The sequence below is a fragment of the Antechinus flavipes genome, chromosome 3 (genome assembly GCF_016432865.1).
Source record: "Antechinus flavipes isolate AdamAnt ecotype Samford, QLD, Australia chromosome 3, AdamAnt_v2, whole genome shotgun sequence".
Lineage (NCBI taxonomy): Eukaryota > Metazoa > Chordata > Mammalia > Dasyuromorphia > Dasyuridae > Antechinus > Antechinus flavipes.
Genome location: NC_067400.1, coordinates 36,881,438 through 37,169,795, shown reverse-complemented (window position 1 = coordinate 37,169,795; position 288,358 = coordinate 36,881,438). Strand labels below are relative to the sequence as shown.

General features: G+C 37.6%; 4 protein-coding genes and 1 non-coding gene across 11 annotated transcripts; 2 read left to right on the top strand and 3 right to left on the bottom strand.

Annotated features, from left to right (window-relative positions):
• Positions 1-9,541: 9,541 nt before the first annotated feature.
• ZNF639 (zinc finger protein 639) lies at positions 9,542-25,732 on the bottom strand. Of its 3 annotated transcripts, none has more exons than XM_051983206.1 (6): positions 25,617-25,732; positions 18,456-18,537; positions 17,665-17,733; positions 16,624-16,734; positions 15,513-15,563; positions 9,542-15,350 (listed from the first exon to the last, which is right to left on the bottom strand). In XM_051983206.1, the coding sequence occupies exons 3-6, from the start codon at positions 17,720-17,722 to the stop codon at positions 14,194-14,196; spliced, it is 1,377 nt and encodes a 458-aa protein (XP_051839166.1). In that variant the 5' UTR covers positions 17,723-17,733; positions 18,456-18,537; positions 25,617-25,732; the 3' UTR covers positions 9,542-14,193. The 3 variants fall into 3 exon arrangements, with proteins under 3 accessions (XP_051839166.1, XP_051839164.1, XP_051839165.1); XM_051983204.1 differs by having other exon boundaries at positions 15,429-15,563; positions 25,617-25,731; XM_051983205.1 differs by lacking the exon at positions 25,617-25,732 and adding an exon at positions 24,805-24,938 and having other exon boundaries at positions 15,429-15,563.
• Positions 25,733-91,285: 65,553 nt separating this feature from the next.
• Positions 91,286-118,901, top strand: KCNMB3 (potassium calcium-activated channel subfamily M regulatory beta subunit 3). The gene is made up of 4 exons (XM_051983203.1): positions 91,286-91,347; positions 100,352-100,546; positions 109,134-109,332; positions 113,828-118,901. The coding sequence occupies exons 1-4, from the start codon at positions 91,286-91,288 to the stop codon at positions 113,879-113,881; spliced, it is 510 nt and encodes a 169-aa protein (XP_051839163.1). The 3' UTR covers positions 113,882-118,901.
• Positions 116,700-201,431, bottom strand: PIK3CA (phosphatidylinositol-4,5-bisphosphate 3-kinase catalytic subunit alpha). Of its 3 annotated transcripts, none has more exons than XM_051983200.1 (22): positions 201,339-201,431; positions 162,123-162,488; positions 153,586-154,009; positions 152,829-153,038; positions 150,362-150,612; positions 148,555-148,869; positions 146,998-147,083; positions 146,347-146,452; positions 145,594-145,746; positions 145,325-145,459; positions 141,323-141,447; positions 138,931-139,012; positions 138,430-138,594; positions 138,057-138,160; positions 136,260-136,431; positions 133,637-133,743; positions 132,625-132,746; positions 126,307-126,385; positions 122,414-122,584; positions 121,267-121,384; positions 120,973-121,124; positions 116,700-120,209 (listed from the first exon to the last, which is right to left on the bottom strand). In XM_051983200.1, the coding sequence occupies exons 3-22, from the start codon at positions 153,935-153,937 to the stop codon at positions 119,939-119,941; spliced, it is 3,276 nt and encodes a 1,091-aa protein (XP_051839160.1). In that variant the 5' UTR covers positions 153,938-154,009; positions 162,123-162,488; positions 201,339-201,431; the 3' UTR covers positions 116,700-119,938. The 3 variants fall into 3 exon arrangements, with proteins under 3 accessions (XP_051839160.1, XP_051839162.1, XP_051839161.1); XM_051983202.1 differs by having other exon boundaries at positions 148,555-148,800; XM_051983201.1 differs by lacking the exon at positions 162,123-162,488 and having other exon boundaries at positions 201,339-201,430.
• On the bottom strand, positions 187,148-187,253 carry LOC127558439 (U6 spliceosomal RNA). Its single transcript, XR_007952829.1, has one exon. It is a non-coding gene; the product is annotated as a U6 spliceosomal RNA (small nuclear RNA).
• A 29,872-nt stretch (positions 201,432-231,303) lies between the features above and the next one.
• ZMAT3 (zinc finger matrin-type 3) lies at positions 231,304-279,252 on the top strand. Of its 3 annotated transcripts, XM_051983199.1 has the most exons (7): positions 240,981-241,313; positions 242,144-242,258; positions 247,395-247,724; positions 261,321-261,440; positions 265,381-265,547; positions 265,691-265,791; positions 271,558-279,252. In XM_051983199.1, the coding sequence occupies exons 3-7, from the start codon at positions 247,449-247,451 to the stop codon at positions 271,764-271,766; spliced, it is 873 nt and encodes a 290-aa protein (XP_051839159.1). In that variant the 5' UTR covers positions 240,981-241,313; positions 242,144-242,258; positions 247,395-247,448; the 3' UTR covers positions 271,767-279,252. The 3 variants fall into 3 exon arrangements, with proteins under 3 accessions (XP_051839158.1, XP_051839159.1, XP_051839157.1); XM_051983198.1 differs by lacking the exons at positions 240,981-241,313; positions 242,144-242,258 and adding an exon at positions 231,304-231,534; XM_051983197.1 differs by lacking the exon at positions 242,144-242,258 and having other exon boundaries at positions 240,991-241,313.
• Positions 279,253-288,358: the final 9,106 nt, after the last annotated feature.

Sequence of the window (288,358 nt, the reverse complement as noted above, 5' to 3'; positions counted from 1 at the left end):
GGAGTAATAAATAGATGTAATATATTAGGTAGCTCAGAATGGTGAGGGATCACCATTTAAGAAAAAGCTGGAGAAATCTCTAGGAGCAAAGCATAAGTTTATTGTATATTCTTTCCAGAGTCGGGCATCCTTCCCCACAAGCTTGCAATCGAAGGGAGGAGGCACCTTTTGGGACAGGTTTTTTACTTTAAATAGTCCCTAACTGAAAATACCCCTCCCACCACTGACCATCATTGGCTGAGGGTCATACATTCTAAAAGAGAGAACTACCCAAGAAATTGAACTTGACCAATAAGTACATAGTTGCCCATATTTGATAGAAATAGGGAGAAAATGATGTCATGGGAGTAAAGCAACAAGGGGACTTCAGTATGCCCTTGAGTCAATGCTCAAAGACCTTCAGGCCTACTCAAACTCTGAAGTAGATGAAGCCTTATTCTATTTTCACAATTGTCTTGAAAGATCTCACCTCATCTCGTTCAACATGCAGGAGAAAATTGATTGTAAAAAGATTTTATAAAAATAGCATAATAGAGATTCAGTTCATGACATGGAGTAATCATGATGAAATATCTATCACACCTTATAAAAAATGCTATTTATTATGTGGATTAACACGCAGGAGTTATTGAGGAAACAGATTTTAACAATTAACAAGGGAAAATACAAATTCTCCAGTGGAACTTGAAATTAACCGGATGGAAGACATCATTAAAGGGAATCCCCATTAGGTGGGAGTATACCATTAATTGGCAGGCTAAATCCATAGGAGTATAGTAGACTAACATGTAAAAGGGATTAGTAGGAGAATGCTTATGTCATTTGCTGGTGGGGTAACCCTTAAAAGAATTTAGCACTCTAAAAGAATTAGCTATAATGGGAGAAAGACACCATGAGGGAAAAAGAAAGACACCCTAAAATAGTATACCATGAAGGGCTCATTTCGCACATCAGTCCATATAAGTCTCTCCAGACTTCTCTGAAATCATCTTGCTGATCTTTTCTTATATAACAGTAACATTCCATAACATTCATATACTATAACTTATTCAGCCATTCTCTAACTGATGGGACATCCACTCAGTTTCCAGTTCCTTGCCACTATAAAAAGGCTGCCACAAACATATTTACACATGTGAGTCCCTTTCCCTTCTTTAAGATCTCTTTGGGATATAAGCCTAGTAGAAACATTGCTGGATCAAAAGGTATGCACAGTTTGATAACCCTTTGAGCATAATTCCAAGTTGTTCTTCAGAATGGTTAGTTTGTTCACAACTCAAATCTAGCCAATCTAAGAAGTATATAGTAGTATCTCAGACTTGTCTTAATTTGCATTTATCTTCATTTATATTATAAGAGCACCTTTTCATATGACTAGAAATGGTTTCAATTTCTTCATCTGAAAATTGTCTGTTCATATCCTTTGACCATTTATCAGTTAGAGAATGGTTTGAATTATTATAAATTTGAGTGAATTCTCTATATATTTTAGAAATGAGGCCTTTATTAGAACTCTTAAATGTAAAAATGTTTTTCCCAGTTTATTGCTTCCTTTGTAATCTTGTCTGCATTAGTTTTGTTTGTACAAAAACTTAACAGAAGTTTTTGCAAGGGTCAATGTTGAAAAATTACCCATGCATAGGTTTTGTCAATAAAAAGCTATGATTAAAAAAAAAAAGTTTGGTAGTGTTGGAATCTTTACAAATTGTTAAGTCATTAGAGTTGATAGAGACAATAGTTATCTAATTTAGCATGGTTCAGTATCCTTGACTAATCTTACAAGAAGATGTTTTGGGCCAGAACCTGAAATAAGGTATTAAGTAGAACTAATTGATACAATGCTTGTGTTCACACCTTTACTCATTGGAGTTCACATGTTTGGGAGATTTCAGGGTTTAGTATGAGATACCTGAATTCACACCTCTCTTGAAGCTCTTAGGGTCAGAAAGCACTATGGGAGAAAACCCATAATCCCACTCTCTGATAAATAAGAAGAGAGCAGAGACCCAGTCAAGGGAGTTCAGCTGAATTTAGATTGAGAGGGGATCGTCAAGTGAGTTCAGCCAGAAGCCCTCTCTTGGAAGAGAGTTACTTCGGAACATTGACTGGGGTCGGAGAGGAGCACTCTGGGATATTGAGAGCCAGGAGTGAGTGGAAGCATCAGTTGAGAAGATTCAGAGAGAGCTAGAGGCAGAAGCTGGCAGACAAGCTGCAAGAGCTCTTGGAACCAAGGAGGGAGATAGGCCTCTAAGAAAACTAACCGGGCTAAATTGGAGACAATAAAAGATCTGAACTTTTAACACTTGGTTGCATTTGAGGTGATTATTACTTTCAACTGCAACTAATGCTGCCTCCAGAAAACCTCCCCGAGAAACCTGCTCTCTCCCAGAGAGAACCATATTATATTTTAAAGAAGAAAAACACCAAAGGTAGAATTCACATATAAATCCATCTGGACCTAGTAACGTTCTGTGGTCAAGATCTTTAACATTTGTTCATATTTCCCAGTCTATTTATTGATTTAAAAGTTTATATTAAATTTGAGTTCTGCTCCCAGGGTGAAGAGAGCACCTCCCAAATGGCAGAGTTTGTACAGCTATTTTCAAAGCAGGTTATCAGAGTTTATCAGCTTTTACTTCTTCCAAGGAGATATGTTTACTACTCTTCTGGCCTGTGTTCTTGGTCTACTCTGGTGGGGTCTCTAGAAACCCCACCTTTATTTATTCAATCAGAAAGCCAAGTTATCAGGTCAAATCCCCAGGTTGTAGTTCCCCTATCAAAAGATCTGCCCATACTGTAGATCTTTGCTAACTTCTCTATGAATTTAGCCCACCAGACAATGGCATACTTCCCCTTAAATGGGGAATCTTCACCTTAATGGCATATTCTTCCTGGCTAATTATGAGTTCCAATAGGGAACTCGTCTCTCCCCTTGGTAATTGCTAAAAATCTTTTTGAGGAGTTGAGTCTGCTCTTAAATATGTTTTTGGGGTCTCATTCTTACCCTGTAATTCTGGTCATCTGTTACCAGAAGATTACACTTTGTAATTTCAAGATTTTGGTGTCCCTATATGGGGATAGTCCCGTGATTTTAACAATTCCATTAAGTCTCAACAGTTTTTAAGGGGAAAGGTTGCCTCCTTGCATTAGAAATTCAAGTTTATCTTTCTAATTCACTTGAGGGGTTCCCTATTTCCTCCAAGTTAAAATTTAAACTCTAGCATTTTAAACTATTCATAATTTGGGTGGAGTTACCATTGAATATTATTGCTTCAATACAAACTCTGCCTTCCACTTGAGGTCTGCTTGAATTCCCTAATTAAGACATATTATCCCCTGACTTCAACTCTCACACAAACTGTCTCCCATGCCTAAAGTGCTCTCCCTCCCCTTTGTCTCCTCCAAGCCCTTTTTGTGGTGGTGGTTTACCCTTTGTGTCATGCTCTTCATGACTCTATTTGGGGTTTTTCTAGCAGAAAATACTACAATGGTTTGCCATTTCCTTCAGTTCATTTTACAGATGAGAACACTGAGGCAAATATATTTAAGTCATTTGCCCACACATCTAGTATTGTTGTCCTGACCTCAGGGAGATTATATCTGATTAGGAAGACAACATACAAAGGGAGTTGACAAGGACAAGAGATAAGATTTGGGGCTTTTAATTGTATTATTTTATTTGTGCATAGGTTTCCTCCCTTACTGGAATTTAAACTCTTGGACAGCAAGTACTGCCCCACCTGGATCAGTATCCTTCACTGCTTCCAGCTCTAGGCCCAAGATCCTATGATTAAGACTGAAAAATGGGGTTAGTCAGATCCAATTTTGGTTGGATATATATAATATATATATTAGCATATAATATAATCTCAACAATCCTTGTTAGATGTGCTCCATCCTTGGGAAGGAGTCAAGCATTCCTTAGGTGTGGCTCACTAATTCTGTTCTGAAACATTATCTTAATTAATTGTTCATATCTCACTTCTGGCTCTCTTTCAAATCCCTTGCCTTTGATGGACAGCAGAAATGTAAAAAATTCTGGTGTCCCCAAAGTATTTACTTAAAAAAAAAAAACAACTTTTTTTTAGTTATCCCAGCTATCTTCAAAACATTCTAATTCCTAAAGATCAGCAGGATGAATACAGAGAGGACTGGTGAGACTTACATGAACTGATGCTAAGTGAAATGAGCAGAACCAGGAGATCATTATATACCTCAACAATGATACTGTTTGAGGATGTATACTGATGGAAGTGGATCTCTTCGATAAAGAGAGCCAATTCAGTTTCAATTGATCAAGGATGGACAGAAGCAGCTACACCCAGAGAAAGAACACTGGGAAATGAATATAAACTGCTTGCATTTTTGTTTTTCTTCCCGGGTTATTTTTACCTTCTGAATCCAATTCTCCCTGTGCAACAAGAGAACTGTTCGGTTCTGCACACATATATTGTATCTAGGATATACTGTAACCTATTCAACATGTAAAGGACTGCTTGCCATCTGGAGGAGGGGGTGGAGGGAGAGAGGGGAAAAATCGGAACAGAAGTGAGTGCAAGGGATAATGTAAAAAATTACCCTGGCATGGGTTCTGTCAATAAAAAGTTATTTAAAGAAAAAAAAAAAAACATTCCAATTCCTACCCAAGAGATCTTTCCCAGATCTCTAGTTCCTAGCCCTTTTAGACTAACTTCCATTCTTTCTGCATGTATAAATAATGTGTACATAGTTATTCACATGTTATCTCCCTCACTGGGAGGTAAGTTCCTTGAGGAATGGAACTTTTTGCCTTTATAGCTCTAGCATTTGGCACAGGATTTAGTATGTATTAAGTACTTAATAGGTATTTGTTTACTTACTGACTTTCTTGCCCAAGACTTTGCATTGCTTCTGGTAGTATCAGTTATGCCCATATGAATCACCTAAAGTGAGTAGTGGTTATCTAGTCTGATAATGCCCCAAGAGGTTCTCCACCACATCTTGGTTTTATGTCTCAAGATGACAACAATCCTTTTTACTGGTTATCTGGTAAATCAGGCAATTATTCCCCAAATTAGCTTGACTCATCTGAATGTTTTACCCGTTGTAGGCAGGAATGCTGAAAATGCTATCTCGTGCTTTTAAGGCTTCAGCTTCTTACCCAAGGTTTTATAATTTTTTTTTTGAAAATTTTTTTTTTTTGCTGGGGCAATTGGGATCAAGTGACTTGCCCAGGGTCACACAGCTAGGAAGTATTGTCTGAGTCCAGATTTGAATGTAAGTGCTGCTGATTTCAGGGCTGGTGCTCTATGCCACCTAGCTGCCCCGATTTTATAATTTTTGACAATGATTCTTTTGAAGAGTATAATTTGTACCTATACAAATAACCAAAAAGTGAATGGTAATCTGCTTTGACAAGGATGGGAAGTTTTCTGTTATGTTCTTCTACCCTTCATCCTCCTGTCACAATCCAAAATTTCTCTCTGTCTCTTCTGATCATTTCTGATCTTTTAATCAGATCATATTGACATCCTCCTATCTTATTTTTATGGGAATATTTCATTTTCTTAACTCCAAACTTAGAAAGTTTATTAATTCTTCTCTCCATTAAGCTTTTATTCTAGGAAGGAGACTAGCTAGTACTTTGAAATGGTTGATTGGCCTTCCTTGGCAGAAGGTCAAACATTTCACATTATGCAAATCAAACTGCCATAGACCATAAGCCCCTGGACTCTGCCTTTCCTGGGACCATTGCTCCTCATTTCCAACCAGTTTTCCATGTTCCTTTCCTTCTCTTGCTATGACAGCCAATCAGTATTATATAGCCTCTGGAAAGGGTTTGTCAATTAACTACACTTGTTGTTCCATTGCCTATCACACTCTTTCTTTACCATAATTACCTTCCTGACCACTAATCCCCTCTATACTTTATGTCTCTAATTAAAATGTAAGGTCCTAGAAGAACAAAACTGTCTCATTTTTGTCTTTGACCCCCCTAGGCTTGTCCACACTTAATAAATAATCTTCATTAATTTATTCTATATAGCCATTGCAATATTCTCCCTGCATGTCATACTTTCTTGACCAGTGACATACTCAAAGTTGGTGATTCTTATCTGTATACCTGCTAGAGCAGGGCTTTAATTTTTTTTTTTCACTTATAAACCTTTTATTGTTGGAGAAATTTTTGCATGATCCCAAGTATAGAGGTATATAAAATAGGTATACAAATCTGACATTTAATGATGATAAATCATAATTTCATGACCTCCATAGTCAGTTACAAGATCCCATATGGGGTCACTACCCACAAATTAGGCAGCCAGGATTTAGAGCACTGCTATGGCAAACTGCTTATGCTGGTCTTCAATGCTGGAGCTTTCATTCTCCTCACTTCTTTTAATATCTTGACAGCCAGGCTAGCTAACTTCCTTTTCCTTCTCTTTGTCCTATTATTTTATCTATATTCTACTTTTCTTTAGCTTAAGTCAAAGAGCCTATAGTCAGGAAGACCTATCCAGCTTCATTCAGAAATCTACCCATTGGTTATTCAATCAGCCTTTGAAGCACAGGCCTGATAAGATAAAATCTTGGGCAAAACATATTCAACTAGAGAACTTAGGTCTGATCAAAAAGTAAAGATTTTAGTCCAAGTGAATTAGTGAATTTTGGCCCACTGTGATTTAGTCAGATAGATCTGAGTAGAAGTGGATTCTAGACTAGAGTAGTCTGAGAAAAGATACATCTCTTTGTCCAAGACTGAATGATCAGAATTAAGTCCTCCAGTCTCTCAATTGAAGCAGTGCACCTTTCATTATAATATTTATTCTCTCATTGTTTACCAGAGATGACTGAAGCTTGTCCAGAACACCTACTCTCCCAAGCAAGCATTGAGAGGCCTGTTATGTGTCACCTTTGATTTATGAAAGATGGACAAATGACCATCCTTTTATTAATTACTCAATTGCCATAATTAAAAAATGATTAATTACCCAGAAATTATGTCTCCATAGCATATAGATGGAAAGAGTAGACTAATAGAGGTCAAGGGAGTAGCCTCATGGTCACAAAACCAGAAAGGTGGAAATAGAATTCAAATTCTTCCAATTGAACATTCCTTCTTTTGGATCATTCTGTTTCTCATAATAACCAATCTTATTTGTTATAAAATACATTTTTCACAGTTGATTTTTCCTTTAAGAGAAATGGAGAAACATTAAGTTCCCATTTTGGGGAATTGGCTTCTTCTATCACATAAAGTGATATATTGTCCATTGTTCTTGCATGTTAAGATCGGTTATCAAAGATTTATTAACCACTTATTATATGCCAGGCATTGAACTAATTTCTGGGGACACAAAGGCAAAAACAAAGTTTCTTATCAAAGTATTTCCGTTCTATTGGCAGTGATAACAGGTAAATGAGGGAATATGAGCAATATGCAGACTAAATGGAAGGTAGGTAGTCAGAGGAAGACACTAGCAGTAAGGAAGACCTCAGAAATGCCTCCTTTGAAAGGTGGAGTTTGAGCTGAAATATGAAGGAAGGTGAAGATGAAGAGAGAGCATTTCCAGTGAAAAGGCATATACTTGGAAAAGTAAGATAACCAGTGTTGCTGGTTCACAGAAGAACATGAAGGGAAATAAGGTATCTTAAAAAGGCATTAAATGGAATATTGAGCATTTTATATTCAATCCTAGATATAGTAGAGAGCCACTGGAGTTGATAGTGTATGTTGGGAGAAGGTAATATGGGATATGGTGAAACCTAAGTTTTAAGAAAACTAGGGGCTAGACTGGAGTTAGAAAGACCAACCCTAGGGAAATTTGAATAGTCCAAAATAAAGTAATGAGGCACTAAACAGGTGTAGTGATGGTGTGAATATAGAAAATAAGACATATATGAAAGATATTATGAAAGAAGAAATAAAATTTGGCAATACATGAGATATGTAGAGTGTGTAAAGCTGAAGAGTTGGGGCTGACACTAAAGGTTGCAAGTGTGAACGACTGGAAAGATGGTGGTGCCCTTAATATGAATAGGGAATTTAGAAATATGAACAGGTTTGGGGAGAAATCTAATTAATTTTTGTTTTGTTTTTGCACATAATGAATTTAAGATGCCCACAGCACATGTTTAAAGTTAGTTATATATTTTTAATTGCTAGAAATCTATTTTCTTTCCTTCCACAGCCCACTCCATTGGAAAAAAAAAATTCCCTGTATCAATTTTATGCATGCTCAAACAAAATAAATTACTTTCATTGGTCATATTCCAAAAACAAAAACAAAACTTCCCTCTGGACTCTGAATCCATCACTTTTTTGTATGAGGGTAGAGAGTGTGCTTTATCATTAGACCTCTGGAAATGTGGATGGTCATACTATTGATCAGAGTTCTGATATTTTTCAAAGTTTATGGTGGTGTTATTTTTGCCTAGTTCTTCTAGTTCTGCTCACTACACTCAGAATCAATTCATACATGTATTTTCCTATCTCTTTGAAATCGTGTCCTCTTTTTTTAGAGCACAAATTCTACCACATTCATATATAATTTGTTCAATTGTTTTCTAACCAGTAGGCAATTCCTTAGTTTCCAGGTTGGTGGTTTTTTTTGGTGGGGGGGGATTGCCACTACAAAAAGAACTTCTATATTGTTGTACACAGCGGACCTTTTTCTCTGTTTGGATATATGCCTAGCAGTGGTAGAGCTGAGTCGAAGGACCATCGCTGTTTAGTAACTATATAATTCCTTTCCCAATCCCTCTTAGTTCTACTGCCTTTCCTCCATTGACTATTTCCTATTTATCTTGTACATATTTTTTGCATGTTGTCTTCCCAATTAAATTGTGACCTCAAGGGCAGTCTTTTACCTTTCTTTGTAACCCTAGTTTTTCACATAGGGCCTAATTTATAATAGGTGCTTAATAAACACATTTTTTAATTCTAATAAATGCTTTTATTTACTAATTCTAAATTGTTTGCCAGAATAGTTATATCTATTTATAGGTCTATCACCTGTGCATCAATATGCTTGTTTTTTTCACACACCCTACAAAATTGGCCAGTTTCTTTTTTTTGGTTCATCTTTGCCAATCTGATGGGTGTTAGGTACAATCTCAGAACTGTTTTAATATGCATTTCCATGTGGCTATAGGTAGATCTGTATTTCTCTCGAGAAAAGCCATTCATACCCTTAGATTTTGTTTCCGTAGGGGAATGCTCCTATTCTTACAAATTTGTATCACCAAAAGAAAATTGAAGATGCTAAAAAGCTAGAGAGATTAGGATGGGGTACACATGATGAAAATCATCTGCATAAAGACAATAATTGAATCCCAGTGCTAGTGAGGTTGCCAAGTAAAATAGCATAGAAATAAAGAGAGCCTTGGAGGGATACTTTAGTTAACATGTGTAACCTAGTTGAAGATACAGCAACAGAGTGTGAAAGAAGAGTCAGGCATGAAAACCAAGAAATATAGATTTGGGAATTATATGCATAAAGATACCAATTGTAAGTCAAAAGAGGTTTGATTTTTAATCAGAAGTAATTTCATCACTGCATTTCATCATTTAAAAGTTTTTATTAAGACTTGTATCGTATTCTTTTGTAGATTTAACAAATTAGGTCACTACTCACAAACTAAAATGGAACACATTTGACATATCTAAACATGGCAGGGCAAAACTGTACAAACATTATATATTTTATATAAACATGTTTGTAATACTGTATGGATTTACATAATAATATACAAGTCGAGTGTCTTTGGCATGGTATAGGGTACAAAGTGAATGAGGTTCAGAAAATAGAAAGAGGAAAGAGCTTTTAAAAATTTCAGAACAAAAAGGATAACTAATCATTAGGAAATAGTTTTCTGGAAAATTTCTGAAATTTTTAAAAGATGGCTGGGAAGAGTTTAAGTTGAAAGCAGGAAGATTTAAGTAGGTTCTAATCTGGTAAAAGGAGGAGAGGGAAAGATAAAAGTGTAGCGACTAAATACAATGGAACAAAGGACATGGGCCAGTGATGGAAAGAGTCCTGGACAAGAAGTCTAAGCAGGCCTGAGCGAACTGCTAGAGGAAGGCCTTTGTAAAGCCTATGGCTAAAATGACCAGTCACAAAAAGTCAAGGTTGGTTAGTAATTCCAACCATTCTACTCATCAGTGTTCTAAATCCAATGATAGGAACAAATGAATCAAATATTTTACAGAAATTGTTTTTGACGGGTTGATGCCAACTGGCTAGTGATGAAGATTAGGAGTTTCTGGATCCTGACTGATCATCATGCAAATAGACAATAAATCTTGATATTACACCTCCTCATGATATAAGGTTAGTCTTGTTTCTTTTGAAACTTTGAGTCTTATAAACGCTATTAGGTCATAAGAGGAAGAAAGCTGCAGGAGCCTTACAGATCATCCAATCTCTTAAACCTGAGGCTCCCTTAGAATCACACAGGAGCAAATAACAGTCAGGATCTCAAGTCCTTTGGCTCCAAATTCATTGCTCTACCTAGATACTACGATAACTTGAAATGAGTTGCTTCTTTAAATTACTTTGTAACAGCTTATTATGTTGAAAATTCCCTTTAGAAATCATTGATGCTTAATTTTCTAATTATAGAAATGAAATGATATTATGATACACTTACTTAACAATCATAGTTCAAAAGATTTTCCTAATTGCTCATGGTTGCTTTGTGTTCTGTGATTTATTTGGGGCAAGGCCATTTTATTTGAAAATTATACAATCTTGGTATGCCTAGACAAACTAGCAAAGTTTCTAATCAGCAATTAAAGCTTCAATGTAATCTACAACTAGCATTTTCATATTTATTTTTTATAATTCCTATTTTTATACTGTAAATAAAAAAAAAAAAAGTATTGTTGTTTCCATTCTCAAACTTCCAGTAGTTTTATATGAATAGTACTTGTAAGAATACCTCTAAGAAGATGCATCACCAAAAATAGTTCATGGTACTTCCACATTAGAATTCACTGTTCAGAAAATTCTCTTTAATACATAATGGTTTTGCTATAGAGAAAATCATACCCTCAAACTCAACAAATAAAAGATTAAAATCAACTTAAAAAAAACATTAAGTATTATGAGCATATGTTTTTTGTAACTTTATATTAACAAGACAATATCACAGCATAAATACTTTAAATATGGATTTATATAAAAATTTCTTGTTGTTTAATAAATACATTCAACACATATAGAAAATGTACAAGCTTTGAAGCTGCCATTTCCCCTCTTTAATTACCATGATGCTCTTTCTCTAGTTCCCTTACTTTTGGATTAAGAGTTGTTCAAAGAGAAAACTATGGCAGTATAAAAATTTTACATGAAATGTAAGTAAAGATGAGGCAGAATTTTAAAAATATAAAAGTTTCACACTTGTAAATTCTCAAGACTCATTCACTGGAATTGAAATTAAGAATTGGACGTGAGAAAATTTAAATCCTTTTAAGTCTAGTTTCATTTCTACATTTCAGAAATTCAGACAATTATCGGGGGTGGACATGGACATTTAATAACGGGAGAGGGAATGTATAACTAAGAGGTAAACAATGACACAGCAAATACTCTCAGATCATTTAACCTTGGCAAAAATCAGAAAAGAAGACCATAATCAACCTTTCCTTTGTCTAGAATCTCATTCTGATTTCTAAAGATCTTTGATTTTGATTGCTTTTTTATAAAAGCTATACATAATTTACATATCACCAGTGCTTTTAACTTATTAATTGCAGCAGTTCAGGTTGAACAGGTAGTCAGAAGCTACTGTGGTAGCCACATGGGAAACATTGCTTTCAAACTCTTCAGTAACTAAAAGAGAATCTTATAAAAAGGCTGATTTAAAACAGACAGATCATGTCCCTTATTGTATTTTATTATTTGACTGATAGAATGCTGAGATGATGAATGTAGGGTTTTGTAGTTTTTTCCTACTATTTTGTTGTATGATGCTTAAAAACAAAAGTATGTTTATATACCTATAATCTACTACCTAGATGATTGAAGCACATGAAGAAACTCACCAGGATTTAATGAGACATCAACAGTAGCCAAAATTGAGACCTAACGACTTAACTGGTAAACTTAAAAATTGTGAGAAGAGCTTTTCCTTAACTCACAGAGTGCAGAAGTTCCTTGTAATTTAAAAACTAATGTCTCTTTAAAAAACAAAAACTATTTCATCGTGGAGGGAGAGATACAACATGCTAAGCCAAGATCTCTTTAAGCAAGCACATCACACTGCTTGCCTCTGCTGCCAAGATTCCAGTTAGAATTCTTTTGTATTGACTTCTATAAAGCATGATCAACCACGTGCTCCTGGAATAGAAATGTGGCCAAAGAAAAAATGAGCACAGTAAAAAGTAGGTCTGCATTCAGAGGAAAAATAAAAGAAGTATGGTTTTCCAAATAATTGTAAATTAACTAAGTAAAAACTATGGATCTGAAAGCAACTGGTGGATCTTAGGCTATGTCCACAGCTTATTGTCAAATAAAATTTGACAGTTCGACTGAAAATTAGGACAATGCCAAGAGTGCCCTTTCTGACACTGATAGTGAGGGCCTCAGTTGTAGGCTCATCAGAAAGTCTGTAACTTAATTATACTTTTTAAGCCTTTTCCAATGGGTTCTTCTACTTAAACCTCACTTATTCAGTGTCAAGTACCTGATCACCAAGAAAATCATAGTTTGTGACCAAAAAGCAGTACACAAAAATACAAAGTACTAATGTGACCATTTTTAACGTGCTGTTCCCTATAACTCAGTTTCATTGGGCTGGACAAGCATGGGCATGGATGAAGCCAGGGTACCAAAAGTGATCAAAAGTTAGGTGGAATGGGCAAAGAACATGAGAAAGCACAGCAAGAAATATGGGTCAGATTTTAACATTTAGTTGCCCCGTCACTTTGGGTAAATTACTTTACTAAAGTGGGATTTAACTGTAACACTGAAATGCCAAGTCCCTGATTCTAAGAAGCCACTGGGATGCTGGGATTTTGCAACTGAAGGTGGCTAAGTAGATGCACCATATATGGTGACACCAGAAAACATGTTACCCAGGTAGAAATGCACAAAAAATGGAGTTGGTTTGTGAAACCAAGAGCCAACTGTGGTGTAGAAAAACTAGGGGCTGTGTGAGTGGCAACAATGTTGAACCAGAAGACTATGAAGTACATTTGTTTGGTTTATCATTGCTCAAAGACTTAAGAGCTTCAATTAAGTACCTTTGCAATCTCTTTTAGGAAACATTCTTCATTTTATCATCGGGTATTGTTACACTTACATAATTGTAGGGTTTTAGTATAGCTCTTGGTACTGCCTAAAGAGTCACAAACAAGTTGTGAATTTGTACTGGTGGAGAGATTTCTACACTAACAAACAACTAACTAACAACCAAAAAAAACCAAACCAAACCAAACAAAAATAAATCTTAATCTTACACTCTTCTTATTGGAGGAGTAAATTAATTCAGCCAAGGGGAATGGGACAGAAGGATATTTTTTATTTTTTTAAAGAAACTACCAAGAGAATAATTTCTTATCACCACAACTAAGAGCACTTCTATAATTGTAGATTGAGATGGAAGAGCTATCTGAATGCCTTGGGAATGAAGACTGGAAGGGAGAGTAAGTAGAAGATCTGGGTCCTCATTTTAGAAATAGTTTAATTATATATACAGGTGTGTATATGTACGTATACACACACACACACACACACACACACACACACACTCACTCTGCCTCTAACATGCCTATTCCTGTTGTACTTAAGTACTTGGATGACTTTTTCCAATAGAAATGCTGGATAAGTGAAGAATTATGTTTACTTTTGTATCTTCAAAAAGGCTGAGGCAATTAAAGTTACTAAAAGATAATAATGGCCTATTTATCTTCCCACCCCAAGCCTCCAAGCTCCTGCCTTTCTCTTCTCGATACCTAAGAGCACGGGCCATTGACAGGCTGCCCAAATTCTAGTAGAACAAAAACAACAGCAGCACATTTAAGATGTCCTCATGCTGAAAAATCTCCACTCTAACCAGAAAAAACCCTCCACCAAAATAAATAAATAAATAAATAAATCTGCTATAACCCTCAGCGGTATCATTATTAAAACCATCAATTTTATAATCTCTAATAAAAGATGAATTTATTATTTTACACCAACACTCTGTAGATTAAGGTAAAAACAATCAAGCTGTCTCATGGATTGTAAGGTGACTTAGAAGTTCCCTCTCATTCCCAAACCTCATTAAGCAGTCATTACATTTATGAGGTAAGTCAGCTGCATGTCTGAAATCTAGGTGAGTTTTAAGATCTTCAATCTGTCCTGTGGAATATTCACAGTACTGGCATAAATAAATCCCCTCAGACAAATGTGAATTTAAATGTTTACAGTATTCTAACATGCTCGAGAAGCCCTTCCCACAGTCATCACAAACATGGGGGAAAATTTTTGTGTGCTCGATGGCCACGTGTCTGTTCACATTTGTGTGCAGTCTACTTCGAAAACCACACACCTGACAGACGAAGAAGTTCTTGCACTTGTCAAAGGTGATCCTGCCGAGCAGGCTGTAGTGGCCGTGCTCGCCGGCACCGCTCTCCTTGTCGCTCAGCTCCATCAGTCGGCAGGCATGCTCGTTGACGACGTGGCTGTGCAGGTCCTCGGGATCGTTGGTCTCGTGCTCACAGAACTGGCACAGGTACTGCTCGTCACAGCTGTGCTCCTGGAAGTGCAGATAGAGCTCGCTGCTGGAGGAGAACTGCAGGTCACACTGCTCGCACCAGTACAGGTGGTCGCTGAAATGGGCGTCGGCAATGTGCTGGCTCAGGCTCTCCAAGAGCACCGTTCTGTAATCACAGTATTTGCACAGGTAGGGGTCCTCCTCGTGCAGTTTGGAGTGCTCAAGCAGGAGCATGTTGGTCGAGAAGGATTCTTTGCAGACTCTGCAGACATTGGCGGCGTCGGCGCGCTTGTGCTTGAGGACCACGTGCTGCTTTAAGTCCGAAAAGTACTTGCTGTTGAACTCACACAGCTCACACTTGTAGAGACCGCTGCTGTTTGCTCTCAGTAAGGGCCACTTCTGCTGAGCAGTGACATTCAAAGCCTGGCTCTTGTCCAGCATTCTACACAGCTTAGCGGGGGGTTCCTCTTCCACTTGGTCCTGGAGGCTCTCAGAGGACAGGTTTTCAGTCTCGACATCATAATCCTCGGAGACGGCGTGCACCTCGGCAGCGATGGGCACATCTTCAGCGGTGCGCACCTCGATGGGGCTCTCCTCACGAAGCTGCTGGCGAACCGACTCTGGGGAGTCGCATTCCTCACAGATTTCAATATCAGCAGATTTCTCTAAAAGAAAAAGATAAAACAGTGAGAAAAATATATCGAATTACCTGGAAAATACAAAAAACGCTGACTTTTCCCAACCTGCAGAAAAGGCAGCATGATCTAGGATCCTGAGCACAGGACTGGGAACCAAGTGGGTTGGATTTCTGCTCCTTGCTTTAATACCTTCGGTAAACTGAGGCAAGTCATTTGATGTCTCTGGATCAGAATCTTCATCTGGACAGAGGAAATGGAGTTTACATCAGAACAATGTTCAATGATTAATTTTCTTACAAAGAATTTAAATCATTAAAGTAGACACGTTATGAAAATTCATTGATGGACATGAATGGAGATTCCTATTTTCTCCTTCTTTATTCCTCTCTCCCCTACTCCCCAAATAGGCTTTGATCTCCACTACTTAAAATATACACTATACAGGAATGCTGTGTCCAATCCAAGAGCTTGGGGCATATATTTGCTCTCTAGCTCCCAGATTTTGAGGCTGGAATAAGTTAGAGCCATTCAGATTAGGGCAGCAGGACATAATGAATGTGAAACAAGCAGGGTGAGGAAAGCTTGCCTCACACTCTCTGGATGTGTGGCCTCAAGCAAGTTGATGAACCTTTCAGAGCTCCCAGCAAGCTCTCCACAATTCCACATTGCAATAAAGTGGCAAACTTGTATAAGTGGAGTGAATTCCCTTACTAGGTTCTGTGACCAGAGCCAAATCCCTCAATCTCAGTGACCCTCAATTTCCTCATGTGTAAAATGGGAGTGCGATGGACTAGATCTCTCAATTTCCTTCCTCATCTAAAGATCTCCAGATGCAGGAACAGAGATGGGAGGCTGTAGTCCAGAAGTGTTCTTTTCTGCTGAAATTTCAACAGTGAACAGTAAGATTTGGGAAGCAGAAATCAAAAGGTACAACTCAAGACCACCAAGGCCATGCCCTGAGAGGACTCTTGTGCTTTTTATTCTCACTGCTCCTTCAAACTAACTATATGAAGCAAGAAGTAAGAGGGACGGGTGGATGAGAACAAGAGGAGGGTGAGTAATTTACCAAGACCCATGGTCACTCTCTGGGCCTTTGCCACTTAGTCATGGGATAACAGTCGATCAAGAGATCAGGTGAGATTTTTATGTACATATTAAAAAACAATTTTAAACATTTCAATCCATTTGAATGATTTCAATCAATAATCTCATTCACATTTTCAAGTAGAGTGAGAAAAAGAAATAGTTACACGGACTTTAAATAAATATATTTCAATTAAAATACACTTCAAATATTTACCTTTGTTCTCAAAATATTTTAAATCTGGTTGTCTCATAGAACAGACACTGTAACAATGATCAGAGAAAATTCCATTGAATCCATCTGCAATTTTGGTTATTCCAGTAGAATCTGATACAAACAAAGATGACGTATCCATGTTACATCCATGCCAAATAATTTGTACTTCAAAAAGGCATTACTGTTTTCCTTAGATATTTGTTCAGCTCACCAACTCTAGTATTTTTAATCAAAGTTTCACACATGGGATTAGAATTAAAAAAATTCATAGCAAAATATCTTTAAAAATACACTTCCCTTTTAGTTGGAACTAAAGCCCTAATTAGAGAAGGCTTAGCTACTACATAAGGAACTGAATTCACCACAAAGAAGACCTAAGTCCTTCAGAGCTTCCTTAAGCCCTTCACTTACACTGGTAAGGGTTAGGCTAAGGATCAGTCCCTGGGGATGGAAAGCTCTTTGAGGTCTCTCAATTCTGGCCTGAGTACTTAGGTGGTATGGAAACAATAGGAGGACAGGCATTGCTCTGGGAAATGTTAAAGAACATTTAAGGTCCAACCAATAAGTCTGAGCCTATCACAAACACCAAATGCGAAGAACAAATTCCATACCAAAGAGACCAAGTCACCCCGGTCATTATGTCACTCCTTGCTTATGCAGTACAGGACAAATTAAACCACTGGCCAAAATTACACAATCAACAAAGAGTTTAGCTTTTTAAAATAACTGACAAAGGAGTGTGTTAACTCTTAGAATGCAATAAAAGTATTTGGCTTGTAAAATATCTTCTACTGATAGAGATAAGAAACACTGATCTGCAAAAAATATACACACACATCATAATATATACATGGACATATGTGAAATAGGTGAAGAATATATTGTTGGAATTAGACTATAAACATTCAGAAGAAATAATATAAGTCATCACCTTTCATTTCAACTTTTATCTGATGATTTTTTTTTAACAGAGTCCAGGATTACACAGAAAAACTGTATTAATCCATAAATAAATTTAAAATAAAGAAATTCCATATTGACCTGAATAACGAGAAGGGTGAAGAGTCTTCCTTTTCCTTTTTTTAGGATGTTCATTCATATCTTTTCAATCTAAAAGTAAATGAAAATAATTTATTTAAAACAGGGAATTTGGTGGAAAAAAGCTAATGTTGAAACCAAGATTCTTTGGTACCATGCAATTAAAAAAAAAAGGAAACAAGAAAATTAGAAACTGTGGGCCAACTGATAACCTACTTCATAAAAGAAGTACATTAAATCTATTTATATTTTGTATTTATTTTTTAAGTATTAAATTAGGATATTGGTTGCAGTTTTATTTTTTAGTTTTAGTTGAAAACCCTCAGTCTCTTTTTCTCTATATATAATACATTAAAACTACTTCTGACAACTACAAATTATTATATCAAGCTGTTTTTCTATTATAAAGACTGATTTTAATTCATTAAAACCCTCAAATTCAAAAATTATAAACACGCTAAAAAACCAACGAAGTCTATGATGCAACATTAGTTACTATACAGAAAATTCCACAGATACAGTTCTACAATCTGGAATTTTTACTATAGACTCCAAACATTTCCCTCAAAATGACTAGAGCCAATCTGCAATCATTCCTGGTTCCCAGAACTAGAGTGAATACAAAGTTGTTCTAGAGAAAATTCCTTTGCTCAACTATGAAGTCATATTCAACATTCTACTGGTGATCCAGGCAGTCCAAGTGAAAACCACTCAAAGTTGGGACTACCAATATGAAAACATCACATTCCCCAAAACCGCTGTAAATATGAAGACTCCCTTTCCAACTAACTTACTTGATGTAATTCTTAATAATGGAATCTGGAAGAACAACAAAGGAATGCTATGTTACAATACTTCCACAAGTAGGGAAAATACCTGTAAATAAAACACAACAACAAAAAGGTCAGGCAATCATAAGACCCCCCAAAATGGCCAGAATATATTAATCTGTAGCAAAAACAAAGAGAAGTTTCTAAGGCATGAGAATACCTCCAGAATTCCAAAACAAGTACCCTAAAACACCAGAAAGACTGGAAGGAAAATCAAACCAGTTAAATTTTTATGTGAGAATTTAGTAGAGGTTGTCTAGACTTGTGAGCAGCATGGTGTGTGGTGGAGAGAGTGCTGACCCTAGGATTTAGGGATACCTGGTTTTGAGCCATGCTTCAGACCTTTACTACAGGTGTGAGCCAAGCTAGGCAAGTCACATGACTTCTCCAGGTCTCAAGTTCCTCATCTATAAAGGGAGGGAGTTGTCAAACTAAATGACCTCCAAGGTCCCTTCCAGTGTGAAATCTAGGAACCCGTGATCAGAATCAGACTTCTATTTGCTCTCATTTACCTTTTATTGCTTTCCAATGAACTCATCTCTCTTTTAATATACCCAACCTTTTGAGACACTGTGAAGGGATAGAGTTTAGGCCATATATATGTAAGAAGCATCAGAAGAAGAAACTAAAGGCAGAGGGATCACTATCCTTCTGAATTCAAAGCTCATTCCACTACAGATGGTTAGATAAACCATCACTGGAGTGACTTCTAAAGCAGAGACAGAATTTGACCACTGTAATGTTCTTCTCTAAAATATACTGTTCTCTGGGAGCAGGTTTCTCGGAGGGCTTCTTGGGGCAGCTAGTAATCACCACAAGTACAGCCAGGAGTTAAAGTCCAAATCCTTTATTTTTCCTTCAAAGTCTTGTCTCTCTTCCTGGGCCTAGTTAGCTTTCTTAGAGGCCTATCTCTCTCCTTGGTTTGGAGAGTTCCTGCCGCTAGTTCTTTGCCTCTGCCAGCTTCTGCCTCTAGCTCCCTCCGAATCCAAAGGCTGTGCTTCAGTCTCCAGCCAGCACAAAGGTAGAAGATGGAATGAACCTGCCTCCTCCTCCGAGAGCTTCTAGTGGGCTTCTGTGTCTGGCCCTGAGAGCTTCTTGCTGTACACTGAGAACACACTAATCATTGTATCACTAGGAAACCATTATTTGTTGTAGAATTAAATCAATACTAAACTAGATTTAATCATTGTCTCCTCAATTCCACTTAGTACCTTGTTTCAAGTTATGGCCCATAACTCTCTTCCTGTAGGATCAGATCAATCATATGGAACCATGCTAAATTAGATAATTATTGTCTCTATCAATCCCACTGTCTTAGCACCTTGTAAGAATCCTAAACAGACCACATGTAGAAAACAACCTTAAATTTTGGTGAAATGGATTATCATTCACAATCCATCAGAGCAAGAAACCAGGCTTCTCATTTTTGGACTGGACTAAATCCATATTTTGTCCCTGTTGTACTACACAAGACAAGTGGGCATTATTCTTTCATGGTTTAAAACGATCAGCTACATTACTTATAACTTAAACTACATATTTTCTCATATGATTTTGAAGTTAGGGATGATTTTTCACATCATTTTGAATCTCCTGATTCACCCAAGCAGCCCATAATTAATAAAAGCTTATTCAACTGAGTGAATAGGCCACATGACCATTCTTATAAAAAAGGTTTTCTATTTAGGACTGAAATACACGTGCATAATAAAATATTTAAACCAACTCAAAAAAACTTTTGTCAAACCCCTACAATATATGAGGAATTGGGGATATAAAAACCAAGATTTAAAATAGTCCCTACCTCAAAGAGTTTACACATTTTGCTGAATGAGAAAGACTAAAACATTTAAACTGAAAAAATCAACAAATGTGATTTGAGAAAGGCAATCAGGGAAGATTTCACTAGGAAGGTAACATCTGAATCAAACCCTAGAATCATGAAGAAAACTAAAGATTCTAAGGAATGAATGTATTCTAAAAGGCAGAAGTGAGGGAAGATGATATTCTAAGTGTTCAGGAGAGCCTGTGCAAAGGCAAAGCAGGAAAGGGAATGTTGAGTTTGGGGAGAAAAGCAGAGAGAACTTATAGGAATGAATTTGAAATAATTAGTTTGGAAAGGCAACAAAAGGCCAATGAAGATTCTTAGGAGGATTATGTATGAATGGCAGATTTGAGAAAGAAAAGAATGGAAGTTGGGGGGGGAGGGGTGATGAATCCACAGGCTACTCTGGAAGTCCAGGTGAACAGTGAGGACAAACAGAAGTGAAGTGGAGGCTATGCAGATTGGGAGAAGGAGGTGGATTTAAGACATGTTAGAAATGGAATTGATGAGGAAGAGAAGTAGGGAGAGGGAAAGAGAAGAGGGGTAAGGAGACGGAGAAAAATGAGGCAAAGAACAAACGTGAGAAAGACACACAGACTCTTATCACAATGCTTAGTGGTGTATCCCTTCCTAGTGACCAAAAACTTGATCCAAGATCCCACTTATTCTTTGTTTAATTGTCAGTCACATCTGACTCCTGATGACCCCATTTAGGATTTTCCTGACAGAAATTATGGAGTGCTTTGCCATTTCCTTCTTTGGCTCATTTGACAGATAACGAAACTAAGGCAAACAGGGTTAAGTGAGTTGCCTAATAGCGCACGGCTAGGAAGGGTATAAGACTGGATTTGAACTCAGGTCTTTCTGACTCCAACACCAGTGTGCTGTCTGCACACTGCGCCACCTAGCTGTTACTTCAATGTAGTGAAGGATTTTACCATCCATGATTAGGGCTTTCCAAATCAAACCCTTACCCACATCATGTGACCTCTGACTCATCTAACTTCTTAATTCTAAAACAAGCAACATTTATTACAAGTACCTACTCTGTGCAAGCCCCAGGGCTCCTGTTGTCAAACTATTTGGATATTTTATAGCTATTTAACTTGTTTGCTTCTTCCAACTAAAGTGTGAGCACTTGCTACAAAGATACTACTCAGACTCCCACACAGGGCCGGCACATTTCAGGCACAAGCTTCATGAAGCTGCCAAAGTATCACTACCATAACGCTCCATGCGTGGCATTTCTCCAGCTCAATAAGCTCCAGCAACTCCTTATTGCTTCTAGGACTAAATCTAAACTTTTTGGCATTTTAAGCTTTTTACAACCTACTTTTAACCTTTCCAGCCTTTTATTTTTTTATTATGTCTTTGAATATTCTTTGGCTCAGCCAAATTAAACATTTTCTTGTTGCACTAATAACACTGTCAGGTCCCATCTCCAAGCTTTTGCCCAGACCTCTCTCTATTCCTACAATATATTCTCTCTTCCTGACTGCTCAGGCTGCTGCTAGTGCTTTACTAATGTTCTCACATTACCTCAGATTTTGTCTACATTTTATATGTACATCAATGTTGGCTCATCAATAGAATGAATTTAGGTTTCTAGCGGTCAGACTTATTTTTGTCTTGGTATAACAACAACAGCATTTACAGTTATTCCTTCCACATCAAGGCAGTTAGAGGAATGACAAACACCTCCCTCTCCCAATCTAAAAAATTTTCCGTGAAAAATGTTGGCCTTCTCTCCATATGAGAAGAAATCTGAACTATTATGGTATTAAAAAGATAAAATATGTTATACTATGTATATATTTTATGTACTTCTGAGTTTTTAAACTTTTTGTGTGTCATCTGCAGCTTCCATCAAGCCCCCTAAAAATTCCCATTTAATTTCTTATGCCAACCCATAATATATCAAAGTCTCCACATGGAAGGGATGAGAGTATATAACACTCAGTGTTATTTACCTTTTTTACTTAATACAGTGCTTGGCACAAAGGTACTTTGTGCTTCGGTTTGGAGTCAAAACCCTGAGTTAGTCATTACCTCAGGCAAATAACACCTTAGGAGGACACAATTTCCTTGATCTCCAAGGACAGGGAGGCCCTTTCTGGCTTCATGTAGGGGGCAAAGTGCCAAAGTCACAGAAAAGATTCGGATTCAGGGAAGCTGGGAGCAAATCTCAGTAATAACTTTATATAATGGAGGCAAGTTACAACCTGTGAGTACTAAGACTTTCTCTTTAAGATGTGGATAATGGCATTTGTACCACTTGTCCCATAAAGTATTGCAAAGAAACAGTTCCCTAAAACTTAAAATATTATAGATGTGGATTTAAAAAAACACACACACACAAAACAAAATATTGTATACTTACTCTTTCCCAAGATTATTTTTAAAAAAGGGAAACTTGGCATTTCGTGCCAGGAGGACATCTGATGGCAGGTGACCCAATTAATTGTCAATAAAGAGCTGATCTCAAAATCTATAATTGCTTCCAGCCAAGCTCCATTCTCTGCCAAGGAGACCACTAGGGCTTGCTCTCTGAATGCTCCTCCAGGTGCTGTTGCCCTCATTGAGAGCAGAGCTCTTTTTTCCCTATTTGTATCCATAATGTAAGTGCTTGATACTTTTTCATTCATTGATTCATTCTCCTCGGTCATTTATTAGATATTTCCAACAATATAGTCAATATTCATAAATATAAACTCTTGTTGTATCACTATGGTAAGGAGCATCCACCAGTAAAGGTCAGCCTCTCAGCCTAAGAAATGTCCTGCTCTAGCCCAGTTGGTGGGGAGTATGTCTGCCTTCAACACACCTCAAAAAAGAAAGATCTTTCTTGGCAGAGACCGAAGGTACCATTTTCCTGACAGGTATTTTTAGTTCAGCTGGCTGAGGGAGTGATGGCCTGTCAGAATAAGCAATGAAAATACTGCCCACATAAGTCAGTGTGACAATATCTGAATGGATCCCATACAGAGTGGAACAAGGAGGAAGGAGAAAGGACTGGATTAAGAGGCAACACGATCACCAAGAACTGGGTCAGAGGCAAGTTTTCTTTCCAGATCTGTCCCTTTGTACTAGAGGACAAATCAATGAAGCAACCAGAAGCCAAGGCAAACAAGAGGAAGTAGGGCAGAAGCTCCATCCAACCAAGATCCTAAATCCTAGAGGCAGAAGGCTCCATGGAGATCATTTAGGTCAAACAGCTCTTATTCCAAATGAGCACACTAAGGCTCAGAAAGGCTAAGTAGCTTGCCCTTTCTAGTTACTTAACCCCAAATTGGCATCGATAACTGGGTACTGGGCATTTATTTACAATATCCTGTAAGTGTCTCAAAGTGAAAATCTTCCAGACAGGAATTCTTACCTTCCTCAAAAAACTTGGCTTTCTCAAAACCTTACTATTTTTGTTGAAGGGAATAACACTCTCACAGCACCCAGGATGACAACCTTGACTATTCCAAATCCTCCCACCCTATAGCCTAAGGTCTGTCTCAGAGTTATCACTCAACATTGTTCCTCTCCTCTCACTCAAGAGTTTGCCTTTAGGAACCCCAAATTTCCCAGGCTTTTTGCTAACCTTCTCTTCTTGGTGATTTGTCCAAGAAGGGGAAGGAAACATGCATGTATTACACACCTATTATGTGTCAGGCCCCTTTCAAATGTGATCTTATTCGATCCTCACAACAACCCTGACAGGTATATGCTACTTTTGTTACTCTTATTTTACAGTTGAGGAAACTGAGGCAGACAGACGTCAAATCACTAGATCAGACAGCTGGTGTCTGAAGGAAAGGGATTCTGCCCAAAGTGGTATTGTATCCTTCCCTCCCTGGGAGGCCCACGAAGGGGAGCTACTTACAATGGCCTTCTGATGGGCCTCCTGGTCTCCCCTCTCCTCACTCTAATCCATCTGCCACGCAGCTGTCAAAGTGATCTTCCTAATGTGCATTCCATAAAATCAAACTGTTAACCTCTGATGGCTCCCTAGTACTTCCAGAATAAAATATCGACTTTTTTCTGTTTGGCATTTATAACCCTAAGTGACCCCGGCCACATTCTGTGATCCAGCGAGCCCGGCCTAGGAACATCTCCTGCCTCCATGCCTTCGCACCAGCAGTTCCTCATGCCAGGAACGACCTCCTTTCCTCCACCTCCTCGAGTCTCCCTCTGAGACCGCTGGCCAGGCAGCTCAGGGCAAAGGCCTTTGGCGCCCGCTCTCCCGGCGCCTTCCCTCACGATCACTTTGCAGTTACACTGTATCTCTATCTAAGTTACTTATTCTATGTTGTTACTAGCGAGCCACGGCCCCATTGAGGCTCAGGTTCCTCAAGGCAAGGCCTGGGCTTCTCTTTGCATCCCCGACCCAAGCACCGTAGGAACGGCTTCCAGACAATCCTCTAGTCCCAAGCTCCCCCCTCCCACCCGGGAGGGGCAGAGCCAGAGCCAGGCCTGGGGCTCAGCCTGAGTAATTCCCACCTGGAGGGAATGATGGGGAGGTCGCGGATGACGACGATGATGGTTATTAAGGGCGAACGTCAGGCCACATTAACACGAGGTCTCCAGGTGTGCCAGCGCCCTAGCGATGCAGAGGCGCCTCGAAAGCCTGGTGGGCGGGGGGATCCTCCGATCTGTTACTACAGCCCGCAGCTTGCAGCGCTTTGCAGGGATCCTACCCTGGGCGCCACGACCATCCAGGGGAAGAGGTGCGGGCATTATCGTGCCCGTGCTACAGTTAAGGAAACTGAAACTGGGGGCGGGTGACTGACTTGCCCAAGATCACACTGCTAGAGAGTGTCGGAGGCAAGTGTTAAATGTGTACCCCATTTTACTGGCGAGGAAAGCCAGGCACAGGGCGGTTCGGAGCCTGATTGGGGGTTACTGAAAAACTGGAGCTGGACTTGGATTCAGGCCCGACGCTCTCAGCCACTCACCGCCGCCTCCAAGGGGCTAAGTTTGCCCATCTGTACAATGGGCGCGGGGGTTCTGCACGCCCACTCCGCGGATGGGGCCATTGAGGCCCCACAGGGAGGGCTCGCGTGGAGTGGCGTGGCGCAGAAAGGCTCTGCCCGCCCTCTCCGCCCCGTCCCGGACACGCCGGGAGGAGGCCACGCGCCGAGCCCGCCCGCCGGCCGCGGGGAGGGCGTCACGCCACGCCGTCCGCCCGCCCGCGCAGGCCCCGGCCCGCCCCGGCCCTCGCCCCGGGCTCTGCCCTCACAGGCCCCGGCCCGCCCCGGCCCCGCGTCCTCCCCCGTCCTCCCCCGCCCGACCCCGCCGCGGCCCGCACTTACCGCCTAGCTCCGCGCCTGCGCCGTGCGCCTCCGGAGACGGAGCGGGGGAGGGGCGGCGGGGCGCGAGGTGGTCGCGCGGCGGTCGCACGCACACCCGGCCAGGGAGCGACCACCAGCCTCCAGCCCCGGCGCAGGCGGCGGCCGCCGCGCGCCCCCTGCCGGTCCCGCCGCGCAGCCGCACCGCCCGCGCTCCGCCTCCGACGGGGGAGGGGCCGAGCAGCCCTCCCGCGCGCCGGCCCCCAGCCACGTGGGACCGCACCCGGCCGGACACCTCCCCCTCCACCCGCTTGCGGGCGCCCGCGCCCTGAGGCCGTGCCCCGCCCCCAGGGGCTGAGCCCATTACCTGACTCTGGGGGCGGAGTCTAAGACCCTCGGGATTTGGACTAACTGATCTTGGTGGGCAGGCGGAGGGACGGGTGCTCAAAAAAGATGGATGTTGTAGGGATCCTTGGTCAAGTATGGGTTGGGCTGGAGGAGGTGGCTATGTGATGCAGGGGATAGAATGCGGGTCTCGGAGTCGGGAAAGCTGAGCACTAACCACTGAGCTCCATCCTAGCTATGTGACTCTAGGCAAGTCACTTAACGCCACTAGGGCTCGGTTTCCTCCTCTGCAAAATGAGAATGAGTCTGTTGCCCACTTTTCAAGGTAATTGTGAGCATCATATATGAAAAGCTTCTTGTGACTATGAATACTCGCTGTTATCATTATAAGTGACTTCTCCTAGTGTGGAAAGTAGTAGGTAGTACCTAGCAGTAGCTACTGTGGCCCAATGAGTAAGAGGCGGGGCTTGAAGACTGGAAGTCGGGCATTCAAATTCAGCCAGAGACATTGTGGCCTTGAGCAAGTCTCTCAATCTCTGCCTCTTTCCCCAACTTGTAAATGGAGCTTATAATAGTATCTCCCTCTCTAGTTTACCATATGTATCAAATAAGAAATTTGTAAAGCGCTTGGCACCTAAGTGGGTCTTTATAAAAGCTAGCTATTAGTCATAGTAGGCGTAGAAACAAGTCTTTCTGACTCCTAATGGAGGCTGTCTCCTAAATAGATAGGTCGGCTGCTTTGCAGTCTGAAAATGCTACAGAAACACGAGCTGTCAATAATTAACATTAGTAGTATCTACTTCTGAGATTCATTATTCATTGCATTACACAGCTACCTCCTCTAGCCCAACTTATGCTTGAACGAGAATCTCCTATGACTTTCCGGAGAACTGGTCATCCAGCTTTTTCTTGAAGCTGTGCAGTAAAGGGGAACTCTCCATCTCCCCTGTAAATGGCATTTAGGAGGTTAATCTATTTATTTATTTTTATTATTTTCAGTGTTAATCTAAAGATTAGAAAAAAATCTAAAGATTTTCTGGACTTCAAGCTGAATTTGCCTCTAGAACTTTAATCAGTGAATCAACAAGAATTTATTAAGTGCCTTTTATTTGCCACTCATTCTAAGAGAATGTAAATAACTGTATATACTACATATATATGTATTTTTATATATACATATATTTATGAGTTTGAAGTAACTTTACATTTTGATTTCTAAATTAAGTATATTTTTGACGGGTGGGAAGATTTCTTCTGGACTTCTATGGAGTAGAACCTATAATTTCTATTATAGTTCTACATGAGACCCTTTCAAATATTTGAAAGCTGATCTCCTGATGCAATCTGTCCTTCAGGCTAATCATCTAGTTTCTTCCTTCTATTATTGTTGTCTTATGACATGATTTCTAATCTACTTCATATTATAGCAGCACTCCTCTGGACAAATGTAAACTGTCAGCCTTTTTTTTTTTTTAATTGGAGAATCTATAATCTCATTGGTATAGGAACAGTCTACTATGGTTTAGGAACATACCCTCAACCAAAGGAAATCATTTGCTCTCTAATTTATAGTTTTGTAGTTGGTTAGAGCATTGCAAAGTTAAGACACAAGCTACATTCATTAGAGGAAGGACTTCAAACTAGGTTTTTCTGACTTGTAAATTTAGCCTCTTATTCTGCTTCCTCAAAAGTTGTCAATGTCCTTTAAAAATGTGACCCTTGACAACATTTGAATGTGGTCCGTCAGACAGTGTCACTTTCTGGAAAGTAGCCCTTTTATGAAATATAATATCTCATTAGCTTTTTCTTCTTCACAGGGTTATGAGATTTAAAATTGTAAGGAATTTCAGAATTTACCTCACTTTACAGAAGTGAGATTAAGAGGGAGAAACTATTGCTTAAGATTGGGCAATAAATCACACTTTGGGAAACAAATCCTTGGAATTCTGACCAATTTCAGTACCCTTTCCATTAAAAAATTCCCCCTCTTATTTCCTGTCACATTCTTCACATTTTTATTCCTCAGAAATAAAGGTTGGGGGTGGGGGGAAGAGCAATGTTTTTTATTCAAATATATGTTGAAGAAAGCATCTTGGAGAGGACCAATTCATATCAAAATAGGGCAAGAATACACTTGTCCAGATTAGCCTTTTTACATTGAGCTTGTGAAATCTCTAAGGGCTTTAGCAGGCCATGGCAAATGAACAAGATGACTTGAATGTCGTATGTTTCACCATAGTTAGCCCTGCTCCCATAATCCAGGGCTGCCTCCAGAGGAGTCAAAAAGCATTCCTACTGCTCAGCATATCAATGACATGCATAAAGATTGGGATATAAGATACTTACCCCATAACCATTAACAGATCTGATTTAAGCAGCTTGAAAAAGGATCACCTTTGGATTTAAAAGAAACACGAACAAATCACTAAAATTCTTTAGGTTTCAGGTTCTTATTGTACAATGACAGTCTAGACTAAATGATCTCTGAGGTTCTTTCCAGCTCTGGATCTTAGATCAAATCATCTCCTTTATAGCTCTCACAAGTCATGGCTGCTACTTAGCTCTTCTCAGCAACACAGTGATCCAAGGAAATTCCAATAAATGTTGGATAGGAAATATTATTTGCATCAGAGAAAGAACTATGGAGACCAAATGCAGATTGAAGCATATGATTTTCACCTTTATTTTCTTTTTCGTGGCTTTCCCCCTTTTGTTCTGATTTTTCTTTCTCAACGTGATTCATATGGAAATATGTTGAAAATGAATGTACACATATAATCCATGTCAGCTTGCTTGTCAGCTTGGGTAATGAAGGGAGGAAGAAAGAAAATTGGGGCTCAAAAATTAAAAAATAAATGTTGAAAACCATTTTTACATGTAATTAGAAAAATAATATAAAATTAAAATAAAATTAAAAAATAAAAAATAATAAAAATCATAACTGTTCTAATCTACTGAAAACTACTAGGTAGGGCAGGAAATCCTTGTTTTAGCATTACGAGGCCTGCTTTCTAGCAATATGACTTTAGGAAAATCAATTTGTGTTGCCTTCAGCCCTATTTCCTTATCTGTGAATCGAGAAATTTGGATCTGATGATATCAAAGGCCCCTTCTAATCTTTTTTTTGAAAAGTTGAGAAAATTTATTGTTTGTTCAATAATTTTTCAATCCTGTCTTATTCTTTATTTTTTAAAATTTATTTTTAATTTTAATTATTTTTTTATTTTCATTTTTTGGTCCCTTCTGATCTTAAAGATGCTGTGGCTTTGTTTTTTACATATAGGAACAATTCAGTGTTAGTGGAGTCTTCATGTATTAATCAATTTAGATATTATTGACCTCTTCTAAAACTAACGAAAAGGAGAGACATTTTTGTGCAGTTTTAAGGGTGTCAAAACTCTTTGGTATCCATCATCTTGTTTGAATTCCTCAACAGCTCTCTGAAGTTATTCTCCCTATTTATGTTAAAGAAGAAAGTAAACTGATCTAGACAAATTTACCTGGTTGATTAATGTCAGAAGATGGTTTGACTTTGGAACATTATAATTCAAGTCTGGCTTTGGATTTATTTCCATTTCATAGCAGCCAAAGTACTTAAGCAAATAAAGGATCTCTTCTAAGGGAAAAAAAAATGTTCACTTCCAACCTAGTGACCACAAGGGGGTGGAATGGGATTGCTGTATCATCTTTTGGCTTCCTGATAAATCTTTAAATGAAGCTTTCTGTATACTCTGTTGGATAGAGTTTCATTCTAAACTATTTTATAATGGGTAGAAATTCACTACTTTATTTAAACATCATTCTGCTAAATGAAAGATCCCTTTCAATAAAAAGGAAAAATCACAAAAGTTTAACTGCCCCATATAATATCCCTAAGTTAGAAACTACTCAATGTTATGTCAACTGGTGCTAGTTTTTTTCTTTTCTTTTCTTTTCTTTCTTTCTTTTTTTCTTAAATTCCAATGTTGTAAGCTTAGGAAAAGCAGACCCAGAATCACAGCTGTAGGCTTATATGAATGGGGCTGAAGCTGGGGTTGGGAATCAATCTTAAAAATTTTCTAATAAGATACAACAATTGTGTATTTTTTCTCCTGGAATATCAAAATTTCCAGTCTCCTCTATAAAAGTAAAAAGCTCTAAGTTGCCTTGTAAGCACCCAGGGTAACAATATATCAGTACAGTATATGTACAATACAGATATGCCTTGGAGTATAGCACTATCTTATCCCAGGAAAAACCACAAAGAACTTGCTTCTGAGTTTATAAACTGTCAAGACAACTCTACTTTGTCCCTTTTCTCCAGTGGGCCTTTACCATACTTATACAGTATTCCAAATTTAAATATTGCTTTGCATCAGTCTCCCAGGACTCCCCCAAGAAGGGGAGAGATCTCATTATTGCCACAGAAGCCTGCAATCTTCTCTTTCTTTGGAACCTACAGAATCTATATAACTCATGGTACAGTAAGGGACATATCCAGGTCAATCCTCTACCTTGGGCCCCTCTGCCACATTGATCCCTTCATCTTTGCTTTTTATGCTACCCCATGCTGTCTCAAATACATGTTTATTACTTGATAATTCAAGGAACAAATAAATAGTATACTGTATGCTAAAGTACTGCTAGGATTCAGAAAGAACATGAAACTTTTTCTTTAAAAAACAACAACAAACTTTCTATTATAATAGTTTTGAAACTTGGATTTCTAGTCAAACCTAGAACATTTTGCAGGAGATTGATCCAACTGGTGGAGTTGATGCTAGTGCCTTAGAGAGCAGAGAAATTCTTCATTTACTTATTCATTCATTTAGTCAACAAACATTTATTAGGCACCTACTAGATGCTAGGTACTGTGCTACTGTGCTACAGTGCAGGGGAAACAAGAAAAGAAAGAAAAATTCCTCCTTTTAAAGACCTTAAAATTTCATGGAGAAGGCAAGAGAATTAGAAAAAATTATTGTTTTGTTCATGTCTGATACTTTGTGACCTCATTTGGAGATTTCTTGACAAAGATACAGGATTAATTTGCCATTTCCTTTTCCAACTGATTTTATAGATGAGGTAACTGAGGCAAACAGGGTTAAGTGAGTTTCCAAGAACTCTGAAACTCTCCTCTGACAGAAGGCAGTTAAGTGGTTTAATTCTGCTGGAAATCTTGGCAGGGACTAGCTGCACTCTCTATTAGTAGTGGAACCCTATTGAGTTGAAAATTAGTCCAGGGCCACTCCTACTAGCTCGAACTTAAGTGGACTCATTCAATTGGAGATCTGGCCCTGATATTCCTATTGAATGGCTTGAAACTCCAAGACAAGTACTCTCTTTTCAACTGGAAATCTAGGCCTCCAGCATTGACAACATTGGGGGATTCTCATTCAATTCTGAATGGAAGTTCTAGACTCAGACTGCTGTAAAGGACAATTCTGAACTCCAAATCTCTGCAGAAGTCCGAAGCAGGATTATGCTTTGCTAAGAGACCTCTCTTGGCACAGCTGCCTGCCAGGACTCCTGCCCGCTATAAAGATACCCTCTTCTCAGTGATAACCTTTTGTTATTTCTCTGACAGGACCTTGTCACTGAGGAGTCTGTCTTTCTAGCAAAGCTGGCTTCTCATTGCCAATAAAAATCCCTTTTCTTGCCACATTCAGATTTTGGATTTGTGAATTCTTTCACATTGTACTGCGCCAACCAGAGGAGATTCTCACACCCTAATTCTCTACCATTAGACCCACATCAACTTCCCAAATCTTACTCTTTCTACCTCCACAAGGCTCCTTGTCTCAATCTCCTTCTACTTACACATATTACAATTCCTTGCCTTTCCTTGTTAAGGGCCTCATCTGGAATATTGTAATAATATCCTAAATAGTCAGTTAATAAATATTAAGTACCTGTGTGCCAAAGTCTGTGCTAAGCACTAAGAATACAAATATAAATAAAAAGAAAGATAGTCCTGTCCCCAAGGAGCTAATAGGAAAAGACAATATACAAAAAGTGGCTGAAAAGTGACAGGGAGAGGGAAAGAGAGGAAGAAGGTATCCACTGAGGGAACATGATGGACACTAAGATATTTATAGCAATGCAGCTGGTGATAAATGGGAAGAAGACTGTGCTGGGACCCTTCTTTAAGTGGAGATTTGAGGACTCATCGTTCTGTCCTCTAATCAAAGAGTTCAATCAGAGAGATAGAGGACCCTGATGAGATGTGAATTCTAAGGTTGTTTCAAACTTGCAGAAAATAAAATGGTGAGTTTCCTGAGACATGAAGGCATGATGGAAAATGATGAAGCACCAGGTTCTGAAAGAGCAGTCAGGATGTGAAAAATTCACAAAAGGCATTATTGTAGCTCTTTATGGTCATAAAAAAATATACCCACGGGCTTATAAAAGTGATTAAACAATAGACAGTGAGTGAAGGGGGCCATTGAAAGATCATAGATAAAGAGTAAAGGGAGGGAATAAAAAGTTAGGGAGGAGTTAGAAGGGTCCTAGAATAGAACAAACTACTGTATTCTTTGTGTCTACATGTCTACATAACTGCATGATGGGATATCAGGAAGTGGGGTGTGCTAATACTGGATGAAAGTGCTTTGGCCACAAAGTATGGGATAAGTTGAGTGAAGATCTCTCATAAGGATGTGGCTTCAACCTCTGCCCTACTTGTGACTTGAGATTTTGCAATAACAAGTTGAGCTATAACTAAAATGTTGCAGATGTTTGAATGACCCCCACCTCTTAATTAGCATTTAAGTACATCTTTTAAAGGCAATTTATTCTTTTGTTCTTGGGATAGATTTCCTGTTTAGAATGTAAGCCAGAATAAGATCATACAAACATCAGTTCGATGGACATGGCTGTCTTCAATAATGAGATGATTCAGACCAGTTCCAATTGTTTAGTGATGACACCCAGACAGGGGATTGTGGGAACTGAGTTTGGTTCACAACATAGCATTTTCACTCTTTTTGTTGTTGTTTGCTTGCATTTTATTTTGCTTCTCAGCTTTTTTTTTTTTCTGGTTTGATTTGATTTTTCTTGTGTAGCAAGATAATTGTATAAATATGTATGCATATATTGGATTTAACATATATGTCTACCATGTTTAACCTATATTGGATCATATGTCATCTAGGAAAGGCAGTGGGGGAAGAGGAGGAAACATTGGAACACAAGGTTTTGCAAGGGCTATGTAAAATAACTGTCCGGGCATATGTTTTGAAAAATAAAAAGCTTTAATAAAGGAGGAAAAAAAAAAGAGTGCAATCCAGAAGAAACGGAAATTGGGTGGATGCCCGTCAGTTAGATAATGGCCAAATAAGTTATGATATATGAATTGTTGAGGTGTGAGAAATGAGGGTTGAGAGATCTCCTGGTTGGTGCCATGGATTCTTTGTGAAAGAATTCACAATTCCAAATGTGTTAAGGTTTGTGGCAAAAATGGGTTTATTACACTGAGAAAATAACTCCCTCAGTTAGTTAGCTTCCCTGATGAGGAATTAGCAAAGATGGCCCACTGAGAAGTGGGCCAAATACTGTTAGGATTTTTAGCAAAGTTTTGGGGTTCAGCTTTTGATTACAACTGGGTTTTTATGACCCGAAGCTAGGGAGCCATTTCCAGATGAGTTTGAGGGATTAATTTTCAATTTAATAAAAGCTGGTGATTAGGCCCGGCCAAGATCTCCAATTGAACTGTAGGTAGAGATTATCATCTGGGAGTTTCCCCTATGAACAGGAGAGTGGGGCCCCTCCCAAAAGTTGGGAGGGATTGAGATTTTTGGGTTTCTTTAACCCAGGTCCACTCCCCCCAAAGATCAAGGGGACACAGTTTACATCAGAATATTATGGAATATTATTCTTCTATAAGAAACTATCAGGGGCAGCTAAGTGGTGCAGTGGATAGAGCACCAGCCCTGAGGTGAGGAGGACCTGAGTTCAACTCTGGCCTCAGACACTTAACCCTGCCTAGCTGTGTGACCCTGGGCAAGTCACTTTTAACCCAATTGCCTCAGCAAAAAAAAAAAAAAAAAAAAGAAACGATCAGCAGGATGATTTCAGAGAGACCTGGAGAAACTTACATGAACTGATGCTAAGTGAAATGAGAAGAACCAGGAGACCATTGTATATAGCAATAATAAGATTATATGATGATTAATTCTGATAGACATAGTCCAGAGAAAGGATTATGGGAACTAAATGTGGATCACAACATAGTGTTTCATTCTTTTTGTTATTGTTTGCTTGCATTTTATTTTCTTTCTTCTCTTTTTCCTTTTTGATCTGATTTTTCTTGTGCAGCATGACAATTGTAGAAATATGTATAGAAGAATTGCACATGTTTAACATATATTAGATTACTTGCCATCTCCGGGAAAGGAGGGAAAAAATTTGGAACACAAGATTTTGCAAGGGTGAATATTAACAATTATCTATGCATATGTTTAGGAAAAAAAAATGTAAGCCAGGATTCGCCCAGACAATGGGAGAAAAGGTCAAAGATAGAGGGCCTTGTGGTCAATATAATCTTGTGTTTTGCAGTTTGTGCTTTGCACTCCTGTACTGGTACCTTGTCTGTTGGGAGTTACCCTTTCTTGAGAGTAATAAACCCTTTTTTGCTTTTTCTTACCTTAAGAGTCTCTGATTGTTTTTATGGTCACTACCATCCCACACAGGTTATTTGTAGGACAAGAATGTTTTTAGTGCTCAGGGGAGGGAGGGTCCTTTATTTGCAGGATCCTCCAAGTTGAGCTAGCCTTGATTATGATGGCAAGATTAAAGTCCCATGAATTTGACCTTCCTTTGTATCTGTGATAAGACTGTCAATGAGAACAGGATATACTCCATTAGAGTTCACATCATTACTGACAGTGGCTGCACCACATCAGAACAGTCTGAAGAAGTCCAAAAACAGAGTAGTGTGAAATGGGGAAAAGACTGTGTTGGGCTCCTGTAATGTTCAGGCTAAAGAGGAGTGCAAGAGGCAGGAGAGCCACCAGGAGGATTGTCAAAAATGGAATGTCTCATTTCCCTTCTTCTCAGCCCTTAATTATCCTATTACAATAATATCATTACTTCATACTGATTATGTGTGAACTAGAAAGCCACGACATCACCATGCTAAGTACTAAGTATATGTATTCTAAAGAACCATCATCTCATCAATTCCACTGAGTTAACACCTTGTTATAAGTATCCTTGTTTCAAGTATACTTCTCCAAAGTTCTTCCCTCTATAGGCTCCCTTCTTAAAAGGAGGTTTTGTAGTCTGTCTTAAGTCTTCCCAATCCAATCCATCTTCCACATCTTGCCAAAATGGTTTTCCTACAATATAGATCTGACCACATCTTATCCTGCTCAGAAAATTCCTTCTCTAACCCATTTTACAGATGAAAACTAAAGCAAAGAGTTAAGTGACTTGCCCATCTTTATACAGCTAGTAAGTGTCTGAGGTCACATTTGAACTCAGGTCTTCCTCACTCCAGACTTGGTGCCCTGTCTATCTCGCCACTAGCTGCCACTCTCCTTATTACCTCTAGGATCAAATAGAAATTCCACTTACCTTTCCAGCTTTATTACATACGACTTCTCTTCATGAACTCTATGGATCAATTTTATTGACTTCCTTAGTATTTCTTAGTGTAAAACAATCTCTCTCTCATCTTCATGTCTTTGTATTGGCTGTCTTGGATGCTTGGAATGTATTGGGTCTTCACCTCCATTTCTTGGAAGTGCTAATTTCCTTTAAGATTAAAGTGCCAACTTGTGTTTGAGGCCTTTTCTCATCTCTACCCCCCTTTCCCCAACTCTAATCCATTTCTCCTCAAAAATAACCTTGTAGATCTTTTTCATATATGGTTATATTCCTATGTAGCTCCTCAATTATACATACACATATACCTGTATGATATATATAAGTATATAAGTATTTCCTTATGTATTTGTCTCCATGGTAGAATGTAAACTCAAAAGCAAGGACTATTTATTTGGAAATTTTAATTTTTTTATATATTTATAATTCAATATTTATATATTGGAAATATTTATTTATTGTGGCCTCTGGCCCTAGTGCAGTGCTTGGGACACAGCTTAATACAAAGCTTCTTAAACTGTATGTCTGAATCCATATGGGGCTCAATATGGATATTGAGTGACTAAATGTGGGAGTCACTAAAAACTGGGCAACAGTAAAAGTTATCAATTATTCTGCCAAGATTTAATTCTTTATGTAAAAATAAACATATCCATCACATTAGTATGCAAATTTGCTTTCATCTTAAATAAATGGTTAATTTATATTTATACCAAATAATTGTTTTAAAATAAATTCTTTATGATTTATTACCAGTAAATGCTTGATTTGTATACCTATTTTATATATCTATATATATTCAGAGTTGGATAAAAGTTTCTTGGGCAAAAAGGGGTCACAAGTGGAAAAAATTTAAGAAGCTCTGCTAAATGAATGTTTGCTGAATGATTAATCAATCAACTAGAAGCAAAGTGATTTCCTCAGCAAAAATAAGGAGCTTCTGAAGTGGGGAAATGTGGATTTTTAAGTGAAAAACAATTAATTCAATTTGAGATATGTGAGTTTTCGATGTCTATGAGCCATTCAGCTTGAAATGTCAATTTGGAATATAGAGATGAATGTCCAAAGCTCAGGGAGAGACTAGGCTTGGATATTTAGATGTGGGAGTCATCTTCTTCATAGAGATGATAATTAAATCCATGGAGGAAATATAGAGAGAAAATAGTTAAAGACCCAAGACAGAATCTGCTTCTAACAGAGTCTGAGTTTTGTTACTTGTAAATTGTTTATCCTGGGTAAGTCTTAGACTCTAGATTTGGAAAGGACCTAAGTGGGAATAGAGTTGGGATTCGGAGATCTGTGATCTCTCTACTATCCTGTTGCCCACCATGTTTCTTCATTTCCATTTTATCTAGATCTTTTATTCTCATTATATTGGGTTAAATACACACATACATGCACATACACACACAGACATACATACTTATATACACACATATAGTTTTGCACAAAAATTATAGAACCATAGATTTAGAACCTTGGAGAGAAGAAAACTGAGGTCCCAGAAGGTAAGGGTCCTGGGTCACTAGGTGGGGGTGGCAGAGAAAGCCTGAAGTACTGATAAGATTACATCCAGAGGCAAGAAGGGAAGGGCACTGATAGAGCCACAGAGGTCTTGAGCAACCCCATCTTAATTTATCCAGTCATAAAGTCAACTTATGTCTAAGCCCTGAGACTAAATTGTCCCTATAAATCTGTCCATGGTCCATGCTATCTTTGCTGAATCCCTTTTGGGTTAGCCCTGCCTGGTGATATCTTTCTTCCCCTTCACTTCCCTATGGCTCATGGTATCTTTCTCCTTACCTCATCCCCTCTGCCATACCTGATGGTTTCTTTCTTCTTCTTATATCTAACTAACTCTTTTAGGATGCTAAATTTTTCTGTGGAGTTAGCCTGGCAGTTAATGGTGTACTCTCACCTTATGGAATATTCTCTTTGTCCGTGTTAATTGTGAGTTATTTGCCTTTCCATCATTAATTGTTAAACCTTTTTCCTTGCTAACTATACGCTCTCTCAAATGTATTTCATATTTACTACTTCTGGTGTCTATTTTACCTTTTCATTTTGTCTGTTACCTTTTCTCATAAATAAACCTGTCTTTTGCCAAAGAGAAAAGCCATTGTGAATTCTTCATATGATTGAACCTCAACATTTGGTGTCTGAACTCTTCTACTTCATACTTTCATGACTGTGGATAAGTTTGTTTGATGAGACTTATCCATAGTCATGAAGGTATGAAGTAGAAGAGTTGGGATTCAAAACCTGGTCCTTAATCCCAAATCCAGTTTCCTTTCTACTGTATCACAATTATTATTATAAGCTTCTGATTATAGAATTGTTATAAATTGTTTTGGGAGTAAAGATGAGGCATCAAGAATGGGGAGAAATACATGTGGCCTTGTCTCGAATATGCTATGCATCATTCCAAAAACAATCCAAAATTTTTGGCGTTAAAAAATTTACATGAGCAGAACTAGGAGATGCTTATACACAGCAACAGCAAGATTATATGATGATCAATTCTGATGGACGTGGCTCTTGTCAACCATGAGATAATTCAGGCTACTTCTAATGATCTTGTGATGGAGAGAGCCATATGCACCCAGAGAAGGACTGTGGGGACTGAGTATGGATCACAATATAGTATTTTCACTCTTTTTGTTGTTGTTTGTTTGCTTTTTGTTTTCTTGTCTTTCCCTTTTTGATCTGATTTTTCTTGTGCAGCTTGATATTTGTGGAAATATATATAGAAGAACTGCATATATTTAATATATGTCGGATCACTGGGGAGGGAATGGGGGAAGGGAAGGAAAAAAATTAGAACATAAGGTTTTGTAAGGGTGAATGTTAAAAATTATCTCTCTCTATATTTTGAAAATAAAAAGCTTTAATTAAAAAATAAATTAAAAAAGAAAAAAAATCCTTACAAAATTTTCTACTTCTCCCCTCCTTTCCTCACCCTAACATATATTCACAACAGAAGGCAGCATGGTATAGTGGAAAGAAGATTAGATTTGGAGTCAAATGTTATAAGGTCAAATTCTGGTTCTTCTGTCTTCATAATTTAAGGGGACTCAGTTTCCTCATTTGTAAAATAGAGGAAAATAAAGAAGATTCCTAAAGTCTTTCCCAGCTCTATTTCTAAGTTCTCATGGTATCCAGCTGTGCTATCCCAGTAAAGATTGCAAGTAGTGACAGATAGAGGAGCAGAGAATTCCTGTCATCAAACAGGGGCATAGAGCAGAATCCGACAGCACAGAGACAGTGATGGTGGGGATGATTAAGTACTGTGTTAGCAAGAACTGAGAAGCAAGATTTCACCAGAGGCCAGCTTTATCAGGGGCTGATGACTCAGTCCAGGCACCTCCTTTGATGTTATTTAGGGGGAATTCGAGTCAAAGGAAGCAAGCAGACAGCATGCTGGGAGCAGGAGGAGTTTCCAAAGCAGCCTGTGATATTGAAAAGAATGAAAATCAACTCTTCAGGGAGGTCACTGGATTAATTGTACACTTGCTCCATTTGAATGCTCTTCTCTAGAATGTGAGAGCCTGAAAAAGAGGGGCCAGACATATCTGAGCTTTGAATCACATCCTGGCCACACGGGAGCAAGTGTTCACAATTCGTATGCTGAAAACCCTTGAGCAGGAAAGAAAGGCAGAGGCAGAATGGTGAGAGAGAAGGAATGATGGAAGAAGTTGAGTCATGTGGAACATGGATTAGCCATCTTCTCCTTGGTGTCAGAGGTCTTAACAAGGAGCAGGAGTTGAGAGAAGCCATGCCTCAAATTTAAGTAGCCAGATAATGTAGTAGAAAAAGAGCAAGACTGGGAATCAGGAAGATCTGAATTCAAATCCTGCCTCACACAATCCCTGGCTAGTCAAGTCACAAATGCTCTGTGCCTCAGTTTCTTTATCTGTAAAATGGGGAAAATTGCATTTACTTCACAAGGTTTTTGTGAGGATCAAAAGATATAATTCATATAGCGTGCTTTGAAAACCATTAGGCAGTCCATGAATGCTAGCACTATTACTATTATTGGGATTAAGTGACTTGCCCAGGGCCACACAGCTAAGTGTTAAATGTCTGAAGACATTTGAACTCAGGTCATCCTAACTCTAGGACTGGTGCTCCATCCACTATGCCATCTAGCTGCCCCTATTACTATTTATTTTACTAGCTATTATTACTATTTCTTTATTACTACTATTATTAGTCTCGCCATGAAGACAAATTTCCTGATAAGGGTCTAAACCAACTCATATCTGAAAAAATTTCCCACTCAAATTCAATGAACACTTTGAAGATTTCAAATAGTTGGAAAGAAAGTGTTCATGCTTTTTTTCTTTAGGAGGAATTAATCAATTTGATGGAATTATGGACTATCCATTCATTGGCTGCTGAAGTATAAATCTCTGGGGGCCTTTGAAAACATGGGCTAACTCTGGGAAGAACATCCCCACTGGCAGTTAAGAAGAAAGGCAGCGATGGAAGTAGATCCTGGCTTTTGTTTTTTGCAGCGTAGCAATTTATTCAGAGTTAACTCTGAGGAGATGCAGGTACACAGTACCTAGTGAAACAACTTTCTCAGCAGTTAGGCCATCTCAGTGGAGAGCATTATGAAGGAACAGTGAAAAAAAATCTTGGGGTCCTATAGTACTTGAGATGTGAATTGCCCTAGCCCTAACTTTTCCCTCCAGAAGTACTTCTCCATTAGTGTACACTGTTGTTGTTGTTTGTTGTTTGGTTTATTTTCATTTTTAAAAATTTTTATTCATTTTGAACTTAAATACAAAAATGGGAAAATTTTCATGCCTACAGCACAACATAAAAAGAGGATTCAGTGGATAGAGCACCAGCCCTGGCTGGTTCAATCAAGTGGCTTGGATATTTAACACTTACTAGCTGTGTAACTCTGGCCAAGTCACTTAACCCCAATTGCCTCAGCAAAAAGAAAGAGAGAGAGAGAGAGAGAAAGAGAGAGAGAGAGAGAGAGAGAGAGAGAGAGAGAGAGAGAGAGAGAGAGAGAGAGAGAGAGAGAGAGGATTCAATGTAAAAGGATGAATTTCTACATTTGTCCTTTGTTCTTGCAAAGGACCATGACATCAGGGAGGTGATGCTAGGACATGCAAGTGAACTGGATTTAAGTAAGGGAGGGCTGTGCAAAATCATCTGCCAAATTTTCATCTCCAGAGCCATCTGGGTTTAGTAGCAAGATAAAGATCAAGATTACTAGAGATGATCCCAGATGCAATAGGGGACCTTGGCCTTTTTAAGCTAAGGTTTTCAATAGGTTTCAGTTTGACTAAAGTAGCACCCATTCAGTGGTTAAGGCTGGATAGTAACTGAGGCAAAGAATCTCTTCTTTCACTTAGTCCCCTCCACCTAAATCTAAATAAATATATGAATAAATATGGGTGGGGAAGATCCTCAGGGTTTCTGACTAAAGCAGAAATGATTCATATTACATTTAATCTGAGTCTATAAGGACCCAAACAATGACCATATGGGACTTGGCCTAAGATCTATTGGTGGTCAATGAGAATCAGACTGGTTTTTGTCTAAGGTATGGTCCTTAAAGAAAAAACAATCTAGCTAGTAAACGCCAAGATATGGTTATGTGTATTTATGGGAGAAAATGGCCCAGGTTTATAGGGGAAATGTTTTGCAGTTTCTGTTTTTATTATGACATTTTAGTTAAGTATTTTATTTTTGAGTTTTGTCATCAGATTCACTCTTTTTATTAGTATTTTGTTTTTCCAAATATATGTAACAATAATTTTCAAAATTCACCTTTGCAAAACCTTGTGCTCCAATTTTTTCTACTTCTCCACCTCCCTAACACAGCAAGCAATCCAATATAGGTTAAAGCTTTCTAATTCTTCTAAACATATTTCCATATTCATCATGCTGAACAAGAAAAACCAGATCAAAAGGGAAAAACATGAAAAAGAAAAAACAAACAACAAACAACAACCAAGGTAAAAATACTCTGCTTTGATCCATATTCAGTCTCCATAATTCTTTCTCTGGATGTGTTTGACACTTTCTATCACAAATCTTGGTTCACCTCGTTGTTGAAGAGTCAAGTCAAGTCAATCACAGCTGACTCAGATTCACTCTTGGAAGTGAATCTGTTATGGAAAGTTTATATTTTAGGGAGAATGCCTTGAATCGGATATAGTCATTCTCCAGAGGGACCCAATCTGTGAAAGTCAGGGGTACATATGTGGTTTGGGGGAGTCATTTCTCAGAGATGTTTCTATAAGCCAATACAAGGTAATTTGGTGGGTGATGAGAAACAATAGGAGCTGAGCAGAAGAATGACATGCTCATACTATTGTATTGAATAGAGAGAGAGAGATAAGGTGAAGAACTTACAGGAATGTATGAATTCTTTTTCTGTATTTTATTTTCATTATTTCTGTGTTTCCCCTATGACCTGTATAATATGTGCTGGCTCATATTTACTTGAGCCTTGGCCAGCTAGAAACATATTTACTTAAGCTGAGCTGATGACATTTATTGGTATTTGACATTTATTGATATTTAGTCCATTAGCTGGATCACTATCTGCTTGATTAAGCCTGAAGGCCTGATTTTCTGTTTCCTAGAAATCAGGAGATTTCAGGGAAACAGAAACCTTCCATTCCAATCTCTCCAAATAGCAACAACCAATTAGATGCCTCCTCCTCCCCTTCTCAATGCTCTCTTACTTGTGATGTAATTTCTTGTATAAAAACTATGTATCTTTGCTACTTTTTTAGCCCTCCTACCACGAGCTTTCTCTTTCTTATCTTGCGATGGGACGGTTCATGTTCCGGAGGTTTTCAATAAACAACTTTTCTGCCTTCTATTGAGTGACCTCTGAGTAATCATTTTGGGTAAGGGTCTTCTACATCCCTCACACTATGTTTTAGAGATTTCAATTTGGGAGTTTTTCAGAGGATGGTTTGGAAAGAGGAAAAGCTCGAGGTAGGAAAAGCAATTAGGTTCCTCTTCCATTAGTAGAAGCCAGGTATAAAAGTAGCCTAAATTATAGTAGAAGTTATGTGGGAGGAGAGAGGGAATGAATCCAAGACAAATCGTAAAGTTGAAAGCACCCAAATCTGGCAGCTGGTTGTCTACGTAGGGTGTGTGAGAATGAGGAGTCAAGGATGATAGCAAAGGAAATCAAGAAAGAGCAGCCAAGAAAGAGAGATGGAAACCATGAAAGCCCAAAAGAGAAGGAAGGTCTGGGACGAGAGAATGGCCAAGCAGGGCAGTCAGCAGAGAGGTCAAGAAGATGGGGGCTTTGAAAAAGTCATCAGCTTTGGCAATTAAGAAACCAATGGTAACCTTGGAAGGAGTAGTTTCAGATGAATGATGAGTCTGGAAGTAGATTGTAAGGGTCTGAGAGGCTCAAAATGAGAACCTCTTGATATGAACTATCTTCTGTCAGGAAGAAGCCCCAATCCAGTTCATACAAAATAACGTGAAGTCAGAGTCTATTATTAATTCATTTATCCTGTCTCCAATCTAGTTGGCAGCTTTAAAGACATTCACTATCACCTTTGAGATAACCTAGATAGAACTTAGCTTTCCCAGACTGTCTTATCGCCATAAGGTAAGACAGTCATAATATAAATTCTATCAACCATAATTGCATACAAAGAGGAAGTTAGATTTCCCAGAAGATCTTGATTGGCATGTCTTTAGACAAGTCGGGGACCTGACTTGGCAGGGGTATTCCACTTACCTCTCTGACCCTCCCTTTGAGTTTGGGTCTTTGCACCTGAGAAACCCCCAAGGCTATATTTCCCCTATAAAGGATCTGCTTATGATGAAGATCTTTGCTAAGTTCTTTTCAGGACTAAGGTCTCTCCCTCCTCATAGTGCCTTCCCTCTAATGGTGTCTTTTTTTTTTTTCTGAGACAATTGGGTTTAAGTCATTTGCCCAGGGTCACACAGGTAGGAAAAGTTAAGTGTCTAAGGTCACATTTGAACTCAGGTCCTCCTGACTTCAGGGCTGGTGCTCTACCCACTGTGCCATCTACCTGCCCCTCTAATAGTGTTTTTCATCTTACTCTGGCTAACTCTGGTTAGTCTAACTTTATGCTTTCCCAACTCTATTTCATAGTTACCATTTCTAGTGTCTATTGTATACCTTCATTTTGTCGATAACTTCTTCCTCTAGATAAATCTACCTTTTGCCCAAGAGAATGGCCATTGTGAATTTGTCACATTTTTATTTTGAGCTAAGTATTTTCTTTTTGAACTTTTAAAAATAGTTATTTTATTTATTATTATTATTTTATTTTCATAACATATGTATGGCTATTTTTCAACATTCACCCTGATAAAACCTTGTGTTCCAATTTCTTTTCTCTTTTCCTTCCCTCCACTCCCTCCTTTAGATGGTAAGTAATTCAATATATGTTAAACATGTGCAATTCTACATATGTATTTCTACAATTACAGTGCTGTTCTAGAAAAATCAGACCAAAAAGAAAAAAAAGAGAGAGAAAGAAAACAAAATACAAGCAAACAACAACAAAAAGAGTGAAAATATTATGTTGTGACACACACTCAGTTTCCACAGTTCTCTCTCTGGCTCTCTTCATCACAAGACCATTGGAACTGGCCTGAATCATTTGTTTCAGTATTGCTATCCTGACCACATCACCGACACAGTGGTATTTTGTTTTATATGACCTGTCTTCAAAGATAATGAAAAGTAGTGATGGACAGCCTGGAGACTAGAGCTCTGGGACTTTTCTTTCCTCTGAAGGGGAAATGAATGTAAGGCACATTAGGAAGTGTGAATTTACTAGGCTTTTTAACCAGCTAATCTTAACTCTTTAGAAAAAATACCACATGGGTTATCAACAAATAAAACGAGCATTTCCAGATGATTAATCTCTTCCCTGGGTTTTCATGACATTGCTTTCTCCTGGATCTCTTGTGACTTGCCTTATCACTCCTACTGTCTCCTTTGCCGGATCATCATTCATGTCCCAAGCCCTCTGCGTAGGTGTACCCAAGAGCTCTGCTATAAATCTGAGGCAAGTAACTAGCAATTTCCCTCCCTAAATGATTTGCTGATTTTTTTTTTTTTTACTCCGCAATTATTTCTGTGGCCATTGCTTCACCTGCAAATTGAATTCAAATTTGTAACAAAGAAAACCAGTTAAAACTAACAGACACAGTTGGATAGGACCTAGCATGGTGCCTGGCGCATAATAGGTGCTTAGTAATGCTTATTCATTGTCTGAAAGTTGTACTCAGTATTCCATGCCCATAATCTACCACTTTTCTGTTCAAAATCTTCCTCTGTTTTCTGGGACCAAGATTAATCATCGAAATTAATCAATGTTTGGCAGGATTTTAGTGTTATTTTAAATTTTATTTTAGGAAATAGGATCACAGATTCAGAATTGTAAGGGAACTTGGAGGCTGTCTAGTGCAACTGCCTCATTTTATAGATGAGGAAACAAGTCCTTTTCTATAAAACGGTTATAAAACAAAGACATTAAAGTTACTTGTGCAAAATCACACCGATCCACTTTAATGGAACTGAGATCACTAAGATCACTGACTCCAAATTGTATACTCCAATACTCCTCAGTGGTGGGCTATTGTAGTCAGTTGTTTTGGTTCTACTTTTTCCTTTTGCATCAGTTCATACAAATCTCCACATAGTTCTGCAGGTGGCTCCGGGCAAGCCTCGTTTAATAAAGAGCCAGTTAGATGACAGGAAGTTACAAAAAAATTGAGAGCATTTAATCATTTTCTAGAGACTGTTGTAAGCTTGTTTGAAAACCAATACTTAGCCAGCAAGAAGGCAAATGGGAAAGGAATTCTCAAAAATAATCCCTTGGATGATGGGAGTCTATGTTCCTATCTATCTATTAAAATAAAGATAAGATAAGTACAGAAAGAATTTAATGGTAACTATAATAAAACAATGTAACAATGTAAATAGCTTTTCTACTTGTCTCAAAAGTTTCTTTAAAAGTGTAGGCGGGTCTACTTTATAACAGTTGCTGATAATTCAAATTCTATGTACCATTTCTCTCTCCATAGGGTTCTATTCTATACACAGGCCTATTGGTGTATACTTTGGTATGTAGCTTAGTTGGGGTTTCATAAGGTCAGAGAAAAGTTCCAAATTGTTTTTAAGAATGGCTATATTTGTATTTGGAAAAATAAAGGATTTTAGAGAAAAAAAAAAGATACTCATTAAAAAAAAAAAAAAAAAAAAGAATGGCTATACTCCTATATTGAATTGAGTTGGTAGGGGAGAAGGAAGGGAGAGAATTTGAAACTCAAAGTTCCAGAAATAAATACTAAAAATTTCTTTTACATGTAACTGAGAAAAATAAAACACTAAATATGTAATTTATTTTATTTTAAAAAGAATGGTTATTTTGGGGCATCTAGGTGTTGAAATGGATAGAGGATAGAATACTGACTCTGGAGTCAGGAAGATCTGAATGCAAATTTGACCTCAGATACTTATTAACTGTGGGACCTTAGGCAAGTCCCTTTACCCTGCTTGCCTGAAAGAAAAGGGAATGGCTATACTAATTCAAAGTCACTAACAGTGAATCAGTATACTTATTTTCTCATAGTTCCTCTGGCGTTTGTCATTTTCTATTTTCATCAACTTTACTGACCTACAGAGGTAGAATCTTAAAATATCTTTAGGTTTGTATTTCTCTAATTATTAATGATATGGAGTATTTTTAATATGGAGTATTTTAAAATAGCTTGAATTTCTTCCCTTCAGAACTGTCTGTTCATACTTTTACTATTTATCAGTTAGGGAATGGCTCTTATTATAAAATCGAATTGATTTTTTATATCTTGGAACAAAAGTCTTTATCAGATAAACTTGGCTGCAAAATCCACTCCTCCCTCCCCATCTCAGTGTTTTCCTGCTAATCTTGGCTATATTGGATATATTTATCCTTTTTTTCCTCTTTTGGTATATAATCACATTTGTCCAATTTATCTTCTGGGGTCCTCTCTTTCCCCAATTTGGCTCTGAGCTCCTTACCAATCCATAGATCTGAAAGATGATTTCTGCCTTACTCATCTATTTTGCTTGCAATCTGACCTCTTTTGTAATCCCTGCGCCAAAGCCCATTGGTATGGGATTGTTTTCTTGGTGGAGATGAATGCTCTGCTCTGCAGGAGGGGCAGAACATAGCTGGTAAAAGATGAGAGAGCTCCAGCCTTTGTCAGTCTCTCTTTGGGACTTATCAAGTTCTGAGTTTCCTTGTTGACTTTTCAAGTCTTGAGTTACTTCAGGTACTTATGGCTTTCAACTTCAAGAGAGAAGATAGAAAGGTCAGCTCCACTTCAGGTTGCTGAAGGAAAAGACTCTCAGGAAACATGAGATGAGCCAGCAGATACCATCGTGTTCCTATTTCTAGCTTGCTATTTAGGAGACTTTAGGGAGCTACCCCTGAGTGAAATTCAGGAAACTGTCTTGATTGAGCTGAATTGCCTTGCTCCCAAAGGGGGAGCTCTTTCACTCTGAATTGTCTGCTATATATTCTCTCGTGTATAATCTTCCTGATTTCGGTCTTGCTTCTCATTTGGATAAACATTTCTTTGCTAATCTAAGTATTTGTGGAACTGATATTTAGTGGAGAGGGGTCAAGTTTTGGATATAGAATCTGAGGTCCTTGCTACCTCTAAAAATAACAGAAATTAACCCAAATCCATTCATTTCCCTTAGACAGTATTTAAGAGAACAGGTCAATATGATGCTAACCCAGTACTCTCTTTTCTGAGAAGAGCAGAGTGGTCTCTGGCCCCAACCTCCTGCTTCCTTTCCTGACAGAAATGAATGTCTCCTTTGGAAAAGGGTAGGAGGAAAAAGAAGCCAGAAATATCTGTTCTGCCTCCCTCCAAGCCAAACAATAAGAACCCTTGCCACATGGGGCCTCTCTCTCTCTATCTGGGCACTTTCTATGTATATAGGACCCATTAGTTTTTCTTACACTTATATTTAGACCTTGTGTTCATTAGAAACTTATTTTAGGTGCTCTAAATCACTATTGATCAGAGAAATGCAAATTAAGACAATTCTGAGATACCACTACACACCTCTCAGATTGGCTAAGATGACAGGAAAAGATAATGATGAATGTTGGAGTGGATGTGGGAAAACTGGCACACTAATACATTGTTGTGAAACTGTGAACAGATCCAACCATTTTGGCGAGTAATTTAGATCTATGCCCAAAGAGCTATCAAACTGTGCATACCCTTCGATCCAGCAGTATTTCTACTGGGCTTGTATGCTAAAGCGATCTTAAAGAAAGGGAAAAGACCCATATATGCAAAAATGTTTGTGGCAGCCCATTTTGCAGTATCAAGAAACTGGAAACTGAGTGGATGCCCATCAATTGGAGAATGGCTGAACAAGTTATGGTATAGGAATGTTATGGAATATTATTATTCTGTAAGAAATGACCGCAGGATGATTTCAGAGAGGACTGGAGAAACTTACGTGAACTGATGCTAAATGAAATGAGCATTGTACATGGCAATAAGATTATATGATGATCAATTCTGATGAACGTGGCTCTTCTCAACAATGAGATGAGTCAGGCCAGTTCCAGTGATGTTATTATGAAGAGAACCATTTGCACCCAGAGAGAGGATTGTGGGAAATGAGTGTGGACCACAACATAGTATTTTCACTTTTTTTTTTTTTTTGCATTTTGTTTTCTTTCTCATTTTTGATCTGATATTTCTTGTGCAATATGACAAATATGGAAATATGTATGGAAGAATTACACATGATTAAGATATATTGAATTGTTTGCTATCTAGAGAAGGGGAGGAAAGAAATTTGGAACACAGGTTGTATAGAGATGAGTGTTGAGTATTTTCATGCATGTGTTTTGAAAATAAAAAGCTTTAATTAAAAAAAAATTTAAAAATGAAACATCTTAGTGTATGGTGTGAGGTATTGGTTTAAATCTGATTTCTGCCAGACTGTTGTCCAGTTTAGTCAGCAGTTTTTGTCAAATATTGAGCTTTAACCCCAGATTCATTTGCTTAAATATGTTATGTGCTGAATCTGTTCCACTGGTAAACCTCCTCATTTCTTAACCAGTCAAAAATTGTTTAATGATTACTGCTTTGTAATGTCATTTGAAATTTGGTATTGCCAGACTTCCTGTCTTCATACTTTTTTTTTCATTATTTCCCTGGAGATTTTTGACTTTTTCTTCCTTCAGGTATGTATATTTACTTCTAATTCTATAAAGTAATCCTTTGTTAGTTTGATTGGTATGACACTGAATAAGTTAATTTAGGTAATATTGTGTTTTTATTATATTGACTCATCTTGTTCAGGAGCATTTAATATTTCTCCAATTATTTTGAGTCTGTTTTTATTTATGTAAACACTATTTTGTAATGTATTCACATAGTTTCTTGGCAGGACAATTGCTAAATATGTTATATGTTCTGTAGTTATTTTAAATGGAATTTCTCTTTCAATTTGCTCCTGCTGAGTTTTATTGGTAATATTCAGAAAAGCTGATGATTTGTGTGATTTTTTTTAGTGTCTTACAATGTTGCTGAAGTTATTGTTTCAATTATTTTTTAGTTGCCTCTCTGGGGATCTCTACATTACAATATCGTCTGGGAAAAAAAGGAGATAGATGATTTCCTTTGTTCTTTGCCTATGCTTGTTCTTTCAATTTCTTTTTCTTGTTTTCTTTCTACAGCTAATATAGATAGCATTACCTCAAATAATAGTGGTGATAATGGACAAACTGTTTTTTCCCCTGTTCTTATCGGAAAAATCTCTAATTAATCACTATTTATAATGCAAGATCTTGGTTTAGCCATATATTACTTAACATTGTTAAAACCAGTTACCCTGATGCTTACTTCCTGTTAGTAAGATTTGTTACTTTTTAACACTATCCCAGGGTTCTCCAATTCCTTTAAGGGGTTTAAGGGCACCTAGTTTTTGACTTTAGTTTAAGACTCCACTGATGATGTTCTTTCAGCTTTAGGAATACCCTGTAATCCAATTAATAATCAGATAAAGTTTTACAAAGAAATATTTTCTTAAAAAATATAACAAGAATTTACAAATATTACCCATAGTACCGCAGGGGAAAGGTAGTCAATGTTTGAGACGAGAAGGGAAAATAGGTTCGCAGTTTAATTTTGTTTCTATATAGCATAGTCCCTTAAGTTCCAGGTCCAAAATTCCCTGGGCTTTTGTCCTGGCACCCTAATTTCTAAGTCTTCCCTGCTGGGCTAACTATTACATCTAGCTGGGATCAAGAAGCTATTCCTACCCAGGTGGTAAGGGAATGCAAAATGTTCCTCTTCCCTCCACCCCCAAGAAGCCAGTCCCTGTCATCTCCCACATGGGTACCTTCATCTTAGGTGATCTGGGCATACGCAAAGCTCAGGTACACCATGTTAAAGAAAGAAATTATTCTTGTTTTCTAGAATTTTAAAACAGAAATAAGTGTTTTATTTTTGCAAAAGACTTTTTTAGTATCATTTGACATCGTCTGACTTTTGTTATTCTTAATATTATAAATATATATATATATATATATATATAATATTTCCAATATTAAACCAATTTTGCATTCATGTTCATAGTGTCTTATCTTTGTGACCCATTGCTACAGACTCTGCTAATATTTAAAATTTTTGCATCAATGTTTATTAGGGAACTTTAATTGCTTTATTTTTCTTCTGTTTTGACTCTGCCTGGTTTAGTTATTAAGACCATATTTGTATCACAGGAGAAAATTAGTAGCATTCCCTTTTTGGTCATTTATTTATTTATTTATTTATTTTTTTGCTGAGGCTATTGGGGTTAAGTGACTTGACCAGGGTCACACAGCTGGGAAGTGTTAAATGTCTGAGGTCAGATTTGAACTCAGGTCCTCCTGACTTTAGGGCTGGTGCTCTATCCACTGCACCACCTAGGTACCCTGGTTTTAAAATGATTTTTGCAAATAATTTGTGCAATATTGGATTTTTGGGGGGAGAAGGTGAACCTGGTAGTTTTTTGTTTAGGTGTTTATGGTTTGCTTAATTTCTTTTTCTGTTATTGAATTGTTTAAATTTTCTGTTTATTTTTCTCTTACTTTGGTACTTATGTCTTTGTAAAATCATCCATTTCATTGAAGTTGTCCTTTTTTTGGCATACATCTTCATATTTTTTTTTTGCAAATTCTTCTGCTCTTTTTATGAGTAATTTTTAATATAAGTAATTTGATTTTTGTCTTTCTTTTTGAAATGAAATTAGCTGATAGTTTATTTTACTTTTAAGAAGTCATTTCTTAGTGTTAATAAAGCAACTATGTTTTGCTTTCAGTTTTCTTTATTAATCTCTGTATTAATTTTCAGGATTTTTTTTGATAATTAATTGAGGTTTTTATTTTTATTTATTTTTATTTTTTTCTTAGGCAATTGGAATTAAATGACTTGCTCAGGGATACACAGCTAAAAAGTGTTAAGTGTCTGAGACCAGAACCTGACTTCAGGACTGGTGCTCTATTCACTGTGCCACCTAGCTGCTCCTTATTTATTTATTTTAATAAAAAGTTTAATTATAACTATGGACTTGAAGAACAGATTATTGGTACAAAAGACACAATTTTTAATTATACTTTTTATAAATACTAAGATTGTCACATTTAAAATAAGTATTATAGAAAGATAACAGAGAGAGGGCAGAATATTGCCTGACCTCTCCGCAGTTTCCTTCAGAGCCAATAAGCCTCTGAACAGATTTTGGAGTGATAGAACCCACAAACATTTGGAATGTAATTATTTTCCAACTTAAGATATTTTGGAAGGATTTCAGGAAAGGTCTGTGTCATTGCACAGAGGGGAACATGACCTAGTGTAGGCTCAGACCAGGGAGACTTGTGCAGGGAATCTAGCAGGAGACTCAGCCAAAATATAGCAGTATTGGTTACTCTGTCCTGGTTCAGAAGGCTAGTGGATCAGCAAACTACCTGTGAAACCTCCAACACAACTACAGAAGGCAAATTATGAGCCCCTGAACCCTATCATAACAGTTAGGACATAGCCAGGCCAAGCAGTACATGGGAAGCCTGAGGCATCACCAAGCCCAGCACAGTCACTGAGAAGCTTCTGTTGCTCTGCAGAGGAAGCTTAGGACAATCTCCCCTGTTCCCTGAGAGCAGATCTCAACCTTTAAAAATGAACAAAAAGGCACAAAGGCAAAAAACAAACAAACAAACAAACAAACAAACAAAAACCCAAAAAAACTCTGACCATAGAGATTAATAAAATTGAAAGTAAGAAAACAATTGAACTAATAACCAAAACTATGAGTTGGTTCCATGAAAAAACAATAAGCTAGATAAACCTTTAGTTAATTTAATTAGAAAAAGGGATGAAGACAATCCACCAATGAAGAAAAAATTAGAGCAATAATTAGGTGGTATTTTGCCCAACTATTTGCTGATGAATCTGATAACATAAGTAAAATGGATGAATACTTACAAAAATATAAATTGCCAAGATTAACAGAAGAGAAAATAAGTTACATAAATAGTCCCATTTTAGAAAAAGAATTTGAACAAACTATTAATCAATTCCCAAAGAAAAAATCTCCAGGGCCAGATGGATTTGCATGTGAATTCAAAATAGGTTCATGATTGGACATAGTGATACTATAAATAAACTAGAAGAACAAAGGATAGTCTAACTCCCAGATCTGTGGAAAAGGAAGAAATTTGTGACCAAAGAAGGACTAAAGTACATTACAGAATACAAAATAGATAATTTTGACTATATTAAGTTAAAAAGTATTTGCACAAACAAAACCAATGCAGTCAAGATTAGAAGGGAAGCAATAAATTGGGAGGAAATTTTTACATCCAAAGGTTCTGATAAAAGTCTCATTTCTAAAATATATAGGAATTGACTCAGATTCATAAGAATTCAAACCATTCCATAATTCATTTAGCTTTGACTTAATACAAATATACTAAATATCAAAATTAATTCATTTTCTATAGTACCTTTCAGCAATATGTAGTTTCTCTATTTAGCTCTTTTAATTAAGTTAGTTTTTGCTGTTACCTTGTATGATATTATGATTATTCCTTCTGGCTTTTTTAGTTCTGGTGAGGCTTAATAGGTTTTTCTCCAACCTCTTATTTTGACTCTGAGAATCTAGATGTTCAGCTATGTTTCTTATAAAACTTACTCCATGGGATTCTGCATTCAGATCCATTGTGTTATCTTATTCCATTTTATGAATGAGTACATCCTTTTCACATTCATAGTTATGGTCACTGATTGTGTATTTACTATACTTTTCCCTTTCATTTCTCTTTGACTCTTTCTTTATCACAGGTTTTTCCCTTTACTTTCAAGCCTGTCTTCATTATTATGCACTCTGAGATGAGGGTTTGTTTTGCTTATAACTGATCCTTCCCTGAACCTATCCCCCCTTATTTTTTCTTTTTCCTCCAGAGTGCCATCTCCAGTTGTCCTGATCTATATCTTGCCAATGGACCCAGTTGGCTCTGGAGGAGAAAGCGAGGCTGGTAACTTTGCATTGCTTTCTCTTACTTAAATCCAATTCACTGGCATGTCATGGCATCACTTCCCTGATGTCACAGTCCTCTCCCAGAACATATGACAAACAACTTCTATAAGTACTAGTAGGAGTTCCCCACTGGAGATCCAAATGGATTGTTCAGTTGGGCAATACAGCTCTCTCTTTCTCTCTTCCTCTGTCTTTTTTTCCCTCCTTTGACCAGTTTGGCTGAAGACTCTCCTTTCCTCCTTATTATATTCTTCCCTCTTTCCTTTCTTTGCTTGTAGATGCTTTGGAGTCTTTCTCTTCTTCTGAATTTTTGTTTTGGTCATCCCTGGTACCATAATAGGTCTTTGTCCTTTTTTTTGTTACTGCTGTTTTGTTGTGGTTTACTCTTTCTGGATTTCAACCTTTCTTCCCAGATTGAAACATTGAGTTAGAGCTAGTTTCTGTGCACTTGTGGTGAGACTTCTGTGGCATTATATGATCCTGGCCTGTCTTATCTGGAATCCTACTATTGGGTCAGAGCAAAAGTGCAGCCTTCCTCTGTTGCTCCTTTCTGAAACATCCCCTCTTTTGATTTAGAACACTGGAATCACCATTGTTTTCTTCTCCTGGACCTCGAATCCTCAATTCTGGACCATCCTAGTTTCTGTCCAAATGTGGCTTGAATTTATGATCTTGGGCTGAAAATTTGACCCTTTGTGGTACATCTTTGGATTTCTGGTTCCAACTCAGCTGGATTTCACTTGAGATCTTCTATGGTGTTAGTGTCAAGGGAACTGAGCTGTGCTGTTTTTTTCCTATTGATGTGGTCGCATAACAAGATTTGGGAGAGAAAAGATGAGGCACAAAGATTGTGAAGAATCACAATGAAGTATTCTCCCTTTATTAATGAGTGAAGGTCTTGGACAAAATCCACATATGATTTTGTGGGAAGGAGTGATTTTTATGTATAGAAGGAAAGGGAGAAACCAGGAAGTTGAGGAAATAAAGGATGTTTTGAAAAACAGTTGGAGAGATGTGCTTGAAGGATAAGATCAGGAAGGAGTGGGAGAAGAATGCTTGAAGGATAAAATCAGGGAGGAGTAGAAAAGATTGAAGGATAAGATCAAGGAGGAGTTGGAGAGATACTTCATGGATAAGGACAAAGTCAGGGAAGAGCTGGAAAAATACTTGAAGGACAATGTCAGGAGAGATTTGGAGAAATGATCTCAGAATGGATTAAGGAATTTTGGTCTTTGGGACAGAGCAAGCTGGCTTGAGTTCCCATAACTATTACACTATTTTGGCTGGTCTCCCAGTTTTCTAATTTTACAGATGAGGAAACTTCAGCCCACATGGGACAAGATCTGCTCAAGATCTCACAAATAGTAGGTAGCAAAATCAAAATTTGAACTTGGGGCCTTTGCCTCCAAAATAAATGATCTTTCTACCCTGTACCCTGTATAAGTAGCCTTTCTAATCTCTGATATCCTATGATTTTTTTTATTGATTGAATTTATTAAGCATTTTAAAGCACTTGCCAATATATATCAGATATTGTACCTGAGACAGTTTCTGTCCTCATTGAATTACATTCTCCTGGGGATTTAAGATTGATATTCACATAGCACAAAGAACTAGCAAGAGCAATTCTGAGTATGTTCTATGGGAGGAGGGAGGCAGAAAAATGGTCCCTGCTACATAAACAATATTGTGCTTCACAATAATGCCTTGAGATAAGTGCTATTATTATCCTCATTTTATGGAAAAGGAAATTGAAGCTAAACTGTTGCCCTGAGATCATAAGCCTCTGAGTGGGGTAATTCTTAGGTGTTCCAGAATACCTACATTTAACCTTTCCCCTTACACCCATCCCATCAATTCTCTGAGGAACAGCAGAGATCCGGGATCATTGTGGATCTGTTTTAAATTCACTTAGGACTCAATGACTAGAATCAGGCAAAATTGATGGATAACTCTGTCTTTGTTTCTATAGATGAGATCCAATTGGTTTTTGTGTTGTCCAATACCCCACTGTCCTGTTGAGTTCTTCCCGGAAAGTAAGTTAAAACTTGCCTTTGCAGTGACTGGTTGATTGGGTCACCTTGGGGTTATTAGTAGGTCACTTCAGTTTTAACAGGAATACTGCCTTGCCTTGGAAAGCATTCATTTTCCTTTGGCATGCAATGAAATAAAATGCTACATTTATTCTAGTCAAGTGGTGCTGATCAGTCTGTTAACATTGGTACTCTAGTTGAAATTCAGATCTCGTCTCTTGCTTGGAACATGTAGGTTAATCAAGACTGGCACTGTGACTCAGAGATCCAGGCAACTGACAAAGATTTTGAGTCTTCTCCAGCTGAAGTTTGTTTTGGATTTGGGATATGATCTTGAATCAGAGCTCTGATCTTTTAGCAACTCAATTTCCTACCTATCAAAGTGGGTTAATAATAGTGACTTGATGGGGTTGGAGGACTCCATGAAGAGAGAAGGGGTTTGCAAAGTTCCTTTAAAAAAAGCAGGGATTTTTCTGTTACACTGTCCATGGAAAGAAATTTCAGAATAAATGAAGCATATAGACTCTGTAAAAACTATACCCATATTCACTTCTTTCTCTCCTGTTTCTGCCAGTCACAGAAGCTCTGAGATAGAAGGAGTCTCAAAACATATTTGGTCAAATCCATATGTGAGTTAGGATTACAGAATTTCAGTTAAGTGAGAAAGTCAGTGACTATCTGGCTTAATCCATCCGTGAAAATAAGCTCCCCCTATCATCCACCTGACAAATGGCCATCCTAGATGTATGACCCTGGATAAGTCCCTTAGCTTTCTGTTTACCTCAGTTTCTCTGAGGTATCTCAGAGAATGATAGTATCTCTGAAACCTTCAATTTGATAGTTAGTCTAATACCTGTCCTCTCCTATACTTTTCTTTGAAGCCTCCCAAACACTGAACTAGCTCTGGCAATGTACGCATCAACCTCATAATCTATGTGTACATCCCTGAAAAGTATATTGCCAAGGTAAGTGAACTTCTGTATAGTATTTAATATTTCTCCATTTATTGTAACCACTGGTTCCACAGATGGATGGTGCTGTCTGGTGACAGATCTTTGTTTTCTTGGTATTAATTGGCAGGCTAAGATTAGCACACAAGGCAGAGAATTGAGCGATACTTTCTTGCATCTCAAACTCAGTGAACAATCAACTATGAACAAAAAGTCACACATCATCTCTCCTCTTACTTTAGTGTTACCTTATAACCTTTTTTTGTGTGCCTGTTCTTTTTTTAATTTATTTTTTAGCTTTTTGTTTTCAAAATATATGCATTGACTCTTGTAAAACATTGTGTTTCAAATTTTTTCTCTTCTTTCTCTCCACCCTTTCCACTAGACATCAAGTAATCCAAAATATGTTAAACATTTATAATTCTTTTATACATATTTCCACAATTATCAGATCAAAAAAGAAAAAAAGTGAGAAAGAAAACAAAATGCAAGTAAACAACAATGAAAAAAGGTGAAAATGCTATATTGTGATTTACATTCAGTCCCTACACACCTCTTTCTGGATGCTTATAGCCTTTTAAAATTAAATAATTTACCATTTGTGTGGGAGTTGACCTTGTTCTTGTTGAAGGTGTTATACAACATCATTGAAAATATGTCAAAAACACGGAGCAAGAACACAGCTCTGCTTCATTTGATTGGTAATTGGGAAAGCTTGAGAACATCACTCATTCATTATCCAGAACCCATGTAAACATGCTATAATGAAACTGATGGACAATACTGATAGACTTCTTCAGGCAACCAAATTTCCCCATGATCTTTCACAAGCACTCATGACTTGGTCTTGGTCAGATTGATGAACATTGGGAACATTGTTCTGTTCTGGACATATCTCCTAGAGTTATTGGGCAGCAAGCTCCATGTTGACCATTCTTCAGGCCTTTCTGAAACCATACTGGCTCTTAGGTAGATGACCATCTTTCAGATGAAGGATCAGCTAAGTAAGGAAAATTGTGGCAAAAATCTTGCTTGTGAGGACTGCGTACTTTAAAATCAGCTGGAGTCAGGAATTCAGGTTAAGGGAAAATCTTCAATCTTTAGTCTCTGTGGAGGTGAAGGGGGATTGTGATAGCAATGTGAGCAGCTGCGACAGGAACCAGCCAGCTGTTTCTTTTTGCTTCTCTCTCCGCCCCTCTGCCTCTACCCACCAAAATCATCATTTCCTATACAACACATCAGGATTTGCACAAAGAGTGGGCGGGGGCCATTCTTTCTCCAAGCATATATATTAATAGAGTATGGTCCAATTACTATTTAGCCTCACGTGCTTGGGAACTCAGTGCATCAACTTGAGCTTCAGCCCATTACATCTCCTGCTTTCTTTTGTTTTAGAACACAGGTGATCATGCCATCCCTGACTCCTCAGGGAGGTCAGAGCCCCCAAGGGGAGGTGATCATGACCCCCCTGACTTCTCAGGAAGGGAGATGAAAAGCACCAAAGGGAAATGGGGGTTGCTAGTGGGTTTCTGGGCTGAAGGGTCTTTTTATGCACAAACCCATCAGCATGGGAGGTATTACACAAGCACATAGCAATAACGCAGAGGCTATTAGAGGTGACCCTCCCAATCAGTACAGGCTCGATGTGGTGTAACAAACATGAATCGTACACGCAAGTAGTGGTATAACAAACAATATAAATCAACATGGTGTTGTAAAAGATTGCCAGAAGTTCTAGAAGGAGGGTATGTAAACAACAGTCATACATACGCTTTCTTCAGCAGCCAAGAGATAGTCCAAAACCAATCTATTGTCCATTGCTTCACATGTCAGGGAATCCAATGATTCCCCCAAGTTTTTGAAGTCCTGCAAAGGTCTTTTTATGTGTTAGGGAATCCAATGATTCCAGCAGATTTTGAAGTCCTGCAACAGTCTTATCATTTCTCAGAAAATGATTCCTGAGAGCTTTCAAGTCTTATGTCTCAGAGAATCCAATGATTCCTGAGGGTTTTCAAGTCCTACAACAATCTTATCATGTCTCAGAGAATCCAGTGATTCCTAAGGGTTTTCAAGTTCAACAATTTTCGATGTCCATGAGTCAAATGCCATAACTGCCACGCTCTTTCAGTGGTGGGCAAGTCAGCAACAGAACCACCCGATATTTCTTGGGTCTTCTCCTTCATTTCAAGGGTCTGCTCCTCTCTCTGCGATGGACAAGGCGAATACGGCTCATTGGCACCCATCTGATTCCTTCTCCACCTATATAGATACAAGCAAACCCTCTCCCCCAAGCAGTTAGCCTATCTGATCCCTTGCATTCACCACTTTCTGGGTCTCTCCACACTTGCTGACAAAAACTAAGAGAGTACTCCCTGTGTTTGACACAGGACAACTTATTTTCTTTTCCTTTATAGAGATGATCAATGGAGGCCTGCTTTATCAAGATAATCTTGTCTTTCCATATAACCCAGGATATTTCAACTAGCTTTTATAGAAACACTGGACATTTTGTCTTCTAGATTTCTGCTGGAATGAAATCAAAACCAAGTGCTTTGCTATATAAAAGGAATCTAATGACATTTAAAACTTCTTTTTCAATTGGAAGTTTGGTTAGAGAGGAATTGTCTTCGACCCGAGGCTTCAGCATTGATTGATAATGGTCTATAAAGAATCCTAAGGAAGTGTTCAGTTCATTTCTCCAGGATCATGCTCTTACCACTGATCAATGTGGCTCTAGCAGCGCCAAGCAGCTGAGATATACAAAGATTTTTAACTTATAAATAGTCTTTGTAGCATTGTAGAAGCACTTTGGATTGTTACTATGAGTATAAAACTGAATCTCACCTGTCCTTCTGTATCTCTCTAAGCTTTGCTTCCACTTTACTTTTGATGGAGTCAAACTCTACCTTCTCAGAAATGGATGATCTATCCTGCTGGTAAATTGTGGAGTTCTTGTTTTTCCACTTAGTAGCTTCTGAATTTTCCTATCACTTGCATCAAATCAATCCTGATGTTTGTAAGTATTCTGGCCCAGAGGAGTGAAAATACAGTGCCATATACCAAATCTCTGAAATCTGCCAACTCCTTTCAGGCTCCACTGTTGCTAATGGTATGTTGATTTGGTTTCCCTCCAAGTTATCAACAAATTGTTCTTGCATGGAGAAGTGTTCTTATCTGTTGATGTTGATTCTTCTAATCGTTGTCTTGCCTTAGAACTGCTGCTTTATGTTTAGCTTGGTGAGGATAAGTCTATAATCGGTCCAGTTCTCTGTGCCACATATTGCCTTGGTCACTCTCACATATTTCCTATCTCTTAGTCTATTAAATGTCAGTGTTTACTGTGAGAATGTATTCATGGAGTTTTTATTGCATTTATTGAAATGGACAACAGTGGTGATGATGAGAAAATCTTGAGACCCACAAGAGTAAATGACCACTACTAATGCTATTTCCAACTCCATTTCTCCCAAGGACTCCTGCCAGGTCTGTTCCTACTTTGGTGTAAAAATCACACAGAATTATAAGTTACTAGTTCTCTTTTGGCACATTGATCATGAGAGTCATAAATTTTTTCTTTGACCTTATCAGGGTATATCATGGTAGGAGCATAGGCACTGATGTTGATGGTATGGCACTTTCCTCCAAGTGCCATTGTCATGATCCTGTCATTCACACTTTTTAGGAGGCATATAAACTTTTTCACTAAATTGAATTTGATTGCAAAACTGATGCCAGTTTCATAATGTTCCTCATCCCAGAGGCTACTCTTAGAAGAATGTGTTTACATTTCTGAGTTTGGTGAGCTGGTTTCCATTTGCCAGCCTTGTTTCACTCAGGTCTGCTATTTGGATGTGATAATTTCTGAGTTCTCTTACAACAAGAGCTGTTTATCTTTCAAGACTACTGAATTTCATGTTGCCCATAAGTGTGTGCATGTTCCAATGGTGACTGGAATCATCTTCACAAAAGTTTTTTTGTATGTTTTGACTTAAGAGTGGTATCCCTGCCTGCCATGCTAAGCAGGCAAAGGTTAGGTGAAGAAGACAATTTTTAGGGTACCTTTTCTGGCCCCTTCCTGCCAGGAGATGAGCAGTATGGCCCTTCAAAAAAGCTTCTCAGACATCCAGGGATGCCAAATCCCACTGCTGATTCATTGTAGTGAGAAAAAACCCTTATAACCTGGACCATATGTATGCAGGGTTATGATTATAATATCTCCACATCTGTTGCTTTGTCACTTGTCCATTGCCAAAGAACGTAAGCATTTGAGGTAACTATGACATATCTGGGTAAAATATTCCAAAAGGCAGTTAGTGATATGGATCTGGAGGAAAAGAGAGAGATTAAGGTCCAAGATATAGATCTGGAATATAATCAACAGCAGACTGAGTCTATGGGATCTGATTAGATAGCCAAGTGAGAGTATAGAGAGAAAAGGGATAATGTCCCGGTAAAGAACTCTGGGAGACACTGATGGTTAATAGGTACAACCTGGATACAGATCTAGAAAAGAAAACTGAGAGGTAAAAGGGGAACTAAGAAACTGGAGGATCCTGAAAGCCTGGAGAGGAGAGACTGTGCAGGAGGGTTAACAGTGTCCAGTGTTGCAGACTCATCATGTGGGTGGAAAACTAAACCTTTGGCATTTTGAGATCTTTGATAACTTTGGAGAGAGAAGTTGAGTTGAACAACGAGGTACTTCCTTCATGATCCCCACTTTCTTGTTAATTCTGAAACTCTCCCTGTTTACAATTGTTTATACACATGCCTGAGTATTCTGCCGACCTAAGTAAACAAATAAAACCAAACAGCCATCCCTGCATTCTACTACCCCAACTAGCAATCATCCAAAAATTCTCTTTTCTTAGCTAAACTCTGAAAAGATCTTGATGCTTCTACTTCTTTGCCTCTCATTTTCTTTGAAACTTTCTGCGATGTGGCATTTTGCCTACTTCTGGAGTGCCACCTTGAGGCTTCTTAGACTACAAGCTCTTTGAGGGCAGGGATTGTCTCAATTTTGTTGTATCTTCAGCATAATAGTAAGTAAGAGGCACTTTATAAATGCTGTCTCATTCGATCTTTATAGAAGCCCTGAGAGGTAATTATTATGATCTTCATTTTACAGTTACAGAAACTGTGGTAGACAGAGGTTAAGTACCTGCCACAAGACTGCCCAGCATAGCATGCCCTCATCAGAGAAGGTCCTGTGCTCTACCAACAAAGCAGAATTGAATTAGCTCGGAAGAAACATGAGATGTACAAAATTAAAGAATCCATCCCAAATGTTCATGGGACTTTGGTGTCTGATCTGGGACAGAGCATTTTGAGTTTCTATTGGTCTGATCAGCTACAGTCGGATACACTAACTTGACTCTAACATAATGATGTCATTTTGATCCTCTTCGAGAACCAAGAACAATCAACCTAGCACTGAGGGCTTAATAAATGCCAACTAAGTGATTAATTCATCAATTAATTTATCAATCAATTAATGCATGTACCTCTCTGTTTCTCTGGAATACGGTGCTGTCCCAAAGAATTTATGTGTGTGGGGCAAGTATCACAAATTATGCTTAAGGCTAGCATCATGAAATGTATCTTCAGTTAAGTGGTAGTGAAGGATATGCATGTGGAGGGGTTGGGGTTGGGATGGGTGGAGGGGGTTGTGATGAGGGGGGTCGGGGGCATCGAGGAGTAAGAGATGTGAAACCCTCCACACAAAGGCAAGAAAAAGATCCTGGTTCATTGACGTAAAACTATTGAACATGAGTTGAAGAACAGGTTTCAAAGGTGTTCATCTAGGTCTACCATCTAGTAGCTTCCTAATTTAAGAAATCATTCATGCTAGCTAAGGGGCAAGTTTGGTTGTTTCTATGCTGCTTAAAAATAACAAATGTTATCATTGGGTCCTGAGAAAAAGATTCAATCACCATACTTTATTTATACCTCTGTCAGAATGTCAGATTTACCCTTTTATGGCTTTGTCGGTTGTTTCTATGCTGCTGAAAAACAGCAAGTGTTATCATTGTGTCCTAGGAAAATGATTCAGTCACCACACCTTATTTACACCTCTGTCAGAATGTTAGATTTACCCTTTTATGGCTTTTAGTACTATAGTTCCACCTTTGTTTCCACAGTTGAGCTAAAGCATAATAAAACAAATCAGAAAGAAAAATCTCTGAGTAACCTCTAATTCTTGTTATTTTCTCAGCTCAGAGGTGCTGTAGCTTGTTCCATAATTCCAGCATGCTAATGTAGCTAAAGCAAGTATCCTGTGTATCCCACCAGTTCCCTTGCAGTATTTTGGGACTTAGTCTCCATAGCTGGAACAATAGGGACAAGCCTCAGGCACAAGTTAATATAAGCCCTAACTCCTTTTTTGCAACTGATATTTTAATATTAGGAACATTTTCAGCATCCTAAATCAAAAAATAGATATTGAAAAATAATGAAATCTTCTAAATTCACAAATGATTCAGGAACGAGGGAGTCAGTGTAGCATATGGGAAGGGTGCTAATTGGGGATCAGAAGATAGGGGTTTAAATCTTGGCTCTTTTAATTGAATTCTTGTGGGATTTCACTTTCATCTTTTCTCCAGTTGAATCGACAGGCTGGGAATCCTCTGTCCTGGATCTTCTTCTTTTCATGAGTAAATTCTTTCCCTGAACCCTTAGAAAGGGCCTGAGATATGTTTTGCAATATATCTGAAGCAATAATAGCAAATCCCTCTTCTATTTTTCAGAACCCTAACAAGTATTATTTTCCCCCATTAACATGTAAGTTCCTTGAGGGTAGGTACTATCTTGCTTTTATTTATTTATTTATTCATTCATTCATTTTTATCTTGGTTATTAAATGCTTTAAAAATATCTCTGTTGCATTTTTTCTCTCTATCTCCTTCCAACTCTGTCAACTGTATGACTTCTGGGTGAGTTGTTTAATCATTCTGGGCTACTGCTTCCTCATGGGTTCTTCATCACTAGATGGCATCTGAAGTCCCCAGAAGCTCTAAATCTGTAATCTCTTCATCTTCTGATCATTCTTTGCTTAGAAGGCCTCTGAGGTCAACAGTGGCATCTGCTGGGCAATTGCCTGTCTGGCAAGCACTTTAGAAGACACTGGTCATCCCAGGAAGCTTCTCCCCCACCCCCAATAGTATTTTATTTTTCCAAATACATGGAAGGATAGTTTTCAACATTCATTTTTTTAAGACTTTATGTTCCAAATTTTTCTTCCTTTCTCTCTTACCTCTCACTCCCCAAGACGGCAAGCAGTCTGATCTAGGTTAAACATGTACAATCTTTTAAAACATATTTCCATATCTGTAATTTTATACAGGAAAAATTAGACCAAAGGGGAAGAAAAACCACGAGAAAGAAAAAGCAAGCAAGCAAATAAACAAACAAGGTAAAAATACTTTGCTTCAAAATAATGGTTTGGACATGTATACTTATTTTGTATTTAATTTATACTCTAATATATTTAACATATATTGATCATCCTGCCATCTAGGGGAGGGAGTGGGGGGAAGGAGGGGAAAAATTGGAACAAAAGGTTTGGCAATTATCAATGCTGTAAAATTACCCATGCATATAACTTGTAAATAAAAAGCTATTAAAATAAAAAAAAAGAATTCTTATGGAAAAAAAATACTTTGCTTCAGGGGCAGTTAGATGGGCAGTGGATAGAGTACCAGCCCTGAAGTCAGGAAGACCTGAGTTCAAATGTGGCCTCAAGACACTTACTATGTGACCCTGGGCAAGTCATTTAATCCCAATAGTCTCAGCAAAAACAAACAAACAAACAAACTTTGCTTCTATCCACATTCAGTGTCCATAGTTCTCTCTCTGGATGTATATGGCACTTTCCATCCCAAGTCTATTGGAACTGCCCTGAATCACCTCATTGTTGAAAAGAGCCAAGTCCATCACAGTGGATCATCACCTAATCTTGTTGCTGTGTACAATATTCTCCAGGAAGTTTCTTTTGATCTTGTATCAATTTTCTTCTAAGAACTCTTCTTGAGACAAAGGAACGAGATCCATAAAAGCCAGTATATATAGGGGGTTCTGAACTTGTGACCAGTGGGTTTAAAAAAGGGAAATTATTTTTCAGTCATGTGAATGAGGACCATTATCCCCAAGACTTGGGAGTCTTCTCTCTGCCAGTTATCCTTGGTTCTATAAACATGATTTTGAAGTGAAGGGAAGAGACATCTATCTATTTATTTGTTTTTTTGTGAGACAGTTGGGGTTGATTTGCCAGAGTCACACAGCTAGTACATGTTAAGTGTCTGAAGCTGGATCTGAGCTCAGGTCGTCCTGACTTCAGAGCTGGCACTCTATCCACTGCCCCTGGGAAGAAATATTTAAATGTCTATTTAGTGCTAGACACTGTACTAAGAGGCACTTTATGAATACCATCTCATTCGATCTTCACAGCAGTCCTGAGAGATAGTTGCTATTATGATCCCCATTTTACAGTTGCAGAAACTAAGGCAGACAGAGGTTAAGTAGCTTGTTCAGAGTCACACAGCTAACCAGTGACTAAAGTTACATTTATTTATTATTGTTATTTTTATTATAGCTTTTTTATTTACAAAACATAGGCATGGGTAGTTTTTCAACACTGACCCTTGCAAAACCTTAAAATTACCTTTAAATACAGATCTTCTTGCCTCCGGGCTCAAAGTTGACTAAAAAGGATGCTTCCATTGGAATAGATTTCTGATTTTGAGCAGTGTAACCAACTCTTCTTGGCCAGAAAGTCAGGCTTTCATGAGAAACAAGCTCAGACAAGCCTGACCAATAGAGGCATATGGGAGGATTCACAGAGGCTGAAATAGGCAGTTTGTGGGCTGCCTGCTGCTAGAGCCAGCCAGGAACAGAGTGCTGACTCGTCAGTTCTGGCCCATTTAATTGAAGCCTTAGAGGCTAGAGAGCCCTTCAGTGCACCTGCCAGCTTTATTTTCAACCTTGTAGATGCGGCTACAAATGGGGCCCGTGTTGCTAAGGAAATAGGGTTTCTCAGTTTAAAATAACCCTCAGCCTGCTGGTTCCACAGCTGCTAGGAAGAGCCTTTTTGACAGATCACAGCATCACAGACCTACCACAGGATTAGAAGCCCCCACACATGCCATCTTTTCCACTCTCCTCATTTTACAGATGAGGAAACTGAGGTCAGAGAATTTAAGTACCTTGTGCAAGCTGACAATCTTGCTTTCTTCTTAGTGTCAGAGGCAAGATTTGAACTCAGGTCCTCTAAACTAGAACCGGTGCTCATTCCACTGTAACAGGATAGATATCATTCCCTCAGCATAAATCAGGAGTCCTGGGATGGCACTCTTTCACAATAGATTTAGAGCTTTAAAAGACCTTAAAGACCAACTTCTTCATTTTAAGGATAAGGAAACTGAGACCCACAGATGTGGAGTTAGTCACTCAGGCTCATCGGATTGCAGATCTAGAACAAGAAGGGACTTTAGAGGACATTGAGCCCATTTCTCCCCTCAGAGGTGTTAGGGGACTTGCCCGTAGTCACACAGCTGATCTGGGGCAAATGATGGTGTATGATTGTGAGACAATGATCTGTTCTAGGTGCTCTAATTCAGTGACACGAGATCTTGGTCTGGTGGAAATCCAGTACAGGACATTAAAGGTAGAATCCATATTTTCTATTTCTTGCTATTAAGAATTGATTCAATTGTTTTAATGACCCTAGGCTTCTCTCCAAAACACTCATTTTTCCATCTCCATATTTTTCTAATGATTCAGTGTCGTTCTGAGTCATGGAACACTATTGTCTATGACACCATGAAACAGAGGACCGGCCAAAGGGCAGCATAGAGGGACATGGTGGGTGTGAGCAGATGGCAAACGCATTACACATGAGGAATTGGAGAAGACAATCGGTATAAACAAAGGAGGTTGTCAGAAAAAAGTCTGATCAGAAAATAAAGATGGAGAGTCCTGGGCAAGGGCTAGGAACAAACAGCAATTAGTCTGTATGATATCAAGAGATATAAAGAAAGCCCCTAGAATACTGGGTGGACCCCTTCTAGGAGATTTATGGGAAGATGTAGACAGGAGCTATAAAAACACAGACTGCAATCAATTCTGTTGGAATTGACTTTCGTCAACGGCATCATAAATCCATTAAAGCATGAAAATACAGCCTTTTTCGTACTCACACTCTTGAGCAAGACTGAATCTTCCTCCTCAGGGTTCGAGGGGTACTTCTGAGGGGATTGGGCACAATTCTCTTAAGCTGTCTTGCCAAACCCCCATTTCAGTATGTCTACTCAACATTGATTTCCAGTGATATTATTTGCCCTTGAATCATCAAAATTCTACAGTTATTAGTGCTCTGATATAATTTAACCAATTAATATCAATTAGCTTGTACAAAATGAGATCTCCTGAGAAGATACAGCAAATACAAAAGTAGAAACAACACTCTCCTTTATATTATCTCAGAAATTAGGGAGAATGGGCTCAAACTTAAAGCGGTTTTTACAAAGCAATAAAGTTCACTTCCAATGGCTACTGGGTATAGACTTGTTTTTACTAGTGGGTAGAAGAAAGCCAAGAGTCACTTTTCAGAGCCTCTGCTGCTTTCTCAACTGTGCTAAACCTTTGGCAGATTTGGGCAAGACTCCAACTATCAGATTTCTGGCATTTTCTCTTCTTGGACTTTCCAAATTCACCAAGGTTAGAGTCACCTCCATTCTCCTACTCCCATGAACAAGAAGGATTGACACAATAGAGTGAGAAGTAACATCAAAGTTGCATATTTGTGGGCCATGTGGTAGTAACCACTGTCCCCATTTCAAGGTTCACTCTTTGCTTGAATGTAGGCAGACAGGAAAGGGAAAATATATGGCTTGTTTACACCTTTTGGATGTACTACAACCCAAAGACTGCTCTTTTTCATGTGGTGAAAGAGGACTGGAAACAATCAGGATACTTGTACGCACTCCAAATCTGGTAGAAGAGCCTTTTGTGGTGGGAGAAAGATGAAATGACTATGGAGACAAAGGTTGATCTTACAAATCCACCAATTTATTTAGCAATGCATGCCAGTTGCCTAAAAAATCAGGATTAGGTCCCTTTCTCATTTTAGGGCTTCAAAGGGAGACAGATTTTTATATATTAAAAACAATCAGTCAACTAAAGCCAATTAATTAAAGGGAAACAATACAAAACAATAGGTAATCTTATTTCTAATTAGAAGAAAAATAAGGGAATTTCCAGGAGGAAGTGTGGAGAGGAGGAGAATGAGCAGGCGCAATAACCTGAATTAAGAAAATAATTCTTTCCCTGCAAGTGTCTGTGAACAAAGGAACACGGGAACAATAACTGATTGTTCGGTATGGGGCCAGTTTTCAAACAGCACATATGGGTTGCTTGAGATATATGATTGTGAGAAAACTCCTTGCCTCAACCTTTGGTCTGGTCAGCATAACCTAAGTCTTTAGTTGTGTCTCTAAGCAGCAGAGAGAAAGGGTTCAGCTTCCCAGACACAGAGGGGTAGATTCAAACAGTACTATAAGGTCTTCTCCCAATTCCCACAATTAAATAAAGTTTTCTCACAGGACAGAATTTGAGCTAAACCCATAATTGAATAGAAATTAAGCTACCTCCAGAATTGAGTCAACAGGATGGAATCAATGTGGTTCACTCAATTCCCACATGTAACCACTTGCTGTCCTAATCTCCTCAATTTCTTCATTTTCTAGCATATATCATCACAGCTTTCTGGAAGTAAGCTCCTCAGCTGCTTTCCCATGGACTGTCAGCAGAAAGAGCTCATTGAGGCTGGCCCTCCCATTGGCTAAGTCCCATAATTTAGAAAAAGAAGGGTGGAAGGTCATACTGTTTTAAATCAGATACTTTTTTTGTACTTGAAGTCATGTGTCAGTGGAGCACAGTTTCTAGAAGTTAAAAAGACATTGAAAGGAAAAATTCAAATTTTTTTGAGGGAGAGGAGTTGCCCTACTGCCAATTCCCCCAAAGATCTTTAAAGACATTCAGTCAGAGTCTGGGACTCTGATTTTGAAGAGGGTTGGCAAGGTTAGGAAACACAGCATGTTTTTTTTTTTTTTTTTTTCCCAAGGCTGAGTAATGGATCTTTGCCTCTGGCATCTGGAGATGGGGCTCTCTGGAGACTTCGGGGAGCTTGTTTTGGGCTCCCCTTCTTTAACCTGGTAAGGTGATATGTCTTAGCTAGCCCTTTTGGCTCTGATGAGTCAGATGGGTAGCTAATGAGGCTGCCAGCTCTATGGGGCCTGCTGACTTTCTGCGGATCCTTTGGGGGCCAGTGATATGCACTCCATAAATAAACACGACACATGATAGGTGCAAAGGGAGGATTGTTTTCCTGTGTTCAGGAAGTGTCTGTTAAGGGAGGGTAGATGATCAAACATCCCTTGAATTGGAAGGGGGTCTGAAATGATGATTGATGATTGACCCAGAGGCAAATTTGATTTTGTATTCTTTCCTGAGTCACTGGGGGTTGTTGTGATAGGAGCTTCTGAGCACTGTTCTTTTTCACTGTGACACATTTTCTAGGGTGGAGTCTTCACTGCTTGGGAACTGTGTAGTATAATGGGAAAGGCACAAGAATCAAGGACCTCCCTTCAAATATTGACTTCTTGTGCGACTTTAAGCAACTCAGTTTCCCTCCCTGGACTTCAGTTTCCTCATCTGTAAAATGAGGCAGTTGGGCTAGATGGGATTTAAGATCTCTTCCAGCCCCAGCTTCCATGATTGTGATGAAGATGCCTTCTCAAAAGTTCCTTTTTTTTGCCCATGTGACATAGGAACGAGTGACTTAAGCAAAATCCTGAGTTATCCTTTTCTCTGCCCACATTACTCTTTTTTCTAATCTTACTCTTTCATGAAATCTTAGAATCTTGCTGTTAAATTCAATGCAGCATGCCTTTAGATATTGTTTACAGATAGTTAAAGGATACAGGTAGTTTTTTAAACTTTATTTTTATTTTATTTTATTCCACTTAATAGTATTTTTTCCAACTACATGTAAAGAGAATTTTCAACATTCACTTTTTTCTTATTATAGCTTTTTATTTACAAGTTATATGCATGGGTAATTTTTCAGCATTGACAATTGCAAAACCTTTTGTTCCAACTTTTCCCCTCCTTCCCCCCACCCCTTCCCCCAGATGGCAGATTGACCAATACATTCAACAGTCACTTTTTTTTGAATAACTTTTTATTGATAGAACCCATGCCAGGGTAAATTTTTTTTACAGCATTATCCCTTGCATTCACTTCTATTCCGATTTTTTCCCCTCCCTCCCTCCATCCCCTCCCCTAGATGGCAAGCAGTCCTTTACATATTGAATAGGTTACAGTATATCCTAGATACAATATATGTTTGCAGAACCGAACAGTTTTCTTGTTGCACAGGGAGAATTGGATTCAGAAGGTAGAAATAACCCGGGAAGAAAAACAGAAATGCAAGCAGTTTATATTCATTTCCCAGTGTTCTTTATTTGAGTGTAGCTGCTTCTGTCCATCTTTGGTTTGAATTAACTCTCTTTATTGAAGAGATCCACTTCTATCAGAATACATCCTCATACAGTATCATTGTTGAGGTATATAATGATCTCCTGGTTCTGCTCGTTTCACTTAGCATCAGTTCATGTAAGTCTCGCCAGTCCTCTCTGTATTCATCCTGCTGGTCATTCCTTATGGAACAATAATATTCCATAACATTCATATACCACAATTTACTCAACCATTCTCCAATTGATGGGCATCCTTTCATTTTTCAGCTTCTAGACACTACAAACAGGGTTGCCACAAACATTTTGGCACATACAGGTCCCTTTCCTTTCTTTAGTATCTCTTTGGGGTATAAGCCCAGTAGAAACACTGCTGGATCAAAGGGTATGCACAGTTTGATAACTTTTTGAGCATAGTTCCAAATTGCTCTCCAGAATGGCTGGATGTTCAACATTCACTTTTATAAGATTTTGATTTCCAATTTTTTTTCTCCTTCCCTCCTTCCTCTCTCCTCTAATCAAAATGGCAAAAAATCTGATATGTTATACATGTATGATCATACTAAGCATATTTAGACATTACTCATATTGTGAAAGAAGAATCAGAACAAAAATAAAACATCAGAAAGATAACAAAAAAAGTAATAATAGCATACATTTATCTACATTCAGACTCCATAGTTCTTTCTTTGAATGTGGATAGCATATTCCATGATGAGTCTTTGGGAATTCAGATCATTGTATTGCTGGGAAGAGCTAAGTCTATCAAAGATGATCATTGTACAATGTTGTTGTTAATGTATACAATGTTTTCCTGGTTCTGTTCCCTTCATGCTGCATCAATTCATACAAGTCTTTTTCCAGGTTTTTCCTGAAATCTGCCTGTTCATCTTTTCTTAGAGAACAATAGTATTCATTCATATACCACATTTTGTTCAGCCATTACCCAACTGATGAGCATCCCCTCAATTTCTAATTCCTTGCCACCATAAAAAGAGCTACTATAAACAGTTTTGTATATAAGGGTCCTTTTCCTTTTTTATGATCTCTTTGGAATACAGCACTGATAATGGTATTGCTGGATCAAAGTCTATACACAGTTTTATAGCTCTTTGGGCATAGTTCCTAGTTGTTCTCCAGAATAAATGGATCATTTTTACAACTCCATAATTTTCCCACATCCTCTCAATATTTATCATTTTCCTTTTCTATCATATCAGTCAATCTGATAGGTGTGAGGTGGTACCTTAGAGTTGTTTTAATTTGCATTTCTCTAATCATTGGTGATTTAGAACATTTTAAAATGACTATAGTTTTAATTTCTTACTATGAAAACTCCCTGTTCATATCCTTTGACCATATACCAATAAAAATGACTTATATTCTTATAAATTTGACTCACTTCTCTATATATTTGAGAAATGAGGCCTTTATCAGAAACACTGGCTATAAAAATTATTTCCCAGCTTTTTTGCTTCTCTTTTAACTTTGGTTGCATTGGCTTTGTTTGTACATAACCTTTTTAAATTAAATGTAATAAAATTATCCATTTTTCATTTCATATTGTTCTCTATCTCCTGTTTTGTTATAAATTATTTCCTATTTCATAGACTTGCTCTCCTAATTTGCTTATGCTATCACCCTTTGTTTATAAATCACGTACCTTTGACTTTATGTTGGTGTAGGATTTGAGATGTTGTTCTATACCTAGTTTCTGCCATACTCTTTTTCAGTTCTCTTGGCAGTTTTTGTCAAAAAGTGAGTTCTTAGCCCAAAACCTAAAGTCTTTGAGTTTATCAAACAGTAGATTGCTATAGTCATTGACTACTGCTTCTTGTGTACTTAACCTATTCCCCTGATCCACCACTGTTTCTCAGCCAAATGATTTTGATGATTGCCACTTTATAAAATAATTTTTGATCTGGTATGACAAGGCCATCTTCCTTTGCATTTTTTTTATTACTTCCCTTAATATTCTTGACCTTTTGTTCTTCCAGGTGAATTTTGCTATTATTTTTTCTAGCTTTCTAAAATAATTTTTTGGCGGTTTGATTGGTATGGCACTGAATGAGTAAATTAATTTAGATAGAATTGTCATTTTGTATTATATTAGCCCGGCCTATCCATGAGCAATTGATATCTTCCCAATTATTTAGATCTGACTTTATTTGTGCAAAGAATTTTTTAATTGTGTTTATACAGTTCTTGAATTTGTCTTAGCAGACAAACTCCCAAATAGTTTATATTATCTACAGTTATATTTAATGGAATTTCTCTTTCTATCTCTTGCCACTGGGCTTTGATGTAGAAATGCTGATGAGCTGTGCTAAAGTTGTTAATTATTTCAAGTAGTTTTTTAGTTAATTCTTTAGGATTCTCTAAGTATGCCATCACAGCATCTGCAAAGAGTAATAGTTTTGTTTCCTTATTGCCTATTGTAATTCTTCCATTTCTTTTTCTGCTCTTATTACTAAGCTTACCTTTCTAGTACTATATTGAATATTAATGATAATGGGAATCCTTACTTCACCCCTGATCTTATTGGGAAGGTTTCTAGCTTATCCCCATTATATATAATGTTTGCTGATGGTTTTAGATAGATACTGCTTATCACTTCAAGAAAAATTCCATTTGTACTTAATGCTCTATAATGTTTTTTTAGGTAGGAATGACCATATTTTATCAAAAGTTTTTCTGCATCTATTGAGATAATCTCATGATTTCTGTTGAGTTTGGTAGTGATATAATTAATTATAATTATAGTTTTTCTAATATTGACTTAGCTCTATATTCCAAACAGGCAGTTTTTAAAAGAAGAAATCAAAACTCTCTATGATTATAGGGAAAATGCTCTAAATCATTATCGATTAGAGAAATACACATTAAAACAGTTCTGAGGTATCACCTCAAATCTATCAGATGGACTGATGTAACAGAAAAGGAAACTAACAAATGTTGAAGGGGATATGGAAAAACTGGGACACTAATGTAATGTCAGGAAAGTTGTGAGTTAATCCAATCATTCTGGAGAGCAATTTGGAACAATGCCCAAAGGGTGTAAAACTGTGCATATCCTTTGATCCAGCAATACCATTAATAGGCCTGCATCCCAAAGAAATATATATTTTTTTTTAAAGAAAAAGGACTTATATGTACAAAAATATTTATGGCAGTTCTTTTGTGGTAACAAAGATTTAGAAACTGAGATGATACCATTAATTGGGGAATGGCTGTACAAGTTATAGTATATGTTATGATGGAATACTATAGTGCAATAAGAATTGATGACCAGGAGAATTTTAGAAAAACCTGAAAAGACTTCTGTAAACTCAGGCAGAATGAAATAAGCAGAACTGGGGAACACAATACATAGTAACAACAATATTGTGTGATGATCTACTATGAACAATAGCTATTTCCAGAAATACAACGATCCAAGATAATTCTGAAGGATTTATAATGAAAAATTCTATCCATCTTCACAAAAACAACTGATGGAGTCTGAAAGTGGATCAAAGCATAGTTTTAAAACTTTCCTTCTTTCTTTTTTATTTTATGTTTTCTTTCACAACATGGCTAACATGAAAATATGTTTTGCATGACTGTACATGTATAATCTATGTTCAATTGCTTGCCTTCTTGGGGAAGGTAGAGAGGATGGAGGGAGGGAGAAAATTTGGACTCATGGGGGCAACTAGGTGGTAAAGTGGATAGAGTACCAGTCCTGAAGTCAGGAGGACCTGAGTTCAAATTTGGCCTCAGACACATTTCCTAGCTATGTGACTCTGGGCAAGTCCCATAACCCCAACTGCTTCAGGAAAAAAAAATTGGAGCTCAAAACTTAAAAAAAAAAGTTACAAATTCTTTTTATATCTAATTGGAAAAATATTTTAAAAATTCTTTACTATGTATCAGGTGTTACTCCCAGGGTAAAAGACAAAAACCAGCCATTTTGGGTGGGGGGCATTTTTTAAACCAAACAGCCATTGTAATGGCTGATGAGTTTACAATACACTGGGGGTCAGAGATGGGAACAATATGTTCATAGCTAGATAAATACAAAATATAGACAAAGTAAATATAAAATAATTTCAATACAAGACCTTAACAACTAGGGACCTAAGGATGGGTTTCATTTAATAGGAGGTAGCCCTTGGACTGAGCCTTGAAGGAAGCTAGGGAATCCAGAGGTAAAGTTTAGGAGGAGAAGGTCCTCGAAATTTAGTTGGTCGCCTGAGCAAAGGTGTTGAAAATGGGAAGGATAAAATGTTACAAGCAGATGAGTTTGATGGGAATGGATAATGTGTGAGAGGAACAGTGTGAATTTGGAAAAATTAATTGGAGCCAGAGTATTCAGGGCCCTCAGTGCCACACAAAGCAGTTCAGATTTTATCCTAGAAAGAACAACAGAAAACTATGGAAACTTCTTGGGAAGCAATGTGGTCAGACTCTTACTTTCTGTATATCAATTTGGTAGCTGTGTAGAGGCTGGATTGGAGGGAGGAGATGCTTAAAATAGGAAGAACAATTAGGAGGCTACTGGATGAATGAAAAACATCCATTAAGCATTTACCACGTGCCAATCATTGGATTAAGACTGGGAATACAGATGTAAAAAGAAGACAATCCCTGACCTCAAATAGCTCACAATCTAACTATATGGAAGGAGGAAGAAGTAGGATCCCACTGAATTCTCCTGCAGATGCCCCATAATGGGGCCGACTGATTGCAGCTGGCATCCTGACCCCTTGGGTTTCTTTTCTCCAATGAATCTCAGATTCCAACTTGACCAGATCTTATCTCTATCTTCCCTGGTCAGATCCTAACCTCTTGCCCCCAGCACCCTGAGAGCTTCTTCACTGGCATTGTCTAACCCTGGCCAAACACCCTTCAGGTGGGCAACTGGCCAAACCATTTGTTTTGCTGCAAGATCCCCAGGAGGGAGCTCCAGAGGCTCCAGAACAATGTTTTCGGGACGTTGGCTCGAAGCTCTAAGTTGACTGAAAACCAGAAAGCAGTTAGTATTGCTTCTTCCCAGATTACTGATGGGATATGGGCTGCCTAAAACTCCTGCCCACCTCTCCGGATCCCAGAATCAGTGTAAATTGTTTCCATTCTTGTTTGAATGCAGTTAAGTGGCTGTTTTCACGTCCCACCTGTGGAAGTAAGGCTGCCCATTGGGCTGCTCCTGACCTCACAGGTGGCAGAAGTCACTATGGAGGGCTTCTTTCAGGAGCTCAAGGAGATTTGGTAGCTCTTTAAGAACTGAGATGTGTGGTGTTCTTCTTATTTAAAATATAAATGATGGTTTTCTCTGGGAGCAAGCAGATTTCTTGGGGAGGTTTTCTGGAGGCAGCCTTAATTTCAGTTAAGAGTAATAATCACCCAAAATGCAGCCAGGTGATAAAAGTTCAGATCTTTTATTGCCTCCAACATAGCCCAGTTAGCTTAGAGACCTATCTCTCTGCTTGGTTCCAAGAGCTCCCTCCGAATGTCTCCAAATCCAAAGGTTTGTCCTTCATCCCAGCCAGCACAAAAGTGAATCTGTCTTGCCTCTGAGAGAGGGCTTCTGGCTCTCAATCTCCCAGAGTGCTTCTCTCCAACCCCAGTCAATGTTCCGAAGTAAAACTCACTTAGAGAGAGCTTCTGGCTGAACTCACATGATGCTCTCCTCTCAATCTAAATTCAGCTGAACTCCCCACTGAGTCTGCTTCTTATATATCATCTCCCAAAGGTTGACTCCTCCTTCTGGAGTCACACCTAAGGGAGGTGTGAATTCACAAAGTTACAAAGTTTGCTTTGTCATTCTCCCATACTTGTGAACTCCAATGAGTAAAGGTGTGAACACAAGTTTTGTATCAATCAGTTCTACTTAGTACTTTGTTTCAGGTTCTGGCCCAAAACATCTCCTTGTAAGATCAGATCAGTGATATTGAACCATGCTAAATTAGATAATTATTGTCTCTATCAACTCTAATGACTTAACAATTTGTAAAGATTCCAACAGAGATGAACATCATCAGAATAAGGGATTGTGAAGGAAGTATATGGTGAAAAGAATCTTGGATGTGAAGTCGAAGATCTGAATTTGAATCAATTCTCTATTGACTTACCTTGGCCAAAATGTGCAATCTCTCAGTTTCCACATTTGTAAAATGAAGGATGATTTAAAATATACTATGATAAAAATTCCTTGGACTAGATAACTTTGAAGACCTCTTCTGTCTCCAAAGCTGTCATCCATAAACTTTTCCAGTTTTAAAATCATGCTCGTATTCATCTGACTCAGACTTTGCTAGTTCTTTCCAGATCCCCTCGGAAGGATTTGGGGCCATCTGCAAGATGGTCTTGGTCAACATTTATCTGGCATTGTGAGTCCTGCCTTTGGTTGTGACTGAAATTGTGAAAATGACTCCTCAAGCCTGACCTTCAAGGTCCTATTGCCTGATTGGAAGAGACTACACAGCTCAGGTTATATTAATTTCAGTCCGTCTCCACTAACTAGAGATGGAATTTCATCCAAGTAGGGTCTAAGATATCTCTCCATGTAAAGTGTTTTGCAAACAAATCTTAAAGTGTTATATACAGATGCAAAAGCTTTCCAAGTGTGATCTCATCTCAACAACAATTCCTGGAGGTGAGTGCTCTTATTATCCCCATTTCACAGATGAGAAAACTGAGGTAGTCAGAGGTTAAATGAAAGATTAGTGTCACGGTCTTGGCCAATGACTATTTCAGGATCTTAGAACCAGAGATAAAAGGGATTTCAGAAATCATTTAGTTCAAGTTCTAACATATACATATGTATTTGTAAGGCTGTATTTATAAATATGTTTACGCACACACATGCACACAGGAACACACATGTATACATATACACACATATATGTGTATATGTACACACATACATACTCCTGTATCTTTGTCAAGAAACCCCAAATGGGATCCCAAAGAGGAGGACATGACTGAACAACAACACACAGCAAATATAATGAATTAAAAAGCATTGGGCTTGGAGTTTGGTCAGCCATCAGTGATACCCAGATCATCCACTGCATCCCAGCCATCACCAGTCATTCTAAATTATCTTTTTTTTCCCTCTCCATAGTATTTTATTTGTTCCAATATATAAAGATAGTTTTCAACATTCATTTTTGTGAGATTTTGTGTTCCAAAAATTTCTCCCTTCCTCCTTCACCTCTCCCCCTCCCCAAGACAGCAAGAATCTGATACAGGTTTCCACCCCAAGTTTATGGGAATTCTGACTTTTCTTGCCCCTGGATGTTGATGACGCTGGAAAAAAAGAATGAAGCTGATGACTTTGCATAACTCTGCCTTATTTAAATCCAAATCAAACATGAATCAAAACATAGTCCTGTGATGTCATAGTCCTCTTCAAAATCAGAGGAGAAACTACAATAGTAATTTTAGTAACATATCTATACATGTTAGTGGTTTCTGGGTTAATTAGCTACTGCTTATCTCTGGTACAACCATACTTGTGCATAGATTTGCCTACAAATATGGATAATAAAGTTTTCAGACCATCTTTTCTTCCCATCTCTGACTAATCATTCCCACATCTCATTCCATCTCCTTTCTGATCATTGAGAAGGAAGAGGGGCCAGCATGGTGCAATGAAAAGGGCACCAATTAGGGCTTTGAGAACCTACATTTAAATCCTGGCTCTCCTACTTACTTGATGTGAAGCATTGGATGTCATTTCATATTGGGGCCTCAGTTTCCTTATCTGTAAAAATGATAGAGGATGATTTCTGAGGTCCCTTCCAAATCTAGCTCTATGATCTTAAGATACTCATTGGCCAAGACAGTGACAGAAGCTTTTCAAGACTTCTGAGAAAAACAAAAGGAAAAGATTTATTCATCTCTCTATTTTTCCACTGATGCTTTTCAATAAAGAAAATTGGAGAATTAGGATTCTTTTGATACCACAAATCCCACAAATTGCCATTTGGAATTGGTACCTCTTACTCTTATTCCTGGAAATAAGCTTCCTTACTTACTCATCTGTGGCTATAATTATTTACGACTATTTCTCTTTCTTTCTCCCTCTCTCTCTCTTTCTCTCTCTCATTTTTTCTTCCTCCCTCCTTCCTTCCCTCCCTCCCTCTCCTTTCTTCCCCCACCCTTTCCTTCTGTCAGTCCTTTCTCCTTTTCCCTCTCCCTCCTCCTCTCCTTTTCCCTCTCCTCCTCCCTTTTTCTCCTTCTCTCTCCCCCTCTCCCTCTTCTCTCCCTCCCCTTCTCTTCCTTCTTTCCCCCTCTCTCTGTCTCCTCTCCTTCCCCTTTCTTTAGAGTGAGAAAGACATAACAATTCACCCACTCAAATCCCAGTGGAGCAATAGATCTTAGGAAAGCATACTCCAATGAGTCATACAACTAGATTGAGAAGGTTCCTTTCTATGATTGATGGGGAAGGACCTACTTGATTAAGAACTGACTTGTTCCTTGAAAAGCTGTAATCACTTCACTGACCCAGAGAATTTGGAATGATGTTACTAACCCCCGTGGAGTTCAGGAACAGATAAGGAGACTTCACTAAAAAGGCATTAACTAGACTAAAAGTTGTGGGTGGGGCTTAAAGATACACAATTCTGAGAGATCTCTCTTTTTACTCTCAATGTATCTTCTCCAGATCCTTCCTGGATGGTGGAGCAGCAGATGATGGCAGAGTAGGACATTGATAAAACTTTTCTACATTTCTTTTTCTTTCTCTCCCAACCTCTAAGATCTCCTCCAACTTTACGTGTTTGATCATATGATTTTTAGGATTATTGATAAGAATAATATTCTCAGTTTGTGAAAAAATGTATATGTACAACTATTGAACTAAAAATTCTCCCCTAAAATTCATGTCTTCCTAGTCTCTGGTAAATAAATCTCAAACACCCAGTCAACGAGTATTTATTAAACACCTACTATGTGGCAGGTATTGGGCTAGGCACTGGATATAGAAAGACAACAGTGAAAATAAGCTAAACTGTTAAATAACATAATCAAGGGAAGGGAAAGAGGAGAATATATTTAAATATAATTATTTATAATGCCCCTACAAAAGCAAACTCCACTTGTCTGTTGCTTCAGTGGGGTCAGGTCTCTAAGTCCAATTAATCTATGCTGAAAAAATCCTTAGCATTGACTTTGAATAGATTTAATGGAGGAAAAGTGGGCAGTCTTGGAACATTTCAGGAGAAGGAAAGTGTCAAAATGAAGAGCTTTAAATTTTTTTTTTTGATCCTGAAGATGATAGGAAGCTTCTGGAATTTATTGAGTAAGACATGGCCAGATCTTTTAGAAAATCACTTTAATGACTGAATAGAGAGACAGATTGGAGTGGGAAGAGAAATTGAGGGAGGTGGACCCACCAGCAAGTACAAAATGGAGTAGAAATATATCCTAGTCCCCATGAGTCCAGCGCTGGATTCTCAATGTTAGATTTACATTGTTATTATCATTGTTCTATTGGTTGTGCTTTCTTCATAATGCATCTGTTCATATAAGTCTCCCATGTCTTTCTGAATTCTTTGTCATTCCTTATGGTGCAGCCATATTCCAGTATATTGATGCAGCGTGGTTTATTCAATCTACCCACAGTCCTTAGCACCGTGTTCTGGACACCATAGGGATTTGATAAAATGTTAATCAAATTGAAATAAAACTGACTGATAATTCTGTGTCTGTTACAAGGCCAGCAACTGAAGTCCTGGAGAGACATTGCCTGGGTCCTTCTTTCCTTATTTAGGGAGTTACATTGGTGTTAGTTACCTAAGAACTTTGAGTTCTTATGTCAGAAACTTTGTAGACAATGAGAAATCTTACCAATGAGGAGAATTAACTATAATAGCACCACAGGAAAAATTCAGAATAAAATATAGCAAAAAATGACTATAAATCTTCCAACAGGTAAATTCTAAAATGGAAAGGTTTGCCAGATGAAATTTGCCCATCAATCATCATATCTACAATGCTTAAAGGCTATCTAGTTCAATCCATATTCAAAGCAGGAATCGCTTTAAAGCATTTGAAATCTATTTCAATATATGTGTATGTATGTATATTTGTATATATAATATGTAAAAATGCACACACAATTATACATACACACACAATATATATGTTTAAACTGTCACTTCCTAATCCCATCTGTCATGCTATAAGATGACATAAAAGAAGAAAAAAATCAAACAAAATGTCAGACCATGGACCAGATCATATAGTATAGTATTCTACACCCATGGTCGACCATCTTTCTATTGAGAGCCAGAAAATACAATCAATCCATTTTTCTAAAGATCCCTGAACTTATAAAGAAATCTTTTAAATACTGTGGCTACTTAGTTTCAAAATCATTGTCAAATATAGCTTTTTAAAGGCTATTGTTAAAGACAGGACTTGCTCAGGCATAATACAGACAATGTGGGGGAGTGCGAACATTATACGTAATAATCAGAGTTTTTAGAAAATTCATTTTTATCATAGTTATTCATTTGCCACGATGGGAGGTGTGTTATGTCCAAATTCACTTTTTATCTCATTTTCTTAGTCATCCTTTCATTCATGAATTCACATTTTCCAACAGAAACCTTTTATTCTCTTTTGGGAGATTATATATAGATGTGGATGCAGATACACATCTATATATAATAAATCAGATTTCACTGTTGTCAGCTCCCCTGTTGCTTAGCAACTCTTAGTTTTTCTCTAACCACAGCTGAGGTCACTACTTGACTCTTATGAAAGCTGAATCACTAATAATAAGTTTCTAACTGGAGAAAGGCTTCTGACTCATCTTGAGGAAGTACAGTTATAAGAGGCAGTGTGATATAATGGAAAAAACAGTTGGACTTGGGGTCTAGGGGATCAAGATACAAATCTTAACTCTGACAGTTTCTAGCCATGTGACTATGGTTAAATTAATTTGCTTCTCTGGGAAATGAAAATAGGGGTCATATGATCACTAAGATGGCAGAATAGTTATGTTCTGCAAAACACTTCAACTAAGAATCTGAAAAAAGAGGAAATATGCACCCTTTATGAAGAAAGCCAAATCCAAAAAACAGTAACATTGCAAAAGACAAAAGTATCATTAAACCACAATTGATATTCTAAGTTTCTGTTCAGTGTTCCAAGCCCTACCCCAGACTATGGCCAATGAAAATGATCCTTTGGTCTTGAACTTCCAAAGCCTTCTATGGGGCAGGGGTGGGGGAGAGGGGAGGTCTTTGTCCACTATTTGTGCAGTAGCGATTCAGTTTGAGTATTCCCTTCAGCCTTCTAGAGATAGATTTTTGATTTTGATAGATTTTTTTCTGATCCTGAAAGGGAAACAAGTGGAGGGGAGTAATATTGAAAGATGCGGTGGTATAGAATCCTCGAGTAGAAGGTCTAAAACTTTAATGACTTAAGGAAAGTAAACGTAGCTGGGATCAGTTCTTTCTTCTTGGGAGAGTGGGCTCAGCCTTAGCACAGTTTCTCCATAGCATTAGATTTTACCAGGTTCACACACAAATGCAACATCAATGCTGAAAGAATTCTATTCTCAGCTGTTGCTGGGCTAGGTCTAGGAGATAGCTCCTCATTCCTCCAAGTGTCAGTGCTGAGCTGGTTTCAACACCCATCATGCATTTGCCCATTAGATTTCCCATTCTTTTATAGGTTTTCTTTCTTGAAATCACAGAATAGAGGCTTCCAGATTAATCTTATTCACTTAAATGAAAGAAGGAACATCGAGGAAGACAAAGAACTGAGGCTCATACTCATGGAGCCACGTATTGCTTCAGAGGGACAGAGTCTCTATTGTAGCATTGGTTTTGAGGGAAGGAGTCAAATAAGGAGCAATGGTCCAACCAAGTACAGAGAGAGAATAAGGCTGATGAACGTGTTTTGAAGGCACGGTCTTGTTTTAGAACTATACCCAATGAAAGAGGCTGCTGTCCATCACATGATTAATGGACCAGACCCAGTCACAGAATGTCTATAAACGCACTACACTCTCTCTCCATCGCATTCCTATTACATATATGTCATTATAATTCTCCTGGAAACAAGCTCCTAAACTGTTTCACTGAGCAACTGTATCAATCTGCACACCGATGTACTCCTTGGGTTCATAAAGATGACTTATTGGCTAATCCCTCACTACACAAGAAAATACGCTGAATGGCAAAAAATCAAACCAACCCAAGAGAAAGTCTTCATATGGAAAAGTACATAAAATTATATAATATATAGTATATATAATATATACATATAGTATAGTAGATATAAAAGATATACAAAGTAACTGAAAGACTCATGAACACAGAAGGAAAAATGAAGAAACATTCAAAGAGAAGTCATAGCACAAACAGTGGGAATAGTTCTTGATACCTTGACTTGGACAGTATTCCTATTCAAGTATGAGTAGAACTAAATGACTTTTGAGACCTCTTCAAGCTCAGATTTTGTGACTTTCTGAAATGGGTCAGCACTGATTTTTCTTGATTAATTAATCAGCTCTAGTCAGACCACATTTGGGGTATTGTGTTCAGTTCTAGACATCGATTCCTAGAAAGGATGTTGGTGATTTGGAAAGTGTTTACAAGAAGACAACTAAGATGTTGAAGGACTTTGATCCTTGACCATATCACAATTAGTTGAAGGCCTTGGGGATATTTATAACAAGAAGGAGAGATTGAGTGTTAAAGCTGTCTTTAGGTGTCTGGAAGGTCATCATGAGGAAGAGAGAATTAGACTGGTCCCAGAGACCAAAACTAGCAGATTGGGCAAAAGCTGCAAAAGGGTAAACTGAGGCTTTCTGTCAGAAAAAAAAGCTTCCTCACAGCTAGAGTTATCCCAAAGGAGAAGGGGTTGCCTCAGCAAGTGATGGGTTCTCCTTCTCTGGAGGTCTTTAAGCAGAAATTAAGCAACTAATTATCAAATATGTAATAACAATAAGCATTGAAATGGAGTTACACAACTCTTTACATATGGTAATTTATTCCCTGGGGGAGTGTTATCCCTGTATAGGTTAAACTGAGGTCCGTGATGAAGGTTTAGTGATCCCATTGAATCTTTCTTGAATCTCCCATTGCTTCAGCAGTCAGAGTGTTTCTTTCGGGTGACAAACAGAAGATTCCAAGCATAAATCTGAATTATTCAGCTTTCTTGAAAAGTTTTATGCACAACTCTTCCATATTAGGAGCTTCCAGAGATTAAATTGCTTCTAACAAATAATGTTTATACTCGAGGATCTCCTAGGAATACATGAGGAGCATTGGGAAAAAATTTTTAATTAAAAAGAAACCAACAAAACAGCCCTAAGTACAAATACATTTTGGAGATTATTAATGACAACAATGGCCCACATCTGTGCAATGCTTCATGTTGACAATGTGATTTCCCACATATTATCTTATCTGGTTTTCCCAACAGCTTCTTTACTAGAATTATTTATTTACCTTGATTTTTGTGAAAGAGGAGATGAAATCTCAGAGAAGTCAAATTACTTTCCCAAGACAATTAAATAAAACAACTAGTTAAGAGGCAAAACAGAGACAAATTCAAAACTTTTCTGTGTGAATTCAGTGTTCTTTCCATTACACCATCTTGCCCTTCTGAAACAATATAGGATGCTAGCTCACATCTGTGTGTCTTGTTCTTTAGTCCTTACTCTCTTATCAATGCAAGTCAAGGGTTACCTCATGTTTCCTTTTGACCTGAAGGCACTAGGTATTAAAAAGATTATCAGAGTTTTTTACTCTTTGGAAAGATAGCAGCTGCCCTAATTTCCATATCGAAGTGAAAATAGCTTTAGGGTCAAAGTCAGGAGAGATCTGAATTTGAATGCCAATTAAAGTATTAAAAAGTATTGTGATTTTTTGTTTTTATATCATCTTCATTTCCTCACCCTCCCTCCTATGTAACAAAGATTTCTTTTTAAGTAATAGATTTTTATTTTCTTTTTCTTTCTTTTTTTCTGAGGCATTTGGGGTTAAGTGACTTGCCAGAGTCACACAGCTAGGAAATGTTAAGTGTGTGAGACCAGATCTGAACTCAGGTCTTCCTGACTTCAGGGCTGGTACTCTATCCACTGCACCACCTCCTAGCCCTGGTGCCAAATTTGACTATTCAAAAAATTGATTATTTTCAAAACATACGCAAAGATAATTTTCAGCATTCACCCTTACAAAACCTTGTGTTCCAATTTTTTTTTCTCCTTCCCTTCCCCAAACTCCCTCCCCTATATCTAATATATGTTAAATATGTGCAATTCTTGTGTACATGTTTCCACAATTATCATATTGCTCAAGAAAAATCAGATCAAAAGGAAAAAAGAGAAAGAAAATGAAAAGCAAGCAAATAACAAAAAAGGTGAAAATACTCTGTTGTGATCCACATTCAGCCCCCACAGTCTCTTTCTGGATGCAGATGGCTCTCTCCATCACAGGTTTGTTGGAACTGGCCTGAATCAATCCATAGTAACAAAGATTTTTTTTTAAAAAAGAATAGGGAAAAAAGTCACTTCAGCAAAACTAATTCAAAACTTGATGCCATGTTCCATATGCACACACTTTCACCACTTCTGAGTAAGAAGGGAGGTCCATTTTCTTATCTCTTCTTGGCTTTGCCTTTTACCTTTTGATTGACTTTGAGCAATTCATTTCCTTTTCTCAATCTCCATTATTTCATCTGAAAAAAAAAAAAGGTAATAAGACCCCCCAATAACTGCCTCTTTGCTTTGGTATTGTGATTTGTTCTTGTTTGTCATTTGTTTTTGAGGATGATCACAATAACTGGGAGGTGAGACCATGACTTACCAGTGAATTGGATTGAACTGAGGGAGAATATTGTGAGTAAATTGCTTTATAACCTGTGAAAAGGTCTCTAACCCAACTCAAATACCGAGTCCTCCAGGGAGTACTCTTTGATTCTCTGGTCATTAACCACCTTTTCCTTATGATGTCATTATTATTTCTTTAAGAGAAACCAAATGTTTAGTGGGGATCCGGCCTCAGCTCTTATGGACTTTACAATCAATCCAGCAGGGAGAGGAAAGATTCATGCAAAATCATTGAATGTGAGCGTTGGGAAGTATCTCAAAAGTCACTTAGCCCACCTCATACTGAATGAGATTTTCCTCTACAACATTTCTAGCTGGTCATTCAATTTTAGTTTTAAGACACTCCGTAATGGGGAATTCATCACTTCCCAAGGCCACTAAGAGAATTCTTTTGGCCAGGTTTAATTGTGGCCAGTTTTTTTATCCCCTTTTTCTCTCTAACATCTACTCTAATGTCCCTCTCTTGAAGGTCTATGGACCATTGCTTATTGATTATTGTTTAAATTAATTTTAATTTTAATTAAATTTAAATTATTGGCTAAAGTAATGATTTCCATCTTTTTCATGGTGTACAGATGATAGGGCATTGAGATCACTCCCAAAATAGACTTCCTGCCTCAACTCTCCAGCAGTTGTGCAAAAATTGTATCTTTACTTCATCTGGAGAGAAGGAAAAACTCTGAACTCCACAATGATCCTATTAGCTTAGGCATCAGGGTACTTCATCAGAAAGCCAGATTTCCAGGCCCTAGCAGAGAGAGTTTCTAGGCATGTGGGTTAGAATAACAAAGCTAGATGGCAGGTTACAGTGCTGAGTTTGAATTCAGCAACACGAGTTCAAATCTAGCCTCAGTTACTAGTTATGTGACCCTGGAAAAGTCACTTAATCTCTGCCTCAGTTTACTTGACTGTCAAATGGGGATCATAATTCTACTTATCTTCCAGGGTGGTTGTTCCTATCAAATGACATATTTGTAGAGCACTTAGCACAGAGCCCAAGGATGAAGTAGTAGTACTTCACAAATGCTTGTTTCCTTCTCTTCCGTTTTCCCCGGTGAAGAAGAATGAGAAGAACATGATGTTAGGAATCCATAGGTTTGTGGCACAGAGAATATGTTCCTTTGTTGCTCGTTCATCTTGTACCTGTTTCAGGATCAGGATACACTGTGTGACAGCTTCAATTGTTGTTTGCTGAAGTAAAAGCAGATGGGCCCAATTGAGAGTATGTGCTAGGATGATTGAGCAGTTAGTACTTCTCTTACTCTACTGCACAACCAACGCCCCCTCCCTCTCTCCAGGAATTTTCAGCCTTTTAAAGTAAGTGCTTGGAAATTACTCAGCTGTCAGTCTGGAAAGCCACTCTGAGGAGAGCTGGCACTCGGGAACACGAAGGGATTCACAGCCGGCTCATTCTTGCACACTTGTACGGCACAAACAGTTGGGATTGAAAGAAGGGTTAGGGTTAGGATTAGGGTCTTTAACCCCAGAGAGATGGAGGAAGAGGACTTTTACTTCCTCTGGGAAAAACCACCTGCAGACACAGATGAACATGCTTGCTGAGTCCTGAAAATTTGGGAGAATGGAACATCTGATCATAATGCTTTCTAACCAAAGCACTTTTCATAGAGAGATCTCGGAGCACATTTAGGCACTGATTACTCTTGTCCATATCCCCAAAACTTAAATCTCACTCACCTAGTTTTGCACATGTGAAAATTGGGGTAAAGATGGGGTGAAACAGCAACAAGATTATTCAATTATCAATTCTGATGGACATTTCTCTTTCCAACAATGAGATAATTCAAGCCAGTTCCAATGATCTTGTGATGAAGAGAGCCATCTACACCCTGAGAGGGGACTGTGGGAACTGAGTGTGGATCACAACACAGCATTCTCATTCTTTTTGTTGTTGTTTGCTTGAATTTTTTGGTCATTTTTTTTTTCCTCTTTTGATGTAACTTTTTTGTGCAGCAAGATAATTATATAAATATGTATATATTTATTGGATTTAACATATATATAAATATATAAACATTTTTATTATAGCTTTTTATTTACAAGTTATATGCATGGGTAATTTTACAACACTGACAATTGCCGAACCTTTTGTTCCAATTTTTCCCTTCCTTCCCCCCACTCCCTCCCCCGATGGCAGGTTGACCAATACATGTTAAACATTTAACATATTTTTTTTTAACATTTAAAAAATATTTTGGATTACTTGCCATCTAGGGGAAGGGATGGGGGAAAGAAGGGGAAAATGTGGAATACAAGGTTTTGCAGGGGTCAATGTTGAAAAATTATCCATGCATATGTTTTGAAAATAAAGAGCTGTAATAAAAAAGGGGGAAATATGAGGTTAAGAGATTAATTAGGAGAAGCAATATGGTGTTGGAGATAGAGAATTGCAATTCTTGGAATCAGGATGACTGATATATACTGCCGTGTAACTTTGGGCAAGGCATTTTAACTGCTCAGTGCCCCAGAAATTCTAATACTATGAATTACAGAGTAGGTGCCAATATGCATGGGTGGATGGAGTTTTTTCCTAAGGAGTTATGTAAAACACAGATTTTGCAAACTATGGATTAGGCTTCTGGACACATACTGGCTGTGTGCCCCTAGACAAGTATCTTAACTTCTCACTGTTACTCTTACAGTATGCCAATCCTTTGACTTTTTAAAGGAATTTCCTCTTCAGAGAGTTCCTTATACCAGTGAAATCCCTCTTCCCCTAATCATTAGGCATCGGGAGTGTTTGTTGTTCAATAGTTTCCATCATGTCCGACTCTTTGTGACCCATTTGGAGTTCTCTTGGCAAAGATACTGGAGAGGTTTGTCATTTCCTTCTCCAGCTCATTTTACAAATAAGGAAACTGAGGTAAACAGGATTAAGTGACTTGTTCAGGGTCACACGGCTAGGAAGTGTCTGAAGTCAGATTTCAACTCATGAAGATAAGTCTTCTTGACTTGAGTCGCTTCCCGCATGCACTATGGCAACACCCAGCTCCCTTAGTAGTTAGGTAGTAAGTATACAGAGGCATAAAGCTTACAGCTTAGAATGGATGGGGAATACAATGGGTATCTGCATAAGGAGGGAGTATATACAAAGTAATTTCAGAGGAAGAGAGTATTAATCTTGGAATGAATCACATAAGGGGAAGGGAGAAGGGAAATAACATTCACTAAGCTCTTCCTATATGTCAGGCATGGGCTAAGCATTTACTCATCTCTCATTTGAGTCTTGGAGTAGATCTTTAAATTAAGTGTGGTCAACATCCCCATTTAACAGTTGAAAAAACTGAGGTAGAAAAAAATGAAGTGACTCGAGCAGGGTCACACAGCTAGAAAGAGCTAAGTGTCTGAGATGGAATTGGAACTCAGGATTGCCTGATTGCAGGGCAAGTGTTCTCCACTGTATTACCAAGATGCTCCTCTAGCCACTAAGTCTTGAGGTTTACTCATTGATTCTCCTCTATTTAGCATAGTATCTGGGACATAATAGGTGCTTAATAAGTGTTTATTGATTGTCAAAAATCCCCTGTAACAGGGATTCCTTCCTCCCCACATCCTTTGAGGATTTTTTTTTCTCCTCTGTGATTTATTTCCTCTTTCCTTACCCATTTGGCCAGGAGACCTAAGAAATTCATATCATTGTTTTTTAAAGAATGTTTTAATTCGGGGCAGCTAGGTGGCCCTGAAGTCAGGAGAACCTGAATTCAAATCTAGCCTCAGACATTTAACACTGTGTGACCTTGGGCAAGTCACTCAACTCCAATTGTTTTAAAAACAACAACAAAAAAGAATGTTTTAATTTTTCAAGTATGTGTAAAAATAATTTTTTAACGTTCTTTTTTATTAGAGCTTTTTATTTTCAAAACATATGCATAGATAATTTTTCAACACTGAAACTTGCAAAACCTTGTGTTCCAAAATTTTCCCTCCCTTCCTCCCTCCCTAGATGGCAAGTAATTCAATAAATGTTAAATGCAGTAAAATCTAATTAAATCTGATATATGTATACATATTTATACAATTATCATGTATACACACAAAAAAATCACATCGAAAAGAAAAAAAGGAGAAAGAAAACAAAATGCAAGCAAACAACAAAAAAAGTGAGAATGCTATGTTGTGATCCCCTCTCAGTTCCCACCGTCCTCTCTCTGGGTGCAGATGGCTCTCTTCATCACAAGATCATTGGAACTGGCCTGAATCATCTCATTAACATTCATTTTTAAAATAAATTTTTGAGTTCCAAATTCCCTCACTCATTTTATCCTTCCCTGAGAAAACAAGTAATTTGATAGATTACACATGCTCAGTCATGCAAAACATATTTCCATATTAGTCATGTTGCAAAAGAAAACAGCCAAAAAATGGAAAGAAAGAAAGGGAAAGGGGAAAAAAAAGCAAGAAAAAGAAAGTGAAAATAGTTTGCTCCAATCTGCATTCAGACTCTGCCAGCTGTTTCTCTGGAGGTGGATAGCATTTTTCATCATAAATTCTGTGGAACTGTGTTGGATGATTGTATTGCCGAGACTGGCCACATCATTCACTGTTAAAGGCCCGTCAGTGTCAGGAAGTGGGGTACCACTATGGAAAGTACCCTGATTCTAAAGTTAGAGGATCTGGGTTCAAATCAGCATCGATGCTCATTCCTATGTGACTTTAGCAAATCACTTAACAACTGTCTTTAACCTCTGTCTCAGTTTCTTCATCTGTAAAATGAAGGGGTTGGATTACATGGTCTCTAAGGTCTCAGATCTATGATCTTAGGATCTTACAGAAGAAGAAATCAAATCTTAGAGAGGCAAGTGACGAGACCATGATAATACTTGACATAAAATTAGTAATTATAAGTGATTGTGGAAATAATTTGAGGCAGTGGGAGATTTTATGGGGCAATCCAAGAATTTCACTCTTTTTCTTTGACTTTTGAATTTGAAAATACTAGGAGCACCCCCTCTCCCAATATGGTCTGGGACATCAGGAGTGGAAGAGTTGGTGAAGACCTCATGATTTCATTCATCATTAAGAACAGAGGGTTGCCCTCCTTCCTAGAGTTTTAACACTGTATGTTTTATTTTTTAATTTCATTTAAAATAAGTCTAATTTATAATCTACAATGTGAATTTTCAGGGCATAAAAGTAGGAAAGAGATTAGAATACAAATAGTATGGGGACAAACTGCACCAAAGAAATGATTGAAAAGTAAATATGCTTTTGAATTTTCCATAAACCTAATGTATGTTTTCATTCAACAATATCACACATTAGGTAGAAGTGATTTATCTGATTAATGCCCCTAGTTTTTAGTCTCTCCTTGAAATAACTTTGTATTTACTTGTATGTGTATATGATGTATTCTTCTCTCCTCACTCCAGTAGAATGTAAGTTTTCTGACGGCAAGGACTATTTTTGTTTTGTCATATCCCCAGAGTTTAGCACAGAGATGACTTATCTAGGATTCTATGAATTGTTGTTCCATTCTTTCAGTTATATCTGATTCTTCATGACCCCATTTAGGGTATTTTTTGGCTAAGGTACCAGAGTGGCTTGCCTTTTCCTTTTCCAGTTCACTTTACAGATGAGGAAACTGAGGCAAACAGAGTTAAGTGACTTGTCCAGAGTCACACAGCTAATATCTAAGGTCAGATTTGAATTCAGGTCTTCCTGACATTTTGCTGTACTGTATAATTATAGCATGATTCTTACTATTGTTGGATTCACATGTAGTGAGTATACTGGCTCACATTTGCAGAGCCAAGAAAACTTCATTTGTCCCGCAGGGCTCAAACCTGAAGGGTTCGAGGTATCTCTTCTCCATTTCCATTCTCTTGAGCCCCCACCAGCTATGTTCATATAATTGTTAAGGGCCAATAGCTAGCTCCTCCGTTCCTTTTTTAAAACCACTAAATAAGCTTTTACAAAAGGTATTTTACTCACTGATTTATAAGGTATAGCTGGATGAGACACAGGCAAAACTGCTTTAGTTTTTTCATCTGTAAAATGAGCTGGAAAAGGAGATGGCAAAGCACTCTGGGAAAGCCCCAAATGAGAGTCCATCTGAAAAGGATTAATCAACTACAAAGCACTCTTCAATACATTTTATGCCCCAAATTATTTTACTGTGGTTTTCCTCATAAAAATGTGAGCTCCTCTGAAGGTAAGGAGCTTCTTTTTTGCTTTTCTTTGTATTCTTGACATATAAGAACAACAATGAACATTTTTATAGCACTTTAAGATTTGCAAAGTATTTTATGCATCTTAACTTATTTGACTACTGTCAGTTCTTAAATTTTTGGTGATTCTGAGGCACTGTCAGACTCAGAAGTGATCTGGTAAGGGTGCCATGTCCCTTCCCCCTTAACCTTGAGCTGAAAATATTCTTCACCAAGTACAAAGTGGTCCCTTGTGGTCACCTAACTTTCCACAAGAGTTTAGGTTTCCATGGTGATGCATCAGGTTGCTGAAGCAGAGACACAGGTGATAGAGAAGCGGCTTTTAATTGGCGAATAATTGGCTAGAAGCATTATGTCTCGAAAACTGGCCATTCTCTTTTGAACATCTTTAAAAATGTCCAATTGGGATGAAGCAGGAACCTGTGGCATCCCAAGGGCCAGGCAGGAAGTTCATAATTCTCAAGGACACCAAGGAACCCCAAATAGTAGGAAACCAAAAGAACTGGGAGAGGCAGGAGGATCTTGTGATGGCTGCTTCGGAGACTGCGTCTGATGGCTTCCTCAGGGACCGCACTTCCGTTCAGTCTTAAACTTCACCCTCCCTTGCTCCCTTGGAGGCCAAGTGAGAGGAGTCCATTTTGCCCAGCCCCCTGGCCTCATGCAGCCGTTCAACGTCCCTATTCAGATCACACTTCAGGGCAGCCGGAGACGCCAGGGAAGGTAAGTGACACTAGATTCTCTCCCGGTATGGAAGGGCACTTAACTGAACAAGACTGAGAATGAGAGGAAGGACTCACCGTATTAACTTCTGTTTTTCTCATTGGAGGATGTCAATAGGCTTTCCTATGTGGGGTAGAAGGGGAAAGAAAGGAGGAAAAGTTGTGGTGTTCCACCTGTGGGCTGGAGTTTCAGTACTTAGGATTTCAAAATTATTTTGAATTTACTTTGGGTAATTTCTGTGATTCCTTATCTATGTGGTAGTTGTTTTTCCCACAGTAAAGATCCTTGAGGGCAGAAACTACTTCATTTTGCCTTTTATCTCTAGTCCTTAGCATTAGCATTTTGAACATAGTAAGTTTTAACGAATTTGTGTTGATCAATTTTTATGTGGTAGTTGTTTTTCCCACAGTAAAGATCCTTGAGGGCAGAAACTACTTCATTTTGCCTTTTATCTCTAGTCCTTAGCATTATGTTTTGAACATAGTAAGTTTTAACGAATTTGTGTTGATCAATTTTTATATAATAATATGTGTTTGTATTTACTTGTCTGTATGTGTGCTTTCCTCCAGAGGATTTAAGTTTCCTGAAGTCAGGGACTCTTCTCTCATTGTCTCTGCATTCCCAGCTCTTTCCATCATGTCTGTCCCCAGTAGCATGGATACTTAAAATGTTTATTGAATTCAATTAAACCAAGACTTCTTTCACCTAATGCTGAGAACCTTGAGACACAGTCTGTCCTGGCACTTTGTACTCTCTTGGCCAATAATGGGGCTCACTCGAAAGGAGAAGGGGAATTGGGAGGGTGGAAGAAGGCAGATGTTGGGCAGAGGCATGAAATGGATACAAACATTGGCTCTTGGGATGTAATATTCTAATACTCACTTCACCTAAAAATTTATCAGATTTGCTCATTGTATCGATGCGTCAAGAGCAAAGATGGAACTAGGATGGAGTCCCATCATATACTGGAAGAACATTGAATTTGAATTCAGAACTTCTAGGTTCAAATCCCAGCTCTATAATTTGCCAACCATATGACCGTGGGCAAGTCATAACTTTTCAGGGCCTTAAGATTTTAGGTATAAAATGAAAGGCTTAAAATAGGAAGTGTCTCATAAATAATATTCCTTGGATGATGCATTAAGATTGACAAACCATTTTACATCAATTCATTCGATCTTTATAACAATCCTTCGAGGTATATAGTGTAGGTATGATTATTTTTCTCTTTTTACAGATGAGGAAACTGAGGCTCAGAAACATTCAGTTATTTGCCCAGGGTAGCAAACTTGGAAGTGGTGGAGGCAAAAGGATGCTTCCCCTCTTGTGACCGGCAGAGAGGAAGTAATGAATAAGATTCTGAAGCTCTTAGCTCCCTCCCCAGTGTCACTTCCTTTATCCTTTAAATACAGACATAGATATATAGGAGACTGGGGAAGATAAAAATAGGGTTCAGTCAAGGGGGAGGAGGATGCAAGGCAGAGGGAAATTGGGGAAAACGATAAGTAGAGGAAATAGGAACCAGAGGCAGGATAGGGGAAGGAGTAAAAACAAATTCTGGAAAATAAGCGACCCTTATTGCTAGATGTCGTGAACTCTATTACACTTGGACATTAGAAGTTTTTAAAAAACAACAGGGAGGGAAACAAGTCTGTTATTTTGCTCCCAGCTCTGACGGATGCTCACGATATAATTAGTTGTAAGCTTGCCCCCAAAGCAAATTCTCTCTCATTCTCACTCCCCAAATGACTAATTAATCCACAACACAGTTTTCCCATTCAATGTGATGAATTGTACTGCACTTTCCGAAGAGAGTTTGTTTAATAATTTCTTTCTAAACTAAGAAAATAAATGTACAGAAATGATGACTTGAGAAAAAGTCTCCGATGCCTTATAAACAATTAAAAAGGAAATATTATTAATTCAGTAGAGCATTTGTTTAGAAGTTCCTCTCTCCCACAGGGATTTCAATGAAGAAATGGTCACATTTTGGAGAAGTTCCGAATCTTTGTAAGACAAGTGAATGAAGTTAGGTCAACCGATGTTTATTAAACACTTGTTCTGTGCCAGGACTGTACTAAGCACTGACATTATGAGCACAAAAAGAAAGACATTTCCTGCTGCAAGGAGCTTACATTCTAATGGGGAAAGACAACATAAAAAAAAGCCAAAAGAGGAGAGAGAAAGTATGGGAAAATTCTATTGTGCAGGGAAGAGTAAATACAGGATGACCTGGGCAGTTTGAAAAAAATAAAGGTCAGACTAACTTCAATCTATCAAAAGAAGGGGGCAGAGTGATGGAGTGAATTTTCAGGAAATAAGGCTGCCCTGGCACGTAAGGCAAGTTCAGACAGTCAGTCAGGAGCAGACCTCTGAGAGGGATTTGTTCTTATTCTGTCTAATAATATCAAGCTTCAGGATCTTATGAGAAGTATATCTACATCTTGAAGGACCCGGTTAAGATAAATAAGTTAGATAACTTGACTAAAGTTCTCAAGCAAACTTGCTTATTTGTATTAATTCATTACTTGCCCTGTTATGATGGAGATTCCTTTGGGGTACGGCTTAGACCAGGTCACCACAGAAGTCATTTTCTACTCTCAGATTTTGTGTTTCTGTGAAATTGAAAGCCATCTGGTTAGTCCCAATAACAGTCTGGGACTCGCAGGTCTGGAACGGAAAATACAATCTGAGCTGCTTCTTTGTTATGGGATCCCTTCTCTGTAGGCTTCCTTATATTCCTGATAGATTCTTTTTGAGAGGCAGTGGGGTGTGGTGCAGAGAATGTTGGAACTCGCAGGAGCTGAGTTCAAACCCCAGTTCTGCCACTTAATATCTGTGTGACTTTTGGCAAGTGACAACCTTAGTTTTCTTTTTTCTTTTCCTTCCTTCCTTCCTTCCTTCCTTCCTTCCTTCCTTCCTTCCTTCCTTCCTTCTTCCTTCCTTCCTTCCTTCCTTCCTTCCTTCCTTCCTTCCTTCCTTCTTTCTTTCTTTCTTTCTTTCTTTCTTCTTTCTTTCTTTCTTTCTTTCTTTCTTTCTTTCTTTCTTTCTTTCTTTCTTTCTTTTTTGCTGAGGCAATTGGAGTTAAGTGACTTGCCCAGGGTCACACAGCTAGGAAGTGGTAAGTGTCTGAGGTCACATTTGAACACAGGTCCTCCTGACTTCTATCCACTGCACCACCTAGCTGCCCCCAAACTTAGTTTTCTTTTCTCTAAAATGGGGTGGTTTGTTTCAGTGGCCTTGAAAGTCTCTTCTAATTCTAGATTTATGATCCTATGATGATAGAGATAGCGAGTTTTCTTCAGGAGGCAGTGATGTAACCCACTGGGTTATCAGAGCTTTGATCCAGGATAGTGATGGTGGTGGTGATATAATCACCTTGACACTAAGACTGATGGAGGACTATATAACATGGAGGTCTTCTGTGATCTTTTCATGTCAGGATTTGGGATAGGAAGTACTCCCTTCTTCTCATCTGGCCTGAGTGTCACCTTCTCCCTCAGGTGTCCTGTCACTATCACTTCTTCATGACCCCATCTTCCCAATTTAGGTTAGATTAGTGGTGATGATGACATCAGTCAGCCTTGAGGGGTGTCCCATCTTCCTCTTCTTTATTTGCCCTAATTTCTGACAGAATTCCCAGTTACATATCTGTAAGTAAGAGTCGGCAAGCTCAGAGGGAATTAAAGACAACATATTCTTTAGAAGTTTTGTCAGTTGATTAATCATAAAGCATTTATTAAGTACCTGTAATATGTTAAACATTGAAGACAGAAAGATGAAAGAAAAATAGTTCCTGTCCTCTTGAAGTTTATAATCTCCCTACAGCAGCCATGTCCACATATGGGTATAAACAAATTAGATACAGAATGATTGGGGAGGTACTAGCAACTGAGAGGCGGGATCTGTCAAAAAAAACATAAAAATATTCTTCCTCAGTTATTCTGATCTATGGCCAATGACCCCAGACGGCTCTGGAGGAGAAAGTGAGGCAGGTGACCTTGCCCAGTCCTTCCTCACTTAAATCCAATTCATTTGCAAGTCATGGCGTCACCCCTCTGATGCCATGATCTTCTTTGAGAATGAAGGCCAAACAACAATTCTTCCTCTGTCTCACTCCAGAGAGTAAGCCGTCACCTTTATGTTATGGTCTCCCTGGAACTCCCCTATGACTTTACAATCTGCCTTGCAGGCCTCCAATGAGAGGTGGTTCCAAATTTCAAGCATTATTAGCTCTCCCCAAAGAATTGTGGGGCTAGAGATCTGACCATTCCCCATAAGGCCTTTAGGTTAACATTTTAGAAAGGGGAATGTGGTATCATAATAACTTCCCAACTGAGCTTATTCGGTCCTGCTGGTACCAGCATATGCCATGAAAAAATGCTAAGAATCCCAGTAGGACCTTATTAGGATAATTCCTCCCAGAATTCTCTCTGGATCCTGGAGAACAACTACTGGGAGGTCTTGACTTAATTCCGGAGCTGTCCACAGTACCAGAAGTCGCCTCTGGTCTCCACAGAGGGATTTGTGTCTTGTGCCTTGACAAAAGGTCTCCTAGCGGTCTCCTAGTTTCAAATCTGGGACTTAAATCCAGAACTTTAGATGGGCCTCCTCACGGTTCCTTTCTTCTCAGATCTGTTCAGAGAGCGTTAATATTTGAATTTTGTTTTCTTCTCTCTCTGTCCATTCTACCCAGGTGGGATTAAGAAGAAAAACAAGGGACCTTTCAGACCTCAAAATTAGTTCACCAGCGTGTGCTAAATAGATTGCTATGGATGCTGCCGACTTCTGAATCAGGGTTTCTTAGGTGGCCTCTTGGGGCTTTCTGGGGTTGCCTATGTTCCCTCAGGTAGTCTTTAGAACCAATGGGTTTTGCCAAGGGAAGAAAAGGGAGAACGCTAGAGGGAATATAGTGGAGGAAAAAGTGAAAGTGAGGTTGTTGTGGGGGCACAATGGGGAGGAACCTGACGTTTATTCTCTGTAAATATTCCATCCCAAGAGTTTCTGTTGAGTTTCAGGAGCGGGGGGAGGAGGGGGCAATAAAGTATATGGAAAGTACACGCATATGGCATGTGACATGAAAGGGTGCTAGTGACTGAGCACCGGAGAGAGAGAGGCTCCTTACCCCTAACACTTGCCACCTGGATTATCTGGGGCAATTCAGCCTTGGTAAAAAGGAGTGGCTTGGTCCATATTGTCTGTTGGGTCTGCACCTTGCAGCTCTAACACCATGGTCCCCATGACCTTCAGAGGCAGTGGAAAGACTACCTTATCCTCCCCATCACCCTCCATTGTCTGCTGACACTAGGTTGTAAACTCTAGATTTCCATCTAAATTTGGGTTTCTCTTTTAAAAGTTATTTTCTTTTTAATTTATAGAATAAAACAAGCATTTCTATAACAGTATAATAAAAAGATAATTTCACATGAAATTGTAGATCTACTATGTACAACTTGCTATTTCTTTTAAATATACAACAGTTATCATGTAAAATTTTTTTCTTTTCTTTTCTTTTTCTTTTTTCTTTTCTTTTCTTTTCGCTGAGACAATTGAGATTAAGTGACTTGCCCAGGGTCACATAGCTAGGAAGTGTTAGATTTGAATTCAGGTCCTCCTGACTTCAGGGCTGGTGCTCTACACTCTGCGCCACCTAGCTGCCCCTGTAAATTTCTTTTTTTCCCTCTTTCCAGTATGTCCACTATTAGACAGAAATAGGTATGTCTACACAACATTTGTGACATGCACACATATATACATATATGAAAATATTCTTTTTTTTTTTTTGCCGAGTCAATTGGGGTTAAGTGACTTGCCCAGGGTCACACAGCCAGGAAATGTTAAGTGTCTGAGGTTAGATTTGAACTCAGGTCCTCCTGACTTCAGGGCTGGTGCTCTATCCACTACACCAACTAGCTACCCCATGAAATTATTCTATTCATACTTCTATTTATTACTTCTTTTTCTGGATGCAGACAGTATCTTTCTGCATATCTCATTTATACTTAACTTGGGCATTTATAATAACCAGAATAACCTATTCATTCAAAGCTGTTCTTAAAACAATATTGCTGTTACTTTACACAGTATTCTCTTGGTTCTGCTCATTTCATTCTTTATTATTTTATACAAGTCTTTTCATGTTTTTCTAAAATAAGTGAGCTCAGGGGCAGCTAGATGGTGCAGTGGATACAATATTGGTTCTGGTATCAGGAGGATTTGAGTTCAAATGTGAGCTCAGACATTTAATCCTTACTAGCTATGTGACACCGAGCAAGTCAGTTAACTTCAATTACTTAACCAAAAAAAAAAAAAATAAGACCATCAAGCTCATCAGTTCTCATTGCACAGCTGTATTCCATCACAATCATAACTTGTTTAGCCACTTTTCAACAGATGGACATCCCTGCAATTTTCAGTTCTTTGCCACCACAGAGAAAGTTCTTAGAAAACATTTTAGAGCATATAGGTTCTTTTCCTTTTTCCCTAATCCTCTTTGGAAATAGATCTACAAGTGGTCTTGTTGGGTCAACGAGTAAAGGTACTTTTATAACTCTGTGGGCCAGATTGCGCTCCAAAGTGGTTGATCCGTTCACAATTCAAACAACAATGAATTAGTGGATTTTGAGAGAATGTCCTTTAAAAAATGATTTTATAAAAGGCGTATCATGTGTTAGTCATGTGCATTGATGTGGAATTAGATAAAAAAAACTGACCAGTTGTTATGGGAAAATTTTCCCATATAGTTGTTATGGTTGATATATATATATAGTTATTATGGGAAATTTTCGAATCTTGATTTTCCTTTTATCCATTTTTATAATGTAGTTCTCAGGACCATTCCTTCCACAACTTTTGGTTAACTAAAAGCTGTCTTCTCTAATATTAAGCCAACCCAAACCTGATTTCTAGAATAATAATGTTAAGGATAGACTGTTTGCCATTCTTTTGGTAAAAACCAAAGGGGAATTTGAGTTCCCCAGAGTGACTTAGTTATTTGTTAGCTTCCCTCGCTAATTGTGTAAGGAAGGATTTCCCTGACACCAGTTTGCTTGTTTGTCTTAGTGACACGTAAATCTTCCCCTCGATCGGCCAATTGTGTATAAACCTTCTAAATGTAGTTTAATCTGCAACCTGACTTGGTTTACCAATGGAGTCTGTTTAAGTAGATTTATTTCCCTAGAGGATATAAGAGATTATGAATTTGCTTAACTAAATTTGTTCAATTTTTATGACATTGAAAGGAGCATGGGATTATGAATCTGTCTTTTAGTTAACTTTTAGGGTCTAGAGTAATGTGCAAGATTTCAAAAGATTATACATGTTCATATATTGGTATGTACAAAGTCAATTAATTAACATGTATTTGTGAAGTGCCTACTGTGCGCCAAGTACAATGATGGGTGGTAAAAAATACAAAATAGACTCAAAGAAAAATTTTCAAGGAAGCTAGACTGGACACTTACATCTGTAGATATTTTCTTTCTTTCTTTTTTTGCTGAGGCATTTGGGATTAAGTGACTTGCCCAGGATCACACATCTAGAAGTGTTTTGAACTCGGGTCCTCCTGACTTCAGGGCTGGTGTTCTATCCATTGCACTACCTAGCTGCCCCTCTGTAGATATTTTCTTTCCTCTCTGTCAGTATTATTTTATTTTTTCCAATCACATATAATTTCCATATAAGTCATGTTGTTAAAGAAAAACCAGCACAAATGGGAAAAACCATAAGAAAGAAAAAGCAAACAAACAAAAAAGGTGAAAAGAGCATGCTTTCATCCTCATTCAAGCTCCATTGCTCTCTCTCTCTCTGGATGGGGATGGCATTTTCCATCCCAATACTTTGGGAATTACCTTGAATCACCTCATTGTTGAAAAGAACCAAGTCTATCACAGCTGATCATCACATAATCTTATTACTGGGTACAAAGTTATCTTGGTTCTGCTCACTTCACTTAGCATCAGTTCATGTGAGTCTGTTCAGGCTTTTCCGAAGTCATCCTGCTCATTGTTTCTTTTTCTTTTTCCTTCCTTCCTTCCTTCCTTCCTTCCTTCTTTCCTTCCTTCCTTCCTTCCTTCCTTCCTTCCTTCCTTCCTTCCTTCCTTCTTTCCTTCCTTCCTTCCTTCCTTCCTTCCTTCCTTCTTCTTTCTTTCTTTCTTTCTTTCTTTCTTTCTTTCTTTCTTTCTTTCTTTCTTTCTTTCTTTCTTTCTTTCTTTCTTTCTTTTTCTTTCTTTCTTTCTTTCTTTCTTTCTTTCTTTCTTGCTGAGGCAATTGGGATTAAGTGACTTGCCTAGTGTCACACAGATAGGAAGTATCAAGTGTCTGAGACCAGATTTGAACTCAGATCCTCCTGATCTGAGGTGCTCTATCCACTGCACCACCTAGCTGCCCCCGCTCATTATTTCTTATAGAACAATAACATTCCATTACATTTATGTAGCATAATTTATATATGTTGGTATTTTCAAAACACATGCAAAAATAGAAACAAAATGATGGGTGGGTTCAGAGGAGGGAAGTTAGTAGTTTAGAATACAATGAAAAACTTCCTGAAGAAAACTAGGATTCTGGGTGATGGAAGGAACCTTTGAAATCATCTAGTCAAACTACTTCATTTTACACATTGAGATATAATTGTTAAGTGACTTGCTTCAGATCACACAGGTAATAAGTTGAAAGATCTGGGATTTGAACTAAGCTCTTTGACTTTATATGCAGTGTTCTTCCTCTGTGCCACATTTAACAATCAGATGAGTTTATTTTTTGAAAAGGACAAAAATGCATTCATTAAAAAAAATTCTCTGATGAAAACTTTTGATTCATTTAGACCAGTCTTCCTCCCCCCATTGGTCTGAATTAGTATGGATTTACTTTATTTTCATATATAATCTTATCTGGGAATGACACCAAATGGGAATATTCGTTTTTCTTTTGGGGAGCTGGGATACTTATATGGGATAATAGTGACAATTTTGAAATAATATATTTGTAATCAATCTTGCCAAAGGTCAGCCTTCTCTACTTCTGATGGGAGGAAAAACAAAGACTGTGGTGATGGAAAATCAATCCAAGATGTGCCAAAAAAGCTCCCCTCCACTGCAGGAGAAGATCGAGCGATTCTCTTGGGTTTTGCAATGATGGGTTTCTCTGTCCTTATGTTTTTTCTGCTCGGAGTCACCATTCTAAAACCTTTCATGCTCAGGTAAGGAATAAATAGCCAAAAGAAATGCTTATTTTACGCAACACTGCTCATGGGCTGGACAAGCTCAATAGGAGCCAAGTATGAGTCATGGCAGCTAATTCTGCTAATATTCTTCCAGGCTTTATGAAAGAAGGCCTAGTGTCCAATGAAGCGAAGTTATACTATACTATGTTCAGTACCCTGGATAGCCCACATCCGGCATATGGTATTCAGAAATCACATTTTATTTAATTTTTATTTATTTCTTTTTACATAATTCAACTCTGGTGTCAATACTGTTTAAATTGCATTAATGTTCATTACATAACCTGAAATTACATTCATTCTATTTTTTTTCTTTTTTGGTGAGGCAATCAGGGTTAAATGACTTGCCCAAGGTCATACATCTATTACAAGTCAAATGAGGCCATGTTTGAACTCCAGGACCGGTGTTCTATCCACTGTACCATCTAGCATCCTCCTCTCCCCACTCCCCATAAATCCTGTCTTAGGTCAGACATAGACAAGTGGGACATATACAGAAGACCATAAATAGAAGGATGATTCCTTATAACAGCTAGCATTTATAGTGACAAGATTTGCAGAGTACTTTACAGATGTTATTTCAATGAATCCTTGCAATAACTCCATGAATTAGGTGCTTTTCTTATCCGAGGAAACTGAGGCTGAGAGCAGTTATGTGATCTGCCCAAGGACAGTCAGTAAGTATCTGAAGTAGGATTTGAATTCAGCTCTTCCTGACCCTAACTAAATACAGCATTATTCAGCCAGGTTAGGATGTCTCTTGCTATGGAGACTCTTTCCTGTCCCCCTTTTTCAGGGTGTTAAGTTAGATTCGTTATTTGCAAAATGGGGAATTTGGATTAGCTGGCCTCTGAGGCCCCTTCCACGTTAGATACATGATCTTGTGATCATACTAGGTCAAAATTTGCTAATTGGCTAATCTGAGCTAGTAGAAAATAACAGGCCCTCTAAACCATGCACATTTTCAGTGGCCTATAGTCATAGAATGCTAGTTTTAGAAGGGTCTCTGACATTATTTAGTACAGCTCCAACATTTAATTAAATAATAGCCTTTTATTTTTCAAAATACACACAAAGATAGTTTTCAGCATTCACCCTTTCAAAACCTTGTGTTCCAATTTTTTCTCCCTCTTTTTCCCCCACCTCTTCCCCTAGAAAGCAAGTAATCCAATATAGGTTAAACATGTACAATTCATCTATACATATTTCCACAATAAAAATCAGATCAAAAAGGAAAAAAAAAGAGAAAGAAAAAAATGCAAGCAAACAACAACAAAAAGGTGAAAATACTATGTTGTGATCCATATTCAGTCCCCATGGTCCTCCCTCTGGATACAAATGGCTCTCTCCATCACAAGTCTATTGAGATGGCCTTGAACCACTTCGTTGTTGAAAAGAGCCAAGTCTGTCAGAATTGATCATCGTATGATCTTGTTGCTGGATACAGATATTCCTTGGTTCTACTCACTTCACTCAGCTTCAGTTCATGTAAATCTCTCCAGGTCTTTCCGAAATCATCCTGCTGGTCGATTTTACAGAACAATAATATCCCATAATATTCATATCCCATAATTTATTCAGCCATTCTCCAACTGATGGGTGTTTGCTCAGTTTCCAGTTTCTGGCCACTACAAACAGGGCTGCCACAAACATTTTTGCACATATAGATCCCTTTCCCTCCTTTAAGATCTCTTTGGGATATAGGCCCAGTAGTAACACTGCCGAATCAAAGGGAATGGACAGTTTGAGAGCCCTTTAAGCATAGTGTTCTCCAGAATGACAATCCCAACATTTTATAGTTATAGAAACAGATCCAGTGAGGGAAAGTCATCCCTCCAAGGTCACACAATGAGTTAGTCCTTCTGAAGACAACACCCTGTCCTGTTTGTACCTAACCTATTGCATGTTAACAGGAACAATTTCTAAGTCACTGAGGGAGTCTGATACTGAATTTCTGAGTGACTTGGTCTTTGTCAAATCAAATTTATTGTCTGAAATAGCATAAGCAGGAAAGCTCATTATAGAGCAAGTTTCTTTAAAGAGATCACCTGGTAGAGTTTTGACATTTTAATGTTTTAAGAGATTTAGTTGTGAGCCAAAGAGATATTTGCCACTGAACAAGGAGGTAAACGTATATCAGAGCCCAGATCTATAACATCATAGAGTAGCTTGTTCTTTTTAGTGATGGTGAAATAGTATTGCACTCCCTTTCTCCTGACTTAGTTCTTTCTTTGATGCTGTTTCAATAATTCTGTCCCCTAAAATTTATCAGACTGAAATGGTACACTATTCAAGAAGGAATCTGTAGTCACTTGGACACTTCACGAGACATTGTGGAGATAATGGATGCTAAAGATGTTCCCATTGGCACTGTGGAAATGAATTTGGTGATCATCCCTTCTATCCACACTTACTGAATTATTATACCAATTACTGCTATTTCGCCCATGAATGCTATTTGATTACTTGAAACCAGAGTCCCATTTATAGGCCTCATAAGTTCACACATAATTAAATATGAAATTCAGATGATTAAAGTTTTAAGTAATTGAGTATTTTAAAGTCATTATAAAATTACAAAAACAAAGCCAGATGAATGGGAGCAAAATAAATATTTCTGCTCAGAGTATAGTGAGTAACTGGGTGATGACAGAGAATAGGACCATAGATTTAGAGCAAAAAAGGCATTTAAGAGATTTCCTAGTCTAACTGTTCTTTTTTACATGGGAAAGTAGGCCCAGAGAGACAAAATGACCTTGATCCAGTTGACCTAGCTAAGTAGCAGACCTGAGAGCTCAACACAGGTCTTTTCACTACAAAATCAGTCTTCTTTCCACTGTCCAGCACTGTTAGCTTTGCTTATTTAAACATTTCTGGACTTTAGAATTAATTCTGTGGCCGTATTCCATCTAGTGAGTGCTGTTGCTCTTAGGATTTTAGGTACCATTTTGGACTATCTTCCTGGTATATCAGTGCTACATATGCATGGGTAATTTTTCAACACTGATCCTTGCAAAATCTTCTGTTCCAAATTTTCTCCTCCTTCCCCCACCCTCTCTCCTGGATGGCAGGGAGTCCAATAAAGGGAGTTAAATGTTACAATATATTTAAATCCAATATATGTATACATATTTATACAGTTATCTTGCTGCACAAGAAAAATCAAATCAAGAAGGAAAAAAAACCAAGAAAGAAAACAAAATGCAAGCAAATAACAATAGAAAGAATGAAAATGCTATGTTGACACTTTTTGCTTTCAGCGTTCTTTGGCACAGGGCTCTGGGTTGCCTCCACCAGGGTTTGAGGGAGGTAGTAGTTGAGAGTTGATGTAATTTGGTTTTCTTGGTACACACTTCTGGCTTCCTTTCAGAGAATAAAACTGCTTTAGCTACGCTGACATGCCTGTTGCTGGTGGCATTTGGTCAGTGGTTAACGCCGGTGGGGACGGCAGGATCAGTCTCCATAGGGATTGCTCTCTGGACGAGGGTCGCCTCATCTAGAGCCTTTCTCCATCATTCTTTCTTTTGCATCTTTAATCTCTTTCCTCTCTGCTTCCTCCTCCTTTTCCTTCAACTCGATAGAATCTGATCTTAACAAATATTTAAGTACGAGACACTGGGGATACAAAGATAAAGTAAAAAATCATCTCTCCCCTCAAGAAGTTTCCTTCCACTAGAGAATCCAGACATGGAAACAGAGAGCGTGTTTGTGTGTATGCTGATTTTAGGAGAGACCTTCCCTTTGAAGTTAGCTCATGAGCTGAGCACTGAAGGAAGAGAGAGTTGGATTCTATCTATAGAGGACTTATCTGTGTAAATACATAGAGGTAGAAGATGGCATGGTAAGATTGGTAATAGCAAGTGGGCTAATGTAGCTGAAGTAGAATATATGAAAGATTAGGAAAATAATGGCAAGGAGCTTTTGGATGCACGGTGTAGAAGTTTGTATTTTGTCCCGAGGAAATAGGGAGGTACTGAATTTTCTTGAGCAGGAGGTCACCATATTCTTTTGCTTTCTGCTGATGCTGTTTTGCCATCTTTCTCTTCACTGATCCAAAATCTTTTATCTGTCCTTGCTCCGGGGCACCTAATTGCTTAGTTTTTTACATCTACCCAGGCTCAAACCTTACCAGGCTGATCTATGGTCATCTCCATGGCATGCTGCCAATAATACAAATTATTTATTGTGTGACTAAATAGCTGACAAAGTCAGTCTCCAGCACCCGGCACATAGATGCTTAATTTTGTTTGCTTTTCACTTTTTGATCTGGAAACAGCGATCAAATGAATTCTTTCATTCTTGGCAGGTCTATCAATCATTCAAATGATTTTTCTAAACCAAAGTATGCTCCTCCCCCACTCCTCTATCTCTTTCTCTATTGAAATCTAAGTTCTTCTCTCTTCCTACTCCCAGAAGAAGGTGAGCTCCTTGAAGACATGGAATATCTTGCTTTTTTGTTTAGGTATTTCTAACACTTGACATAGTGGTTGGCACATGGTAAGTGCTTAATAAAGGCTTTTTCTTTTTTTTTTATTCAAGTTACTTCTCCATCTCCTCATCCATCTTTTGGCACCTCAAAGTGGTCTTCAAAGTCCTGTATTTTGGTCCTCTAACTCTCTTCTTTGGCAACTAACCTTATGCAGAACTCCCAAATTTATCTCCACTGTTGAAGTATCTTGGGAGCACCTCTAAGTGCCCCAATATTCAACTGCCTATAAAAAAAATAATCATTCCTTGAGGGAACCTAATTGCTTACATGTAGCTTTCTCTTCCAGACCATGAGTTTCTTTGAGAGCAGGGACCTGATGGACAAGAGTTAAGTCCATCAGAATTGATCATCATATAGTCTTGTTGTTGCCGTATGCAATGATCTCCTGGTTCTGCTCACTTCACTCAGCATATTTCATGTAATTCTCTCCGGGTCTTTCTGAAATCATCCTGCCAATCGTTTCTTATAGAACAATAATATGTTGTAACGTTCATATACCATAACTTATTCAACCATTCTCCAACTCATGGGCAGCCATTCAGTTTCATGGAGCTTTCCTTCACTGATTTCTGTTATTGATTAACAATCTATCTTCTTAGAGTATCAGGATTCCTCAAACTACAGATGCGGCAGCTGAGGATGATTATCCCTTTCACCCAGGGCTATGAAATTTCTTTATTTAAAGGCCCACAAAACAAAGTTTTTGTTTTTACCATAGTCCGGCCCTCCAACAGTCTGAGGGACAGTGAACTGGCCTCCTATTTAAAAAGTTTGAGGACCCCTGGAAGTATAGGGCACTTTTTTGATTCCTCTTATTTTGTGTGTTATTATATTGTGTCACAATTATCTCTGCTTAGGTCTGATGCTCCTTCTAGAAGGTAAACTCCAGGAGGACGAGGATTGTGGCTCAGCAGAACTTTATATCTCCCCCAGTGCCTAAGAGTGGACATGTCATGTAGATGTTTGGTGAATGCTTCTTTGACTTGAAGTTGATTGTGGAAGTTTCTCATATAGCCACTACTTCAGGAAGGTAATTGTGCTTCTTCACTAGGGACAAAAAGGCAGAACAATTTGCTGATGTGTTGCTAGCCCCAGAATTGTATGAGTGAGTGATGGATGTGGGGACAGAGAGAGAAGGGGTTCGTTATGGCTATAGTGGTCCGTGATTCTTAAGAGACTTTCCTTGCAAGTTTATTTCTTGCTGATTTGACAACTATTTGGAGAAGGTACCTAAAGAAATTGTCTTATAGTTTCTATCACCTGACACCATGTCAAATTGTGCTCACACTGGCACTTGGAACCCCAAGAGACAATCAGTTGATGAGCAGAATGCTGCCAGATATAAACTGTTGTTGTTACCCCCAGAGTATCATATGAGATCATTTGTCCTCCTCTCAGGGGATGCCCTTGGCAGAGATCAAAGATTCGACTTTGTGGTGATTCACAATTAATTCTAATGTTAAAATGCTATAAAAGAGTCTAGCATACTGCTACCCACAATTCCCTCAATGCTCCTATTTAACTTAGGCAGATGATACCAATGCTTAGTATAGAATTCAGATGAATCCCGCAGGACCTTTTCCAGTGGAAAGCCTACTTGAACAGGATTGAGCCATTCTGCGAGGGAGCTTGAGCCATTCTGCAAGGCAGCTTGTGCCCTTCTGGTTCTGGTTCAAACTTTTGTTGCAATAAACAAGAGTTCTGTGCCAGCCCTTGAGTGTCAGTCACTCTTGTCTCTGATAATGGGTATGAATGGAATTCAGTTGAGTTTAAGAAATCGGTGGCCAGAAATCTTCTCAAGAATGTCAACATTATGTTTCCTAACCTCCAAAGGCTGACAGAATAAAGGAAATGACTAAGGATGACTTAAAGCAGGATATTTTGCCAAGTGGTAACATGGAAAAAGTTCTAGGGTTGAAATCAAATACCCACTTTGACATTTCCTAGTTAAGTGACCAAGGTTAGGTTAATTGAAACTCTCTCACTCTGGTTTTTCCACCTTTAAATTGGGCACAGTTATTCTGCCTACTTTATGGAGTTGTACAGAAAGGTCACCAAGGAGTTCTTTTCATCTAAACTTCCTGTGGATTCAATAGCTAAGTGCTATTCAAATATCATTTCTGACACTGACAGGCTGTGTGATCATGGGCAAATCACTAAACCTCTCGGAGCCTCGGTTTTCTCATTTATAAAATAGGGATAATACTTCTGTAACACTGATAGGTGATCAATGGATCTATTTCTACCCTGCTTGCTTTCGAGGGGGAGATTTAATTAACTTCATCTTCTTACAAGAACTAGTTTACTTGTAGCCCAGGGACAACATAATGGTCCTTATTTCTATATGTCTCTGCTGTTTTATGGAATTTATATGAGATGAAAAATTAACATAATGAGTTCAAAGATCCTAATTTGGAAAATTTCTAACACTCAAGCAGGAGTTTGGCTTTCTGTCCTAATTTAAAATTTTACATAGTCAAGTCTTTATTAATGAAAATAACAAATCCCCTTAAATAGCCACATTATTCAAATTTGCACCAAACATTTCCAGTCTGCTGGAACTTGTAAAATCATAACTTCAAATAGTGTGAATTCAAATACATGCAACTTTTTAAAGGATAGTATTAAATAGGACCTGGCTATGTTTCTAGCTAACTCATGCCCTCTTAATATTTGATACAAAATCAAGATAGGAAATGTTTAGGTAAAATAAAGTGAGCAAAGTATATTAATAATATTTGTTACTGGATAGGCATAGAAAGAATATATTTTTTTTATTGGGGAAGGACCTTACCTCATTTCTTGAGGAGGTGATGACAACTGATGCTTTAGTCTGATTTGTTGTTTCAAGCTGCTTTCGGAGCTCAATAGCCTACTTAGATCTCTCCCTTCTCTGCAGCATCTCAGCTCTCACTTCAGTTTCTCATTATTAATTTCTCCTTTCAGTTGTCTCTGTTCTGGCAATTCTTTCCCTGAGTGAGCCAGCTTAGCTTGCTAGGACTCGGGTGAGCCTAGGGATTCTGTGTCCTCTTTGCTGCTATTGCTTTTCAGCTCTCTCTCACCCAATCCTTCCTCTTGGTTTGTCTCTTGAACTTGGTTTGCAGTCCGCTACAAACAACCTCACATCATTCAAGTCTGTCTTCCCATTTAGAGATCAGGGTCGAGTGAGAATCCTTAACTCTAGACCCAAATCCTAGGATATCAGTCAGTTTTCAAACCATAAAGGTCGAGATTATCTATAAAATGCTTCACAAACCTCAAAGCATTATAAGAATGTCACTTATTATCATTACTGGACTAAGTGATCTCGAAAGTCCCTTCCAGTCTTAACTTGGTATGATTATTGGTTGAAGACCTATCTCACCCCTTGCCTGCTTGTTGATACCCAATATATATAGCATGGTTTGGTAAACTAAAATTATATATCAAATAAGGAAGCAACGTTTTGCCTCTTCATTGCAAAGCCAAAGACAGAGTCTTTGTTTCTGAGTTGGAAGGAAGCTCTGGGGGAAAGGGTGCTTTGATTTTATATTCCCAAATCCCAAACAGTGATGTGGTTTGGTGGATATGAACCCTGGAATTAGGAAGATATAGCATGTGGTTCTGACACATGCTGATTGTGTGAACCTGGGCAAGTCACTTAACCTCCCGGTGTCCCAGGCAACTAAGGACCGAAAGTTACAGAACAGTTACTGATCTGCATTAATAGAAGTTATTTCTGAAGAGGGAGTTAGATACAAATAGGAAATCAAAGCTCTGGACTCATTCCAAGCACTCAGCACAATGCTTTGCCCATATGGTAAATGCTTAATCAATTCTTGTTGAATCAAACTGGCCCATGACGTCTCAGACTTTGGGGAAAGTAAGCCTCTCGCTGATTTGCTCAGGGTAGTCAGGTCTTCGGGGGCAAAGGCAGGAATCAGGGTTCACAGTTTCTGAGTCCTGACTCAGCTTTGCCAAGAACAGCGTTGGGCAGAGCCTGCTAAACCTTATTTGATTGACTGCATGTCAGATGCTGACTACCAGAAGTTTGCTTCAGAGGAGAGGTAAATCATGGATATTTTTGAATTCAAGCACACAGCGAGAAGAGGCAAACTGCACCATCATGGACACACATGTGAAGGATGACTGGCTGGATTGTTCGTTCACCTGTGGGGTTGACTGTCGGGGCCAGGGAAAGTACCCTTGTCTTCAGGTGTCTGTAAACCTCTCCCATTCGGGCCAGAAAGCTTTCCTGCATTATAATGAAGAAGCTGTTCAGATAAACCCAGAGGTAATGTATGTCCTGATGATATATTTAAAGGGCCAAGGTGGCTAGCAACCTTTTATGAATTGGGACAGAATCTTCCCTCCTGGGATCGAGGTCCAGAGCTCACTCTCAGGGAGCCTTTGGGAAATTATATTGTTTCCTTCTCCATGGAATGGAGATGAAAGCAGATTAAAATGATCAAAGAATTGTAAAAGGAAAAAAATCAAAATATGAAAGTGAGGACAAATATAATTATAGACATATCTGGAAGGGATCTCAAATAATGTGTTCCTTAAGCATTTTTGGTTATCTTGAACTCCTTTGGTAATCTGGCTAAGCCTATGGACATCATCTCAGAGTCATTTAAGTGCAAAGAATATATAGGATTATAATGAAAATAAATTATATTAAAATCTAGTTATCAAAAAATATATTTTTAAAAATTCACAGATTCCAGGGTAAGAACCTTTGATCCAATCTGATCCTTTAATTTTACAAATGAGGAAATTGAGGGTCAGGGAGACTGATTTGCCCAGGACTATACAAATGAATCAGATTTGAACCTCGATTCTCTGACTCTACTGTAGGTCCTCTTATTTATGTGAACTTCAAGTGCTTAAAAAAAACAAACAAAATCAAAACAAACCATCAGCTGACATGCCCTTCTTACCCAAGATTTTCTTCCAGAGTTGCTGCTCGGTATCAGAAAGTCAACCCTTTCTTCGTCCTTCCCTCCCCTCCCAATCCTCTCATTATCCAATGTGGTATGCTTGGGAGATATTTCTGACCATATTTTAGTTGCTGGATACAAGACGGGTTAAGCTAAGAAGTTGATAATTTCAAATAGAAAAATGAGGCAATAGAAGGGAGAAATATCTCCAGTGGGAATGCTATTGTGAAAGGAAGGCAGAGAGAAACAACTCAAGACACCAAGTGGTGCCCTCCAAAGCTTCTTATGAGTTGCAACAATACAAACTGTGGAGGAAGGGGACAGAGAAAAAAACCTACTTTTTTTTTTAAATGGCAGCCCTGTTTAAAAAATTGTGCTTAGTTATGAATTTTCTTTTGATTCCGCAAGACTGCCAAACCACTGCTTTATGCTCTGGACCCTTGTCTCCACCATACCATGGTCATGAGACCGAGACCATAGCTGCGTTAAAGGTGTTCCAGCATTTTTTAGCTGTTGTCTCATGCCATGACCATATCTCTCTTTGTTCCCCCTTCCCTTTCCTAGTGCTTTTACACACCAAAGTGTCATCGAGACAGGAACGATCTACTCAACAGTGCTCTGGACATCAAGGAGTTCTTTGATCACAAAAACGGGACCCCTTTCTCTTGCTTCTACAGCCCAGACAGCAAACCAGAGGATGTGGTCCTGATAAAAAAGTATGATCAAATGGTTATCTTCCACTGCTTGTTTTGGCCATCATTGACTCTGTTGGGCGGCATATTGATTGTGGGCATGGTAAAATTAACCCAACACTTGTCGGTGTTGTGTGAAGAGTACAACCACGTGGGGAGGGAAGATGTTGGCAACATAGCTTTCCAGAGAGAACTGCAACAATATAAACTCTGGAGGAAGGGGAGAGAGAAAGAAAGAAGTCAAAGGTTTTTAAGATGGCAGCCCAGTTAAAAAAAAACAACCCAACATGTCTACTATTCCCTTTACATGATTTACTTAGTCACTTACTGTCTGCTTGCAAACTAACTCTGCAGAAGATAATTCTGATATTGTTACATGGTATTTCTCATGTGAAAAACAAAAAGGACCATGCTATTTTGTGAAATTTCTTTTAAATGTTAAAATGCTAAATTTTTTAGCAATAAAAAATGCACCAGTTCTTTCCCCCATGATTCCTTTCCATCCTAAAAGGCTAGCACAAAATCTAGATGTTTTTGGATTCTGATTTAGGCTTTAATTTGAATCTATCAATGATGTGGGAGGGAAGTGCATCACTTGCTGCCCAGAATTGTACCATCAGCTCCAGATATAGGCACACTAGAGTCCTTCCCCCCAACCCAATTCCAAATGTCAACTCATTCATTATAGAAAGTTAAAAAGACAGTTTTCTAAATCCTACTCAGAAAGGAAAACATAGATCCTATATTCAAATGTTTATGTGATTTTGATTCGTGTTGGCCCTTGATTACTCATGTTGAGGTAGGAGAACCTGGAAAATGCAGTGGCTAATCTGAAAGCCATTTATATTAGTTACTTAATGAGCACATCTTTTTTCTGTGTAAATTTCCCTAATTATGTGTTTCATAAGCTTATGTTAAATGAGTTAATAGTCCCCACACACATACATTCACACAAATCCATACTGGACATGGAAGGCAGTTTTGGAGTGGGAAGAAAATGGCTGAGTTTAGCCTTCCCTAGGGCAATTCATAATGTAGCCAGTTCCCACAAAATAAACAACTGCTGATTGTCCTTTCATAGAGCCTGCCTTGGAAACAGAATCATGAAAGTTCTGAGACTTAAATGTTTTTCAGATTAATTCTGAACAACCTGGAGCTGAATATATAAAGCCTGTTTTTGGCTATTAGTGTTTCCATAATTTTTAAAAAAATGTATAAGAATCTGATGCCTGGATGACTCTAGGAAGGTTATTTGTCCTCTCTAGGCTTTAGATTGCTCATCTGTAAATTGGGTATTGATGGACCATATGGTCCAGTTCTAAATGTGTGACCACTGGGTCACTAGGGTCCACTCTACGACTAAATCTACCATCCTATGAAATAATTATCATTATAGACTCATGGATCTAGTACTGCAAAGAACTTTAGAAGCTTCCAAAGAGAATCCCCAAAGAGAATTGTCAACCAGGAAACGAGCCCAAAGTAGGGGACTTGTTCAGGGTCACACAGCTAGAAAAGGTCTGAGAGAGGACTGGAAGCCAGATTATCTTCCTCACTCCAAATCTAGTGCCTTCTATACTGTCATACTACTCGTTAGAATAAAAAAATGAGGACCTTCCAAGACGTCACCAAGTCACAGTTTCTTGCTCTCCTGTAAAATTGAAATAAGCAGAATTTGAAATGTTAATGTAATAATTACTTTCTAGATCCATTAGTAGATTTGGAGATTCAGCAGTGATAGAAATTAACTTCAAGATTATAGGGTCACACTAATTAAGTAGAAGACAGCAATAATGGTGCTCGAGTTAGGACACTTTCTTCTTCCACAAAATTTCCTCAGACTTGAAAAATTTGCCTAAGCTTTGCTCCCTTTAGACAGTCTTAATTTTTCCCTGGACTTCCCAAAGTTATAACTAAGACTGGAAGAGAAGTGTTGAGATCCTGGAGGGGGCAATAAGTATCTACTATACTATGGTCATGTCTACACTCAGAGCTTTGGATTCTAGGAGCATCGGGCTTCTCCATTTAAAGGATCAATTGAAAAAACTGGAATTAGCCTGTAATAAAAAATTTAGAAGGGACATCCTAGCTGTTTTCAAGTATTTAAGGAGTATCAAGTGGAGGGGGAAGGGGGATTTAGTTTGTTGTCCCCAAACCAGGAGAAAAAGACAGAATTTACAAAGAAGCAAATTTAGACCTGATATCAGGAAACACTTCTTAACAACAAACCCTATTAAAGAATGGGACAGGCTGTCTTGGAGATTGTGGTGCCTCCTTGGGACTTTCAGTTCCCCTGAGTGGCCACTTGTTGAATATTATAGAAGGGATTCTTTTTGTGCATGAGTTAGACTTGATGATTAAGGATCCAACTCTCCAACTTGATAATTCTGGGAATCTTATGGCAAATTCATATAAGAAAAAAAGTCCCTTTAAAATGTAACATAGTCAATAACTAGTTTTATCCATTGAGATAAAATCATTTTTCCCTAGTCTGGAGAATACTTACCATAAGACGTATTTTTCTAAGAAAATCATTTCAATCTATCCTATAGGCAATCCTAGTATATTACACTGGATTATTATGATTTAAAGCGATCTACAGAGCTGCGTTACTGGACTATTTCAAGGAAGTAAAACAACTAGATAAGAACAAAGTTAATTCAGGAAAAGACTTGATCCTTCGACTTGATCCTTCACACATATGGGGAAATTGTGTAAGAAATAAATGAAATTTCAATGACTAATCTCTCGAGAAGTAATAAGAAAATGTGCTATTTTCTAGGTTCAAGAATTGAATTTAATGGCACTGGTCTGCAATACAGTCTGTTTCTTGACCTTTACGAAACATTGAACTTACCAGCGTCCTACCTTACTGAATAAAGACCAAATTATTTAAATTCTGTAACTAAATTCACTGTCTGATGGACCCAAATCCCTTATTTGCCTTTTGCTACCTAGGAGGATTAAATTGTCAACCAAGGAACCATCCAGAAACAATTCTTAAAACTATCACAATTTTGCTTGTAAATACACAAGAGAAAATGAATATTCATAGTTTACTGTGTCTTCTTTTTTAAGTACAAAGAACACCAAGGAATGTTCAAACACATAAGTACATTATTTTTTTCGTTTTCTTTTTCTTTTTTTTAATAAATAGCATGATGTTACAGACTGCAAAATTAAAAGAAAAAGCAGAGCCAGTTTTTGCTGAATACAACTACACTAAAAGTGCAGTCATTGGCCAAAATCTTCTTGTCAGGACTAACAAGGCTGAGAAAGATGAATTAATTGAATGAATACTGCAATACTCTACATTTGCAATACAACAAACACATGCATCTTGCTGTGTCTTAAATACTTCTTGGCCTATAATAAAAAATAAAATTTAAAAACCTTTAAAAAAATAGGTATAATGCATTATACCACAAGTTTTCAATCTAGAGAATGACAAATAATTATAGAGCAATACATTGATGGTAGCAGATGAGTCTGAAATGGGTGTCATACCTCCTTTCCAAACATTTCAAACTAAGTTAGGTCACAACTCTTCAGTTCCTGATATTATTTTCCTGGCTATTAATGAGGTTTGTGGCCACTTCAAAATAAGAAAATGTGTTTCGGGGTCCTATGATGCATTACAGAGAACATTGAACTGGGAGCTGCCAGGTCTTGGTTCTAGTCTCGGTTCCTTCCAGTGTGACCCTCCTCAGGAAGCCTGGTGGCTTACCATATTGGTACGGGACTTTGTGCTGATGCCCTTTTGGCCTTCGCCCTTGTGCAGTACTCCCCAGCTGCAGAGATCCACAAGCATTAATCTCTCCAGCAGTAGGAACTCCAGGTAGGTCCAACCATCCCCAATTGTTATTTTTTATTTATTAAAAAAAAAAAAAAACAACACAACTCAGCAGATAATGATCTTATTCTATAAAAATCACACTGGAATTGGGTACCTTGCTTAAAATATTTTGAGAAATTATTAAAAAATAACCCCTTCCAGTCTCCTTGCCAACCCAAGACAGCTACAAAATGACCTGGACACCACACAGGACAATTTTATCTTGTGACAATTTCAATCAAGATTGCACACCGCTTAAAAAACAAAACAAAACAAAAACGAACCCAACAATTGTTCTAAGGCTTTACTAGGTCCTTGCACACTTAACAAGTGTAAATGTATGATTACGGTGATGGTAGATTGTGAGCAGTAGCTGCCCATGGCAGTGTAGCACCAGTAAAATGGATCAAATTTTTTTTAAGTTTTATTTTACTAAAGATCAAAAATTAAAACTCTTGCTAGGCTTTAAAACTGAAAAAATTTTCTTTAAGTTCTAAACCAGCAACCTAGTTAACAGAAACTTGATTAGTTGGAATAAATATACTACTATTCCTAAAACCAAGTAGGAGGGACCAGCCTGATGATTATGAAGAGTAAAAATAAGGATCCTCAAAGCAGTGACAAGTGTGAAATGAAACACAAACCTATTTAAAAAGTTAACTCCTTGATTTGGAAATAGCAATGTATTCCAAATGCTCCTCAAAGTCCAAATTTAGGTACTCTGAAAGCAATAATTAAAGTCTAACAGTATACATATGTGAATACACATGCATACAAATAATTTATCAAGGTACTTACATACGTGTTTGTGTGTATAAAGACAGCAAACCTACTATTAAGGAAGAAAACAAAATTAAAAATTTAACCTTGTATTCCAATACTATCAAATCTGTTGGCAGATTTTTTTCCTCCCAAAGTGTAGCTGGCCCACTGACAGGAAAAACTGAAGTTTTTCTGTTGCTTTCAGTGAAGATCTGCTTTAAGTGCTATGCAAATAGCTAAAGTGAAAAATCTACAATGCTTAGTTGGGCAAAACTTGGGGAATATTAACACCTATCACACTCCAATTGTAAGTCATTTATATTTACTTCTGTGGGTTGGTTCCTTGACACAGTGGGTCTCAAGAGGGAAAGTCTTTAATTAAATTTAGTCAGATCCATGGTCATCTCTTAGAGTGAGCATCTCAAGTCCCAGATGTGAAACTGCTTGTTTTAAAAAAGTAATCAAAGGTAAATCAAGTCTTTGTGGATGTGCTTTCCAAACAAAAACCAATTCAGTGAGGTTAGTTTTTTTGAAAATCAGCTTTTCTATCAGGTGGTTATCTCAAGTATCTTTCACAGTTTGTGGACAGAGGCCAGAATGCACATTTGATTGCCACAAAGTTATAAATAAGAATTGAAACCACTGCTATAAGCAACTTATTCAAAATGAACGGGCAGGCTACTTGGATAAACGGAATTGTACTTTGAACAGTTTTTGGCACTCTGTGTAACAGAGGGTGTGCATCTGACAGGAGTGGTATAAAAAGAGACTATCTATTCAAGTAAAAAAAAAATCCAGAAATAAGAAAGTTGTGTTTGGAGAAGAGAAGTAGCAAATAATACTTCATTAACACCATATTAGTGTTTTTAAATCGAAGTATTTTGGGGATATCTTAGGCATCCAAATGATCATTATTTAAAAGGGACTTTTTCAGATGGTGAATGGGTCCAGCCCAGGTCTGCAGCCTGTACAGACAGGAAAATATGAGGAACAATACAGTTGCTCAGAGCTGACATTAACATGCTGGTTACAGAATAATGAAGCAAAGGAAATGTTTTCAAAGAATTAGCAAGCATGAGTTATTGATCATGATAGAACTAAAATGAATTTACAAAATTATTCATATGACCAAAAAAATAAAACAGTAGGGGGTAATCAGATACAAACTTATCTACAAGCTGTGAAATTGCTGTGGTGCCTTTAAAATATGCAGGCTCCTTAAATCTTTTCTACAAGATCCCAAACCACTCAATTTTCAGTTAAAAAAATAAAAACAAAACAAAACAAAAAAAAACCAAACATTATACAGCCAGTCTGGTTTACCTTTAAGAAAACCTAGCAATATACTTTAAAAAAGGAAAAGGGGAAAAAACCCAAGAGTGTACACACACTCTAATCAATACATCATATTTTCATTTAGTAAAGACTACACTTTACAGAAAAAATACTTTTATCAGCAGCCTGTTTTCATCAAAAACCAATAGTTTCACAGTTGAAAAAATTACATTAAAATATTTTACAAATCATTACATATTCACCAGTTCCCCATTTTCTTAATGGGCTTATAAACACAAATTGATTATGGGACAAATCTCAGAATTGATTATTTTCGACACAATTTTACAGGTGACACTAAAAAACCAAGAGAAACAAGTTCTACGGTAAAACGTCAAATAAAATCTACTCTCTGATTTACAGACACATTATCAGTCTTCAAAATGGGTGTGTCCCTTTAAGGATTGAGACTATGCTAAAAGGTCAAGCAGGCTTTTAAATTTCTTTGTAGGATGTATTAAATGTTAGGGCTTCTGCTCTTCAAAAATGTGCTCCATTTCTCCTTCTCCAAATGATTAGGCAAGAAAATATTTCTTGGGAGAGCCAATGATCTCGAAAGTCAATGGTTATAACTGAAGTTCTGAGAGATGGTTTGGGGAATTTAAGTAATCCCAAATAGTTAAATCATTTTAGAGCCTGTTACATGACTTCTGACCTGAAATCAATTTGAATAATCCAACAGTTTGCTTAATACAAGCAGCAATGGCTTGGCCTTTTGGAACCCTCATTTTCTCCTTTCTCTTTTTCAACTTTTCTTTGCCTCAGTTCTATTCTGCTTAGATCTGTTTACGATTCAGCTTGTTTTCAGGTCACTTAGTTTGGCTCCTAGTTAATTTTTTTTTCTGAATTATTCTACACAGCTCAAATAAATTGAAACTAAATTAATTTGTCTGCAGTAATTTATGCACAAATTTTCAGCGGGGCCCTCAAAAGTGATCTATACTGATGTAGGCAATTTAAGTATCTTTTAATTTTTGTGCAAGGAGACTCATAAAATTACTGCTTTAGAAATATCTGGGGAAACAAAAAAACAAAATTCTGTTATAACTTTAAGAAACTTGATCAGGGCTTCAGACATTTATTATTTTACGGAGTTTTACTATCATCAATCCCTGATATTAAAAAAAATGTTAGCATGTGTCAAATGCCAATCAGTAATGACACATCATGGTTATGCATCAAATGAGAAGATGGAATATGTTAGCTATGAAATCTTTCATAACCGCAAAGGAGAACAATTATCAATGACTTAATAACAAAGGGTTTAAAATCTGCTGAACTGTTCTGACACAGTCAATTATAAATATGAAAAATGAATATTCCAATACTCCAAATTTATTTTTCTCAGTGGCTTTCACTAAGACAGTATTATTTACATGCTTTAATAAAGTACCTAAATCTTCAACAACTACCTCTAGGGAGCCTATATCCATATGCATCCTAAAATAGCCAAATATGTCTTAGGAATTTTGGCATTACAGTCCCTGGTTTACTTGATCCAAGGCTCTAGGATAAGTATCTAATTTCATTAAAGAACTTTTTTCTAAATGAAGTAAACCATTCAATAGCTCATTACCATTACAGAGAACACAATGTACAGTTTTTATAAAGTTATATTCCAATATCATGCCTAATCTAGACACTTGCCAGCCCCTCTCCTTTATTGCACTTTTATTTTTTCCTGTGGCACAAAGACATCTGCAGAAGCTGTTTCCTAGTTCTGTGGGCATTTACTCCAAATACCATGTGGAATGCTGGTCTATAGTGAAGAAAGCTTCCTCACAGTCTAATCCCTTCCCTTGCGATTCCCAATCAAAAAAAAAGGGGGGGGGTGAATCACTTCTTCCAAATGTTTATGAATTTATCCTGGGCTTAAGTGCAACTTAAAAAACTTAGAAAATGGACCCTGGCCACTTTAAAGTGGGAACCAATCTTAATGACTATGGGTTCCATTTTTATTATTGAGATAGAGGCAAAGAGCCTGCAAACAGACAATATTCCTGGTTTCTTTTTCCCTGCTGCTTTGAAGGATCCTTTCTTTATAAGTGCTTCCACTTTAGGAGAAGATTAATGCAAACAGGACACGAAACTGTATGTTACTGAGCTGATTTAAACTGATTTAAGTTTTTTTTTTTTTTTTTTTTTTTGGTAGAAGAGAGAGAGAGTGGGGATAAAAATGAAAAGGAGGAAAGAGGTGGTCCTGAGCAGGATATTTCACCAACTTTGTTTAACAGAGTATCCCTGGGCAATGGTGTACATTATGGAAGAGTGCCTGGGCTTCTCTCAAAGACCAAGAGAATGACTGATTATGTCACTACAGATGGCAGAGTCTTATACCAAAATATCTGAGGCTGTAAAATAAATGCATGACTATGGGACAGATAATCTAAATAAAGAGTATATATTAATGATAGTTTTTATAATATAAATAGCCTTTTATAAAAAATAATCTTTTAATAATATTAATACTTTCTTCTAGGTTCTGGAAAACATGCATGAAAAATGTATTCAGTTCAATTGCAAAAAGAGGGGAAAATGTCAAACTTAAAGGTGAACACTGCACGATTCTGGTACATGACAGCTAGTCCTTCTCATTTCTTTTCTATGGCAGTTTTTTCCCATGGGAGCTCAGAATTTCCCTGGGAAATGAACAATCGGATCCTTGTAAATGCTTGTCCAGGAAAAGCACCTTCTAAAAGGTCTCATTTCTACTTGCTCCCCAAACTATGCAGATAAGGCCCAAAGTCATCAAAAGGTTTGATTTTTGAAAAAGGAAAAAGTAGTCCCTAATGAAGTTTAAATATTCTGTTCCACCCCAAGTATTTTTCTTCATGAGAACTGGGAGTCAAAAAGCTCACTTCAAAATATAAATTGAATACCATGGGAAAGTGATGGATTTTCATTCTTAGCAATTCTCATGCAGCTCAACACCACTCTCTGGTTTCCTTGAACTTGACAGACTTTGTCACTTTCACGGTTCAAAACATACAACATTTGCAACACAAAAAAGAACATTATTCTCTCTCCTTAACCATCAGTTTCTATATATTTTGTTTTGTTTTTTAAAAAATGATACAAACAATCTTCAAAGTTTACCTTTTTGGACTTAAGGCATAACATGAAATTGCGCATTAGACTAAAGCTTAATTTTGAAACGTACTAGTTTAGTGCTATCAAACCCTGTTTGCGTTTATGTTGTTTCAATGGTAGAAGAAAGAGTTGATCTCGGTTCTTGCTGTCGATTCTAATGCTGTTCATGGTTTGTGCGATTCCTACACAAGCAGCCTTGGCCTGCTGACAATGAGAGCAGTGCGGAGCAGCCCCGAGGCTATTGTTTCAGTTCAAAGCGTGCTGCTTTATCGTATGAAAAATCCAATCCATTTTGGTTGTCCAGCCCCCATGATGAGCATCATTCATCTGCTTCATGAAATACTCCAAAGCCTCCTGCTCAGTCTTATCCAAGGCCAGGGTCTTTCGAATATAGGCGATGTCGTCAAAAGACTGAAGTTCGGGCATTCCGGAGCCAAGCATCATGGAGAAGAGATTGATGAAGAGATTGGCATGTTGTCGAATAGCTAAGTAAGCCTTATAGCACATTTCCTGAAACCTGTAAAGAGAAAATTACAGTCAGAGCTCCATGGAGTAAATGGTATTAATATCTCACTTTAGCTGCAATTCTAGTTTTAATAAGTAAGCTTTTTTATATGATTTTAGTAATTTTATAATTTTTTAAAATAATAAGCTTTTTATAAGCTGGAATTGGGGGGCTGCAGAGAGCAGTGGAAGGTAAATTAGCAGTCACAAGGCCTTGTTTGGCTTTTAGCAGGGAGGCGCCAGGCCTGGAATAAGGAAATCCAGTCTCCGACACTTCCTAGCTATGTGACATCACAAAGTTACTGAAGTCTGCTTCAGTGTCCATAACTGTAAAATGAGAATAATAAATGCACTGACCTCCCAGAGTTGTGAGAATCAAGAAATACTTTTGTAAAACAACGAACACAGTGCCCGGCACACAGTAAGAGCTTATGAAACATATTAATATATTGATAATCAGTGGTAATTAACAAAAACATGTTAATTAAAGTGCCTTCATTTCTAGCTGCTACCTATTTACATGTTCTTGAGAAATCACATATTTTCTGTGCCTCAGTTCCCTCTTCTGTAGAATGAGAAGGGCTCACCAGCTCAAGGTGCCTAAAGCTCCTGCGAGAAAAGCCAGTCACCTGGGGCCAAACGATCCATGGGATGTGAAGTTCCTCTGAGCAGACTTGTGGCCCCTAGTGCAGACTTTCTAGATTTCTTGGTCAGGCCTCTTAAACCCAACTCTCTTCTGCCCCTCTCTCATGTAAAATTATGGTATTCAATCTTACCTCTCAAACTCTCTTGTCTTTGTACATTCTTGGGCTCCTTTACTAATCACAATTAAGAAATCTTGCGTCAAGACGAAGGGCACACGCTCTCGTTTATAGCCAAATTTCTTCTTCTTGTGATCCAAAAAGTGTCCAAAGTCTATGTGGAATAGCTTTGAAAAAAGGGAGAAATTATAAATACATATATATATATATATATATATATATATATATATATATTAGCTCATGCAAACATATATCAATTCATGAAAGACTCAGATGTTAAAAGACTGTTTAAAAAAAGAAGCTTATTACTTGACCATCATCTTTCACCATGATATTGCTATTGTGTCGATCACCAATTCCCAAAATGAAGGTAGCTACACAGTATCCAGCACAGGAACGTGTAAACAAATCGATGGCTGCATCATATCTATAAGGACAAATCAAACAGTTCTCTTTAGTAGCAAATACAGTTGGGGATCACTCTGCTATTCAATCAGGGGACACAGAAGCACATTCCATTTTCATTAGTACATAGCTATTGATACTAGATGTGGAAAACATGTGACCTTTCTAAGTCCACTCCTTTTTGACTTGAGGAGGGTGATTCAGTGGATTGAAGGAAGTGTCTAGAAGTTATCTAGAAAGACTATCTATATCTACATCTCTAGCTATCTACAAAAAGGATTATTGATACATTGTTTTTCAAGTCACTAGTACCTGCCTTTTTAAACAAACTTGTTCATCTCAAAGAAGTGGAAAAAAACAAGTATATATTCTGAAAGAGTATTTTTGATAAGAGAAACATCTTTACGCAGAAAGATGTAAGGATTCCACCTAAATTGTAGTACTTTGGATCCATTAGATTCATAAACACTAATAAATTGAAAATAGACTACCTTTCCTTGTTACCTATGGAATTTAAGGAACCCTATTTTAAAAAGCCAATTAGCAAACAAATTTAAATTAAACATAAATATATATTTTAGTATTTAATAGTTTATTCATTCATTTATTAATTCATTAAAAACACACAAAAAAGAAATATGAAGATACATAGTAAAAAAATTCATGAAATAATGTATTATTATTTTTTAACTTTCATTTTCTTTTCTTTTTTATTATAGCTTTTTATTTTCAAAACTTATGCATGGATAATTTTTCAACACTCTCCTTTGCAAAATCTTGTGTTCCTCTTTTCTTCCCACCCTCTCCCCTAGATGGCAAGTAATCCAATACATGTTAAACATGCAAACATAAATATATTTAAAATATCTACACAACAATTTTTCAAACATACACAAAAACTTTGATTCTTTTAATCTTTACAGAATGTAGAGACTTCATCAAATACATATTTAGGTCACTTTTCCCTAAACCCTCAAGGAAATAATGTACATCTGATCTAAAGTAAAATTGCTAAGAACCAGATAACATGAAATGGGATGCAATCACTTACATTTCTCCTTTATTCTTGTCTTTGAGCCACTGATGTAATGTATGGCTGTTGAACTGCAACGCCCCTTTCAGGCCCCCTTTACATTGAATCTGCATGATAGTGTGGGAATTTCTGACCACCTCAATGAGGCCAACACAGTCCCCGATTGATAGACAACCATAAGGTAACATCCTGTAAAAAAGCATGAACTAATTTATAGGCAACTGGAGGAATGAAAAAACCCAAACCACACAGCTTTGTAGATGATGAAGGTGAAGGTCCGCAGTGTGGGGGCCGGCCCAGGGACACAAGGCAGGGGACCGAGGGCTCAGATTCCAGGACTTTCACTTGATCTCTTCACGCCTGCCTAACTTTCCCGGCACTGCTTAAAACTGTATTTCAACTGGCCTTTAATTGTAGTATAACTGGCCATATTCCTAAAAATGCCCCTTCCCATAATTCACAGGATACCTTCTTCCCTCCCTCCTCATAAGAAAAGGCAACGTGAGCCCCAACACATTATGGAAATGGGAGATGTCACTTTCGTTCTGGGCCATCCTTGGGCTGCAAGGATGAAGTTTTTGCTCATCAAAGAAACTGATTTATTTCCGCAGCAACAACAAAAAAGCAGGATGTTTTTAATAAGTACATTTGCAATCTTCTGCAAGTTCATGTGGAGGCTGTTCCCCCACAAATGTGTATACCTTCACCTTTCACAAGATGAAAGAGGCAATATTTTGTTAGAACCTACCCATACATACATATAACCTTCAGATAATGTTTAAAGCCTGAAAAATCAGGTTATCTTGAGAGTCGTAATTTGGTAGTTTGGTACTTGTTACACAGCACCATCAATCTAGATTAGAGGCTTTAAAGAGTTTTTGTGACTAAATTGGCTTGACTTTGACAAATTGTGAAATTTTAAGGAAGAAGAATGAATCAAAGATTAAGTGGTCTAACAGAGCATTAAGTGAAGCAACTGACAAAAGACTAAGGAATTCTGAAAATAAGGCACCTGAGTGTTCGCTCTAAGAATTATAAGCAAGACTAAGTACTAACGATACATTAAAAAACCAACACCACTCCAGAATGAATTAGAAAAAACGCTCCTCAAGTTGACTTCTATGGATTTTAAGAAAAAGACTAGGTCAAACTCTTTACTAAGTCTCCCAGTAGTTCTAAACTATGTCCCACTTAGGATTCTATTTATTCTATAATGTTAATACTGGCTCATACTTAAGAGTTTATAATAATTTCAAAGCTTACGAAATACTTCACATAAATCAACTATTTCAAATATTTGCTAATGTTTCATCAAATGCTAATGATTCCAATTTCAAGGCGACTATGAATTTAATCTAACAAATTAGCTTCCTACCTTTCTTTGCCTCAAATGATTTCAATAACCTCAACAATCTTTGAAAAAATAAAAAGGCAGAGAATGCCAAGTCCATAATTTCAGAGATCCATTTCTCTCGTTGTCAATTCAGTTAATCCCTTGCAGAGTCATTTGTTCTCCTTTTCCTTTTCTTTACTCAAAAAACAGAAACATTATCATTTCTCAGAAACTGATATGACTTACTAATGTAGTGGTCCATAAGCATGTAAAAACTGATTTGTCTATTTTCCTTGCTGCCCTCATTCTAATTATTCTTTCTATAGACATATCCATAACCTTTATCATTAGTCTTTTTTCTTCATTTTGGGCATCTGAGGTGAGGCTGAAGGGCCAGTACAGGGATGAAGATGATTTTAGAGAAAGCAAGGGTTGTTACTACCTTAAGGGAAATCTAAATTGGTTGGTACAAAGGGCAAACCAAATCTTGTAATGTTTTAAGAGAGACTGTCTCAGGAAGGGGGGGAAAGGAAGTGAAGGAAAGTCTGAATTTGGAACTCAAACTTTAAATAAAATTGCTAAAAAAAAATTGGAAAAAAGAGTATTAGTTAAGATGAATCTAAAATTTCTTCAGTCAGTACTCCCTCCAATAATTCAGATTACAACTCCACATCTTGGCAGACTGTTTATTATGGCCCAAACAAAATTAGAAGGATAACACATAAGTAAGTGAAAAAAATCTTTGTGGCAAGTTTCTCTGATATGAATCTCATTTCTAAGATACATAAGCAACTGATTCAAATTTATAAAACTTAGAGGCATTTCCTAAATCATAAATAGTCAAAGGCAGTTTTCTAAGATTCATTTTTTTTTCTTAAAAAGCAGTTTTCTAAGGAAGAATTCCAAGCTACTCAAAAATCATATAAAATGCTCCAATTCACTAATTAGAGAAATGCAAAGTAAAACTAACAGAAAGGTTGGTAGGTGACAGAATGGATAGAGTGCCAGGCTGGAGTCAAAAGATCTAAGTTCAAATCTGGCCCCAGACACTACCCATGTGACCCTGGGAAAGTCACTCAACTCCACCTGCCTCAGTTTACTCATCTGTAAAATATGTTGGAGAAAGAAATGGCAAACCATTCCAGAATCTTTGCCAAGAAAACCCGAAATGGGATTACAGAGAATTGGACATGACTGAAACAGCAGAATAACAACAAAATAACAAACTTAAAAAATTCTGAGGTTTTGCTTAACATCCACTGGATGGACTGGATGGAGTTTCATCACCTCTCACCTGGTCTACTGCAGTAGTTTAATTGGCCTCCCTGTGTCCAGTCTTGTCTCAAGTTCCAAATCATCTTCTATTGCCAAAGAGATTTTGCAACAGTGCAGGTAAAACCCTGTTTCTCTCACTCACCAACTCCCATGGCACTCCATTGCTTTTAGGATCAACTATACAATCCATTGCCTGGCTCTTAAAGCTCCAAGTTACCTTGCCAACCTTGTGACACATTTCTCTTTTCCCCACCACCCCTGCAGTCCAACCAGACCAGCCTTCCTGCTATTCCTCATATACACTATACTCCATCTCCCACTTCCCTGTCTTTGCACTAGCTGTCCTCCACACATTCCATCTTTCCCTCTTCACCTTGGACTCTTAGAATCCCTATTTTGCGTCAAAACTTCAAGTCAAGTACCATTTTCTTCATGAAACCTTCTCTGGTCCTTCCAGGTGCTGGGGTTCTTTTAATTGTATGTATGTACTAATATGTGTACATGTTGTTCCCGCTCTCCCCTTCACCCACCCCCACCCCCACCCCCAAAGACTATAAACTCTTCAAGGGGTAGAAACTGTTTCAATTTTGTCTTTGTACCCTAAGAGCCTAGCCTAGTGCCTAGTGTACAGTAGGTGCTTAATAAATGCTTGGTGTTTTATATGGATGAGATTTTATGCTATCAGATGACTAGTGAAGAAAGATGTGTTGGAGATGGGGAGATGGTTGGATTGCTAGAAGAAAAGCCTTGCCAGAAGGTTAAATGGATCAGGATGTTAAGGACCATTCATCTAGGCATGGGAAACCAAGGTTGGCATTTGGTGACAAAAGTTGTTTAAAAAGCACAATGAAGATTATGATTTCTCTGCTTTAAACTCCTAGTTATTGCAGAGAAAAGACAACTTTTTCAAGAATGATGAAAGTTAGTTTTAAAACATGTGTCTTTTGTCTTTCTTTGAATGCCCTGTTTTCCATGCTGGAGCTCTAGAGGCAATTAAAAAAATTCTGACAGTCTGATTGCTCTTCTTGGGATATACACCTTGTGCCAAATTTCATTCTTTTGTTCTATGCAAAAGAAGGAACAACAAAAGGGCTGACCAACACTTAAAAAGTACTACTTCAAACATTACTTAAAAAAAAATCCATACACACACACACACACACACACACACACACACACACACAACTCTCAGTACTGGAAAGGAACTGACTTAATCATGACTAGGTAGCTTTCTCAGACTAAGCCAATTTTCCATACATAATTTTTAAAATCCACTCTTTATTATATTAGCTTTATTACTCACCGAAGATCAAGACCCTGATTTTGCCAGATATTTTCCATAATCCGAATGATCTGAAGGGTTAGCATATCCTGCCGTAAGTCTGAAATAGTTAAATTCAATATATTATTCCATAATACCATAATGGAAATCTAGGTACCACGTGATTCCAACAAATTCAAGACAGGCAATATTCTAGATATATAAAACTTTATTCACACAAAAAGATTTTCAATAACAGTAAGTGTGTTACTATTATTTTTAAAGTACAATAAATCAAGAGGCAGTGTGGTACAGTGGATAGATAACTGATCTTGAAATAGGTATATGATGGGAAAAGTCCAGCCACTGACATAACTTCTCAGTGTCCCAGGCAACTTTCTAAGACCTTAAGCTACAGATTAAGCTGTTCTACATCAGGGGAAGGAACCTTTAAATGGGAGTTTTCCATAATGATAAAATTAAATATCTAGACCAAAAAATAAAGAAAAAAATGAAAACAATCACATTTATGAAACAAATTTAAGATTAATTACCATATAATTCATAAAGGGCTGTTAAGTTTTTTTTTAAAGTTATGATTTTCACTTGCCCTTCTCCATTTCATCAACAAACTCATAAGAATATGTAATTTATCTATTCTGTATCTTTCCTTCCCATCCACTTCACATGATGGCATTATAGTTAAATTTAATGTGGCTTTTATTATCTTTGTCATTTCTCTAAGACATGTGATAGGACCAAAAGGCAATTAATCTATCCTTCTCCCCACTCTCTACCCCCACATTTTACACATGAGGAAACTGAGGTCCAAGCAGGTGACAGGCCTTGCCCAAAGTCCCATAGGTTGAAAATTCTTAAGCTCAAACAGATTTTCTTGATTGACTGTAGCATTCTTTTTCTAATAACAACACACTGCTATATTGTAAGATACTCTTTCTCATTTGATTTCTTTACCAGTGTATTCCTCTACAATTATTCTACTTTTCCAAATACTCAGAATCAGAAAATTCCAAAGGAGGAAGGGACTTCATTCCTACACGTGAAAAGAGTCCCCACCTGACAAATGCTTATCCAGGCTTTTCTTGAAGATCTCCAATGAAGAGGAACCTGCTGTTCAGCAAGGTGGCCTATACTTTTTCTTGGGCAGCTCTATTTGTTAGGCAGTTTTTCCTGACATTAGGCTTAAATTTACCTCTTTGCAACTCTCCCGTCAATCCACTGCTCTCTCCTGTCTTTTACCTGATAGCCTCGTAACTACCTGAACATCTCTATCATGCATTATCTGGTCTTCCAACTAAATGTGCCAAGTTCTTTCAACCATTCTTATATGTCCTGGATCCAAAGTCAAGGCCCTTTACCATCCTGGGTACTCTTCTCTAGATACTCTCTAGATTATTAATATCTCCTCTTTAACTGTCACACCCAGAACCAGATGAGGTCTGACCAGGGCAGACAAAAGTACAAGATATTATCACCTCCCTAAGCTTGGAAGCCAAGCCCTTCTCAAGGAAGCCCAAGTTCCTATTAGCTTTTTCAGCGCCCGTATCATACTACAGGCTGCAATCCACCAAAACCCCAGATCTTTTCCAGAATGACTGCCACCCACTCCCATACCTCTTCTCTACCCTTATTTTATATTTGTGAAGTTAATTTATTTTTGTGTCCAAGTGATCCCCACTGATGTATCTTACTAGATTTAGTTCAAGGATCCTGCCTGTCATCTAATGTATTAACTCTCCCTCCAGCTTTGTGTCAACTGCAAATTTCATGAATAACCTAAATGTGCTTTAATCCAAGTCACTGATGCAGATACATTCCTAGAAGCCCAGGTTACATTGTTAGAGACCTCTGTCATGCTGACACGAAGCATTAACAGTAGTCCTTTTTAGTCCAGACATTTGATACATTCTAAATTCATGTGTTTGGTTGTGCTGTGTCTACACTACATTTTCCCATCTTCTTCACAAGAACAGTGTGAATTACTGAATCCGATTTTAGATTTTAGCAAAGCCAGACAAGCCACATCCTCAGCATTCCCCTCCTCTACTAACTCAGTAATCCTGCCCAAAAAGGAAGTGAAGTTAACCTGGCCTGAGCTGTCCTTGACTAAACCATGATGACTCTGGGTAATCAGTCTTTCTTTCTAGATATTTGCCATCTCGTTAAAATACATTCTAGAATTTCCTGAGAATTTTAAGTTAAATCAGCAGCCTATAGTTTGTATATCTGGTTCATCTTCCTTTTTAGAAACTGGGACATTTGCCCTTCTCCAGTCAGCAAACAAAGTTCAGAGATTGGCCCAGGGTCACATAACTGGGAAGCACCTGAGGCCAGACTGAACGTCGCCCTGTCATCAGGTCTGACACTCGATCCACCGGACCATCTAGCTGCTTCAGTCACATGGCGCCTTACAGGTTTTTCATATTCTTTCAAATCTCAATAAGAGCAGCATGTCAGTTGCTCCTTCACCACTTATTGCAATCTCAGAGGAATTCATTACTCACTCTTCCTTGCCCTTCTCCTTATATTGATCCCCAGGGCTCTCAATACTATATCTACAACACCTCTCATAATGTTTTTCCTCTACTTTCATGGCTGTTTGCCCTTTCACATTTCCATCTCCTAACTGGTCTCTTCACCTCCAGTCTTCATCAACATTTCATCATCCAGAAGGTGCCAAAGAAATCTTCCTAACATGCTTCACTATATTTATATTCACGAACTTTGATCACAACCTATTTCCCTTCCAGCTCTCCTTCTGCTTTGTAACCCCAAACCCTCTTCTTCATCCATACCATAACCTCCAATCCCGCAGTTGTCTCCCAGTCTACCATTCCTGCACCAGCTACACTTTTTTCCTTTTCTCAGCTTGGCCTGCTGGTGAAGAAGACCAAGCCTATACTCTATCTTGCCCTATGAAGTCTTGGTCTTAGATTTTTCCCACCCTCTGCTGCTGAACAAAGCTGGAGGAAACCATGAAACTATGCTGAGTCCACTGCAAATTTAAGTTCTGGAACCTTAGCTAGCCCCTAAGAGCTACATGGCAATCCTTTTCTACCTCCCTGATTATCTCTCCATCCTGCTTCAGGTTCTTCCAAAAGCTTTGCCTTCTTTGAACATTCCATCTCAGCTGAAAATCCTGCCTTAAATTTTGCTGAAAAAATTGCAGCCATGAAAAAAAAAGTAGCCATTTACCAAGCTATCATGTCTTCATTGCTTCTCCTATCACTCCGATAACTTCTGCCACTAACACCTCTTTTACCATTTTAATTAGACAGCCCTTCTCATTTGCTAAAGCAAGTTTCCCTAGAAGAACAAGTCATCCTATTCTATCCCATGTGTTCTCTCCCTCTCCCATCTCCACGCTCTTACTTACCCTTCAATCTCTCTGTCTGATGGCTGCTTTAATACTGCCTATGGACATGCAAATCTCTCTGCCATTCTCAAAATCCCCCACTACCATTTCAAATCTCTCTTCCCTTTTGTAGCTAAATTTGAGTAGGCTATCTATAAAGAGTGTTTCTATTTCCTTTTCCTTCACTCTCTGCTCAACTCTCTATAATTTGACTTCCATACTCATTATTCAATTGAAAATGTTCTAACGTGACCATTGATCTCTTAGTTGACAAACCCAGTGGTCTTTTTTCAATCCTCATCTTTTTTGACTTCTCTGCAGCCTTGGACATTGCTGATCACTCTCTGCTGATAGATCATCTCTCTTGGTTTTTGTACCTTTACTTTCCTAGTCTTCCATCTACGTATGTGTTGGCTCTTTCTCTATTTCCCTTCCTGAATTTCCACCCAAGTCATTCTTGAGCCTTTCTCTTCTTCCTCTCTTCCATTTCACTTGGCGAGCTCATCAGCTCCTATGGATAATATGATCAAGTCTATGATAATGATTCTCACATCTACTTATCCAGTCCCAACCTCTCTGCTGACCTCTAGATTTGTGTCTGCAACTGCCTATTTCAAACTGGTAATCCAACAGACACCTTGAACTTAATATATTAACTCCCTTCACCCCCAACCCTCCCTATGTCCAAATATTCCTACTAAAGTTCCCTAGTCTTGCACCCTTATTAGTAAACTCAATTCCTGCCTCACCTTTCATATCCACTCTATGCCCAGTTCTTTTTTTTTTTTTTTCTTTTTTAAACAACTTTTTATTGACAGAACCCATGCCAGGGTAATTTTTTACAACATTATCCCTTGCACGCGCTTCTGTTCCGATTTTTCCCCTCCCTCCCTCCACCCCCTCCCCCAGACGGCAAGCAGTCCTATACATGTTAAATAGGTTACAGTATATCCTAGATACAATATATGTGTGCAGAACTGAACAGTTCTCTTGTTGCACAGGGAGAAATGGATTCAGAAGGTAAAAGTAACGCAGGAAGAAAAACAAAAATGCAAGCAGTTTATATTCATTTCCTAGTGTTCTTTCTTTGGGTGTAGCTGCTTCTGTCCATCTTTGATCAACTGAAACTGAATTAGCTCTCTTTATCGAAGAGATCCACTTCCATCAGAATACATCCTTATACAGTATCGTTGTTGAGGTATATAATGATCTCCATTTCACTTAGCATCAGTTCATGTAAGCCTCGCCAGTCCTCTCTGTATTCATCTTGCTTCCCAGTCCTTTCGATTTTACCTTTGTGACTTCTCTCACAAATGTCCCCTTTTCCCCCCTGATATTGATATCATCCTGGTGCAGATCCTCCTCATCTCATACCAAGACTACTGCAGATTGGTCTGTCTGTCTGACAAAAATCTGTTGGCACTCTACCCTTTCACTCAGCTATCAGTGATCTTCCTAAACTGCAGGTCAACAAACTCCAGTGGTTTCCTGTTACCTGCAAGGTCAAATATAAAATCTTCTGTTTTGAGATTCAAATTCTTCCCTAAACTCTCTCGCCCCTGCCCAGTTTCCTGACTCTGTGACCCAGTGACACTGGCCTACTTGAGGTTCCTAAAACAAGACACTCCATCTCCTTACTCTGGGCATTAAGTGGCTGCCTTCCAGGCTGGAATGCTCTCCTTTTCACATCTCCACTTCTTGGCTTCTCTGATTTCTTTCCCCCTTCTCCAAGAAGCCTTGCTAGATCCCTTTCCTCTGTGGATTCCTTCCAATTTCTCTTATATATAGCTTATTTGTGCATGGCTATTTGCAAGTTGTTTCCCCTATTTCCCTGTAGGCTCCTGTAGTCCTAGTGCTTAGGTCAGTAACTAAGCAATGTTTGCACAATGTCTGAAGCACAGGTTTAACCAGAGAAATCCTTTGCTCAAGAAACTTCAGAATTCTCTGTGGCCTCTAGGTCTGACATTTAAAGTCCTACAAAATCTGATTTGAACCTCTCTTTCCACACTGATTTTATATGATTTCCCCTTACTTTACTCTACTTTTAGGCCAAAGTAACATTTTGTGTTTATTTCTCCATTTATCATTCCATATCCAATCTCTGTGTATTTTCATAAGTTGTCTCCATGCTTAGAATGTTCTCTTTTCTCCCCTCTAGGGATTTTGGAATCTCTAGTTTCCTTCTAATACTAAATGCAAGTGTTATAAGGAACTCTTCAGACTCCCCCAGATGACAGTCTTCCCCCTTCCTTCCTGAAATTAATTTGTATTTATTTTGGATATTATTTACATCCATGCTTTTGTCCCTAGTCATAGCCCCTCTGTCTCTAATGCAGCATCTTATAGGGAGGCTCTTAGTAAGTTCTTGATGATTTTCCTTTGGCCCTCTCTAGTTTCTGTTCCTCTCATACCTGGAATGGATCTCCTATTCTCTCTCCCCCACCCTTCAACTGCCATCGGTTGCTGTCCTTTCCTTCAAGGTCTGATGCAGGACCAACCCTCCCTGGCTTCTCCAAAGTCACATGATTTTTCTTTGCTGAAATTTCTCATAATCCTTTTATTTTCCTTTATATCACAGTTATTTATGTATATTTTCTTCCCTGAATTAAGACTCTACATACATTGAGAATTAGACTTTGCATTCATTAAGAGTGGAGTCATGTGTGGAATCACATTTATATTTATGTCCTTATTACTTAAAAAATTGAGGTTAATAAATAGTTGAATTTGCATGTTAACATGCCTTTGTGTTCATATCAGAACTTCATTAATTATAGAAAAACTGTGATCCAATAGTTGTTGCTCTTGAAAAGTTAATCATGTCAAATTTAAATATCAAACTTTTCTTTGCATCTTTTCTCAGTGGAGTACTTCTTCATGAATATATTTTTTAAAATAATTTGAAACAGTTTTATTTGTAGATCCTTACATAATAAAGACAGTTGCATATATCAATTTTATAAATTCATTAATATTTTTCTTACCATCCCCATTTTTAAAGATGATCTCATTGTTCTGAAATAGTAACTCTGACATGATGTCTGGGTTCTCCCAATTCAACCACAGTGGTCTTTTTGCTGATGACATAATCCGACACTCTTCGAGCCTTTAAAATGATTAAAAACAAAAACAAACCAATAAAAAGGAATCTTTATGTCAGACTAATCTACAAAGTTTGTTTTTTGAAACAATACTTTTAAATTTAAAAAAAAGGTTATTTTTATATTTTATGGATATGATAATAGACATTTTAAAAGTACTCTAGGGAAACAAAAATAACTAAATATTAGCCTGTTTGTAATTTTCAACTAGTAGCTTAAATTTTAATCACATAAAATTTATTTAAAAAAAAAATCACAGATTCTTCCAAAGAAAATATAACATGTGCTAAGCTTGTATTTATTCAAGTCAGACTATTTTTGCTATTACTCTTTTGCTGGAAGAAGATAATTAAATTATAGCATCAACTAATTTATTTAATCTGTTTTTTAAAAATCTATTTTTTCTAAAATGTTTTGTCTATCTAATAATAACTCATACTCTTTTAAGTACTCTAAAAGTTTTATACAATGTTTTCTGCACAATAATCTTGCAGGTAATTAGTACAGGTATGATAAGTTTTGTTTTTACAAATGGTGAAACTGAGGATCACAGGAGTGATATGATCATCATGAATGAACTCTAAAATATCCATTCATTCATTCATGATGAGTTCTCTTTTTGCCTAGTTGGAATGCAGGGGTTATTCACAAGATAATTCCTCTCTCAGTGGCAAGGAAACTCCTCCTTGAGCAATCTGATGGCCCCTTGCTCCCAGAGGTTCATCAGACTGATGCCCAAATTGAGGGCAGATCTACAACTGACATTGCTGACTGAATCTCTCAGAACTCTCAAGAGTCAACCTCCTTGGTGGCTAAGATTACAGGAGTGTCCCATCATGCTCAGCTCTGAATGGATCTACATATTTCTTCATACAATTTTGATACAACATCATACCTGAGATTTCCTAATTGATGAGCAGGATTAAGGGGAGAGATAAAGCCTTGTAAAGCATCCATGTAATCAGGTCGTCTCATTTGCTCAACCAAGAACTTCATCTGTACCTGAAAGAATATTTATAGTCAGTGTCTGAGAACTGCAATGGCATCGATTCCATGAACAGTAAAGCAATCCTTATTCTTTCATAATCGAGAGTCTTTGAACTGGATCCTCACCCTGGATTGTGGTACACCTGGGCTGAGTGCTAGATGAAGGTGGCTGTAAAAAAGGAGAGGAGCTGGGAGCTTTGCACGCCTCCTTGGAGGGCATGGGGTGGGGAGCAGGCTAAGGAAACTGCCCTGTGCCTTCCAACACAGGGCTAAGTCCTGAATATGAGAGAAGAAACTGAACATGCCATAGGGCATTATCCTAAAACCTTTTGATTTTTCAGACAATAGTATTGCCCTTTTCCCCATAGCAGGGAGAGATGATCCTGAGAATTTTAAAAAGCAGAAAATTGGCAGTATGAATTCAGAAAGGATTTATGCTTAAATGGGTTCTGCATTTTATGTGGGGTCCAGTGAATGAACTATAAATCACTTATGGCTATTTCATACCAGACTTAAGGAATATGCAAATTTATTTATAATACTTTTAATCACTAATGCAGGATTTTTTTTTTTTTTTGCTTAAATTCAGTATTTTAAGAAAAAAATTGCTCTCAAAGTATACAATTTTGATTTCTATGTAGTAGGGTCTCTTCTCTGCTGTTCAATTAATACTTTAATATAACAATATAATCACTTCCCAAAGAATAAATCATATACTCTAGTTGTCCCTTAGGTTAACAAAATGACTTTTGTTTATAGATTTATTTATTTTGGGGTGTGTGTGTGTATGTGTGTGTGTGTGAAGACGTAGTACCAAAAGAATTATTGAGATAATTCTAAGAGGAATTTAAAAAACCTGAAAAATTTTAGCTTGTATTCTGTACAGTGGTCTAAAATCAACCATGGAAAAAAATCATATGGAGTCTAAAGATCAAAGAGCTGTGATTCAGAAGTCCAAGCAGTTGTCTGTGTGTCAGTGGCTATGAAGCTATGGCCTCTACTTTAAGTATCCATAAAGAAAACAGCTATTTTACCCATGTCTCAGGTGAAGAATCAAGTACGATAAGAGGCCTGATGACGTCCACACACATCAGAATCTGTCATACTGCTTAATTTCAAAACTAAAGAAAATTCCTATCTATAATCTACACTGTAAAAATGCTACTATTCTTAGGGAATGTAGCAGATAGAATTAAAAGGTGTGAAGGTGAGAAAGATGGAAATCATTGGAATTCCATTTCTTTTTCTTTTTTTTAATTAATTAATTTTTTAAAAAATAACTTTTTATTGATAGAACTCATGTCAGGATAATTTTTTACAGCATTATCCCTTGCATTCACTTCTGTTCCAATTTTTCCCCTCCCTCTCTCCACCCCCTCCCCCAGATGGCAAGCAATCCTTTACATGTTGAATAGGTTACAGTATATCTTAGATACAATATATGTGTGCAGAACCGAACAGTTTTCTTGTTGCACAGGGAGAATTGAATTCAGAAGGTATAAATAACCCGGGAAGAAAAACAAAAATGCAAGCAGTTTATATTCATTTCCCAGTGTTCTTTCTTTGGATGTAGCTGCTTCTGTCCATCCTTGATCAATTGAAACTGAATTAGCTCTCTTTATCAAAGAGATCCACTTCCATCAGAATACATCCTCAAACAGTATCGTTGTTGAGGTACATAATGATCTCCTGGTTCTGCTCATTTCACTCAGCATCAATTCATGTAAGTCTCGCCAGTCCTCTCTGTATTCATCACGCTGGTCATTCCTTACAGAACAATAATATTCCATAACGTTCATATACCACAATTTACTCAACCATTCTCCAATTGATGGGCATCCATTCATTTTCCAGCTTCTAGCCACTACAAACAGGGCTGCCACAAACATTTTGGCACATACAGGCCCCTTTCTCTTCTTTAGTATCTCTTTGGGGTATAAGCCCAGTAGAAACACTGCTGGATCAAAGGGTATGCACAGTTTGATAGCTTTTTGAGCATAGTTCCAAATCGCTCTCCAGAATGGCTGGATGTGTTCACAATTTTCCCACATCCCCTCCAACATTCCACATTATCTTTCCCTCTAGCCAATCTGACAGGTGTGTAGTGGTATCTCAGAGTTGTCTTAATTAGCATTTCTCTGATTAATAATGATTTGGAACATATTTTCATATGTCTATAAATAGTTTCAATTTCTTCGTCTGAGAATTGACCATTTATCAATTGGTGGAGTTCCACTTCTTATTCCTCATTATTATAAGAACTGGCTTGGTGAACTGTCTCCCAATTAGGAACCTAAGGGCTGAGATTATAAGTAACCAACTGTCACAAATTCATAGTGTGAATATGTTTAAGGTATTCATGTCAGTAACTTCACTCATTCCCAGCAAACCTTGTGAAAACAACAATATTCTAATATTTTCAGGAATACTGCTAAAAATAATTTTAGAATAGGCTGGTTTAAGGAAAGAAGTCTTAGACAGCTAATGTCTTGGAGGGACATCTAATGTCTTTCATATAGAGAAAGATATACCTTTTGTGTCTCATCCTTCTTCTCCTGCTTGAGAATGTCGGTGAGGTTGATCAGTTTCTCCATGGCCTCTACCTGCCGATTCAGATGCTTTAGATACATCCCACATGCTCGACAGTATGACTCCAAAAGCAAACCAAATCTCTGGCTGACAGTTTTATTATGCATTTCAGACCTAAGATGACATTTTAAAACTTAAAAATAGTTCTAAGTACTGATTTTAGGTATCATGTATAGGTACTATATATAGTACTCCATTTCTATCTATATCTTAAACACTTATTTATTTTTTTTTTGAGAGGTAGTGGGGTTAAGTGACTCGACCAGGGTTACACAGCTAGTAAGTGTTAGGTGTCTGAGGCCAGATTGGAACTCAAGTCCACCTGACTCCAGGGCCAGTGCACCATTCATTACGTCATATTAGCTACTCCACTTAGATGCTTATTAAAGTCCCAGTGGGGTAAGGTCTGGGAACTGGGCCTGTGACTTTATTAGTGAAAGGAGTCGAGGATCCCCTTGGCCTAAGCTAGGCCAGAACTTTGCCTGAAGGTATCAGGCAGGATTTGAACCTGAGTCTCCCTAGCTCCCCATCCAGCACCAGAGATCCCAACTACTCAATCTTACACTATTATGTCAAAAGGTGAGGACATGTTCTAACAAGGACAGACCAATGAGAATTGAGATCTTTAGCTATTTGCCAATAGATACTTTAATACACTACTCAATATTATCATCAGGCATTTCTTCAGTTAATTGTCATTGGTTTATTTGTCATATGAATAATAATGATCAAAGTCAGGCAAACTTGTAACGAAGTAAAGAGGAAGAACCAGAGAGCTAATCTGTACCTCCAGACATTCACGAAGCCCCTGCCCTGTCCAGAGCCCTGTGCTAAGGAGAGAGATAACTAAGGTGGGCTCTGCCCTCCTGGAAGTATGGGTATGGAGGAGAGGATCAGCCCCTGCCCAAGTACAATGGCTACGGTGCAGAATAGCATGAGAACACATGAGCAGTGCTTTAGGGTATTCAAGGACTAAAGAAGTTTTAACAGGACAATTATAATTCTCCAGCATAAGAATACCCCTACTGTTCAAAACTTACCCAGAATACAGTTGATTTTTATGCCATTTCAATAATACGATGATAAAATATGTTGGGTTGGGCAAGCATGGATGGGCATTGATGTGTCTCACTGGAGACAGCAATATGCTTACACCTGACAAAGTGCCAGATCTTTCAGGATACTGAAATCTCATCAGACAAAAAGTTTTTAGATTAAAAAAAAATCATGAAAGCTCAAGTCTGCTTATTATTGCACATGTCACCTGTAGCAAAATAGTATCTATTAGCTGAGAAAGCTGAGAAAGTGGCTCAATGACTAGAATGTGCTAGATTTGGATACAAAAGAGGTCAGGAAGACATCAGTTCAAATCCAGCCTCAGATGTTTCCTAATTGTGGGACCCTCGACAGGTCACTTTACCTTGTCTGTCTCAGTTTCCTCAACTGTAAAATGGGGATAATAATAGCACCTGCCTCCAAGGTTGTTGTGAGAAACACATAAAGTAATATTTTTAAAAGCACATAGCATAGTGCCTGGCAAAAAAGTCTCTTTGGTGCCTTCTGACTCACCCTTATAAATCCTCATCTGCTCCACCCCGGCAACCCTGTAATACCCAGAAACAGGCTCAATGATTCTAAGCTCTAAGGGAGGAGAAAATCATAACTGAGAAATACCTAATTCTCACAACATGATATACAAATGTATAACTGGATGAGGGAAAGAGGGGAATGTAACTTACTTTAAATGCCAAAAGAAAAAGTGCCCTATCCTTTGATTTGTTAGTGCTTTCTTGAGTAAAAACCTCACAAGCAGGTTATCCAAATATTGTTCATACTTCAGAACCTAATGAATAAAAAAAACCATTATATGAATTGGAGAAAATTTGCAGATGGTTACAATTTTGAATACAAATGCTCAAAATCAAAGTTGCTTTCGTGCCTTTAATAAATTGAATTTTTTATATTTTAAAAATAAGTAGGTGAATCAAACATTATGTGGGTTTTGATTTTTTAGATTTTATATGTCTTAAGAGAAAACATTCACTATAAACATATAAAATCAAGCTAATGTTTTATGGATGAAATCTTAATTGATAAACTATATGAGCATACCTGAACCAGTTGAATTAAGTACTGAGAAAGTTTGTCATCAGTTAAATATTTCTCCAAGCATCGAACAGCAAAAGCTCGAACCATAGGGTCTGGATAATTACAGTCTAAAAGTTCCATGGCCTGTTCTGGTTTGATTGGGGGCCAATCTTTTACCAAGCAATACATCTGTAAGTGAAAACATATAAACATGCCTTATAAGCTTCCATATCCATACTTAAGAACAGAGCTAATTCAATGTTAGTTTCCAGGTTTTGAAAGTAACTAAGGCAAAAAACACAATTATGAATATATAATTTAAACTGTTCTCTTTATTTTATTAGCTGAAGTAGCACCATTTCATATACTCAGTCCTACTAGATCTGTTTTTACCCCTGATTACATTCTTTATATGTATGTTGCTTAGAAAAAAATAAGATCCAGCAATTGATACATGCTCATTTTATACCATTTTTCTAATAACAGTGTGTGTGTGCGCGCGTGCGCATGTGCGCACATATTTACCTGGGCTACTTCATCTCTAGAATTCCACTTAACAGACAGAAGTAGTTTAGGTAGAATTTCTGGTATATTGACACAATAATGCCTGTGCAAAAATAAACAAATAAGCAAATTAAACACATATATTTATATTGTTTGTACATTACTCAAAAGTTTTCATTGTCTAATTTTCAATAATTCATAGACATCATTATGATTTTTAAATAACTTGATGGAGGGCACAGAGGATAGAGTGTTGGAATCAGAGTTAGAAAAACCCTGAGTTCAGATCCTGCATCACACACTTAGTAGCTGTGTGACCTCAGGCAAGTCATGTAATCCTGTTTGTCCCAGTTTCTTTAACAGTAAAATAGTGATGATAATAATAATAATGTCCTAACTTCCAGGATTGTTGTGAGCAAATAAGAGTAATTTTTAAAGCACTTTGAAAACCTTAAAGTACTTTATAAATGCTAGTTACTGTAAGTAGAAAAAAAAAGAGGACAATGACAAAAATAAAGGCCCATATACACAAATATGTTTACAGGTATTTGTAGTAAATTTGCAGGAAGCCGATAACCATTGACTAAAGTGTGGTCATTGAATGGAATGGAATTTTATTTAACTATAAGAAATATAGAATTTGGAAAGGCTTATGAGGTAAAGTGAAACAGGAAAACAACATACACAACAACGAGGTAAATAGAAATAACAGAAATGACATTGAATATTGTGAACTTATCCTGACTAATCTTGGCCCTCAGTAATTGTGTGATGGAATTTTCCTCCTCCCTCATGCTTCTTTACAGAGGTGGGGGGGCTGTGGCTGTGGAACACTACCTGTATGTCAGACTTTTTGACACATACACTAGTTTTACTGAACTGCTTTCCCCCATCTCTTTTTTATTCTTTGTTATAAGAGGGACTCTCTTGAAGGGATAGAGAGAAGAATATATTGGAAAATGTAGGTGATATGAAAAAGAAGATATCAATAAACTTAATTTTAAGAAACAATAAATAGGAAACTTATAATGGCACTAATCTAACAGGGATATGAAATAGAAGGGTATGCCTAAAGAAGAAAGAAAGGGGTCTTTATTTGTGATCTTCTACCAATATAAGTCAGTGCCTTCTCTGGAACTTTAAGTCTTAGAAAATTACTTGAATACTGTGAAGTCAAAATGATTGTCCATTCTGTCAGAGGCAAGATGCAAACCCAGATCTCCTGGCCTTGAAGCTGGTTCTCTGGCTCTCTATCCATTATACTATGCTGCCTCTTCTGATAGAGCAGAATGATTCAGAAAGCTTTTTGAAGGTGTCAGTCTTAAATTTATTTGTCCACTTATGCAAAGTACAATAGATTTAATATGCAGCAGTAGTTTCACTGAGGCACATCTCAATTTCAAACATCTTTAGAGTCTTGCAGAAATGTCAGTAATACATTCATATACACAAATCTGCATCATTTAAACTATATTAGCTCACTCCTTTTCATCACTGAAAACTAGACCTAAGTATAACTCCTAAGAGAAAAAAGAAAAAGAGATTTAAAATGAGAAATGAAAATAAGCTTTTTATTTAAAAAAAAAAGTAAAAGCAATGATCAGTTCTCCATCATTAACTTAAAAGAATGAAGTTCAGGGAGAGATTACTGGAAGCCATAGCTGGGGCCCAATCCCAGTTAGTCACTAATTTCAGTTTCTTTATCCAATAAACCTTTTATTAAGAGTCACTAATAATTAGGGAAATTAACTAATTTAAAATTCCCTCTGAAGAAAATAAAAATTTCAGGGCAGTAAGTGGAAGGACAAGAAACAAGGATAATTTTTGAATGTTGTAAGTGAAGTAGAAACTATCGATTACCTGGAATGGGAAAGGGAGGGAGTGAAAGGTCAAAGAAGACATGATCTCACTACTTCCTCTTCCCCAACCAATTTATAAGATGAAGCACACTTAGTATGTACACTGAATATTAGTTCTCTCTTTGGAGAAAGAGTATCTGTAGTACTTAACTCACAGGAAGAATGTGACGATCAAGTTAAATTAAAACTGATGTATAGGACTTATAAATCATCAAGCGCTATTACATAAAATCTACCTAGAGGATAAATTTTGATCTTCAGAAGGACAACTCTGATTATGAAATTTACTATTGTAAAAGAGAGAAGACATGACTTTACAAAGGCCTTTGGCAGAGTTGAAACAGAAAAGTTTTCAGAGCTAACAAGAAAATGAAAAGTGCGACATTTACTGATGTAATTTCACGTAATTCTGAGCTGTGTGCACTGTGAAATAAATTTTCCCTTACAATACATTAGTTTTATGGAACGGTCTTTAGTAAAATAAGAGTCAGTTAACATCAATACTATGCTTTACAAAAACAAACCCTATTTTGAAAGTCTCTTTTAGTCCTGACCTATGACTCCACAGGAAGTCCTTTTCTTGCTCAGTGATCTCAGACAGAGGGTCTCGTGTACAAATCGCCCGGAGCTGTTCTTTGTCATTTTCTCTCAATTCATTATCTCGAGCTATCCTATTACTCTGTAAAACAAAGAAGCATCTTAGTTAGAGTATCCCTCTGTAGTATTTCTTTCTGGATTCATTTGAATCTAATTATTAATCAAAAGACTTTCAATGCTTTTACAGTATTAACATGGACTATCTAAATGGCAAGGTTACTGGAGATAAGCTGGAAAGGCCAAAATTCAGTTTAGTTCCATTTAATACTTACAACAAATTCTTAGTCTAAGTTTGGCTAAATTACCTGAAATTCTGAATTTACCACTCTATATAACAATGGATGATAGGGGCTGAAAGAGGGCAGGGGGTAGGGAAAAATAACTAATGGGTAATTCATTTCTCTAGCTCCCAGTGTGGCCCCTTCCTATTTCATTGGAATCTAGTCTGTTTTCCTGGCTAGGAGACTGGCACAGAAACAAATGAAAGCATTGAGGGGCCTCAAGAGGCTCATTCTTGGTGGAAGCCCACTCTAAATCATTCTTGTGGCTTTTCCCACATTCCTTTTGTATATGGATTGGACTAGATATGGACCTTGGACCAACAAGGGCCTTTACAACTCTCAAATTCTATCAGTTTGTAGCAATATCTACTATTCAGACACATAAGAAACAAACAAACAAACAAAAAACAATAGTAAAATTCTACAAGTAATATGATAAAAAAAAATCAAGTAAAAAAGTCAATTGCATTTTCTTAGAAATATGCATTCACTTTTCATTTTGAATCAAAGATTCTTCAACCATGACAAACTGAGCAGTGATTAAGTACTTGCTATATGACAGGACCTGTGTTAAACACAGGGAAACATTTAGAAAAGTCAGACAGCCCTTGCTCTCAGAGCACCCATCCTAATGGGTGTGCTCAGTTGCCAGTTAAATGGAGAGGGCCAATGGATCTTAGGGTACAATTAGAGCAGAGAGTCAAGCCTCTTCTTGAAATTCATTTCTTCTGAAAAAATCATACCCATTTCTGATGCTAGACTAGTGGACAGTATCAAGGGCTTTGGCAACAAGAACTTTCTTTGTCTAGGTTTTCAGTATCACCTGCAGCAGCAGGGCCAGGTTACACTTCCATAGGGGTTGTTTCTAGGAGGATGGTTGAGGGCAGTATTCCTCTCAAGATCTTAGGCTCTAGTCTATCTCTACAGGGTCTGAGGGGAGACAGAGGTAGTTTGACTTGTTTGTCATTCTCTCAGGGTACTTTGCTGCTTCAGTTAGGCTACAGTGCCTGCCTTGTGGGTGGTAGTTGGCTGGCAGCTGGTGGGGTAGCTGGTCCCCTCTCTACAAGAGCCATTTCCTTGGATGACAGCTATGAGTGCTGGGCTTAGAAGTCAGATCAATGGTCTTGAGAGTGCCACAACTCCCATCTGCCTAGTTGTGGCAGAGGGTCAGTAGTGGCTGACTAAGGAGATGAGGAAGGCACGCCTTTTCTCTACCATGATTTCTGCCCTCAATGCTAGCTGCAGGGGCTGGGCTGGAAGCAGGTCTGCTGGTCTGCATGGCACTGCCATTTCCAAAGCTTGGGTCCTAGGCTGTCACCATTAGGGTCAAAGCGGGTGAGGATGCTGGCCTGATTTGCCAGGCATGTGCTACTCAGAATTTCTCCCTCAGGGTGCCTTGCTGTTTCACTAGGCTGGCTTGCCTAAGTTTCCATGCCATTTCTACCATCCACAACTAAAATATGATTGATGCAATTGGGTTTTTATCCTGAGAACTACTTCTTTATCCAATATTAAGAAACTTTATTTATACACAAAGGATTCCATGAATATATGTTGAGTTTTAATATCTCTGGTCATATGAATACAAATTAATTTAATAAGGCTAATGGAGTGACATCCTTAATAGCTAAAACTTATGATGGATAAGTAAATGTTTTACAGTCTCTATTATTCCTACTTTATAGTATATCTTTAATATACTACATATAGCTACATATATACATATAGCTATAATATAGCTACAGTTGTAGTTTTAGTGTTTAGTGCAAAGTCATATAGTGCATAATTGCAATATCCTGAGATATCTACAGATACCGCTCTCCTGATATATCACTATTGTTTGGGGAATATTTTATGAGTTTTTTCATGCAGGAATACTGACTTTCCTTTCCATGAATGAGGACCAAAAAAATCCCTAGAGGTACAAGGAAACAAAGATATTTTCCTCCTGAGAGAAACTTGGTTTGCTTGGATAGAATAAATGATACTCCCCTTGAGTTCAGCTGGGCTATGATTCCAAAGTTATATCCAAGCTAAGACACCCAACTATCTGATCCACTATAATTTTTTTCTTAGGACATATCACTTCTTTTTCTAGTCTCAAAATGAAAATGAATTTGTAACAAGCTAGTGATAAGAATTTTGATTAAGCATTATTTGTTCATTTTCCTTACTAAAACTAAAGTGTAAAAAACTTATTTGTTTTAGGGAGGAGGTAGTTGTAATAAAATATAAAGGTCATTTTCTGAACTAATAATCAAACACGGTCACTTGTTATAATCATGACCATAATAATAATGATACTAGAAAAAGCAACAGGGGAAGCTTCGAAATGCTATTTAATGTGATTTATAAGATGGGGTCATAGATTTAGAGCCTCTAGGGCTTTGAAGACTGTCTAGTCTAACTTCTGTCATCTTAGAAAAGAGGAACCTGAGAGCCCAGCAGAGGGAAGTAATTTGCTCACAGTCACACAAATAATAAGTGGCAGAGCAGAGATTTAAACTCAAGTCTCTGACACCAAATCCACAACTTTTCCCACAATCCAGGGGTACCTAAACTCTCAAAGGCTATAGAAGAACATGACCTCTGACGACAGCTACCATGCAAGAATGTCCTAGATCGAGGGTGTTCACAACACACTGAGCTAGACATAGAGATGTTAATAACTAGCAGGTGGACAAGGTGATGTATTCTTTGAATCTAAGAAACAAAGAAGAATTAAAATTGGTCCTTAATCTTGGACAATCCCCTTCTACCTCTGTAGTGATAGGATTAGAGTGATGGGAAAATAATGTAGACACTACTAAGAATAGACTTAGAAATAATTAAGAAATTACCAAGAATGTTTTTACACCATTCAAAATAGGAATTTAATAATACCATTATGGAGTATATAAATATCTATAGTTTTATGCATTATATCTTACCTCACATGTCAGAATAAAGGTACTAGCAAACTTTTGAGAAAAGGAAATGTCTACAATTCAGTATGGTAAGTCAGATGTAGGATGAAATTAGATAAAAATAGCTACACATCATAAAAATAATCACAATTAAGAGGCTATATCATGGAAGGCTAGACTATTAAGAAATGTCACAAATGCATCATTAATCAAACTTCAGGATTGTCACTGACTAAAGGAATTGGAATATTTCTTCTAAAAGACCAAAAGTTTTCTATACACATCATAATGGCAGTGTGGCCTAGAAGAGAGGACACTGGTCTTCAGGCCAAAAGATTTGGATTTGAGATATAGTTTCAAAATTTATGACATATATACTTCCTAGGAAATCACATTTTATTTCTGAGTCTCTGTTGGTTCATCTGTAAAATAAGAATCATGATAGTACCCAAACTATCTACCTCAAAGAATTGTTATGAAGAAAATACTTTCTCCACCCGAATTGCTATATAATCATGAAATATTATCGCTAGTATGGGAAAAATATTTTAATTCTATTATTTCCTCCTATTAAACCATATTAATACATGAAAAAGACATTTGTTATATAAAAAATGCTACCTTTTTCAGTGTCATCTGATAAGGGGTAGCCAAGTGAAACTTGGAACTCTTGCTACAACAAAATTCGTGTAGATAGAAAGTATCAGTTAATGATTATGTATTTTTGGAAAAATCTAATGCTGCATTATTTTAAAAAATAAATTTGTCTTACCAGCCCAGCATGGGAATAGTTGAATCCTAGTTCTCGAGATACAGTCCAATTTGCATGTTCTTCAATTACTGACATATCTGGGAACTTTACAGGATTGCTAAACCAGTCAAATTCCAGCTCTAAACATGGAGTTTCCTAGGAGAGAAATTTTATAGTCCTTTATAGTCTACTTGGCTTCCATAAGTTAGCAAATTTAAAAAAAAATTGTTTATCTTTTTTTCAAAAAAGATAAATGATTTAAAAAAATAAACATGAAAGCAACATCTAACCTTATTGGGATTTGATCCAGTAACTCCAATAGGATTCAGCAAGTCTTCTAATCCATGAGGTACTGGCCACAGATTCAAAGCCATTTTTCCTGATACCAGAGTGTCTGTATAATCAAAGAGGTTAATATTTCCCCAAGCCAATGGGCAATGTTCCTTGAGAGAAGAGAAACATTGAATATTCTTTAATTATCTCTTTACATACCACATTTTATTGTAAAAATAAATTTTTTCAGTCAATTGCTCGCAATGACATTGTTTTATTGTAAAATGTTTGCATGTACAAGATGTAATATTATTTTTTAAAGCTTAAATGTTGGCCTATCTTTTGCTTTCTCCCATTTAATCTTTAACTTTTCTTTCATTTTATTTATATGGAAATTATGAAAGAAATGAGAAAGCTAAAATTTAGTCACTTAATGGTTTAATAAATTAATTTTAGGACATATTTTCCATCTTATACAGAATTCTAGACTATTCACAGATTTTCTTCTTCCTAAGGCTATGTGAAATATAATGGTATTTTGCTTGAAGGTTATGGCACAGGGAGGTTTTCTTGTGATTTAAAAAAATCACATCTGAGATGAGATTTAAACCTAGGTGTACCACAAATCAAACACAGACATGGCAGGCTCCAAGCACTGCCTTTTATTCACCATGCCACTGCGATATAATAATTTCTATTAAGAAAATAAAATTAGGGCATAATAAAAATTTTAGAGGTAAACATGTTTTGTTTGTTCCTCAAGTCCTTACCTCTTTTGCTCCTTTCCTGCCTTTAACAGAACAAATGGAAAGGCAAAGTCGAGCAGCACGTGGAAGATCAGGAATGTATATATCATACATTAGCCATTCATTCCACCTAGGAAATTTCAAAAAGGTTAAGCAGAATACAATTATTAGATAAAAAGAGCAAACATTTTTGCATGATAATCAAAGTCAAATTTTTATCAGAAAGTCAGTATGTGAATGAAATGAAAGATAATATGAAAAATTTATCAATTTCAGGAATTATTCCTGATTCAGGAATTCAGAATTTCAGAAAAAATTCAGGAAGCCTACTTTTTAAGAAGAAACACAAAACAGTTATGTCAAAAAAAATGAGGAAAAGATACCATAAAACATCACAGAAAGATGAGTAAATCAGGTTTTTAAGCAATTAATGCCTTTTACTCTGCCAGCATATTAATTACAAAATTCTACCGATAGTGTTTAAATAACCCATACATGAGCCTGTGGTCTGGAAGTGCTATTTTTTCTTTTCCTTTGTTCCTACTTTGTTTTATCATTTTAAAAAATCATTTACAACTTTAAAATTTAAAATTATCTATTTTTTTTTAACTAGACATAATTATAAACACAAATATGACCCCCCCAGAAACAGAAAATGGCATATTTCCTCTTTACCTGGGATTGGAACAAGGTACTCTTTGAGTATTCACATTGTCACATAATGGCTCTCCCCCATGGCAAATACCTGTTCGAACATAGATCTAAAAAGAAAAAAAAAAAAAAAGAATATAACCTTAACTAGGATAAAAGTAACATAATCAACATGGTTTTATTACTTATAAGTGGAACTACCATCCATTTAGTTTTTAGTACTCAAATTATTCATATCATTTTGGCCTCATCTTTCACTTCTTAATTCAAGGGCAGCTGATTAAGTTTTACCTTTAAAGGATCTCAGGTACCCATTGTCCTTAAAACAAAACAAAACAAAACAAAACAAAACCCTCGCATGGTCAATATTCTAATATGAACTATCAGCACCACCTTTCTGGTTCACTGAAATGGTTTTCATCTAAGGCTTTCCACCTCCATGCTCTTCCTCCTCCAGAACATTCTTTGAATTAATGTTCCTTATCTGCGGAGCTGGCCGTCGCACTCAAAATGCTTGTTTCAAATTGTTTCCATGGTTCTTCACATCTACTAAATCCAATTTTCCCTTCTTGACCTAGCCATCCGCAATCTGACATCAGCCTATTTTTCTACTTGGGTCTCCTTCACTTTCATATTTCTTCATGATCTAATCAAACTGTAATACTTGCTTCAATACCCCATGGAACCTAAACTTTCTGTTTCTGTGTTTTTGCTCATGTGCTATTCATTATGGTTGCACTTTCTCTCTCCATTCTATTCTCCTAACTATATCTGCTGTTGATAGCATATTGTCACAGACGATGCTCTATCTTCCATAAAGACTTCCCATATTACTCCAGTTCATAAAGATCTCTTTGTTCCTTGGATATCACATCAAGTGCATAAGAGATGCAACTAAGTATTATTGTTCCATGAGGATGGGAACCATGTCTTGTCTCCTCTTTGCATGTCTCCCAGAATCTACCATAGTTCTCTATTTATGATTTATATGTATGATCTCAGAATTCCAATGAATAAAGTACCTCATTCTTAAAATAAATATCAGAAATATTCTTGTACTTTCTTTAGTCTGCTACAAAATAAACAAATGTGGATCCATATTCAGAGTGATGTTTCTGTCTCCCCCAGTGAAAATGAGAGTAAGGTAAGCAGAACTATTCAAATGATGAAAATAAATCTAGTTTCAGAAACAAGAATAAATAAAACCTGACTTTCTTATTCTCACTGAGAGTTGGATTATTTTCTAGATAGAAGAATGTTACATTGTGGCAGAAACAGACCTAAATTCGGAATCTAAGCCAGAAGTGATCCACTTTTGAGCTGTTGGATCCTTCACAAATCATTTTCCAACTCTGAATTTCAATTTCCTTATCTAAAAATTGGTGAAAATCCACCTGCCCTTCCTACCCCTCAAGGATGCTATGAGGATGCATCACATAACACCAAGTACTACTACTACAGGCTCTGGAATACATCCCATTGCAGGCAAATGCAATTTCAGTGTCACTACACAAAACTGATAGAAAGACAGACATTACAAAATTATTTCTTCCTAGACTAAGAATCAGCCTTTGAATTTACCTTGTCAATGTCTCGAATATTTACATTTACATAAGTTGCACAAAGAATTCTTATGCGGAGTGCACTATTTACGCCCCAAAGGGATTTGGTTGAAGCTTCTCCATTCATGTACGGTGTGGCTGTAGAGATTCGCCTGGAATAAGATGGCATTGTAAAAGTATCCAGTGGTAGCTGGGTGTAAAGACTTTCTTTAGCCATCAGCATCAGATTGGGCATCCGACCAAGCATTATACAGCTTCTTATGTACTGTAACAAATTAGAGGAGGGAGGGGAGGAAGATTGGTGCCTGTATTTTTTTTTCTTTAGAGACAATGCCTACAAATATCAAAAGGAAAATACTTATATAATGCTCAATGATAAAAATCAGCATTTAAAGAAATATTCATACCACTGCTATTTATATTGTTTAAGACTGCTTTTAGCTGCAGTAAAATATTAACATTCTGAAGGAGCTTAGAGAGTAGCACTGACCATGCAATACTGAATACAAATTAGGAGAATTAAAAAAAAACCCCTGGGTTCTTTAGGTAAAGTAGTAGCATTGCATGGAATTTGCATGAGAAGACTGCTCATTGAGACGCAATACAGTAATATACGTTTTCAAAGGATAGGGACACCATTCTAGCAACAGGTGGAACACTTCACCTTTTCTGTCCATGTTTTTCCTGACAAAGTTAATAGTCAGTAGTTAAAAAAAGACAAACAAAAATATTAAAAAAGGAATGATATAAGAAGATAAAACCATGGCTAAATTTAAAAAAATTATAACAAGTTTTGGCCTTTATTCTTTTGAAGTAGTGGGTACCTTTTACCTTCAGCAGAAAGTTTAGAAATATCACTATAAATGTTACCTCTTTTAGAACTGGGAAATGCTGGTAGCATTTGACTGAACACTGAATTCGAGGGTTAGTGTAATAGTTTTACAGCAAAGTTACAAAAACTTCTAACTGCTAAACTACTAACATTTTTAGTTTCTTCAGTTGCAGTATTTCAACTCTTGTTAATTAACTATTGCATCAAAGGCAAACCATAAATTAAGGCTAAATAAATGGACAATACTAATAAAAATAATACTTTAAAGTTTTTTTTTTTGGGGGGGGAGTGTTTGTTCTAAGAAAGATGCTCTACACATAGAACACTAATATAACTATGCTATAACAACAAAAAAAAAATTTCCAAAGGAACAGCACTAAGAATGGAAGAGATTTCCTGGGTAAATTCAACTGAATATAGTCTTAAGTGGACATGATTTGCTATTAAAGTTTAAAACATGAAGAGCAGGAAAGGATTTGAAGAGAAGAAAAATGAAAAGGTTAGCACAAAAGGCTTCCACCAGGCTGGAACCTCTCTTTTATTCCTTCCCTGAAGTCTCTCTCCCTCTCCATTACTAGAAGGAAAGGAAGATGTCTTTCTTTTATTGGCTCAGCAAACATTTTCTGACTGGCCAGACTCAACTGGGCTGCTCCAAAACAGATTTGGAGATTTTTGAGCAGAGGCTGGAGGTTCTTTGTGGGGCATAGCAGAGTAAGGATACTTTCTGGGGGTGGATTGAACTCACAAATTCTGTGATTCTATGAATCATTCTATGGCAATCTGACAGTACATTGGTTTCTGGGAAACAAGAAGGAAATAAGTCCCTTACAGGACAATGTCATAATAAACTTTACACTAAGACATCAAAGAATTTTTTTTAATTGTTAGATGGAAACCAAGAATAGTTGAAGTGATGCTTTGTAAGTATGCCTTTCTATTGCAATATGACTTTTATTTCCTATTAATAAAAACTTAAAAATTCAAAATCACTCACCTTATATTGGCTAAGAGGATATTTTTCTAGCAAATACTCATCACATCCACACACTTTTAAAATATATTTGCCCTGATACTCTAAAACACAGAGCTTCAGCTGCTCAGATGATAGTAACATACTCCGTGTTTTTTTCCGGATTGCTTCAGCGATCACATGTTCTGGTACACAGTCGTGATTGATTTTTAAAGTGTACTTCTGCTTGTCGTTGTTTGGGGAAACTATCACCCAAATCACCACTATTATTTGCCCTAGAACAAAATGAAAAAGTGTTATGTGCCATCAACATGAATATTTTCAAGAGACAAGAGATTTTTCATTTTTAAGAGATTTGTAAGTCTGACTAAAGACACAAATAATTATGAAGTAAAACTGTAGAAATGCACAAATAATGCAGTTTATTTCTTCTCAACAAGCGCAATGAAAACCGTGATGATCTCATAGATAGTAGTCATGCTTTCCAATGTCACTGCATACATTTACACAGCTCTCATGTTTGATTGATGTGTTGGCACTTCTTACACTAGTAAGTTATGAGCTGATTCCTTGACACCAAAAACATGGCTAGGGAGATGATACCACACACCATGAGTATGTACTAGTCCAATCACGGGAGTGATTGATTTGGAACTGCAAGAGATACACACCCTATTAAAGTAGATCATCAGTGGAAGCAACTCCAACAATTTTATAACTGGGAGGCACATTTTAAAAGTATGCAATGGTAGCTAAAATAGCTGATAAGTTAAAGTAATAGAAAAGTGTGAGAAAAGGTAAATTTTCTTAAGGCAATGAAGATCAAGAAAACCAAGAGGTATATAAAAGGATGGGAGAACATAAAAAGATCAAAAGTACATGCCAGAGGGGAAGAGAGTACTTATGTTGTATAAATTAGGCCAAAGATGATTAGTAAAATATCATTAGTAAGGTAATTTAGTAACTCTATAACTAAATATTTTATATTCTAAAAATTAGGAATTGATATGTTTCAAAAAAACAAAAACTGAAAATTAATCTGTCATATGCAAAAAACTTTTAAATTTTGAAAAAAATCTATATTTTATTTTCTATTAATAAAAAAATGTTTAAAAGCATAAGATCTTTGAGATAAAAGATAAGAGAAGCTTATTTTAACTAAACAGGGAAATTTCCATTTTAATGGTTAAAGGAAGTAAGTGCCTGATATGAGATTAAAGCATAAAAGGCAAATAAAAGATGGAGGCTTGCATGGAGTGAACCTATAATGTAGAATGATGACAATAAAAGTAAGTCACTAGAAAGAAATTGTTACTAATATGATGATGAAAGATAAAATCAATACATTTTAATATAAGCAACAGTAATTCCAACATCCTTCCAAAAAGTTCAGAAAAATGTTTGAATTAATATCTATTTTCATTTTAAAATTGGCAATGAATTCTAATTTCACTTTTGATAAATAAGAACAGAGAACTGTGAATCTCAAACTGAAAATTAATGAATAATTCACTTCCACTAACAATAGTTTTGAGCCTCATGGGAACAATTTTCCCTAACTGATCAGTACCCTAAGTCAGAAGGGATCTAGCATCTGGCATTTAAGATGCTTCCAAAGCACTGACTATGGGTCACAAAGGCAGAAGAGTACAGTAGATGGAATACTGGACTTGGAAGAAACAATCCTGAGGTTAAAATCTCACCCAGACTATGACTGATTGTGAGTCCCCAAGCAAACTGTTTGACAAAGCATTCTGTGCATTTAGCTACTTAAGGGAGGCTGTGAAAGAGGGATTGACTCTCTGAGAAAAAAAAAATTGTATTCATTAACCATTTTCTCCAATACAGCCTTAAGTCAAAACAGTCCACAAAACAATATACCAAGTCCTGGTTTGTAATTGTTTGCCAGTTTTTGAGGTCAAACAGTCATACTGAAAGTTTGACAATGGCTTCTTGTGAGGGACTAAGCTGGTTCCAGCACATCCTTCCCATGAATTATAGTGAAAATAAGGCTAGCTCTGGAGGCAGAGAACTTATATAGATATCCTGGCTCTGTCCCTTACCATTTGTATGATGTAGGGCAAGTCATTTTCCTTCTTTGCCTCAGGTTCCTTATCAGAAGGGGGTTGAACTAGATGATATCTAATTTTCCTTCCAGTTCTAGAAATCAATGCTTCTATGATAAATTTAGCAACTTATCTACCAAGTCAGAAATAGATTGTAATCTGTGTCTGAGGGAAGGTCCCACAAATATAATTTCCCTCACTCACAAAATATCCTTTATTATATATGTGCATATTTATCTAAAGCTCTAACTTATCAAGAATTAGTATATATAAGGCATAATCCTTACCCACACAAAGTTTACAATCTGGATGTGGAAAAATTATTTTAAATATATACATACAGGTGGAATTTACTATATGGAACACTGTAACAATAGCAAAACTTTTAACACGTTAAGAGAAGGTAACTGTTTAATACTTCATACCTTTATCTAATTTACTGTATATGTGCTTTGGCAATTCTGGTGAAGATTCTACATTTGGAGGATAAACATATAATGCTCTACTATGGGGTGCATGGACATCCCTCAGGTCCACAGCTTCTTTACAAACATTAAGAATATTTCTTCGGAAGTCTTGTACTTCTGGATCTTTAACCATGTCAAATTCACAAACAGGCATACCAATAGCAAAACCTTAAAAAAATACAAAATGATATTCTCAATAACCAAACCAATATCATGGTGTGAAAATATTTTATATAGCTTGGCATTTGCTTATTTTTGGTGAACAGGGTTATGTGACACTGTTTCCTTACCTCCTTGAAAGGATTAGAAATATTTGACCAATTAAAAAAGAGGACTTCTTTAAAATCATTTAAAAAACTGCTTGAAGTCATATTTGGCAAAATGCAACAATAATATTAATAACCACAACAAATAATCAAAGAATTCTATTTTATTAACTTCACTCTCTCCAAACTTTGGATAAGTGTAAATTTAACACTTTCCTCCAACCTTCCAAATTCAATTCAGTGGCCTAGTGATCAAAAATAATTAAAATTTGCCATAACTTTGGAGAGCAATTTTTAAACTTAAAAGGTATTGAATTGGAAATATTAAGGTCCTTTAGTATTTTAAAATTTTAAGTCATATGCAAAATTAGTCTTGCTGCTTAATAATTAATCCTCATAAAAATCCTTATTAAAAAAAAAAAGAAATGAAGAGGACCAAATTATCTTACCAATTTCTCGATTGAGAATTTTTTCTTCTCGGTTTCCTACAGGTTCGATGACTTTTAGAAAGGGCTGAAAAAGCCGCAGGTCACAAAGTCGCCGTGTTTCATCAAAAAATTCTTCTCTTTCTGCTTCTTGAGTAACACTTACGAAAATGTAAGAAGTTTCATCCTGAAGGAGCTGGTGAAGAGGGTATTTCCTTGCTTCTTTAAATAGCTCATGTTTAATAGTTACTAATGTAGCCTCACGGAGGCATTCTAAAGTCACTATCATTCCATTAGGTAGTAGACATTCTACTAAGATTCTTGGGGGCATCAAATGGATGCCCCATAATTCACCGGATGATGGTCTTGGAGGCATGGTTCTAATATTTTGGTGGTCTTACAAAACTATTTCAAGCATTTAAGTATGTTGCTCATCCAGAGGTGAGACCTAAACAAACAAAAAGTATTTATTAGGAGAGTAGCAGATATAGAAAGATAAAATCAGTGACAAATATTGAGGAACAGAACTCTCTATAGTCCAAGATTAATGAAGTCATTTTGAAAAATATAATTACCAAGTAGAGGTGCTAAGATAAAATTATCATACAACTATTAAGAATAAAGAAAACACAATGAATAAACCATAAAGCTTTAACGAAGCCCACAGATATTTTAAAATCTTTCTTTATATCTACAAAAATAAACAGCTCAAAATATGTACATTAGCCTTGCATTTTTAAAATGTCTCCTCCTTATTCCTCATATGTACATCTATCTTCTCTTATTACTTAATAGAGATTCTCAGCCTTTTTCATGGATGCCAATCATGTAACTACTTTTCATAATTAATGTCTAAGTAAGCAAAAGAAAAAAATATTAAAAACAAAAGATTCACCTAAAAATAAAAAAAAACAAAAACCCAAGGATGGGTTCCCTCTTTAAAGGGAAAAGGTTTTTTTATTATAATATTCTCATGGCTCACTAAAAGTTCAACTGAATCTTTCCTCTGTCAAAAATGGCCTAAGATAGATGTGAGGCTTAACACTGTGGTTAATCCCTGTACTTGGGACATGTCACTATCCATCCGTGTATTCTCATACTGTAAAATTCTTGACTATTTCCTTCCACAAGTTCTTTTGTACAGCATATATGATATATTTAATGTGCTAGTTACTGCTTCATGGATACTTGTGAAACATTTGGGCTGCCTGGATACTCTTTTTAGATGACTGGCTTCCTTCCTTTTCCAGTTATACAGAACTTTGAGAATATGTTTTATGGTATTCCACATGTACCCATATATAGTATACATACATGCATGCATACATAACATATATTTTAGTAATACAAGCTACATCCTAACTGCACTTGCCCTATGTCTTTCTGCTACCCTTTGGACCATTACAATTGGATTCTTCTAGGACTGTTGTTTAAAGGTTCATAATCTAACAGAATCAGAGATGGAACAGACTTCAGATTCTGCTAATTTAACCTCACAAGTCACGTGGTCCACTCCCTATATTATACAGATGAGGAAAAGAAAGGAGCTCAGGGAGTTGATCTTAAGGTTTGAGTCCCATTCTTCTTACACCAAATCACACGCTATCATGAACTTGCTGGTTCATGGCAGTACCAGCAAGGGAATCTTCAGGCTAACAAAATGGAAGCTATTTCAGATCTGAGAATTTTTTAGATCATGAAAAGTGTGGGTTCAAATCCAAAATGGAATCGAGTTTACTCTTATCTTCTAATCCTAGGTCCAGCTCATTGTCTACCCAAAATGTTTAATTCTTATATACTGATGATCTGACCCAATGAACTACCCATCATATGCTTGTCAACATAAGTATTATACATTTGTGCTAGGGTATTTGGTTTTATCTACGTGTATTACTAGGTCATTATCTAGTTGAGGAGGATGGGGATGTAAAATTTTGGAATAATGCAATTAGTATGCCAGCTGCAAAGAGTTAATCTTGATAAGTTTTACATAAAAATATGAATGTGAACACATATGAACACACACGACACATTTCCAACTGGACTCTGTATGTAATTGCATCTTCCATGAAAATTTTCTCAAGTATCTGTCTTTTTACTCCTAACTTGCCACAAAGACTGTTTGACAAAGTTATTTTTTTGTTTTATCTAATGGATAATTTTTTAATGATCCTGACAATGTTCATGGAAGATACCTTATTCAAAGAGAGCTATTAAGTTGTGTTATATACATAAAGTTAAATAATATTTTAGAATCAAGAGACTTACAGCAAGATCTTATATCACTTGTCTTTCAGTCTATTGTGTAACTAAAAAATGGAATGTGTAATAGAAAGTCAATCATGAAAACCTGCTTATCTCTTCATGTTTTCATCAAGGATTTCCTCCAAACAAATATAAATTATTCTCATTAAATCATAGATGAGAAGTAAATGGTTTAGTTGTTGCTGATATATTTTGGATATCTTTTTTGGGATAGCTACAACTATGGTGATTTCTCTTTTGGCATCTTCTCTTGATATCTTTGAAATCAATCCTTGAATTCCTTTAAAACTATGTCACTTTAAAAGAACTCTTTCTGAATACATGAATTCAAGTCTCCCAAGTACTATTATTACCACTTAGAAAGATATGAGGTGGTAAAATACAGTTATGATGGTACCATTGTCTTAATGATGATAACAAATCTCTACAGAAAGGTTGCCAGATGTGTTTGCTTCATTTCATATTTATTTGTTGTCCTACTCATCTCTAAGTACTCTCAGGCAATTCATTTTGGTTTCATACAAGGTTTCTTTTTTCATCTCTACTAATTTTCATCTCCATTCCTCTATGTTATTTTATTAGTTGCTCAAAATCCTTCATCAAAATTTTTCAAAATGTTCTGCTATTGACTATGGCTAGTATAACTAGCTATTTAGCAAGGAGATCAAGTGTCTATCAGTTAAAGCTGTTTCTATGTTCTTGTAATTCCTTATTATGAGGACCAAATTCCTTTAAGAAATTATAATAATCAGAATCAATGTCTTGCTTCTATTCATTCCCCATTTTTTTGAGTTGACAGCTGGTTCAAAAAAAAATCAGTCCATATTTGCAATGTTTCTATCATATCTATGTCTTTTGTTAATTTTATCTTTAAGTTAACAAGTTAATGATCCAACTGTACATAGCTGATTCAGAAATGAGTACCCTATCCTCAGCAACTATTCACTTCTCATCTATTAAAATAGTAATTTTTTTTTTTTTAGATACTCACTGCTTGCCACGTCCAGGACTTACCAACTCTCTTATGACCAAAAATAAATGAAAACAATGACATGGAAACTTGAGATCAGAGGATTATAACCAAAGGAGGATATGGGCTCTAGCCAACTGTCACTTTTTGTTTCCAGTCTAACATTCCTGTTACCTCTCTTCAAACTCTCAATGACCACTCGGGCTGTCTCTTTTGCTGCTGGTATGGTATGGTAATGGCACCTTCCTGAAAAGGTGTCTACCACAACATGGATAAAAGACAGACGACCGAAAGATTTATAATGGGTCACATCCATTTGCCAGATTTCATTGGGTCTCAAACCACGAGGGTTCTTCCCTGGAGGCAGTGTAGGAGCGTGGAAAGGAAGGCAAGTTGTACGGCTTTTTACTATGCTCCTAGCTTCCTCTTCTGTAATCCCAAACCAGTTTAGCGCTAAACTTTTCCAGATACCTATCTTTTACCATTGCCTTCATTTACCATGCTCTCTGGATTCCTGATCTATAAAGTAACTTCATTCTGTCTTCCCTTTTTCTTTTTCCTTTCCTTTCTTTTCCTTTCTTCTCTCTCTTCCTTTCTTCCTTCCCTCCCTTTTTGGAAGGTATCTCTAGTCATCCTTTACTTCAGTGTATTGTTCTTCTCAAATTCTCCCCCAACACTGGTGTAAGCACACAAAAACTTACACACACACACACACACACACACACACACACAATTTGATATATCTTACACCCTTCTGCTACTTCCAAACTTTCCCTCTGCTGAAATTTTGTAAGCTCCTTCTGTTATGAAGAATCCCTTTATTTCTGTTGATAGGCTAAGATACTTGTGGCTGAAATATACCAGGCTCTAAGTCAGTCTCCTTTTTCAGCTTTAGCAACTGGCTAACAGGCATGTCCCTCCTTTATTGCACATACTGAGATTCTCTTGAGTACTTGCTTCTTCCACCTAAACTCTGAAATTATCTTTTCCATTTACATTCTCCTCTATTTCCACTCCAGGGCTTGGAGTACTCTAAGAAACCATAAATATGAATAATCCAGGGAGACATAGGAAGATTTAAAAGTCCTGATAGGGAGTCAAGTAAGCAAAAACAGGCTCTCATCACCTATTTTACGGGCCTTATGATTGGTCTTTCTGCTTCAAGTTTCTCCCACTCCAGTCCATACTCCAAAGACTGTTAAAATGATCTTCCTAATGTATAGGTCTAATTATGTGAAATCTCTGACCCTTTCCTATCTGGGTTCTTCTACTTTATTTCCTTCTTTGTATTATGGTCCAGTAATAATGGTCTCTTTGCTGTTCCTTGCACAGGACATTCCCTTTCCTATTTTTGACTTTTTACTGTCTATTCCTTATTCCTGGAATTCTCTTCCTCTTTTCCTCTACCTTCCTTCAAGACTCAGTTTAAATTCTGTCTTCTGAAAGAGGCCACCTTTCTTCTCCTGCTACCCTTTGGTAGCTGCTAAATAAATGCTTGTTGACTGATTATTGACAGAATACATACAATGATCACAACAATGTCAGTGGAAAGAACAAAGTGAAAATGAAAATAATACAATTAAAAGGACCAGCTTTGGCTGTGGAGAAGAGTTGAAAAAATAAATTTCTATCCCCTCAATGCAGAGATGGGACCTATGGATGTAGAATATTGCATATTGTCTGACTTGGTCAATCTGTTGACCAAAAAAGCTTTGTTGGTTTTACTGAATTATTTCTTTGCTGTAAGAGAGGGCCTGTTGAGAATATAGGAGGGATATACCAGCAGTTCTGCTATAATGTGAGATCTGCATTCCTAAAAATCATTGCACAATGCAAAATAAAAACCACTGGGCTAATGGGGAAAGTGAGACTAGAGGAATAAAATCATCATCAATGAATGACATATTTAGAAAAAGATAGAAACCTGATAAAAATGGTACCACAATTTTATACATGTTAAATGGTTTAAAAAATTACACAAATCTTATTAACAATGGTTGTAGTAGCAGTTTCTAGCTGTTATTCAACTAGCTCCTACAGGGTCTGGGCTGGCAAAGTTGAGCTGATGTAGGTGAGAGAGTGGAGACCTGATGGGCAATAATTAAGTCAGGGGGTCTGCCTAAGCCAAGGCTGAAAGTGAGAAAGGGGTAGCTTTCCTAAGTCCCCAGCTTTAACCACACCAGAAAATATACAATAAATGTATCCCTTTGCCTTAAAAAAGAACTCAAATTTGCTTAAAGAAATAGGAGTGGATAAGCCTGCAGTTTGAGTTTCTATGAAGTGATGTTACCCACACTATCAAGATCTACAGACAGTGACCTGAGGAAGGAGCTGGGAGATGTATGAGATGCTCAGTTCAGCTGGAAGTAGTTTTCTGTTTACTGAGATGAAGTTGTACATTAGTAAATGTGGTTTTATTAAAATTGGTCCCATATATATCAAATTGCTTTGGGACAAATTTAATGTGAAGTTAAAATAAAAGATAACCATATTAAAAAAAAAGAAGTTTCTTCAGGACAGGAATTGCTTTATTTTAATTTTATCTCTGAGGACCTATCACAATACTTGGAACACAGTCAGTAATTAATAAATGATTACCTGTTTGAGTCCTAAGATAAAGGTTTGATCAAGAAGCTCGGTACTTTTCCCAGTATACACTGCAAACTTTTCTGCCTCACAATAAGGGCCTTCTACCATCTGGTTCCAACCCACCTTGCCCAATCAATTTCATATTACTCTTCATATACTCTATGTTCTAGATAAATGAATTTCTTCCTTCTTTTCACTGATTTTTAGCATCCTTATTTTCTTTCAAGGCTCAGTTTTAGATGCTGCCTCTTCCATGAAGCTCTCCTGGACAGCCCAAGTTGTCAGGGATCTCTTCTTCCTAAAATTACCTTGTATTTACTTATTTGCAAACATGTAGCAACCAATCAAGTAATATAAGAAAAAAGGCCTTATGAATCATCTACTTTGTGCTAGCCAATGTGAAAGTGTTTGGGACACAAAGCTAAAAGTGAAACAGTTGCTGCTCTCACAGAGCTTACTTTCTCACAGAGTAGATACAATATGCTCATAGGACTATTAAGAAAACAGAACCAGAATGAATAGCAGGTAGTTTGGGGAGGGAAGGCATGTGTGGCTGTGGGAATCAAGACCTGGTGGCATTTGAACTGAGTCTTAAAGGAATCCAGGATTCTGGGAGGAGAAAATGAAGAGGGAGGTTGTTCCAGGGAAGGTGAATAGCTAGTGCAAAGGCAGAAAAATGGGACATGAGTGCCATGTTGGCAAAGCAGCAAGGAGATCAACATTGCTAGTCTGTAGTGTGTGTGGAAAGGGTAATGTCTGAGGAAAACAGAAAGCAAGGAGAAAGTCAACATATAGAACCTTTAGATGCCAAATACAAGAATTCATAATTGGTCTCAGAAGCAAAAGGGAGTCACCATACCTTCAACTTACAGAAGATTATTTTGAGGGCAGAGATTGGTTATATTTTTACACAGTAGGTAACTAACAAGTGTTTGTTGAATTGGGCCCATTTTTTCCCCTTACAAGTATGTATGCTGCAGTGGGTAATGATTATATTAAAATGGGTAATAGTTAAATTTACTCAAAGTGGGGATCAATAAAGGGCATGTTACCAGCAAAGTTATCAAAGACACAGCATGAAATAAAATAACCCCTACCAAACTCTAATGCCTAGGTCCTCGGTAAAGAAATATATATAAGATGGCATTTCTGCATTAAAATAAAGCCTTAGGGAGAACCATAGCACTGTGAAGAAAGTGGAGGATTTGGAATCAGAGAGGCTTGTTTCAGTCCCAGCTCTGCCCCTCCCTTATACTTTAGGTGAGCTTGGACAAATCCCTTTTGCTCTCTTAGTCTCAATCAAATGTAAAATGAGAGAGTTGGCCAATGCCCTCATGTTCTGTTCAGTTCTAGATCGAGGAGACTATTCTAAGACAAATACCCTTTGCTGATTTCCCTAGAAAATCCCAAGCTGCTTCAAACTTCAAGTAGCACTTCTGTCTTTCAAATTTCCAATCTACACTTGGATTTCTGGTGGCCTACTTCAAGGTTACAATGTCAGGGAGGAGAAACCCAGAATGCAATGAAGAAACTTTTCCCCAAAGGAATTAATTTTATTGTAAGACTATTTCAAATCTAAAAGTATAAATAGAATTATTTAAGCTAAAAGAATATATAGGCTTTTCTTCATGCTTACAGAAGGAATTCCCAAAGTCATGGGGCTTGAAAAATGAAGTCATTTTTTATTCCTATTTCTTTAGAAATAAAAAATTAAATGGGGAGGGGGGGGAGAGAGAGTATGCTTATTAAAGTTGCCACAGAAATAAGTGATAACTAAGCTCACTTTAAGGAAAATCATAAAATGAACAGGAAAAGAGCTGACTAATTTTAAGCTTGACAAATTGCCTATTTTTAAGAAGTTCAAATAAAATCAAAACCAAAACTACAAGCCATACCAAAAACAACAGCTGTGTTTATGTTTTGGTTTATTGAATTTGAACATCCCTTGCAATGCGATGGTGGGGGGAGTCATTGTATATAATAAACAAGGAGAAGGGCATTCAAGTGTTTGCTGCAAAGTATGTGCCACAGGGAAAAAGTAGTTTAGTTCAAAATGATCTTTATTAGTGGAGGATGCTCTGATACCAAGTGCAAAAGCAGTTTAGCATAAAGAACACTGGTTTCAGAGGGATCCCTGATTTAGCAGAGGGCTCTGTGGGCAGAATACTCATGTCTCACATGGAGTAGTTAGGAAGAAGTACCTTTAAATTCTCAAAATACTATAGAAATGGGAGCTATGATTAGCAGTCAGCTCTTGTAGATGTAAAATACTAATAATTAAATCAAACACACCCTTTCTGCTTATAAAACACTGGAACAATGGGAATGGCACAGATTTTGAGTTTCTTCTCAGATATTTACTTATTAATTATGGGACCATGGGCAAGATCATTTGCTAGTACTTACTTATAAAATGAGGATAATGCTAACATAAAGAGGTTATGAAAATGAAAAATATACAAATGAAATAATACCTTTAAAATTCTTTGTAATTATGAAGTGCTTTATCAATGTAAATTTTTTCTCACATAGTAGCTTGAAAATCTTGGAAGATATTATTTAATGCCATAATTTTGATATTCTATAGTTTTGACTGAAAAAGGCAGTTTGGGGTTCATTTCTTATCTCAGTGTAGGCATCCTTCTGAATTACCCACCACCTCAGAACTTTGACACCAACTGTGGCCCACTCACATTCATGACTATGTTGGAATCTTTAGAACAGATTGGACACTAACCCTGCTTGGATCACTCCTCCATGGTTGGCCCTGCATAGGGCTTGGTTACAAATGGAAATGTATAAGCAAGGGGCTCCATGGGATATGTCTTTCCAGAGAATCAATCCTGAAAGTAGGAGCTCTATTCCTCCTGGGTAGACCCTGGGACAGCAATGAAGGAGACCCAACTGTGGATGTTTCTGTAGCTCCCAAAGCTCTTTGACTTCCAGGATAATGATATGGTCCAGGCTTACTCTTTGCCACATGGATAGGTTGAATCCCTTGCTGATCCTCTCCTTCTTGCTGATGGCATGAAAATGCCAATTCTGAATTTTGCATGTGGTTATTTTCTTATTCTTCCCTTTAGATTTCTATTGAGATGAAAATCTAGCAGAAGGAAAAACATACCAATTTGCCTTTTAAACATGTACAAAACAGTCATTGATAAACTCAGCTATAATCTTTTTAATGACATTCTTCCCAATTCTAAAATTAGATTTCTGAAATTGAACTTTAAAACCTGAGAATATAATAATGAGTAATAGATGATTTCAAATGTAAAAGAACCACAAATCTTTGTGTTGAGAAACAGATTTTTAAAAAGATACCAAGAAACAAGGATAAAGAATGAGGAAATCATGATTTTAAAAACAATCCAACCAAGAATATTCCCCTTCCTACAAACTGGAAGATTTATCTTATCTTATTCCCTTGGTATGTTTGTTATATTAAAAACCACCCCCAAACCAGTACCAAAGCCAAAAAATTATATACTGGTGGCTTGGATTCAATATTTACATGGTTACAAATACAATAAAACCTCAGTTACTTGGAAGCTCTGAGGAATGGATGATTTTGTGCATATTGCCAGAATTTCTGGATAAGTGAATGTTGTGCCCTTTTAAGTAAGAAAATCTTTAAATTATTAACTAATAGGAATGTAAAAATGCATGAAACAGATTATATGCTAACCTGCCTTATATCAGAACATTAACAATTTAGATTTTTCTTGAATCAGAATCAACATAAATCATTGCATCATTAGATTCTACTGTGACAGTGATGTCCCTCTCTAAAATTATGAAGTCCATAGGATTGTCTTGGCCACAAGCAGGTCTACACAATTCTATTTGAAAGTGTGTTTTCTTTGTGGCTTCCTGTTTCCTCCCTCATTGTCAGTTATTACTTTTAATCTGTTCTCTCTGTACCTAATGGAACTTTAAGTCTCTATCTTAATTTCTGCTGCTTTAGAAACCAGACATCCGAAACATTTAGAGAAGAAATGTGTAAAATATAGGCTCTGGGTAAAAAGGTCCTTTATTTTGGACACTCAGAAACCTTTTATGTTTATTTCCTGGTTCTCAATCACATACCTGACAAGCAAAGCTGCTAGGTATTATGCTTAGCATAGTACTGAACATATAAAGTAATTACTTAATAAATGTTTCTTCATTCACTGATTTAAATAAATGTTTAAATCAATGAATGGACTAATAGAGCAATGGTATGGCTAATTTGATTTCTCTACAGTAAGAAAGGAAATATGGGGCATAGCATAGACATGACTGGAAAGCACGATGATAGCCTGAGAATAAGTAGGACAAGGTGAAATGTTTACCCATCAGATCCCAGAGTTACAACTCAGGAGCCTTCATAAAATCAGAACATATTGTATTTGAAAAAATCCTTACAGACCTAATCCATACTCAAACAAGAATCCCTTCTGTGGCATACTCAGAAATTGGTCCTCCAGTCTTTGTTTGAAGACCCCTATTAATAAGGAAGCTATTACTTCCTCAGAGAAACCAATATACTTTTGAATAGCTCTAATTAGTAGGTAGTTTTTCCAGACATCAAGTCCAACTCTGCCTTTCTGCATCTTCCCCCCACTACTCCAAGTTATACTATTCTTTGGAGACTAGCAGAATAAGCCTCATTTTTCTTCCATAGCTCCTCAACTTCTTGAACATAGTTAACCTTCCCTAACTCAAATTTTCTCTTCTCTAACCTACAGATCTCTACTATCTTTAACTGATCCTTATATAGCATGAACAAGAGGTCCTTTACAATCATAATATCATTCCTCTAGGGAATGCTCTTCAATTTAAGTGGGATCTTAATAATCTATTCCATCCTCCCCATAAAATGGATGAGAAAATTGAGGTACAAAGAAAATAACTTGCTTGAGTTATACAACTAGTTTAGTGGCTGAACAATATTATTTCCCATTGCCACACTCTAATTTCCTCAGGGTCTCATTTTAGGGAATGAGGTACTACCCTAACAATTGTTCTTATTGAAAAGGATGAAATTAGGAAAACCAGTACTCTTTAAAAAGTGTATTTTGAAAGGGTATGTGAACACATATGCATTATACTTACATATTAAGGAAATAGTTGCGAGACAGATAAAGCTTTTTGCACCAAGGGAACACAATAATCATTCATCCAATTAGTATCTGAGTACCCAATATGTACAAGATATTGTGCTGTATTACTCTGAGGATAAAACTACGAATTCTACATGGTCCTCTCTCTTTAAGGTATTTATGATAACTAGGGATGTTAAGCATAGGTAGAAAGGAAATTTTAGATAATTTTCATAGATGTCTATGTATGCACACGCGCACACACACACACACACACACACATCCCTACTGTTCTTGTAAGAACTTGAGCAAAATTTTCAGTGCCTAGTGAGAGCCATGAAAATCTATTTTATTCTTTATCCAAATGGAATCTTAAATAACTGACTAGAATTCAAAGGAACAGCTGTAATATGCACTAGTTCTAGAAAGATGGTCATTAACCACTATATGAAAACTGGTACGCTTCACTGAGCTTTGCATGTTACCCATGAAAGTGCAGATTTAACTCATATATTCAATGAAAAGATGATTTTACTCATCTGAGTTACAGAATCCTTTAGACAGGGCCACAGAGAACTCGATCAAGGCATAAAGTTCAGTTCTTATGACATTTATATCACTTATATGTTTTACAATCTAAAAAGATATACTTTCAACTTACAAAAAATTTTTTGACAAATATGAGTAAAATGTTCCTTGGAGCTTTCAATAATGATTATGGGATTCTTTTATACATAATGGATTATACAAAAACTGGATATTGGAACCAACATAAAGAAATGCCCAAGTCCTAACTAGTGAATATCAGAAAGACTGATAAAAAATTCTTTTTTTTCACTTCAGTTTTATTCTTTTCACATCATCTACTAATACATGGATAAACTCTTTGTGAATGGAAAGAAAAATGGTATGGAGAGCAGAACATAAGGAAGTGTTATGAATAAAATGTTGCAAATAACTTAAAATTTAAAGGATAGCTAAAAATTAACCACATGCATATTGTTAATATTAATTTTTACTATTTTTCTTAGGCATTAAAAAAAAAGACATGCTTAGACTCTTAGTCAGTGGTCCTCAAATCTTTTCTTAGTTCAAAAGACTTTAAAAATTCAAAATGTCTGATGAGGAACATTTATATTGTAACCAAAAGTCACTTTTGTCACAAATGTATTTGAGGGGTAGGATAGCAGGAAGTGAAAGTGGATTCATAACACAGAAGGCAATTGGATATCTCCTTGTACTATATATTTGATAGGATATAATTTGATAGGAAAAGTAAATTTTACCTTCAGAGTAAGGACTGGTAAGATAAATATTTAATTTCCCACAAACCTGAAGGTGATAAAGTATAGTTTCAAGTGGGCATACACAAAAAACTGGCTATGTATTAGACAACTCTAGAAACTTCAGTAACTCTTAGGCCATTATGGTATTTTATTAGGTGATTGTTGCTTTATTCATAACTAATTATATTAAATGTTTAAGGTTTAGTAGCTTAAGTCTGAACCCAGAATTTCAGGATACCTTGTATTATATTACAATCTGATTACTAGAATAATAATTTAATGCTGTCTCATATGCAAAGATATTATTACCCCACCATTTACAAGATCACTTTGTCTTGCTTTTGTAATATTGGTAATGAAATAATTTTGATTCAGTATCAAATTTACAAACCACCTAGTATATGGAAGACCCTGACCTAAGCTCTGGTTATTTAAAAACAAACATAAAAACAACAACAACAACAAAACCAAAAGTCTGTGCCCTAAAGAAACTTTTTATTTAATACAGGAAATGATACAGGATGGAAATAATCACTTTAGAATATGAAAATATAAAAGTTCAAAGAGTAGCATAAGTGATTTGAAGAGGAAAGCTTAAGTTGTATTTAGGGAAAATTAGGAAAGACTCCAAGAAAATCCTTTCATGGAGGTGTCTATTTCTTGTACTCTATATTCTAGCCAATTTTGTCTGTCATTATCTTGCCTTGAGTCTTCTACACACTCTGCTTTCCAGTTAGAATGAGTTTCCTAAGCCACCTTCCAGCCAGTATTTTCAAATAGGTCTTGAAGGGGAAGCTTTCAACACATGAGAATATAGATTGTGACACAGTAAACTAGAAATCTCTGTTAGCATCAGCCTATGAAGAGTCTCGAGAACCATTCTAAAGGGATTGAACTTAGTTCTGCAGCCATTAGGGAACCACTGATGGTTTTTAAACAGGTAAATGATTTATCATCTGATCTCTGAATTAGTCTACCTTTGTATCTGTACAAAAACCATGTTTCAAGAAGGGAAAGGCTGTACATAGAGAATCCAATTAGGAGGGATCTTTTAATAGATCAAAGAAGAGAAGAGAAGGATGTAAATAAGGTCTGCAGCAATAGGGATAGAAAAGAAAATCAACACAAGAGAGAATGTAGAAATACCATTAATAGGAATTGGCACCTGATTTGATATGGGAAGAGAGAAAGATGACTTGGAGTCTAGCCTAGGGAACTAGGGGTGGAACAAAGAGCATTAATAAGGATTTGAGGAGGTGACAAGTTTTAAAAGGGAGATGAGTTCAATCCTGAACTGAAGTTAAGCCATTGGCTCAATACCTAGCAGGCAATTGGTGGGGAGGTGAGAGAAGTAAAGAATAAAAGAAAGGGAAGAGATAGATGAAGAGTAAGGAAGGAGAGGGGAATAGGGAGAGGGAGAAGGGAAAAGAGGAGAAGAGAAAGCTCACACACAAAAAAGGAAAAACTGAAGCCAAAAAGAATCTTGTGTAACAAACTTAGGAGCAAGAGAAACTAGTGAAGGAGAACTTACACGATCAGAAAAGTAGGAGAACCAAGAGGGGGCAAAGTCATGGAAATAAGGGAAGAGAATTTCAAGGAAGAAGAATTAAATCTATGATATTAAATTCTATATTCTAACAGCAAATTCACATATAATATTTTACTGGTTCTCTTTGGAACTCAGTAAAAAGACTACTGTGAAGGATATCAACTAGGAACGATGTCTCTAATGAAGTAACACAAGGCAGTGCAACCCAGTTCAACATCTTTTAAAATATATGATAAAAGTGTAGATGGCATATTTATTAAATTTGTCATTTACATAAAGTTGCTTGGTACAGCTCATATACTGGACAAAGGTAACTTGGTAAAGCATTTATTAAATGCTTTCCATATTCCAGGCACTTGTTAAGCACTGGAGATATAAATAAAAGCAATCTAGACAGTTACTGATTTCAAGGAAATTAACATTCTAATGGAAATAGACAACAAAAAAAGGAGGTTGGAAAAAAGGCATGTGTGAATTGTGGTGGTATGATCTGATAGAGAGGGAACTGACAGGGAGGCCTAGGTTCCTAACCAGCTGAAGAGAAAGCATGTCTGTCATCTCTCAGAGAAAAAGAAACCAGAGTCAAAATTGTCTAAATTTATTGTCTAAATGGAGAAAGAATAGCATGGATCATGGAATGATTTGGAGACCTGGGTCCCAATCAATTAAAAATAATGCACATTAAATGTCTGTGATGAACAAGGTACTGTCCTAAGCTCTAGATATACAAAGACACACCTAAAACACTTCCTGTATTAAATATTTAAATAAATTAAATAAGCACAAGAAGTAGGAGAACTGGAGAGGTCCTCAGACCTTGCCACCAAGTCTAATCTAGGCAACAGAATCCCTTTTACAACATGCCTATGGATAACATGTGGTCATTTAGCCTTTTACTTGAAGACTTCTAGTAATGAGGATGTTCTAGCACCTAAGTAGTTCATTTCATACCTTTTTTTTTTTTCTAATTTTAGTTTTTTTCTTTTATTAACTCAAATTCTGCCTCTGCAGCTTGTCTCCTGCTCCTGGTTTTGCCCTGTAGGACTAAGCAGGCTTTGTTAGCCCTTTAAATATTTAAGACAGATAGCATTTCTGCCTGTTTCCTTTCCTTGATTCCCCAATCCCCAAGAATTCTCTTTTACAGGTGAATCACTGAAGTGGAGAATACTACACCTGGAGTTAGGAAAATCTGGATCTGAATTTAAATCAGGCTCTGATTCTTCCTAGCTGCTGCTTCTGCACTAAGCCACAACCTCAGTGTCTACCTGTTTCCCCAGAAATGAAATGCATACAAAGATAGCCCTCCTTCCCAGGGATGTTGAGGATCAAATGAGATAAATTCTGTAAGCCACTTTTCAAACTTTAAAGAATTATACAAATACTCATTCCCCCACCCCCACCCCCAACTCACTGGCATTGGGAATGAACTCAAGGTTCTACATTATCCTAGTAACCATCACTAGAAGGGTCACAGTTTGACCCTTTATAATGACCATAAAATAAGTGTTCTGTGCAAAATGCTGCTCTTAACGTAGCCTAAGAGCTTTTGGGATTGCCATATAATAATAATGAACATTTATATTGCGTTTAAGATTTGTAAAATGCTTTCCATGTAATCTCATTTGATCCTCACAGCAATCTTGTGAGTGCTATTATTTCCATTTTACAGATGAGGAAACTGAAGCTAAAAGAGATTAAGGCTAACTCAGGGGTCACATAGCTGATAAGCTTGTAAGAGACAGGATTTGAACTTATATCTTCCTGACTCCAAGTTTAGCATTCTAACTACTATGTCACCTGACTACAACACTCACTCTATGACTTCATTCTGAGTTTTTGAGTCTCAAAATCCCACAATTTCTTCAGACCAATTGCTCTTTAGACATACCTTCCCAAACTTGTATTTGTGGAGTTAATCTTTTTTTTTTTTTTTTTTTTTTTTTTTTTTTAGCCTAAGTGGAATTTATATTTATTCAAATTCATTTATTGGATGTAATCTAACCAAAAGAGTTGTAAAGATCTTTTGGGATCCGATGTGTTGGGTGACCCACCTCATTTTTTGCCACTTGCTAAAGGTCCAACCTGAAGATGTATACCTTCTCTTTATTAAGGAAACACCCCCTTTATGTATGCAAGTGATATCATTCCATCATACCTTCTCCAGCAGATCATCCTATTATCTTTACTCTTTCCTTAATCTTTTACCATATCCTGGCTGCTTCCCTGCTACCTAACAACATGCCTGTATCTTCTCTATCCTCAAATAAATCTCAACTGTTCCATCCATCCCTCTTAGTTGTTGCCCTTTATTCCATCTTTTGTATCTAAACTGCTTGAAAAGGATGTCTGTCTATAATCAATGCTTCCATTTCTTTCCTCCCAATCGCTTCTTAACTCTATACAGACTGACCCCATTCTTCAACCCAAACTGCTCTATCCCCAAAATTATCAATGAACTCTTTAACTGCCAAATCTATTGGGCTTTTCTCGGCTTTTGTCCTCCTAAATCTTTCTGAAGCCTTTGATACTATCAATCTTCCTCTTCTCATTGATTTGTCTAGATTTTTAGGATACTCCTCTATCTGAATTGTTATCCTGTTTGATTGTTCCTTTGGTCTCCTTTGTTGGATGTTCCTCCAGATCATGCCTGTTAACCATGGATGTCTCCAAAAGTTCTGTCCTGGGCCTGCTTTTCTTTTCTCTTTATGATGATCTCTTCACTTCATGTGGTTTCAATTACCATCTGCAGATAATTTTCAGATCTACTTTTCCAACCCTAACTGGATCTAGAGCCCTAACAGGTCTCTTCTGACTTCTCATTTCTCAAATTGCCTATTGAACATCTCCAACTAGATATCCTGTAGATCATGGCTCTTAAACTTTTTCTACTTGCGACTTTTCACTTGATAAATTTCTATGTGACTCTGGGTACATATGTTAAAAAATAGGCACAAAAAGCAAACATTTACTGATAATAAATCACAATTTCATTACCCCCCATCCAGATACAAGATCCATTATGGGGTTGTGACCCCCACAGTCTAAGAAGTTGGGTTGTAGCCAACTTTAATTCAACATATCCATCCCAAATATTTCCCTCTTCCTAACTTCCTTTTTATTGCTGAGGGTCCTGACCATTTTTGCAATTCCCTAGGCTTATAACATTAAGTGTTATCATAAGTCTCCCTTACCCCCCTCTATCTAATCTCTTGCCAAGTCCTGTCAATTCTACTGTCTCAACCTCTCTCTTCTATACCCCCTTCTTTCCTTCAGACACTGCTACAACCTGGCATAGGGCCTTAGAATGTGCCTTTCAGGACTCCCTAAATGTGAATTCCTTTTCTGGGATTAACTTGCATCTACTCAGGAGGTCTCTTATGTACACTGATGTTTGCATATTGTCTATTCTATTAGAAGGTTAGCTCTTTAAGACCAGAGACTGATGCTGCCTTGCTTTCTATTTCCAGTACCTAGAACAGTACCTAGCACTTACTAAATGCTTGTTAAGTTCTTAGCTGACACAATGACATTCTTATAAGTAGATATGAAACATGATATCTATTCAAGTTGAAGGTTTATTTCATTTTAACTCATTTTCTTAACCATGCTTATTTTGTGTGCCAAATTCACTTTGCAGTACAAAAGATAGCTGGGTTTTCCTCAACTTTTCTTACTCCCAATTAGGAACAAAACTATCAAGAGATAGCAGAACACTATCCTTACTTCAGAATGTTATGAATATTATCATAGATATTTTATTATGTGTTCATTTAATGCTCCCAAAGTCAATGCACAGACAAAGGGTTTATTTCAAAAAGGGATTCTGTGTCACTTGATGAAAGGCTTTATATACAATAGAAACTTGAAAACACTCATTTTGCTTTAACTATTTAAACTTTAGCAGCAACCTTTTATCTTGATGTTACTCTGCTCTTTGCATCATTTTGCTGGAAATAAAAGAACACCCACTACTTTATTAGCAATATCACAAGGAAATATTGCACTGTACACAATTCCAACTTGAAAAATGGTCTCCAGATACATGATTTGTTCATTCTTCAACATCTGCTCTTTGGCAAAAGAGATATTTAATTAAAATAGAAAGCAACTTGAAGCAATACTTCATGGCCACTGATAGCTGGCATGTAAGGGTTATGGATAAACCTCATGAGCATACCACCGGAAAGACTGGCTCAATCTTAGCCCAAGCATTTTTTGTGACTAAATAATGAGACTGAAGGCTAAAAGCAGTACCTGACAGAATAGCAACAGATGCTAATCTAGAGTTACATGAACACGTACAAATAATGGAAGCGACATTAATCTTTGAACTTCCAAAATGATTTAAAATATATGTGTGTGTACACACACATTTGTTTTAATAAAAGTTCTTCATCTTCCTTAAAATGCACAGAATATTTATCTAAGAGAAGAAAGTTCTTAATTTATGTATTCAAAATATATCAAATGGAAATATTTAAGATATTTTTAGTAGACAAGCTTAATGAATCTGCTAGAGGAAACAATAAACTATCAATTAAAATAAGTGATATATTTATATTTTAATAATATATTTAAGTCACTAATCAATCAAAAATATGATGAAATAAAAAATTAAATATATGAGTTGTCATGGACAAATATGCCTAATGACAAACCTGTTAGTGATGTACTGCTCTAGATCTCATTAATCTAGTTTTTAAAGAATAAGTGCTTCTGTCCTTAGCATTATATTCTGTCTTACCAGCTTGAAAGAATCTGCTACAGCTCTATATTCTGTTGATTTGTAAAGAACTCAGGGTTATCTCCCTGTTAAAGGAGTAGTAATTTGATCAGCCAATAACAGAATATCGTTAAAAGCATTTCTTCAAAGCTGTTTATTGAATCAGCAAAACAGACTTTTAACATGCTTATTAAGTTATTTGACTCATCAATTTTTGTAATAGTGATATCTGTTAATGTCACAATTTATGATTCATCAACTATATTTTGTTGATATTAAATGGGAGGAGTAAAAGGAGATAAAGGAAGTTAGTTTTCAAAGGAGAATGCTTAGAGTTATATACAATTCCAAGTTAATATATGCCCTGGTTAGAGGGAGGGAATATATTTGTGAAAAATATATTTCAAGATAAAATATGACTCAAGAAGGAGTTTGAGGCTTTGAATTATGGGCTAGCCTGAGTTGGAGAGAGAGATTATAGCAGGAAGGCATGAGAAGCCTAAAGCAGAAGACTTCAAAGTGTTATATATACCCATTAAAATAATTAGAGGGATGGTAAAATTAGGCAGCATCCATGATATTTTTTAAAAATACCATTTTGTGTTGGGCATGGTGGCACATGCCTGTGTTACAGTCTCAGCTGCTAGAGAATCCGATATTGCTACATCCTTTGAGTTTGAGAGTTCTAAGCTACAGTCAGACAAAAAAGCCATTTGGGTTTTTACACTAAGTCTGGTACCAACAAGATGAATCCCTGGGAGTGGAAGGCCACCAGAAGTCTAAGGCCTAAGGCTTGCCCAAGGAAAAGCCAAGTGACACATGCTAGATAAATGGAGAATATGAATACTTCCATGATGGTCAATATTGGTAAATGCCTGATCCATTTGAAGGCTGGACAAGAGAGAGAGAGACCCCATTTTTCCTCTGACCCACTCCCCCAAAAGAACTATTAGTGAAGACAGACTAAATCCATTTGCAGGACCACATTTGAACCTTTATTTAAGAGAACTGAAATGGAAACTTTAACTTTCATGTTTCTATATAAACCTAACAAATTCTAATAGTGTGTGGTTCTATTATTATGAAATAACTGTTTTATGGTCCATAAGAACAGTCTGGTAACATGAGGTTTTCAAGAGACATGAAAAAAATTGCACATAGAAAACCACTCCCAGAGGCAATCTTAGATAGCAGGACAGAGCTGAAGAGTCACTATAATAAATCTACTTTTCTGTTTTAATTCCACAAAAATGAAGTTCAAATCTGTAGGCAGAGTTATAAGGAGACAAACTGAAAAGTCAACAGTTCCTTTTCTATTCAATGATGAAAGAACTATAATATCATAGGATTATTAAATTTAACCTCCCCCCACCCCAAACTACATTCACTTTTCTCCAAGAAACAACTAACTCATAATTAAAACATGCTTTTGATTCCTTTGTTACAGTGAGGTTCATTATCCCACTGTGTTTATCCATCACTAAAATACTCAACAACGTCATCAGCATGGAGTTCCAAATAATCCAGCCGTATCTATGACTGCACTGGATTCCACAAAAGCAAAATTCCAAGAAGAACACGAGTCATTATCCCTAGGGCAAAAAATAATGTTTCTTTGGTCAGAATGTTAAGCTTATTACTAATGCCAGCAATTTAGCCTACAAATTCTTCTTTGAATAAAAGAACAGAATGTTTCTTTTCTCTATTCTAATATCTTCATCACTCCTAAACTAGCCGAATTGTCCATCTGTCTGCTCTTGCTATAATATAATCCAAATCTGTGTGGTGACAGGAAAACAGCCTTCAGTCTTGATATTTTCAGGGCTCTTTTGTTTCTCTGTTCTGTCAGGCTGGCATTTTTCCAGGGCCCACAGACAAACAGAGAGCAAGTGTCTATTACAAAGGCACTCCAAAATTGGTCTATACAGAAATAATGCCAATGAAACAACTTCAATAGTACTGTAGGTAAAAAGCTCTCACACTCATATGTAAGATATTAAGAAAACAAAGCAAATATATTTGATACTACTATGGGAAAATAGACAAATAATAGGGAATTTTTATTATTTAGGTTGCAATAACAATCTTAACCTCACGCCCTAGACTTCAATCTGAAAATTATCTCATTTTTTCTTGTCTAATTTTTATATGAAAGTAGCATAGAATATAGTATAAAGACTATTAGTTTAGAACTTGTGGACTTTGGTTGAAATTCCAAGTCTGCCATTCTGTAATCATAGGTGTCTTACTGTGAGCACTAACATCACAGAAATCAGGAAATGCTACAAAGCTAGGCTTGATTTTATTGTTTTGTTGACTGTCTAAAGTCTAGACTTAAGAAAGTAATGGAGATAATATTAGCAATGCAGATTAAACTGAAATTCTTGGAATGCACACACACACACCATATATATATGTGTGTGTATGTATAAACAATGAATTGTCTCTGTTTACATTTATCAGCACTCTAATCTTGCTTCTAACCTTGGAAAAGTTTCTCTGGGTCTCAGTTTCCTTTTCCGCAAAATAAAGTTGTTGGACTAAATGATCTTGAGTCTCTCTCAGTTTAAAATCTATGATCTGATTACCATTATCTATGTTGATTTTTTTAAAAAAAATCATACAAACTACATTTATACATTTCAAACTGCTGAAGTAATTTCAATATAAATTGTACATGCTTTAGTATATACTAGTAATTTTCAACTCAGATCTATATTTATTAAGTGCTTACTAATTATATAAAAAAGCAATGTCAATGTCCCAGTGATAGAAATTCCTTATCTCTGACAACAATTCTGTTTAAAGCATTAGGATAGGATCATCAAATTTAACAGCTGGAAAAAATGTTAATAACCATCTCTAAAATACATCCCTTATCCCCATGAGATACTTTCTATACCATATTATGATAGGTGATCATTCTGACTAGGTTTCTGGTACTCCAGGGATGATCCTATCACTAACCAAAGCAGGCTGATCCACTTTCACTCCTTGTTCGGGAGTTTTCATCCACTCAGAGTTGGCCTCTTTGCAACACTGCTTTCTCAGTCTTGCCAAACAACCAGTCTCTATAATATGAGTTCTTCAGATACCTGATATTCTTCTCTGAATCTTCTTTTCTCAAGATCAAATATTCAAAGTTCCTTCAACCAACTGTCATATGGTATGAACTCAAAACCCTCCTCTATTCTTACTCTGCTCCTCAGGATGCTTTCCTTATCCTTACTGAAGTGCACTGCATTTGAGAAATGTACCCAGAACTCCAGATGTGGGCTACAAAACAGTGGATATAGGGACTGCCCAGTCTCTCTTAATTCAGTCTCAGACTGCCTTAATTATCTTGGCTGCCACATCGCTTTGTCTATTCACTATAAGTCTGTAGTTTACTAAAACCCCAAGAGCTTTTCTTAGACTGCTGTCTAAATTCCCTCTCCCCATCTTGTCTTTCTGAAACTGTTTTTTTGAATTCAAGTATGAAGGGAGAAAAACAGAGGGGGGAAAAAGAGAACAAGAGGGAATAAAAGAGAGAGAAAGAAGGAGAGGGAAAAGGAGAAGGAGAGAGGAAAGAGAAAAATCAATCAATCCTAGGAGATATCTGGATGAATGAAGTATTTATCAAGTGCCCACTGAGTGCTGGACATCAAAAATTCAAACATAAAATTGAGATAGTCACTGCTCCTAACAATATAAAATTCTGAAAGGGGGAAACAACACATCTAAAAGAGTAGGAGTTAGGGAAGGGAGTTTTAATTTGAAGAGTTACAGAGATGGTGAGAAGAACCAGAGAGCACCGCACTGATTTGATTACTGTTAGCAGAGCAACAAAAAGTGGAAAGAGGATGGTAACTAGTGATAACAGAAAATATAGCAATGACCCTGTTGTGTATCCTGGTTTCTGAATGGATATGAAATATGGTCTGAAGCTATGAAGATACAGTGAGTTAAGATGAATTTTTATTCTTATTCAGAATAGTTCAACATCAGGACAAAGGGCCCAAAATAAGTGGATTAAGAAACTACCCCAGAGAGTGGGGGAGATGGGGAAGAGGAGGAAGAAGTTTGCCCCTGTTGTTCCTAGAGAATAAAGGGAAAACAAAATAGATAGTAAGATGTTAAATAGGCAAGATGCCTGGAGTCCCCTTCACAGCTATTAGTAATATATCATGTCTTTGTTCAAGGATGATGGCTCCCAAATGCTACATCTGTGGTCTGTAGTGTACACCAAGGACAAAACCACTTTTCTCTCTCTCTCTCTTTTAGACCATGTGTTCTACATCATGATTTCCCACTATAATTTCTGGATTTCCCTATATGAGTATACTCTTTTAATATGCTAATAATATTGTGTTGAAGTGGTTTCCATATATTAGTTTTGAACATTTTCTTTAAAAATAAAAATACTGTTCTCCTGAACTTTTATAAATAGACAGTTTTATGAATCACTAGTTTAGGTTATTTGCCTTAACTTCTAATCATCATATTTCTGATTATTAAAATATGATTATATCAATCATATTGAATTGTATAATTCATTATATGAATGTATTGGAATATTATTGTTCTAAAAGAAACAATCATCAGGCTGATTTCAGAAAGGTCTAGAGAGAATGCATCAACTGATGCTAAGTGAAATGAATGGAACCAAGACAACATTGTATACAGCCATAAGAAGATTATATGATGATCAACTGTAATGGACTTGACTTTTTCCAACAATGAGGTGATTCAGGGAATTCCAATAGACTTGTGATGGAGAGAACCATCTGCATCCAGAGAGAGGACTATGGGGACTGAATGTGGATCACAATATATCATTTTTACCTTTGTTGTTGTTGTTGTTTGCTTGCTTTTTTTCTTTCTCATTTTTTTCCTTTTGATCTGACTTTTCTTGTGCAGCATGATAAATGAGGAAATATGTTTAGAAGAATTGTTTAACTTATATTGGATTACTTGCTATCTAGGGGAAGGGAGTGGTGGGAAGGGAGAAAAATTTGGAACATGAGGTTTTGCAAGAGTGAATGTTGAAAACTATCTTTGCATGTATTTTGAAAAATAAAAAGTTGTTATTTTAAAAATGCCCATTTAATTGAAATCTAGTGTACAGAAAAGTAGAGATTGTTAATCAATTCTCCTTACGAAACCCAGATTCCTTAATTATTTTATATTATTCAGAGTAATATGAAATTTTTTTTTTTTACTATGCACTTAATCACTGCCATTGCTTTTGGTTAGACCATAGTTACAACACTAGTGTTTTTATTTCTAGAAATTGTGTCTTTAATACTAGAATTTATATATTATCTTTTATACTTAAAGTAATCAGTATCAGTCCATTTTCACAACAGTTATACAGTAGGTCTGATTAAAGGCAAAGGAACAGTGAAACAGAGCGTTAAAAGGGGGCTAGAATTTTTAGATTTACTCCAACAAAACTCTAAATTTAATATCTGGAACCATTTTCTAAAACTGGAAATTCTCTAAATTCTCCATTTTAACACTATTATATGCAAGCTTACACAATACAGAAGTATGCATGTACACATGTAATTATATATGGGTATGTATATATGTATATGTGGACATATACACATACACATTTATGTGGTACTGTGTGGTATAGTGATTTGAAAGAGAACTGGCCTTGGGAGATCTGGAATCAGGATCCACCTCTTTTATAGACACACTGTGTGATCCTAAACAAGTCACAACCTCTTAGTGCTCCAGTGTCTCTCTAAGATTATAAAAGTTGCAGAGAAAGTGATAATCTACATTATTAGTAGATTAGTAGAATTAGTAAAATGAGTTTTATCAGGGAGTTCCCTATATCAATGAAATCACAGGTCTATTCTCCCGCTTCCCTCTATCTCTCCTTTTCTTCCTCCCTTACCCCCAATATGTACTTTAATTTAATCATATTTGGGGTTAAGTTATTATCTTCTTAGATTCACTGAAGGCCCTTATTTTGAAATTTATATAGGCTATAATAATACTCTCAAATCTTTAGCTTAATGTCTAACTGTGGTACCCTAATTTCCACTTCTCTGGTTTCCAACCCTAAAATGTTAGCTGAAGAAGTATAAAGCTGACAGCTGGATATGAGGATATTACAAATGACTACAATTTTCTAAAATGTGTCTTTTAAAAGAATAGTTGCTACTAAATATTTTATTGGTAACATTTGGTTTAAACCACAGCTCTATAGCACACTAGGGTCTAAATTGTGTTTCTGAGTTCCATCAATGTATACTATACTAATAGCATGCATGTAAAACTTTAGAAATTAAGTTTTTATGGAATTAAAATATAAATGGACTAATATTTTAATGAACACTTAGTAACAACATACCATCTATAAGACATCATGTTAGACACTAGAGATATATAAACAAAAATGAATCTGCTCAAGTCCTCAGGGAACTTTAATTGAAGGAAAAACAGAATACTAATAGTTGGGGGTGGGCTAAGGGAGAGGTAGAATCAGGAGAGTATTCCCATACCTAAGTCTTGAAAGAAAAGATGAAAATTTAAAATACACATATAACTTGTCATAGTTTATATAAACTCATCATAATTTATGCAATGATTGCTGCTACCTGAAATAACTCTGTTACATGCAGGTCAGACCACTAAAGTCAAACCATTTCACAAAAGTAGAGGTATTCTGGGAAAACATGGATTAGATGCTAACTTAATGTGATGAAAGCAAAAATAGAGATCCCTGATCAACTCTAAGGTCAATGCTAAGATAAAACTATATTAAATTTGCATTTACTTGTTTTATAAATCTTTCTATAAACACTTTCCTAGTAAAGACACTCCCCACAAATTCTGTAGCCACATCATTTTTCCTAAAAATGTTTCCTTCCATTCTCATCCTTTCCTTAACAAAGGAACTTCAACTTACAAATATGCTGCATTTCATAAGTTCGTTTCTAGGTCACTGTTTTTGGAATACAGAATGCCAAGAATAACTCCCTTTGGCCATACTAGCCAATGACTGTCTAACTTGAAGGGAACACAGTGCTGTACAAAACAAGTCTTGCCACTCCTACCAAGGAAGACAGGCTCTCAGGGAACATATCTAGCTTTAGAACTTCAAGAAGAACAGGACCTACCATTCTTTAGGATGTTTGTTTGTAACTAAGGCAGTTTCAAATTAGATGTTTTAAATTTAGAGGCAGGCTGTCTGTATTTATTTGCTGCTATAAATCTTTTTTTATCCATATAGGTATTTTTTCTTTTTTTCCTCCCTTTTAATCTCTTTTGGGATATGTACCTAGTAGTGATAGTTCATCCAAAAAAGTATGTATGATTTTATAGCCCTTTGGGAATAGTTCCAAATTGCTCTACGGAATGGTTGAATCAGTTCACAATTGCACCAACAATGTATTAATGTCTCATTTTCTTCACATTCCCTCCAACATTTGTCATTTTTCTTTCCTGGACCATTAGTCAGTCTAATAAGTATGAGATAAGTACTCAGAACTGTTTTAATTTGCATTTTTCCAAACAATAGTGAGTTAGAGTATTTTTTTCAAAGGCTATAAATACTTTGATTAATTCATCTGAAAATTATTCATATCATTTGATCATTTATTAATTGGGGAATGGCTCTTTTTTTTTTTTTTAATAAATCTGACTCAGTTTCTTATACATTTGAGAAATGAGGTCTTATGAGAGAAACTTACTTGCTTCAAAATTCTTTCCACAATTACTATTGCTACTAGTATTTTCCCATTTTTATTCTATTCTCTCTCCTTCTATCCTATCCTTCCTCAAGAGTGTTTTGCTTCTGACTTATCCTCTCCTCCAATATGCCCTCTCTTCTTTCACACTTTTCTCCTCCTTCCTCATTGTTGTATTCCTTTTGGTTCTCACTTTCTTACATGGTAAGATAGATTTCTATATCCATGTTGAGTTTGTATATTATTTCCTCTTTGAGCCAATTCTGATAAAAGTAAGGTTTGCTTACTTCCCTAACCTTTATTCCTCACTCTTACTTTCTTGAGGCTGTCTATATTTAAAATGGAATGAAGATGGTTTATAGCTGTCACCTTTCAGTGTACCCATTTTCTAATTAGTTCCACACTACAGAAAATTAAAATCCTTTCAAACTTTCCCTTTCAGACAGAACTTCTAGTTACTCAGACATTCATCAGTGAGTAGGAAGGGAAGGGAGGTGAAATTAAGATTTTTATCTCATTATTTGCCAAAAACTTTTTGGGAAAATGGAAATCAATATGGCAGAAATTAGATTTAGACCAACATCTTATACTATATACTAAGACAGGCTCCAAGTGAGTACCTGATTTAGACATAAAGGGTGACATAAATAAATTAGAAAAGTAAGGTAGAAATTGCCTGTCAGATCTATAGATTCAGAAAGAATTCATGACCGAACAAGAGGGAGAGACAATTCACAGGGAGTAAAATAGGCAATTTTGATTCTTTAGATTAAAAAGTTCTTGTGAAAATAAAACCAATGCAGCTAAAGTTAGAAGAAAATTGGGAAAACTGGGGATGGGGAGGAGGCAGATTTTGAAGTTTCTGAGATGAAGATTTCATTTCTAGGGTACAGAGGGAAGTGATTCAAATTTATAAAAATAAGAATGATTCCCCAATTGTAAATGGTCAAAAGAGATCAATAGGCAGTTTTCAGAACACTTCTCCATAGCTATGTGAAAAATATTCGAAATGATTAAGAAATTGAGAATTCATATTTAAAAAACCCTCTGAGATTCCACCTCAAATCCATCATATTAGAATGGTGACCAAAAAAAAGAAATTAGAAATGGTGGAGGGATTTCAAGAAAAAATAAATGTACTTCTGGCAGAACTGTGAACTGGTCCAGCCATTCTAGAAAGCAATTTGCAAACTGTGTCCCAAAACTTATCAAATTGTACATATGCTAGCCTTAGCAATACTAAGTCTATAGACCAAAGAGATCAAAAAAGAGGAAAAATACTCTTATGTATAAAAATATTTATGGCAGCTTTTTTATGAAGGCAAAAAATTGGAAATTGATGGATTGCCCATCAATTGAGAAATAGCCGAACAAATCATGGTATATGAATGTGATGAAATATTACTGTGCTATAAGAAATGAAAGAGATGGTTTTAGAGAACTCTGGAAAGACTTGTATGAAGTAATGTGAAGTCAAATAAGCAGAAAAAAGAAAACAATTTATACCATAGTAATATAAAAACAAAAAAATTAAAAGACTTAGGACTTCTAATCAATAAAATAACCAATCACAGTTCCAAAGGACTCATGGTTAAACATGTGCCCACTCACTGATAGAGATGTGAAAGAATCAGAGTAGAGAAGGGAAAAAAATTTTTTTGACATGGTCAAAGTGGGAATTGTTGCTGCTAATATTTGTCCTTTATTCTTGAAGAGAACCAATGAATGACATGAAAAGATGTTTTGACTTTTAAGTGAACTGAATTTAAAATGAGGCAGGGCTATGCAAAGCGATCAGTTTTACTTTTTCCTCCAGTCATCTGAGTTCAGTGGCAAGACACAGATGAAGACAATTGGAGATGGTTTCAGATGCAGATTTTCTTGACTATAAATTGTAATAGCTTCCTGTTTTCTGAAAAGGGGACTAAGGGATGGGAGAAAAATAATGTGGACCTGAAAACATAATCAAATTTAAAAAAGAGAAAGAAAAATAAAGCACCACCATAGGGTGTGTAACCTCCAAAGGAGAAATATGTGGTAATATTATTTTTAAAAATTACTTTTTGAAAATAATCATAGACAATTGTAAGAAAAGGTAAAAACAATGTCTGTCCAACATTCCTATTAGAAGAGAAAGTTAATTCGTCAGGAATTTGACTGAAGAAATAAAGATTCATTCTTATGGCCACCTTGATTTCTCTTCTTTGAAGTTCCAGGTTAACTAAAAAATTTGGTTATAGTTATAAAGGAAATGGAGGCAAGGCTGTAGCAGGAAATGGTTGACTTCAAGCTATAGGAACTAATTCTTAAATAACTTCTTGCTTCTCTCCTCTGACAGGGGAATGAACCTGGCACCATCAAAAGTGATATTAGCATGCATATGGTCTTTTCTCAAAACCTTTGAGTATCAGTTCCAGGCACCCCCTGATAACTGTGCATGCTCTGTCCTTACATGTATCAGAAGACCTCATGAAAACTTTCCATCAAAGTTAGGCAACTATCATTCTTTATGATGCCACAAAACCAAAAGGTTAATAGTGAATTAATTAACTAAGAACGACGCTAACCACAACCACACAGCACAATTCTAAGTTCTTGGTCAGCAAAGACATAATGTCATGCAAGAGACCTTAGAGATTTATCTAATTTAATCTCTTCATCAATCATGTTTAACATGATGGTGGTATAGTGATACAGTGGGATGACTACTAGGCTAAGGTTCTATCGGCTCTGGTATATGCTAGCAATGATAACTTGGGCAAGCCATTTAACTTTTATAGGTCTGCCCCTATCATCTGTAAAATTGAGGCACTGGCAATAAATGTCTCCAGTTTCCTCTACTTCTAAAATTCTACAATTGTCAAGTATGGGAGTAAGATCTTAGTATGACTTATAAGAGTTCCTGATAACAAATTTTGCATCAGGCCAATAAAAGTGATGCTGGTAACTTAATTCAACAAAACATTTTTAAGGGCCTACCTTGAGCAAAGTATTGGACCAAACACTGAGGAAAGATAAACAAAAATGAAACAGTCCTTGCCATAAAAGCACAGAATCAAAAATCACAGATTCAGTACCTGAAGGACATTAAATCTAATCATTCTCATTCTATAGATGAAAGAACTAAGGTACAAAAAGGCTAAGGAAGCGATACAGCTTCACTTAGAGAAGGTTTGAATCTAGGTCTTCCTGACTACAAATCCAGCATTCTCTCTCTCTCTCTCTCAAATTTAGGTCTCACCACAAGCACACAACACCAATGTATATAATTCAATATAACAGGGAATATAAGGAGAATTAAGTTGGAATCTCAGCACTATTAATATTTAAGGAAGGAAATAATATGCTGTCAGGGGAAAGGGGAAATGGAGAGGCCTTGATTTGATCATTGAAGCTGATCCATCAAAGAAGATAAGTTTGAAAGGCAGAGATAAAGAGGCAAGGCATTCTCTGTCCTTTACTGAAGAAGACCAGGACATCAGGAAGCAGATGTCATGACTTGCAAATGAAATGGATTTAAGTGAGTGGGTTGCACAAAGTCATCAGCCTCACTTTTTCCTCCAGAGCCATCTGAGTCTACTGGAAAGATAGAGATCAGGATGGCCTGATTGCAATAGGAGGCCTTGGCCTTTTTAAGCAAAGGTCTTTACCAGTTCTCAGTTTGTTCATTTGGTGATTAAAGTTAGGTAAAAATGAGACAAAGAATGGCCTCTTTTACCTATCTATTCAAAAAACAAAATAAAATCTGGGAGAGGAAGATCCTCAAGGTTTCTGGCCACAGTTTTGTGTGAATGAATAATAGCAGCAAATGACATAGGGACAAATTGATACTCTAATTTGGCTAAACCACTGAGTGTGGGATAATGTGAAAAGATGGATGGAACTTATGACGCAAAAGACTAGAGTTTGTGATGAGATTAGGGCAAATCGCTTATAAATTACTTGAGATATGCATTTGATCCAACAAAAATCAGGAGGCAATAAGTATATTGAATACCATGTAGCATCATAATAAATTAAATCAATTACATTTAAATAAAGAGGAAATGACTAGTTGCCACTGTAGGAATCATTTATGAATGATTATTAATGTTAACCCAACAATAAAAGAGATTCATGCTCATCAAAAGCATATTATCCCCATCATGGAAGATATCTAACCTTCCATGGAAGTACTACGTCCAAAAGGAAAAGAAATTTTCAATAGTTGCTGAAGTTCTCCAAATGCTCCTGTTTGAAGATGACATTGTGCTGATTGCAAAATACTAAAGGTCTCTTAAATGAAATTCATAATCATTAAAGTTTGGCCCAGTTCTCCATATAGGAAAAATTAAGTGAGTAAAAAACACCTCTGGTTCAGATTATGATATTCAGCTGGATACAAAAGCCATAGTTCATGTGTATATATAGCCTGGAAACCACAGCAAATAGATAATGCAGTATGTGGCAAGTATAAGAGGTATAGACAAGAATAATTACAGATGAGAAGCTAGTTACTAATCCTTGAGACAAGAAGGAGCCATTGGAACTCACTGAGCAAGACTATAGAGTGGTTAGCCCAACACTTGGGCAGCTCTGTGGAGGTTGGAGGCTAATTAGAAGGCTGTTTCTGTAGTACAGGTGAGTGGTAGTGAAAATTATTGCTAAGCACAGGGGATAAATACAAAGATAAGAACAAGTCTTTCTCACAGGAGTTTACATTATACTGGGAGGAGGGGAATATGCCATATACAAAAGTAAATATTAATACATACACACACACACACACACACGAAATTCAGACTGTGACAGAGATAATGCACTAATAATTGGAGGAGGAAGGGAGGGTATGTGGAAAGCAAAGTCCTGGTGAAGGAAGTTTCACATAAAACTTGCTTGTAGAAGATTACACATAATTGAATTCATCAACTATAAAGAGAAAAATAAAGCAAGAGCAGTGCTGAGACTGGAAGAACAAAGAGGAACAGGAGCCAGAGAGAAATAAAAAAAAAAGTTTTGGTGGAGTGGCCTGCCTTGGAAAGAGTGACCAGGGAAGATATATCTTCTGGAGAGAAATAAGGTTCTTTTGAGTGTCAGTTGGAAGACCATGAAATAAGATATCTAAGATGAAGGGAAGTATGTTAACACTAGATCAGGTTTTCTGGTGAGCAGAAGAGGGTATGGATTGTGGAGAAGCAGATAGATAAGCATGACAGGACATGGAGAAACAGCAGGGGGAGAGGATTTTTGACTCAGCTGAACCGATAGTGATGAAGCTGCATGGAAAAAATTATCACCATGTAGATAACAGTTCTGTAATGACAAGCAATGGTTAACTCCTTTGATTCTACTGATTTGATGGAAATGATAGAAGCACAGTTAATTATAAGTGACATGTGCAGTGGATACCTTATCTGGGTCAGTGATAAACAATGTAACAAAAAGTTGGAATATAAATGAGCTAATCAGGATGTTCAAAAGAGACTTCAAGGCTGTAAAGACCCTAAGATGAGTAAAACCATGCTTTGGAAAGTTGCAAAATGTAACAAAAATTCTACTACCTTGAAAACACTCTCATGCACTATGGTTATGTCAAAAACACTGAATGAATAAAACTGTGATTGGTAAAGAATAGTAGAAAGCAGACACTATATGGATGGCAGAGTTCCAGAAGACATCTGCTGATGGCTTGGTAGTTCCAAGATTAGACTGCTCTCACACTGAAAAGGCTTTCCATAAGTTAGTCCACATACCAAGTCACATTCATGTATTTCCTATCTTAAATTTCATTCCTCTTTCACTGATGATCAAACTCTATAATCCTATAAGTCTACAGAATAGGGACCAAATGACAGTTGTCACTAAGTTTGCAAATCTAGTAGTCATAGAAATGTACTATAGAATAAAAATTAAGTTTTAAAGAAGATGTGGTTCACATCCCAGCTCTGACACATATTAGGTGAGTGATTATGGGCTAATCACATTCACATCTCTGTGTCTTAGTATCTACATCTGACAAAAGTGGATAATAATGTTCATATTGCCTATCTTACAGAGCTATATTTGAGGAAAGTGCTTTGTAAACATTAAAAGGATATGCAACTTTTCAGACTGTCCTCTAATTTTTTCCACTGTTGAGCTGATTTTTTCTGTCTATGCAAGGCTACATTTTTGTGCTTGATTAACTACAACACAAACAGCTGAGCCATGCCAGAAGGTATTGGCTATGAGGGTAGCTATAATAAAAGGTTTGGCTGTGCTGAATTTTACACATGTAGATACAGTCAAATGTTCAAAAAATAATGTTAAAGGAATTTGGAGTCTCATAGAAAAATAAGCAGACTGCAATGTAGTCTTCTTGAAATCAAGCATTTAATTTCCAATGACGAAGACAAAGCCTTTTTGGCATTCTGATTGTCTCAAAAGGACTAATGCCATTTGAAACTACTTTGAGTTTTCTACTGATATTACAATTATTAAAGGGTACAGGAACCTGCTTAGAAAATGCTATGTTCAACCTTTTAACTACTGTGAAGGAAGGGCCAAAGCTTTCTGATGCTCTTAAAAGGATAAGGAGTAAGTAGCAAACACTAGGTTTCTTGTACTCCTTACAAAGTACAAGTAGTTTACAGGAGAGTCATCATTAAATATGAATCCTTTAAGAAGTAGATGCCAATATTTCAGTGTCACACATCCAATACGTATCTGATTTTCAGGTAATACTATGAGAGAAAATAAAGCATTAAGGATAGCTGTTTGCTGTCCTCACTGTTATGTATAGCTTGATTTCACATGTTGTTAATTTCAATTTGTCTTTCATGATTTCCTGGTAATGTTCTATTATAGCTGACAATGCATTCTAGAATGTTATTACACAGAATAGGAACCGCAGCTGCAAGACTTTCAAGATGTTTGAAAGTATATTTAATCAAATAATTAAAAGCATTTACTAATATCCATTATGTGACAAGTATTGTACTAAGTGATGGAGATATTAAACAGTCCTTGCTCTCAAGAAGCCTACATTCTAATTGAGAAGACACCATAATTCGCACCATACAGAACACACACAGAATTGATGGAACATAAACTTAGAGCAGATAGCACTGACAGCTGGGGAGAAGAGGTTATGTTCTACAAAATGAACTTGTTATCCAGCCCACCAGAATGTACATTCTTTGAGGGCAAGTCTTGATTTGTTTTTGTCCTGGTATCTTCAGTGCCAAGCATAGAAGCTTCCCATAATAAGTAGAACCTTAAATGTTAATTGAATTTAGTGGGTTTGTAGATATTTCCCCAATCCCCAAAGAACACCAAAAGTTAGACAACATCTGTAAGCATTAAGACTAATTTGAAAATATCCCTTCTCATTGGGAAGTTAAGCCATTAAATTTATTTTTGTATTTTTTGAAAGACGACAATATATCAGTTTACTAATTCATCACTATGCAACAAAAAATACTTTTTTCACAAATATTTGCATGTCATCCTTGTACAGGGGCCATGCTAATAGCTGTATCATTCCAATTTTAGTTTATGTGCTGCCAAAGTGCAAGCACTTATCTGTGTATTTATTGCTAAATTACTACACATTCAAAATAGTTCTGAACAGTATCTACTATTTGATAAAGTTGGTGGTTTAAAGTATCCAAAAGAGAAAGCTGAATTATGTTCATGTAAAGATTGAACCATAAACAGGAAAAATAAACCAGGAACAAAAACAATATACAAAGTAATGTTTTCACATTTATTAAGTATGTGAATGTAGTATACTTTTTTCAATTATGATTTTTATCTTACAAGTTGATCTAAGCTAAGCTTCTAACAAGGAAAAGATTTAATACATCTGTTTTCTGGATAAAAGCAAATAACTTGACAAAGAAAGTTCTGACATATACTTTCTTGAGAGTCTTTGTATCCTCAGGATCTAGCAGAGTATCTAGTACCTTAGAGGTATTTAAGTGATACTGAGAAGGGCCTACTGCTTCTGACAATATTAACAATTGGTTTGCAATGATTCCTTTACCCTGTGCAGGCAGATGAACTATTTTCAAGGATTATAATCTGAGAAAGGCCAGAAGTTGCAGTGACTGGCATTTCTAATAGAAAGGCATTCAACCTCACTGCTTTTTTGGATGTTGCCAACTTTTCTATCTATAAAATTTCATGCAAGGGCTCTCAAGCATGTGAAAACGTTTCTGGGAAGTTCCTGAAACCACTAGCTTAGGCATCCTTAGAGTTCAGCTCTTTGCGGATGGCAGAGAGATACTCTTTAAAGAGAAACTTCTCTTTAAAGAAGTCCCACAGGCTCAATCAACTTCATCTTCTAGCTGCTTGGCTTTGTTTTCACCTTTATCATGCCCCATGCCTGGGACCTTCCCCTATCCACCCTTTTAAACTTCCTTTTGTATTTTGTCTTCCTCCATTAGACTATAAGATCTTTGAGGATAGGAACTCTATTTCTCTTATTTGTATCCTCAGCACTTAGCACAGTATCTGGCACATAGTATGAACTTAATGTTTAATTGTATTGCATTGTATTATTGTATTATAAATGCTTGAAGGAACCTTAGAAATTAATGGTCATTTTAAGGATAAGGAAACTAAGGCCCAGAATGGTTAAGCTATCCAATTTTACACTTGTAATTAATTAGTGGTAGGTCTTCAGATGCATCATTCTACTACTCTGTAACATAATGTCTTTCTGTGTTCTAGAAGTCTGTTTTTTAAAAAACTCTAAATATCTACAAAACATGTCAATCAAACACAGAAGGAAAAACTAGCTGTATTTTAAAGCTCTAATTTATGGATGATATAACATTAGTAGGATGGCCAAAAAAAAAAAATCAATTAAAAGTGCATTTTCCAGTTTCTGAAAAGACTTTTTTTTTTTTACAATGAACTAAATTATAATTTAGCACGAAGAGAATAATTTCTATAATGACAACACTGTGAAGAAAATGAATTTTAAAAGGTTTAACTCTGAACAATACAATGATCAACATCAGAAGACTGGTGATGAAATGTGCTATACATATCACAACAGAGAGGCATTGAACTCAAGGTTCAGAATGAGACACAAATCATTTTCTGACATGGATTTTTTTGCTGGACTATGCTTATTTGTAACAAGGAAGTTTTTTTTTTTTTTTAATGGGGAAGAGAGCTGAAGCTATACATACATCTATATTATAGATATATATCTATGTTTATTTTTCTACATACATCTGCAAATATATCTATACATATCACATATACATGTAGATATACTTGTAAATTTGTTGGTTTTTAATAGTAAAACTAATAATAATTATAGAAGCTTGACCCAATACGAAGGAATTCTCATTAGGGAAAAAAAACTCAGTGAGGTCAAAACCAGAAAAGTCCTCTCTATATATACCAAAATATTTATAGCAATACTCTTTGTGGTAGCAAAGAACTAGCATTTAAATAGAGGAATGGTTAAGCACATTGTAGTAAACTAATGTAATGGGATATCATTATACTATAAGACATGAAGAATATGAAGAATTCAGAGAAGCATAGAGAGAAACTGAATTGAGAGAACTAATCTCTCTGCCTCATTTTCCTCAACTGTAAAATGGAAATAATAAAACCCAACTCATAGAATTGTGAAGATCATATAAGACAATATATATAAAGTGCTTTGAAAATTTTAAAGTGTTCTATAAATGCTATTCTTATTTTATTATTTATGGGCATATAATTGTTCACAACATACTACAGCTTACATTCACCATGTATTATTTTAAAAGCATGTCAATACATAGTTAAAACTACCACATCAAATAATTTCATTAAAATATTCATAGGAATATAGCTCTGAATGCTTTGTATCTCAAAGCAGAGGTCCAAAGTGAAAAAAAAGATACATTTATAATACCTCACCCAAATAACACATGATTTGAGAAAATGAAACTAAAGGAGTACAACAATTAGGTCTGAAGTTATAGATGATTAAAATTTCAGGCATTCAAACGGGATATTCTGGGACTTGTCTGTGTGTCCTTTCACATTTCACTTTCTTCTGTCAATCAACAAAAATCAATCAACTAGCATTTATTAAGCACTTCCTATATGCCAGGCCCTGAGCCAAGAACTGAGAATAGAAGGGCAAATTCCATCACTGCCCACAAGAACCTCTTATCTCATGGGAGAGACAATATGTAAATAACTCTGCCTGTACAAGATGCATACATAGTGGGTATACTGGAGGTAACCTCAGAGGGAAAGCACAAACTTTCTAGTCATTATTATAGTATTTTTGCAGAAATGGATGTGTGCTTCAAGATGTGATTCTCACAGTATTCTTCCTTAATCAAAGAACACAGATAACCTTCAAAATATTTCAATAGAGTAATAATTTCCTCATTAAAACTATTGCTAATAATATTATGAAAAATCAAATTTTCCTGAAGCAGTTGTCATACAAAACCATGGCACACTGTTCCTAGAGGTAGAATAACATCAACATTTTTCCCCTGATAAAGCCTTGTTACAAGGCTGACTATCATAGATAATTTGTTCTTAGAATATTTATCTTTCTTGAATTCTAGTTATCCTTCAAGTTTCCCCCTAAATCAGTCTTTTGGTCTAGTCTATGGATAACTAGTGATCTTTAAGATTTTTATTTTGGTGACTATGTATAAGGCCTTTAAATTAAGAAAAGGGATAAGGCTAGACTTGTTATTTAATTAGTATATGGTATTTCTATGAGAAAACTTCCTCTCCCAATGCAAATTAGTACTTTTTCCTGCAACATATAGGCTGAGAGAGTTGCTTAGATCTGTGATGTCAAACTCAAATAGAAACAGGGCCATTAAATATATATAAGGATACTTCTGGGCTGCCTATTAGAAAACTATATATTGACATTATCTATGGGTTGGGTTTTTTGTTTTTGTTTTTGTTTTTTTACTTATCTTGTTAAGCATCTCTCAGTTACATTTTAATCTGTTTTCTCTGTTGAGGGCCATGTTTGTCTCTATGGCTTTGAGGAGTAAGAAATTAAGTGACTTATCCAGGATCACAAAGTAGAACCCAGATTTTTCTGGCATCAAGGCCAGCTCTCCATTTACTACTCTAAATCTGTTTCTTGTAAAAAAAAAAAAAAAAGAACGCTCAATTCTGAATTTTTCTCTTCTTCTGATTGATAAACCTGATTTTGCTGGGGGGGGGGGGGAGGGGTAGTGAAACATCCATATATGTAATCCTCTACCCATTTGTGAACCTATCCAGGAAGAAAAACGATAAAGCTGATGCTCTGAAATTTGCTCCAGTAGTATGGTTTATGTTTAATTAATCAATAAGCATTTGTTAAGTGCTTGCTGTGTACCAGCCCCTATGCAAAGCACTGGAGATAAAAGAAAGCTGAAGAACAACTCCAATCTCAAGGAGCTCACCATCTAATGGGAAAAACAATATGCAAACAACTATGTTCAAACAAGCTATAAACAGAATACCCAGAGATAAATCAATAGAGGCAATTAAGGGGCATCAGGAAAGATAGGATTTAGTGGGACTGGAAGGAAGCAAAGAAAGCCAGAAGGTGGCACTAGAGAAGGAAAGAAGTCTGGGCAAGGGAAATGGCTAGTGCAAATGCCCCAAATTTGGAGATGAAGTATAGTATGAGTTACTGCAAGGAGACCAGTATCATTAGCCTGCAGAATATGTGAGGGGGTAGTAAAGCATAAAACTGGAAAAGTAGGAGGTGTCCAGGCTATAAAGGGTTTTGAATGGGAAACAGACGATGTTTTGTTTGATCCTAGATGTGATAAGGAGGCACGGAATTTATTGAATGTGGGAATAGAGGAGTTAACATGTTCAAATCTGTGCCTTAGGTAGATTAACTTGACATTTGAGTGGAGTACGGTCTTCAGTGAGCAGAGACCTGAGGCAGGGAGACCAGTGAGCAAGTTATGGCAAAAGTCCAGGAAATAATGAAAGCTTGCACCAGGACGGTGGCAATGTCAGAGAGAAGAGAGTACATAAAAGAGATGCTAGGATGGTAACATTGATAGGATTTCCAACAGATTAGATATGGAGGGTGAGAATGAGAGTCCAGGATGATACCGGCATTGTGAGCCTGTAAGAACAGATGGTGGTTCCCTCTAACAGTGAGAAGGAAGTTTAGAAGAGGGAAAAGATTTTGGGGAGAAAGATAATGAGTTCAATTTTTGATAAGCTAAGATTAAAATTTCTACAGAGTTTGAGATGTCTAAAAGGCAACTGAAGACAAGAGTCCAGGGGCTAAGGGAGTGAAAAGTAAATCTAGGAATCATTAGAATAGAGATGATAATTGAAACCATGGGAGAAAAGGAGGGTGATGTGATCTGACTTTCAAGGGTTTGATCATCATCCAGCAAAGGAGACTCTGAAGAAGTAATCAAATAAGTAGAAAACAAGGATACAGTAGTCATGGAACTCTAAAGAAGACATCAAGGAAAAGAGGGTGATTGACAGTATTAAAGGCTAAAGAGAAGTCAAGAAGGATGAGGGTTGAGAAAAAGCCATTGTCTGTCAAATAAGAGATATAACTTCAGAGAAAGCAGTTTCAATTGAATGGTCACCTTGAACTATAGACTTGAATGAGAGGAAAGGCTGTGGAGGCATTGTTAGTGGCCTTCTCAAGGAATTTAGTCACAAAAAGGAGAATTATAAGATAATAACTAGTAGGGATGAATCAAGTGTGGGTTTTTGGAGAATGGGAGATGCTTAAATGTTTGGACTTGTTTGTAGGCAGTAGGAAAGCAGTCAATAGATAAGAAGAGTATGAAGATAATCAAGAGTGAGGAAGAGAGGGAATAATCTATTGAGAACACAGCATGGAATGGGGCCACATATTCATTTTGAAGATTTTCTCCTTGGTAAAGATAAGGGCTATCTTGCTATATGAAAAAATTCAAGAAGGACAAAATGGTAGAATGCTTCTAGGAGATAGGAAATGAAAGGAGGAAAAGAGGGAACTCTTGGTGAATGGCTTTATTATTATGATGATATAAAATATGAGGTAAGGTTCTCAGTTGAGAGAATGAGGAAGGAAAAGACATGGGAGGTTTGAAGAGGGATAAAAAAGTTTATAAGGGTCATCAATATGAGGGAGATTGTGAAGTAAGACTACAGAAAGAATATCTTATTCACCGACTTTCATTAGCAGACTCTGCCTGGACTCACTCCCCAATAATTAACAAAGACTTATTCTTTGTTACTCTCACAAATGACAAAGCTGTGACTTCAGAATTCTCATCGAAATCCCCGTTGTATACTCTCTTTCCTCCATGAACAATATTACTACTTCAATGATTAATTCCATATCTCCATGCTCCTTTCACTGTGCTTTTGGAATTTCTACTCTAATTATGACATTTTCTTTTCATCTTGAAAATCTCCATTTTTCGGGCATTCATTGAGATTTAGATTCTTCTGATACACTTTATCCTATGTCTAGCACTTCTTTTCTAGCACTGAAAAACTGGTCATACCTTTTCTTGGTCTTAAGTCACTGGTCTTGGTAGAGGTCAGAATTCTCTTTGTTCTCCCACTACCACCATTACTTTAGCAACTTTACCTACTTGAAGGTTCATGCAATCTAAATTTATCATTCCATCCAGATTCTGGTGCCTATTATCAAACATTCCTCAAAATACTTTCACTCTTTTTTCAACGAGGTCAGTACTTAGCTCACAGCACTCATCCATTCTGGTATCTGTGTTCATGTCAAAGGACTGCAGCATGCATATGGCCTTTTCCTCCAATATCCTCATTTGTACTTCAATCTGTTTTACTTCCATGACCTCCTCATTTTTAGGGATAGGAATATTCTTGGTCTTGTCAACTACAACAAGCATATCACTGATATGCCCCCAAACTGGGAAATTCCTTTACTTTTTCACTATCTTAAAACAAGCCATCTTGTCTTCCCAAAGCTTTACTCTTACAAAATCTGTTCTTCATCAGCACCTATGATTTTTCCACCTCCCGGTATTTTGCCAGACTAACACCCTGGCTCTGGCTACATTCACCTTCATGCCCAACCTTCACTCACTCCTTAGTAAGCCAATTTACACCTATACATTCATCTACTCGATTTCTCTGATCCCTAATCTTATAACCATTTAGACATCACCAAACTCCAACCATCTGCCTCCTCTACTCTACTCTTAACCAATGCTACTATCTACATGTTGTTGTACAGAGTTGGAGGCAGTAACAAAATCATGTTAAGCATACTATGAATTTATATGATCAAATTGCATCAGCAGCATTCCTTTTATTTCTTCCTAATTATTTGTTTCCCTCCCTCCCCACCTCTTTCTCTGCTGAGACTGGGGTTAAGTGAGTTGCACAGGGTCACACAGCTAGGAAGTCTTAAATTTGAACTCAGGTCCTCCTGACTTCAGGGCTGGTGCTCTATCCACTGCACCACCTAGCTGCACACTTGCCGCCCCACCCCCCCACTCTCGTTGTTTCTAACTCTCCACATAATTGTTTTAAACTTGTTATCTCTGTTCAAGTCTCCAACTGCGCCCTGTATCCCTACTCATTAACTGAAGTTTTGCTTCACGTTATACTGACAAAATTAAGGTTATCTAACAAGTATTCTCTCACCTTTCTTCTTCATCTCATTTTACCACCTCTTTACAGCACCCCCTAACAGTTTCTCCCTTACTCCAGTCTTTGATGAGATGTCCCTTCTCCTTTCCAGGGTCAATCACTCTACATGTACCCTTCATTCTAAACTCCTTTCATTTCTCTAGAAGATTAATGCTAGGATCATCCCCTCCCTCTTTTATATCCAATCTCTATGAACTAGTTCTTTCAAATATGTCTATATACACATCCTAAGTTATTTTCTTAAAAATTTTTCACTTGATTTGACCATTCCTTCCCCCAAGCTATCCTCCAATATTTTCCTCTCTTATTCTAAAATTCTACTTGAAAAAAGCTATCTATATTCTTAGCCTTTATTTGTTCTCTTTTCAATCTTTTTTTAATCCACAGAAATTTGATTTTTCAACCCCCTCACTCAAACAAAACTGTTTTTACCATCATTCCCAATAATCTCCAGCTTTATATTCCTTGAGCTCTCTGCAACACTTAATTCCACTGACAAAGTACCATCTCTTCTTGCATACTTTTTCCTTTGGGTCTATTCTGGTTCTCCTCCTGCTTGTCTGACCATCTCATTACTTCCTGCCAGTTCTCATCCAGATCATGCTTACTAACCATAGGTGTACTCCAGTTCTGCCCTAAAATTTCTTTGTCTAGATTTTCTCTTGGTGAAAACACTGGCTTCACTATACAGATAACCTCCAGATTTATATGTCCAGGTCTAGTCTCTCTCCTGAGTTCTGCTCTTGTATTACTTAATGCTCATTATGCATCTCTAACTAGATGAGAAATAGATATGTTTAAAAAGAACTCTATTTTCTCTTCCCCAAAAATCTATCCCTCTTCTAAACTTTCCTTGTTGAGGTATTGAAGGCACCACCTTCTTTTCAGTTACCCAGGTTCACAATTTGATGTCATCCTCAGCTTTTTACTGATATTTACTCTCTATACTAAGTCATCTGCCAAAACTTGTTGTTTCTATCTCCCCACTATTGAGAAAGAGATGACACCGAGCTCCTATCCTAGCTCAGGCCTCTTCTCCTCTTACCTGGACCAAATGATAGCTTATCTGAAAAGGGAGAATGTTGTAGTAGATAGGGCATTGGAATTTGTGCCAGGAAGGCATGAGTTCAAATCCTGCCTCAACCACTTCTTAGTCATGTGACCTCCAGCAAATAATTTTACTTCTCTACACCTCACTGTAAAAGGAAAGGTTTGGGCCCAATTTTCCTGTTGGAGCTTCCTCTCCTCCAAAGCTATACTGTGCTGCCTTTCTTAGAAAGCCCATGTAGTCTTATTAGGCCCCTGCTCTTATTACCAAGAGAAAAGCTTTAATATGTATTCCTTTGCCACTGAAATCTCTTCCCAACCTGGCCTCTTCTCACATTGACAGTCTCCTTACACTTTATTCCTTGCATTCTGTGATCCAGTCATCTTGACCCATTCTTCATTCTGTACAGAGGACACTTCCTGTCCTGTCTCCGCTTCTTTGCACTAGCTGTCTCTCCAACCTGTATTCCATCCATACCTCTGCCTCTTAGAATCCCTCTTTTCCATTAAGTTCAAGTACTATCTTTTTAAAGAAGGAAGCCTTTCCTGTTCTTTCTGGTTCCTTCTGACCCTCTCCACAAACTATAGGCATAGTCTATATGTACTTCTAGGTATACCTAGCCTCTTGAAGGCAGAGAACTTGTCACTTTTATCATTAGCACTTAACCCAGCACTTAATACATAGTAAGCACTTAATATAAGTAGAAGGAAATTGAAATTTTAACTTTTAACTTTGGTTACATGAGCAGTAATGACCAGAGTGACTCTTTTGTGAAATGAATAAATCATGCCAGTAATTCCAATCTGTAATGCAAAAGACATTTATGAACAATTTCTCAACAGAAATATAAAAGGAAATGGTCTTTGCCAAGTCTACTTTTCTGGTCTCAGTGACCTTATCTCAAAAATAAAAGGTCTGATTTAGATGATGGTCAGATTTCTCTCCCACATTCCCATTCAAAGGCAAAGAGAACAGTGAGAAAGTTAGTACAATAAGTTGAAAATGAAAAGGCTCTTGAATCATGGGGTTTGTATGTCTTGCTGGGAGAGCAAAAGAGGGGACAGAGGCAGCTGTTCCTGCAAGAATGAGCTCCTCTGGGAGGATATATTTCCTCAAGAGGATATATTTTTTGCTTAGTTTTCAGTTATATCTGACTCTTAGTGAGCTAGCCCCATTTGGAGTTTTCTTGGCAGAGATTCTGGATTAGTTTGCCATTTTCTTCTCCAGCCTATTTTACAAATGAGGATACTGAGGCAAACAGTTAAGTTTGGGTTAACAGTTAAGTTAAGGGTTAAGTGACTTATCCAGGGTCACATAGCAGTAAGTATCTGAGGCCAGATTTGAACTTAGGAAGATGAGTCTGACTCCAGGCAGGGAACTCTGCACCATGGTGCCACCTAGTGGCCTTCTGATGATTCCTTTAGCATAATAATCCAAATTATCCCAGGCATAGGAATTTATTTACAGTCACAATAGAGGAAAGATCCTTGAGTTATTACTCTAGAGCATACAAAATAAGATCGGCCTCAATATTCTCCCTCTGCCATGCATATGTTGAATGAGCCTGAATAAATCAGTTAACCTCTCTGGAAAATGAGGAGTAAATGATTTCAAAATTAACAATCCCCAGTGAAACTGGTCCCCTTTGGGAAAAAAAAAAAAGTAGATGAGTACATATACTCTTCAAGATAGGAATCTCCTTAAATCTTGCCTCAGACACTCACCTATATGACCCTGGCAAGTCATGACCTCTCTAAGTATCAGGTTCCTGTCTTTAAGCTAGAGATAGTAATACCTGCTGCCTCAAAGGGTTGTTGAGAAAATCATACCAGAAAGTATTTATAATGTGCTTTACAAAAACAAAATACCATATAAACATCAGTTATAATTAACCAAAAATTGTTAAAGGGATGCTAATCAGAATTAATCAATGTCATAAAGGACAAAAGTCTTTAGGATACCTGGGTTTTATTATATTCTGTAAGTATTACCTTCTAAGTTTGGAGGACTTAGAGGACTGAGGACATTTATTGGCAACAGGGAGAATTTTATCTAATTATTCTGTCCCCACTGTTTGTTTTACAGGTTTTACCTAAAGGGTCAAGCAAATCAATTGGTCTATTTCGGGAGCCCTTGTTATGTTTAACTTGCCTCTATACTCTCTGAAGTTTGGTCAGATTGGTCAATTGTTGTCTTGTACATATGATGTAGCATATCTCCATTTCCACACCTTTGCACTGTCTGTCCTCTAGGCCTGGAATATCCTTCTATTCTCATTTTTACTCTTTAAAATAGGACAGACTAAGCTCAAGTGCCATCGTCTACATCAAACTGTCTCCCCTCCACCCCCAGCTTCTAGTGGCATCTTCTCCAAATTAACTACGTTAATCTTATGTACTCTATATTTACTTATATATGTAGGTATCGTCTCTTTGTAAGTTCCTTGAGGACAGGAACATTTTCATTTTTGCCTTAGTATGCCTTAGTATTTAAACTTAGCACAATGACTATGACATAAAAGATGCTTTATAAAATGCTTGTTGATTACTGATAAAGAGCAAAGTTTTCTAGGTTTCTAGAGTCAGGAAGATACATGCTGAAGCATTATACAAATTGGTTATGTGACTGTAGGCAATTTACCTAACTATTGCTGAACCTGGATGGCTCTGACTAAAGCTACAGAATACATGTTAAGATGAAATCTCACATCTAGAACACATTGTATCTCCTCTCCAACCCTCAAGAAAAAAAAGAAAGAAAAGGAAGTTGACTAAATGATCTCTAAGATATATCTAGCTCTATATTTTTAAAATGTATTTCAAGACTCATTTCTAATATCTTGGTTGTGATTTTGTTATTATAATTCTCTACAGCAATGTGATGAAATAAAACCTAGATTTAAAAAACCTGCCACCTAGGGGAAGGAGGTGGGGGAAAGGAGGGGAAAATTTGGAACAGAAGGTTTTGGAAGGATCAGTGTTGAAAAATTACCCATGCATATGGCTTTGTAAATAAAAAGCTATAATAAAAATTAAAAAAAAAACTTTCATATAAGACTTCTGGTGTCTTATAGGCATCTCAGACTCAACATGTTCAAAAGGGAGCATGCTATCCTCATCCCCAATTTTCCTATTTCAGTTGTGTCTTCATGGAGTCAGCCTTGACTCCTCAATCTCTCTCACTCTACATAGCCAATCATTTGCGAAGTCTTACCCATTTTCCACTTCTAACCTCTATCCCCTTTTCTCTATTCACATCAGCCCTCTTACCCCCTCCCCTCAGTGAAGGCACCAATAGGTTGGGCTATTTGTTATCTTTCCACAACATTCCATTTCCTACCTCTACACCTCTGCCAAGGTTCTCCCTCATCTCTACCTCTTGGAACCTTTAGCTCCATTCAAGAGACCTCTCCGGATTCTCCAACTTTAGAGGCTCTTAAGCAGGGGATTATAAGCTTGTCTTTATTTGGATAATTGTATTCCAATACAATTGCTTTCATTTATATTCCTATGCATTTAAAAACAGTATCCTGAGAAGGAATCCCAGAGCTTTGTCACACTGACAAAGGGAGTGGTTTATAACACACAAAACCAGTTAAGAATCCCTGTCCTAGTTATTAGTAATTCTCCTTCCCCTAATGACTGTGAATTTTTAAATAAAAACAGGGACTAGGCATAATTTAATTGCTATATGAAACTCTCATATGAAGAAATATCTGCTTCCAATGCATGTTGGCAACTTTTCTACAATTTATATTCTTAGAGAATTGCCTGGAATATTGAGAAATAAAACGACTTGTCCAGGGTCACACCATGAATATGGGTCAAAAGTGGGCCTTGCAACCAAGTCTTGCTGGCCCTGAGGTCAGCTTCCTATACACTAAGCCTTGTATATCTCCAGTATTTATTTACTTATGAACATGTTAGCAGAATATGAACTCCTTTTAGGGGAGTGGCCTGTCTTTTCTTTTTTGATTCCCGGGACTAGCACAATGCATGGCACATCAGAGACACTTAATAAGTACTTCTTGATTTACATGATTCTTCATGATCAAAGCTCAAATTTTACAGGCCTTCTTGGCCCCTTCAGATATTAGTACTCCCCCACCCCCAACCTTCCATGTATATATTCCATATGCCCTTCTTTATGTAACTGTTATCGCCCCATTAGAATGTAAGCTCCTTGAAAGCAGGGACTGGCTTTGCTTTTTTACTTTGTTTTCCCAAGTATTAATATCTCATTTGAGATTTTCTTGGTAAAGATAATGGAATAGTTTGCTATTTTCTTCTCCAACTTATTTTACAGATGAGGAAACTGAGGCAAACAGGATTAAATGACTTGCCTAGAGTCACACATCTAATAAGTGTCTTGAGGTCAGATATGAATTCAGGAAGTTGAGTCTTTCCGATTCTAGATCCAGCAATTGATCCATTTGAACTCTAGCGGCTCCAAGACTCTCCTTGGTGTCTAGTAAATGCTTAATGAATATTTGGTGATTGATTAATGTATACTGCCTACACACATGCTGTCTATGTGTGTATACACATAAATACATACATGTATATAAACTACACACAAAGAATATTACCAATCTAAACTCTACCACAAAATGTTCCAGCTTAACAGAAACTTCCAAAATTCCAATATAAAATATGAACTATATATGTCTTAGTTTCTAAAAGCACTCTGTCTTGCACATAGTACTCTCTTAAAGGCTTGCTGATTCAACTGAATTCCTAGTTGGGTCCGTAGTCACTCTAACAAATATATAACAGCTTTTGGTTTTTCTTATTTAAGGTAGTAATTATCTGTATTTCTTTAAACCTTTACCATCCTTGACACGGAAACTAACAAATTAATAAAATGCCTTATGGCACTTTCCGAGCAATAAAAGTGGTCTACTATCATTTCTAGCTGCTTCAAATGTAGCAACTGGCATGAGTTACACTGAATCGATAATAATTTGTTTCTTCATAGAACCTATAGTATCCCGACCATCATCCCTCATCCTGATTTCCTGCATATACAAAAAAACATTGCTGGAATGAGGAAGCTTCAGCTGAGAGAATTAATCACTGTAGTTTATTTTAAAAAAAAAAAAAAATCAGGGAACTTTAAACAGCATCTTCTCAATCATCCACCGCGCCCACCCCACCCCTTTTTACCGGAACTACACAAACAGTTCCAAATTCTTAAAACCAACGAGAACAGAATGGGGTTCCCGAGCCCACAAGCCCGAGTCGCTAGCTCCCTCCTTAAGGACCAGTGTCATCCTAAAACAATCCCTCGGCTGGGCTCCGATCCCAAGGACCGAACGCTTCGCCTTCCCCCAGGCCAGTGCCGGGCAGCACTTAACCTTCCTAAGGCTCGGTCACTCGGGAGCTACACTGTGACACAGGCACGATAACAAGTATCCAAACACGCCGACCGAGACAATGTTGCCCTGAGTTTCGCCAGCAGAGATGGTTTCGTGCTCCAGTTAAAGAGAAGAAGCCCCGGAGGGGGGCACACCGGAGTTTGGCTCCTGCCAGCCTGCGGGGCAACTGGGCTGCCCCCTCTGAGCGCGCCCCCCACCCCTAGAACATGACACAGCACCGGGGCGCGGGGAGCATCTCAGCCCCGCAGCCAGGCCCGGGGGGTGGGTGCGAGGGGCGCGCACAGCAGGGAGTGCTGGGAGGAAGAGGAGAAGCGAGGGAAAAACAAGGGAAAGGGAAGGGAGGAGGGGAGGAAGGAGAGGGAAGGGGAGACGAAAACAAGGAGCTAGGGTCACGGAGGAGGGAGAGACAAAAACAAGGAGCGGGGGGGTTCACAGGGAAGGGGTAAGGGAAACCAAGAGAGGGGAGAGGGGGGCACACTGCCCCCCAGCCCGGGCCCTGTCACCCGCCGCTCTCCCCTTCAGGGTCGCCGGACTCCGGCCCCAGCCCAGCCCGTCCCGTCCCGTCCCGCAGCCCTCATTACTCACGCTCCGCTCGGGCTCGGGCTGCTCCAGGCTCGGCGGCTCCGCCCGCCCGCCCGCATCGGGCCCGGCTTCCGAGGCCCGCTGGCTGCCCCGCGCCCCGGCCCCGGCCCGGCCCGCTCGGCTCCCCGCTCCGCTCCGCTCCGGGCGCGCCTCTCCCTCGCGCCCGCGTCTCTCTCGCGGCGCCCCCGCCCCGGCTTCTCCCTCGGCCTCCGGCTCCCCCCCCCACCCCGCTTTTTTTTTCCCTTTTGTCTCCAGAATAAACTTTATTGGTCTCTTTTTCCGCTCACATCATGTAAACAAACAACGAGCTCCTCGCCCCCGCCCCCCGCGGGCTCCGGGAGGGGAAGAGCGAGCGAGCCAGCAGCCTCCCAGGGGCTGAGCCAGCCATGCCCCGGAAGCACAGGCCCAGCGGGGCGGAAGTGAAGCCGAGGAGCCCGGCGCGGAGGGGGGAGGCTACGACAGAAGGGGGAGGGAGAAGAAGGGGCGCGAGGAGGGAGCCCGAAAGGAGAGGAGGGAGCTGCGCGGCGTCTCACTGCGCCTGCGTGCGCGCTTCTACCTCCTCTCCTTTTCCTTCTCCTCTTTCCTCTCTGTCTCTCTCTCTCTCTTTTTGTCTCCCTCTCTATCTCTGACTGTCTCTCTATCTTCCTCTGCGTCTTTGTGTGTGTCTTTCAGCTTTTCCCTCCAGCCTTCACCTCTTGACTCTAACCAGCCCTAACCCTGGCCCTTACTGTCTCTCCCATTTCCGTTGTCTCTCGACTTCTCTAGCTATCTCACTCTGCCTCGGTCTCTGTCTTTATCTCCTTTCTCTTTCTCTGTCTCTGTCTCAATTTCGTCTCTGTATCTCCTCTCTCTGTCTCTCCATGTTTCTCTATCTCCCAGTCTCTATCTCCCTGCGACTGCCTCTATGTCTCTGGGTCTCTATCTCCATTCTCTCTCTTGTCTCTCTGTTTCTGTCTGTCTCCGTGTGTTTCTGTTGTTTATCTGTTCTCCGTTCATCTCTCAGTCCCCTTTTCTGTCTCTATCACATGCTCGTTGTCTCTCAGCTTTTCTAGCTGTCTCCTTTTTGTCTGTTTCTCTCTTCTGTCTCTGTGTCTCCATGTTTGTCTTTCTCTTCTGTTTCTGTCTTTGCCTCTCTTTCTCTGGGTCTCTATCTTTCTTTGACTCTTTGTTTCGCTCACTGTCTTTCTCACATTCTCTTTGAGTATCTCTTTGTCTTTCATTTTCCCTCCCTCTCTTTTCTCTCTTTCACATTCTCTCTGTGGGTCTCTTTCTTTCCGAGTCCTTTTAGTGTATGTCTGTCTCCCCCCCCTCCCTCTCTCTCTCTTTCTCTCTCTCTCTCTCTTCCTTTCCCTTCACTAAAACTCGATAGATTTTGATCTCCAGCTGCACAGCTTTGTGCTAAGGGAAATAGTTTATATCAAACTTGGCCTTTAGCCACTTTTAGCTCATTGTCGGGGAAAGAATGTGACCCTCAACAAAGACCTGATCAGGAGGTTACAAGTAGATCAATAACCCACCAACTCAGTCCAAATATCAGGGGTGGATTTGGAAGAGTGAGATTTGTGCAAGAGGAAGATACAGAGGGTATAGGTGGTGATATATGTGGCTGGGTTCTCTTACAGTTTTGGGGTTGTCTTTGTAAAAGGTAGTGGAGTTGATTTCATCTAGGTGAATCTCATTTTCGAATGTAGCACAATGGATAGCTTCCTGGACTTGGTAATTGGGATAACCAAATTTAAATCCTGCTTCAGATACTTACTAGCCATATATAGCTAGGCAAGTCACTCAATCTCTCTTTTAGTCAGTTTCCTTAATGGTGAAATGTGGATAATAATAGCACCTATTTCTCAGGGTTGTTAATAGGATAGCATGAAATATCATTTTGTAAAAGAGCTTTGCAAACATGAAAATACTATATGCTAGCAGTTTTGTTTGTGTGCACTGGGCTTAGCACAGAGCCTGGCAACAGTAGTAGATAACTTAGTAAATACTTGCCGATTGACTAAACTCTGGGTAAGTTCTATGACTCAGACTTACCATCTATAATAATCAGAACCTGCTGTGTGCCTTAGATTAAAAACAACAACAATAACAGTTTGGTCTAAGATGTCCTGCCTAGAGTTAGGAGGACCACTAAATTAACGTTTACACATCTTTTCCATCCTGTGTTGGGGAGGGGGTGGGGGGGAGATAATTTACTGCTCTCTTCTAGTTTTATCCCAGCCAGTGAGCTTGGAGCAATCACTTCACTATAGCTTGGTATTTTTTTTTTGAAAGGCATCGTTTCCTGCTCTGTAAAATAAGAAGTTTGAACTAAATGGTGCCTTACAACTCTAAATCTAAGATGAGAAGCAGTGTAAGGTAGAAGAAATACTGATTCTAGAATCAGAGATCCTGAATTCAAACCTTGCCTCTGACTCTTTAACTGTGGGACTTTGGGCAAGATACTGTCATTCTGGCTTCAGGTTCCTCATATATAACATGATGAAGGGGTGATATATGTATGTAGACCAAATAATCTCAAGTATTTTCTAGCTTTTAATCTATGATCTAATCTCATGAGTTTTTTCCCCTAAACTTCTGGGTTGTAGTGCTAGAAACCAGAGAAAGCACCAGATTAGGAATAGAAGACCTGGATTCTCATTTTGAATGTCTCACTATAGTGGAGGGAAGGCCATTACTGTGGCCTTCCCTGGACCTGTTTCTTTATCTGTGGAAAATCAAAAAGACTAGATAACCTCTAAGGTCCCTTCCAGGTCTGTATTTATGATCCTGTGATGCATTTAGGTGATTTGCAAACTCTCAAACATCATATTAACTTGGACTTTATCACCTCTCCAGGCTTTAGTCTCCTCATCTGTAAAATATAGATCATTTCTAATGTTTCCTTTCCACACTTCATTTGAGAGAGCACACAAATATATTTGTTAGCTAAAGATTAAATTCAGGACTTTGGCTGTAGTGAAGATCTATTAGTAAAGTGATATGATATGGGATGGCTCCTATTTTAAATATTGCCAAATGGATGGACAGGATTTTTTACCAGCTTCCTTGGAGCACATTATTGGGAAGGAAAGCCTCACCTCCAGGGTTTACTCCCCCTAGTGGCCTTTTTAATTTAGTGGATGTAATTTTATAATTCCCACCTCATAAATCTGCAGGCTCATAGGATTGAAAAGAACTTCAGAAGTCATCTAATTCAGCAGCTTGATGGTAGCAGAGAGTCAGAAGCCTGGATTTGAACTCCAGATTTTGCTTATAACCAGGGTGTTTTGGGCAAGTCAAATAAATTCTCTGGATGTCCACTTCTACTTAATTTGCAAGACAAACTGGATGAACTAGGATCCCCAGGATATCCCAAATAGTTCTAATTTCTGCAAATTGAAGTTCCAATCCAGTGTAGGGATCTCTTTTCTGCATCCCTGACAGAATTTGCTTGAATACCTGTTTTACATTTAAAATGATAATTCCACATGTGTGTGTGAGCAATAGCAATAGCAAAGTTGCATATTAATAAACCTGCCTTTCCTGATTGATTTGCTTGCTCTCAATGCTTTTCATCCCCTTTTCTTTTTCTTCTGTCATCTTAATCCAACTCTTATTTCACTCTCCAGCAACTAGCTTCGATTTTACTTCTTGTTAGGGAAAGTTTTTAGATTAATTTCATTTGAAAGTGGCCTCATCTAATGGGCACTTAGTCCAACCCAAAGCAGAAATCTCTTCTACATCACAATAGTTGACAACTATTTAGTGCTGTAAGACTTTATATATGTTGGTGTTTCTTCCCCCATCCTCCATCACTAGTTTATCATGGTGAAGGAGATCAATGAAACTATGCCATGTAGGGTTACCCAAGATGGACAGGTCATAGTGGAGAGCTCTGACAAAAGGTGATCCACTGGAGAAATAAATGACAAACCACATCAGCATCTTTGCCAAGAAAATCCCATAGACAGTACTAACATAGAACAAGTGACTGGTTTAAGATTGGAGAAGGCTGGACATTGTCACCATATTTATTTAACAAATTTAGAGTACATGATGCTAAATGCCAGGCTAGGTTAATCAAAAACCAGAATTAAGATTACTTGGAGAAATATCAATAATCTCAGTTATGTAGATGATACAACTTGGCAGAAAGTTAAGAGGAATTAAAAATCTTCTTGATGAATGTAACGAGTGGAAAAGCTCACTGGAAGCTTAACATAAAACAACAACAACAACAAAAGCCAAATCTAAGATCTTGGCAATTCTTGGCAAACAGAAGAAGAAATGAAAGTAGTGTCAGATTTTATATTCTGAGACTCAAAAATCTCTGCAGACAGGGACCAAAGCCATGAAATAAAAAGATGATTGCTTCTTGGAAGAAATGCTATGGAAATCTGGACAAGGGACTAAAAAGCAAAGATAATACCTTGCTGACAAAGGTCCCATGGTCAACACAGTCAAATGAATGGTTTTTCCAGGAACAGTATATGACTGTGAGAATTGAATTATAAGGAAAACTAAGCATTGTAAAGTCAATGCCTTTGAAATTGTGATGGTAGAGAAGACATTTGACAATTCCTTGTACTATTGTACAAAAGGAGATCAAATCAATCAGTACTTAACTTGATCCAGGCTATTCACTGAAGATAAAACTTAAATGTTTTGGCCACATAAGAAGATGGGACTCATTGGAAAAGACACTGATATTGGGAAAGATTGAAGGCAAAGGGAAAAAAGGTCAACAGAGAATTGTGAAGTCTGGGTTAGTTTCCTGGAGATCTCAGAATCAGCCAGAGTCAGGATAAGCAAATGTCCTTGGTTTTTAGGGGGAGAAGTGAAGAGGATCAACAAAACTGCCACATGCTCTCTACTGACTTCCCTTCTCCTAGTCCTCCTCCAAAGTGACTCTGGCTTGTCTTCCTCCACCCCCTAATCCCTCCCACGATTATCTGTATACATCAACAGATTGGGCCAGCATGGAATAGTGAGAAGGGTCATTTTTTCAAGCATATGCTAATAAAGTATTGTTCAACAGGTAATTAGCCTTAAGTGCTAGGTTGTCTGATTCCAGTGCTGTGAAGACCAAATTAGCACCCTGGATGCCTTAGAATCAGCCGGAGTCAGGATAAGCAAAAGTCCTTGGTCTTTATTCTTGGTCTTTAGGGGTAGAAGTGAACAGGATGGACACATGACCTTCCTTTTCTTCCTCTACCGCCAAAGTAACCCTGGCTTGTCTTACCAGAGGTCCTCAAACTACGGCCCACAGGTCAGATGCAGCAGCTGAGGACGTTTATCCCCCTCATCCAAGGCTATGAAGTTTATTTAAAGGCCCCCAAAACAAATTTTTTGTTTTTACTATAGTCTGGCTCTACAACAGTCTGAGGGACAGTGAACTGGCCCCCTATTGAAAAAGTTTGAGGATCCCTGCTCTACTCCCTAATCCTTCCCACAATTCTCTGTATACACCAATAAATTGAACCAACACAGAATAGTGGAAAGGGCCATTTTCCAAGCATATGCTAATAGAGTATTGTCCAATTAGTAATTAGCCTTAAGTGCTCAGTTGTCCGACCTCAGTGCATCAACTCAAGAGTTTTAGCCCTTTACATTTCCCACTTTTTTGTTTTTGAACACAGGTGGTCACGCCCTCCCTGACATCTCAGGAAGGAGATGAAAAGCACCAAAGGGAAGTGGGGGTTGCTAGCGGGTTTCTGGGCTGAAGGGTCTTACTAGAAACGGGATGCATAAACCCATCAGCATGGGAGGTATTACACAAGCACATAGCAATAACGCACAGACTATTAGTGATGACTCTCTCCACAGCCAGTGCAGGCTCAATGTAGTGTAACAAACATGAATTGTACATGCAAATAGTATATAACAAACAATATGAATCAACATGGTGTTGTAAAAGATTTCCAGAAGTCCTAGAAGGAGGGTATGTAAACAACAATCACACATATACCTTCTTCGGCAGCCAAGAGATAGTCCAAAACCATTCTATTATCCATTACTTCATGTGTCAGGGAATCCAATGATCCCCACAAGTTTTTGAAGTCCTGCAACAATTTTTTATGTGTTAGGGAATCCAATGATTCCAGCAGATTTTGAAGTCTTACAACAATAGTCTTATCTTTTCTCAGAAAATCCAATGATTCCTGAGGATTTTCAAATCCAACAACAGTCGTATCATGTCTCAGAGAATCCAATGATTCCTGAGGCTTTTGAAGTCCAACAATTTTTGACATCCATGAGTCAAATGCCATAACTGCCATGCTCTTTCAGTGGTGAGCACAGTCAGCAATGGAACCACCCAATGTTTCTTTGGTCTTCTCCTTTATTTCAAGGATCTGCTCCATCTCTCTCCAATGGACAAGGCGAATATGGCTCATTGGCACCCATCTGATTCCTTCTCCATCTGTAGAGATACAAGCAAACCCTCTCCCCCAAACAGTTAACCTACTGATCCCTTCCATTCACCACTTTCTGGGTCTCTCCACATCACCTGGTGATTATATAAAGATAGTGGAGCTGCTCACACTGGACACTGCCCTTCTGGTGGGTTATAAAACCTGTCTGCTGGAGCCAGTGCATCTTTGTCAAAAATTAAGAAGTTAATAGTATAAAGAGCTAGATTTAGAAGTTCTCCAGGATTACCTGTGGCTCCCCCTTTCTTTTGTTTTTGGAGGAGCATCTTAATGTCTCTGTTTCACCTCTCTACTATTGCTTATCCTTGAGGATTAAAGAGTATGCCAGTGGTGTGTAAAATCTTATACTGTGCACAAAAGTGTGCAAAATGTTTAGAAGTACATGCAGGACCATTGTCTGTTTTTATTGCTTGTGGCACACCCATAATGGCAAATGCTTGTATGAGGAATTCAGTGACCACTCAGGCTGTCTCTTTTGCTGCTGGTATTGCAAAAGTGAATCCTGAAAAGGTATCTACCACAACGTGGATAAACGACAGATGACCAAAAGATTTTTAATGGGTCACAAGATGTTAGAATTCTTACAAAGTGCTAAAACAGTTATCTAATTTAGCATGGTACTTAACAGTTTTCTAGCTTGCTAATGTATTTAGTACTCATTGGAGTTCTACAAGATTCACAAGTCAGAAAGGAGTCCAGGAGATTCACAAGTTGGAGAAGAGTGGAGAAGATTCACAAGTCAGAAGCCCACAATCCCACTCTCAAAGGAGGAGTCAACCTTTGAGTTCATACTTCTAAAAGAGCATATAAAAGGACAAGCCCACTGGGAGCACTCTGGGAAATTGAGAAGCCAGAGACTGCAGTCAGGCAGAACTGAGGAAGACAGAGAAGAGGTGGCAGGCTGCCCTGTGGAGAACACTGAAACCAAGATCTGGAAGGCCTCCAAAAAGCTAGCTGAGCCCCAAGTAAAGGAATGAGAAAATAAGGGATCTGGACTTTAACACCTGGCTGCATTTGAGGTGATTATTATACTGAACTGAAACTAAGGCTGCCTCCAGAAGCTCCCCAAGAAACCTGCTCACAGAGAAGATTATATTTTAGAGAAGAGAACATTACAACATTAGTTTGCCAAATTTCTCTGGATCTCAAACCACGAGGGTTCTTCCCTGGAGGCAGTGTAGGAGCATGGAAACGAAGGCAAGCTGTACAGGCTTTTACTGTGCTCCTAGTTTCCTCTCTTGTTATTCCAAATTGTAAACGTAAAGCTCAAGCAGTCTGATGATATTTAAAATGAGATTCCTGGGCTTCTTGAAATAAAGGAGTATTGACTAACATAGTTAGAAGGCTATCTGCCTTTGAATTACCATCAAAAATAGGACCTGGAAGTCCACTATGAGAGTGAACAAGCAAGATATAAATCTTACTTGGATGGTTTCTCATTTGCTCTTGAAGTTCCTTAAAGATCTGATATATATTAGAAGCTACAAATTTTATTTGGGCTGTGACAATTCTTTGTACCACACCTTCTGAATAGACCGAATCAGATATTATATTTATATCTCCTGGATAAGTAAGAGCTAGAATGATTGCATACAATTCATTCTGCTGAGTGGACTGAAAAGGAGTTCTGACTATTTTCTTTATAGTTAAGTCATGAGAGTATACAGTGCAAATATTATGTTTTGCTGTATCTGTAAAGATAGTTGGTCCTTTAAGAGGAGTTTTAGAAACTTCTTCTTTAAGAATCCATCACCAATTATGTAATAGTCTGGTTACTTTAATGGAGACCTGTAGTAAAATTTGGAGCTGTGGCCAATAAAATTTGCTACTCTGGGATGGTTTGACAGCATACATTAATTTGTGCTTTAGTATAAAAGGTATATATCTTGTCAAGTCTTATCCCAGATAATTGTACTGCTTGTTTAATGGCCTTTAATAAAATTCTAGCCACAAGCACTGGGTAAGGAGTAAGGCTTTGTTCTGGTTGTGCTGGAGGTTCACCCACTCTATCACATTGTCTCCTTGATGAAGGACTGCTGTGGGTGCCTTTTGTGTAGCAAAAACTGATATTTCCAAGTGTTTTTGAATGATTCTTTCAACTACATTGGATAAAGCCAGTTCAACTTCTCTCAAAGCCTCTTGAGCTTCTTTTGTAAGCTGGCATGGTGAGTTTAAAGCACTATCTCTCCTTAAAATGTCATCTAACAGTTGCAATTGATAGGTAATAAAGCCTAACACTGGACGCATCCATTAGATATCTCCTATCAATTTCTGAAAGTCATTTAAGGTGTTTAATTTCTCTGTTCTTAAGGACAGTTTTTGTACTGTAAGCACCTTAGGGTATACTTCATATCCTAAGTATTGAAAAGGAGCATGTCTTTGAATTTTTTCTGGAGCTATGTGCAATTTGTAGTTCCTTAGTGTTTCTATAGTTTTTTGTAGACATGCTTCTAATATTTGTCCCTCAGGTGCACATCTCAAGATATCATCCATGTAATGTAATAACATAACTTTTGGAAATGCTTTTCTTACTGGAGTAAGATCAGCAGCAACATACATTTGACACATAGTAGGCCTATTTTTCATTCCCTGTGGCAAAACTGTCCATTCATATCTTTTATAAGGCTCAGCTGGGCATTGAAAAGGCAAATCTTTTCATATCCTTCTTATTTAGAGGGATAGAATAGAAACAATCCTTAATGTATATAACCCAAATAGGCCATTCTCTAGGCAATTGAGTAGGAGATAGAAGTTCAGGCTGAAGAGTTCCCATAGTTTCCATCTGTTCATTTACCTTTCTTAAATCAGTCAATATTTTCCATTTTCCAGATTTCTTTCTTACAACAAATATTGGGGAATTCCAAGAACTTAGAGAAGGTTGTAAGTGTCCTTGATCAAGTTTCTCCTGTACTATATCTAATAAAGCCTGAATTTTATTGCTAGCTAAGGGCCACTGTTCTATCCATACTGGTGTATCAGTTTTCCATTGAATAGGACCAGGTGAGAGTGTTGACAAGCCTTCAACAGCAAGGCTGCCTAAAAAACCAAAGTATTCAATTATAATCCTAACTGTTGTAAAACGTCTCTTCCCCACAGATTGATGGGGATTTTTTCCAACTATAAAAGGAGTAAAAAACTCCTGTTTCACCTTCAAATGTCCATCTAAAAGGGGCAGCACTAACTTCTGCTGCTATTGATCCTCCTACACCAGACATGTAGGTGTCTGCCTTAATCTTTGGCCAGTGACTTAAACTTTGGCCAGTTGGCACCTCTAATGACTGTATGATCTGCCCCAGTGTCTACCAATCCTTCTAATGGTATGCCATTTATATAGATAGTGAGCATAGGTCGATCAGCTGTCACAGCTGCTGTCCAGTATATTCCTGGACTTTATTGTTGGGAGTCAGAATCTGGTTGACTATCCCCAGTTTGCTTATTAGGAGTCTGTATCAGTAAACCTGATGCTACTACTTCTCCTGGGTGATAAGTCACAAATTGTCTACCTGTATTAGTGACTGGGATTTAAATCTACATATTCCCCAGTTTTCCACATCAGTGTATGGATGGACACTGTTTTGTAAGTACTCTCAGGAGGTAAAATGGTCAAGCCTACTGTGCCTGGAGGCAAGGGATCCATAGGCTGAAGAGGAATAGATTTCACTTCTCCAGGGAGTATCTCAGTTGTCCCACCTGCATACAACTCTATTCTCCCCAATTGTAATCCCTTTCTCCCATCAGGTTGCTTCCTGGCTGATTGATTATGTAACCCCTTTCTCCTATCAGATTGCTTCCTGGTGGATTGGTCATGTTTGGGTACTGAACTTCTAGGCACTCTCTGGGTGTAGCATCGGCTGCCATTATGCCCCAATTATTTTTTACCTTGGGGCTGGGCCCCTCATCCCATTTCCCTGAATCAGTCTACATTCTGATGCCCAATAGAAACCTCTGTTGCATTTTGGACATGGGGTTTTGGGTCTTGTTCTCTCACCCTGTTTTCTCACTCTGTCTCTATGCCAACATTGAGCTTTCAGATGCCCTACTTTACCACATTGAAAGCATTGATGAGTCTCTCTGGAAGTCCCTTGCCAAAAGGGACCTTGTCTTCCCATGTTGGGATCTTGGAGAGTCTGCATCATAGCCTGATTATAAAAGGTATTTGTGCCCACTGTGGCACAATGTCTTGTGATCTCCTCTAAAGGAGCATCATTGTGTAGTCCTAGTGTAATTCTTCTACAAACCTCATTAGCATTTTCTTTAGCAAGTTGCCTTATCATAATGTCTGTTACTGCATTTTCACCATTAGTTTGTGCAACAGCTGTCTGCAGCTGTCCCACAAAATCAACAAAGGATTCCTTTGGCCCTTGTGCAATTTTTGTGAAGGCTTCACCCTTGTCATTTTTACCAGGGAGAAAAACCCATGCTTTGATAGTAGCAGCAGCAGCAATTTACTCTTATGCTGCTAAGGGATAATTAATCTGTACTGAAATGTCTGCATAGGAACCTACACCTGTTAGTTGGTCATAGGTGATTGGAGGACTAACTCCACTATGACTATTTTGTTGGGCTTATATCCTACAGAGCTCACTATATTTAGAAACAAGTTTTGTCCAGGCTCTAAGCATGTCCTTGCTATGGAGTTCCAGTTCCTAGGGGTTAAGACTCCATAAGCCAAATTCTGTAATAACATCTTAATATAAGCTGATGTAGCCCCATAAAGAGTGCAAGCCTTTTTCATGTGTTTGAGGATTTCTATATCAAAAGAAGTGTATCTTCTACTTTCTTGACCTGAAGAGTTAAACTGTTGAATAACAGGATACATTCCTACTTTCAAATCAGCTATATCCTGCCCTTCTTCTGTGGCTTTAAGTAGTGCCTTTTGCAATCTAGTCATAGGAGGGAGTGATTGCTGGGGGGAAGGTGTTGATGGTATCACTGCCTCTCCCACTCCTCCTCCTCCCCGCTCTCTTCTGGAAGATGAAGTTGAAGGGGGCAATGTCAAGAACCAGTTCTGATTTAGGCAGGGTTGAAGCTGCTTTGTGAGAGTGAGAATAACCATGCCTTTCACTACACCCTTCAACTTCACTTAAATCCTCATTCCCTCTGGTGATGTCGTCATTAATCTGTCCTTTGTCTTCCTCTTTTTCCTCACACTTCCTCATTTGGCTGTTCTTAAAAGTTTTCTTTTTTCTATAACTTGCAGGATCCTTTAAGGCCAATTGTATTATGTTAAATATATAGAATATTTCCTTGGGAATTGAACCAGGATCTTTATCATTGTAGTATTCACATAGTTGATCTCCTACTAGTTTCCAATTATCTGGCCCTATATCTTCTTCCTTTAAGAACCAAGAGGACATGTGTTCTAATGTACCCAAGAGTCTAGCAATCTGCTCCCAAGTTACAATTAAGCCTTGTCCCTTGATCAACTTAGGTATGTTTTCTATAGTGTCCCCTTGGGGTGGGGGTGAGGGGAGAATCTTTTCCTAATATCTGCCCTATTTCAGCTAGAAAAGGTTACTAGTGTAGCTCTTAACAAAGTAAGTTCCCTGTTTGTCTATTAAAATACTCACCCTATTTCCTGGTCACCAGGGACTTCTTCAGTGAAATTAGGGTCCTCGGTCCACATGTTGGGCACCAAATGTGAAGACCAAGTTAGCACCCTGGATGCCTTAGAATCAGCTGGAGTCAGGATAAGCAAAAGTCCTTGGTCTTTAGGGGTAGAAGTGAACAGGATGTCTGCAGGATCTCCACAATCTTTCTTCTCTTCATCTACCGCCAAAGTGACTCTGGCTTGTCTTACTCCATCCCCTAATCCTTCCCACAATTCTCTGAATACACCAGCACAGAATAGTAGGGCAGGCCATTTTCCAAGCATATGCTAATAGAGTATTGCCTAATTGGTAATTAGCCTTAAGTGCTCAGTTGTCTGGCTTTAATGCATCAACTCAGAGTTTCAGCCCTTTACACAGTGCACCTATTCAGAATTTCAGCCCTTTACATCTCCTGCTTTCTTTTGTTTTAGAACACAGATGGTCACATCATCTCTGAGAACCCCCAAAAGTAGTGATCATGGCCTCCCTGACTTCTCAGGAAAGGAGGTGAAAGTACCAAAAAGGAGGTGATTATACCCTCCCTGACTTCTCAGGAAAGGAGGTGAAAGCACTAAAAAGGAGATGATCACACCCTCCCTGACTTCTCAGGAAGAGAGATGAAAAACACCAAAGGGAAGTGGGGAATCAAGCCAGATATTGTTAGCAGGTTTCTAGGCTGAAGGTCTTACTAGAAACAGGTATACACAAACCCATCAGCATGGGAGGTATTATACAAGCACATAGCAATAAAAGCACAGACTATTAGTGATGACTCTCCCCAAAGCTGGTGCAGGCTCAATGGGGTGTAACAAACATGAATTGTACATTCAAGTAGTGGTATAACAAACAATATAAATCAAAATGGTGTTGTAAAAGATTTTCAGAAGTCCTAGAAGGAGACATATGCCTCCTTCAGAGAATGAGATGGATATTCTAGAGACAAAACTCATGAATTTAGGCAGACTTTGAGAGAGAGTGGAAGATAGAAGGGCCTAGTGTACTGTGGTCTATGAGGCCATTAAGAGTCAGCTGTTCACATTGAATGACTGATCAACAATAGCTACAATGAATCCTCATAACAAACCAGAGAGGTATATAGGATGGATGAGGTATATAGGATGGATGAACAGATCAAGGATCAGAGAAGTTAAGGTCCAAATATCTGAGTAGGATTTGAACTCAGATCTTTTCATAGGGTAGAGCTAAAAGGGAGGTAATAAGAAATTTTGTCTAATTCATCTCAGTTAAAGACAATGAGGCCCAAGGTTAAATTGGAGCAGCTAGATGGTAGAGTCTAGAGTGCTAGATTTGGATCTGAGTTCAAACTTTCCAGCAGTATAACTTTAGGCAAGTCCCTTAACTTTTGTTTATTTTGATTTCCTCACCAGTAAAATAGAGGCAATGATAGCACCCACCCTTCAGAGTTGTAAGGATCAATGAGATAATATGCATAAAGCCCTATGCAACCTTAAGACATTATATAAATGGAAGCTATAATTAAATGACTTGTTCAGGATCACACAGGTAATAAGTATCAGAGTCAGAATTTGAAACTAGGGTCTCTAGCTCCAGAGTTAAAGTCTTTCCACTACATCACATTTATATCATTTTCTAGTTACATTAGAGTCCTGCTTTCTCTAGTAGACAATTCTGTTTCTCCATAGTATTTATATTCAAACAAATCCTCGTTGATTGTGATTTCCAACTCCTTCAATATATTGATCATTTTATCAACTGGCTCTACCATGTTAATATTCTTCTGAAGGCGTGAGAATCTTAGATTATCATAGTACACCAAGTGTGATCTAACCAGGGCAAAGTACAGTGAGTTATAACCTCCTTGTTTAGGATTCTCTATTTCTATTCATGAACCTAAAGTAATAGTATGGTGTCATATAACACTATTAACTAGTGTTGACCCTGAAGTTTGCTAAAACAAACAAACAGGCATTTTCCCCCAAGAACTATATTGTCTTGCTTCCTATCCTCCATCCTGTATTTGTGAATCATTGGCAGGGGTCTGCCTTAAAGCATCCATCCTTGTATCTTTGTCCAGAATTCTACAAACAGGCAAATGAGTATTTTTTGATTTTGTTCTGTTTTATTTTTGAGCCCTTTTCTCTTGTCAAAGTGTAGGATAGGGCCAGAGATCAATACTGATTTTCACAGAAGCTTTGGCTTCTCCCTTTACACTTAGGCTGCTTCATTTTTCTTAGGCAGCCTCATGACCCTCACTCACCAAAGTGGTCCCAGACATAGTTAGAACACCCAATGGAACTTAACTTTATTGTAGCTCAGAATTCCTGAATTCAAGCAATTCACCAGTTTCAACCCACCGAATATTCTATGTATTCCATTTATGAACAACCATATCCAGAATTAGTTTTTCAAAGACTTCCATGAGAGAATATTTCATAGATTCCCTTATGAACCCATATAAGTTGGGTTTTTTTTTTTAACATCTCAATGTCAGGAAATTTCCTTGCATCCAAGTCCCTCATGATGCAGTTTAAGGCATTTTCTCTGATTCTCTCTTTACTAGACATAGAAAACAGCTGGTCATCTTCTGAATATAAGTGCTCAAAAGATGTAAAATGTAGTGGGTTAGACAGATTTTTGTTCAACATTTGTAATAGAGAATTGTCCTTCCAGCTTCCATGATTCTTTCTTTAAAATCAGGACAGCTCTGTCCCCTAGAAGATGGCAGAAGAAGGTAGTTATCTTGGTACCATCATCCTTTACCTTCCAATGTTTAATCTTTGTGTGGATTTAACTCAGTTCTCAAAGGTAGTGCCAATTGTGTAAGTGCCCTTTCTCCATGCAATGAAGTACAAAATCTAATTGCTCCTAGCAAGCTGGAAAGGCTTCAAGTATGGGCCTAGGGATTGACCAACCTGACTAAATCTGCAGGCTCAGCCTTAGGTTTGTTGTGAGGGTGACACGATTATTCTTCGGGCAATATGACCTTTGTGATTCACACTGACAAAATTATAGCTCCGTGGAATATCAGAGGCACGCCAAACAGACACACTTTTTTTTTCTTTGAAAGAATTATTTAATGAATATCTGCCTTCATTTTCTATAACTAATACGCCAAAAAGAGTACTGATCTTGGAGTCATAGGGGTCTTGTATTCAACTAGTCAGTCGGTCGGTCGGTCGGTTGGTCTTTATCCTTTGTTCTTGAAGAGGACCAAAATGACCAAGATGACATCATTGTATTAGAAATCAAGTTAGTGTATCTGACTGTAGCTGATCAGACCAATATGAGTTAGGAATACTCAGAATGCCACAGGTTGGTCACAAATAGTCTTTCTGATCATTTGTGGTCGATTTTTAAACTTTGCACATATTGTGTTTCTTCTGTGCTAATTCAAGAGCACAGTACCTTCTCTGATGAGGATACATCATGCTGGGCAGTCTGTGCTAGGGTCCCCTATGTCATAGAATCAATTATGAAGTTCTTGAGACCTTGAGAGCATCCTTGTATTGATTTTTGTGACCACCTTTTAAGTGCTTGCCCTGTGTGAGTTCTCCATAAAATAGACTTTTCGGCAAATGTACATTTGGCATTTGGACAATGTAGCAGCCCAGTGGAACTGCATTCTCTGCAGTAGAATTGAAATGCTTGGCAGTTTAGTGGGAGAAAGGATCTCAGTATCTGATACCTTATCCTGCCAGATGATCTTCAGAATCTTCTTAAAACAGTTCAGATAGAAGTGATTCAGTTTCTTGGTATGGTGCTGATATATTGTCCAGATTTCATAGGCACACAGCAATGAAATCAACTCTGTAGACCTTCAGTTTTGTAGTCAGTCTAATCCCTCTCCTCTCTCACACTTTCCTTCAGAGCCTCCCAAACACTGAGCTAGCTCTGGCAACACGTGTCAACCTCATTGTCAATGTGTACATTCCTGGAAAGTATCCTCCCAACATGAGTGAACTTATTCACAGCGTTCAAAACTTCTTCATTTGCTGCAACCAATGGTTTCACATATGGATGGTATGGCACAGATTGGTGGAGTACCTGTTTCTTGATGCTGATTGTTAGGCCTAAATTAGCACAAGCAGCAGAGAATCAATCCATACTTTGATGCATCTCATTTTCAGAGGCTTCATTGAATGCACAATCATCTGTGAACAAAAATAATGTACCAACACTACGTCCACTTTAGTTTTGGCCTACCGAAGGCTGTTTATGGACCAAAGAGCTATAGAGATCCACTCAGTGCTAATGGAGCCACATTGATTAGAGATAAAGACATGATTTTAGAGAGATGAATTGAATACTTCCATAGTGTTCTCAACAGACTGTCATCAATTAATGCTGAACTGTTTACCTCAGTTCAAAATTATTCACTCCCTAGCTGAGGTTTCAAAGGTTTGAAGGCCACTGGGCTACTTTTGTGAGACAAAGCACCTGGTGCTGATTCTATTCCAGCTGAGATTTACAAGGTGAGAGGGGGAGTCCATTTCTCATACAAAAGTTGACTGAAAATTTCCACATTATAATGCAAGAGGAGGTTGTACCCCAGAAGTTCAAGGATGTCTCCATTGTCTGTCTCTATAAATGTAAAGGGAATATCACAATGAGGTCTCTCTCTTAGTGACTGATGGCAAAATTCTTTCCAGTCAGTCAGTAAGCATCTATTAAGCATCTGATAAGTGCCAAGCACTGGGATTGGGGTGGAGGGATGCTAACGGCAAAAGATATTCACTCCCTGTCCTCAGGAGCTTACATTCTAATGGGAAAGACAACAAATATATATATATATATATATACATATATATATATATATATATATATATAAACAAGCTATAAATAAAATATAAAAATAATTTTAAAAAAGAAGATTCTAGAATTAAAGAGGTTTTTTCTGTGAAAGATAGGATTTAATTATGACTTGAAGGATTCAGGGAAACCCTGAAGTAAAAAAGAAATGAGAATATTCCAGGCATGGGGATAGTTAGAGAAAATGCTCAGGTGCCCAGAAGCAGAATAGTCTTATTGGTAGAGTATCTGGGAGATCAGTGTCATTGGATTGAAGAGTTTATAATGGGAAGTAGGGTATAAGAAGACTGGAAAGGAGATGGGGACAGCTGATGAAGGGCATGGGATGCCAAAAAGAGAATTTTCCATTTGATCCTGAAAGCAGTAGGGAATCACTAGAGTTTATTATTCAGATCCTACTTGTGACATTTACTGTTTGAGTGACCCTCTGATTCTCAGTTCCTATCTTTTTAAAAGGAGGGAGTTGAACCAGATAGTTTCAGAGATGTCCTCTAGTTCAAAATGTATAATCCAACAATCTTATGAAAGTCAGGATGATATAAGGTTCTGTTTTAAGAAGTGGATAGAGTACTAGACTTAGAGTCAGGAAGATCTGAGTTTAAATTCTGTCTTACTAGTTATGTGATTCTGGGCAAATAATTTAACCTCTGTCTGCCTTAGTTTTCTCATCTAATAAAATGGAGATAATAATGGCCCTTTCAACAGTAGCAACAATCATTTTTTGAGAGTCACTTTCTATCAGTAAGAAGCATCCCTAACTTGGCCAACTTTCTACATACATTCCTCCATTTGGCATCTAATGCTTGATATAATCTGTCTCCACCTTTTCCCCTCAGGGTTATTATACATTCCTCTTGCTCCTAAGCTTATGTTCTGGTCAAACTGGCTCTCTCACTGGTTGCTGCTGACATCATTCCATCTCCTGCTTCCAGGCTTTTGCCTCGTCTGGCCCTTCTTACAGGAATCCTTTCTTTCTTCACCTCAGTCTCAGTCTTTTCTTCACCTACTTCTTTTCAAGAATCAATTCAAGGACTCTCTTTCCAGATCTCTGAAGTGTTAGAGTGCCTCCCTCCATTCCCACCCCTGTTCTTGAATATCTTTGTATATACAATGTATTTTCTCCTCTCAGCTAAATGTAAGACCCTTTTTAAAATTTTTGTTTATTTTTTGTGTTTTGCAAAAAAAAAAAAAAAAAAGCAAAAAAATGTTTAATTTTGATCTTTGTAATGGTGGGTAGTTGATATAGTGGATGGAATACTGAATTTGGAGTTGGGAAGACCAGAGTTTAACTTATACCTGATAATAATTATATGTCCCTAGATATGCCATTTAAACTCCTCCCAGCCTCAGTTGCCTAATCTGTAAAATGGAGGAAAATAATAAAGCCTATTGCACCAAATGGTTACAAAGATCAAGTGAAAGAACATAGGTAAAATTTGCAAACCTTTAAGTGCTATATCTTTATATAGCACTTATACATATTTATATACATATATATCTTTATATAGATATTATTATTGCCATGTCCTAGCACAATGCTTGGCCAGATAATAGACATTTTATAAAAGTTGAATTCAAATGCTAACATGACATTTTGATAGTGAAATGGGAATAAATCACGGTACCTGGAAAGACTGAATCAGTTACTTGAATATGTTATATCCAATGAAACTACACCCAAGATTTTGGTCCCTTTGTTTCTGAGGAGGCAGTAATGCTATTTGATGAGGCTTAATTCCTCAAAAGTCCTATTTACTGGTATACTCTCAAACTGAGACAGTGGTTAGAAAAGAGACTATGGTGTCATGTAACTAAAACAAAGTAATTTTGCAAATGACCCAAAGCAATGTCTACATTGCATGGCAAAATTACATTTCTAAGATTTTTTTTTTGACAGGCAAAAATGATCGACTAACTCTATAGGATGAAGTTGAATAAATATAAATATAAAATGTTTACAGTTGGATTAAAAAATTATTTCACAAACACAATATAGCTTTTTGTTGTTCCAATTCTTCATGACCCCATTTGGGGTTTTCTTGGCAAAGATAATGGAGTGGTTTGCCATTTAGTTTTCCAGATCATTTTATAAATGTGGAAACTGAGGCAAAGAGGATTTAATAACTTACCCAGGGTCACACAACTAGTATCTGAGGGAAGATTTGAACTCTGGAAGATGAGTTTTCCTGCTTCCGGGCCCAATACTTCATCCACAATGCCACCTAGTGACCCTCTTAAAAGCATGACTATGTAATAGTTAACTTGGAAAAAGAAATTTTAGTAGTAGCAAGGCAGAAATATGTTGACACAAAAAACAAGAGACCCTTAATCTAATCCAATGGCAATTGGAGAGATAGTGTCCAGAGGAAGGGAAAAAATAAAGAATTCATTAGATTATAAACTCTTTGAGGGGAGAGACTATCTTTTGCCTTTTCATCCCTAGATCTCAGCCTGAGACATAGCAGGTACTTTTTGACTTATTGACTCAATTTCATTGTACGCTGTTCTGGTCAGAGCAAGTCTAGATTGCTGTTTTTAGTTCATTTTAGGAAGGACACTGATAAATTGGAGCAGATCAAGAAGGCGCAAAAACAAGATAGAATAGGAAATCTCAATTTATAAGAAGTAAAAAAAAGAAAATATAATGGAGGATTGATAACTTTCTATAAGTATTTGAAGAGCTCATATGAAACATGTAATTAATAGATTTAGATCTGGAAGGAATCTTTTAAAAATCTTTTTAATAGTATTTTATTTTTTCCCATTTATTTGTAAACACAATTTTTGGCATTTTTTTTTTTAAATCTTGAATTCTAAATTCTTCTCCTTCCCTTCCCCTCTTGATATGGAAAGATTCTTAAAGGCTGTCCAATTCAAGAAAGCCATACTTAGAAAGGTTAAGTCCAGTCACATAAGTCATAAATATGATAGACAGGATTTGAATCCAGGATCTTAGACTACAAATTCTATCTTATTTCTATTCTATCATGCTGTGTAAGTGGTATTAGATTTTTATTGCTTTATTCCAGAGGACAGAACTAATGAAAGTTGCCGACAGATATACTTGCACTTGATAGAAGGAAAACTTTTCTAACAATAAGAACTGTTTCAAGGATGGAATGGATTATATCATGAATAATAAGTTCATTCCCTTTCATTAGAATTCTTCAAATTCAAATCTGGATCAGGGATGCAGGTGAGCTGGTGCCAGTTTAAACTGGTTGCCCAAACTCTATTGTTAAATTTTCATTATGAACATTTATACTTTGGAAATTAGCAAAGACTATAAATCAGAACTTATTTCCTTTTGTTGATTGTCTAGACTTAAGAAAGTGATGAAAAATAATAATTCAGATTAAACTTTAAAATGTGTCTTGCCTATTTTTTTTAATTTTTGAAAGCACCATCAGTAAATCTTTAAGCTGAATGACCACTTTTCAGGGTTAATTTAATAGGAAGCCAGAGGTTAGTGTGGAACTACAATTTTAAGGATGAAACTTTAGATAGACGATCCCTTCTCCTCCACTATATTTGAGCTATAATGCTGGAAGGTCTATGTGTCCTTTCAGGATAGGAAAACTCTGGAACATTTCTTTAGTTGTAAATGTACAAGGCCCATGACAGAGAAGTGTTTTCTTTGGAAAAGAGTTCGAAGGCCATATGCTTCCTGCTGAGAACCATGATAAACTATAAGAGGAGCTGTGTGCTCTGAGGAAGGATTGCTTATTGCTAATTGTCATTTTCCATGAGTTCTTCAGTGAATTTTGCTTTCTTGAACCTGCATATAAGGGAATAAAATCAAAAGAATGGAAGATTATGTTTACTTTGGGTAATTATATCTCCCAGAAGCACAAGTCAACAGCTTTAAATGTACACAATTAAAAAGGATGATGGAAATATTGGTGGGAAGGAGGAAGAGGAAAGACTCATGAAAGAAGCTGCCTAGAAACAAGCAATTTGTGGTCAGGAGCACTGTTACTAGAAACTAAGGCAAGAAGTATAACTGAAAAAAGAGCAGAAACAGAAACTAGAAGAGAGAGAGAGAGAGAGAGAGAGAGAGAGAGAGAGAGAGAGAAGAGAGAGAGAGAGAGAGAGAGAGAGCTGGCAAACAGGTGAGTCAGTGAGGATCCAGATCTACAAAAGGCCTATTGCACTAGCTAAGAATGGCTAATGTGTTCATACTGTGTTGGAGACACGAAGGTGTTAAGTGAAAGTGAGATTAGTACTCTTCAGAAAATAGGTGTGTGAGTATGGGACTTTGTCAATGACTGCCAAGAAGCTTTAAAATCTGATCTAATTCCATTTGCTTTGAATTTGTAGGCATTTGGTTTGATTTACCAAGAAGAATATCAGTGGGGGCTCATTACTCGTAAGTTATTGATGACTACCCCTAAAAGGAGAACCTGAGGGTAGATGATAAAGAGTCACAACTGAGATGGAGCCTCAGGGATACATATGAAAGTTTTCTGTTTTGAGTTTCATGAACTGAATGTTTTCAATAGGTGTTTCAGTGACAACAAACTAGTTTGTGTCATATAGGGTGTGTTCTAGATATTCTGGGTGGAGGCAGGAATATTGAGAAAGGCAAGATTCCCCAATATATATCCAAGTCCTTGTTATGAGACAGCTTCAGAAAAGAAGGGTTGAATGTTTAAATTATAACACTACAGTATGGGGCAGCTAGATGGTGCAGTGGATAGAGCAGTAGTCCTTAAGTCAGGAGGACCTAAGTTTGGTCTTAGATACTTAACACTTCCTAGCTGTATGATTCTGGGCAAGTCACTTAAGCCCAATTGCCTCAGCAAAATAATAATAATAATAATAAGTTCTCCTGCTCAACAAATGTGCTAAGCACCAACTCATAAAAACACACACACAAAACTTTGGCCTTTTAAATGAAAGGAAGACATTAAAAAGAAAAATATACTCAGTCCAATATATATTTAATAATTTGTAAGATGTCTTAGTGACTAAAACTTAAAAAATGAAGTGTATGTGTGTAGTTCCTGTCTTCATGTAGCTGTGAGTCTAATTTGCAAAAAGGACCTGTATACAAATGACTACAATTTAGGGAAGGATGTGATAAGGACAGACAACATACCATGAGAAATCTAAGGAGGGAGGAACAAGTATTATCTCAGGGCATCAAAGAAGCTTTTATACAACAGATGGTATCTGAATTGAGAGCTTGAGGTAGGGAAATATTGCAATGATAAAGATGGAGGATATGAGCAGAATCATGGAGCTGAGAGAGAATAGAACCAGAAAGAAAAATAGGGAGTATTTCCCTCTGACTGCTATCTGAAAATGTTTGCATTCATACTTGTTAAAGTTAAAAAATGATCCTATATTAGCTCTTGCAATTATCAGAAATGTTGCATTCCTGATTACATATTTGGATGGGTAGTAACTGTAAAATGAAACCATCAAGAAGGACTTTTGTGGTATGACAAAAGACTTTATCTTTAATCCCCAAAGTGAAAAGTTAGATAACTAAAACCATTTTTGAAATAATATATGTGAAAGTGTTCTGCAAACTCTAATATTAAACAACTGCAGATTCTATAAGACATGGATGTCAGTATTGTTTGATGAAAATGACTCTAAGTTTCTAGAGCTGTTTGTAGTAAACAGAAAAAAGGAATATGTATGTATGTAAGCTGGTTGTTAAATATTTACTATCACACCCCTGGGTTTTACCAATTGATCAAAATTCTAGAATCATATTTCTTCCCCAGTTTTGTCCACTTAGTCTACATGTCCCTTTCATTATCTGTAGAGGGCAGAACTTTGGAGAAGTATACTTGAAACAAGGTGTTAACTCAGTGGAACTGATGAGGTGATTGTTTTCTAGATCACATATATACTTAGTACTTAGCATGGTGATTTAATCGTTTTCTAAATTCACACATAATCAGTATGCTGTAATGATGTAATTACAATAAGGTATATAAGGGCCAACAAAGACTGGAAGAGAGATATTCTATCTTTGATCAGCCTCATAGTGGCTCTCTTGCCTTCTGCACTATGCAGGAGACTGAAGGAAACTGAATGAGGATTAAAGAATAATATTTTTACCTTTTGTTCTTTGTTATTTCCTTCTTGTTGTTTCCTCCTCTTTGGTCTGATTTTTCTTGTACAATATGAGAAATAATGGAAATATGTTTAAAATGATTGCACATGTTTGTCTTGGGAGATTGGCCATGTAATTTTTCCCTTTCTAAGAAAAACAGAAAGTTAAAAGTTAGTGTGATATCCTTGGTCAGAACCCACAAGCACCAAGATGTGCAGTGGTGGGCCCCAGGGTCTGAGCAATGAAGAGACAGCTGAGAACATCTCAATATCATTCCCACGATTCCTATCCATTGTTAACCTGTCTTTACTACCAGAGTGAAGGTTATCTCAGAACACCTCCCAATATCACACAAAAGGAATAGCTTCAAATATCCATTGAAAATACAAAATCAAGATGGCAATCCTAGAGCATTGCCAAGATACTGACACTAAAGATAGACTGTGACTCCATACTATTGGGTTATACACAGAGAGAGGAAGTATGGCCTAATGTATGGAGTGTATAATTTTAAGCTAGAAAAAAATTTTTAGATTAAAAAAACTGGGTTCAAATCTTATTTGTGGTATTTAATAGCAGAATGACTGTAGACAAGTAACTTGATCTCTCTGAACCTCAGAATCCTCATCTATAAAATGGGATAGTAGTACCTGTAGAACCTACTTCAAAGGTTTTTCTAGGGGAAGGAATGAGACAATGTTTATAATGTGCTTTCTCAACCTTCCAACTTTAAAGCTTTGTATAAATCTCAGCAATTATAATCATCATTATTATAATTGCTGACATTTACGTAGTTGTTTCAGTTTTGAAAAATGCTTTACAGCTTAAGCCTCACAACTAACTTATGAGGTAATTGTGAAGTTATTATTACTTCATCTTGTAAATTAAAAAGATTCAGAGAGATTAACTTGTCCAAAGCCAAACAATTATTCCCCCCCAAAACAAAACAAAACAAAACTCTTTCCTCTTCCAAACTTTCTTATTTCTTTTGAAGGCACCACCCACCATCTCTTCTCTCCTTATCATTCTCACTCTCCCTTCACCCAAATATCCAATAAGTTGCTAAATCTCTTCTTTTTTATTTCCTCAGCATCCCTTGCATCTAATACCATTTTTCCCATTCCTAACCATCATCTTAGTTCAAGACCCTGATCACCTCTGTCTACATTGTTACAATAATCTCCTGATTGGTGTTCTTGCCTATTTGTAGACATGGGTTGAATGTTGTTTTAACAGTGCAGCACCAAAGTGAAATGCAAAGTGCTAATCAATCCTCCAAACTATTGTATTTTCTGATAATGCTTAAATATTAGTATTTAGCAGATTCTAGCAGTAGTAGTAGTCATCACTGAATCTTATTTTAAATCATTCTACTAATGCTTGTTGTGAGTCTTTTTATGTTTAGCGTTTCTAAACAGTTTGCATAGGAATAAATACCTGTTTCATGCCTGAATCATATGGTAGGTTGTGAATCAAGAATAAAACCTTCTTTCTTTTGGGGAAATACATATAAACTATATGTGACATGACATATAACTTAAGGTTTAACTAATCCCCACCCAAACTCAGCTGGTGGGGATAAGGATCTGATGAGCATAAAAGTGTGAAAAGCCCTCTCAATTGGAGGCAGGATTCCCTAGGACCGAAATAAGCCCAAAATGCATAGGTATGTACAGAATTAAGAATGGGTCATTGGATTTTGCAGCCAGTTTCCTAATGTTTTTTGCATCTTCAAGCTCACTAAATTTGATAATTCAAAACCAAACCCTGTAAGTGACTTGCTGTAAGATGTGAGAGATGCTTTTTACTAGGTTTTGTCTTTAGTTCCCTGTGAACATATAACATTCTCAGATATGACCAAGAAATTCCCAGGACAACAAGGATTTCCATTTATGATGGCTTTAATGACTTGCTGCCATTTAGTACAAGGATACTAATTCTATATGACCTTCATTTTGGTAAGTATATTTTTGGTGTTGTAGTAGCTACCTTCACAACCATTCCTTTAAAATAGATCTATAATTTTATTTCAGGAGAGAGCTTCCCAATCAGGAATCTTTTCTACCAGCATTGATTGACACCTATTCTATAATTTATCATCTCAGAGAATTGTTTGGGCTACTAAGATGTTAAAAGACTTTCCTAGAGGTACATAGTACTATATAGCAGATGGAAGTTTAAAAACAAGTTTTGGACTTAAAAACTGACAACCTAATGTGCAAAATTGTCTCTAAAGAGCTTATTACGCAGTGGATAACCAGAATAAAAAGTAAAAATCAGAGTCAAAACTGGAAGGATATTATGTGGGTGGTGCTATTATATACTAAAGAATAAAAAATAAGGATTTCAATATGGCATTCAATGAGGACTTATGTGTTAATATAAGAACTTATGTGATTTGGGGCAAATGATCCGGCAGGGAAAGATGATTAATATCATTTGGCTTAAAATAACAACAGCCCCATGAAACAGGAGAAAAAACACTGGTCTGAGAGCTTGGAGCATCTGTGTTTACATTCTAGCCATTCCACTTACTTGTGACAAAGATAAGTCACTTCTATGATCTTATAAACCTTCTCTGGGCCCTTATATTATCATTTCTAAAATGGGGGGAGGCTAAATTAGATAACCTCTAATTCTTCTAGTTGACCTCTAGATGACCACTAGTTACTTGTAGTTCTAAATCTAAGACCCTGTGTCTTGCTTCTTCTGGGAATAGGAAGCCATGGGACTAAACTTCAGGGTACTTTTAGAATTCTTAGGTTGGTACTGAAGGAAATGCTAGCTGGGTAGGGCAGTTCTGACCTCATTCTGAGACTTTTAAGACAAATGTAAGAGTCAGTTGTTTTTAAAGCTAGAACTCACTCGGGCGGAAGAGACTCAGGAAGAAGGGCTTCCTGCCCATCCAAGGCTTGAGGCCCCTCAGAGCTTCCTCTGACAGAGGCCATGCTTCAGCTCCATTACAAAGTTCATTCTTGTGATTTTCCCCTCCATACCAAGCCTCCAGTGCCCACAAACAGTTCTTGACCAAAGGATATCAGAGAACGATTTGTTGGTTATTTCTTCCTTCAGATCAAAGGGGAAAACGTCATTGCTTGACATGGCAGAAAAATGGAAATGGGAATGGCTGTTATATCATTTCATTAGGTGAAATGAAGGAGTAGTTTGTCCAGGGGCATCGTCCTTTTAGGCAAGACAGATAAAAGTAACCAACAAGTTTCTGATCTTCTATCTCAATCTCCTACCAGTCAATTATTGATCAGAGCTAAACTTGAATGTGCATTTTTATAATGAATAACAATAGCTGATATTGATATAATGCTTTGTTTTCCAAAATGCATTTTTATGCATGACTTCATTTGAGACATATCTCTGTGAGGTAAGTGCTACTTGTATTGTCACCTCCATTTATATGGCGGAAGTGGCTTAGATTCAGAAGAGTTTAGTAACTCGCCTGTGGTTCAGATTCTCACCCTTACTGATTATGTAGCCTGTGGTTACATAACCAGTAAGGGTCAGAATCTGAACTCAGAGTTTTCTTTCTTCAGGTTCAGCACTTTAACCATTTTGCCAAGTTGGATGGATATGATATCTCCTACTGGAAAACAGGATATAACTATTCCCTAAGTTCACAATATCTTGTGATCTTGACATTCCCCATTACTGTTCTGATATATAGTGGTTGGCCTGTTAAATGGGAATTTTTTTTTTGGAATTTTGTGGAAGCCATAGATGACATGTGATGGCTAGCAGCTCACACAGAAAAAGTTTAAAAACTTAAATGCATAAAATATATGCCTAATATTATACTGTATCAACCTAAATTTTACAGTAAAATACTGTATTTTCCAGATAATAGATGGGGATGCAACATACCCCTAACTTACAACATATGGAAGGGATAATTTTACCTATTTCATCCTACGGGAATTTATAGGGTAATCATGGATTCATGCAAGCACAAACTATCTCTTATCTCCTCTCTCCTGCCCTCTTCCTTCCCCTCTACAAACTGCTGAGGCTGAGTGATAGAGTTTAAAGAGGGCCAGACTTCAAACCAGGAGACTAGCATTCATTTTCTATCTCTGATCTTACTGTGACCAGAGACAAAGTACTTAAGAACTCTAAGCCTAAATGTCTTTATTTACAATTATCCAAATTTTCAAATGATGAAAATTTATGTGCATCTCTGCTAGAGATGTAGCTAATAGATCATCCAGACTTCCCTATCTATTCCTTTCTTGACTGTTTCTGCCCCATAAATTCCTCTCCCTAGGTCCTTCTTTGTTTTTCTTAACATCAGGATGCTGGTAGAATTTTAAGGCCATTTAACAGTTATCTGGCATTTTTTGCCACATGACCAAATCGTGGCAAATAATACATTTTCTTGATGACATCCTTTCTCTCTTCATAATTTGTGCAACTCTGCTTTCCACTGCCTTTTGAGTGGACAATACTCAATTTAAATTCTTTGGGAGTTGTAGTGCTCCATGATTCATAAATAAGCAACATTATTAAAAGGATATTTGAATTTTTAAAAATGGGTGTTGGCCCCCAAAAGTCCAACTTTTGGGATAAGAATTCAATATTTGACAAAAACTGCTTGGAAAACAGGAAATTAGTATGGCAGAAACTAGGCATGAACACTTAACACCATATACCAAAATAATATCAAAATGGGTTCATGATTTAGGCATAAAGTACAAGATTATAAATAAATTAGAAAAACATAGGATAGTTTATCTCTCAGACTTGTGGAGGAGGAAGGAATTTGTGACCAAAGAAGAACTAGAGATCATTATTGATCACCAAATAGAAAATTTTGATTATATCAAGTTAATGATGATTTGATATTATGATTTATTATTCATATTATATTCATTCATATTATTATTCATATTATAATATGAACTTATGATTTGATATTAAACTTGATTATATCAGATAGTTAATGATAAAAAGTTTTTGTACAAACAAAACTAATGCAAACAAGATTAGAAAGGAAGCAATAAACTGGGAAAACATTTTTACATTTAAAGGTTCTGATAAAGGCCTCATTTCCAAAATATATAGAGAATTGACTCTAATTTACAAGAAATCAAGCTATTCTCCAATTGATATATGGTCAAAGGATATGAACTGACAATTTTCAGATGATGAAATTGAAACTATTTCCACTCATATGAAAGTGTTCCAAATCACTATTGATCAGAGAAATGCAAATTAAGATAACTCTGAGATACCACTACACACCTGTCAGATTGGCTAAGATGAAAGGAAAAGATAATGATGAATGTTGGAGGGGTGTGGGAAAACTGGGACACTGATGCATTGTTGGTGAATGGCTCCAACCATTCTGGAGAGCGATTTGGAACTATGCTCAAAAAGTTATCAAACTTTGTATACCCTTTGATCCAGCAGTGTTTCTACTGGGCTTATAGCCCAAAGAGATACTAAAGAAGGAAAAGGGACCCACATGTGCAAAAATGTTTGTGGCAGCCCTGTTTGTAGTGGCTAGAAGCTGGAAAATGAATGGATGCCCATCAATTAGAGAATAGTTGGGTAAACTATGGTATATAAATGTTATAGAACATTATTGTTCCGTAAGAAATGACCAGCAGGAGGATTTCAGAAAGGCCTGGAGAGACTTACACGAACTGATGCTGAGGGAAATGAGCAGGACCAGGAGATCATTATATACCTCAACAACGATACTGTATGAGGATGTATTCTGATGGAAGTGGATATCTTCAACAAAGAGAAGATCTAATTCAGTTCCAATTGATCAATGATGGACAGAACCAGCTATACCCAGAAAAGGAACACTGGGAAATGAATGTGGACTGCTTGCATTTTTGTTTTTCTTCCCAGGTTATTTTTACCTTCTGAATCCGATTTTTCTTGTGCAAGAAGAGAACTGTTCGGTTCTGCACACATATATTGTATGTAAGATATACTTTAACATGTTTCACATGTATAAGACTACTTGCCATCTAGGGGAGGGGGTGGAGGGAGGGAAGGGAAAAATTGGAGCAGAAATGAGTGCAAGGGATAATGTTGAAAATTACCCATCCATATGTTCTGTCAATAAAAAGCTATAATAAAAAAGTGGGTGTTTGCTTCAAGAAGATTGGGGTTAGTAGAAACACTGCAATTTCCTAAAGTTAATCTTGCCATTCTTTCCTGATCAACTCTAGACTCATCTCATTGTTCATTTTCAGAGCCTGTGTGATGTGTGTATGTAAGTATATAAATATCTTTATCATATACTAATTGATCTTTAATTTAATTAAAACTTCTTTAAATTCTAATAGCTTCCTTCTGTTGATTATTTCCAATTTATTCTGTCTTTAGCTTGTTTATATGTAGTTGTTTGCATATTGCCTTCCTAGGTTGTGAGCTTCTTGAGTTCTGGATCTGTCTTTTTTCCTTTCTTTGTGTCACCAGCACTTAGCATGATTCCTAGCACATAGTAGGCACTTAATAAAATTTAATTGACTGACTAACATACACACATGCATTCACATGTGAATGCATGCACATATATTAATGGACAAACCTCATAAGTATCCATTCAGTTTCTCATCAAAGCCCAGAGAATAATCATTCTTTATTCACTTGGTTTTATCTGGGCAGATCATTAGGCCAAACTCTTTACATTTTGTGTTTGTGTTGGATCCCTTTTGTTGCCAATCTGGTGAAGCTTAATGAACCCCCTTTACAAATAATGTTTTTAAATGCATAAAGTTAAATAAATGGGATAATAGAGAAACAAGTTATATTGGAATACAGTTCCCTATATTTATAAACTCTAATTCAATATCCAGATTAAGAACCCCTCCTTGAGAATGATTATGAGGTCATTTAGGAAGCTCTGCTATGTTATAGGGCTTGATGCAATTAGCATAATGGCATTTATAATCAGTAGCATCTAAAAGTCCTTCCCATCTGTAGAGAATCCTTGCCTCCTCCTCTGCACAATAGAGATAATACTACTGACATTATTAGGAAAGCACTTTGTAAAGTTCAAAGTACCATAGAAATGTGAAATCATAATGGATAAAGAATGTTCTGCTTTGTACCTGAGGAGTTGGACTGCTGATCAACTGGAAGGGCTCACTTGCATTGGCTGAGAAAACCAGCCCTGGTTATTATGAGATGATGGTAGATTTTTAAGTATGGCTTACTGAAACCAGTCTAGTCACATTGTAGCCATGTCTATGATAGTCAAGAAGAAAAATAAATATTTTAGAAGGTGAATAAAAAATTGCATTAAAAACAGAAAGAGGAAAGCTGACACTGCTTGTGGCCATCAAAAACCCTATAAGGTAAGACAAGATTAGACAATCACAGTGTCTCACTAATGAAGGGGACACTAGAGGTAATTAATCCAAATCATAATTGAAACATGAAATAATATCCCTACAAGCAGGTCCATCTATCTTTTGCTTAATGACCTCTAGGAGAGGGGAACACTCTCTCTTTCCTGAGGTAGTACATTTTCATTTGGCTAGTTTTAGTCATGAAGTCCTTTTTCCTTCATTCAAAACCCAAATGTACTGTGCTTCTATGAAACAATACATTTTATTTATATATTTATGTAGTTGTGTGTATGTTCATTTTATTTAAAATTTGTATTTAGTATTTCCCCTCAGTTACATGTAAAAACAATTTTAAACATTTGTTTTTAAAACTTTGAGTTCCAAATTCTTTCCCTTTCTCCCTCCTTCTCACCCCTGTGAATTAAGGCAAACAATTCAGTATAGATTATATATTTGTAGTCATGCAGAACATTTCCACAATAATCATGTGGTAAAAAAAACACAGACCAAAAAAAAAAAAAAAAAAAAAAGCCCAAACAAATGAAAACCCTAAAGAAAAAAAAAGTTAAAAAAAGTATGTTTCAATTGTATTCAATATCATTAGTTCTTTCTCTGGGGATGGATAGCATGTGCATATGTTTATACAAAATATATACAAGGTAATTTTGAGGGAAGGGTAGATATACATATTATATATAAAATATGTTTATGTAAGCATATATATTCACATAAAGTAATTTTTTTGGGGGGGAATAAAAGAAACTAATATTAAATCCAGCTCTGGCAGGATCACAAGTTATCATTTCAATTTTATGCAGCCTTGTGTGTCCATGATCCTTATGTGATCCATCTTATTCATCAATAAATTCTAATTTTCCCTTAGGGGACAGTGACAACAGGATAATTATGTGTATAGCTGATAGCCTATGAAATGTAATAACAGAAACAGCAACAATAGGTAGCATTTCTATAGTGCTTTAAAGTCTGTAAAATACTTACATTATTATCTTATTTGAATGTGGTTACTAGGGCCCCTCCCATAGAGCTTCAAGCACAAGTCTTATGGCTGGAAGCATGTCTGTGTGAGTGAGTTTCATGGCTGGAAGCATGTTTGTGTGGGTAATAGAGATGATCCGGGATATATATATATATATATATATATATATATATATATATATATATATATATATATATACACATACATACATATATATGTATATATATTATTTTAAGGGAAATTGATCTGAAGAAAATGATCAAGGCTGGGGAAATGGTACCCTGCTCTTAACAGCTTTTGCGTCCCTTCTTCTTCATCTGCCTCCGTGAGACTGATGCTTGAACAACTTGTACATCCTTTAAGGAAAGAGATTTTCCCAGGAGTCCTGAGTCGGGGGCTTACCATGTTGGGACCAGACTTACTTCAGATACCCCATCAGTCTAGCCTACTGCAGGCTTGAACTTCCCAATTCAAGATATTCACCAGCTTGTCTTTCCGAGAGCTCAGATTCCTGGCCTCCATAAACCCTCCCCAGTATTAAAAGGACAGAAATTCAGTTAAATGCTTAAACCCGATAGACACAGCAAAGGATCTGGAGCCTGGGGAGGGGAAGCACGTGCCTGAAAGTGAAACTCCTGCTTGCTAAACATCTGGTAGCGCCCTGGGAAACACCAATACAGTATTGCATAGACAGAAGTTGCTGAGTTCGGGGTGTGGCTGTGAGTGAAAAGATCCTGGCCCAGACTTGGGTTTGAGTGATGGGCAAGAACTTCAAGACTTTCTTTGCTTGTCTTCTGGCAGGTGGATACAGAGCATTACAGGCTGATAATGCATCCGGTGGGTGTATTGTTTTTGACCCAGTTTAATTTATTTCTTCTCTTCTGATCCAGCATTTCTTTGTAAATGGTTTTCAGTGAAACGCATCTCGAGCTATGGCATTTGACTGGATGGCGTCGCCACAATCTCTAGACTGATATAAACTAGCACCTGTGGAGATGAACCCCAGAGAATCTCAGGGAGTATGTCTGATGTACCGGAGCACCCTCTGCTGCTCAGAAGTGTGCACCACATGCAGGACTTGGAGGGAAATATTATTGTTTTTAGACACTGCTTAGATATTTCCCTTTGAAAAAATTATTTTGTCATTCCTGCTGGAACTCCCTTCTGATCAGACCCGTTTTTTCATTGTACCACCACTTTTAAGCTATTGCATTGTTTTGCAGCATTCTTGCAGTTTTATATCAAGTACTATGTTGTCATTTTAACTAAAACAGCAAATAAGACAACTCCCACCCCATCCCAATGGAGTAGACTGTTAAGTGTTTGGAGTTCTGGTGAGAAGCTTCAAAACTGAATCGCCAGATGGTATTTTTGAGAGTAAGAACTGGCACATGACACTGAGAACAAGGACTTTGAAAGTAAATTCATGGTGTAGTGAATGATTTGGGCAGATGTAAAGTACTTGATGATCCTAATGAAAAGAGACAAAGTCACATGTGGGGTCTGTAATTTAGCTGAAATTGTGTTTTACCATCTGTGAAGAGGTAGAAGTTAGGGAAAATACCAAGAAATTGGTCACTTGATCTCCAAACAAGGAAGATCTAGAATTAAGAGCAAAGCCCTTCTGCAGAGGATGACTTGTCTGAGAATACTGAGAGTATCAGCAGTGGGGAAGTTGACTTGATATCTATGGAGAGGAGATTGGATACAAAGCAGAAGCTGTGTTAAAAACTTCTTAGGAGAGCTGCCAGCCCCATTTAGAGAGGAAATATTCAAGACCTAGATATGGCATGTCACTATAATAATAACACCAGTAGCATACAAATAATGTGAAGAATTGAGACTAATGGAAGACCTTTAGAGACTGGCTTTGACCCTGATGTCAAGGGATCTGAATGCTTGGTATAGGCTAGGGGTACAATTTGACAAGGTAGAGAGTTTATAGTGAACTTATTTTATCTAGCTCCTCTGTACCTTCTGTTATGAAGGACAGACTGCTCCAGAGTCTAGGAGTAGAGTGAACAATGAAGTCATAAGAAGTAGAGGCTGTTAGGCTGTCTTGATTAAAAACTACTAGCTGGCATCTCCTAACTAGAATATTGAATTGGAGTCAGAATGACCTGAGTTCAAATTCTTCTTCAGACACTTACTAGCTATGTGACTCAGAAGAAGTCATTTATCTTTTTTCATCTTTAGTTTTCTTATCTGTAAATTTACTAGCTATGTAACTCAGAAGTTATTTATCATTTTTCATTGTTAGTTTCCTTATCTATAAAGTGGGCATAATAACAGTACCTGTCTCCCAGTGTTGTTGTAAGTACCAAATGAGATTATATAGATGAAGTATTTTGCAAATCTTAAAGCTATGTAAATGTTAAGTGATTATTATTTTTGTTATTGCTGAGTGGATAGATAGCTGGGAAACTACAGATTAGATCTGGGAAACTGATTAGACCTAAAAAAAGATTAAGTATAATAAGCTTCTTGAGTCAGTAAAATTATTTCAGGAAGAACTTCAATGTATATAGAACAGTCTGAGACAGAGGAAAATGACTTCCTAAACACCTTAAGGATGGCTTAGGAAAACAAGTTGAGGAACCCTGCCCGCAATTCAGATTTATAGATTTGAAAGCAGGAGCTTATGTTCAGAAAACCATAGATTTAGAATTGGAGGGGAAGGAAATCATCTAGCCCAGTAACTTCATTTTACAAGTGTGGAAGCTAAGGCCCTGAGAGGTTAAGTAGTTTATCCACATCATATGTATAGTAATTAACAGAGACAAGATTTGAACCTGAGGCCTCCAGAGCCAGGGCTTTTCCCCTTGTATAGTGGCTATGGAAAAATAGGTGAATGGGCAGAACTTCTGTTTGAAAGACTAGTACTAGAACTTACACAACATGATATTAAGTACAACCAAACCATGGAGACAGGCTGCTTTCTTTAGAACTGTGGACCAGTTGGACGTAAGTGCATTCAAAAGTGAAATATGGAGTTGGTACGTTTGAGGTTTGATGCTGATGGAGTTGATGTTTGATGAAATGATGCAGATATAGACTCTAGACTAACATCCAGACATCAGTACTGATGAAGGGAGCAGAGCTAAGACTGTCAGCTATTCTCCAGGCCTAAGATGCATACAACATTTCTAACATTAACAAGAATTAGAGGAGTTTTAAATTTTTAGACAAAAGAAATCTTCCTCTTTCAAAATGAAGCAGGATAATGAAAAGGAGGACCTGTTGAAAATACAACTGAATTAAGAGTAGATGGAATTCTTGGGAAGGAACTGATAGCCTAAGCAAAAAAGTTCCAGACCTAGAATAAAATCCTGAAACATTACTCCATATTTTCAAAATGGTTTGTTGTTTGAACTGAACAGGAAGCGTTGACTTGAAGAGGATCTAGGGAAAACAACTAAAAATAATGAAAGATTTTAGAATTAAGTCCAATAAGAATAAGATTTGGGAAACAATGCCATAGAAGTTTAGTCTTGGAAACAAGATCTGAGTTCAAGTTTTGTTTCTGATTTGCTAGCTAAGCAGTCCAAAAGAGACTTATATGAGTTATAGAGAGGAAGGCTGAGAAAACTTTCTGAAAATTGGAGGAAGTTAAGTGTTGTCTTTAAAAAAGACTAAAGAAATATTTCCAGAGAGAACTGTTGACTTCATGGCATAGAGAGAATTAGAGTACTTTCTGAGAAATTGTTGACTGACTACTATCCTGAGAACTGAATGGTAGGATTGGATTTCTAGAGTTGTGCAAAAGTCAGTAATTCAAGCTAATGGTTAGAGATGAGTCTGGCTGTGGTCTTTCTCATTGTGATACATGGTTGAAATAATGAGATATGTAATAGCTTTATTTGTTATACTATCAAATTTTTATAACCAGTAGCATTGATGTTTATTTAAACTTCTGAGATTGGGGGTTCAAGAAAGTAAAAGGAGACAAAGCTTAAGGGAAAAGAGGTTTCTCCCATTTAATAAATTTGGAATGGGATCCCAGAATGCTAAAATCAAATTCTATTAAGAGGGATTTTCCTCTCTTTTCTTTTATGTAAAGCTGTCTTCAACCTTTTCTATCCATTTGAATAGGAGAATGAGTTCATGATTGTTAGCCACCCATGGAACAACTGGTTTGTGATTGCTAGCACTGGTAGGAGGATCAATATTAGTGAGATTATGGATGTCTCAAAATATTAAGGAGGTAGCAATGTTTATTTATTTATTTATTTTTAAAAATTATAATTTTTTTATTGACAGAACCCATGCCTGGGTAATTTTTTTTTACAACATTATCCCTTGCACTCACTTCTGTTCTGACTTTTCCCCTCCCTCCATCCACCTCCTCCCCCAGATGGCAAGCAATCCTATATATGTTAAATATGTCACAGTATTTCCTAGATACAATATGTGTGTGCAGAACTGAACAGTTCTCTTCTTGTACAGGAAGAGTTGGATTCAGAAGGTAAAAATAACTTGAGAAGAAAAACAAAAATGCAAACAGTTCACACTCATTTCCCAGTGTTCCTTATCTGGGTGTAGCTGCTTCTGTCCATCATTGATCAATTGAAACTGCGTTAGATCTTCTCTTTGTCGAAGAAATCCACTTCTGTCAGAATACGGTATAGAATTCTCATACAGTATCATTGTTGAAGTATATAATGATCTCCTGGTTCTGCTCATTTCATTTAGCATCAGTTCATGTAAGTCTCTCCAAGCCTCTCTGTATTCATCCTGCTGGTCATTTCTTTTTTCCTTTTTAATAGCTTTTTATTTACAAGTTATATGCATGGGTAATTTTACAGCATTGACAATTGCCAAACCTTTTGTTTCAATTTTTCCCCTCCTTCTCCCCATCCCCTCCCCTAGATGACAGGATGACTGCTGGTCATTTCTTACAGAAAAATACTATTCCATAACATTCATATACCACAATTTACCCAGCCATTCTCCAATTGAGGGAATCCATTCATTTTCCAGTTTCTAGCCACTACAAACAGGGCTGCCACAAACATTTTGGCAATGTTTATTTTTTATTAAAGCTTTTTATTTTCAAAGCATATGCATAGATAATTTTCAATATTCACTCTTGCAAAACCATGTGTTTCAAATTTTTTTCCTCCTTACCCCCACCCTCACCCCTAGATGGTAAGTAATCCAATTTTTGGTAAATACATTCAATTCTTCTATACATATTTCTACAATTATCATGCTGCACAAGAAAAATCAAATAAAAAGGAAAAAAATGAAGCAGAAAACAAAATGCAAACAAACAACAATAAAAAAGTGAAAATACCACATTGTGATCCATACTCAGTCCCCACAGTCCTTTCTCTGGGTGCAGATGGCTCTCTTCACCACAAAACCATTGGAACTGATCCGAATCATCTCACGGTTGAAAAGAGCCACGTCCATCAGAATTAATTATTGTATAATCTTGCAGCTGCTGTGTACAATTTTCTCATGGTTCTATTCACTTCACTTAACATCAGTTCATGTAAATCTCTTCAACCCTTTCTGAAATCATCCTGCTGATTATTTCTTATAGAACAATACTATTCCATAACATTCATATGCCATAACTTATTTAGCCACTCTCCAAATGATGGGCATCCATTCCGTTTCCAAATACTTTTTCTAATGAGACATTTATTAATGGGTTATCTGGACTATCATAATCAGGAATACAAATTTCTTGACTACATCAATCTAATCCAGTCCAGTTTATTTGACATCCATTCCCTTTCTTGTTGGACACAAAAATATTTTTCTGTCTGTAACAGTCAAATAACACTATGACTATTCTGTCACAAATCAGAAGCAGAATGTAGGATCCTCAAAGAAAGAGACTAGCTCATTTTTGCCTTCCCAGGACCTCTCATAAATCATTGTTGAATTGGAATAGAAGTTGTTGGCAAAGCCATAAAATAGTTCATATAAAATATTGATATTTATATATATTATATCATGACAAGTATTAGATATCTTAGTTCCTTTCCAGCTTTAAGGATATGCACCCATATATTATTTTTAAGAAAAATGCCAGAAAAAATGCTCTTCACACTGATCCTCTCAAAGTATAATCAAACAACTAGATGTATTTGTTCACCTATGGTTAGTCACCTATGGACTGAGACACAGAAATTTTCTGTTACTTTAGGAAATGCCAAGCAAATCTATAGTTATATGGAAAAAATACTCTAAATCATTATTGATTAGAGAAATACAAATTTTAACAACTCTGAAGTACCACCTCATACCTTTCAGATTGGCTAATAAAAGGTAATGATAAATGTTGGAGGGGATGTGGGAAAACAGGGACATTAATGCATTGTTAGTGGAATTGTGAAACGATCCAACCATTCTGGAGAGCAATTTGGAACTGGGCCCAAAGAGCTATAAAACTGTGAATACTCTTTGACCCAGCCATGCCATTACTGGTTCTGTATCCCAAGGAAATCATAAAAGAGGGAAAAGGACCCACACGTGCAAAAATGTTTATAGCAGCTCTTTTTGTGATAGCAAAGAATTGGAAAAGGAATGGATGCTCATCAATTGGGAAATGGCTGAAAAAGTTGTGGTATATGAAGGCAATGGAATATAAAAAATGATGAACAAGATGATTTTTAGAAAGGCCTGGAGAGATTTATATGAACTGATGCTGAGGAAACACCAGGCAAGATCAGGGTGGGGCTGCTGGGTCTAATAGAAATCTCATGCTAACACTTAAGGCCAGAGGCAGGTCTAGAGACAGCAGGTAATTTCTTAAGCATCTCCTGCCACTATGTGAAATCCAGTCCTTTATTGATTATCAGGTAGAAAAACACCCCAAGTCAACAGTTATGATGAAGGTAAACATATTGAATATCTTTAAGGTGTATGATAATATGTTAGGCATATAAGGAGAGATGAAAAATGGGAAAATGTTAGCTCTGGAGTCAGGAGAAAACTGGGTTAGAATCCCAGTTTTAATTCATGACTGTGTGACTATGGATAAATCATTTCACCCGAGTAGCCTCAATTTTCTTACTTGTAAAATGGATATGATAATAAAATCAAGAATAAAAGAGGAGATTATTGTTAGAATAGTTGAATGTTAGAATAGAATAGAATAGTTAGAATCTTTATTGGTAGAGGAATTTTCCACAGCAGGACTCCCTGACGCTAATGAAATTCCAGGTCCTGTCCCAAATCCAAGATGTAAGCCAGGATGGTGATTGATGTTGGGGATAGTCCCACACAGATCCATAATCTGGGATGCAATCACAGCTTTGTCCGGAATCACACATGGAATTGTCCACGTGAAACCACCGCAAACTTCGGAGTTATAGAGACATCAGTTATTATAAAGGTTTTTGTTGGGGGGCGGGGTGGGATGGATCCTTACATTTTATTTTAACAGCACTGGACCTGCTATCAGAAGAAGCCGAGTTCAAATTTAACCTCGACACTGGCTGTGTGATCCTGGGCAAGTCACTTACTCTCAGTTTATTTCCTTTCGATTATTTAGAAAACGGGGATATTTCTAGCACCTGCCTCGAGGGGTTGTCATGAGGATAAAATGAAAAAGAAATCGTAAAATGCTTTGCAAACTTTAAAGAGCTCTGTAAAAGTTAGCCTAAGGTGAGGATTCTTTCCTGTAAATGGGATCCGCCAGCAAGCAGTGCCCACCTTGGGGCCAGCGCTGTTCTGAAGTCTCGGCAGACAAGGACTTAAAGGAAACAGGTCTTGCCCTCGAGGAGTTTACGTTCTACAGCCTCAAAATAGCTGCAAAGCTGTCGCTCTGGCTCCGGGCAGGGGGAGGGGGAGCAGCACTGCTCTGGAGTTAGGGGCACCGTCAGGATCAGGGAGGCCTTCTCCTCTCCTTCTTTAGTTTGTAGTCCGCTCCTCCTCCTCCTCTCTCTCCCTTCCTTCCCATTCTGTCTTCCTCTTTCTCTTTTTCCTCCTCCTCCCCCACTCCTTCTCTTCCTCCTCCTCCCCCACTCCTCTTCTTCCTCCTCCTCCCCCACTCCTCTTCTTCTCCTCCTCCCCCACTCCTCTTCTTCCCCCATTCCTCTTCTTCCTCCTCTCCCCCACTCCTCTTCTTCCCCCATTCCTCTTCTTCCTCCTCCTCCCCCACTCCTTCTCTTCCTCCTCCTCCCCCACTCCTCTTCTTCCTCCTCCTCCCCCACTCCTCTTCTTCCCCCACTCCTCTTCTTCTCCTCCTCCCCCACTCTTCTTCCTCCTCTCCCCACTCCTCTTCTTCCTCCTCTCCCCACTCCTCTTCTTCCTCCTCCTCCCCCACTCTTCTTCCTCCTCTCCCCACTCCTCTTCTTCCCCCATTCCTCTTCTTCCTCCTCCTCCCCCACTCCCCTTCTTCCTCTCTCCTCTTCGTCCCCTCTTTTTCTTCCCCTGCTTCTCCTCCCCTTTCTCCTCCCCTTCTCCCCCCTCCTCTGACGCGTCAGCCCGGCCTTCGCGTCTCCCTGCCTCCCTCTCCTCTCCCTCCCCGGTGCCGTGCGCCGCGACGCTGCTCGCCCCCTCCCCAGTCAGCCGGTCTCAGTCTCCTCCTCCGTCTCCTCCTCCCGGCTCCTCCGCAGTCACTTCCTGCAGCTGTTTCCATCCGTGTCCGGTGGCGTTGGCTTTCCCGAGAGCGGCCGGAGCCGGGAGCCCCGGGCGGCCGGGGAGGGCGCGGAGGCGGCCCGAGCTCTTCTCCGCTGGCCCGGGATGTGCGGCGCGGTCCGGCTCGGGGCGCAGCGAGGTCCCCAGCTCCGCCGCGGTACCTGAGCCGCCGCCGGCCCCGAGCGCCCCAGTAAGTGCGATGCAGTCGGGCTCGTTGGGTTCGGGGCTTGGCGCTCGGCGCCGCCCCCCGACGAGCCGGACCGTGGGGGTGTTGGCCGCCGCTTCGGCCGCTGCCGGGGGCTGGGGCTTCTCTCGGCGCTCCACGTGACTTTTGTTTGGTCTCGGGCGGCTGGCGCGGGCGGCTTGCTTGTGCAATTCCCCGCAGGTGAGGTCGCGTGCTGGGTTTCCCCCTCCCGCCGGCTCCGCGGGATTCAGGTGTGTTTGCGTAGCCCCGGCACCTCCTGGGAGTTCCAGCCTCCGTCGGACTCGGAGCCCCATTCGGCGTTGCCACCGCCGGGGGGGAAGGAGTCAGCTGTCCGTCTCTGCTTGTGGGCGGCAGCCGCGCTGCCCCAAACCGGAGCCCCGTTTCCCCAAAGCTCGCCTTGCGAGGACCGTGGCCCTTCCCCTGGCCACGGCTCCCCCATTCCTGCCCTCGTCTGAACTGCTGAGGCTACTTTTGGATGTGAGCCTCCTCTCCGCCGGCTTCCCTTCTCATTTCTAGACTCCCCGGCGGAGTTATCAATCATACCTGGACTCCTGGGGCCGAGACCGGCGCTTTCTTTCCGCCCCCGCCTCCCCCTTCCCTTCCGCCTCCTCCCCGTGAATCCCTCGGGACCGAACGGGAAAAAAGCCGATGGCCTCAGTCCAAAGAATAATGTAAAGGCCCTGGGTTTGGGGAGCTAGGAGGGTGACAGTTGGGCATTAGCATTTCCCCACCCGGACTGAATGAACTTCCCCGACCCTCTTGGTAAAAATGGGGTGGAGGGGGGAGAGGCTGCATGAACGCCCATTTCCTTCCAGCACGAAATCTCCGAATCGTTTCTCCCTCACTCATCAGATCCTCTAAGAGCTGAAGAAAATTCCTCTAAGTTAGCCCGCCCTGCCCTTTTGCTCCCCATCCAGTATTTGTCCTAAGGTAGGTGCGGGTGTTGAATGCCCTGCTTTTCTTTTCCCATTCATTCTTCTAACACTCAGTATTAGATATTTTATGTTCTAATATTACGTAGTTCAAATTCCCCAACCTTGTATTTATTTCTTCTCTCTGTATATATTTTTAGAAGTGACAGCGTCAATATGCCGGATGAAATCCTTTTTTTTTCTTTTTAAAATCCAACTATACAGCAGATATTAAAATTAATAAGGCAGTGGGCAAATCCTTATTCTAGGAAGGCTGTTTTGGATTCTTCCTGAGGCAAGCAGGGCCCACTCTACCTGATGGAATAGGGCTGATGGAAGCCTCCTTGGAAGAGAAGCTGAACACTTTGGGAGATAACACATCTTAGAATGGGTGCTAGTTCTCCCCAAAAGGAATCAATTAACCAAAAAAAGACATTAAAAATGAAGGAAGGCATTTGCTGAACTTTCTCTTTAGCAATTCAGGTTTTTTTTTTTTTTTTTTTTTGAGAAATTTATCAGTCTGACCCTACCCTTGCTTTGACCCTTTCTGTTTGTAAACTGGTTTTGTATTATAGTTGTTACCAACTAACATTGAGACAGCTTTCCGGATGACATTTTATATTTTGACATTCACTGTGAACTTGACTTTTCAATATCATATGTTGCCATTGTTTCACTATTACTGGAATGTTAAACTTCCCCTCTCCCCCCTCTTTCTTAGCTAATCTTTTTAATTCTTAGTCCATTAAAAAAAAAAAAAGTTCTCATCTGCTTCTGCCTTGGGGTGATGGTCCTCCAACTGCTTAATTCGTTTTCTGCCTGACTTAATTGAGGGGATTAATCTGATGGAGCATATCATCTGACATTTGAAATCTCTGTGTCTAGAGTGTGTGTGTATACAAAGACATATATATATGTATATATATATGTAGATGTACATATATGAATGTATTTCTATTATACCTATATATACACATATATTAATGCATGTGTATATGTGTGGTATAGACACATACACACACACATATATATCACATGCATACCTCTTGCCGAAATAAGTGTTGTTATAAATATTAGGATTGAGAAGTGGAGGGAATCTTGGAGACCATATACTCCAACCCTTTCATTCTGAAAGTATAAAAAGTAAGGTCCAAGCAAGATTGCAAAAGCTAGCAAGGTAGTAGAGCTGGAATTCATAATTAATAAAAATTATCACAGAGAATATAATGTAATAATGTTACTTTCTCAGCTTGTGACTATTTCCTCTTTCCCCATTTCTATGATTTTCCATTTCATACATTTTTTTCTCTTCACAATTGTATTTGAAAGTATTGTAAAATCATAGATTTAGAGTTGGAAGAATCTCTTAGATTGTTCAGCCTGACTCCCTCATTTTGGAGGTGAAAAACTAAGACAGAAAAGTCATATGATTGCCCAAGATCCCATTGGCTTTGAGAACCTGTCTGATGGAGCTTTTTTCAAGTGAGGTGGTAGGTTTTTGATGATTCAAAATGGTGTCTTCATTTAATAAGCCTATCTGAATTGAAACATGTCCATATTGCAAGACAGATGGAAAATGTCAACTTTGGTGTTTCACTTGCTTAAAATAGCTATACTTGGATGTCCGAGGAAGGAGGTTTTAAGGATGGCTAAAGAGTGAACAGAGAGTTCCAAGATTCTGATTTAAGGAAAAGATGTTCTAAAATATAACCTGTGATTTATGCTGGAATAATCATGCCATAGAAAAGGATGAAAGAGCTGGGAGGAAGTAATGAGCATGGGGGATGTTTATCTGGTGCTTAAAGATTTTTCAAAGCACTCTATGTATATTCTCTCATTTGAGCCTCACAAAAATCTCATGGGGCAGGCAGTATAAATATTCTCATCCCCATTTTGCAAATGAGGAAACTGAGCAGAGAGCAGCTAAATGAAAGAAGCAGAATATGAGTTTAGCTTTCTCTGGATTCCATATCTAGCATTCTTTTCACTAGCCAGTGTTGCTACTTAAAGAATCTTAGGGTCACATGATGGAAAAAGGTATATGACCTAGGGACTTAGTCATAAAAAGGAAAGATCAAGAGTGAATATTGTGAAAATGGAATCTCGATTTGAATTCAGACTTGGCTAATCAGGTAGTGATGTGAACTTTGGCAAATCACAGCTTTTTTTAGGTCCAATTTTCTCATCTGAAAAATGGGTATAAATAATAGTACCTACTTTACAAGGTTATTGTTAAAATCCAAGTAAGATAATATATGTAAAGCTTTTTTGTAAACCTGGGAAACTTGTAAACCTGCTATAGAAGTAGAATTTTTAATGATTCTTAATACTATCGTTGTATGGAGAGACCACTTGTGTAGGTACTAGTTGGAAGTGATACCTTGTCCTGGCTTCCCGTTTTTCCCCCTCTCCAAATGTCCATTAGACATCTTAAATTCGATATGTGTAAAACTGAATTATTTACCTTTTTTCCTAAATCCTTTTTCTGAATTCTCTCTTTCTGTTGAACATACCCAGTCACCTGGACTTGAAGCCTTGCCATCATCCTGTATTCTTCAGGCTTTCTCATCTTTAAAATTTCTCACCTGTCCTAGGATCAGGAGGACCTGAATTTAAATCTCACCTCAGGCACTTGACATTTATTAGCTGTGTGATGGCTGGGCAAGTTACTTAACCCCTATTGACTTGCCAAAAAACAAACCAAAAAAAGCAATATTTTTCTAATTCTTTGTAATATCTCTCACATTTTGCCCCCTTCTCTCCTCTAACTCTTCCTTCAACCTGACATAAGTCCTTATCATCACACTTGGATTATTGCAGTAGTCATCTAGTTGATTCCCTATTTTGTTTCTTCCCCACCCCAATCCATCCTCTACTCAACTTTGAGAGTGTTCTTCTACAAGTATCTACCTTCTTATGCTAACAGCCTTCTTCCCACCTCATTCTCAAGTGGCTTTCCATTCCTTTCAACATCAAATATAAAATCTTCTGATAGGCATTCAAGGCCTTTTATATGTAGATCCCCCTCACAAGCTTTCCACTCTTTCACCTTACTCATCCCTATGTACTCTGCCAGCCAGTGTGCCAACTCCCTTGCTGTTCCTTGCACAAACACTCTTATTTCTGAACTCCAGGCATTTTCACTGACTGTCCCTCATGCCTGACGTGTTCGCCTCCTCACCTTGTCCCTGAATTTCTCTAGCTTCCTTCAAGTCCCCCTTCATATAAAAAGTCCTTTCTGATCTCCTTTAATTCCGATGCCTTCACTCTGTTGATTATCTCCAATTTATTCTCTATTTGTCTGGTTTACATGTAAATGTTAACATGTTGTCTCCTCCTTTCCACTGGGAACTACTTGTGATGAGGGGCTGTTTTCTGCCATTTTCCATGCTCCCAGAGCTTAGCATACTGCAGGGCAGACTCTAAGCGCTTAGATATTAGTTACCCGATTGAGTAATTGATGACCTTCATCTCTAAAATGCTGTGCATCTGTGATCTCGTCCAGCCTGTTCTGTGGTTGTCTGCCCCTGGAGGAAGAAAAGAAAAAAATGACTTCCTGCCAGGGAAAAAGAACCTCTAGAATATATTCTTAAGCTATAAGTTATCAGTGACCAAAGTAATCAGGAATCATTGGTCTATTAAATGGAATAAGTTTCATTTTGTCTTGCCACAGGCTAATTCTAGGCAAGATCTTTTATTCTTCCATATATGACCCCTTGCTAGGAAAGAGATAACTGTTCAATTCTGAATATACTACATTGTGGAGGATATGAGGATGGCTTCATCTCTGTGTTTTCCATATTAGCCTGACAAGTTAATTCCAACCATTTTGACATTATCTTAACCTAGAGCACAATAAGATCATATACCAGAAATTCATATTTGTCTTTGTGGTCATTTAGGGTGATGATTAGAATGATGTGTTTCAATTGCTTGGGAGAAGAGGGTCTAGTTGAGGTGACCTCTGCTGTCTCTTTTAGCCCTGTAGATTTAACCAGCCATGTATGAAGCATCATTAATATGTTGGAGGACAGTAGGATAGCTGATAGAACTGGGTGGACTGAAATAAAATCTTATTTATGCTCCAGTCAGTTAAGACCTCCGTCTCTGGTAAAATGGAAAGTTCCACAAAGAGCTGAACTTTGAGGATTTTTTAAGGAAAGAATGAGAGAAATAGGGTGTTCCTTGACAGATGAAAGAGGAAGGAGCTGGCCCAGATAATGGTTTGTGAAATCAGAGGAAAAATAACAATACTGGGTTGTCATATGGGGTCTAGTTTTAGCTCTCATTTTTACAAATGAGAAAACTCAGGCCCATAATACCAATTAATCTTCCCAGAGTCCCAAATTTATATAATAGGCCCATGGCTCTAGAACTGATACGGACCTCAGGAATCATCTGTTTAAGCCTCTGTTTAAAAATGGGAAAGTGGAGGTAAAATGTGGCAATGGTGGAATTTGAACCTTGGTCCTCTGTCTTCAGAGTTGGTAGCTTTTCTGCCATACCAAGAAGACTCCTTTTTGGTTGTATTCGGCTCCTATGCTCACTGTAATAAATTCCTTTGGTTTGAAATGCTCTCCCTCTTCCTCTCTGTTTCCTAGTTCTCTTCAATACTCAGCTCAAATATCACCTCCTTTAAAAAGCTTTTCCTAATTCCCTTCACCTGAATTCTCAATCATGGCTTCTTGTTCAGTTATGACTAACTCTCTGATCCTATTTAGGGTTATCTTGGCAGAGATACTGGAATAGTTTGTCATTTCCTTCTCCAGTTCATTTTATTGATGAGGAGATGGAGGCAGAGTAAAATGACTGGCTCAGTGTCACATGGCTAGTGTGCCTGAGGTCAGATTTGAACTCATGAAGATCTTCTGCACTACCTAGCTGCATTGTATGGTTTTGGCCCTCCAAAATTATCTTATATCTTTTGTATTTAATTATGTGTGGATATTCATGTTGTTTTCCTTCAATAGAATGGAGGCTTCTTGTGAAAGGAACTGTTTTGTTTTTGACTTTTTAATCAACAAAGTATTTGTTTTAAATGCCCAGAATATAATAAGCACTTCATAAATACCCACTGAGTTGAAAAACCCAAGAATTTAAGTGCTACCCATGTTGTTGATGCTATCATCTGAATAGCTCTTTCTTTTTGATTCAGATCTGAAGACCAGGCTCTCCACTGGCCCCTGGAGCATGCCCGTCCTCCTGCCCAATGATCCTCTTGCAGCACACCGGATTTCCTCCCCCTGAGCAGCTCTCATCCCCTCTTCCTATGTCAGTGGCCACCAGATCAAGAACCACCTTTCTGCTGTCCCCGCAGAGACCTCTGGGGCTGGAGGCTACTTTGCCCCTGGCCAGGGCACAGGAGCTCAGTAGAGCTGGGACGGTGGAGCAAGATTTTGCACTGGAGGAGCTATGTAGGCCCTTGTATTGTAAACTCTGTAATGTCACCTTGAACTCGGCCCAGCAGGCTCAAGCTCATTATCAGGTAAGTATGGCACAGAAATCTCAAGATGAGCTTCATTAATAACTCTTTTAGGGCAGAGAGTGTATCAGAGGCAAAGATATTTTTAAAAATTTGGCTCTCTTAATAGGTAGCATATGATTCTTGAATACTTGTATTTTTATTTATTTATTTCAAAGTTTTTTATTTTTAAAACATATGCATCGATAGTTTTCAGCATTCATCCTTGCAATACCTTGTATTCCAAATTTTTTCCTCCCTCCTTTTCCCCCATTCCTTCCCCTAGACATTAATCCAATATATGTTAAACACATGCAAATCTTCTATACAAATTTCCACAATTATCATGCTGCACAAGAAAAATCGGATCAAAAAGGAAAAAAAATGAGAAAAAACAAAATGCAAGCAAACAAGAACAAAAAAAGTGAAAATGCTATATTGTGATTTTCTCTGGTAGATCAAAAAGGAAAAAAAAATGGCAGAGAAAACAAAATGCAAACAAACAATAACAAAAAAGTGAAAACATTATGTTGTGATAATAACACAACAGTCCCCACAGTCCCCTCTCTGGTTTATGAATACTTCTTTAAAAATTGATAATTATATTTCAGTAGAATTTCCTTTGATTTTCTCTGTCTTCTATTTTATGCATTTAAAAACATTATTCTGAAAAGGTCCCTTCACAGGCTTCACCAGGCTGGCAGAGCGGGCCATGATGCAACAAAGGTTAATAAATGTCCAAGAACACCACCACCACAACAATCCAGAAATTGGTGAAAAATGGTGAAATTTTTGTTTTCTCAAGAGTTACTCTTTATCTGGTTTATAGGAAACTTCCCATCCCACATTTTCCTTCATGAGCATAAAAGCATTCTTCCCCTTCATGAGCATTTCTTCTCGGCTGCTCTGAGTTACTTTTGGGAGGGATTTGACCCTGTGGTCCTTGTGGGACTGATAGCTCATGTTTGATATACAGTATTTGACCCAGTCTGGCAACTTTCAAAATCAGTAGCCTTTTTTCTTTTTTCTTTTTTCTTTTTGGCTTGTTTTTAGTATGGGAAAATTGCCTGGACATTTAGATAATATCTTTATGTAGTGATAGGAGTAGAGTTGGAATAAAGGAAGAGTAAGATAAATATTGATGGCAGCTAATGCAAATTTGACAAGCCCTAGATAGTATTTAGTAACTACCAGGGAGGAAAGGAGAGGAGAGAGCCCTGGAAACTGTAGGCCTCACCCTGAACTTTTATTGAGTTTGTCCTGATTTTATTTCTCACATTGTGTACCATCTTCTTCTGATTTTTAAAAAAATAAACTTGCTTTGTGTCAAACACTGTGCTCAACACTAGGGATACAAGAAAAGCCAAAAACATGACACCCATCCCCAAGGAAGTCACATCTCATGAGGAAGCAAGCATACAAACAGCTCGGGTACATAGAGCTCTCCAATCTTTTCCATCTATTTTGAGTAGCAGGTGGAAAGGGCAATGTGTGGGGTGGGATATTTGAGAGGCAGTGTGGTGCAGGGTGTAGAGTACTAGACTTGGAGTGAGGCAGATTGTCTTTCAGGGTTTTTGAAAGCCCTGTTTTATACTTACCTGAGGCAGACTTGGAGTAGTGGGTAGAGACCCAGTTTTGAAGCAAAGAAGACCTGGATTCTAGTTCACATTCACTGTGGGATTCTAGGTTAGTCACTTACCATCTCACTGCTGAGGGAAATCTCCATGACTGTAGATTATAGAGAAGATACCAGTCTGCATGGGGAGAAGAAGTTTCTTCATTTGGCAAAATCACAAGCTCAATTGTTATTCTCATGCTTTTGCCTTCACATTTGCCCCCTTTAATCTTATCATCTTAGATTGAGAACTTGAAGGGATCTTCAAGATTATCTAATCTTTCCTTTCTAATTTGAAGGATGTAGAAACTGAATTCTGGAAAAGGGAAATATCTAGGTTAAGGTCACACAGGTAATGAGTTGATTGAGTCAGGATTTGAACCTGAACCCTTCTCCCTCTGTGACACACTTCCATTGCTTTGTTTCTATAAATGCTTCTTCAAGTCGAATAATTTTCCTCCAATTCTTTTATTTTTATTTTTTACTTTGATTCCCTCCCTCCACTCCCCACCCCCCCATTCCTTAAAAAAGAAAAGACAAACAACTGAAAAATTCCTCCCTTCAAATTACGGTTTTCTTCTTCTGCTTTCTTCTGTAGCTAAATGCCTAAAAAGAAATCTGTCTCCTTCCTCTTCTCTTTCCCCGGTTTTCTTAGTCCCTTGAAATATACCTTCTGTCCTGCTGTAACCATCCCTGTCCTCCATGGTCTTCTGTCTCTGCTTCCTAAGCTTCCAGAATACTGGGCTCCCAGAATTCTCTCGGCTCTGTCACTTTTCTGCTTCCTTCTGCCAGCTGAATGCTCAGACGTTTCCTGCCACTCAGATATTCTCCAAATCACTGTCTTTGACCTGTATTCTTTTCTTGATAATCTCATTTACTCCTAGGCCTTAAGAGATTACCTTTGTGCAAGTACCTCCAGTTCCTAAAGGACTATTTTATATCATCTCTGTCCTGCTATTGAGGATAGAATTTGGAGAAACGATTACAAGTTTCAGATTTGGACTTTGCTTTAAGGAAAAACCTTCTTGTACACTTAGAATGGACTGGCTTGGGAAGTACTGGCTTTCTGCTGTCATCCTAAATGTGCGCTTAAGTGATGACTTCTCAGAAATAAAGCAGAGGGGATTCTTGGTCAAGGGTGGGTTGGAGAGCTGGAAAGAATCTTAGAGATTCTTGAGTATAATATCTTCTTTTTCTTGATGAGGAAACTTGTGAATAGAGACTGTGCTCATGATGGTCTTAAGTGGCTTGTTCAGGGTCCCACAATGCATAAGTGTTTTGAGGAACAATTTGAACTCAGGTCATCCTCAATCCAATTCCGGTATTACTACACTAGATCCCTAAGCTTCTGAGGTTTCATCTAATTTTGAGGTAGTGGGATTCACAAATCTGTATCTCTAGTTTTAAGCTCTCTTTCAGGACTTGACCTAAGTTTTTGTCTGCCTACTGGTTATCTTCAGCAGGATGTACCACCAAACGCGATCTCTCCCTTAAAACTCTGCTTCCTGACTTGCCTGATTCTGTTAATCATATTTTCTCAATCTCAAAACCTTAGAGACTTTTGCCTCTTCTATTCCTTTATCTTTGCTCTTGACAAGTGTTTGCTGCCATGTCCTGTAGCTTTTCGTCAAATCTATTCTCTACTTTTCACTTTCCATGATCATATCAGTCCTATGGCTTCTTGTCTGGACTATTTTAACGTCCACCCTACTAGTTTCCCAGCTTCCATCTTTCCTACTTAAGCTAGCCTACATACCAGCCATATTAATCTTCTTGGACCATTGGTATTGTGATCATGGTACTTCCCCAACTCAAGCTTTGGTGCCTGTACAACTCTAAATCTTCTCTGACATCCAAGCTTTCCATGATATGTACCTTATTTATCATTTTCTAGCCAGACTGAGGCAATCTGGAGAATTAAAGATGGGGACAGGCTTTGGTGAATATTTATTTAGCTTTGTCCACTCGTTTTATAGATGAGAAAACTGAGGCCCAGAGAAGGGAATTGAGTAGGCCAGGATTCAAACCCAGGTTCTCTGATCCAGAGCCTGTGCTCTTTCTTAGATAACCTGCTGACTCCAGCAGGAAGTTACAGACAACTTCTCTAAGTTTAGAGGATGGAAAACTCCAGTTTTCCAGTTCTTTGCTTTTAAGACTTACATAGTTATTTCCAACTAGCCATGGAGATTACCCCAAGTCTACATTTCTAATCCCCTTTCTTCAGTAGCCTGCTGGACATCTCTACCCGGAAATCTAATAGACATCTTAAATTCTTATCCAAATCAGAATTTTTTCTCTTCCTCTTTCATTCTGACTTTCCTTTTCCTGTTCAGGGCACTGCAATTCAATTAGTCACCTACCCTGAGAATCATCTTTGATTTTTCTCCTTAGCCTTCCACTCAAGATACTATGAGACCCACTTCTCTAGCATCCATCTCTTCTCTCCAGGAACACTCCAGCCACCCTAAGTCAGGCCCTCATCATCTTCAAGGCCATTAGGATGACTTTCTAATTGAAGGCTTCCTTATGCCCAGCCATCCCCTCAAATTTGCCAAATGCATAGCTTCCAAATTGATATTTCTAAAGTACAGCTGTGAACCAGTTATTCCTTTGCTCAAGAAGCTTCTGTGGTTTCCTATCATTTAAGGATAAAATGCAAACTCTTTTATTGGGCATTTAAAATTCTTCACCATTTATTTAGCTTCAATCTGTCTTTCCATGTGGATTATACATTATCTCCCCTTGTTCATGTTGCTCTTGGACTGTTCATTTGCTGTTCTAATCTGTGACCATTCATCCCTTCCCACTTCCCTGGAATTCTTCTTTCTCCTGATGTCCTTAAAGCTATTCAAGGCTTGCTCAAATCAAATGCTCACTTCCTCCAATAAGCCTTTTCTGATTTCTCCAATTGTTAATGGTACCAGTCCTGAAATGAATTTGTATTTACCTCTCCATGTATGTGGATGTTTTCTTTTCCAGTTAAAAGACAGCTCTTTGAGGTCAGAGCAGGAACTATTTTTGTCTTTGCTTTTCTGATACTTAGCATGTAGTTGACTTAATAAATGTTGTATGAATGGAATTTACACCTAGGATGCCTCCCTTGCCTCCATCTCTCTTTATTGAAATTTTATCCATCCTTTAAAGCTCACCTCAAATAAGATTACCCCTGGGTAGCTCATCTTGTTGTTTCTATTCCCTATCTCTTCTCCCTGCTTGAAAATGAAATAATTTCTCATTTCTTTGGATTCTTATAGAATATTTGTTATCTCCCATATGGAGATATTTTTATTTTTTATAGTATTTTTTAATAATTGCCTTTTATTTTTCAAAATACATACAAAGATAGTTTTCACCATTCCCCCTTGAAAAACCTTGTGTTCCATATTTTTGCCCTCCTCCTCCTCTTCCCCTTCCCCTCCCCTACACAGCAAATAATCCAATATAGGTTAAACATGTGCAATTCCTCTAAACATGGAAGTATTATTCTGCCTTGGAAAGTATGCTATGTTTAGAGGCAGAGGACCCTGGTTGAATTAATTTGGGCAATTACCTCCCCTCTTTGAGCCTCAGTTTGCCACATTTAAAAAATGAGGTTGAATTAAATGGCTTCTAAAGTCTCTTATTGCTCCAACTCTGATTCTCTTATCTTGCTTATCTCATGCTATCATTTATTATATATATGGGCCATAGCACACTGAAGCTAGGAGGCAGTGGGTTGTACTAGGAAGCAGATCATATTTGGAACCATGTTTTTGGGTTCAAATCCTTTACTCCCTATATGATCTTGGACAAGAGTTTGATTTTCCTCATTTATAAAATGAGAAAGTTGGACTGCATTACTTCTGAGTTCTATAACCTCTAAAACCCTTGAGAATCAACACTGACCTTCACTTGACATTGACCCTAGTGCTTAGTACATTGTTCAGGAAATCATGTATAATATTTTGTTTTTAGGATTTAATATTCTTTTTAAAAAATCTGATTATTTTTTAAATAGTTTTTTATTTTTCCAAATACATACAAAATAGTTTAATATTCTCCTTTGTAAAACCTTGGGATCCAGATTTTTTCCCCTTCTCTCCTCCTCCCCCAGACAGCAAGCAATCAGATATAAGTTCAACGTGTGCAGTTCTTCTAAACATATTTCCATATTCATTAATGATTTCTTTTAAGTGTTCAAAAGCCAGGTCATATGTCTCTTATTTGTTGCCTATTAGAGGAACTCAAAAGTGCAGTCTTTAGGTGGGGGATTTGGGGAGCTGTGGCAAAGTGTTGGAACTGCTTCCCATTCTAGCTCAGTATGCTAAGATGACACATGTAAAACCCAAGGCTTCCTTTGTCAGAAGTCCACAGGAGCCAAATGAAGGAGCAGCCTCATCCCTCATAGCCTTGCTCATAGCTCTTAGCAACTGCCTTGAAATAACTAAACCCAGCGAAAGATATTTTGGGCCAATGTTGGCTTTAGATAATTTGGATTGTAAAAGCTGCGAGCTAGCATAGGGTATGAAAAATGTTAAGAAATAAAAGCTTTGTGGTTTTATTTTCTTGGGTGGGTGGTAGTTGAATTGTGATTTCTTTGGGGGCCATTAAACCAAATATACAAATACCTGAGTATTGCATATTGATGTAGAGAAAACCACATTGATAGCCATGTTTTATTGTACTTTTATTTTTAAAAATTAAATATTTCTCATTTACATTTTATTTTGGTTCATGTCATACTTGGGTGTATTATGTGACACATATGACTCTTGGGCCTTGTGTTTGACACCTGGTTAAGGGTACCTGAAAGAGCAGAAGGGGGAAGGTGAATCCCTTCTGTAGCATCAAGGAGCTACTGATGGTTTTGGGTAGGAAAGACATGAATCACCATGCCTTTAACAGTCAAAAAGTATTAATTAGGCACATATTACATCTCTGTCACTGTCATAGGTACTGGGGATACAAATAAAAAATCAAGCACTTCCTGTTTTCAAGGAGTTTACATTCTGCATCTGCAAAAAGAACTAATATGGTTAGGGCACAATACAGCTTGAATTGGAAAAAAAACTAAAGGCAAGTTGACCAGGTAGGCAGTTATTGAAATGGTCCAGATGAGAAGTATTAAGGACCTAAATTCCCACAGTTTTATTAGGGGTCACTCAAAAATCAAACAGCATTTATATGTATCCACATGGTAAATACAATTTTCAATGGAGGCCTTTCAGAAGAGATGGAATACCCCATTGGGCATGTCATAGTTAGTTTTTCTTTATTTGGTATGAGTTGGATGGCCATTAAAATCTCTTCTAATTTTAAAATTCCATGATTTAAAAAAAATACCTTTTAAAGAAACTTTGGAAATCATTTACTTTTCTAGGAGAAAACTTAGGTTGGTTTATATATATCTTTTAGTGATAAGAACTGATATCTCATATAGTGTATTAAAAGTAGCCAAGCATTTTACACCTATTATCTCATTTGAATCACACAAATATAAAAGGTTACTACAGTTATCATTCTCATTATGCAAATGAGAAAAATGAGTCTCAGGGATGAAATGATTTGCTCTGAGTCACACAGCTAATAGGTATGGGAGGTAGAATTTAAATCCTGGTCTTTCTGACTCCAAGCCCCAATTATTTTCCAGATATCTTTACTTGCCAAGGTGCTTTTATGTAGCTGTAGATTTAGTTTTTCTTAAATAGTTTGGACAGACAATAATGCAAGCTGCTGGTCACACATGGGGGAATTCAGTATACTTCATACACTGTAGTGTTGATCAGTGAGCTTGAAACAGACAGCAATGAAAATGGGCCCTAGTTCAGATTTCCTCCAATTTATTGTGCTCTAGTGTTTTGATTATGTGTCTGCCATTCAGTGAGCACTAAAATTGGTTGGTGATCAGATTAATGATAGCACTGGTCCCTAGCTACTTCAAGTCTGATATAATTAGTTAATTAAATTTGGAGGGGAAAAACAAACAGGAAGCAAATTATTGGGTAAATGTCTCAGTAATCAGGGTGTTCTTTAGTATTTCTAAATTAGAAAGTGACAAGAGTAGGGCAGCGTGTTCTAGGGTGGCAGTGGAAAGACTGGTACCATGGACAGAGCCCTAGATTTCTAGTCATACTTTGATAGCTTTTTCACTCAGTACAAGTTTGACCTTGGCCAAGATGTAAACTCTGTGCCTCAGCTGGAAAACAAGCGGCTTGGATTAGGTGACTTCCATAGTCCCTTCCGGCTCTATAATATTACTCTTATTTGTAGGATACAAATTCAAATTGGTAACAACAACAATGTTAAAATAATTGCTGATATTTATGTAGAGAAGGAGTTGTTAAGCTGGGGTTCATGGACCTATAAGGGATTTGTGGGTAGATTTTCAAGGGTCTCTGAGTTTGGATGGGAAAAAGCTTACATTTTTATTTATATTAACCTATAGCTGAAATTGAGCATTTGCATCAGTTAGGAATGTAGGTTACAAAAAGTTCTTTCCGAAAAGGGGCTCTTAGACTTCCCCAAATTACTAAAGGATCCATGACACAAAAACATGTTAAGCACCTCTGATCCAGAGCCCTAAGTTTCACCAAATACTTGATGTATGTTGCTGCATTTGATTCCCATGATAGCACTACAAGATAGGTATTATGGGTGTCCTGTCTAAGTATCTTCATTTTATAGGTATTGAAACAGGATCAGGGAGATAAAGGCTTTTGTGTGGCCTTCAGCCAAAGGTTCAAGGTCTGCTGACCACAGAGCCACAGACTGAATGTTGAGAGAGTTGAAGAGAAGAATGAAATTGGGTTGAAGTTACTGGAGTAAGAAATGTGAAGGAAAACAGAATTGTAGATTAATAAAATAGAACCAAAGCACAGAGAACATCTGAAACAGCTGGTGGAGATAATAGCTCACATTTATATGGTGCTTTGAGCTTGGAAAAATCATTTTCTGTTATCTCAGTTGATCCTCTCAACAACTTTATAAAGTAGGTGCTATTATTATTCCCATTTTATTGGATGAGAAAACTGAGACTTAGTATAGGTGACTCATCTATGTCAATGCAGTCAATTGTCTGAAACCAGATTTGAATTTGGATCTTCTTCATTTTTAAGTCAAGCATTCTTACCTACTTATTCCTTGCTGTTTCCTAGTCCTTAAATAGAAAAAAAGGGTTTTCAGAATTTCTGAAAAGCCAATTTTATACTTGCCTTTTTTTGGGACAGGCCATCTGATTTTGTTATTTGTCATATGCACGATAGGTAGAAGAGCTGGGGCTTTATTGATTTGAGAGATCTTCCAGTATAGGAATTCCTGTACTCCCTCTGTGATATGGTAAAGTTGAGTCATAGGGAATTGTCCGAATCAGCATAAGAAGCAGGCTGTAACCTCAAATTTTCCTGACTCTAAGCCCAGTCCCTCTCTTTATAGGATTCTATAGGATGGGCTAGATCTGGGGGCCGTTCTAGAGTTTGCATCAAGTTAGGAAGAGCTTTTCTTTTGTTTCAGGGATTCTTATACTGGTCAGCCAGCCCCCAAATACTTCCAGGCTGTTTTACTTTTAAATGAGGTCATTTATATTTATAGCTGCAAAATCATGGCTTTGGTTGTAACTTAATTTAAAAATCAAATCACTGGAGACAAACCATGCCTTCCTTTTTATTAGCATCTATCTGCAGGCAGCTGCTCCTTAGGACCAATACTGGTGTGCTGTTCAACAACAATGTCTTCTCAGCAAAAATATCCAGAGGATAGAAGATGCTCTGAGGAGAGAATTTATGAACTCCAATGGGGGGGAGGACCCCAGGAGTTTGAGAGCCTCATATTTCTGATACTGGTTTTTAGGTTTAGAGCTGGAAAGACTCCAGTAACCTCAATTTTAACTTTTTTTTTTTTTTTCCTTAATAGATAATGAAATTAAGACCCAGAGGTGTTAAGTGGTATTGTTATCACACAACAACTAAGTTTCAGGCAGGATTTGACTCCAGGTCTATGAACTGTGTCATGTTGATAATAGATTTAAATCTATTATCAATAGGTTGACTATCTATTGATAATAGATGTAAGGAATCATTGAAGCTCACTTCCTGATTTTTTAGTTGATGAAACAAGTCCAAAGAAGGTAGAGTAATGTGTTTAAAGTTATACAGCTAGTAAGTAGCAGGATTGAATCCAGGTCTTGTGACTCCAAAGTCAGTGTTTTTGTCTTATTTGTTACTGCCAAGAGCAAGTTGAAATATTGTCCTTTTAAAATTTAAATCCCTGTAAATACTTTTTAAAATATGGATTAGTATTTATGTTCAGTTGTTTTTCAATCATGTCTGACTCTTTGTGACTCTATTTGGGGTTTTCTTGGCAAAGATACTGCAGTGGTTTGCCATTTCCTTCTCCAATTCATTTTACAGATGAGGAAACTGAGGCAGACATGGTTAAATGTCTTGCTCAGGGTCACACAGCTAGTAATCATCTAAAAATGGAATTGAACACAAGTCCTCCTGACTCGAGGCCTGATACACTATCCCCAGCACCACATACTCGTATTTATACTATCTGGTAATTAGGTAAAAACCTGTCACTTCTGTTATTTGGTATTCAAGGGAAGGATGAATAGAAAAAAAACATACCAGTATTTAGGGGTAAAAAAAGATAGTTCATTTAGAAGGAATGATATTTAATGTAGCAAGATTATTTTATGTAGTGTCTGCAAGAAAAGCAACTAGGTACCATCCCTAGGTTAAAAATTCCTCTTGAATATTCAAATCACACTTTTGCCATTTGCTTTTTAATACCAAATCATCAGAATTTGGGGAACACGGGCTCTCTCAAATAGCTTTCTCCTAGGTTTCCTGAGCTGGGTGGGATGGAAAAGAGGGGTGTCTCCTCAGTGCTAGAAAAAAATAAGCTGTTCCTTTGGGGGGGAAAACCCTAGCTTAGTCCTGTAATAGAAGTGGGGAAGGTCAAAGTTCATAGTACTGCTTCCATTTTATCTGAGTCATTGAATGAATAAAGTCAGAGTTAAAGATATTGCTAATGTTGACCTGGGTGGGAGGTGGGGGAAGAATTTAAATCCGTTCAGTCATCCATTACTTATACAAGTCTTGCCTAGTCATGGCAGCCATGTCTAAGTTTCTCAATTCAAAAGAATATCATCTGCTTATAGATTTCCCCCTTGTCTCTGTATTCCTGAAGTCTAACACGGTAACAGCAGGTATGTTTGTGCTTTTTCATGGATTGATTTGGGGACAAAAAAAAAAAAAGTGGTGGAGAGGGAAAGGGAAATGCTTGTATTCCGTCCTTTATTTAGTGGTTGTAGTGCTTTGTAAACCTTATACTCTAGAAATGTGTGATCATTGTACAGTGGAAACACCGTATTATTAAAATCCAAAGATTTTGTAATTATATCAAGCACTAAAAAATATTCTGTAAATAGGGTTGACCTTCCTTGCTGCTGCTAATAATAATAATAGTAATAAATAACTTGAAAGTTTACCAGTTACTTGAGAGACATTATTCCGTTGAATTCTAACAACATGCTGGGAAGGTAGATATTTGGGGGAAAAAAAATCTCTCCTTGTGATTTCATTGATGGTAGGGAACTTTTGGTATGAAAACTTCCATCAGTGCTGTATTGTGATATGGCTGTATCTTAGTCCTAGAGGGAGATCTGCTGGGGCTGAGGAAGGCACAAACACAATCAAGATATGTCAGAATCAGAGTTTCCCGATTTCAAGATCAGCCCTCTATCCCACTTAGAGAATAGATATTTTAGGGATTATCATCCCTATGCTGCCTCTACAGGATAAAATTTAGAGATTCCTTTACAGATGAGGAAAACAAATTTAGATGTTAAATGATTTAATCTGAGTCACATAGCTGATTAAGTTTAAGAAAATGTCAATTCCTTGAGGGTTGGGATTTTTTTTTTTTGTCTTCGTATTTCTAGCATGTAGCACAGTTCCTGGTATGCAGTAAGAAGTTAATAAATGCCTTTGGAATGGATAAATGAAAGGATCAGTGGTGGGAGTTGAAGTTAGGTTTCTCCTAACTCTTAAATCTAATATTCTTCATTATACACATTGCTGAGAAGAGCAAACCAACAAAAATTAATATGAAACAGCTAATTGAAGTACTCCTCAAATATAAAAGGGCAGTACTGATAGTCCTGACAGTAGTAGACTCCTTAATCTTGCCCTTAAACATTTGATTCAGTTTGAACTTTTAACCATAAACCTCTTAGTCATTCTTAGATTTTAATAATTTAAATACATATTTGAGAAAATCCCTTAGCCCCTTGTTTTATCCTTGCATTATCTGAAACAATGAAAGAATTAAAATAAAAAACATTTTAAAAAAGTCTTGTTGCTGCTCCCTTCTATTTAGCATTGCTTTGTACTCTTTCTTACACTGGCTATTACTGTCTGAGGAGTAGTGATAGATTGGGATAATAGCATGAGCAAAACACAGTCTGGAAATCAGATAGCTTTATCCTCTGGCCACATATCAATTACTTTGGTCATCTAGTTTAATAAGAGAACAGTCCAGTATCTAGAGCAGTCAATTTGGAGATGGAGAACCTGGAGACAAATCCTACCCTTTTGTGAGCTTGGGCAAGCCATTTCTTATCTCCTGGACTCAGTTTCCTCACTTGTAAAATGAGAAGGGAGAGGCCTCTGGGAGTCTTTTTAGCTTATTCTGAGAGCTGAAACCACCAGAGAGAACTGAGAAAGGCATTAAACTTCTATCCAGGCAGTAACATGTGATTGTTAAGTCACAGAAAGTTCAGTGATATTGGGGAAAATAGAATTTTACAAATTTCGTTTTTCTTGGTTTTGGTGCTATACCTCTCATGCACTTTTTCTGTTTTATTGGTAGTGGAGTGCTGGATCTGAAGTCACCAAGACCCGAGTTCAAATTTGGCTTCAAATACTTATGTCCTGGGCAAGTCACTAAATCCTCTTTGTCTCAGTTTCCTCATCTGTAAAATGAGCTGGAGAAGGAAATGACAAACAATTTCAGTATCTTTGCCAAGTAAATTCCAAATAAAGGCACAAAGAATTGGACACAGCTGAAATGACTGAACAGCAATAAGAAAAGTGATTGGCTACTTTTAGATCAGGAATTAATCAATTTTTATGCTAAAATCTGTATATGGAGTTCAGTGAGGATCTTTTTTTGAGTAGTACTGAAAGTATGAAATATGTGGAGTGTATTCAGTGGGTACAAGTCCCACTCCCACTACTACTTGTATGACTGGGCAAATCACTTCCCAAGTGATTCTGAGACTCAATTTCCTCATTTGTAAAATGTGAGGATAATAGTCTAGATCAGGGATTCTTAACCTGGGGAGAGAAGTCTGTGAACTTAAATTATTTTGGTAATTGTCTCAATATATTTGCTATTGCTTGTAATATTACGTATTTATATTTAAAAATTAGCTTTTATAAATGCCATTTTTTTCTACATCACCATAAGTTCTTCCATTATTCCTCCCTTCCCAGAGAGCCAGCTCATATTGCAAATAGTATTTTTTTTCCTTAGGAAAATAGGGGAAAAATTAATCAACTACTTAATTGTAAAGGAGAGGCAGAGCTGAGACTTTTGTATTTTTTTTTGGTGGTGTTCATTTTTATGTATTTTATCTTATGCATATAAAATTGTTATTTTAAGGCGAGACCTATAGATTTTACCAGACTGACTCTGCCAAAGGGGATTCTGATGCATAAAGTTTAAGAGCCTGGGACTGGATGATATTTAAAGTTCCTTCCTATAAAATTTCCCTACAGGAGATTACTTTGTATTTACTTTTTTGTATATTTTATAGTCTACATTCTTTGTATTCATTGTCTCTCCCTAGATCAAAAAAATATGGGGTACAGCTTCACTTTTGGCCTTTGTATCCTGCATAGTGCGTGGCACACAGTAGGTGCTTAATCTGTGCTGGGTGAATGAATGAATATTGATTAAAAAAATACTCACACGATTGAAAACTTTTCTGGTGACAATGACTTATGCCACTCTGTTTCTAGGGTAAAAATCATAGTAAGAAACTCCGGAATTACTATGCGGCGAGTAGCTGTCCACCCTCTACCAGAATGAGCAATATAGTGGAGCCCGTACCCCCTCCTGTTGTGCCAGCTCCCCCCCAGGTAAGGTGGGAAAAGATGTTGGTCAAAAAGTTCTCACCTTTCTTAGAAACAAAATCTTCTTGTCTTCCTCAAAGAGGAATGGTCTTGGCAGGTGTTTTATGGCAGAAGCAGCTGGAAGATTAATGGATAGTCAAGAATGAGAGCTGTTTAATTTTTTTCTGCAGACCCATTTGAACAGTTGGTTCAAAGCTCCTAAAATGGGGTCCTGTCTCTCCCTCTTCATTCAGGGGCTTAGGTTGGATGGACCTAAATTTCTGCTAGCCTAAGAGGCAGAAATTATATGCTGAGTGTGGCTCAGATGTGATGAAAATATCATTAATGGGAATCTGCCTTTCTCTGTAATCTTCCACTTCCTAGGTTAAATGAATCTGCTCTGCCAGATTGAAAGAGTGATTTCTAGGCTGTTCCTGAATATGCAATCGGAGGCCCTCATTCCATCACAAATAATCCTTTTTCTTGGCTACCTAGCAGGAAGTCTCTTTTAAGCTCCTTCTGGACTCCGGTATTGAATGAAAAATTTTAATGAAAATCCAAATTTACCTCAGAGCCAAAATTCAGAGACATTTGAGAGCAGCTCAAGGGTTGTAAATCTGAGAATTGGACAAGACAGAAGGAGTCTGTTCCTTCATCTGCCTTGGATTCATCATCTGCCTTGGATTCATCATATAGGTTGTTGAGTAAAATATCCATCAGTCAATCAATCAGTTAGCAATTGTTTATTTAGTTCCTTCTTTGTGCCAGGCATTGTGCCAGGAACTGGAGTAGAAGGCAGAATAAAATAGCTCCTCCTTCCTCCTTTTCCTCCTTCCTCCCTTCTTCTTCCTCCTTTCTTCCTCCTCCCTCCTTCCTCCCAGCTAGTAAGTGCTGGTAAGTGTCTCAGGCTAGATTGAACTCAGATCCCCCTAACTCCCGAGATGGTGCTCTATCCACTGTGCCATCCAGCTGCCTCTACCGTCATGAATTGTTAGAAATAAAAATGAACCGCTAAATTGTGAGTGGTTTTTGCCTTAGGGATGCCCCAGGTGGGAACTTTGGGTCAGAGCGGGTGTTGCTGCTACCTGCACGTTGCTCAGCTGGAAGAGGATACAGACTTACCCACTTGTCAGTTGGTACAAGGAGGGGGGACATTCCCGTTGGGGGAATGGGTTGGACTAGTGCCCGCTGATGTCCCCTTATTCTCCAATTCCATTATTCTGTGAAGAACGTGACTCTATTCTAAGTGACAATTATGTGAAATACATCCAACATGGCTGAAGAATATTGGGCAGATATGAATGGAGCTCCTTATGCCTTAGCATAGCTTTCTTCAAATGGTAAGAAGAAATGACTGAGGCACAGAAGGACCTTGGTAGAGTTTTTAAAGTTCTCAAACCCTACTCATTCTCCCTGACTTTTGGTTAGTACCATCAGTCTTCAAGTCACTTAGACTTGAAATCATGGACCATATTTGTCTTCTGACCCCTCCTTCCTCCCATAGGCAGTCATTACCAAGACTTGCTCATATGTTTTCTAGAAACACATCCATAGCTCCTTTTTTCCTGTCCCCATTGCCACATTCTGGACTTTCAGCCTCAAATCCTTGGGGGAATGAAAGAAACAGTTAAGCACTTCCTGAATTCAAGATATGGTACCACATGCTGAGTAAGCTACAATCCCTCACATTTGAATTGTCCTTCTATAATTTACATCTCTTTTGGTCCTGAGGGCAGTGTGGCAGGTGGTTCCATTTTAGAGAGGAAAAAACTGAGGCTGGCCAAGATTCCAAAGTTACTAAGTGATGGTGGCAAGACTAGAAAAATTCTTCTGGCTCCCACTTCCAGAGCTTTCTTTGCTCTGCTCTACCTTTATTACTCCAGCTACCACCAGTTTCCATCTAGATGAATCCCCTCTCTCATTCTGTCCTCTCCCCCCCTGCTCCCACACCCCAATCCCTCCTATCAGATGCATTGTGATGGCTCCAGGTTATTGCTGGCTTGGATACTCCACTTAACAATACAAATTAATTCTCCTCTGCAGCTTTGGATCTCTGGATTTCTTATTCATGTCTAGAGGTCTTCTATTCCTCTTCCCCTTTCTGTCTCTCTTCCTTCTCTCCCAACTCATCCCTCTCTCCTTTTCCTGGAGATTACCAATGTAATAATCAGAATGTATATTGGTGGATTTTCATTCTTACCCTCTAACTGGCTCACTTCCCTTTCTACTCAATTTTTATGACTCATTTTCATTTGAGTGAGTGAGGACCAAAGAAGGTTGGTAAAGGAATGAAAAGATTTGGAATAATCAGCATGGTGGGATAGTGAATTGCTTTAAGAAGGTAAAAAAGGATTGCCTTGCCAAAGTGAGAGCCTAGTTGAGATTAGGTACCATTTGAAGGGTGCCCATTTTATTTTTACATTTTTTGTAGTCGTGTGTGTGATATTGTCTTCCTCTTTTCCACTTTTTTACTTTGCATCAGTTCATGCATCAGACTTCTTTGTATTCATCATGTTCATTGTTTCTTGCAGCACAGCAAGATTTTGTGATATTTATATACCACGATTTGTTTAGCCCTTCCCTAGTGTTCACTTTGTTTTGGGTCCCACAGAATTTCTGATGTGAGTATTTTTGCCTGTAAGGGATCATTTTTTTGTCCTTGACAAGGGTCTTGTATACAAAAACATTCAGAAAACCTTTGCTGATTAGTCAGTGATTGTGACAGATGACACAATATAGTGGGTAGAGGGGCTGGCTTTGGAGAGGCTTCAAGTAGTGCCTTGGTTGCATATTGTTGTGTGAACATGGATAAGTTACTTGATCCCTCAGTGCCCCAGACGCTTTTTCACACCAGGAATTAGAGATAATCTGCTGATCTTCATTGATGGAGGGGACTTCCACATTGGACGCTCCTAAGTGAAACCTTAGGCTTAGTCTGCTCTTGTTCTAGCTTGCTTGTCCCCTGCCCTTTGTTCAGTTGTTTCAGCTCTGTCCAACTCTTTGTGATCCCATGATCTTTTCTTGACAGAGATACTAGAGTGGCTTGCCATTTCCTTCTCCAGTTCATTGTACAGTGAAGGGAACTGAGGCAGACAGTGTAAAGTAATTTGCCCAGCTTGAGTCCAGTCTCAGCTACTTACTCAGCTCTTTGTGACTCTAGACCAGATGCTCTATCTACACCATCTAGCAGCCTCTGTCCACCCCCAGTTAATTCTGGGAGGAGATTGATGTAATTTTTTTCCTGGTAAGGTTCTGAGTTCTTATCTTCAAAGCTTTTACCAACATCTGACCTCAGTTTTACTCCATCATAATTTTAATTCTTTTCCTTATTTCTATAGTGGGGAGGGTCACCAGCCATTCACATATTTTGATATGGGTGAAATCATAATTTGAAAATTATCTTCCTTCCTTAAAGAGCCAAAGCCTTCTACCACTGAGAATAAAAGATTCTTCCTTTTGTCTTGAAAGTAGCGTATGCTACCCTATCACGTTTCTCTGGATTCTCTAGGAAGGGAACAGGGAATCCTGCGTGAATCCACAGGAGCACAGAGGGATGTTAAAGACCTCATTTTTGGTAGCGTGGGAAGAGTGCTGTGGTTGGAACTGAAGGATCTGAGTTCGATTGTGGGTTCTGCCACTTAGGACCATAAGATCATAGATTTAGAACTGAAAAAGGCCATCTAGTCTTGGTCTTTCATTTTTGAGATCCTAATCGCATTCACTGAGGCCCCGAGAGATTAAATGACTTATCAGGGCCTTCTTCATCTATGTGACTTAAGGTCACTTTACTCATCTATAAAATCTATAAAGTCAAGGGGTTGGATGTGTCTTTCAGTCCTAATCAATGGTAGTGCAAGCGAGATTGTTCTTCAGTACTCAGGAGGGCTTTGAGAGGGGCCAAAGAAGCCCACTTCTGGGGGAATTGTGTCGGATGACGCCATTTTCCTTTCTTGCTTTCTCTCGTCAGGTGGATGTCTCTAAGCCCGGCAGCAGAGTGATCAGGGCCACAGAGAATGATTACTGTAAACTCTGTGATGCTTCATTTAGTTCCCTAGCCGTGGCCCAGGCTCACTATAAAGGAAAGAATCACGCCAAGAAGACGCGGCTTGTGGAGGCTCAGAACAACCTGTCCCTGTAGGTATCGCCCAACTTTCTCCACGACTGCCGACACAGCATGTGGGGCTGGGAGATAAGACGTGTTGCTTTTAATGGGCTTCTGCCCACGCCGCTTTTCTTCCCTTTCCCCAACACTCCCTTTCTCCATTTTTCTTCTTCAGGGATTCATCAGATGTGAGTCAACGGAGAGCCCGGAAAGAAGGGAATGAATATAAAATGATGCAGAACAGGAGGAATGCACATGCTCTTCAAAATAATACAGGTATTATTTATAAATCTCCTTATAAGTCTCCTAATTTGCTTGTAGCCAGGGTAGAGAAATGGTCTAGAAAAAAAAAAAATTGTTTCTCATCACACATCCTGATAATTTTTGGAGTAGTGATTCCTTTGGCAGTGGGGCATTGTGGGTAGAGTGGTAGATTTGGAGTCAGAAAGACCAGGGATCAAGTCTAGCCTGTGTTGCATGCTCTCTCTGTCTTTCCCCCCTCCCTCCCTCTCTTCTTCCCTTTCCTTCTTCCTCTCTCCTCCTCCTTCCCTCCCTTCCCTCCCACTCTCCCTCCCTTCTTTTTTCCTTCTCCCTTCTGTCTACTTTCTGTCCTTCTCTACTCTCCCTCTCTCCTCCTCTTTCTCCCCATTTTTCTCCTTTTCTTTCTCTCTCTTTTCCTCTCTCCATTTCTTTCCTTCTTTCCCTCTCTCCCTTTTCTCTCTCTCTTCTTTCTTTCTCCCTCCCTTTCTCTCTCTCTCTTCTCTCTCCCTTCTCCCTCTCTCTTCCTCTCTCTCTCGCTGCTCTTCCCTCTCCTGTCTTCTCTCTCTTCTCTCTGTCGCTTTCTCTTTCTCTGTCTCTCTTTCCTTCATTCTCACTCTTTCTTTTTATGTGTGTTTTTGTCTGTTTCTATTTCTCTCTCCATGTTTCTCTTTATCTTGCTCAGTTTCTGTGTTTCTCTTTCCCTGTATGTATGTATGACTTTGGGTCTATCAGTTATTTTTTTAGTATCCAGGCAGCTTTCTAAGGCTAAGTTACATAGTAGTGTTCTACATTAGTAGCAGGAAATTCTAGATCAATTAGCATTTAATGCCTACTATGTGCTAGGCCCCATGCTAAGCACTGGAGATAAAAGGAAAGGTGAACTAATAATAATTGATATTATGGATATTACTAGTAAATATTGTTGTATATCACATAGTAGGTAGCATTTATATGGTGCTTTAAGGTTTATAAAACACTCTACAAATATCTCATTCCATCCATTCAAAAACCAGTCCCTGCTCTCAAGAAAATTGGATTATTTGACTCAGACTTAGGTGAGAAATAGAATGGAATGTGTTTTGCTTTTTTCTTTTCTAGGATTTTGATTGCTTTCATTTTAATCATTCACATTGTGCTTTCCTTATCAGTTTCCTTATCTATTTCCTTTAATATTTGCTAACTGGATGGTTTGAGCAAGGCTATACAAATAGGTTTGACTTGCTTATTTCAAGATTTTCTTTTTAACCTCCATAAGAGTTCTCTCCCAATACATATATTTTCTCCTGCTTTTTAATGTTCTGTTGATATTTATTGAAAAGCAAGTAAAAAAAGGTGACTATTTTAGAAAGTGATTAGGTGAATAGGTTGGCAAGATGCTTCATTTCCTCTCTCTCCAGTTTCCTATTATATAAAATAAAGGGTTTAGACTCCAGACAATTGTTGCTTTACCTACGTGGACTATTCCTCAGATCTCTGTGATTTTTTTACATGGTAACATATACTTTTTTTTTTTATCAAATCAAAACTAACAAAGCTACCAAGTTTGCTGGTGTATACAATATTCTTTACCCTTCCTCTCCATCTCTCCATGGACAAAAGAGAAGTATATTTTGATATCTGTTAATTTCAAATGCAAATCCTTCCTAAACTTTTTGATAGGGAAATAGGATCAGTGGTTCCCAGTGCAGGTAGAGAGAGAATCATTAAAGATCATTTAAATAGCTAGTTAGTGTAGTGGCCCAGCCCTGAAGTCAGGAGGACCTGAGTTCACATTTGGCCTCAGATTCTTAATACTTTCTGGCTATGTGACCCTGGGCAAGTCACTTAACCCGAATTACCTCAGCAACCAAAAAAAATCAGTTTGGATATATAGCTCTTGTATAGTGGCAATTTAATTTTTTGGGTCTAGTTTTATGATTTGTTTTCATTCTCTCATTCTTTGTCTCTCCCTTTCCCTTTCTCCCTCTCTCCGCAAGAAGGCAACCTTATGTACTAGCTAGATAATTGGCTTTTAGTCTAGAAGCATGGTGTTAAGCTTTGCCTTTGATATCTATTGGCTTTGTAGCCCTGGGCAAATCATTTAACTTCTCAGTTGCCATAAGCAACTCTCTAAGCCTGTAAATTGCTTATTATTTGATCATCTGAGTTGTTTGAGAGATTTTTTTTTTTTCATGTAGCTAGTTAGCTATGCCAGTGAAATCTCTGGTACACACCAATACCTTTACATGTGTATATTAATGAACTTGGATGGAGAGAAAAGGAAGAGAACTAGTGACTGTTATGTTTTCTATTTTCATGGCTGTTTGACTAAGAGGGGTGGAAGACTAGCCAAGGGTCAAAAAGAACTAAAAGACTCAGAAGGAAGTGAGACTGTCCAAGTAGCCTTATCTTTGTAGCTAAAATAACTGGCTCCTAACAGCCCTCAAGATCTCATTCTAGAGCCGCTTCTATCTTCCATCTGTCTCCCTGCTCGGAGTTCTCAACGCCACCCCGCCTTTCCCTGGAGTTTCTGGCTCAGATCATTTATTTTTCAGTTGCTTGCTGGATATATTCACCTAGTCCCATAAACTCAACATAATGCAACCTGAACTTAAAATGTTCTTCCAAAGTTTGTTTTTGCCTCTCACGCTTTTATTGTTGCATTTGAAGGTTCCACTATCTTTCCAAGTACCCAAACTCAAGACATCAGAGTTACCTCTGACTCTTCCCACTCATTCACCTCATGTGTGAAGTCAGTTGCAGAGTCACATTGGTTCTGTCTTTGCTGTAGCTTAGACCTAGAGAGATTCCCATCTCTCAGGCCTGTCCCTTCATTTCCACTTCTATTTTGAACACTTTTCTTTTCCAATTGAGAGAGCAAGTCATGTCTGTGGACCCTTCGCTCTTCGCATACACAGTAGGCACATGTAAATGGTGGTTGTATGGACAACAGAGCAGTGTATGTATGTTTTCTAACCTGGAAACATGTTTTGGGAGTCGTGCATTTGGGAATAATAACATGAAAGTTAGGTAAGGGAAACTGGAGGTAAAGAGGTCATTATTTCAGTAGTCTAGGTAAGAGATGAGGGTGTATGAATAAAGAGAAGGGGATGGACGCAAGAAAGATGGAAGCGAGCATCAAAGTCCAACTGACTGGACATGGGAGGGGATGAGGGAAAAGGCAAAAGTTGAAGATGACTTTGAGTTGGCCATCCTGCCAACTACAGGAGGAGTTTCCAGTGGGAAAGAGGGCCTTTCTTCAGTCCTAGGAGCAAGCATGATCCTACAAAGGAGGCTGAGGTGAGATGAGAGATAGAAGGCAGTTCTCAGAGAGATCACGCCAAATGTATTGGGCAATGACGCTGTTGTTAGTTTAAGGGGCTAGTCTCACAGATAGTTCCTTGGAAGGAGAGAGGTTCACAGATAGCTGCTCAGAAGACACCAGGTGATATACATAAGTATTGATTAGTTGGCTTAGAATTCAGATCCTTTGCTTTATAGTCATTTCTCAGTGCTCTTGATATCCAGTGATGGTCTTTGTGGGGACAATGAGGAGTGAGGATCGTGCCTGGGCAGCATACAGGAAAAAATGAAAAGATGAAGAAGGAAAAAGGTATTGGCAAGGTGTAGAGCTCTAGACTGAGTGCTAGGAAGATTTGTGTTTGAAGGTGGTTCAAGGAAGGAGTGCTGGATATGGAGTTGAAAAGATCTGAGCTTAAAGCTTACTTCAGAACTTTATTAGCTTTGTGACTGGGTAAATCACTTATTATCAGCCTTAGTTTCCTTATCTATAAAATAAAAGGGTTGAACTCAATGGACTTCAAGATCTTTTTCAGCTCTGAGTCTAAGGTATTCTTTGTAAGCCACTTAAAGGTCATTTACAGATACTCAAGAGTTTATTTGTAAAATGATCCAATAAGTGCTATCTCTGACATAGATTGGCTGTGTGACCCCGAGCAAATCACACTTTCAATGTTCTTGGCAACTTTAACCAATGAAATCACCAGTTTCTTATAAAGACAGAATGTAGGCAGATGATATGCTGGGGGGGAAAGAAAAGGTGAGATAAGAAAATCTTGAGTCAAGTGGTTTGTGAAGGTTAGATCCGTTGGTCTAATCCTGATTAAATTTATTTTATTAAATTTATATTTTAATAATAATAAAATAATAAATTTTATTAATTTAAAAATAATAACAAAATAAATTTTAATTAAATTTATTAAATTAAATTAATATTATTTATATAATTTATATATAATATATAACATGATAATATATAATAACATTTATATTAAAATAAATTTAAATTTTTATAGATTGCACTCTAACCTTTAAAGATTTGATTCCTCTGAGAAAGCTGGGAGAGGAGTAGATATCTGGGTAGGAATGAAGTTTCATTGGAACCAGATGACTGGTTTGGCTTGGCTACTTGCTGTTTGATTTGTTAAAGAAAGTGCCATGGTAAGCAGCTAGTGATGATCAGACCTCTGCTTCCCTCTCTTTGACCTCCCCTTCTTAGGGCTGATTGCCAATTCCTTTGTATGTCTGGGCTTCCTGCCTTGCAAAATCATTTTTGCCATCTGGAAGGTTCTTTGCTACCATCTATTTTCTTGATGAGAGATTCTGCCCTCTGTGTCATATAGTTCCTCATCTGAACTTGGTTATGGGTTTGCTTAATCAGGAAGAAGAATTTCATGACCCCCAGAGTCCATCTGCTCAGAAAATAAAGTTATTAAGCATTTTCCATGTTATCGTGAAACATTTGTTTTTGGAGAAGATGGAGGGAGCAAATCTTACAGAAGTTAAAAGGAACTCTGTGTGATCTCAAGAAGAGTCCTGGCTTAGTCGTCTAGCATTTTCCCCATCATTTCCTATTTTCCTTTGTTTATTGCAATAAAACATTTCAGGCTTTTGAGGATTAGATGAAGTTTTAAGGATGAGGTTGGATAAGTCTCTCTAGTACATGGAAGGCATTTGCTGCCATAGTGGGAGCTCCAAACTTGGAGTTCTGATTCTTCTGATTTAATAGCTGTGTGCTTGTAAACTCTAATTTTGTTTGCTCAGCTGTAGAAAGGGGATATCAATACTTGTACTACATATTGTGAAGCTACAACTCAGGAGTTATTGTCAAGAAGGCACTTTGCAAATAGTAGAGCGTTCTCTGAGCGTGAGCTGCTTAAGTATAATCTTTTTGCTTCCTGGATCACCTTGGTCAAAGGCCTCATCCTATGGAGGCTACGTTGGCCTGTGGACAGGAGACTTGGATTTAGGACTATCGTGAAAGCTCTATAAGTTACATAGGATCAAAGGGTTTGTTTCACTGGCCAAGCAAAGGTAGAATGGGGAAACCCTCTTAAAATCACGAGGCACTGAGTCACTTCTGAGTTTTTTTTGTTTGTTTGTTTTGGATCAACTAGGTGGTATAGTGAATAACTGGACCGGGAGTCCATAAGACTCCTGAATTCAAATTCTAAGTACTACTTGTGTGACCCTGGGGTTAAGACATTTCACCTCTTCTAGACTCTGTTTCCTTATCTGTCAAATCTCACAGGGTTGTTGTGAAGATCAAAGGAAATAAATATTTAAACGCTTCTCTTTCACATTATATAAATATTATATGTTATTACAAATTTTGTACTACAACTTTTGTCTACTTTAAAGTTAAATTTAAAGTTGGTTTATGCCTTTGTTTGTTTATGTACTTTAAAAAAATTATTTTAATTTTTTGACCATGTACTTCTAAAATCTTGTCCCGCTCTCTCAATTGTGTTCCTCTTTATTCTTTTGTATCTGTTTCAATAGGACCTTACTTCAATCCTCGATCTCGACAGTGGATTCCCCGTGACCTTGCCATGTGTGTCACCCCCAGCGGCCAGTTTTACTGCTCCATGTGTAATGCCGGGGCCAGTGAAGAGATGGAATTTCGGCAGCATTTAGAAAGTAAACAGCACAAGAGCAAGGTGTCCGAGCAGCGGTACAGGAACGAGATGGAGAATCTGGGATACTTATAGTGAAGCCCATTGCTCTGATTGTCGTTTCCGATAAAGCAGTTTGTCTTGCCTGCTTCTTTGCCTTCTGTCGACCTGTCCTGCTTTGTGGCCATTTTTGACATGAATACATGCCTCTGCTTTTCATGTAGATATCTATAAACCTAATGGTTCCTTGAGGTGTTAAAATCTGATTCAAAAACAATGAGCTTTTTGGGTCATGATGGGTTTTCAGGTTAGTTAGATTCAGCTAATCTCCAGAAGTCACGTGGCCTTACTGTATGGGAAGGAGCTTTGGAAACTGAGTAGATGCAGGGAAGTGTAGGTGGAGGATGACTAGGATAATCGGTATAAAAGGCTTTAGAGCCTCTCCTACATTTTACTTCCTGTTCATGCGATCTCTCTGTAGAATTACAAGGGTCTGCCACTGTGTGCATTTCAGTGAACTCCAGAATATCAAATCCACCCTCTTTGTGGCCAGGCTTTATTTTCGGTTTGCCTTCTACCCCTCTACCTTTCTGCTTTATAGATATGCTTTTCGACTTTAATCGGCTTGTTTTGATGTAGTTTTCAGCTGTGCTGTGGGTGTCATGAGGTCCAAACAACTTTAAATAACCTCGATTTAAAAATGGTAAAATGTGTGTTTGATTAATCACTTCAGAAAATAGGCAAAATTCTAATCAGTTTTCAACCCAAGGATTGTGTTATGTTGTGTAATAATAAGCATTTATGTGGGAGTTCCCGGCTATTTGATTTGGACTATTTTGTGGACATTATGAACAATTTCACACTCACCCTCTATATTTGCTAGGCTGGACCTACTCAGTGTTTTAAGGGGTACCCATTATATTCTATAAGTAAAGCAGGATAAAAATGTATTTTAATTTTCACCATTTCAAGATACAATGTTTGATCACTTTTCTTTTTGTACTTTATTTTCTCTGGAATGACTACAATCATTTTAGAATATTGTGCATGTATGATCATTGAATTAGGCATCTATCACCTGGCACCTCCTCTTCCCTATCTGACTGCTCCCCACTTCTCCTGCTCTTCTATAGGTGCTTGGGTAACTGATGTAGGCTTTGTGGTATTGGGTGAAATTGTTTACTTCATATCTCAGAAAGACTGTAACTTTGCTGCTTTTTTCTAACCTTTTGCTCCTTTTAAAATAAAAAGGGCCAAGGCAAAAAGTTCTCTTAAAAGATGATTTCTCTGTAAAATTGATTTTAGATTGTATCACTTGTCCAGTTCTTGCCTTTTGTTGCTTTTCTTATAATTGTTCTCATCTTTTGCCATTTTCCTTCAAGTAGAATATGAGATCAATTTCAGAGTACTGTAGTTTCTTCATTTTAATACTTGAACTTGGGGACAATTAGAAGATAGCTTATGGACCTGCTTTCTACCAAAAAAGGTAGAGATATTGAGGGATAGGTATTTCTTTCTAGAGGCAGAAGGATGATCAACTCTGTGACCTCTTAACAGGTTTCTCTCCCCATCCTCTTTATTTTAAGAAAAACCAGCATTTATAGGTCTGCCTCAAAAACGAGAAATTGAGAGTTATTTTGGGTCTTTCCCACTGACCAGTAAGTTCTTTCTTTGCTGCTAAAGTTCTTTCTCTATATATAATATCCTTGTGCTGATGTTGTAATTCTGGGAATCTGAAAGTTCTGTCTTCTGGTCTACATCAGCTTGGTTACTTTTTATTTGAAGTCCCAGAAAGAGCTTCTTATTTCAGAACCCTTTGAAAAAAATGCTGGATGCTGATTTTCTTTTATAGAAGTTGAATTGCACTCTTCTTTAGTTATGCATTTGCAAACGAAATAGATGTGAGTTTTGGTCTTAATCTTCCAGTTGCTCTATACACTGGAAATACACTTGTTTGTTATTTACTTATTATTTCTTCTTGCTTGTGTGACCTTAAAAAGGCAACTTCCCCTTAGGGCCTGTTTTTCTCACCTGTAAATGAAAGAATGAGCCTAGATGGCTTAAGGAATGGAGGCTCCCAGTGCTATTTAATGGGTGTGAGGAGCTAAAAGATGTAGTTTATTTGTTCTTCTCTCTTGTTTTAAAATTATTTTTTTAAAAAGAAAGTCAGATGAAAGATATTAGCTTTTTCTAGCTATAATTTTTCCCCAGTTAAGGTTTCTTTGCACTAAAAAAGAGCCAGCAGTTTGGGCACATAATGATTGCCTGGAACAATTAAGTCTTATTCTTTCTAACTTCAGTATCTTTCTGTCAAGCACTGCTCATGTTCATTCTTATTGGTTCCATTCTCTGTCCACTGGAGGAATCCCAAAGAGAAATTCTTCTTTGGAGTCTGTTTTTGCCATGAATTACATATGGATGATATTTCAAAAGGAGAATGATAAAAATTACTTGTTAGCATGTCTTGATATTAATACAAATCTGCACAATTGTGAATTCTCTCTTTCTTTTCCAGGGCCTACTTTCTCTCAGGTCATGTAGCCTCCTGGTGGTACTTTGAGCAATTGGATGAGAGAATTAATGAGTTTTCTTTTTTCCTTTAAATTGAGCCCTCTTTTACTATAAATACTTTGGGGCTTCAGTCCTATTGCTCCCCAGATTCATATTAGCATGTGTGTGTGTGTGTGTATGTAATATGTATGTCACATATGCTCTGTGTGAGAAAGGTTGTCATTCTAAAATCTTGGAGATGTTTAATTTGAGGTATCCTTAAACTGGGGTCTGTGAAATTTATTTTTAATATTTTGATGATTGTATTTCAATATGATTGGCTTCCTTTGCAATCCTATGTATTTTACATTATACATTAAAAGAACAAAACAATTTTTGTTTTATTCTTAGAAGGGTCTATAGCTTTTACCAGACATCCTAAGACATTCATCTCAAAAGCAAAAAGTTAAGAATTCTTTGATTTTTCCTTATAACTTTAGCTGGAAAAACTTTATAAGACTTTTGGAAAGATAGTGGCCACAATAAAAAGTTATGGGTATTGCAGCTTTTCTTGTACTGTAAAAATTAAAAGGTTAAAGTTTCTGGTCTCACAGTTCTATGGAACCTTCTTGCAGATCAGTTGGTTAGTCATTAAGCATTTATTAAGTGCTTACTAGGTGCCAGATACTGTACTAAATCTTTGGTTTATAAACAACTCTTGCCCCCAAGGAACTTACACTCTAAAACAGGGGCTTCAGACCTATTTAAATGAACACAGAAAGTTATATAAATGGATACATGGTCTTTAAGACATCTCTGTAAAGTGGGCAGTCCAACTGCCTGCTTACTTCCTAGAAGGCAGATGAAAGCATCCCTTATATCTACATCTGTTGTCCTTAGATGAACAACTAGGGAATTTTGGAGTCATTTGTTTCCTTAGATTTTTAATTTTGGACTTCTGAAAGTAACATTTGAGAGGTCAGATTGGAAGTAACTTGGCCAAGCTGCCAACTAGTATTATTGGTTATACTTATTAACATAAGAAGTTTAATGAAAACTTGCAGGTGGAAATAAAAAGATGATTAACCTATGTGCTTAAAATTATTAAAAAAAAAAAAAAAGCTTGATCTTTCTTCCTGGAGTTCATAGATAATAAAAATATCTATTAAAAAAAATCATTGACAGGCAACGTAGCATGGTGTATTGAATGTATTGAATGATGTCAAAAGAACCTGGATTCAGGGCCTACTTCTGCTTTGTGGTCTTGGATTGGAGACTTAGGAGTCTTTTTGTCCTAAAAAAAGTTAAGATTATTCATTGTCAATTTGAGTTAGTAGAATTAGCCCCATACTCGGATGAAATCACAGATTTGGGGACCCTTGTCCTCTAAAGCCCCAAGCTCAGATGAAATCACGATTTGGGGACCCCTGTCCTCCAAATTGTATGCTATTCATTTTGATGTTAATTTCTTTACCAGTTCTCAGACATATGGTTAAATGGTTTTCTCTCAAAAACTGCAGATGGTCCATCTCATTGACAATTTCTCCTCATTTTGAGGGGAAGACTCATTGAAGAATCCCTTCCCCCTCATATGATAAGGATAAAGGTCAAACCTGTGATTTCATTGGTCTAGAGAAAAGCTTCTTAAACTATGGCTTGTGACCCCATATGGAGTTTCATAACTGAATGTGGGTGTGTGTGTGTGAAATTATAATTATTATCAGTAAATGTTTGATTTATAAATTTATTTTCTAGAGCCATATATCCCGAGTTGCATAAAAGTTTCTTGGGTAAAAAGGAGTCGCAAGCAGAAAAGGTTAAAAAGCTCTGGTCTAGAAAATACTAGGTGAGGAGGAAACTCTGCTGATGAAACTGGCCCTTCTTTCTCTTCAACCTTATTGTCTTGGGAATTAAATGACTTGCTTAAAGTCACAGAGAAATGCAGTATCAAAGGCAGTACTTTAATCCAGCACCTCCCGGCTTCAAGGCCATTTCCCTTCCCACTGTGGTATGTGTCCTTTTTTTTGCCCAGTTCCCTCTCGCCTCCTGCAATAGTACATTTGAGAACCTGCAGACACGCTTGCTTAAAGTCCAGACTCCAAGTGCCTTTAGCAAGTGCTCACAGATCCCAAGAGGGAAGAAACTGATAAAGCCCATTCGGGAGTAGTCTGAATTCGGATCCAGAGATTGACAACCTGGAGCTCAGTGGATTTGTGTACTGCTTTACACCAACATTATTATGGCATGTAATCTTAGTGTGACCAATGCTAAATAAAGCCTGACTCTATATTTATCAGACACCAGAGTTTAGCTCCTGAAAATTAACTCGGTTTTCCCAATGACAATGATAGCTTTGCCCTATCCCCGTTATTATACGTTTTTTCAATTATCTTAAAATATATTTTGAGGTGGGAGAATGAGGTTTAATATTTTTAGTACTCCTAATTTCCACATTCTTTTCATTAACCTGCCTGTTCCAGAGGGATCATACTTAGACGGTGGCCAGTGAGATATGTTGGAAAGGATTATCTGTTATGAATTGTTCTTGCTTGTTTTAAGATGTATATTTTATAACGCACTGAGCTGAGGGCTGTGTTTCTTTATACCATTTCATTTTTGTTTTTTAATTTCCTGTCCACTTTCAGGTGTAAGCCCATATTATGACTACCTTTGAGACAGGGATATATTTTTTTAAGGCATCATGTCACCTTGATGAGAAAGTTAGGTGAATGGGTCCCCTTTTGGATCGGGCTTTTCTGCTTTGTGTCTGTGAACTATACAGACAATTTTCACCGGATCAGGAAACTCCTTGGTTGCGATCATTTGAAGAATGTCATCTTAAGGTTTCCTTTCGCTCTTTAAAATTAAAAGTAGGATTTTATTCCTCTTATTGTGAATTTTTTTATTGACTTTTGGGAATTAATCTATGGTTCTGTCAACCCTTGATCATTTAAGGTTGATGATCCACTCTGAGCTTTGTGCAGGTGGCTTTTCTATCTCCCGTTTGTTATCCCTTTTTAGGTTGCTTGGCTACTTTGAAAGTTTCTTTGGCCTGAGGATGAGAGAGTAGAGAGATGAGGTGAAACTGACCCTTTTATTGACCAGGTTTCAGCTCAATTGGAGTAAAAAATGTCTGGGAGGTTGGAAGACTGATACCATTGACTTCAGTGGAGTGTTTGAATTGACCAAGGACTGTATCTGTCATAATCCTTTGGCAGAAATTAGGGTGGATAATTGAATGTTGATTGCACTATACTCCATGATCATGAGCCTTATTAATAATACACAGAGCATTTCTCTAGGGCTGTTCTAGATATTAATGAGTTCCATGGAGTATTCTTATATTTTATTATTTATGTCTACTTGGTGGATAAAGCCTGATTTATTTGGCCTAGGGCCTGGTGAGTAAGGGAGAAACACTGAGCTAGAATTAAATCTTAGAAATTCCTAACGTATTCCTAGCCTCAGACAATGTGACTCGGTTTCAAAGCCAATGAACCCTGCCCCTGGACCCCCAGAAGGATAAGAAAATGTTCTACTTAGTGGAATTTTATTATTTATTATAAAATTGTTTTTAAAAACTTTTTTTTAGTCCTGAAGGATTAATAATTAATTCAGATTAGCTACATGTTATTGATAACACCCAGAGTCTCCTTCAGTCAGCAGTATGTGATCCTAGATAATACCCAGAGATTCGCCAAGAGTCAGGAAATCCTTGGTTCCTGTCAATCTCAGAAACAATTGGCTATGTGATCTGAGAATACACCAGGAGATCTGGAACAAAAAAGGTACTTGAAGCCCTGTGTAGGGGAAGAAATCACTGGCCACCACATTTACTCCTTTTTCAAAGTGCTAGAAGCCATAGTGTTGACAGTTGCCTTTAAAAAAACAAACAAACTTATTTTGCATTCCAAATAATCCTCTTAATCCACTCTTTCCTCTTTCTCTGTAAGTGTGCATTAGTGACCCCCTCACTAGTGAAAATCAATGTTATCTCACTGCGTGTATATTCTTTATATGATGTATTTTTATAGAAAATAAAATCACAGAGCCTCAAGTGTCATGATGGATGGTACTATCTGAGAACAAATCCCATCTGGAACCCAGCTTATGGTTCTCGACTGTGAATCTGGATGGGAAACACCCTGTATATTCTAGGTTCTCTTATGGACAGAAATACCATTTTAAAATGGGAAGTCATTTGTTGTCTTGTTGCTTTAAAAAACATACGCGAGTCTTCTCTGTTTCTGTGACTCAGGGTGCCATTTTGCAGGAATTAAATGGTAATTTTGCATTTGCTGATGTTTACCTTTGGGAAAAGAGGGGTACTTCCTAATGCACAGTGACAGTTGAATTTGTGTATGCTATATCTGCTTAGTAATGCCTTATCCAGATTAGGTCAGAGTATGGTAGACAGCCTACCACATGCCCCTTGTTTTGCCGTGACCTAAAAACAGTGTCAGTGAATGTATGCTCTAGATCCCAAAGCATTTCTGATGTTTCTTCCGGTCCTGAACTATGACTCTAGCACAGAGATGCTTTTAAGTTGGAGGACAGAATTCTGGTGAGGTTTTAGTTTTTTTTTTAATTTTTTATTTTTTCAAGAACCATTGATGTGGTGGTAAAATGAGCTCCTTTGTGCTTTTTCTAGTGCTACATCAATGGTACAAGATCTGGTCTGGAGAGTTCAGTCTAAACAGCAGGAAGGTAGATCTTGTCCCTTAAACCTTGCCATAAATGTTGAGTAGAGACTTAGGAACTTGGGAGCTCACTGTTTATTCCCCATTTGAGAAATCTCTTTTGTGTTTGGGGATTGCGCAAATGATAAAGATATCAGGATTAAAACCAACCAAATGTGAATTGTGAAATTAACCTTGTTCTATAACATATTTTTGGGGGTGGGGAAGGGTGGTTTTGCTTCCTTTGATCACTGCTTAATATACAACCTGGGACGTGTTTAAAGATGTAATTGCTGTTAACTGGCTTCTTTTCACTTTTCATTCTGGCCTCATTTCTGTCCTCATTTTAGTAAAGGCTTGAAGTTATAACAGGTGTTTTGTGTCACAATTTAATAAAAATAATTTGAGCCTCACCTGTACTTTTTGAGTCATAATTTGGAGATGAAGACCAAAAAACAAACAAACCCAAAAACAAAAACAAAAAAAGACGATACTGGTTAATAATATGATAGTGTGGTGCTTGAGTGAAGGAGTATGGGTTCAAATCTTGCTTCTGATGCTTGCTTACTTCTGTGACCACAGGGAAGTCTTTTAATCTACTTAGATCCTACTTGCTCCAGCTGTAAAATAAGGGAGTTAGACTGGGTCTCTAAGATTTCTTCTAGCTATAATCTTATGCTATCCTGGAAATCTACGTTTACCCACAGACAGCTTAGGTGGATAGAGTGCTGGGCCTGGAGTCAGAAGGTTCAGATCTGGCTTAAAGAAACTAGTTTTGTGTCTGTGGACTAGTCACTTAATTGCTGTCTGCATCAGTTTCTCTGAGTGTAAAATTTAGATAATAATAGCATGTCCCTCACAGGGTGATTCTGAGAATCAAATTTGAGATAATGTTTATAACACGGTGCTGGGGCACATAGTAGGCCCTTAAGAAATGCTCATAGTGGGGCTCAAAATTGTCCAACTTATAATTAAAGAAACTGAGGCAGGACTCTGAGCCAATGGGGCTTTATTAAAGGGTCCAAGGCCCCCTCTGATGAAATGAATCTCAGATCTTCCCTATAATCTGAGATGCCCCTTCTCCCAGGGCCTTAGTGCTCAATACTGAGACAATACATAGGAAGCAAACTAAAAATGCTGAATCTCATTGGTTGATAGACCTAGTCCATGACCCTCTAGAAAGGGCTACACCAAATGCAGAATCCCATTAGTTGATGAATGGGCAATTGGTTAAATGCTCTTGATTATCTCCTAATAGATGGATGATGGTGAGGGACAAAGGGCCAAAAGAAATAGCTGGGAGACTGAATAACCTCTGTCATGCTGGGTTTGGTCATTATAATGGAAAATCAAGGGTGGAAGTTTTCTGGTTAGCTTCCTATGATTAAGCAAGTGAATTTATAATCCATGTTCACAGCTCTGGGACCTAATCTAGAGAGCTCATATTCACTACTGTATGGAATCATCAAACTAGTAGGGATTGGAATAAAATAGGTATCAAAATTATCTATCACTTTATTTCCTTTCTTCCTTCACCTGTCATTCTTGGTGGGATGCCAATAATAGGTCTGACACTTTACTGCTCTTACAGAGCAAATGAGAAGCCACAGAGGGAGCCTTGGAATGGATTTATTTATCCAGGAATCTTCCTAATCTTGTGGCTAGTTCAAGACATGCTTCTTGCCTACTTTTCATTCCCGTTTCCTGTTGTTCCTTTCCATGTTAGTCCAATTGGCCTGCTAGCTATTTCCTGTACATAGTTTCTCACCTTTATACATTTATTTAAGGGGTTCTCTTCACCTCCTCCTGGTAGAATATTTAGCATCCTTTGCTCAGATGTTGCTTACTATACTAGGCCTTTTTTGGTTCTTTCTATTATTAGTACTCTTGAAATTTTTTTGTGGCTATGGTATATGTACTTATCAGTATCTCTCCCCTATCTAGGTAAAATGTAAGCTTTTTGAGGACAGGGACTATTTTTTAAAAAAAATCTTTTGTTTTCACCTTGATTTCCCAACATCATCTCCCCCCTCCTTTTTCAGAGAGAATTTCCCTATAATAATAAAAAAGGGATTTGCTGATGGTTCAGCAAAATGAATTGACATATCAAAAGAATCTAATGGGCAAGGGTTTTTTCACTGTTGTCATTTATTCAGAATCCTCAGCACAGTTGGTACTCTATAACTTGAATCAAGAGACACTCAGCATTATCTATATTTGTATCTCAGACCTTGGGATACAATAAGTATTTTTTAATTTATTCATCTGACTGAGCAGCTGCCATCCTGAAATTTATAAGCCTGGCATGCCCTACCATTTTGGCATTTAATCAACCCTCCAAAATCTCAAAGGTCACCATTTTTGTGTGTGCTGGATCTTTGTTCTTAAAGCTTTAAGACTATGAAAATAGAACCTCTTAAAATTTAAATAATTTTTTTTCTGCTTCAGAATTTAACCCATGAGATACTTTTATATTACCAGTTACAGACATACCTTGGTGATATGGTATGTTTGGTTCCAGACCACTACCATAAAGCAAATAATGCAATAAAGTGAGTCACATGAATTTTTTGCTTTTTTACATGTAAAAGTTATGTTTGCACTATACTGTAGTCTAATTATATAAAAGTATTATGTTAAAAATGTACATATGTAATTAAAATTACCTTATTACTAAAAATGCCAATCACCTGAGCCTTCAAAGGGTCAAAACCTTTTTTTTTTTTTTTTGCTGGTGGAGAGTCCTGCCTTCATGTAGATGGCTGTTGACTATTCAGAGTGATGGTTGCTGAAGGTTGGGGTGACTGTGGCAGTCTCTTAAAATAAGACAACAGTAAAGTTTGCCTCATCACTTGACTTTTCCTTTCACTTGAACACAAGAGACCATTATTAATTGGCTTAATTTCATTATTATGTCTCAGGGAATAGAAATGGGGAAACAGTTGACTGGTGAAGCAGTCAGAGCACACATATTAGTCAATTAAGTTTGTTGCCTTATGTGGATGTAGTTAATGGTGTCCCAAGAGAATTACAATAGTAACATCAAGGATCACTGATTACAGATCACACAATAGATATAATAAAATGAAAAAAAATTGAAATATTGCAAGAATTGCCAAAATGTGACACAAATGTTGGCAGCACATGCTGTTTGGAAAAACAGTGCTGATTGATTTGCTCAATGCAGGGATGTCACAAACCCTCAATTTATAAAAAAATGCAATGTCTGTGAAGTGCAATAAAATGAAGTATGCCTGTGTTTGATATTAATTTATTTTCTTTCTTTTGAAACTCCTAGACTTGAGTATTGGAACATTGGCAGTCATCTGGTCCAGGGGTATCAGTCACAAGGCCTGTAGCATTCCCTGAGAGTGGCCATATTAAAATGTGATTCCTATCTGATATTAACCTGTTGATGTATTAATAAAATAGGAACATGTAAACATGTGTCTTTTTCTAAATCAAGATTCAGGCTGTAGGAATATTTATGTATGGTTTAGTAGCTTCCATTTCTACTTCAGCATCACTGACCTAGTCCAACATGTTCATTTTACAAATGGGAAACTGAGTCTCAAAATGATTCAATGATGTTCGAAATAGTAAGAGGCAGATTCCAAACTGAAAACCAAATTGTACAAGGGGCTGATAGCAAGAACTTTAGAGTCATTTAGTCCAGATTTTTTTTTTTTTAACATTTATTAAGCATTTATTATGTGTCAGGCTCTGTGCCAAGTTGGGGGAATATATCGAGTAAAAAGAAAGTCCGTGACCTCAAGGAGCTTAAATTCTAATGGGGATGATACACAAAACGGGCCAGGGAATAAGGCACCAAAGTGGGAATATGATGGATCTTTTCAGCCGAGTGTAGCTTTGTGGGAAATGAAGAGATAACTGGTCAGAACTGGTCTGACCTTCCTCCTTTTTAAAAATTTAAATTTTAATCCACATTGTTTTATGAATATGTTAGAAGAAAAAATCAGAGCAATCGGGAAAAACCATGGGAGAGAGGAAAAAAAACAAGTGAAAGTAACATGTTTTGATTTACACTCAATCTCCTTAGTTGTCCTTCTGGTTGCCGATGGCATTTTCTGTCCAAAGTCTATTGGGATTTCTTTGGATCACTGAACCACTGAGAAGAACCAAGTCTTTCATAGCTGATCATCACACATTCTTGCTGTTATTGTGTACAATATATTCGTGGTTCTGCTTGTTTTGTTCAGCATCAGTCCATGTAAATTTTTCCAGGCCTTTCTACAATGAACAGTTTGTTTACCATTTTTTATAGGACATTATTTCATCACCTTCATATACTATAACTTATTCAATCATTACCCTACTGATGGGCATTTATTCATTTTCTGAATTCTGTGCTGCCACAAAAAGAGCTGCTACAAACACTTCTGCACGTGTGGGTCCTTTTCTCTCCTTTCTGATTTCCTTGGGATACAAACCCAATAATGGCACTGCTGGGTCAAAGGGTAAGCACAATTTGATAGTCCTTTGGACATAGTTCCAAATTCTCTCCAGAATGGTTGGATTATTTCACAATTCCACCAACAATGCATCAGTGTCCCAGTTTTCCCATATCCCCTCCAACATTTATCCTTATCCTTTCCTGTCATCTTAGCCAATCTGAGAGAGGTGAGGTGGTACCTCAAAATTGTTTTAATTAAAATCAATGGTGATTTAGAGCATTTTTTTCATATAACTAAATTAATCTAGAGTTTCTTAAACTTTGATCACTTGCGACCCCTTTTCTCCCAAAAATTTTTTATGTGACCCCATGTTGATAGATATTAAAATGGGTATACAAATCAAACATTTACTCATAAATCATAATTTTGTGACCCCTTACATTCAGTTATGAGACTCCATATGAGATCATGACCCAAAGTTTAAGAAGCTAACATCTAGTCCAATGTCCTTTCCATAAGATGAAAGACAGATAATACATTTATTAAGTTCTTTCTATGTGCTAGGTACTATGCTAAGTTCTGGGGTTACAAATGCAAGTCAGACAGTTCCTGCCCTCATTCTTAGGGGGAAAGGCCACACATAAAGGAGACCTGGAATGGAGGAGCGGTCCTGGAGGAATGACGTAAGATAGAGCAGGGAAGGCTGGGTCGTGGCCACATAAGACAAAAGCTGATCCAGCAAAGTTGAAGGACCCGAGGCAGAATCCAGGTTACTGGGCAGTGGCAGTTTGGTTAGTTCAGCTTGGGACCATCGAGAAGAAATGATTTGCTCAAAGAAATATAGATGAATGAGTGGAAAGCCAGTGTTTGATCTGAGGTCTTTGGATTCTAAGTTATATTCCATAGAAAATTTCCATATCATCTGAGCCTCCCAAAACTATAGGTACTCTTATTATTCCAATTTTACAGATAATAAAATAGAGGGAGAGAGTTAAAGAAAGGTAAGTGAGCAAAGGCATATAGTGTCTAAAAATAACTCTTGACTAAGAGGGTGCAGTTGATATAGAGAACAAGGAGTCAGGAAGACCCGAGTTCAAATGTGATCACAAATACTCGCAGGGCAAGTCACTTAATGCCTCAGTTTCTGTAAATGTAAAATGAGTTAGGAGATGGCAAACCGCTCCAGTGTCTTTGCCATGAAAATCTCAAATAGGGGAGGGTGTTGGGACGCTGCTGAAACAACTAACGAGCTCCTGACTAGGTTACCAGATTGAGACCCTGTATGTCTAATTGCCTCTCAGATTCCATTGCTCATTCCACTATATATCCCACACTGCTCCATTCGTAAATGCTTATAAATTCAGAGAAAAAAGATCACAAATGCATGTCGCTATACGCTCTATGTGTATCTCTTTAAAGGCATAAATAATAAAGAAGCAATTATGCTTGGAGGCATTTTCCTATTAAAATACTTCTCTGGGAGTTGACTTCTTTTTGCCATCGATCGCCAGCCCGGGGTTGTTTGCACGCCTCAGTGTCCGGCATGAAGTACGCCCTTGCATGCTCATTGCAAGGAAGCAGATTATAGGCTACAAAGGTAGTGTTGCATCTTCATTTGGATGCAGGATGCGTGCCCTGACTGTGTGGGAAAGATTCTCTTGTTTCCTTTGAAGCCGGTCTGTCTGCCCAGAAAATATTTTTGAATGGAGTGCGCTGGCCAGGCTGAATTTGTTTGGGTGCCATTATGTCTGATTTCAATCATCTAGAGATTTTTAGCTGAAAAGAAAACACTGTTAATAGGAGACCCATTACTTCCTAAGGTTCTGAAGCTTTTGGGGTATCCTTTCGGTGTTTCTTATTTTGGTTTCATGATAATATAAAAATAGATTTTACTGGTGGGTTTTGTTTTTACACCATAGTCATGAGCTCATGGGATCATGGATTTAAATATAGAAGAAATCGTCACGGTCATTTGGAGGTCATCCAGTCCATTCTCATTTTTTACAGCTGATGGAAGTAATATAATGGTTGACTTGTCCAAGGTCATATAGGTAGTAAATAAGGGAACTGGGGTTCAAGCCTGGGTTTTTGAATTCCAAATCCAGTACTCTACCATCCTGCCTTGAGCAATTTCTGAATATAACCCATACTGCACCCATGTTTCTTACACAGCCATCACTTCCCTCCAACACACACACATACCCATCCACACGTACTGAACCCTTCCTTGTAATAAAGAAGAGCGATATTTTAAAAAAATATTTATTTTTGCTAAGACAATTGGGGTGAAGTGACTTGCCCAGGGTCACACAGTTGGGAAGTATTAAGTATCTGAGGCCAGATTTGAACTCTGGCCCTCCTGACTTCACGGCTGGTGCTCTATCCACTGCACCACCTAGTTGAAGAAGGGCAATATTTATTTATTTATTTTGTTTTTATTTTTTATTATTGCTTTTTATTGACAGAATAGATGCATGGGTAATTTTGGCAACATTGTGCCTTGCACTCACTTCTGTTCCAACTTTTCCCTTCCTTCCCTCCACCTCCCTCCCCTAGATGGCAGGGAGTCTCATACATGTTAAACATGTTAAAGTATAACTGAAACTCAGTTAGGTCTCTTTGTCAAAGAAATCCACTGATGGAAGTGGATTTCTTCAACAAAGAGAAGATCTAATTCTATTCCAATTAATGAACAGAAGCAGCTACACCCAAAGAAAGAACACTGGGAAACGAATGTGAACTGTCTGCATTTTTGTTTTTCTTCCCAGGTTATTTTTACCTTCTGAATCCGATTCTCCCTGTGCAACAAGAGAACTGTTCGGTTCTGCAAACATGTATTGTATCTAGGATATACTGCAACATATCTAACATATATAAAACTGCTTGCCATCTAGGGGAGGGGTGGAGGGAGGGAGGGAGGGGAAAAATCGGAACAGAAACGAGTGCAAGGGATAATGTTGTAAAAAAAATTACCCTGGCGTGGATTCTGTCAATACAAAGTTATTATTAAAAAAAAAAAAGAAATCCACTTCCATCAGAATACATCCTCATACAATATCGTTACTGAAGTGTACAATGATCTCCTGATTCTGCTCATTTCCCTTAGCATCAGTTCATGTAAGTCTCTCCAAGCCTCTCTGTATTCATCTTGCTGGTCATTTCTTACAGAACAATAACATTCCATAACATTCATATATGACAACTTACCCAGCCATTCTCCAATTGATGGACATCCTTTCATTTTCCAGCTTCTAGCCACTACAAACAGGGCTGCCACAAACATTTGTGCACATACAGGTCCAGAAGGGCAATTTTAAAACAGAAAACCTACAGTTACTATATCTAGCAGTGTAATAACATTCTGCCTTTGTTGTTGTTGTTCAGTCATTTGGTGTTTTCTTAGCTTAGTTACTGGAGCGGTTTAACTAAGTCATTGTTTTGTCCATATTCTGCTTATTTCCTAGGATCACAGATTTAGAACTGGGTTGGATTTCATAGTCCATTTAGTCTGCCCCTCCTCCCCATACTGTAGAGGATGGAACCATGGTGTAGGAAGGTTAAATGATATTTAAGATCACAGCGATTAAAAGTCAGATGGAATTCCTCTGAGAACACATCGTCCATGTGTTACATACGCTTCTCCCAGAACCTCCATTTAAGCCGCTCTTGTACATATTAAACATGTTAAAGTATATCCTAGATACAATATATGTGTGCAGATCCTGCTCAGATCAGCCGTCTCTTCATTTCCCATCCGGCAGCTCTCCTTTGGATTCTCCATCCTACCTCCAAAAAACCCCATCATCCTTCAAGGTCAAATCAGCCCTGGTACACCTCATCATGACCTCTGTCCCTGGAGCCCCTCTGATTGGAGGGAGGAGCGAACACTTCCTCCCATCTACCTCCACACGGCCTCTTCCGTATCCCAGGTTGCAGATTTTCCTACATGTCTCTGAATCCCTTGTATTCTTCATTCTGGATGGGATAACAACATCCCTACCATTCCATATACTACAGTTTTTCCATCACAGATGTTGGTCTCCAGTTTTCCTGTGCTGTGTCTCTTAACATTAGCTGTGAACACAAAGCTAGGAGTTGATGTTTATGGCCTTTTAGTAAGGACAGTTGAGAGTGATATTGTTTTTTCTTCTTTGAGTTTCACTTTGAAGATCTCGTTTTCAGAGCTAAAATTTACTGCACCAATTTTCATGCAAGAACAGATTCTCTTGGCTGCGGGGTGGGTGGGGAAGATTCATGGAACTGTTGCAGGTTGGGGTGCTATTTACCACAACAATGAGCACTGCAACGTGTTCCTTAATGGAGACTGAAAGCATCTATAAAATCACTTTAAAAAGAAATTCAAGTTTCCTGGCTATATATTTTGAAGAAAGGAAAGCTGTTGGTAATGGACAATTTGGAATCAGGAAGAAATGGTTTCAACTCCCACATCTGCTACCTGGGAAAATAGCCTCTTTCAGCCTTAGTTTCTCCATTTGTAAAATGGGGAAAAATAGCGTCTCCCTCACAGGTTTGTTGTGAAGATCAGATGAAATTATACACATATACAAACACACACATACAGAAAGTGCTTTGCAAACCTTAAAGTGCTGAATAAATGTTAGCATCCTCATCCTCATCGCCATCATCATCGACTCAAGAGTCAAGAAGATCCAAGTGTGAAATTTGCCTTAGACACTGATTAGCTGTGTGATGCTGAGCAAGACATTTAAAGTTTCTGGGTCTCAATGTCTCATCTCTAAAATGGGAATAATAATAGACCTACTCAACAGAGTTGTTTTTGAAGCTCCATTGAGGTAATACATGCTCTCCCCAAAGTCTTAGGATAATTAGTTAAGATTGCACTAAGAGTTCTGGGACACTATATACATATATATGTATATAGTGTTTTCAAATCCATATAAATAGAAGCTTCGTTATTACCAATTGTTATTAATACCAATTATGAGCTTAGTTTAAGTAAGGCTCACAAGTCAGCCACCTCTTCATTTCCCAGAAGTATAGCACCTAGTTGGACTTCCCCATGATGCCCCTGGGACAGGTACCTCCCCCCATCTCCTTTTGACTTCCTTTTTTATGTATTATC

Excerpts from the sequence above, each read along its gene's own strand:
- ZNF639 (XM_051983204.1), bottom strand. The coding sequence starts at position 17,722 with ATGAATGAACATCCTAAAAAAAGGAAAAGGAAGACTCTTCACCCTTCT. Across the intron at positions 16,735-17,664 it reads TCACCCTTCTCGTTATTCAG|ATTCTACTGGAATAACCAAA; the intron begins GTCAATATGGAA and ends TGTTTGTATCAG. Across the intron at positions 15,564-16,623 it reads AAAATATTTTGAGAACAAAG|ATGAAGATTCTGATCCAGAG; the intron begins GTAAATATTTGA and ends TCCTCTGTCCAG.
- KCNMB3 (XM_051983203.1), top strand. The coding sequence starts at position 91,286 with ATGCAGCCGTTCAACGTCCCTATTCAGATCACACTTCAGGGCAGCCGG. Across the intron at positions 100,547-109,133 it reads CTAAAACCTTTCATGCTCAG|CACACAGCGAGAAGAGGCAA; the intron begins GTAAGGAATAAA and ends TTTGAATTCAAG. Across the intron at positions 109,333-113,827 it reads CTGTTCAGATAAACCCAGAG|CATGATGTTACAGACTGCAA; the intron begins GTAATGTATGTC and ends TTTAATAAATAG.
- PIK3CA (XM_051983200.1), bottom strand. The coding sequence starts at position 153,937 with ATGCCTCCAAGACCATCATCCGGTGAATTATGGGGCATCCATTTGATG. Across the intron at positions 145,460-145,593 it reads CTGGATCAAATCCCAATAAG|GAAACTCCATGTTTAGAGCT; the intron begins GTTAGATGTTGC and ends TTTCTCTCCTAG. Across the intron at positions 132,747-133,636 it reads CATCAATTAGGAAATCTCAG|GCTCGAAGAGTGTCGGATTA; the intron begins GTATGATGTTGT and ends ATCATTTTAAAG.
- ZMAT3 (XM_051983198.1), top strand. The coding sequence starts at position 247,449 with ATGATCCTCTTGCAGCACACCGGATTTCCTCCCCCTGAGCAGCTCTCA. Across the intron at positions 261,441-265,380 it reads TTGTGCCAGCTCCCCCCCAG|GTGGATGTCTCTAAGCCCGG; the intron begins GTAAGGTGGGAA and ends TTCTCTCGTCAG. Across the intron at positions 265,792-271,557 it reads TGCTCTTCAAAATAATACAG|GACCTTACTTCAATCCTCGA; the intron begins GTATTATTTATA and ends CTGTTTCAATAG.